Genomic DNA, 288,358 nt, shown 5'->3' on the forward strand with positions numbered 1-288,358 from the left:
AACTACCAGGTCCGGCTAAGCTTTTGAGCAACTTTTATGCTTGTTGAAGTCTTCTTTAATACACAGTAATAACCAAATGTAACCTATGTTATTATGTGTCTATAAAACAGTAGGAGAAGCGAAAGGAAGTTGACTTAATATCTAAAAACACATACTTTACGTAATTAATTGCCTGATTTTCAGAAAACAAATTATTTAATTCTTCTCTGCAATTGTATTCAGTCACTGATCGTATATCCACTTATTATGAATACCAGTTTTGGCGTTAGTTAGCTTCAGATCTATCGCAGGAAAATTTCGTAGAGCAGACGCTGGGGACATTCACGAATAATCGAACGTCTGGCCCGTTATATGATCAACATGTTTTGTTGTGAAGGCATGGAAAAACAGGAGTAAGTTTGTTTCATTAACAAATCAACGTCATTAATCATTAGATTCAGATATTTTCTGGAGGAGGAGGACTTTAATTACTGCTATTGTGAGATTAATCTTTCGATTCCGTTGATTATGGAGGAGGAGGAAAGTATTAGATTAACTTTTTGGGTGAGAAATAATATGGTTGCTTGGATCACACACAACATCAAAATGTCACTCACACTGACTGTTAATTATATAGGAATTCTAATAACCAGAGGTGGGAAAAATGCATTGTCATGAAAACGCTGAAGTGCCGAGCGAGAAACACCTGTGAACCAGAGCTGTTCGATGGAGAATTAAAATGCGTTGCTGAAAATGGGTTTCCGAAGAATGGGTATGAGTCCGACAACATAAATAACTGTCTATAAATGCCGTGGAAGACCGAAACACGTGATGCACTGTACTTAAATCCCTATATCGACTATAAAAGGCAATGCCCTGACTGACTGACTGACTCATTCAGTCATCAACGTCCAGTGCACACCAGTAAGGATAGAAATTTGGAAGTTTGGATCATATAGTGTAGGTATCGCTTAGGAAGCGATTTTTCGAAATCCCAACCCTCAGGGGGTGAAATAGCGAATGAAGGCATTTTTTGAAAATGTCGCTTTTAAGGAAATTTTGATGCTAGACCTACGAAACTTGGTGTTTGGTTTCTTGGTCAGAAATAAAGACATATGCGTTTCAACATTTTTCGAAATTTAACGCTATGGGGGTAAAGTAGTGATTGATAGATTTCTGAAAAAACATCATTAAAGAATTACAAGGCATTTTTTAAGCTACATCTACGAGCATTGGTATTTGACTTATCGGTTAGAAATAAAAAAACTGGGGATGTTTTATAACGGAAATACTTTTTTATGAAGGCATATTTTCGATAAATTTATGAAAATTTGAATTTGGCTACTCAGTTAGAAATATAAGAATATGTCTTTCACTGATTTTGGAAATTCAACCTAATAAAACATACGCATTCTCACTGATTTTGGAAAGGGGGTGGAATAGGGGGTGAAACTTTGAATGAAAATGTTTCATTGCGAAAGCATTTTTAAAGCAAAATCTTTGATAACTGGTAATTGGCTTCTGCCTGGAGATGAAAAAATACAATTTTCACTGTTTTTGGAAATTCAACCCCTAAGGGGGTGATCGAAAATGGTGGTTCAAATGGCTCTGAGCACTATGGGACTTAACCTCTGAGGTCATCAGTCCCCTAGAACTTAGAATTACTTAAACCTAACTAACCTAAGGACATCACACTAATCCATGCCCGAGGCAGGATTCGAACCTGCGACCGTAGTGGTCGCGCGGTTCCAGACTGTAGCGCCTAGAATCGCTCGGCCACCCCGACCGGCAACGGGGTGAAGTAGGGTCAGATTCATTCTCTAACCCATCATCGCCCAGCCCAAATCGCTGAGGATAGAAACTTGAAGTTTGGGGAGAGTGTGGAATAGCGCGTTTTAGCCTTACGGTCCAAGGCGCCTTGCCACGGTTCGCGCGGCTTCCCCCGTCGGAGGTTCGTGTCCTCCCTCGGGCATGGGTGTGTGTGTGTCGTCCTTAGCGTAAGTTAGATTTAATAGTGCGTAAGCCTAGGAATCGATGACCTCAGCAGTCTGGTCCCATAGTCATTACCACACATTTCCATTTCAACTTTTGGAGTGTGGATCTTATACTGTAGGCATCGTTTACGAAGGGATTGTCCGAAATACCACTCCTATTGGGTGAAATAGGGGATTAAAGGGTTTTGAAAGTATGTCGTTATGAAGTGAATTTGAATCTACAACTATGGAAACTGGTAATTGGGTGTTTCTGAGTCAGAAAACGAAAAAATTCGCGTTTCAGCATATTTAAAAATTCGTTTATGCAATGGGTAAAAGTTTTCTGAAAATAAATAATTACTAAAGAATTACTAAAGAAGTTTTAAGGCTACATGTATTGCAATACATATTGGCTTTTTGGTTAGCAACGAAATAAAGAGGTAGTTTGAGATTCTGGAAATTCAACGCCTAAGGGACGATGAAAATTTTTAAGAGAATATTTCGTTACCTTAAGAATAATTTTAAAGCTAAATTTATGAAAACTGGAATTTCCTTCTGGATTAGATGTAAAGAAATGTTTGTAAGGGGATAAAAGTTGCTATTCGAAATATCTCCACAATAATGCAAAAGCCATTGTGGACTCCAGCTACAACAATCGCTTTTTGGTCAATCGACCTTTCGGAAAATACCATTCTTGTGTGGCCTTAATCAGCGTGAAAAGCTTGGAAGGTGTTTCAATTTCTAAACAACATTAAAATTCGATGAAATATAAACGACAAAAAAAAATCTGTGCAGGCCATTCAGACTACACGAGGGAAGCAGAGCGCGCTGAGCTAGTAAATAATAATTAGACCGGCAGTTGGAGCAGCCTTCCATTTACTGAATATACAGTTGCGGACGGACAGCACCCTCTCAACATGGAGAAACTAGACATACGTTTGGTGCCGATGGCTGCGTGTGATCGGCTTTTCTTTGGGTTTTGTGAGATCTTTCAAAAATATTCTGCTACGGTAGTCACTGAAGGTTTCACACATTACCCTGTGACATTAGAAACATACGTTACATTTACGGATTATCAACAAGTAAATAATATAACCCGAAAGCAGGTACGAGTAAATTTTTGCATGCTGTGCAGCAGAATGTGTTTACATTGAAAGAATGTGAGCAACATGATCTTATGTTCTAAATATGTGTCAAAGCTCTGATAACCTGTCATTTTCCACTTCACAAGAGAATTTTGAAATACATTCAACTTTAATCATCATTTCCGAGTACTTGATTATATACGGATTTGTTAATATCAAATAAATGTTTCTATAACATTTTTAATTATAGAAATTAGTTTTAATAGCAAACTCTGTCTCATGAGGACAATGCTTAAGTTGGACTGCAAAATCTGTACTGAACTTTTATGCAAGTTAAAAATATACTTTCCGATATAGTTGACAGCTGGGGTAATCGGTCATCAGTATTGCATCATCACATTATTGAGTACTGTCTGGCGATACCAATGTAACAGAAACAGACAACACCAAGTATTGTAAATAGACACAGAATTCTGGCATAGAGCTACATAAAGCATGGTCTATAACAGTCTTTGGTGGCTAGAATGTGGTGATACGATGTCAGTTGTACTGCTTGTATTCATAGCAGGAATATCACTGATGGTTAAGTCAGAAATCTCTACTTGCCTAAGTGTTTCCATAGAGGAGAATTAACAGAGTACGGCGAGAAAGTTCAGAGAAGAGCAGCACGTTTTGTATTGTAGAGAAATAGGGAAGGGACTGTCACGGACATGATGCAAGATTTGGGGAGCACATCATTAACTCAAAAGCGTTTCTCGTTGCGGCGGGATCTTCTCACAGAATTTCACTCACCAACTTTCTCCTCCGAATGTGAAAATATTTTGTTGTTGCCGACCTACATGGGGAGAAATGATCATCATAATCAAATACGGGAAATCGGAGCTTACACGTAAAGATGTAGGGGTTCGGTTTTTCTGTACACTATTAGAGAATTATTGTCAGAGTGGTTCGATGAACCTTCTGCCAGGCACTTAAGTGTGATTCGCCGAGTATCTATTTAGATGTAGGTACCAGTCCATGTAGATGTAGACATGGGATGTATTTTTATTAAATCCAAGCATTTTATACGATTTTCATAATTTTTAGAGCTATAATTAACACAAAAAGCTGTAAAGTAACAATAAACATTTAATAATATTTTTATAACAATGCATTCATCACAAGTATTTTGTCCGTTTATGCTAACTGATAGAAACGAAAGTTCCTCAGCAAGTTCAGTGTTTATTGGTGCGTTTATTGCTGAATAATATTATTAGCCACACTGAATGTCCTTTCACATACAACACTTGTAGCAGGAAGGGAAAACTTATTTCTTGCTATTTGTGATAGTTGTGGGAGTATCGGGGAGATTTGTTTCCACCAGTTAAGTTTCACGCCAGTTGTAATACTGAAATCTTCTCCCCTTGCGTTCTCTGCTCCTTCCCTTCTCCAGCAGTTTCTCTTCCATTGCACTTTGTGGCATTCTCCTACAAAAATCTCGACAAGCTGATCGAACTTCTCCCTTTACTATGGAAGAGAAAAGTACGAGGAATATAACGAACTTTCTGGCGCAAGTACTGCGAAGCTCGCTTTAGAAATTTTTTTGCATTGTTCCAAATGTGAGAATGTAAGGAAAGTGCTGCACTATTCTTAGGTAACTTAGGAGGCAATACTGCACTGTATGATATTTCCCCTGTCGTAATTTCTGTTTCATTGTGAAACGGTTTAGAAAGCGCAAAAAAATTTGGGGGAAGTCTTTGTCCATTGTATCTATTTTTTGAATGTTGTTGTTTTTCTGCAATACCTCTTTAATCTGTTTGAACTTTGACAGATTGACTCCAACATAGTTACTTTTGAATTAAAACGTCTCATATTCCTGTTGCAGTCACAACTCTAATTCTGGCTACAATCCTGTGTTTTTCATGTACTATACTAAATTTCTGCAAATCGGTATTTTTAGATCAATTCACAAAAGCTTTCTACTAACAAATAATCTTACAAAATGCATGACGTAGGACTGGGGCCAATTTATTGCCAAGATATTACTGCCTTTCGTACCTTTTTAAGACACCCACTATATTAGACCCCTGATCTGTCGCCCCCATCAGCGTCGATAAACCTTTTTCGAGTATAAGTGAAGAAGTATCTCCTGGAAAATTGCTTCTCCTGTCTTCGGCTCATTTCGGAATTCTGAGTAAAAATTCTCTTATTTGTACTGGACTACGCCTCATCAGTTTAATGAAGTGACACTAAAAGGCAGTGTAGCTTCTACCTTCATCCTTCCACATATCTGTGCTGGCTGAACATCTCCTTGTTTGATTTCTGCAATAATTTCCGGAGGGACAGTCATTATTGCCATTTTTGTAGTTTTGGGAAGTGTTGGAGCAGCTGTCATAGGGTAAGGAACAAGTTGTTTGGCGTTTACCATTCTGACTATTGCTCCCACAGTAACAGGCTTCTGCATGAGTTTAATGAAGCGTCACCCCTCCGCAGCTAGGAATCGACACACATCTAGTGCTACTTAATGGTACAGTGGCTTTCTTGAAACGGTCACGCACGTTCAAGGCACAGATACAAAACCGAAAAAAAAAGTAATGGGATCATAATTACTGTCTGTAATATTCGTAGAGAAATGAAAGTTTCTAAAAATACTCAAAGAGATCGTGGGAAAAAAATCGATGAAATCTAAGATAGCGTTTACATTACTAGATGAGTAAACGGCGTTCCCCGGATACGTATCTACTTCATTAGCCCGTCTCGTCCTCCTCCCTCTCTTTGTCCATCTCCTGTTATCCTCTGTCTTTCCATCTCCTCCTATTACATCCTCAACGGCTTTAAGTCCATCTCCTCTCCTCTCGCTGTCTGACTATATCCTCCTCCGCTTCCATCTCCTCCTCACTCCTTCTAAGTACATATCCGTCTCATCTCTCTCTGTGCACTTTCACATCCTCTCTTGGTCCATCTTCTCATCTTCCCTCCCCTGTCAGTTTCCCCGCCCGTTCTCTCTGTCTATCTACTACCCCCTATCTTCGTCCCTCTCCTCCTCACCCTTCTCTGTCCTCCTTATTCTATCCTCTTCCCTCTCCACGTAATCACCCCTACCCCATTAGGACGTTGCTAGTTCTTACCTCCACAGTATTTCTTTTCAGATAATAATAATCGTTCCAGGGGCTTTGGAGGAGAAATAAATGTGTTGCTTTGCCCGCATACGCACAAATCATGTATACATCATATATATTTTAAAAAATTCGCATGCACTATGTGATAAAAAGTATCGGGGCACCCCAAAAGATACGCGTTTCTCATATTAGGTGCATTATGCTGCCACGTACTGCCAGGTACTCCACATCAGCGACCTCTGTAGCCATTAGATATCGTGAAAAAGCAGAATGGGGTGCTCCGCGGAACTCTGAGACTTGGAACGTGGTCAGGTGACTGGGTGTCACTTGTGTCATACGTCCGTACGCGAGATTTCCTCACTCCTCATCATCCCTTGGTCCACTGTTTCCGATGTGATACTGAGTGGAAACGTGAAGGAACACGTACAGCGCAAGAGCGTGCACCACATGAGGTCGTAATGTGTAATAGGCAGACCATCAGGCAGGAATTCCAAACTGCATCAGGATCCACTGCAAGTACTAGGACAGCTAGGCGGGAGATGAGAAAACTTGGATTTTATGACCGAACGGCTTCTCATAAGCCACACATCACGCCGGTAAATACCAAACGACGCTTCGCTGTGTGTAAGGAGCGTAAACAATGGACGATTGAACAGTGTAAAAACGTTGTGTGGAGTGACGACTCTCGGTACACAATATCGCGATCCGATGGCAGGGTTTGGGTATGGCGAATGCCCTTTGAAAGTCATCTGCCAGTGTATGTAGTACCAACAGTTAAATTCGGAGGCGGTGGTGTTATGGTGTGGTCATGTTTTTCATGGAGGGTCTTGCACCCATTGTTGTTTTGCGTAGCACTATCGTAGCACAGGCCTACATTGATGTTTTAAGCACCTTCTGACTTCCCACTGGTGAAGAGAAATTCGGTGGTGACGATTGCATGTTCCAGCACGATTGAACAACTGTTCACAATGCATGGCCTGTGGCGGAGTGATTACACGACACTAACATCCCTGTAACGGACTGGCCTGCGCAGTGTCCTGACCTGAATCCTACAGAACACCTTTGGGGTGTGATGGAACACCGACAGTGTGCCAGGCCTCACCGACTGACATCGATACCTCATCTCAGTGCAGCACTCCGTCAAGAATGGGCTGCCATTCCCCAAGAAACCTTCTAGCAACTGATTGAATGCAAGAGTGCGAGAGCGGGTGCTGTCATCAAGGATAAAGATTGGCAACACCACATTGAATTCCATCGTTACCGATGGAGGGCGCTCGAACTTGTAAGTCATTTTGAGCCAGGTGTCCGGATACCTTTGGTCACATAGTGCACTTCACCTGAATCTCTAGCGAATTTCTCACTGCAGCTTCGGTTCCAAGCACCACGATGTTTAGGACATCATATCCTTGTGTATTCTAAAATATAATTTTGCAGGCACATTCAGTAGTATATGTGCGAAGTTTGTTGCGAGCCAATAAGTACTCTCATTCTCAAATAACAGATGAATATACACTCCTGGAAATGGAAAAAAGAACACATTGACACCGGTGTGTCAGACCCACCATACTTGCTCCGGACACTGCGAGAGGGCTGTACAAGCAATGATCACACGCACGGCACAGCGGACACACCAGGAACCGCGGTGTTGGCCGTCGAATGGCGCTAGCTGCGCAGCATTTGTGCACCGCCGTCGTCAGTGTCAGCCAGTTTGCCGTGGCATACGGAGCTCCATCGCAGTCTTTAACACTGGTAGCATGCCGCGACAGCGTGGACGTGAACCGTATGTGCAGTTAACGGACTTTGAGCGAGGGCGTATAGTGGGCATGCGGGAGGCCGGGTGGACGTACCGCCGAATTGCTCAACACGTGGGACGTGAGGTCTCCACAGTACATCGATGTTGTCGCCAGTGGTCGGCGGAAGGTGCACGTGCCCGTCGACCTGGGACCGGACCGCAGCGACGCACGGATGCACGCCAAGACCGTAGGATCCTACGCAGTGCCGTAGGGGACCGCACCGCCACTTCCCAGCAAATTAGGAACACTGTTGCTCCTGGGGTATCGGCGAGGACCATTCGCAACCGTCTCCATGAAGCTGGGCTACGGTCCCGCACACCGTTAGGCCGTCTTCCGCTCACGCCCCAACATCGTGCAGCCCGCCTCCAGTGGTGTCGCGACAGGCGTGAATGGAGGGACGAATGGAGACGTGTCGTCTTCAGCGATGAGAGTCGCTTCTGCCTTGGTGCCTATGATGGTCGTATGCGTGTTTGGCGCCGTGCAGGTGAGCGCCACAATCAGGATTGCATACGACCGAGGCACACAGGGCCAATACCCGGCATCATGGTGTGGGGAGCGATCTCCTACACTGGCCGTACACCGCTGGTGATCGTCGAGGGGACACTGAATAGTGCATGGTACATCCAAACCGTCATCGAACCCATCGTTCTACCATTCCTAGACCGGCAAGGGAACTTGCTGTTCCAACAGGACAATGCACGTCCGCATGTATCCCGTGCCACCCAACGTGCTCTAGAAGGTGTAAGTCAACTACCCTGGCCAGCAAGATCTCCGGATCTGTCCCCCATTGAGCATGTTTGGGACTGGATGAAGCGTCGTCTCACGCGGTCTGCACGTCCAGCACGAACGCTGGTCCAACTGAGGCGCCAGGTGGAAATGGCATGGCAAGCCGTTCCACAGGACTACATCCAGCATCTCTACGATCGTCTCCATGGGAGAATAGCAGCCTGCATTGCTGCGAAAGGTGGATATACACTGTACTAGTGCCGACATTGTGCATGCTCTGTTGCCTGTGTCTATGTGCCTGTGGTTCTGTCAGTGTGATCATGTGATGTACCTGACCCCAGGAATGTGTCAATAAAGTTTCCCCTTCCTGGGACAATGAATTCACGGTGTTCTTATTTCAATTTCCAGGAGTGTAGTTTGACTATTTGTGCATCGTGAGCTACACTGCCTTTTGACTCTCTCCCTCCTCTGACAGCTAGGTGATTCTTGCCCACACTGTGGTTCTTTAGACACAGTAAGTAATGTGTGTAGAAAGCCTGGATGAAATCGATCCAGTGGTTTAGGAGGAGATGTGGGACGTAATTACATACATACATACACTTTTATAATATGTGCGGATTCATGTCTGTTTCACCTGTTTTGAGATGCTCTTCTTCTGCTGGTACGCGCTTGTCTCCGCAGAGTATCAAGCTTACGTCCTAATCAAATTCATATTCCCCTGATGATGACTCGAATCATAATATATATGCTTAAGTTTCACACATTGAACAAATCCAGGAATCATAGCGTTGTCTTGATTTTTTTTGTACATGAAAATCGTCCCAAAGCTTAATTTTTGCTCTTGGACTTCAGTATTTGAGAAATGTAACTACTTTGCTTTATTATATCCTCCACTTCTGAAAAGAACAACGCAGCCATTACTTCCTAGCGGTGTCAACATCCAAAAAGTATTCCAGTATCAAAAATACCAGTTCAAAGCAAGTTGTCCTGAAAGCGCCTTGAGTCCTAACAAACGACGTAAGAATAGTGAGTTATTGAACACCATACGAAACGAGCCTTGAATCCACTTTTGCAGGTTAGTGGACACTGGAGCCTTTGTCCGTTACAGGTCCACTCAGATCCGGAAATACCCGAGATATCGAGACGGTCGAGCGCTCGCTGCGAATATACTTGTTGTTCAAGACACCCCACAGCACCTGGCGGCCGGTGCAACAGTCGCCATTTCGACGACCACTCATAACCGACCCTACCAACTCAGACCCGAATACACCCGAGATATCCGACTCGGCGACACAGACGGCAACTAGCAGGGCGAAATGCTGTATGGACGCGGCGGAATGCGTAACTACTGGCGTTCTAGACCTCTCCCTCCCTATGCAGGCCACTGCCTAGAAGTGACACGCCACTAAATCAGATTGACGGGCAGTGGTAGATCCTGTTACTACCAGTAGAGGAGACAGTATCCAGAGGACAGGTTAATTTGAGGATACTTTTGTGCGTTTCGCCCAACGTACTCACTAGAAGCTGCTTGCAATCACTTAACGGTTGTCACAGATATTTCCAGCCGTTTAAGAACAACTAACTCTTAACGCGTTCGAGAAGATCATTGACAGTGGGGCTGCATTTCTTACTTGTGAAATGTTTATATGAACACTAAATAATTAAATGTAAATTAGCCTCGAGGATGTTGTTTTGCTTTTAGGATCTCATACGCTACCCATATTGTAACTTCCCTTTAAGATAGGAGCTACAACGCCGGAGAAAATGGTTTGTATAAATAACAAAGAAAAGCGTGGGTTATAAGTCATAGATTTCTGGAGGATGGTTTTGTTTCTCGATTTCTCTTTTTCTTGACTGTGGTCACTAACATACTCTGGTAATAATGTCTAAAACAGCGCTAACGTGAGACAAATACCAACAATATTAATTACTATTGAAGTTAGATACTAAATGCATCACGATTTTACAGTTATAATATGTTGATAACATCAAAGTAGTTAACTGTCAAACTCTAACTTTCAAGAAACGGATCAGTGAGCAAAAGGAATTGAAATAATGCACTAATCACACTGCGATAAACCTGTCCACCTCTTTGTAGCCAGTATGTGCAACCTTACCAGGTAATTACTCATGCAGAGGCCTGTGTAACACTTACCTGACCTCGCTGCTTTGGTACTACTAACAGCTGAGAAGTAAGGGGGAAACTACATCGTAATTTTACTCGTGGGCATGCAACTGTGCTGTATGGAATCCCCTTCGATAGAATATTCCAGAGGTACAGTAGTCCCCTGTTGTGAGCTCTGTGTGGGGACTACTCAGGAGGATGAAGACGTCAGGAAAAACAAAATGTGTTTTATCGGTCAGAGCGTAGAATGTTAGATATCTTATTTGAGTACGTAATTTAGATAATTTATGACGGCAAATGGTTAGGCTGAATTTAAATGTGGTGCGAATTAGGCATGTGTGGTGGCAGAAAGACCAGAACGTCTGGGCAGGTGTGTGAAAGGTTATAATACAAAATAAGATAGTTTTAATATGAGAATATCACCTAATGTGCCCAAACAGAACTAGCGTGTTGTTATTCTTATCTTGGCTGCTAAATGGCAAACACCGCTGGACGTCCATCGCAGAATGAAGAAAACCATCGTTGTGGAATGGTGCGCCAAGATCTGCGCTGGTCGTAATTCGACACAAGAAGCCAGTCGATCTGGTAGGTAAGCCTCATCCCTAACGGATGATTTCAACTCAAATGAGAGACACTAGAGCCCATCCCCTTTAGTCCTCATCTCTCCCACGGTCCTCATCTCTCCCCAGGCGATTTTCACGTCTTCATTCCACTAAAAAGAACTCGATTGTTCAATGATTCTTGTCAGGTACGGACTCCTTCACGCACCTGGACACGTTTTTTTATCAAACGAGTACTTTCATGTTGGTGCGTCGGTGGGGTGATCGCATCAGTGCCCACGGGGATTTTGCCCGATTGGCATACCCATTCCAGATTTTACGGCCTTCGAACGGAAACCCTTTGTTCTCCCCTTACATGGATAAGCAATTAAGGATGATGATAAGCCACTATGAATAGCGTAGTGAAAGCATTGTAGTACCCAAAATAGACACAACCATCACTCAGTAAAGTAATATAAATTTTAATGATTACTCCAAAGATGATGAAGACGTTGAGATAAGGTACGATGAGATCTTCAGGTAGTTAATGGAGACCAAAATTTAATTCTAAACAAGGGAGGAAGGGGGGGGTACTGGAATTACATGATAGGGAAAGGAAATTGAGGTAAGAAGGAAGTCTGTGGGGCAATCACGTGTCTGGACTAGCTGCCTGCCTCCAGGGAGAATGCCACCTTTCTATTCACCAAGGCGCTAGGAGAGAGAAGGTGATGAGGTCATCGCTCCGGCCGCCTTTTACCCCATGGAAGAACTCCAGCACTCATTTTGACAGCAAGCTGAGTGTACGTAGACCCTTCCTGGAGGCACTGGAACGATGAAAATTCCCCGCCCCTATTGAAGAATGAGCCAACGGCCTTTGCGTAGTGGTAACGCCGGGTCCCGTCAGATCACCGAAGTTAAGCGTTGTCGGGCCAGCCTAGCACTTGGGTGGATGACCATCCGGTCTGCGGAGTGCTGTTGGCAAGCGGGGTGCACTCAGCCCTTGTGAGGCAAACTGAGGAGCTACTTGATTGATAAGTAGCGTCTCCGGTCTCGGAAACTGACATACGGCCGGGAGAGCGGTGTGCTGACCTCATGCCCCTCCATATTCGCATCCAGTGACAGTGGGCCGACACGGCTGGCGGTCGGTACTTTGGGCCTTCATGGCCTGTTCGGGAGGACTTTAGTTTTATTCAAGAATGAACTTGGCACCTCCAGAGCCGACGAAGTCGAGTGCCCTACCTGCTAGACAATCTTAGCCAAGTAGAGGACGCAAGAGAAAGAATAATGGACAAATTGAGCCTTGGGGGCAAGGGGAGGCCACCCAGTACAATTTCCCAAAAATCACAATATAATCATTGGTAAGTTGACCAGTTGACATCACAGTAACTGAAAGGAGTGCTCCACCTACCATCTTCGAAGGATGCCATGGGTATGATGATTGTCATGTGATATGACCGTAACCGTTCACCTTTGTAATTGTAGCATACGTGGTGCGATCAAGACTGAATTTTAAAAAGAATTTTTTTTAAAAAATCTCATTTTTATTATATTTATAGATTCAGATGAATCGTTTGACAAAATGGTCTGGAATACTGTCCTTGAAACTCTGAAGAGGGCAGGGAAAAATGCAAGGAGCGAATCGTTATCTACAAGCTATATGGAAAACAGACTGCAGTTATAAGAAGCATAGGTGATCAAATGGAAGCAGCAACGCAAAAGGGCGTGAGACAGGATTTTAGTCAATGCATTACGTACCTATTCAGTCTACACATAGAGTAATCAGTAAAGCAGATCAAGAATAAATCTGAAAAGGGAATTAAAGTTCAGGGAGAAAAAATAAATGCTGTGAAATTTACCGATGACACTCTAATGAGCCGGCCTCTTCAGTCTGGAACCACGCGACCGCTACGGTCGCAGATTCGAAACCTGCCTCGGCCATGATTGTGTGTGATGTCCTTAGGTTAGTTAGGTTAAAGTAGTTCTAAATTCTAGGGGACTGATGACCTCATATGTTAAGTCCCATAGTACGCAGAGCTATTTTTTTTTGACACTCTAATGTTATCAGAGAAGACAAAGGAAATGGAAAGGGAAGTTGAATGGAATGGACAGTACGTTATCAAGAGTTTATAAGATGAATGTAATAAAAAGTAAAATGAGTCTAATGGAGTATAGTCGAATAAAACCAGGTGACGCTGAGAGAATTTGAAAATGAAACACAAGAAATAGTAGATAAAAATGTCACTTTGAAACAAAATAACTGATGACGGTAAATGTGGAGAGATATAAAACGCATTTATGGAAAAGAGAAATTTATAAACATCAAATGTAAATTTAGGTCTTAGGAGTCTTCTCTGAAGGTATTTTTCTGCAATGTCGCGTTGTACAGAAGTGAAGTGTTGGCGCCGGCCGGAGTGGCCGAGCGGTTCTAGGCGCTTGTCTGAACGGCGCGACGCTACGGTCGCAGGTTCGAATCCTGCGTCGGGCATGGGTGTGTATGACGTCCTTAGGTTAGTTAGGTTTAAGTAGTTCTACGTTCTAGGGGACTGATGGCCTCAGAAGTTAAGTCCCATAGTGCTCAGAGCAATTTGAACCATTTGAAATGTTGGCTTTAGGTAATTCAGATAAGAAATGATCAGTAATCTTTGAAATGGGGTGCTACAGAAGTTGAAGGTCAGATTGTAGGATCGAATAATTAATCAGGAGGTCCGAATCGAAATAATAAAAAACGAATTAAAGGTATAACTCCACTAAAAGTTGACAACAAAGAATCAAAATGGCTCTGAGCGCTATGGGACTCAACTGCTGTGGTTATCAGTCCCCTAGACCTGAGAACTACTTAAACCTAACTAACCTAAGGACATCACACACATCCATGCCCGAGGCAGGATTCGAACCTGCGACCGTAGCAGTCGCACGGTTCCGGACTGCTCGGCTAGAACCGCGAGACCACCGCGGCCGGCAACAAAGAATCATTAATTTTGTTATGAAGGGGTGTGTGGTGAGCAAACGTTTTAGAGAGCAGTCAGAACTCTCTTACAGTGTAGGTCCAAATCGATAGACGCAGAAGTAGTAATGCAGCGATGAAGGAGTTTCCATATGATGTAGTAGCTTGGAGACAGTTCAGTCTTCGGAATGAAGAGAACGATGGCGACGACGACAACAGCAAGAAAAACAACAATAGTATATATTTACGGAGAGCCTCAACTGGCAATTCCTTCACGGAGCGTCAGACCTCTGATAGTCCACATGAAATTAACTACAAATTACTGGTTCTGCAACTTTCCTCTATACATTCTTTCGTGATCAGCCTCACAAAGATTCGGACGTTATTCACCAGGTCAGAACTGAGCCTCTAAAACTGCTGTCGGATACGCTTAAAATTACTTAAATATATCTGACCACTTTGTGCCGTTATTTCTGCTAGGAAGTTCTCTGTCGACTCAAATTGTTCAAATAGTTCAAATTTCTCGGAGCACTATGGGATTCAACATCTGAGGTCATCAGTCCCCTAGAACTTAGAACTACTTAAACCTAAGTAACTTAAGGATAACACACACATGCATGCCCGAGGCAAGATTCGAACCTGCGACCGTAGCAGTCGCGCGGTTCCAGACTCTGTCGACTCGCTGAGATGGTTAACTATTACTCTGTACACTGAGGAACAGGGCAGAACAGCAGCGAAAACTTGGCTGATTTCATGGAATGTGACATCAATCTTGGGGACTTAAGTCTTTTTCTCTCTGGACGACATGGGTGAATAGCGTAAGCTGAGTATTGTAAGATCTCGGTTACCTTAATTCATGTTGGTTAATACAGAAAAGGTATTCCTTCTAAATAAAGGTATTAATGAGCGACGATAAAACGTGTTCGAAATACATGTTCCGTTGATTTGTTGTACAAACGAGATAGAACACTCTCGGAAGATATTAAGGGGCGGTATTGCCTCAGAGTAATCCGACATTTTGTAAGACTTGTCCCTCGGAGTACTCAGTCAGTCGAAAATAAAACCCAGTTTGTTGTTTTCGACTCACCCACCGATTCGCGACCAGATTGTTAAAGAATATCTTTTAAATTTTTGTTACTCTCTCTGGATGCATAACAATATGATAGCCGAATAAAAGTGGTTGTTGTCAGTAGAAAAAGCCGTAAATGTCTTCGTAATATTCTTTAATTATTTATTATATCATCATCCAGTTTTAGAGCCACTTCTAGCTTGTCATTCGATGTCAAATTTTTGTTTTTTTATTGTTTTAATGTTATTTGATCGGTAAGTAATTACAGTTATCCTATTTGGATGTCGACAGCTGAACATTAGATTCAATGTTGCTGTATCGAAAATGAGATATTTTCTGAGCAAAATCTTTCGGTAAACCAGATAAAATTATCGACAGGCATCAACTTACACCAAAACACAGATCATATCAAGCACATATAATCAGTACAAAACGAATATGTTGCAACCAGAAATTAAATTATACTCCATCCAAAATTGCTTCCAGAAATTTCTTCAATCATTGATATAAGAACTTGACGTTGTTCTCATTGAAAACAGAAATAATGCTATGTGCCAACCGGATATGTAATGAACTCGTATTCTGATGTTTCCTCGCAACTATATACTTGCTGCTAGAGAACAAAAGGTGATTTAGGTGTGCGAATGACTTGTTGTCATAGTCAGAAAATGGCACTGTCCAGTTGTTGAGAGAGGCGGAAAAATCTGTCTAAATTTTATCCTGTAGATCATAGCGATGGTCTGTTTTGACAAATTATCTTATTTCAATCTGGTCTCGGCCGGAAGGACACCTTGTAGTGCCACCACAATGTGCCTTACCCGAACCCACTTAGTAGCAATCCTCGATGCCAGGCAGGTTTAAAAATGCTTATGAGGAAGTGTGTTATAAAGACATACTTCATCAGAAAATGTTTGTCTTCTTAGCTGGTCAACATTCTCATCAGTTTTTCCACTTCTATTTTATGACTGCAGTTTCTACATATCAGGGTCTGCACTATTGTAGTAATCAGTTCTTTCTTTTTTTGGGCCGGTTTCTGTGCATTAATGTGAAATGTACTTTGTAGTCCACGTGTAACTAGAAACTGTGGTTATGATTCTTCTTTTCCTTTGCTTGTCTTGTTAAACTGTGCTTATTTATAAATTTAGTTTTTGTGAGCCAACGAAAAGTATCTTTTAGGTTTTAATGCCTGAGTTAGCGAGCATCAAAGTACACTAATGAGCCAAAACATTATTACCACTGCCCTCCACGAGGTTGTATGCTGCCTGGTGGCGCGTGAGATGGTAAGCGAAGTACACACACCAAAAAGGTTTTGCATCACTTCGGTTCCAGAACTCGTGAAGATAGACATTGACTGTGGATACTGTATCACAGACACAGTCCCTTTGACTGTTCAGAGATGTCACTAAACCCGCCCAGAGATGTAAAGAACCGCGCATGAGGAGCACCTATTACACGGAGGGGGTCCGATAGCCCATCAGTTCCAGTCATTCCACCAGGAAGGAGGTACACAGCTCGTGTTGTCCGTAGTTCAGCCATGCCTAGACAGTCAATACCGTAGTTCCATTGCGTCGGCGTCCTTATTTTGTGCCAGGAAGGGTCCAGGCGTCTCAGAGTGAACCAAAGCGATGTTGTTTGGACATGAAGGAGACACAGAGAGACAGGAACTGGGGATGACATGCTTCGGTCAGGCCACCCAAGAGCTACTACTGCAGTGGATGATCGCTACCTACAGATTGTGCCTCGGAGGAACCCTCATAGCAAAGCCACCATGTTGAATAATGCTTTTCGTGCAGACACATGACGTCGTCTTACAACTCAAACTGTGAATAGTAGTCTGCATGATGCGCAAATTCACTCCCGACGTCCATTGCGAGTTCCATCTTTGCAACCAAGATACCATGCAACGTGGTACACATGGGCCCAACGACATGATGAATCGACCCTGAGAATTGGCATCACGTTCTCTTCATCCATGAGTGTCGCATTTGCCTTCAACCAGACAATCGTCTGAGACGTGTTTGGAGTCAACCCTGTCAGGCTGAACGCCTTAGACACACTGTCCAGGGAGTGCAGCAAGGTGGAGGTTCCCGACTGTTTTGGGGTGGCATTATGTGGGGCAGAAATATGCCGCCGGTGGTCATGTAAGGCGCCATAATGGCTGCACGATACGTGAATGCCATCCTTTGACCGATAGTGCAACCATATCGGTAACATATTCGCACACCCATCGTGCCCATCTTGTGAATGACATCCTTCACGACAACGACATCGCTGGACTAGAGTGGCCAGCATGTTCTCCAGTCATAAACCCTATCGAACATGCCTGGGATAGATCGAATAGGAGTGGTTATGGACGACGAGACATAGCAACCACACATACGGACCTACACCGAATCGCAGTTGAGGAGTGGGTCAAATGTACCGGTGTATACAGCAGTCTGGACCACCACCTCTGAAGGTCTCCGTTATGGTGGTACTACATGCAATGTGTCGTTTTTATGAGCAATAAAAAGGGCGGAAATGATGTTTATATTTATCTCTATTCCAATTTCCTGTACAGGTTCCGGAACTCTCGGAACTGAGGTGATGCAAAAATTTTCTTGATGTGTGTATATGAGCGGAGCAGAGACGAATGAGAAAAGATTCCAGCGACTTTAAGTGGCGTGAATGAGGAAATCCGCCGAATTAAGTGACTGTGACAAAAACCAAATTGTTGTGGCCCAGTGCCTGGAAGCGGACATTTCGGAAGCGGGAAGCTGGTCGGCTGACGGCGTGCTACTGTCGTGAGCATCTATGGCAAATGGTTGAAGAATGGTGGAAGCACGATTAGGTTACGAGATACTGGACGTCCATACCTCGTCACAGAACACAGGCATCGGAGACATCCCCCCCCCCCCCCCCTCTCTAAAGAATAATATGTGGCCACGTGTGGCAGATCTGATGACCGACTACGGTGCTGGCATAATGTCAGGTGCTTTGGAAAACAGGACCCGTATGTGTACCAACGTTGACCCAACAACATCGTCTACTATGATTACAGTGGGCACGGGATCATCGATATTGGATCGCAGATCAATGGAATCGTGTCGGCCTGGTCGAATGAATCTCGTTTATTTTAAACCAGGTGGTTAGTCGTTTCGAGATACGCTTTCATTCAGGCGAACGGCTGCTCGAAAAATACTGGCCGGTGGGAGCAGTGTTATGTTATGTGTGACATTCACCTGGGCTTCCATGCGGTAGTAACCGAAGGCCCTATAACAGCCGAGGACTACGTGAACATTGTTAGGGACTACCTGTTTGATGTCTTCCTTGGGTTTGGTGTCTTCCTCAACAGCGTCGCCACCTTCCAGGAAGCCGCGTGGGATTAGCAGAGCGGTCTAGGGCGCTGCAGTCATGGATTGTACTGCTAGTCCCGGCGGAGGTTCGAGCTCTCCATCGGGTATGGGTGTGAGTGTGTTTGTCCTTATGATAATTTAGGTTAAGTAGTGTGTAAGCTTAGGGATTGATGACCTTAGCAGTTAAGTCCCATAAGATTTCACACACATTTGAACATTTGAACATCTTGCAGGAGGACAACTGTCCTTCTCATAAGGCCCGAATCTTGCTGCAATTGCTTGATGAGTGCGACAGTGATCTCACGCTGATGTCTTGGCCATCATATGCGGCTTATCTGAATCCGATGAAACCTAACTGTGGCGCTATAGGCGCCAGCTCCGCGCCCACAAACCTACTAAATACTTGTCGAATCCATGGCACGCAGAATCACTGCTGAATTGCGTTCCAGAAATGGACCCACAAGCTTGAAAGTAGGTGCCCATTATGTTTTGGCTCAACAATGTATGTGACATAAATGTCCCTGTCTTTGGACTGCTTTGGCTAAGAAATTTAAATTTTCTCACCGCCAAGGACCCGTATATCTTAGTCTGTGACATACACTGCAACTTTATACGTCCATCCGTGCCGAACGAAAAAAAAATTTGTAACAGTTGGGCAGACAAACAAAAGAGACGTACAACAGAGTGATCCTACAAGGGTCCCTCCTTTGTTGATCGATGTACGGAATACGCTGGGTAAATCGAGTTTTACACAATCATTTAGACACAGCAGTTGAACGCAGCTTTTTTACGCTGAATATCTTTACGCTGAAAGTAAATCAGTTTCTCTGGCAGTGCGTTTTCTCAACTTTATATATCCTACAACTTCACCACAGCTATGGCGGCAAGCTGTTCGAGAACAACAAAATACAGTTCTTCTGATTATCCAACATCTGACGACAAGCACGCTCTGGCTTGAAATCTGGATAATGAGGCAATTAAACATTTCAAAAGTGTATTAAGCTACTGATTGCAGATTACATGTTAATGAACTGCTATAAAATCCTCTTGTTGTTTAGTTGTACAAATCAGTAAGAAATTCACCAGAGTATTTCGTTGCAACCATTGAATTTAGAGGGTTAAACAACTAAAAAGAACAACAACATTGATGAAAAGTCTGGGAAACGTTCAGCTAAATGTGACGAGTCCGTGAAAACAGCTTTCTAGGCTTACGTCACTTTAATCAAGAACATTGTAAACATTTGCTCGTTTAGCTTGTGTTTGGCTCGTTAAACATTAAAACGCTTCTGTAAAAATTAATTAAGTTTTAAATAAAATAGCAGCCGTAACGAGAGCATTAATTGCCGGCAAAGTTCATTGATGCTCTTACCCCTAGGAAAGCGAGTGATAATTTTTAAGCACGATTTCCTTTTTACTGCTGCTAATCTCTTTGTGTACAAAGCGCCTTGTATTCTTCATCACCAAGCAAGACAACGCTGAGACAATACACAGTACCAGCAGAGGCGAAAAGAAAAATTAAACGTCACATTCCCAGTACGGTGCAGGATAAGTTTTAGCAGACATAACTGCCTGGACCTTCCTAAGACTTGGGGAAAATGTATTGTGAAAAGTGATCAATAATACTGCGTAGCATTTCTTATAAATAAAATTTTCAAGTTCCTTGAGGTATGCCGGAGAAATTCACCAACTCGTTAACGATTTTGCAAGAGAGAGCACAATGTCTTGATAAAATTTGTATCCAGCGATTTTGAAGGCTAGGGAAGATGCGTCACTTGCTATTCATGTGTAGCGAATGAGCACAGAATACATATTTAAATCTCGTGCCTGGCACAAAGTTTGCTTCATTGAACTGCGTCATCGTTTAGCCACTACACTTTCCTTTCAGCATGTCCACTGGATGTTAACACGCCGAAATGATCTTACAAACAGCAGCAGAAATTCTATAATGATCCAGAGATTCGAGGATACACGGTATTACTCGTATACATGTGCTCCAACAGAGGATGACGTAGAAGTGAATTTTTCCACCTGTATGCTTTTTTGCATGGCCTACCAACATGAATTTCTTGTATTCATGTTGTTAAGAAATGCTTTGTAAATAGCGGTTTTGCCATTGTTTTATTTACGCAGACTTTGTAAATGTGAAGCCAAAAGAATTTTCATGTGTGGCCTCTTTCAATGCAAAAATGTTTTATGGTGTCACACTGTTGGGTACTATTCGATGAGGAAAAAGTGTTCGTTGTACGGAAGCCTATAATAAGGATAATATATGTAGTGTCCGCCCTTGCAAAAGGCTCTTCAAAATTTGGGAGTGCTTACAACTGCCTAACTTTACTCTCTTACGAATGTGCAACAATACATGTCTGTATTAAAACTATAACGTTCATAATACCAGAAACAGGAATGAGTCACATTACTCCTTGCTCAGTCGTAGTGTGGCAAAGAAAGGTGTGAGGTAAACAGCCATAATAGGTTTTCAATTCATACGCAATTATATGAAGAGTCTAACAGACAATAAATTCAGCTTAGAAAACAAATTGATATCATACGAGCTAGACAATTCCTAGGTTTTATGCAACGCCTTCGAAAACCACGCCGAAGATTATCATACATTATCACTCACTTCACACAACAAAATGAACTGGACCTATATGGAGGAAAATTAATGAAGTTTCGTGCTTTGATATGTTTTCGCTGGTGGACGCGATTTTAAAGTTATTTAAGAAAAAAGCCTTTGAAGGCCAGTTTTGTACGTTATTCTTGATTAATTCTACGGCCTCTAGCGTAAACATGGCCTAATACAAAATTCAACTACATTAAACTGCCTACAAAAGGTCCAATTCATAATTTTTGTAGGACTGACAGTTTGCATGTAGCGAGGGAGTGCGTCTTGTGTGTGGTACTTGACATCACTGCCGTTTGCTGGATCATCCTGTATATTTGAAGTGGGGAGACTGCACAGGAAGTTAATTGTAGCTTAAATCACCATATGAAAAATGAAATATAGCTTAAGATTAATATAAGGGAAAACCTTATGTTGATCAACATGTTGCCGTAAGTTCCACTGAGATAGGTATTTCAATTGTACACTAACGGACTTGTTTCAGTTTGTGGCGAGTGTTCCTAATAATGATCCATGGAATATGTAAACAGGGGCATATGAAGCTCAACAGATCTTTTTTGGCAACTGTTTTCTTTAGCGGCTACAATAGCCCACGATATACGTTAGCTTCTACCAGTAAATTTAGTTATTCAACCACTGCTGCATTTTAGAGACTAAGTCAAGCCGTGTTATTTGTTTACACACATGACGTTGTAAATTTTAATTCTAGACACTTATTCCTACAAGCCACTAGGAGCCTTGCGAATGTGTTCACCGATGCAATGACTAACAAGCTCAGTTTTCTCAGTTTTCTCAGTACTTTGCAAAATAAGAGAACTTATCGCCACACGACGGAATACTTACCGAGCGCTCGGAGAGCATCAAGTGATGTTTTGTTATTGGAAAGTAAGTACAAGAGTGTGCAAGTTCTTTACAAAATGAAGGAATCGAGCTACAGAACTTATTAACACATCTACCTTATTCGTTCATGGCCTCACAGAGATAAAAAATGTACAGGAATCAGAATTTTTATTCAGAAGTGAATATTGCGGTTTTAAGCCTATTGTACACGGTAATTGTTTTCGTTTAAGTCGTTTAAGAGGCTGTACACTTACAGTCATTGTATACAATGTTTAACCAGTTGACACCGAAGAGAAATTCATACTTTAAACAGTTATGCAACTTTTTTTTTTTTTTTTTTTTTTTTTTTTTTTGCTTGCTAAGCAGAAATGCTAACCATTACACCACCGCAGTACAATGGTCAACTTGTAACAGATTAATTTTTAGCAGATGGTGGAAGGAAGGAGGATAGCATAAAACTTTAACTGGTTGTGAAAAGATGATGCATTAGTATTCAAATGGGTAGTAATTCATTTGAACCAGCAGTGAATATGCAGAAATTTTATTTTGAGTTGATACTATCAACGTGAAGTGCAAAATGGCTAAGCAGGCATGGCTAGAGGACAAATATAAGGATGTGGAGGCTTATCTCACTAGGGGTAAGATAGTTACAGCCTACAGGAAAATTAAAGAGACCTTTGGAGAAAAGAGAGCCACCTGTATGAATATCAAGAGCTCAGATGGAAACAGTTGCAAGCAAAGAGGGGAAAGCAGAAAGGTGGAAGGAGTATATAGAGGGTCTATACAAAGGCGATGTACTTGAGGACAATATTATGGAAATTGAAGAGAATGTAGATGAAGATGAAATGGGAGATACGATACTACGTGAAGAGTTTGACAGAGCACTGAAAGACCTGAGTCGAAATAAGGCCCCGGGAGTAGACAACATTCCATTAGAACTACTGACGGCCTTGGGAGAGCCAGTCCTGACAAAACTCTACCATCTGGTGAGCAAGATGTACGAGACAGGCGAAATACCCTCAGACTTAAAGAAGAATATAATAATTCCAATCCCAAAGAAAGCAGGTGTTGACAGATGTAAAAATTACCGAACTATCAGTTTGATAAGTCACAGCTGCAAAATACTAACACGAATCATTTATAGACGAATGGAAAAACTGGTAGGAGCCGACCTCGGTGAAGATCAGTTTGGATTCCGTAGAAATGTTGGAACACGTGAGGCAATACTGACCTTACGACTTAACTTAGAAGAAAGATTAAGGAAAGGCAAACCCACGTTTCTAGCATTTGTTGACTTAGAGAAAGCTTTTGACAATGTTGACTGGAATACTCTCTTTCAAATTCTAAAGTTGGCTGGGGTAAAATACAGGGAGCGAAAGGCTATTTACAATTTGTACAGAAAGCAGAGGGCAGTTATAAGAGTCGAGGGGCATGAAATGGAAGCAGTGGTTGGGAAGGGAGTGAGACAGGGTTGTAGCCTCTCCCCGATGTTATTCAATCTGTATATTGAGCAAGCAGTAAAGGAAACAAAAGAAAAAATTGGAGTAGGTATTAAAATCCAGGGAGAAGAAATAAAAACTTTGAGGTTCGCCGATGACATTGTAATTCTGTCAGAGACAGCAAAGGACTTGAAAGAGCAGTTGAATGGAATGGACAGTGTCTTGAAAGGAGGATATAAGATGAACATTAACAAAAGCAAAACAAGGATAATGGAATGTAGTCGAATTAAGTCGGGTGATGCTGAGGGAATTAGATTAGGAAATGAGACAGTTAAAGTTGTAAAGGAGTTTTGCTATTTGGGGAGCAAAATAACTGATGATGGTGGAAGTAAAGAGGATATAAAATGTAGACTGGCAATGGCAAGGAAAGCGTTTCTGAAGAAGAGAAAATTGTTAACATCGAGTATAGATTTAAGTGTCAGGAAGTCGTTTCTGAAAGTATTTGTATGGAGTGTAGGCATGTATTGAAGTGAAACATGGACAATAAATAATTTGGACAAGAAGAGAACAGAAGCTTTCGAAATGTGGTGCTACAGAAGAATGTTGATGATTAGGTGGGTAGATCACGTAACTGATGAGGAGGTATTGAATAGGATTGGGGAGAAGAGAAGTTTGTGGCACAACTTGACTAGAAGAAGGGATCGGTTGGTAGGACATGTCCTGAGGCATCAAGGGATCACAAATTTAGCATTGGAGGGCAGCGTGGAGGGTAAAAATCGTAGAGGGAGACCAAGAGATGAATACACTAAGCAGATTCAGAAGGATGTAGGTTGCAGTATGTACTGGGAGATAAAGGAGCTTGCACAGGATAGATTAGCATGGAGAGCTGCATCAAACCAGTCTCAGGACTGAAGACCACGACAACAACAACAACTATCAACGTTACAACATGAGAGAACCAAAGGTGATGTTTTGCGCGTGACGACCTTCAGTTAGCAGAATACATACTGTACTGCGTACGCTTTTCGCTCGCCGATGTGCCACTTTGGCTGCAACGTCAGACTAGCTTGTAGGATAAAACAGCCTTATTTACCTCCAATTTATCCCATTCAACACGACAGTAAAATGGGGTGTTGATCTCCGAAAAGACGCGTCGGAATCTTACATCTTACTTCTCAGTTAATGTAATGAAATATTACTTACATTTGTAACCTTTTGCCTCGCTTTCAACTGTACGTTTTGTACCATACAGCATCCTCGATATTCTTGTCTTTATTCACCCCCTAGCAAGCTACCACTCTTCTCACAGGCGTGTTAGATACTTCTTGATCTATTAAATTTCCCACAAATATGAGTCTTCTTTTGATTGGCTAGTTGCTTAGATTGATTTCCTTTCTGACCCGTCGTTTTCGGTACTTCCAACTTTTGAACTCCATCATATCACCTTTTTTGACATCTACATGTACACCCATACTCTCCAAACTATACTGAAATGTACTTCGACTCTCAGTCCATTTTCTTTAGTCATTAGAACGTACATTCAATTCAACTAATCTTGTAATACCTCTTCAATTTCACTGAAGACAGCAATGTTACCAGAGAATCTTATCACTGATATCCTTTCGCCCTGAGTTTCAGACCCACTCTTGAACTGTTCTTTTATTTCCATCATTGCTTCTTCTATGTACAGATTGAGCAGTAAAGAAAAAAGACTGCATCCCTGTCTTACAGCCCTTTTTAATCGGAATGCTTTGCTCATGGTCTGCTAATCTTATCGTTCCTTCATCGTTATTATACTCATTGCATGGTACTTGTGTTTTGCTATAACGTACTCTTACTTTTTTCAGAATTTCGAACGCTGGCTTCCGTTAAAGCTATCACATTAGTACAATTTCACACGTACGAAAGTTCCTTCTAATTATGACCGAGCGTATCATCAACGCAAATAATGTTCGTTGCCGGACAGTAGGACACGCTTGAGGCTGAGTGGGCAAAGCTCTCATTCTGTCTACTCCACACGATGAATGGCGATTACATTTCATGCGGTTCCATGATACTGCGGTCCATTAATGCTTTGTGTTTAATTAATACACACACGAATAGATGGTTCCGTAAATTTAGGAACCAAGCAGTAGCTTAATTATACAGGTAGCGATTACAGATGGATTTTCCATTGATGCTCCGGATAATTACTGATAGCTCATGCATGCTTATGTGAATATTATCCTGTGCCAAAACCATTAGCAACACTTCCATTCCCAGTGCGACGAATCTGAAGAGAAATATTTGCCATGTTTAACTACATAAAAGTTCACTCTCTAACGTCGGCTATTCTTACTCTCCTTACTATTCTCCAGCAACATCATATGTCAGGTCGCAAATCATTTAAGATGTAGTATGTAACTAACCGAAATATCTACTGTGCGGAAGCATACTGAGATTCCACTCATTGTCGAGACAGAGATGACAGGGGGCTAGCGGGTGAGCGGGTGATTTAACTTAATCAGTACACCTACATACACAATACAACATCACACGCCTCTGTTTTTCATTTCTATTGTTCAACAAGTTTACAGAAAAGTCATGTAGTAGTAGCACTGATAATTTCATTCATCCGTTGATCCCTGTTACAAAAATACTGAACTTGCCTTGGTATTGCAGTTTAAGAACAAACAAACAAAAAAGGATTCATATTTGCACGGATTTACATACTTTTGACAAAGCTGGGACTGGCAAATTCCGAGATAGTTACTGCTACAAGGCGCGCAGGGTGGTTGTGGCCTTACAGTGTGAAGTCTGGGCATTAGCCTGAAGTGATTCTGGGAAACCACGGAAAACCTAAATCATAGTGGCCAGATGGATACTGGAACATCAATCTTCCCGAATACAAGGCCAGTCTGTTTAAAACAGCTCATGGTCATTCAGTGTACCCCGTTTTTTGTTTCTACAACTCCCTCTAGTACCATGGACGTTATTCGCTGATGCCTTAACACATGACTTATTATCCTGCCCTTCTTCTTGTCAGCGTTTTCCATCAGTTCTATTCTTCGTTAATTCTGCTTCCTCATTCCTTATATGGTCAGTTCACGTAATTTTCAACGCCTCTCAATAGCAACACATGTGGACTGCTTCGATTCTTTTCTGTTTCGATGTCCCATGTTTGCCTACCATACAGTGCTCAGCTCCGAACGTACATTCTCAGAAAATCAACAAGAGTGACATTACAAACTTGTATACTAGTGTATATTGGCTCTGACGAGTGTTTCAGTATAACTTTAGCATTATTTGAGGTTTTTCGTATCGCTACACTTTGTCCCCTACATCCTTGGTATGACTGTCGCCGTCGTCTTTCCTTGTTATGACCAGGAACTGCTTATCCACACTTTCAGATGGAAACTAGTTTGCTCTACACACGCGGACAACAGCTTCTGCATAGTCCTTTTCTCTGCCAGCATTACAGTTGTCTTTCTCACAGAATTAGGATCATTGCAACGTATTCCAAGAGGGACTGTATGGCTCTCGTAGAGTATTCTAGTCAAAACTTTGAACTGAACTCCATTGAATGTATATAACGTAAATTAAAAGTTCGCTCTTATCTTTTTGCTGAAAGTGTTCAGTAGTTCCTTTTGCTATTTTCACAATATTATCTTGAGAGAAAAAACATTTCGAAAGTACTTTTGAGTGGTGTTTCCTTTTTAGGCCTTTGGGATATGAGTGTTGTGTTCTATTGCTGTCAGGATTAAGTTGTGTTTTATTTGCTTTCATGAAGGGAACTGTTGAAGGATTTTGTGTGTTTTACAGCTATTTCTGAATTAATTTCTGCATTTTGCATGTTACAATCTTTTATCTCATATTGTAACAGCAGTTTCATCAGTAACAATTATGTAGACGCGTTTTTCGTAGGATTGTGTCTGTATATTGAACTTGAGGCCTTTCCTAAGTACCTATAGTTCTTGGTTACTTATGTCTGTGATGTTAATTACTAAATCAATTAATGTTTTTCCCCACATTGTCCGGAACTTTCTTTTCTGCCGGCAGTTTCTTGGGAGTACCAAAAATTTCCTGTACAGTTTTTCTGGAAATCATTCTTTGAATCGCATTTCATACAGTAAGCTATGGAGAAGCGACTTACATGTATATTTTACTGGATATTCTGATTTATAACAGACATTTTAGGACACAATATCATGTTTCATCAATTTACTTCTGCTCAAAATTTTGTTTTAATTTAGCAGATGACGTTCTGTCGTGTAGTATATGAAATTTGGCGTTATTGGGAATCACTTTTTAGTTCAGACGCACCCTGTTCAAATGTAGGTTTTCAATAATTTTAAGCAGCTGGAACTCAGAATTTTTATGTTTGGAAATTGTCTCAGTTGCCTATCAGCAATTACAATTTTCACTGTAGCTATAGTTACTATTCTCGGCAAAACTGTTAGACCGATTTAATTCCGAAATTCCCATTCGATGTCTATAGAACTGACAAGTGCATCAGTACCGTGCTAGATGAATTCGCACACGATCCAAGAAACTGATGATGAATAAAGGAAACAATTTTGCCTCCGCTGTAGCGTATACGCACGAGAAGTTTCCTCCGAAGATTAATCGCTGCACTGGTCTAAAACAAAGTCATGTAAATTCTTGGGACAACTACAACATGATTTAGACAAGACATCTGTATAGTGCTCAAAGTGGAAATTGACTCTAAATACTGAACAGTATATCATTCACATGAGTACTAAAAGGAATCCGTTAAATTTATTTTAGCCTACACATTACACGAACTCGAAGGCTGTGAACTGAACAAAATTTCATTGTTCCTCGATGTGTTACGTGTTCCCAGCTCTCGCCAAATCAGGATACGTCCGGCGTTAACGAACAATATCGTTTTGGTAGTCCGGATTTTAAGGGGTGCGAAGACATATTGTTGGTTGGGCGTACTGATTTCCAAATTTTTGAATATGATAAACTCACCAGACAATGTTATTGTGACATTTTACTCTTTCCCCAAGTGCGTCTTTTCAGGATTATATTTTCCCCTGCCCTCATTTTTATGGATCACAACGCGCGATCGTATCAAACATCACGGATGAAGGCGCTCTTGGAGGATATTCGGTGAATGAAGTGGCCTATCTATCCCCCGAATTAAATACCACAGAGTACGTATTGCATGCGTTGAGAAGAATTACTGCAGAACGTCCATATGCAGTATCGCCCATTCGGCAGTTGTCACCCCGCCGGTCGAGGAATGGAACGCCCTACCACAAGAGAACTCAAAACCACCCTTGTAACGAGCTTGGGAGCACGTTGCAGACCACCCACTACGCTCGGTGATAATCACACAATCTGTTAGGAGTCATGACCCGCCGATGGTAATGTCCAGGAAACCACCATGAACCGCTCTCATATCACTGTTATTATTATCTTTGATTGAAAGAGTCATATCTTCTCGTTCATTGTATAATTCTTTCAATTACCTTTAGTACTACACGACAGCAGTTTTCTGTATGGATGGCCCAAGTTTCACCGATCTGTGATGCGAAAGCTTATTTCATCCTTAAGTGTTACACTCCAGTGTACTAACTGTATACAGTGCCATAGCATACTAGACAGATTTGGGCTTATAATCCTATTTTTACAAATACTTACTCATACCATGTGCTTACTAACTTTACAGTGTGAAGCACCTCCTTGTGACAGTCTACTACACTGAAGAGCCAAAGAAACTGGTACACCAGGCTTATATCGTGTAGAGCCCCCGCGATCTCTCAGACGTGCTGCCATACGACGTGGCATGGGCTCGACTAATGACTGAAGTTGTGCTAGATCGAACTGACGCCATGAATCCTGCCGGGCTGTCCACAAATCCGTAAGAGTACGAGGTAGCAGAGGTCTCTTCTGAACAGCACGTTGCAAGGCATCCCAGATATACTCACTAATGTTCATGTCTGGGCAGTTAGTGGCCAAAGGAAGTGTTTAAACTCAGAAGGGTGTTCCTGGAGTTACTCTATCAATCCTGGACGCGTGGGGTGTCGCATTGCCGTGCTGGAGCTGCCGAAGTTCGTCGAAATGCACAGTGGACATGAATGAATGCTGCTGATCAGACATGATGCTTATGTACGTGTCTACAGCCAGTCTATCTAAAAGTATCAGGGTTCCCAAATCAGTCCATCTGCATACGCCCCACGCCATTACAGAACCTCAACCAGCTTGAAAAATCCCCTGTTGACATGCAAGGTCCATGGATTTATGAGGTTGTCTCCAGACCTGTACACGTCCATCCACTCGATACAATTTGAATCGAGAATCGTCCAACGAGACAACTTGTTTACAGTCATGAGCAAGAGAAATGTCGGTGATGCTGGGCCCAGACGAGGCGTATATCTTACTAACGTGCAGTCATCAAATGTACACGAGTGGATCTTCGGCTCCAAAAGCCCATATCGATGATATTTCGTAGGATGGTTCGCACACTGACACTTGTTGATAGCCCAGCATTGAAATCTGCATCAATTTGCGGATGGGTTACACTTTTGTCAAGTTGAACGATTCTCTTCAGTCGTCGTTAGTCCGGTTCATGCAGAATCCTTTCCCCAGCTATATCGAAGATTTTATGTTTTACTGGATTCCTGATATTCAGGGTACACTCATGAAATGGTCTTACGGGAAAATCCCCACTTCAACCCTACCTCGGTGATGCTGTGTCCCATCGCTCGTGCGCCGATAAAACATAACGTTGGAACTTGTTTAAATCTTCATAACCTGCCATTGTACCTGCAGTAACCGATCTAACAACTGCTCTAGACAGTCATGTAGGCGCTGCCGACCACAGCGTCGTATTCTGCCTGTTTACATATCTCTGTATTTGAGTACGTATGCCCATACAATTTTCTTTAGCGCTTTAGTGTACCACGATACCAGTTTCTTTTATTCAGAATAAACGTTCACCTTAAGCCCAGAACTTGATGCCTTGGTCTTATTATCAGGTTTTAATTCGTGCATCCAGATATATACATTATCGTTTAGGAAAAGTGAAACATCAAGACCAAAAGAAGTGATCACTGAGAGGTGCGTGGCCCGTGTTACCGCCATCATCTACTTTACACTCTCTTTTTAACGTACTTGCACTTCATTACGTTAATTTAAAATACTACTGTCACTGAGTTGCCGCCTTGTCTGACCGTGACCGGCGCTAGCAGCGCATATCGATATATCTCCTCTCGTCGTATCTTTGCTCGACTGCAACTACTTCCCGGTACTTGTCTGTGGTAAGGACATCACACACATCCATGCCCGAGGCAGGATTCGAACCTGCGACCGTAGCGGTCGCGCGGTTCCAGACTGAAACGCCTAGAACCGCTCAGCCACCACGGCCGGCAGTGGCGTCCCAAACCATCACACTTGGCGTTAGTCCGCTATAGCATACAGTGTGTCCTATTGCGTCCATGGTGGCGTTAAACGCATGTGCAGCTGTCATTTTACGACAAGTTGAAACAGGACCCGTTCAGAAACGCTACATGTAGCCACTCAGAGCGCCAGTGTCGGCGTTCACAAGCTCGTTGCTGTCTGCTGCTGTGGTGGGGTCGGGTCAATTTAAGCTGACGGAATGGCAAGTTTGCTATCACTCCAACCCGTAGAAGACGTCGTCGAAGGCGCATGGGCGTTGCATTTCTAGTGCTCCAATGTTGCGTAACACTGTGGACGAAAGTGGACCAGATGGCTGTCACCTCACGCTATGGTGACATGTGTCTTCCAGTACCCTGCCGACGCTGTGTGCGACTCTCTTCAGTGGTTTCACATACGCTACACTGTTGAAGCAGTATGCCTGTACGAGCCTTAATGTCAACGACAATTAGCCTCCTGAACAGCAATAATCCTGCACAGTTCAAAAGCACTCACATGCCAATATTACACCCTGTGATGTCGGTGAGGCAAACTGGCACTTGGTTACGTGTTTCCACTTCGTATGACGGTTTACACAGACTAAGCGTTGCGCAGTATTGACCTGTCCAGTATCACAAAAGAGGACGCTGTTGAGCCTACGTCTTCGCCACCTCTCTGTCACTTAAATCACTTATTATGCTCCCGATGTTCTAAAAGACCTCGTATCGTGTTGCAGACCATTGCTTTGATTGTTTAGCTTTTTACAAGCAATAGTGTATTATCTGGAGCGCCAAGCCTCTCAACTCGCATTTGGGGCGTATTTTACTCTATCAAAATAAGAATGTTTCTGAGCCGTGCAAGGCTCGTGTTCATCCATTAATTGTTTATCATCTTCTATTATGGTAGTGCCACCTCGTTTTCTTATTCCATTTACCGGCGTCACTAACTTCCTGACTGACTTGCCTGTCAGTGGCAGCAGCAGCAGCGAGTATCGATAAGTGCACTGTCGTACCATCTCTGGAGCGACCGATAGTATTTCCGGGTCGTCGTGTGTCAGGTAGCGAGTGAGTGGGAGACGCACCAGCAGTGCAGTCGCGACGGAGCAGCAGTCACGGACCGACGGACAATCCAGTTTGTCGGTTGGCGTGGAGCAGCAAGCAAGCCCCTGTCGCGTGGAGTCAGGCTGGAGCCAGTAGCACTGTCGCCTGATAAACAAAGTAAGAGCCTACGGAATATCAGACCAGCTGTGTGGCTGGATTGAAGAGTTTTTAGCAAACAGAACACAGCATGTTGTTATCAATGGAGAGACGTCTACAGACGTTAAAGTAACCTCTGGCGTGCCACAGGGGAGTGTTATGGGACCATTGCTTTTCACAATATATATAAATGACTTAGTAGATAGTGTCAGAAGTTCCATGCGGCTTTTCGCGGATGATGCTGTAGTATACAGAGAAGTTGCAGCATTAGAAAATTGTAGCGAAATGCAGGAAGATCTGCAGCGGATAGGCACTTGGTGCAGGGAGTGGCAACTGACCCTTAACATAGACAAATGTAATGTATTGCGAATACATAGAAAGAAGGATCCTTTATTGTATGATTATATGATAGCGGAACAAACACTGGTAGCGGTTACTTCTGTAAAATATCTGGGAGTATGCGTGCGGAACGATTTGAAGTGGAATGATCATATAAAATTAATTGTTGGTAAGGCGGGTACCAGGTTGAGATTCATTGGGAGAGTGCTTAGAAAATGTAGTCCATCAACAAAGGAGGTGGCTTACAAAACACTCGTTCGACCTATACTTGAGTATTGCTCATCAGTGTGGGATCCGTACCAGATCGGTCTGACGGAGGAGATAGAGAAGATCCAAAGAAGAGCGGCGCGTTTCGTCACAGGGTTATTTGGTAACCGTGATAGCGTTACGGAGATGTTTAATAAACTCAAGTGGCAGACTCTGCAAGAGAGGCGCTCTGCATCGCGGTGTAGCTTGCTCGCCAGGTTTCGAAAGGGTGCGTTTCTGGATGAGGTATCGAATATATTGCTTCCCTCTACTTATACCTCCCGAGGAGATCACGAATGTAAAATTAGAGAGATTAGAGCGCGCACAGAGGCTTTCAGACAGCCGTTTTTCCCGCGAACCATACGCGACTGGAACAGGAAAGGGAGGTAATGACAGTGGCACGTAAAGTGCCCTCCGCCACACACCGTTGGGTGGCTTGCGGAGTATCAATGTAGATGTAGATTAAGAAGTCGCTGGACAGGGTGCCTGTCTCACCTAAACGGCCGTTTGTGTTACAATGCCAGGCAGACCCTTGAAAATTTCTGAGCACCGCTCCTTGTAGTAATTTCCCTGTTTGGATTTTACTTATGTGGTTGATAAGTGGCTCTCAGCCGAGCACCAATATCTCTTAAATTAACGTTCTTGCCTTGTCCTTAAGTCGTGAGATTGTTATATTTTCATATGGGACCTCCAGCCGAATTTTACCTTAAAGGTTTTAAGATAAGGCCTTCTGACCTTTTGATTGAAATTCTTTCTAGGCCTTAAGCTGTTAAACATATTTTGTTCATATGTGGCCTTCAGCTGAGTATTAATATCTCTCAAAATAATGTCCTTGTCTTGCCCTTAAGGCATGCGATTTTTATTCTTTGTTTTACATGAAATATTTTAAGATAAGGTCTTCATGCCGGCCTCTGTGACCGAGCAGTTCTAGCGCTTGAGTTTGGAACCGCGTGACTACTACAGTCGCAGGTTGAAATCCTGTCTCGGGCATGGATGTGTCTGATGTCCTTAGGTTAGTTAGGGTCTAAGTAGTTCTAAGTTCGAGGGGACTGATGACCTCAGATGTTAAGTCCCATAGTGCTCAGAACCATTTGAAGGCCTTTTGTCTTTTGATTGAAACGCGTCTTATTGCTTAATATGCGACCTCCAGCCTTGTGCCATTTAAATTAAATTGTTAAGCCCTTCAGCCAATTAGACTGATATTTAGAAAATATTCTTGGGTGAAACCTTCAGAACAACCTTGTATTTCAATTTTTTTAAGCTTTGTGGCTTGTATTTTGAATGTGGTCTTCAGCCGATCTAAAGTTAATCATAGGAGGTCAATAAAAGTTTTGAGTGTTTTACATCCTTGTTGGAATATTGTGTGTTGATAAATAAAGTTTGTATGTTGAGTGCAGCTGACAGGAAGTCATGTTGGCCCCTTTCCACAACATAATGCGCTCTGTCCTGCTAGCCTAGGCATTTCAGTTTCATCACAATTCAGCATTCGGATTAATGTTTTGACAGTTGAATTGAAGTTCTTGCAATTAACATATTAAACAACACTGACAACATTAAAGCAAATTGCTGCCATTATTTCGTTCAAGTTTAGCAGCACAGTGAAACCTATGAAACATTGTACGAGCTGGATCACTGTGGACTACGTAACATGAAATCTTAGAAGTACGACTGAAGAAGCAAGGCTTACCCTGCCACTACGGTGCTTTCGGGACGGAGGAGATAAACTTCAGCATTGGATCCTTGGAACCTGCGTCTAATCACGAAAAGGAAATGGAGAAAGCGTAGTGCGCAGCAAGAATAACCCCGTAATTCAATACGCGACACTGAGCGGCTGTTCCACCGTCACTCTCGCCACCCCGTCCTTCCCCCTCCCCAACCACTTTCGGGCCGCTCGCTCCCCACTCCATCCCTCCTCCACTCTCCTTCCCCCACACCCTCCCCTTTTTTCCACCGCGCGGTGAAGAGGCTTTTCACTACGGGGAGAAAGGTCACCAGTTCAGCCCAAGTGAGGGAGGAGCGTATCGATTTCTTCCGGTATGGCGGTCGCGAGAGGGTCTCAGATTAATATGACATCGCGTCGTCCCGCGACGTACTGGGCTCCAGTTACGGTGACTGCGCTGAGCAGTCCGAAATTCATTTCGCGAGGGATTTCTTCAATTTCGGTCGCGCCGTAAATAAACGTCGAGGTAGTGCTAGATTTCGAACACGAGTGAAATAAAGATAAATTTCCGTGATCCGAAATGAGAAAGATGAGAGAGGATCTTAAAGTCAGCAATAATTCATGCGGGATAGTCCCAAAACTGTGCGAAAGACGCTAGATTTATCGCGAACTATGCATGGGAATTACTGTTTCATTTTCAGATGGCGTGAGAGTGCGCTAAATCGTAGTTACATAGAATTCGTTGTCATTTTTAGGATTCCGTGCCCCAAAGCGTAAAAACGGAATCCATTGCTGTCCGTCTGCCTGTCTATTAAGAACCATTCTTCTCAGGAACGAGTGGACGCCAATAGTTCAAATTAATATCACGTTTTAAGATGTATAGTCTCTTGGCGGTGTAAAAATTTTAAATGTCTATGTCAATATAGTCAAAAGACACGGCCATTTACATCACGTATTTTGATATTGGAAAACACACTCTTCAAACACTATATGACGGTTCCGTTGACCTAGAACCATAAAATTAGACGAGGAACAGGATTCCATATACTAACAAAGAGAAAAAAAATTGAAAAATGTTAATTTCTAATTATACAACAAAAAATTTTTTGTCATTTTTTTCAGCCGCCTGTCTTTCTGTGTGTTCGTTTGTTAAGACTAATTTTCTGTGGATCACTTGGACGTATCAAGTTCGAATTTATGTCACGCACTAAGGTTAATGTTCTCTTGGCGGTGCAAAATTTTTCGAGCTTCTGAGTAAATACAATCACATTTGTGTCACATAGGCTACGTTGATACTCAAAATCCATATTCTATATGGTAACTCCCGTTGACCTAGAATCACGAAATTTGGCAAGAATCAGGTTTTTACAGTACAAATGAAGGGAAAAATCCTAAATAGTTTGATGCAGTTAAATCACACGAAAATAGCTCTCTTTTAATTTGTCATCCGACTTCAAACTTGAAATAAAAACATTCTCGAAAGTCTTGGAATACCTGGGACCGATAACTTTCCGGCATCAATGTCGATAACACGTAAACATTGTCAACACCCCCGATTCCCAAAATCGATAAACTGTATGCACGCATAAGTTTTAACGGAAGCACATTATCACTTTTTTTCTTTTTTGTTATCTGCTGTTCGAATTTTCTTGCGGACAGTTCGAAGACCATTTATTTTCTGTTCATAAGGATTCATTTTAAGATGATTCGAATTAAAAGCAATTATTTGTTGCTTGTTTCAGTAATTCCGAGATGGTTTCTAGTTTGCTATGTCCAGTATTAATTTTCTGGATAAATATTAATTGGCACTCCGAGTTACTTGTTGCTAATGTCTGACGTTTGCAAATTACTGCTACAAGAAAAGGTAATATACTTTCAACACGCATCTTAAAATAAACAAATAATACAAATGTATATATAATACCGAGAATTAACTTTAACAGGTGCTTTGCAGATGAACCTCGTTGCTTAAAGCAGGTCCCAGATCGGCTCCAGAATACTGCTATCATATTTCTTCTGCTTTTGCTTCTTATTTTGCTGTTTTTGCTTCTTAGTTATGTCGTCTGTAGTCAGCTGTCTTTCTTTCAGAATCCTGGTCTCCGCGTTAAGATTTGGATTGAACAGTTGTGTAGGCGATCCTACCAGTTTGATTAATGTCAAGCTGACCAACAGTCTTCAAGTGCAATGAAACTCTTAATAAGGTTAAAACAAGTTTCATTTATGAAAATCTCCTCCCACATTTACTGGTGGAAATTGGTATGCAGTTCATAATTTCCTTTTGGGCGTTTGTCCCACTCCAAGGTGGGGTCGGCCGTGTTACTATGGATTTGTCGATATTAGTGTCGGAGGGTTGCTGGATGCCCTTCCTGTCGCAATCCCACACCCCCTGGGACGGAATTAGTGGAATTCAGCACTCGTTGTTAATCCCCTGAGCGGATTCGACCCAGGGCACGCCTACCCTCGTCGAAAGCGGCACATTAGCGTTCTCAGCTAACCTGGCATATGGTATGCAGTTAACTGCGATTGTCAAAGGCAGTAGAGAAGCTGTACATTTCCTTTCTTTTAGATACTTGGATAGAATTCCACACTTCGCCTTAAGCTCTACGGCAGTGAATACGAAGGTGAAAGAGCGACATTACGACATCATTGCATTACAACGAAAGCAGTGCCTTACTGAATCTTATTTTAAAAAAATGAACGCATAAGACTACTATTTATATCCTTCGCTATTAACATTCTCGTGTGGAATGATTTCAATAATTCAATACAGGTAGATATTATAGTCAAGTTTCAAAAAGTCTGTGCCGTTAAGTGCTTTTCCTCAGAAAGTAACTGATGTGTGATTTTTCTGCCTTTCATTATCAATAAAACGTAGTTCTTTTCCAATAAAACGGTTCAGAACTGGCTATATCTGTATATGGTATTACTCTAAGGCCAATGTGAATCAGATAGGGACCGTACTCTGTATATCATGGTTGACACACACAGTGGTTACGATTACTACAAGCCACACCACAAGTTGGGAAGCGGGGCCAAATTTCTAGTAGTTTACTGCCGAGTTGAGATTTTCACACACAAATGTTTTATTCATTTCTTATAGAAACTAGCCGTACGGCAATAAACAGCCTTTTAAACACGCCGCTAACGGCAATCAAGAAATTTACAGCACTGCAACAGTTTAAGAACGGCAACCAAGTAATTTATAGCAATACCACAATTAAAAAAAAATTCTGTTTTAAAAAAGCACAGAAGCTAGTAGTACGGCAATAAACAACCTTTCAAAACACGCCGCTAACGGCAATCAAGTAATTTATAGCAATACCACAATTTAAAAATTCCTTTTTCAAAAAAACACACAAGCTAGCAGTACGGCAATAACAGCCTTTCAAAACACGCCGCTAATGGCAATCAAGTAATTTATAGCAATACAACAGTCTAAAAAATTTAAAGAACATTAGTAAACAGGCTACTAAAGTAAATACAGAACTTAGTTAATAAAGTACGGTGAGGTAGTGAAGCTACCAACACCGCCGTTAAAAAAAACTCAAATGTCTCAGCAAACACACGATTAATGGCAATAAAGCAATGGAGGAATTTAAAAGGTTTTTAAACCAAAGTGTCCTGGGATATCATTAGAACATAACAGATATGACGGACCCGTGGAAGGCGGTCACAGATCACTCACTCAGGGAGAATACTGACCAATTTAAATACGCCCATAAACACAATTGCCACTCTCAGGCTGGTCACTGTACCGACTTTCAGCCAGCGAAAACTTGTAATAAGATGGCTTAACTTGCTGAAAGAATTAGAGCTAACCACGTGCAAGGAAACGTTACACCACACAGTCCTGCATGAGCGACCACATGATCAACCAACAAGAAGCATGAATTTACTCATAACCCACGACAGAATAGCGAAACAATTAAACTGCCAAAACTACACCTCCAATCGGGCAGTAACTAGAGGAGGAGGAAAGATCACTGTCTTCAATTACACCGGTGCTGGGGACAAGAAACCCGATCGCATTAGGCCACAAGGCAGAAGAGACACTGGTTACGCAAACTTATTACTTAATGATGAAACCTTCAACTAACTTAACTTGCAGTTATGCTCGAACAAGCAGTACACGACCTCCGATGGCAAGGATCCACACATCCGACCGCGCACGCGTCGCCAGTGTACCCAACACGCCACGGTCACGTGAGAACACGCTCTGTAACTGGAGTTCACGTCTTCTCTGCAACGTTGACGGGTAGTGACCGCTGCTTCATGTTAGGTGTCTCCTTTTTAAACTCCAGTGTTGAAACGGAGGACTTAAAGAAGCTTGTCAACGTCCCACCAAGGTGAAATGAACAGCAACTACTCGTGGGTCCATTGTGTATACAAGCAACCCGCGGAGAGCTCTTCCGTCAACTCGACCCGCTCGTTACACACAGCCGACATACATCACGTGGAGAAACAGTACAACCGACCACTCCTGGTCCGCGCTTGCGAGCCACACTGCCCTCCCGTGTCCACCACACTCTCTCTGAGCACAGCCCCCTACTTCCGCGCCACCACACAAAGTCACCACCGGTCAAAGATCTCACTTCCTCCATAGTAGTGTCCCGGAAGCAAAACGCATATATCGATAGCAGAGTGTTGAAACGGATGACTTAAAGAAGCTCATTGATGGCTGTGTGCGCCGCCATATTGGCGGGTGACCTTGAACGAGTTTCGCTCGGCCGCCGACAGGGCTCGGCGGATCGCCCATAGTTCTCACTAAGGGCAATCCGCAGAAAAAAGGCACTTCCGGCGCCGCCATTGCGCTTTTCGAGCGCTCTACTTCCTGCCGCGCCCATCTTATCAGTGACGTACATCCGCCATGCAGGCAGCAGCACGCTCATTTCACTCGAGGCAGCCGCACGGAGCACACAGCCATGCCGTACAGGAGGAGAAGATATACAAGAAGATGAAGAATGCCTGTTAACAAGATAGTGGACACTTTTTCAATGACTCCAAATAATGTAGCACAAGTAGAGTTACTGAGTGGTCCAATTACTTTCGTTGGAGCCAAGATTAATTTTTCCTGTACAACTACAGAGGTTGTTACGGGTAATAGTTGGCTAACAATTGCTATTGTGAGAGGTAGTGATAAGCCTCTTGAAGGATTGGAGGCCTATTATGACAGAGACATTGTTGCATATCGTACCTTTTGTACTGGAGTTAAGGGCGATAGGGATTATGGTACAGCTGTTTTTGACAACCAAGCAGTCACTTAATGACAAACAACATATCAGACAAACATGCCAGGGGAAGAAAAGGAAAACCAAAGCAAACTAAACACAAGGTGTACCACGAGTCGATACACGGCTAAATGGTAGAGGGTACTTCATACGAGTTAGTCATTCGTTCATATTCCGTCCTCGACTGGAACATGGAAAAAGAATACACTCACGTTAATATTATCCCTGATCGACATCTGCGCCGAAGACAGGAGAACTGTTACACAACCTACTGTAGCCCAGAGATCAGCTTGCTTTAAACTCCCCAGGAGGTCCTATGACATCTTCTAACTCGCTGTCTCCGTATGCTCGGATCTCTGCCGCTGTCCATCTAATCGAAAACTCGTCGCTTGAGTCTTCTGCCGGGTACAAGCAGACTATGTCAGTGTAGGAAGGAGAGGAAACGCACGAGTTCTCAAGCGCTAACCGACCATAATGTTATCGCACCTGGCCTCGCGTGGCGGTTCTTGGAAACACGCGGTGACGTTTCGATAAACAAATACAGCGCACTGTGAAAGCTTTCAGGTTAGTTGTGCACGCACTATCAGATGGTTCGTGTCCTCATGAAATATCGTCAGTTTTGCAATGCAGTTTGATCCGTCATGGTGGCTGCCCACGACAGTGGAAAACAGCGAATGATGTAGTGAAAGTGGACAGGAGCTTACATTAAAAGTTGTACGATTTTGCCAAAATGAGAAAGCACAAACAGGTAATTACATCTCTAGAGAATGCAACCTCGCGGACGGTGAAACTGGTAGGGGAGTCCTAAAGAACAGTAAAATATATTTTCAAAGACTTAAAGAAAGCGGAAGAAACTGAGGAAAAAGTGAAGACTCATAGAAAACAAAGACGCTCTAGGAAAGTAGTTTGTCTCTGTGACTTCGATACAGAATTTTTATGAAAAACTTTTTTAGAGTTTCATGAGCAGAAGAAGGAACTCCGAAGACTGAGACAGCTGCTTATAGTTTCATAAAGTGGTATAAATTATCTTGGGGCGGGGGTGGGAGGGAACATACTCGAAAATTTTGAAACAGATATTTCGTTTCAGAAAATGTAAAAATGAGAGAACCACAGAAAACAGACATTTCGATATTGTTCCAAAGCGTGCGGAATACATGAGAGCGATCAGAAGTTACGAAACAGGGGAAAAGTAAGCCAGTGGTATTCACGAACGGCACGTGGGTGCGTACACCTTATATAATGAGAAAGTGCTAGCGGCATCAAGACGTTCAGATTGTTATGACTAATAGCCGTACAGGCCAAAGAACTAGTGTTGTTCGCCCTGGGGGAACAACGTTAATTTATGATTCAGAAACTAAAGGCCAAGATTCTCACGACGATATGAATGGGTATGGTTGTCATAAATGGTTAGAAGGAAAACTGGTTCTTAACGTCTCAGCTGGTAGTACTGCAGTTATTCATGAGGCATCGCATTATATTGCCCAGACAGATTCAGACCCACTATCGCTAATCGTAAAAGGACATAAATGAATCGTTCGTTCAGAATGAAATCAGTTTTGAATCAATCAACAAGACAGGATGTTTTCTGAATCGTGCATTGTAATGAACCACCCCCGCATATCAATCAGATGCTGTGTTAAAGTGTAACGAATATGGTGTTCTGACACTCCAACCACACCACTCTGATCTCAAAGCTTTGGAGATAATCTGGAAATATTTCAAAAAACGTTCTTCAGGACTAGCAGAATTAGCACTTTTTTGTGTAGACAACACTGTGATGTGTTAATCGTTTTACTTTTTTATGACACGAATTTCATTACTGGTTTAATCTACTTACACTGTAGCGGCTTATTTATTACTAGTGCTTTCTAACAAAGTTATCATATTTATATTGGTTGTTTTCATTTGCATATGGATGCACTTTCTTTCGTAATCTTCCCTTTCGGAATCATGTCAGCGTGTTAGGCATTCATTCACATTTGTTGCTTCTATACCATGACCACTGTTGGTTGCTTGTGCAACTCGTTTCTTTCTTTCAAGATCGGGCTGTATAAAATACAGAGGTTCGGACTCCCAGTTATGGTTGGAGACTAATGTACAACGTATTGGAAGTTTCGCTTGTCTTATCGTTTAGTTCATTGGTAATTACAGTAAGGCTCTACTTTGTGTCCGTGTGTCGCTATGTATTAGCAAACGTTAATATAGTTTACCGGCTATGACTTAATAATTATGTTGCCAAAGCTTCCACGTGTACTAAATATATGGGAAATCACTTCACAGAGGATACATAGTTTTAAGTTATAATTGTTGTACGTCTCGCTAGCAATTTCGCTTACTACACTGGGCACGACATTGTTTTAATGGTCTTCATTATATACAGGGACATTTCTCCGTACATATTTCTTATATGTATAGGGTCTATTAATGTATTCTTTCTAGCCTTCTCTAAAACAGTGCAGTTGTACTATTCATGTTATAGCACGACATTTATGTTTTTCTTACAAGGAACCTCCCCATCGCACCCCCCTCAGATCTAGTTATAAGTTGGCACAGTGGATAGACCTTGTAAAACTGAACACAGATAAATCGAGAAAACAGGAAGAAGTTATATGGAACTATGAAAAAATAAGCAAAATATACAAACTGAGTAGTCCATGCGCAAGATAGGCAACAAAAGGAAAGAGCAAGCTCACTTGTGCCGTGGTCTTTTGGTTAGCTTGAGCAGCTGCGGACCGAGAGGTCCGTGGTTCAAGCCTTCCCCCGGGTGAAAAGTTTTAACTTTTTTTTTCAGTTTATGTGACAAACGCTTATATTTTCATCACTTTTTTGGGAGTGATTATCACATCCACAAGAAAACCTAAATCGGGCAAGGTAGAAGAATCATTTTACCCGTTCGCCAAGTGTACAAGTTAGGTGGCTCGACAACATATTTCTGTGCCGTCACCAGTGTTGTATAGAATATATCAGACGTGTTTTCCTGTGGAGGAATCGGTTGACCTATGACCTTGCGATCAAATGTTTTCGGTTCCCATTGGAGAGGCACGTCCTTTCGTCTACTAATCGCGCAGTTTTGCGGTGCGGTCGCAAAACACAGACACTAAACTTATTACAGTGAACAGAGACGTCAATGAACGGACGGACAGATCATAACTTTGCAAAAATAGAGAAAGTGAAATTTTCACCCGAGGGAAGACTTGAACCATGGACCTCTCATTTCGCAGCTGCTCACGCTAACCACTGGACCACGGCGCTCCTGAGCTCACACCTTCCTTGATGTTGCATATCTTGCACATGGACTACTCAGATTGTATATTTTGTTTATTTTTTCATAGTTCCACACAACTTCTTCCTGTTTTCTCGATTGATCTGTGTTTAGTTTTATTGGTACCCTTGCCGATGAGGTTCGAGATCCTTGTGTTAGATCGTATCAAATCGCAAGGAAATCTGGCGTGAGCCAGAGTAGTGTTGTTCATGTTCTGCATCGCCATCAATATCATCCTTACCATAGCAGTATCCACCAAGAATTAACTGGTATGGATTTTATGTGTCGCATTGAAATCTGCCGATGGGCTCAGCTTCAGTTTCAGAGGGATGACACATTTATTAATTTAATTTAATTTACTGACGAGGTTACATTCACGAACCATGCAATGTTAATTTGCATTACATGCATTATTGGGCAACTGAAAATCCACGTTTGCTGCTGCAAGTTGCACACCAAAAACCGTGCTTAGTGAATGTATGGTGTGGGATTCTGGAGGACAGAATTATAGACCCCTATTTCATCTAAGGAAATCTTAATGGTAGGAAGTACACCCCATTCCTCCAAGAAACATTTGGTCTGTAATTGGAGGAAATACCCTTAGGAACAAGAAACAGAATGTGGTATCAACACGATGGGTTTTGGCATATTTTTCACTGAAGGCTAGAAATGAGTTGCAGAGACAATTCTCAAATCGTTTGAATGGATGCGGAGGAGATGTGTCGTGGCCGGCTCGTTCGCCAGACTTGACGCCTCTGGAGATTTTCTTGTGGCGACTCTTAAAAGATATTGTTTATAAAGACGTTCCATCTACCCCTGTAGATATTCGAGAGAGAGAGTTGTCAGAGCATGTGCTTCGATAAATGCTGATGTGACAAGGAATACCACTCAATCCATTATAAGAAGATTGCAGCACTGCATTGATACCAATAGTTATCTCCTCGAACACCTTCTGTAAATGGACGTTCATGCCACCTCTGTGACCTTCTTTGACCTATGTTATTGGATTTGTCTCGATAGCCGCTATCAGAAGGTAAGTACCAAACTGTAGCATCCAATTTAAAAAAAGTTGACCTTCATATCTCTGACGCGACCTCACCTAGCAACAAAAAACCAACGTCATATTATGGCCCCTTTGTCCCATGCAGCTTTTGTCCCACAAACGTATGACTTCCTATCATACTTTCGGAGTTATTGTAGGTGGCAATAGTTAGTGACTCACCCTGTATATCTGGTTCTGCACCACATTTATGGATACTCACGACGAACATTTGCTCTCATATTTTTATATGCCCTCGCCACGATCTAGTATTTACTACATGACAAGTGGATTTGTTCTTTATTGTAGCTCCACTTTGCCAGTGTGTTTTTTTATGGTCGTGGGTCACACTATCCTCTGTCTTATCCTGTATGTGACCTAAGTGCCGCATGGAGTTATGTGTGTTCGGTTTTTGGATTCTGATATACTGTATATGTGTTGCAGTTCTTTTTCTTAGACTTACGTTATAGTTTACAGTTTGCTGTACCATCTAGCCACAAATCTGCCTACCAGCAGATTTCCCACTTGATAATGTTACTTACGACCTCTTCCACCTGATATTTTAACACTCTGTACATAGTATTAATTACTTATGGTATATTACAATAGCTTCACAGTGTAGTTCATTAAAATGTCTTCTATTAAATAGAGGGCACATTACGAATCTTTGATTTTTAAATTATACTGAAATAAATTAAATTCTCGTTTTCTTAGTTATTTGTGGGTGGTACACTATGAAACAGGTAGTTAATGTGGGGCTGACCTCCAACAACGGTTATACGTAATGAGATTTTACTCTGCAGCGAAGCGGGCGCTGATATGAAATTTCCTGGTAGATTAAAACTGTGTGCCGGACCTAGACTCGAACTCGGGACCTTTTCGCTGACAAGTGCTCTACCATCTGAGCTACCCAAGGGCGACTCACTCAGCTGTCTCCACAGCTTTATTTCTGTCAGTACCTCGTGTCCTACCTCCCAAATTACACAGAAGGTCTCCAAATCTTACGGAACTAGCACTCCTTGAAGAAAGAATATTTCGGAGACGTGGCTTAGCCACCGCCTTGGGGATGTTTCCAGAATGAGATTTCCATTCTGCTACGTAATGTGCGCTGATATGAAATTTCGCTGCAGAGTGAAAATCTCATTCTGGGAACATCCCCAGGCTGTGACTAAGCCATGTCTCCGTAATATTTTTCTTCCATGGGTGCTAGTTCTGCTAGAGTCACAGGAGAGCTTCTGTGAAGTTTGGAAGGTAGGAGACGAGGTACTGGTAAAAGTGAAGCTGTGCAGATATGGGAGAGAGTAATGCTTGGGTAGCTCAGATGCCGGCACAATAGCTCACCGTGTTTGGTCAGAGGACTGGTTGCCGAGTGTAAGAAAAAAATTTAGTAAACGAACTAATGATTAACTTGAACGGATGTCGAGTGACGTCCGCCCAGACCAAACGCAACGAACAATACCGAAATAAAGGAAAGATGGTAGAGCACTTTCCCGCGAAAGGCAAAGGTCCAATGTTCGAGTCTCGGTACGGCACATAATTTAAATCTGCCAGGAATTTTCTATGGTTCTACATTTTACTGTTACATGATAACATGGAAATAAATACCTACCATGTACTCATTAGTATATAACTGTGACTTCTTTGCATCAGTTGGTTCACGGGCATTAAGATCACCATCAAATACTGGTCATCATCAGTGTTCTGCCAAAAGGCAGGTTTTCACATGGTAGTTCTCCAGGCTGTCCAGTCTTCTACCATCCTCTTCAGGTCTGCATAATTTCCTCTTCCCTTTTTGTCGTCTATCATCTTGTATTTCCTTCTTCCTCTCAGTCTTCTCCCACAAACCAATCCTTCCAAAGCTTCTGCTAGCAAGCACTCCCTTCTCAATGAATGTCTCAACCAGTTCTTTTTCTTTTCTCTTACAATCTTCAGCAGACAGACTTCTCACCAATCCTTTCCAATACTCTTTCATTACTCACTCTTTCCATCCAGCTTATTCTCTCCCTTCTCCTCCAAATCTCACATCTCAACTGCTTCTAACCTTTTTCATCCTCTCATCTCAGCGTCCATGTTTATACCTCATACAGTGCCACACTCCAGACAAACATTTGCCAAACCTTTTCCTTAGTCCTTTATCTAATTTACCACATAAGAGTCTCCTCTTTCTGTTGAATGCCTCCTTCGCTATGGCAGTTCGAGTTTTCACCTCCTGGTGACATTTCAAGTCTTCAGTTTATTGTGCTTCCAAGACATTTAAATGAACTTACTTGTCTAATGGTAGATTGTCCTATTTTAACATTGGACAGTCTGCGTCTTGTACTGATGACCATGTTCTTTGTTTTTGCTATGTGTATTTGGAACCCATATTCCACACAAGCTTCATTCAGATCTTTCAGCATGTTACTCACTGTCCGCTCACTTTCTGCCACTAATACCATGTCATCAGCAAATCTTATACATTCTATTCTCTTTCCACCAATACACATTCCTCTTTTCCCATCTAAGCTTTTCACAATAATCTCTTCAAGATATATGTTAAACAACAGAGGGGAAAGGCAACAACCTTGTCTAACACCTCGTCCAATGTTGCTTCCTTCTGACATTTCGTTTCCAGTCCTTATCCTTATTTTCTGGTGTAAATATAGATTCTGTATCAGTCGTCTCTCTTTCCCATCCACTCCTTTCCTCTACAAAATATCCATCAGCTTGTTCCACTGAACTTTGTAAAAAGCCGTTTCTAAGTCTATAAAAACAGCAAAGATTTCTCTGCCTTTTTCCATATATCTTTCCCCTATAGTTCGTAACAGGCCAGTAGCATCTCTTGTTCATTTTCCTCTTCTAAATCCGAACTCCTCCTCTGCAATCACTCTATCCAGCTTGCCATTTAGCCTTCTGTTCAAATCAGCAAGACTTCAGCTGCGTGAGAAATTAGACTGATGGTCCGGTGCTCTTTACATTTTTTAGTGTTTCTCTATTTGGTATCATAGCTAGGAAGTCCTCAGGCCACTCCCCTTTGTCATATATCTCGTTACAGAGGTAGACTATTTCTTTTCTTGCCTTGTTTTCCAGACTCTTCAACAGTTCTGCTGGCAAATCATCAATTCCACATGCCTTCCTATTCTTCATCTCCTTTAGCGCCTTTTTCCACTTCTGCTTCGAAGATGGTAAATCCCTTTCCATCTTCCAGCACATATTGCTCCTCTTCAACTTTAATTTCGCTTTGCATTTCATCTCCCTTATACAGACACTCAATATATTCTTGCCACCTGTTCAAAACAGGTTCTTCTGCTAGAGTACCATCCGCTCTTTCTATTTCCATGTTATGCCTCTTTCTTTTACTTTCATAAACTATCTCACTAGCCAGTCTATACATTATTTCATACTTTCCCTTTTTGTCTATTTTCTCTATTTCATCGCATTTCTGGTTCTCTTGCTTCTTCAGTTTCCTGTACCTCCTTTTGCCTTCTTCAGCTTCTATACTTTTCCACTTTGTCCGCTCTTCCATCTTTTTTAACAAGTTTTCTGTTATCCATTCTTGCCTGGTGCTTTGGGATACTCTAATTCCTAGTACTTCTTTGACAGAGTCCATGAGTCCTTCCCTCATTTTTATCCATTTGGCATTAACACTTTCATCAACACTACCTCTTTGCCATTTTTACATAAATCTGTTCTACAAATCTGATGCCTTTCCTGCCTCTTTGGGTCTCTCTGTGTTGAGTCTGTCGTTTCCTTTACCTCTCCAGACTTTTTTCAACTTTACTTGTATTTCTCCCGTTACTAGGTTGTGGTCTGAATTTATATCCGCTCCTGGATAAGTTTTAGCATTTTTCAAACAGTTCCTGAGCCTTTTTTGTATCAGGATGTAGACCAACTGATATCATTCCCTATTCAAATTTGATATCCATGTGTAACGTCTCCTTTTGTGGTGTTCAAATAATGTGTTACCCACTGCTAATGAATTTTCTTTACAGAAACTAATTAGTCGTTCACCTCTCTCATTTCTTATTCCTAATCCAAATTTTCCTATTGCCTATGCATCTCTTCCTTCACCCACGACTGCATTACATTCCCCCATGATGATAACGCAGGCATTTCTATTTTCTTTCTCGATGAGTTCTTGTATTTTCTCATAATATTCTTCCACTTCCTCATCTCTATGCTGTCTGGTTGGCATATATACCTGTATTAATACCAAATCTTTTGAACTACGCTTGAGTCGTATCATCATCAGTCTTCCATCAATATATTGTACCTTCATTACCTTATTTTTCAACTTTTGCCCTATCAATATTCCGACTTCGTTTTTACCACTCTTGATTTCCCCTGAGTAAAAGACCTTATAATCTCCACTTTCTGTCTCCCCATCTCATTTCACACAAACCGAGGGCATCTAATCTGTTCCTTTTCATCTCCTGTTTTGTATTCTCTAGCTTTCCTGGTTGCAGTAGTGTCCTCTCATTCCATGTTCCAATCCTTATCTTTCCTCCCTTCACTGTCCCTTTCCTCCTTTCAAATACATCTACTCTCAGTGTGTTCCCCTCCTGTAGATCCGAATGAGGGGAAGCTTTAACTCCAGAATCTTTCACATGGAGAGACATACCATGTACTGCTTGGGAATTTAATGTGGTACTCGTAGTTTCCCCTTACTTTCCCAATAGGCAGTAGGATGCCCAGCCTAAAGTCAGCCACTCACCATGAGTCAGACGCTGTCTGCAGCCGCCCCTCTGAGGTTCAGTCGCTACTTGTATTATTTTTGTACCCAAAGAGAAAAAGTGTCTATTCCCCCAGCTCTGCCGTACCGAAGTCTATCTTCTCCGCCTTCGCTGCCGTTGAGGTCTTCACTGTATCCCTGGCAAGGGTACTATTACCCAGGCCAGGTGATCCAAGGTTTTTTTAACGAGGTGTTACTCCTCCCCCTCCTCCTTTCTCAATCGGGCTTGGGACCAGCTATGGCGGAGTTTAAATACTGGTCCTCACCATTAAATACTGGTTGTTTCTCAATATGTGACACCCAATTATACGGAATATATATTTTGTTTACAAGTTTATATTCAAACAGCTACAACTGTTCTCTCATATAAGTCAGTAAATTTATCATTGACTTTGATGTGACACCCTGTACAATTTGGTTTTAGTTTAATGTTTACTGCATCTTATCACACAATGTTCAGCTGTTCTCTCGTTTTATTCCTTAAATTTAGTTGATATGTCATTGCCAGGAGATCCTATGGATGGTCTGGCTGCCTGTTATCACTGTTGCTCAATTAGCACCACCCAGGAGGCACGTGTAGGGTATTTTAAGGTTAAACCTACGGACGTGAGCAACGCTACCTTCCTCTTGAAGAATGGAAAGGTCCGTGGGAAGCAGTGACAGATGTGCACCTGCATAACATCTTCTCAGGTGCTAAACTTCCAAGTGGATTCGACTTACCACGCAAGACCTGGTCTACTCTCAACGGAATCCGTACCAACCATAGGCGATGCAGGGATGCTCTCTTTAAGTGGAAGAAGCTGCCTGATCCAGCTTGTGACTGCGGGGCTCCATACCAGACTGTTCACCACATTGTCAATGAATGCAGGATTCGAGCCTATCACGGCGCCAAAGAGGACTTCCTGCTAGCAACTCCAGATGCAGTGCGCTGGCTTGAAGGGCTGGATATTCAGTTGTAAAGACAAACTTAAGTTTCTTGTGTGTCAAATGTACATATGCATATGTAATTTCATGATATGTCTGTATTAGCCATACGCTAAATAATAATATTCCTTAAATTATCTTTAACTATGATATCACTAACTGTTCAATTTCGTTTCAGTTATACTATATTTTACCGCTGGATGGAATTGATTTTACACCATGCCGTTTAGTGTGTAGCGGACACTGTTATATCGTCTCCATACATGGTCGTGAAGACGGAGAAGCGAAACGCCGAAACTGGCAGCATAAATAAAATATAATTGCAAATGCAGACGGCTGAAGGTGTTTTTAATTTGACATTATAACACTTGTTATACGCCAATCCTCCCTAAGCACCGAACATCAAGTCCTGTCACAGGAAAAGCCACGTATAACACTAGCCTGGCGTGACACAAGCTAATGTTACCCTCTGAGAGGATTTGAAAAATTTGACGGCGTGTTTTCCTAGTGAAAGAAAGTAGCGGAATGTAATTTTGATTATAGTGCAATTAATAGAAAAACTAAACAGGCTTTAACTTTGGTGTTAATGAAAGTACTGAATTCATATACGAATGAAAAATCGAACGGTTGCCAGCCCATTTAGACACATTAACTTGAAAATATATGTATAACAAAATCGAATATTAGTTGTTGAAGTGACTTTCATTAAGTTTCCCTTTTAATAGCACACAGGATACAAACGGACACAGGGCAATCTAACCTGTAGGTAGCAGTAGTTACCAATACTGTACGTACTAGTTATCATAGAAAGCAAAATTTGTACCAAACTCACACTAATAAAAGCTACAATCACGATCATTATATGACTCAGTACTGAGAAGTTACTGTGGGAAGCACTGAACTAATGTTGGACATGGAGGGACTTCTAACTTGACTGGCATGTAACAACCAGTAATGAACGAAAAAACACATAATATCACAATAACACTGTTTACACTCCCATTTAAAGAAATATGTCAGAATTCCTTAGTAGCAATACGTTCCTGTTATCTTTCTAATATGAGAAGAATATGGTGGGGACCCATAAACTGATACTGTATCACCAGTCAAACTCTATGATTCAGTAGCCAAAATTCAGTTCAACCAAATTCAATTCTTAGCTTCACTTGGAATAGATTATGTTTTTACTTTTAAAAGTAAATTATTCAACATTGAGCTCAATTAACTTCAAAAATTGGTTAATGACAGTAATCAAAGCTGAATTAAGTTTCAAATGAGGAAACCTTATTTGCCTTTTTACGTCACCCATGAAGCAGGTATTTGAGATACTAACATTTACACAGTCTGGCACTAGATTATTGCAAAACGATACTTTGTAATAACTTGAGAGTATTTTAGTAAAATTCTAACTAGCTTCGCTTTTAATAATTCTTGCACATCTGACAAACATAAATAAACAATAATAGTGCTTTTGAAACAGGATGCTCACTTTTATAGACACTTAGGAGCGGATTCTGCATAGGTTCATGATCAGGATAAAAGTTATGGTTCTAAACACAGTTTTATAGCACTTTGATTATTATTATGAAGACTCACACAAATTAAGTGGTCCATGCTCTGATACATATCTGTGTACATGAGGTTGATAGAGCAGTGGCGAAGTAGTGGTGGCAAGCGAAGTGGCGGCTAACTGTACTCACAGCTCTTGATGTTTGAATGCTCTATACAATTGCTTCTTGGTGACGGATTTTTAATGTGTTACAGACATTCCTTATCGCCGAGACTACCAGGCAACAGTCAAATCCACATCGGAGGCAAAATTCCTCGCAAACGGCTTCCGATTGCCTCCCTTGGCACTGTCGATGTGTACCGTGCAACGGCTAGCCACTGACTGCGTACCGTTCACACCAAGTAGCCGCCCAGTTCGACAGCCAAAAATCACCTTTTACATCGCACCGTGCCACTCCCTTTAGGGAGAGCTTCCCTACATCATTTACATTTTACAATTCAAGTGCTCTAAGCATGAACTAGCTTCCAACATACAACGTTTTCCCTCTAAATGTACTCATATTAAAAAAATTCATTATTTTAAACATCATTTAGCGTTTTCCATGTATACACCAGAATCCTTTAAATTTCCTTAATCAACAAAGAATACACACTTCGAAATGACAGATACACAGTTACATAATATAAACCTACTAGTAATCGATACAAGTGTTACACAGGCCCCATGTTTCATTGAGGTTTCGCGACACGGATACTTCAATCAAAAATCAATAACACTTCCAAACAGTGTTTGGAGATAAAAAAATTTTCTGCAAATTCATTACACAAACACACTTCACATAACTGTTCATATAAAACATTGTTCTATCAAGTATTATAACAAAAAAAAATTAAATTCTGTCGCTTTCAGAATAAATACAATATTGCAGATATGAGTCCATCTTGTAATATATATATTGCTTACGTACACAGTTTCGATTGCACATGGTTAATCTAAACCTATTTGTCGCTGTATGACCATTAGGAAACTACGTTTTGTCTGCTGAAAATATACGTTTACGTAATTCAGTAAGAGAACAGATTATTCAATACACTATGTAAACTTTCGCCCTTTTTCTGTCTATGCACACTTTTGGCAGTCCTTCCGATCATGCTGCAATATTCAAGCAATGCAGTCCTATAATTCATAGCCGGAAGTTTACATGTAATTTGTATATCCAATTATGTTATATCGAATCTGATAACAATAACTTTTTTCCAACATAGCTACACTGAGCAATACATCATCAAGAGCAAGAACATATGGAGTAAAATACTATTTGATTGTATACATATACACGTTTTCAATTTGCCCTTTATTACTCATATCTGTGGATATAAGGTTTTAAATACACAATATTACAAACACCGAGTGGCTCCTTTGACTTAGGATAAACAAGATAACAGGTGTTGGTGAGCATACTTCCTTGCACTTCATTTAGCTTTTTCCGTATATACATTACAATACTTTAAATTTCGTTTCACAAATCAATGACTTTAATCAACAAAGAATACACACTTCGTAGTTACAGATACACAGTTACATAATACAAACTTGCTTCTAATCGAAATAAGTGTTACATTTTATATTTAACAAACGAAGTGCCTCAATCATCCTGTATAAAGATGTACTTACAGACAGGCTACCGAAATGCGTACCACGCCCTGCCCACGTTACAATGTAACTTAGCTAGTTATTCGTTGCATGCCGATAATTCTACCATTGTCAGTAACACCATCAGTTAGTGCATACCTACACCAAACCCCATTAATTTTCCTGTAACTATTGGTATGTTTTCCGTACAGATAACAGTTAGTGTACGTGTACGCAGTTCAGTTGCTACTATCTTCGTGACACGCGCACCTTGCGACATAGTTTCACCAGTAGTTTTCTCTCCTAACGGAAACAAAGTTCGAACATGTTCGACCGTATGCTGAAAAAGATCAACTATTGCGCGATGTTTATTCAGAAAATCGAGTCCGAAAGCTGCACAATACCCCTCAGCAGCATCTACATCTACATCATACCCCGCAAGCCACCTAATGATGTGTGGTGGAGGGTACTTTCTGTTACTACACCCTGTTCCACTCGCGAATAGTGCATGGGAAGAATGATTGTCGGTAAGCCTCCGTATCGGCTCTAATTTATCGAATTTTCTCTCATGGTCAATACCCGAGATTTTATGAAGGGAAGTAATACGTTGTCTGACTCCTCCTGAAAAGTTTTGTCCCGAAATTTCAATAGTAAATCTCTCTGTGATACACAACGTCTCTCTCTGCCAGTGGAGTTTGTTTAGCATCTCCGTAACGCTCTCGCCTGCTAAATGGTTCCGTGAGCAATCGCGGTGCTCTTCGTTGGGTCTTCTGTATCTCTTCTGTCAGTTCTACCTGATAGGGATCCCAGATATATGAACAATAATCAAGAATAGGGCGAACCAGCGCCTTATAAGCCACTTCTTTCGTGGATGAGTTACATTTCCCTAAGATTCTCCCGATAAATCTGAGTCTTGTGTCTGCTTTTACCACTATCTGTTTTATATGGTCATTGACTTAAGGTCGCTCTATGGTTACGCCTAGATGCATGCGGCAACACCTCCATATACTCCCTAAACTTTTCAGCCCAATGCTAAAAGAGAGCAGCGTTGTCCTCAACGATTGTACCTCATATTTGCCCACTCCATGGAACCTATATCGTGGAGACTGAAATCTCCTCATATCTAAGAGATGCAGACTAGCAACTGTCAGCTGCGCACCCTTGTCTAACAAGAATTGAGATTCCTTAGTCCCAACTTCGTCAATCAAGCAACAGTTCGTCTCCGCTCTCGTTACTACGGTGTAGTGTTTTATTGTGAGCGACCTCCGGCAGTCAAAGCACTGTAGTTTACGTTTAACAAACGCGTCTTCATCTTGGGCTTTTCGTGCTTACTGCTGCTGCAGACACGCGCCTTACGTCCAACCTTAGCACAGTCAAAGGCTTTGGCTGTGGACAGTGCCTCTTCTTGTGACCCGTTTGTCTACATCTGTAATAGTTAACATTCGAGGACAAAATACCATGGCCAATCCGTTTTCAAGTCACAAGATCTATTCCATCGAACTAGCAATTATAATTACAGAGGTCAAATCACTAGGATTCTCCATCCTTACCCAGATCCACTGAAATACCTCTCACGAATCCGCGCGGTGGGGCCTTGCGGTTTGAGGCGCCATGTCACGGACTGCTTGGCCCCTCCCGCCGGAGGTTCGAGTCCTCCCTCGGGCATGGGTGTGTGTGTGTTGTCCTTAGCATCAGTTAGTTTAAGTTTGTTTAAGTAGCCTGTACGTCTAGGTACCGAAGACCTCAGCAGTTTGGTCCATTAGGAATTCACACAGATTTGAACCTCTCACGAATACGTCGAAAGCCTTATTCTCTGCTTCTCAAGAGGACTTTGTCAGCTTCTGCATTGTGCGTTGATACGTAAGTCTCCGAGTTTACTTCAAGATCCCTGGCAGAGAATGCCTCTACTGATTCATTATGTTCTTCCGTTAACCCCAGGAGCTTTTCGCTGGAACGTCTGTCTCTGTTTTTCTTACAATAACGTTGGGGATTAGTCCACGAGCCAGTGGAGTGCCCTACCAAGTATCTCCTGGTATGTGAGATAGGTTTTAGAATCAATTCGCCATATAAATACATCGGACCAGTTCCCTAACCGAGCTGCTTGCTTAATATCATCTAGAAAAGCCGACACATTCTCAAATGTTTCCCTAGAAAAAGCTGCAATGGGACTAGCTGTCAGAGTATCTATAGAGGGAACTGGCGCGCTAACTACGGGGCTAGTATCCTCTCCTGACTGCGTCAGCACAGTTGGTGCTGGTAATGGGGTTAATTGCCTCTACTTTTCATCATTAGCCTGCCTCCGTTCCTGGATCAGTGCGACTATCTAATTTTTCAAAACTTCAGCGGTTTCGCTCAAAGTTACTGCACGCGTGTCTGGTCACTGCGCAACTCCATTATGGGCAAGCGGGTTTCTTTTCATACCAAGACAATATAAATAAGCAAAATAACTATACTAATCTTTCCTGCGAATCGTAGCCTAGGGAAACCCACGGCACTGTCATGTTTCATTGGCAAATTTTGTACAAGTTTCACACTTTACTGACGCTGCCTTAGTACACTGTAGCTCAAGTCCTGATAAATTACACAACTGGCACCTAGTCGGGCATAAACTTTCTTCCCTACAGTTTCTCCAGAACAGCGATAGGTCTGCAGGCTCTTTTGGCGTGTACAGTGTCACTTTCAAATTACTAAACAGATGCTTCCGATTCAACATGGCCCCCAAAACGAAAGAAAGAGGAAACAGGCGACACAATTAGGTTAGTCATGGCACCGCTTGATGACAGATGCCAAAGGGGGTTGATGTACAGTTGTGGCTCGTCGTCATAGGACTTCATTTCACTGCCTTTGACTGAAATAAGTAATAGAAGTAGTGAGTACTGTTGCTTGAACTGTTCTTATTCTTGACGAAAGAAAGTGTCACTCTCTCCTATAGGGGGCGATACTGGTCAAATCGAGAAAAAGATTTCCTGTAATTATACATCCGGTAACGAATTCCTGTTGAGATACGGGCGGAAGATCCGTAGTTCACAGCCTGCATTTTATTTACAGTGAGGCCAGATTTAAATGAGTTGGCATAGTAGATTACCATGATACTCATGTTTGGGAAGATGCAAATCCTCGAGAAATTATGAGGATAATCATCGTTTAACTATCAATTTATGTGCAACAATTGTCGTTAATAGACTCAGAGGTTGTAGTTTATGCACGACGGGTAACGATTCCATTTTCCACAGATCATGTGACAGTACCTCACTGCATCGCCTGATGGGCAATGGATTAGTCGATGAGGTAGCGTGGAATCCCAGTTCACCGGACCAGAATTCGTGGGATATCTGGCTATGGGGACATTTAAAGGCTTTGGGGTATTCCCAATCCATCGACAATGTACGTGAGAGCAGTGCATGTGACACTGTCAGAATGCGGCCAGGCGTATTTGAAAGAGTGTCTGATTAGTTGTGGAGAAGGGCTGAGCGACGTTTCACGACTTATGCTAACCACATGCAGATCTGCCTGTAGCGTGTACTTCCACACAACAGACAGAAGAGAGTGAGAGGACAGACTGCAGCATTTTTGAACAGGTATTGGTTGCCGGACATGTAATTACAGGAACTTTTCTTCGAGTTTAGACCAGTACTACCTCCTGTAGGAATATGCGACTCTTTATAAAAACACCCTGTATTCGCGCATGTTTGCAGTAACTTCCTGTCATTTTACACTTAATTTTTGAACACTAGTGTGCATTTAGTCATAGTATTACCGTATGAGTACAATACTCATGACATTTGGTTTTTATTTTGTTTCAGGTATGACGTCCTCGGAAAATATTTGTAAGATACAGATATAGGAGCGGCAGCTCTCTCCCAAGAATAATCTAAGGCGGTAAGTATCTGTCGGATATGTGAAGCTCTCACAGTTACTATATCCTGTGTATGCGTTTAAAAACTGCGTCATGTAATTTTTCTCGTTCTTATCTGAAAGTTATTAATCCTCTTGTCGTGAATATTTAAATAGTAATCAGGCGTGGTGTGTCGGAATTTTCATCCATATAAGAATTTCTTTTTGTATCTTCAATTTTTTTTACTGGAGACGTTATTTCACACTTTTCCGTGCATAACTACATTTTGATGTCTTTTCTCGTAATGGGTTTGAATACTGCCTACAAAACTGGTTTTATAGAATATGCTATTTTATAGAATATTCGAATGAGGAAGACGTCAGAGATTCTCAAGTAGTTTTCTCTGGAAGAGAACGTCATTGAAAACCTTCTTCGTCTGGCACCTCGTCTACTAGTGAATGGCCTCCCTAAGGTTCAGAAGTAGTACACACCTCTGCGTACCGTCGTGAGCACCACTGGATAGCCGACTTACAAACTGGCGAAACTTTTGGCCAGCCTTCTTACTCTGCACATTGGTCTGCTGTGTGCAGCACATTAGGAATGCGACTGACTTCATTAGTAAAAATAAATACCTACGTCCTGGATCAAATATTATAATCAGCTTTGAATGTCGAGGATTCTATTAAAGATTCTACAGATCTACTCTCCCATTTATTTGACGATACTGTGGTGGAATTTTTAAGCACACTGATGCCATGATATTTTTTGATTGACGGAGAATACATCAACCAGGTGGACGGCGTCGCGATAATAGCTCCAGCTATAGGCAACCTCTTTATGGAGCACTTTGAGGATATCGCCCTGGACACGGCTCCTACAAAACCCAATTGCTTTTATCGTTACGTCGACGACATGTTCGTTGTCTGACCTCATGGACGTCAAAATCTGGGACAATTCTCCGATCACATCAACAGTATCCATGACAATATCAAGTTCATGACGCAGGTAAGGATATACGGTGCCTTGCCATTCCTTGACGTCATTGTCCGTCGTGAAGCAAACACGTATCTCAGGCACAATGTTTACCGGAAACCCTACCACACGGACCGATACCTGCTCGTTAACAACTATCACCATTCGTTGCAGAAATGTTCGTTTATGAGAACCATGGTGCATCGAGCGGAAGCCGTCTCAGACGCTGAAAACCTACCGAAGGAACTGAATCACGTACAGATAGTGTTCAGGGAAAGTGGCTACAACAACCGCCTGATTTTGCAAGCCATTTTTCGGAAATAACGCAAGCAAAAGGATGAGATGTGTGCGGCTCGCGTTCATGCCGTTGGCATTTTGTCACATCGAGTGGCGTTTTATTTCTTCCTTGCTTACTGGCGTAACGAAGTTGCCGGCTTAACTTCTTGAGTGGCAGCAGGAGCGGTTATCGATACTAGCGCTGTCGTACTATCTTTGGTGTTACCGCTAGTATTTCTGGGCGGAGGTAGTGGTCAGTCGGTTGGGACGGAGCAGCGAGGAAGTCTCTGCGGCCCGAGGTAGGCCAGGACCGCTGCTAGTGTGCACGCGCTGTCGGATCGTGAGACGCTAGCTGAGGAGCGACAAAGTTTGTTGCCCACCGATCCTGGACACTGAAATTGAGTGATCAGTTAACATGTTACGAAACCTCAACTATTGTGTCATCTGTTCGTTCATTTGTAGGTTGTTGCTTTCTGGGCCATTTGGGCTACCAGAAATGTATGCTGTGCAGGAGTCAGCGAAATCTTGCACCAAGAGTACCGTCCACATTTACAAGTGTCTTGTAGACAAGCAATCGTCGGCGACGACGATAACAACGTCTACGAACCATTGTAAGAAGCAGTGCCTCAGTGGCTATTCACTCACACAAGAGTGAATGCGCTGGCAGGACAGTGTGCTCCTTATATAGCATCAGTCCTGGCGCACGCAGCGGATGTGGACGGCTGGGCGCCCATTCATAAGCGCCTTATCACCTGCAGTTGCGCAATCGGCAACTTGATTTTAGCCCGCCGCGAGCCTAGTAATGCTAGGGCTCGCGGCTCCTCTCTCTCACACACTCCACAGCGCTCTCTCTCGCACGCTCAAGGTCACGCGCTATACTGTGGTGCCATCTATTGAGCACCCAGAGAGTTGCCCAGAGATTGTGATTAATTGTTAAATAGACTGTTACTTGCCATTGAAGTTCACCAACGGTATTTTCTGCCCTGTGGCCGTTAACGCCCCAGTTACCTGCCCTGATCGTTAGCATAGTTTTCCAGCCATGTGCCTTTCCTTGTCGTGTTGATGCTGTCTGCCATGGCGTGTAGTTCAACAGCCTTTGAGTTGTTTGGTTTATATTTTGCTAAGAGTTGTTATTGTTCCCTTGGCTGTTTTTAGACACCAATTCGTGAAGATGTAGTGCTGTTCGTATCCTCGTCCTCGGCCGATATTTTCCATTGTTGTACTGTTGCTCGGATGGAAGGGAATTGGATAAATTGTTGGTCGGTCCTTGGGCCGTCCCTAGTCTGGGTTGCCATACGATTATTTAACTTCAGCTCTTGGCTGTCCGTCTCACCACACCTTACGTTTGAGCTACCTTCTCAGGCCGACCCTTGGAACACTTGAGCTTGGTCGGTCCTTGGGCCGTCCCTAGTCTGGGTTGCCATACGATTCTTTAACTTCAACTCTTGGCTGTCTGTCTCACCTCACCTTACGTTTGAGCTACCTTCTCAGGCCGACCCTTGGAACACTTATGAGCACCCGTAGTTCTGTTTGTTGTAGATTTTGATTTTAATTTTAGATTGAAGTATTGTGTGAGGCATTCGGCCGTGCATTAATTCAGTTCTTTTTAAATTTTACATAAAGGCCTTCAGCTGTGTTAAAAGTTCGAAGATTGATTTTCTTTAAGAAAATATTTTTTCCTTACGTTTGTTCTATCTACCCTAAGACGTTAGTTGTTTGATGTGTTATGTGTGGCCTTCAGCCAAGGATTTACGTGAAACCCTTTCAATAAGGGCTTCAGCCATGTGTATTCTTTAAAGGAAAATTTTTTATAAGAAGGAAGGGGTTTATTTTAAATTGTTTGTCTGACGTGTTGTTCAGGCCTTCAGCCGTTGTTTCAGATTTATTTGAGGCTTTCAACCGTGCAAAAGTTAATATTCCTTTAATTAGGCTTTTGGGCACTCTGTTGTAAGTTTAAAAAGAAATTTCTTCGTTAGAAAAAAATGTTTATTAATGTGTTTAATTATAGTTGTCCTTCAGACGTGTAGTGTAATCCTTCAGCCGCTAATTGTTTTCAATTGCATGTTTTTTTTTTTAAATTTTACCTTTGATTTCTAAGCCAGGCCTTCTGACGTTCTTGTTTTTGGTGTGGTTTTGGGCCTTCAGTCCAGAAAGTATCTTTCCGACAAAGCATTCAGTGCAATTTCCATAATTTTTCCAGTATATCGGGGGTAGATTAAAGTCACTACCGCCTATAACTGTGTGAGTGGGATACTATTTGAAATGACTCAAGTTTTCTTTGAACTTTTCACCAACAATATCTTCTGAGTCGGGGGCCCGTAAAACGACCCAAATGGTTCAGATGGGTCTGAGCACTATGGGACTTAACATCTATGGTCATCAGTCCCCTAGAACTTAGAACTACTTAAACCTAACTAACCTAAGGACATCACACAACACCCAGTCATCACGAGGCAGAGAAAATCCCTGACCCCGCCGGGAATCGAACCCGGGAACCCGGGCGTGGGAAGCGAGAACGCTACCGCACGACCACGAGCTGCGGACAAAACGACCCAATTAATAGTTCAGTCCGATTGTCAAGTATAACCTCTACCCATACTAATTCACAGGAACTATCTTCTTCAGTTTCACTACAAGGCAAACTACTTCTGACAGCAATAAATACTCCACCAACCGTATTTAATCTATCCTTTCTGCACACTGTTAGACCGTTAGAAAAAATTTCGGCTGAACTTATATCCGACTTTAGCCAGCTTTCTGTACCTATAATTATCTGAGCTTCAGTGCTTTCTATTAGGGCTTGGAGCTCTGTAACGAGGGTAACAGAAACCAAAAGACTGTCACCCCTTGACAACGGCCTAGGAGGACTCGACCGAAGGCTCGTTACTTTAAACCACTTGACGTGGCTGGAAGCTCGAGAGACTTTTATCATTGATTTTGTAGAGCTTGCCTAATGTCCTACTGCAGGATTTTTAAGTCAGTTGCTTTTTGTTTTGAAAAAGCCAGACTATTCTTGAACTATTATTTCAGCCGGTGCTACCACCGGAATCAAAATATATGCAATGATATTACGTTACTAGGCTTTGTTCTTGAGTGCAGTTTTAGGTGTTAAAATACTCTATGCAACCGAGTTAACTGCTAGTAGCTATATTAGTATGCAGAACTACCAAGTAACAGCTCGATGAAACTCGGACCATACATGGAAGAAACTGCTAATGTACAGTACATAAGCTAACTGAAAGAAATGGGCAGTGAGACGAACAGGAACGACACTTTCATTCGAAGACAACAGTTACACTGAAATCACCGCTATTTATGATGGTTCCCTCGACTTTATAAAAGGCAAGACATGTTTGTTAACAGCGTGTGTAATCACCACGGTCGCTGGTGTATGCTCAGCAACGTGCTCGTATGCTGACCACAACGTTGGTAACGATTTCTAGCGTTGGGACGTACCACTCATGCACCAGCGAGGGTGAAAACTGCTGGACGGTCGTTGGTACGTGTGGACTTAGTGTAGGGTTTCTCCCTTCCGCATCCCACAGCTACTCGATGAGATTTAAGTCGTGCGAACGGGCAAGCCAGCGCATTTGCCGAATATCTTCTAGCTCCAAGAGCTCCCAGCTGATCTGTTATATGCTATGGCGCAGTGTCATCCATAACAATAAAGCCTGGAACGCACCATTGAAAAGACGCACGTGGGGAACGTGTACAGCCGCGATGGATTAGCCAAGCGGTCTGAATCGCTGCAACCATGGACTGTGCGGCTAGTCCCGGCGGAGGTTTGAGTCCCCCCTCGGGCGTGGATATGTGTGCGTTTGTCCTTAGGATAATTTAGGTTAAGTAGTGTGTAAGCTTAGGGACTGATGACCTTAGCAGTTAGGTCCCATAAGATTTCACACACATTTGAACATTCATTTGAAGGTGTACATTGTCACAATAATATTGATGAGTGAGTGTACTGCGTTAAAAGATTTCGAGGTCAATACGCCCATGCAACATTATGCTTTTATACACCATAAGACCTGGACCACCGAAACGGTCACACTCGACAATGTTCTCGGGCCCGTTACGTGTTCCCATCTCGCGGCTTGAGAGGGTACGAGGTACTCAGCCTGAATTCACTGTCATACGAAAGTGCTCGGAGACCCCATTCCTCGTCGATGCAGTCCCGATTGACACCATCGGAAATCTTGCGACGATCTCCTGACAGTCGGGAGAAGGGACCACATCTACATAGCCGCCGTGCAACTATTGGCCTTGAGATCTATTAAATTCAATTACAACTGAACCCACTGTCTGACTTGAGTCACTTCTTGCCTGCTTCACAATACAGTTGTTATCTGCTGTTGCATTTTAAAGCGGTCGACCACTTCCTAGCCTTCGTGCAACAGTGTCTGTGGTTCGGAACGATCCCCATGCACGTGGAACAATGCTATGAACAATACCAAACTCCTGGGCTACACCCTCACACTTCATCCTTCTCCCAGTTCCCCAATGATTCAATCATTTTGAAGTAATCCAGATGTTGTCTCCAGGCCACATTGTAATGAAGAACAGAACAGCGCACCATAACTACTCCATGGTTGGCGCACTATGTCTTCAACCCTCTCCTTCAACTGCGTCGTGTTGATGCGGCAGCTCCATTTGGCGGTTCAGTCACGGTACCGTCGCACCACGTCGCGTCGAGCTTCTTGTGCACGACTTGGATACGTCTGGCAAAATACTCCCACACTTCCATTTATTGGCGCCGAGTAACGTTACTTTATCTATCTCGTCGTTATGTTTTATAGAGCTGTGCTGTTAATCTGCCATGTATTTAAGGTGAGTTTATGTTCGCGCTACCGAAGTTATCAACGCAACACAAACATTGGAAAGAACGTCTTTATGACGCAGAATAGCACTCTACCATTAATTTCATTCTTTTTTAAAATTGTGTAACGATTTGGCGATGCGACAGTCAACAGCGACACCAGCACTATGCAGGATGGTACCTTTGGTCCCAGGACAGCGCGTGCGTGATCTGTGCGTTGGGATTTTCCAGTAACACGGCAAGCGCAGAACCAAAAATTTTCATTCAATAAAAGTATTCGTTATTATTATACTGTAAACAGTTCCAGGATGCCGGCAACAGTGAGCAAATGCTCCATGTTAAACCCAGGACCCTTTAAACCCAGGGCCCTTAGTAGTGTTAGGCGGTGACACCCGAGGAGAGACCTGCTCTCCGCTTAATCAGTCCCAAAGTGGTGGTGTGACACCGAAAATGCAGATAAAATACCTTCTGCACCATAAATAATTTTCGCCGTTTAATATTCGTTCATAACTTGCACTGTACTTTTGATTCTGAACCTTTAAGCTGTATTAGAGAGACCATGTTTATTGCGTAATCGGTGTACTAGTGTATCTATTTTTGGCTGTTCTAGCGTTAAAAGGTTTTTGCTTTTTCCATTTAACCAAATATAACATTGATGATGATAATTTATGGCAATGTTTGCCGACAAGATAAAGAATGCAACCTTTAACACTAGATTGCATACTCACGGCAGTTCTCCTTGGCCGTTTTTTGCTACGACTTGGAAAGAGAGAAAAATTAATGAATGATCGCCGATGCGTCGGTTCTCGATTGTGTTCAGGAGACGTACAGATTGATTGCGCGAAAATAGTTTCTCAAATGACCTCTTAACCCGAATTGCTTTCACCCAATCAGACTCTTCAATGAAATTACCTAAGGGACCTATTTGAATAATAAAAAAAAATTGGAAATGAATGCAAAACAGTGAAATTTTGTAAAAAAAGTTGTCAGATCGGAAATTGAACACATTAATGGTCTCCCAAATATAATCGAGACACCGCGATAAAGAGCGAATCTGTAACAAATTTATATAAACATAAACATTATTTGTGGTTAATTTAAAGAAAAGAATAAGCATAGATTCTCTGTACAGTGAAACATCAATATATTCTCAAAGAACAAAGGCGTTAAACTATAAACATTAACAAATTTACAATGAATACAAAACTTACATTTTTATGTTTTTCTCATACATGGAGCAGTCCAACAATCGCTGCTTTTGTATGTGTGATATTTTGTAAAAATTAAATGTCCTGGCGTGCGCGTAAGTATTTTTTATCGTCACAAGGTTTACAAAACCGTTTTTTTTCTTGGTGATAAGGTGGTTATTCACACTAAATGAAATATAACTTATAGCGGTGCTACACAACACGTCTTAACAAGTCGGCGACCAAACATCAAAGGTAATGAAGTACATGTTAACATATCGGCGACCAGAAGTACAACTAACTATAAAGACTCTAGAATTTTTCTAACAAATGATAAACTGTTCTTTCCTCTGTCTCGCAGCTTCTTGCTATCAAGCGCTGCGGCAATGATTTTAAATATCTGCGCCCAGCGAGTCATAGTGTTTAAAAGTACCTTTTAAACGCTGGCCGCGCGTCTTGGTATAGGCGCACGTTGTAAACAGATTTCGTATCTTTACTCTCGCGTTGTCATGCTTAGTATCATTACAAACTACAGCTCTATGGCTATCCTTTTCTCATATGCAAAATGTCTGAAATCCAATAATATCACTCTGTACATAATTTATTCTAATTATAATGAATTGCTGGGTGATAGCCAAGGAAACACTATTGAAAAGTATCGATAGCAACGGCGAAATGGTAGTAGCTGTGCCGTTGTTTAACTTTGGGTGTGGAAGGTCTTTGTCGCATTGCGGACAGAGAGGAGATCAGGGAAGCTAGATTTATGAAGGAGTGCGAAGTCCATGTTGGGCGCTCCCGCCGACGCGGTGGTCAGCTATTGAGTATTGAGAGCACAGGAGTGGACAGGGGCGGAGGAAGCTGCAGTTCCAACTGTTGCCTGTCCCACGATTATCCGTGGCTCTGGAGACGACTCGGGGTTCTTCTCATCGAGCAGCAGCAGCAACAACAACAACGGAAGCTCTGCATTTTCGTCAGCTACATTCTTCGTCTTCCGCACGGCTACAACATCGTAAGACTGTTAACTGACAAACATAGTAATGTAGACACTTTGCCCTTTGACATTTCTTTCACAAAGTATGAATAACTAGCAAGACTTAAAACTTGTAGGGCACCTGTGTTGTCACTGTCCTCAGACATTATTACTAAGCCAAGTCCCTTTGCATCCCATTCAATCGCCGAGTGTAGCCAGAATAACAAAAACGCACTATTTATTGCCAGTCTCAGTCTAAAGTTCCTGCCTCAGTAACTGTTCATTCGTGTACTGCATAACAGAGGCTACTCTCAGTAAAGTAAAATTTCACTGGCAAAACCAATAACCAAAGATAAAGCCGAAATTAAGAGTGCAGAGTTTCATTTATTCTGTGTTTAGCTTCGAGAGTGACTTCTTGTTGCTTGGTATGTATTTTATTTTTGTTATCTTAAGAGCAAAATCAATTGCTCATTTGCTTAAATTCAGTTCAGTCTTTCAATAATCAAAAGTAAAATACTTGCCTTTTTCTAAATTTTGCATTACGTTACACCTATGTTACTGAAAGTTATTTTTTACGTGTCAAAGTTCAAGTTAAGCCAGTTATTTATTTATGCAGTAATTTCATTTAATGTTACTTTCAAAATTTAGTATTTCAGAATGAGTAATTGCAAACTGCTTTCTGACTGATGTATTTTCTCGTAAAATGTTGTGTTGTGGAAAAGCGTGGAAGCCTTCTGTTGCCACGCCAGTGATTATTGGCTTAAATTTCTTTGCCATTACTTTCATCAAGATTCAGGAGATTCGTTACCCTAGCGGGCTGGCAACGTTTAATTATCCCTTTTTTAGCTAAACAGTGTCTTCTTTGCGTTACCTGTGACTTTGTAAGATGTGTATATTTCTATTGTCTATTGTCAAACCACAATTTATGAAAGATGTTTATATTTTATTAATAGGATTAAGTAGGAATAATTATTATTTGTCATGTTGGAAATAATTGCGGTAGCAGGGAATGTCTGCACCAAGGTATTGTTGGCAAGAGAGACCGCACATTGACATAATTTAAAAAAGGGCGGCAGAGACCGAGTATGGATACATTTTAAGAAAAGAGCGGGAAAGACCGCGCGTTGATAGATTTTGTAATGGTAGCAGGGATTTTCTGCACCAGAAAGCATGTTTGGGAGGAGAGACCGCACTTTAGCGTTCGTAGGAAGTTAGTAGTAAGCGAGATGTGAATCGAGTCGATAGCAGGTTTGAGCAGGTTTGAAGCGGGAGGTTGAGAGGAGCGGTGTGCCTGCCAGCCACTAGCTATGATTTACAAGAGATTTTAAACGGATGTATAGAGACATCAGCAATTGAATTAATTTTTTGAGAAACTCAAGGCTACTGAAGGTATGTTTGCGTAATGCTAGTTGTAAGATTATTGTAAAAAGTAAGTCCCATTTGAACGTTTGTAAAATCATTTCATTCAGAATATAATTAATTTTTGCCAGCAATATTGCATTACTGATTATAATCCATCTCAAAAACCATCAACGTAAAGCATCGCAAAATTTTATTGTTGTCATGAAAAAGTTGAACTATGAATTACGTAGCTTCAGTCAAATTAATTAAAGAATAACGTCAGCTTTTTTATTAAAGAATAACATCAGCGTTGCTATTAAAGAATAACGTCAGCTTTGGTAATAAATACAGCCACTTATTGTGACAGCCCACCAGTCGCTAATAGAGTATAGTAAAACAGAGTAAGTATATACATGTCGCAGTTCGATGTAGCAGTCAGATGGCGATCCAGAAACAATAAAAAAGGTAAGGAACAGTTTTGGGTTACTGAACGTAACGACTGAGGGCCACGACGACGACACATTCTCTGTTTCGTTGAAATAATCGGAAAATAACTTTTAATGGCTCTGAGCACTATGGGACTTAACATCTATGGTCATCAGTCCCCTAGAACTTAGAACTACTTAAACCTAACTAACCTAAGGACAACACACAACACCACCCAGCCATCACGAGGCAGAGAAAATCACTGACCCCGCCGGGAATCGAACCCGGGAACCCGGCCGTGGGAAGCGAGAACGCTACCACACGACCACGAGATGCGGGCTAACTTTTAATAAGCAGCGTTTAAATTGGTATGCGAAGATTGAGAAAGAGAATAAATTGCAAGGGAAGATTTTATTTGCTATTAGCAACAGATAGAAATCCTAAGGAAAGGTTTAATAGGTTATTGTAGAAGGGAACGTTGCGAAACAAAAGAGATATAGAGGAGAAGGGAAGGTTTCAACTTTTGCAGTAAATATTTGTATATTATGGTACCCTTATTCCCATGTGCGGTTCGTGAGCGTTTCCACTATATTCCATCCATTTCAAAATCATCATCTAAATTTAGCTTAATTTTGGAATATATTCTTCCTTCAGAAGTCTCTTGTACACTTTCCTCCAACTAACCGGTGTTGTTTTCCTTCGGTAACGATAGCCTTACTCACTGTTATATTTTATAAGACATATGCGATCACGGTCAGTTATATCCTAGTCCAGGAAGGGGGATCTTACAGACCCTTGGTCAAAAATGATTTATTGAATTTCAAAGTAGGCACGTTGTTAAGAACATGGTTACAATAATTACATGGATTCCATGAAATCCTGTGACGACGATAAATGTTGATCCATGACGAGAGCCAATAAGTGTGGTTGGCTGCTCTTAGACCAGCAGCTTCGCCTAGCTGATGACGCTGCTCGTATATCATATAGCTACTAGGTCATGCAGTGGACCGACAACTCTCATGTGTCACGGCGCTGGCGTAATTCCAAGAATGGGTGGCGTTTATACTTGAGAGAATCGGGTATATTGGGATGGAACTCGCTCCTCGTTATCTGGACGGCTGCGGAAGCGCAAGGCGTTGTACCACACCAAGAAGTAATCCAGACCACCGCTGCTGCGCCGCAAAATGCTGCAGCAGCATTATTTTAGGAAGCAGACGCAGAATGTCGTCGGTGGCGAGCATGCATGCCCCACGGCGGGATGTGAGATCCTGCCTGCGACTAAGGTTGCAACATTTTGAGCAAACAAAAAATCTTCAGCACACACTAATCCATGTTATTGGTTCCATTGGTCATAGCACGCTTACTCAAATCATTGCTATGACTGCTAAAACATTGTTTATGTTGTGATTTCAGTCAAGAGACTGGTTTGATGCAGCTCTCCATGCTACTCTATCCTGTGCAAGCTTTCTCATCTCCAAGTACCTACTGCAACCTACGTCCTTCTGAATCTGCTTAGTGTATTCATTTCTTGGTCTCCCTCTACGAGTTTTACCCTCCACGCTGCCCTACAGTGCAAAATTGGTGATTCCTTGATGCCTCAGAGCATGTCCTACCGACCGATCCCTTCATGTTGTGCCACAAATTCCTGTTCTCCCCAGTTCTATTCAGTACCTCCTCATTAGTTACGTGATCTACCCATCTAATCTTCAGCATGCTTCTGTAGCATCACATTTCGAAACCTTCTATTCTCTTCTTGCCTAAACTATTTATCATCCTTGTTTCACTTCCATACATGGCTATACTCGGTACAAATACTTTCAGGAAAGACTTCTTGACGCTTAAATCTATACTCGATGTTTCGCTTCTTCATAAACGATTTCCTTGCCATTGCCAGTCTACATTTTATATCGTCTCTACCTCTACCATCATCAGTTATTTTGCTTCCTAAATAGCAAAACTCATTTACTACTTTAAGTGTCTCATTTGCTTATCTAATTCCCTCAGCATCACCTAATGTAAATTGCTTACATTCCATTATACTCGTTCTGCTCTTGTTGATGTTCACCGGCCGGCCGGTGTGGACGAACGGTTCTGGGCGCTTCAGTCTGGAACCGTCCTACCGCTCCGGTCGCCGGTTCGAATCCTGCCTCGGGCATGGATGTGTGTGATGTCCTTAGGTTAGTTAGATTTGAGTAGTTCTAAGTTCTAGGGGACTGATGACCTCAGATGTTAAGTCCCATAGTGCTCAGAGCCATGTGAACCATTTTGATGTTCACCTTAAATGTCCTCCTCTCAAGACACTGTCCATACCGTTAAATTGCTCTTCAAAGTCCTTTGCTGGCTCTCAAAGAACTACAATGTCATCGGCAAACCTCAAGGATTTTATTTCTTCTCCATGGATTTTAATTCCTACTCCAAATATTTCTTCTGTTTCCTTTACTGCTTGCTCAATATACAGATTCAGTAACATCGCGGGTAAGCTACAACCCTGTCTCACTCCTCTCCCAACAACTACTTCACTTCCATGGCCCTCGAGTCTTATAATTTCCATCCGGTTTCTGTGCCAATTGTAAAAATTGTATTTTACTCCTACCGCCTTCAGAATTTGAAAGAGAGTATTCCAGTAAACATGCTAAAACATTTTTTTTTGGTCATCACGCGAGAGTGAAACACAACTTGCTTGTTCATCACTAAATCGATGTTAAATGCGAGAGATATCGGCGTTACCAGGTTAATCCTATTCTTTAATGTGGAAATTCACACAGTGGCCCATATGGGCATGAGTGCACTAGCAGTTGGCGCATAATAAATTAATAGCTTCCACAAAACCGACCTAACATACGATAGGCAAAAATGTTGACACCTGACCGTTTGTTTCTTTGAATACAATTGTTTTATATCTGCCTAGTTTACAAAAGGTTCGAATTGCACAGGTTAGCTACTACTCCTCACTTCTACAGCAAAGGTTACTTAGCAATTACAATAAATAATTAATGATTACACATTTTACAGTAAATATTAATACTGAATACTTTGGAACAAGAATCACAAACGCGGAAAAATTGAATCAAGTATCAGAAAAAGCACCGGTTACCCTCATGGGTAAGCTTGTGCAGACAGAATTGCGAGGGAAAGGCTGCTGGTTACAGGCTGTCGTACTATTCCATGAGGCTCGGACGTAACGGTGTACGCACTTTGGACCAATACCCAGTTAAGCACGAGCTAACGGATCATAAACGATTTGATTCAGTGCGTAACAGATTCTACGTACTCTCAGCATTTTGGAAGACCAACGTATCGAGTCCTATGCTGTGCTAAAAATTAAACCGGCAAGACGTATGTAATCGCCACAGCGAGATATTTTTTTATTACTTCGGTCATGGAGGAGTGACTTAAGCAGTCATCACCTCATCCAGGTCCGATGTCAACATAACGGCCGAAGTGCAGGAGATGTGACACATGTCTGTTTGTATAGCAATCGTGTGAGTGAGTCAAGCTGATATAATCAAATAAAAAAAAAAAAAGAAAAAAAGAAAGAATGTACCGAGGGGCCACGAAACCGTATTCGTAACCAAGTCTCACGTTATTTCCTTTTAACGGAGATACGGCAGGATATCTCCCGGCGCAACGGCCACTTTGGTGTGTTCAGTGGTGAACAAGAAAGAAGCCCTTTCAAATGAACTTTCTGCCATCTTTGCTAATGTCTTAAATACTTTAAAGTGAAATGACAACTGTACAGGACCCTGTAAGATATGAGGCCATGCGGAAAATAAATACCTCCACAGTTTTTTATGTGAAAACTTTTTGAATCTTATTAAAAGAAACCGTCTTTATTAACATTCTACGTCTTTATTCCTCATGCCTACATATTTATTTCTGAACATAGTCACCCTGGCGATGAACACATTTCTCCCAACGAGGGAACAGTTCGTTGGCAATGTCAGTGCAGAATGTTTGAGTTCGTTGACGCAGACACCCCCTCACCTCTCCTTTTAACCTTTCATCGTTATCAAATTGAAGTCCTCAAAGGTGTTCTTGAAGCTTTGGAGACAGCCGACAATCTAATGTGGGCAAGTCGGGACTGTACAGAGGATGATCAATGACACAAACGCTAGGGGTCGAATTGTCGCAGATGTCGTAGCGATCGTGTGTGGTCTGACATTGTCATGTTGAACGAGAGGGTGGTCCACGTGCGCACGAGCGAGCAATATGCATAATACCTCAACAGATTAAAAAATTCAGAAGCACTACTTTTCAGCACTCCTTTCATTTCTCCAGTTCTTCAGAGGAATACTAATATGGCTAGATGAATTTCAATCTTTTCAACTGCTGTCAAATTATGCTATGTTTATATGAATGATTTATTAAACAGTCAAATATTTCTAACAAGTTCCGTCTTCCGCAACCAGCCTTCAAAGTGTGCCTACAATTATTCATTTCTATCCATGCTTAGTTCTCCGCATTTCTCAGAGAAATGATGCATCACACATTGATAACAAGGCGCTTCTTTGAGTTATATTTACATAGCATTTGATAGATTCAGTGCAGTTGTCGTGAGACTATATCTCTGGGAAGACTGATGGCTACCGTATTACGACACGGCAGTGATCTAAGATACTGTTGTATTACATGTGGTCATACTGAAACGTCCCCTTAGAAAAATTTATGAATTACTGTGCTGACAAACCTCTTACATTATTTGATTTTCAAACAGCTGAGCAGAACTGAACGTACTCAGACATTTCGCTCTTTACCTATTCTGATCAACACTAAACTGACACACAATATTTTAAGCGCAACGCAATCTGACTTTCAATAATCCCTACAAATGAATGGCCCTGACTACCTCACAAAAATCTTACTCGAACTACTGCAATACAGCGAGCGCCACTACTGCCAGCTAAATAAAAGATTCAAACTACAGAAGGCACTAACTACTGATAGGCATAGTTCGCAGATGAAAGATTTTGATAGAGATCAAACAGTGTATTTACCTTAATAGTGTTCAAAAGTCATAATACATATAGCAGTTCATGACATCCAGTCTTACAAATTTACTGTCTCTGATGGACACACGTCCAGATCATCCCCTCTCAATACTCCGCCATCTCGCTCCCCACATCCACCAATGCTGGCGGCTCACCTCCAACTGCGCAACGCTACGCGCTTTTAACATCCAACTACCCACTACAATACAGAATTTTTCAACAATGCCAACCAGCCACAGTCTGCACACAGCACAGCCAGTGATTTTCATACAGAGCGTTACGTGCGGTTACCAATATAAAAACCTAAACAGCCTACTTACAATAATCGGTCGGTGGTCAGTTGCGTGCAATGCCTGATAATGTTGCAGCCTCTATTTCGTTGACATCTTCAACTTATTGGGACAACGGAACTATGAAGCTGGCTTTCGTGTGCGCTAATGGTAGCAATCCAGAGGGCAACCGTATGTATTCGAATATGAACGCCTGTGTTTCCTTCAGCGACGCTTAAACAAAGGCGCTCATCACCCGTCTCCGAGAAATTCTCCAATGATATTCCTGAGACTTGTGCGTTTTTTGCACCAACCACCTTTCTTGCTACAGAAACGCTGTTGTCTTTTTCCTCTTTAAACCATGTTACTCCACGGTGTCGTTATTCATACACGTCGCTGCCAGTACCTTGTGCCTACTTACAAATTGTTTATATTCATTATTAGTCGGTCCAGTTACTGCACGTGCCATTAGATCTGAAATTATAATCGTTCTGTAAGTAGCAGTGATGTAACAGTTCTCTTTGCGTATGAGAGAGAGAGAGAGAGAGAGAGAGAGAGAGAGAGAGAGAGAGGATGAGTGCCCTAATGTTATCCGGTTAAATAACCAAACGACATAAAATACACTCCTGGAAATTGAAATAAGAACACAGTGAATTCATTGTCCCAGGAAGGGGAAACTTTATTGACACATTCCTGGGGTCAGATACATCACATGATCACACTGACAGAACCACAGGCACATAGACACAGGCAACAGAGCATGCACAATGTCGGCACTAGTACAGTGTATATCCACCTTTCGCAGCAATGCAGGCTGCTATTCTCCCATGGAGACGATCGTAGAGATGCTGGATGTAGTCCTGTGGAACGGCTTGCCATGCCATTTCCACCTGGCGCCTCAGTTGGACCAGCGTTCGTGCTGGACGTGCAGACCGCGTGAGACGACGCTTCATCCAGTCCCAAACATGCTCAATGGGGGACAGATCCGGAGATCTTGCTGGCCAGGGTAGTTGACTTACACCTTCTAGAGCACGTTGGGTGGCACGGGATACATGCGGACGTGCATTGTCCTGTTGGAACAGCAAGTTCCCTTGCCGGTCCAGGAATGGTAGAACGATGGGTTCGATGACGGTTTGGATGTACCGTGCACTATTCAGTGTCCCCTCGACGATCACCAGTGGTGTACGGCCAGTGTAGGAGATCGCTCCCCACACCATGATGCCGGGTGTTGGCCCTGTGTGCCTCGGTCGTATGCAGTCCTGATTGTGGCGCTCACCTGCACGGCGCCAAACACGCATACGACCATCATTGGCACCAAGGCAGAAGCGACTCTCATCGCTGAAGACGACACGTCTCCATTCGTCCCTCCATTCACGCCTGTCGCGACACCACTGGAGGCGGGCTGCACGATGTTGGGGCGTGAGCGGAAGACGGCCTAACGGTGTGCGGGACCGTAGCCCAGCTTCATGGAGACGGTTGCGAATGGTCCTCGCCGATACCCCAGGAGCAACAGTGTCCCTAATTTGCTGGGAAGTGGCGGTGCGGTCCCCTACGGCACTGCGTAGGATCCTACGGTCTTGGCGTGCATCCGTGCGTCGCTGCGGTCCGGTCCCAGGTCGACGGGCACGTGCACCTTCCGCCGACCACTGGCGACAACATCGATGTACTGTGGAGACCTCACGCCCCACGTGTTGAGCAATTCGGCGGTACGTCCACCCGGCCTCCCGCATGCCCACTATACGCCCTCGCTCAAAGTCCGTCAACTGCACATACGGTTCACGTCCACGCTGTCGCGGCATGCTACCAGTGTTAAGGACTGCGATGGAGCTCCGTATGCCACGGCAAACTGGCTGACACTGACGGCGGCGGTGCACAAATGCTGCGCAGCTAGCGCCATTCGACGGCCAACACCGCGGTTCCTGGTGTGTCCGCTGTGCCGTGCGTGTGATCATTGCTTGTACAGCCCTCTCGCAGTGTCCGGAGCAAGTATGGTGGGTCTGACACACCGGTGTCAATGTGTTCTTTTTTCCATTTCCAGGAGTGTATATGTTTCGCTTCTCTCAGTGTCTCTTTTCGACATCTCCATATTCTGGAAGCAAGTCCCTAGGTTGTGGATGAGCTATGTCTCCACAATATAGTTTCTTACTAGAGTGCTAGTTCTGCTAGGTACACTACGTGATCAAAAGTATCCGGACACCCCAAAAAACACACGTTTTTCGTATTAGGTGCATTGTGCTGCCAGCTACTGTCAGGTACTCCATATCAGCGACCTCAGTAGTCATTAGACATCGTGAGACAGCAGAATGGGGCGCTCCGCGGAACTCACGGACTTCGAACATGTCAGGTGATCAAGTGTCACTTGTGTCATACGTCTGTACGTGAGATTTCCACGCTCCTAAACATACCTAGGTCCACTGTTTAGGATGTGATAGTGAAGTGGAAACGTGAAGGGGCACGTAAAGCACAAAAGTGTACAGGCCGACCTCGTCTGTTGACTGACAGAGACCGCCGACAGTTGAAGAGGGTCGTAATGTCTATCCAGACCAGAACACAGGGATTCCAAACTGCGTCAGGACCCACTGCAAGTACTAAGACAGTTAGAAGGGAGCCATACACCACGAAAGCAAATGAGAAACGACGCCTCGCTTGTTGTAAGGAGCGTAAACATTGGACGATTGAACAGTGGAAAAACGCTGTGTGGAGTGACGAGTCACGGTACACAATGTGGCGATCCGATGGCGGGGTGTGGGTATGGCGAATGCCCGGGAACGTCATCTGCCAGCGTGTGTAGTGCCAACAGTAATATTCAGAGGCTGTGGTGTTATGGTGTGGTCATGTTTTTCATGAACGGCGCTTGCACTCCTTGTTCTTTTGTGTGGCACTATCACAGAACAGGCCTACATTGATGCTTTGACCATCTTCTTGCTTCCCACTGTTGAAGGGCAATTCCGGGATGGTGACTGCATCTTTCAATACGATGGAGCACCTGTGGCGGAGTGGTTGCACGACAATAATATCCCTGTAATGGACTGGCCTGCAAAAAGTCCTCATATGAATCCCATAGAAAACCTTTGGGATGTTTTGGAACACCGACTTCGTGCCAGACCTCACCGACCGACATCGATACATCTCCTCAGCGCAGCACTCAGTGAAGAATGGGCTGCCATTCCCCAAGAAACCTTCCAGTAGCTCATTGAACGTATGTCTGCGAGAGTGGAATCTGTTATCAAGTCTAAGGGTGAGCCAACAGCATATTGAACACCAGCATTACCGATGGAGGGTGCCACGAACTTGTAAGTCATTTTCTGCCATGTGTTCGGATACTTTTGATCACATAGTGTACGCAGCAGATTCAGAAGTATGTAGGTTGCAGTAGGTACTGGGAGATGAAGAAGCTTGAACAGAATAGAGTAGCATGGAGAGCTGCATCAAACCAGCCTCAGGACTGAAGACCACAGCCACAACAACAGTGTACGCAGGAGATCTCTGTCAAATCAAATGGTTCAAATGGCTCTGAGCACTATGGGACTTAACTTCTGAGGTCAGCAGTCCCCTAGAACTTAGAACTACTTAAATATAACTAACCTAAGGACATCACACACATCCATGCCCGAGGTAGGATTCGAACCTGCGACCGTAGCGGTCGCGCGGTTCCAGACTGTAGCACCTAGAACCGCTCGGCCACACTGGCCGGCTATCTCTGTCAAGGTAGAAGGTTAGGTATGTGTGGAACCGGTGCTTTGAGGGTGGAACGTGAGTCATGCTTGGACAACTCAATCCGTAGAGTACTTAACCAAGTAAGTTAAATGTCCCAAGATCAGTATTATGTAAATAGCACTCATTGGTATGTGGAACGAGACTATTTGCATTAGAATGGAGATTTGTTATTCACTCCTTAGACTTTTCTTAAACACAAAATGTAGGTATTTCTGATTAGGAATTATTCTTATTTATGAAAGTGAAATTCCAAACAAACGTTACGGCAAAGCCTAAAAGTGCTTTCTAAACATCTAAAATGTTGCGAAGTATTTAACTTCAATAACCAACACTGTTTACAACGATTGCACCAAAATGTAGTGGTCGAATTTCCAGTCCAACACGTAATATTACAAATGGTTGTAGTTTTTATCAGTTTGTTCAAATCTGTAGCCCCATTCCAAACGTTATGTTTGTTGAATTACTATGAATCACTTTTAATACTTTGAAAATCGTTAAATATCTACTAAATTGAGTATCTGGTGATTTCAGAATAGAATTCAGTGGTCATATGCACAGATATTTTTATTTCGGTTTACTGGTTTCAACAAATTAATTTATCATCTTGAGAAGCGCACGTAATTAGTGATATTATAAATCATTATAGCTTGGTCATACATTTATGTAAAGCATAAGTAATACACTTTTTATAGCTTACATAGCGGCGTGAAGCTCTAATGGTTTAAAATGTCCCTAATTTCGTAGGTATCTAAAGATGATGAATTAACTCATTGAAACTAATAAAGGAAATAGAAATATCTGTGCAAAAGACAACTGAATTTTATTCTCAAATACATACCACAGTTGCTTTGAATAAAATAATATTAGATGATAACAAAACGTCAGAGAAAATGCTCTTAGATAATTTTCCATTTGGTAGTGACTATATTTTCTTTTAGTTTCTCAGGGGTTCCGTAATATAATTGTGTGTCCACACATGTTGTCAGATTTGTTGGATAGAATGCTGATGATGAGGCACATGTGCAACTGGGAAGATGTTAGCAACAGAAGCTTTAACAAACATTCGGCAAGAGGTTCAGGAAGAAGTGTAAGAAAAATAGGGAGTAGAAATCAGTAAAAAAATTGTGGAAGTTCAAAGGCAGTTACCAAAGGCAATGAAGGGCAGGAAATAAATTACTGAGGCTTTTAATGAGATCAGACTGGCTGTTTTAGATGTAACTCTGAACGGACGAAAAATCAAAAGATGGAGAGTGTGCCGGCTAATAGATGACAAATTCATCACACTATAAAAATACGCGGAAAAAATCGAACTTCCTGGCATCGACTTGCCGCTAGGGCGGGGATATGATATGGATGATGCTGGAGATATTGGTGGTAGAGGAATGAAAGAATCTGGAAAAACCTGTGGTTCGTTGGGGAGTGTAATAGATCCAGACCGAGCCCTAGCTCTTCAGTCACTTGATCAAAGAAACTCTTTTCACAGTATCGGTTCAATCAGTTGGTAGCAGAAAGGTAATTACCCTCCTTTGGACCGTCAATAACAGCGCCACTCCTTTGCAGTGCGGATTATTGCTGCTACGCTATTAAGTTCAGAGGTGTGCCCGGCACACATCGCAACAGCGGCTAATTGGCGCTGAGCAGCAGCTGCGTGTTTAGAGAGAGCTGGGTGCCCTGAATAGAACAGCGGGGTGCAGCGTGCGGCGTGTATTGGCTGTTGGTTACAGAGCCGGCCGCCTGTCTGCCAGCCGGCGGCGGAAATCAATAGCCTCGCCACCGAGACCAGACCAGGACCCCAGCGCAGCGCCGGGCTACGGCGGAGCCCACACTTGTTGGTGGCTCGCCTGCGGCTAGCCTACCCGCGACACAACCAGTGTGCGGCCACCGTCTACCCTCTTCCGCATTTTTCTTCTTATCTACAGAGCACGCTTATTGAATCGTATTACTAGCGGTGTCGTTCATAGGGCTGATACACCAGCAGCGCTATGTGGCAACACCACAGAAACTCACAGTTAGGGCATTTCTTCCCTGAAACCTGTAACAGAAGCTTAGTGGAGCTTGGATGTGGAATGTTCCTCAGGCTTCCATACTAGAGCAAAATATGTGCCTGGAATTTCTGAGTGACTTACCGTCTACAGTAGGGAAATAAAATTTCATATTTTTACGTTTATTTATCTTTGTTGTTGCTGGTCTAACACCTAGTAACCTAAATGAACAGATTTTAGGGTTCCATACCTAGATTGGTAAAAATGGAAACCTAATACGAGGGCGATCAATAAGTAATGAGAAACATTACTTTATCGACCAATTTCGGATGAAAAAATGCGGAATTTGTTGTGGGCCATCACTAAATATTCTCACTTCAATCAGTTGTGAAGTCTCAACTCTCCATTACATAAAACAATATAGTCCACTGAACGCTATTCTTTGCGTCGTGTAAGCACTCAGATATCGAGAGTAACAATCTGAGGGAGAAACATAGAAGCGCGCGCGATTCTAAGCATTGTTGTAGGACGAGGTCTGTCTGCGACAGTGGAAGTAGTAGTGTCGTTCGAGAGCTCGGAGACAGAAGATGTGTCACGCTGCCCTCATGTCGGTGTTGGCAGTTCTTGCTACACTCAAGGCCTGATTTCACTTATATACCCAGGAAAGGTTTAGATTGTTTAACTACGGTTGAAGATGGAATTCAAGGTAAAATTTGCAAGCACAGTGGAAAAGCAATTGCAGGGTTAGGTTTATGATTGTTAATCTGAGTTTCCAATAATCCCATGTTTTACTTGTCTGTTAAAGAAGCTTCCATATTCTCCAAATAATAATAATTATTCTCGACATCTAATTAATATGCTGTAGTTATTAAATGTTAATGTAACTTTGAAACTGAAATATTTTGTTAATCTAGTACTCATCCGATATTGATACCTTTCTTTCTTTCTTTCTTTCTTTCTTTCACTGGTGACGTGTCTGGCATTGTTAGGAAAGGATTTGGCAAGTTTAGTGGAAAGGGGTGACCAGATGCTCTTCCTACCGCCACCCCGTACCCCCCAGGATGGAATTAGTGTATCCCTACTGTCTGCGTTGAGTGTAATTACTGGAATTGTGCGCGCATGTTCAGATGTCTGTGAGTCGTGTAACTGAGACGGAACGTGGGGGCCAGCCCGGTATTCACCTAGCGGGATGTGGAAAACCGCCTGAAAACCTCATCCAGGCTGTCCGGCACACCGACCCTCGTCGTTAATCTGCCAGGCGGATTCGATTCGGAGCCGGCGCGCCTACCCGAGTCCAGGAAGCAGCGCGTTAGCGCTCTCGGCTACCCTTGTGAGTCCCATTATTGATATCTATGTCACTGGAATTGTCATTGTCTATTAATGGTCATGATGATTCTGAAGTTTTAAATAGACTTAATTTATGAAATCTCTTCACACAAGTTATTTAGTAGTTGACAGGACCCAGACAAACTCCTTATTATTAAATTCGTTCTTAGTAACAATAAACTTTAGCCGCTGCTGCTGCATGCTGCTGCAAATTGCTGTAAACCAAATGGAAAATCGTAGTCATCTAAAGAGGTGAGTGCAACACTTCGGACCAAAACAGAGACACTAACACACCACAATATGTCATGCGCTCTAATCCATTAAATTCCATTGCACAAGCCAGATTGTGTATCACTTGTAAATTCTTATTCAAATACGTAGTCAGAGAGCCTATCCAAATGTTAGTTTCAATTTTTACGTGTAACGATCTGTTGCGGGCTTAAATGACAGTGAAACTGACACTCAGCCAACACAGTGTTATGCAGGTTATATTCCGTTTACTGATGGCTCAGACTGCTAATCACGTCCATTTTCACTGACGAACATTGGCAATATTGGTTGTAGCTACGTTACACATGTTTGCGTATACTTTACATTGACAGTGCTTGCGTAGCCTGGAAACTGGTGTACTTAACGGAGATCCGTTTCAAGCAGAGTGCTGTCATTGAATTTCTCTTGCTGGAAGACTGGAGCATCGCATATACACTAAGCTCTCACTAATGTGGAACTCTGTAGTCTCGTCTCTCAGTAATCCGGCACACTTCCAACTTCTAGTCGATCAAACTGAAATGACGCCAACAATAATGAAATTTCGTCTGCAACAATTTTGTTAGCTAATTATAATGTTCAAGATTCCTGTACGCTTTGAAATTGTCGCTTTCCTTACGTATCATTGTCATGAGCTCTCAAGGGAAACACGTTATGCGAGACCTCAAGTAGAAACTCGAAATTAGACATGAAACTGATCTGAGGTTCTTCGCTGAAAACCATTGTTGCTGGCAACAGTGTTGAACGAGCAACTGTTTATGACCAAACTTCAGCAGAAAAGAGGTAATCATAAGTTCACAGGAAAGTTACGATGAAACGGATGCAGTAGGAGACATAGAAGGAGAGAACATGAGAATATCTCAAACAGCTGGTGCTGAAGCTGACGTCTTCTTGGAGTACATTATGCAACAATCAGAAACATGGCAGGACGTATGAAATGCTTGTAAAGCCGCTGTGTGGTAAAACTTACTACCGTCGCTTATCATCATTGTAACAACTAAAACTTTGGAACATGTTTTATAGTGAATTTACAGTGATACTGATATAGATGTACGCACTCAAGAACTAAGTTTTCAGTAAAACTTAATTTGATAAAGTGCAATCCCTATTTGATTATAATAAATTTTAGGCCTTCCGCTAATGCTGCGCCCATATGTACGAGGATTGACAGGTTTAGCAAGAGTCTAGTGTATTCATAGGCGCCTGCTGAATTTCTACGGATTTTTGGCAATGAACAGACATGGGAAGTCAATGGTAGAGACGTGCGTCATCGCAACAAGGTCGCGCAAACCTGTCAAATCTCTCGCATGCCGGCAGGCCGCAGGGAGCTGTAACTGCTGCAGTGTTGCAAAGTGCGGACACTCATTCGAGGTGGTGGACGGTTTACCATCAAACACCTCACTGCACACCTGGGGGTTTCTGTTGGTAGTGCTTACACACTTGTCCATCAGTTGAGATACTCAAAGGTGTTTGCAAGCTGGGATCTTCACCGCCTAAAAAGAAGACCATAAAGAGCAGCGAAGCACCTTCTGCGCGGAACTGCTTGCGCGATACGATGCTGATCGTGACAATTTTTGTCGAACATCGTCACAGGCCATGAAACACGGGTTCACCACTTGGAACCGGAAACAAAACGGTAATCCACGAAGCGCCACCGCACCATCCCTCCATCGAAGAAGTAGTTCAAAGCAACTTCCTCAGCCGGTAAAGTCATGGCGACGGTCTTCTGGGACTCTGAATGGGTTATTCTGGTTGCTGTCTTCCCTCATGGTGCTAAGTTCAACTCTGAATTTTATAGTTCTATCCCCATAAAAGTGAAGTACAAAGTTATGCATTTTCGTCACCACAAAAATTCAAACGAAATTCTCCACGACAACGCAAGGCCTCACACATGTCTGCTCACGAAACTTTGTTGTTCCACATCCACCATACAACCCTGCTCTCGCGCCTTCCATCTCCCATCTGTTTGGCTCAATGAAGGATGCACTCCGCAAGAAACAGTACATGGATGATGTAACTAAAGGTACAAGATACTAGCTCTGACAACGACGATTAGAGCGGTACCATGCGGGTATAGAGGCGCTCCAAGTAAGGTTGCGTAAGCCCGTCACACAGGACGGAGATTATGTTAAAAAATAAGCTTTTGTAGCAAGAATAGTGGGGAATAATGTGATGTATTGAAATCCTGAATAAAGCCAAGCTGCTTTCTGAGCCCTGCAACTTGTCATTGCGGTTATGGCATCTCGTTTCTTATTCCATTTACTGGCGTCACTAAGTTGCTGGTTTGCCTGCCCGTGAGTGGCAGCAGCAGCGCTTATCGTTGCGAGTACTGTGGTACTATCTTTGGAGCCATCGCTAGTATTTCTTGGATCGCATGGTGTGGAGTGGGGGTGGCGAACGGACATCGGATCTGCTGGGGCGCAGCAGCGAGCATGTCAGTCAGCGCGAGGGCAAGCCGGGCCGGTGGCGGCGTGCTGCCCTGCCGGATCGAGGAGGGGTAGCTGCGAGAGCGGCTGGACGTTTCAGTCGAGTGAAGAGTTAACTGCGAATGCAACCTCGACTATTCTGAAATCTCGCCTTTGGTCGGCGGGTTGTTGCTCCCAGGGCCACTGAGCATGGCAGCAACGAATGAAGTGTTTTGAGGCTGTGAAATATTGCAGCCGTCTTTCCCCATTTGTTATTCATCATTGAATTTAGTATTATTCCTATCAGTGAAGTGCAACCAGCGATATTTTCTGCCTTGTGGCCGCTAACGCCCCAGTTACCTGCCCTGGAGGTTACCGTACTTTTCCGGCGGTGTACCTTTCCTCGTTGTGTTGATGCTGTGTAGTTCGACAGCCTTGTACTGTGCATATTTTTTTGGGAGGTCTACCTTGGTTCTAGTTTCCTTCGGCCTTGGGTGTTTTCTGGAGACATAGTCCTGTCTGTCTCTTCGCCCTTGCCTGAAAATATTCAATCGCTGTACCGGTGATCGTACGTTAGGTGGATTCGTTAGTCGGTCGGTCGACGCTTATGCTGCCCCCAGTTTGAGTTGCCTTTCTGTTACATGAGTACAACTCTTGGCAGCTTGTCTCAATTTACCTTATGTTAGAGTTATCTTCCCAGGCCGACCGTTGGAATACCTGCTGAGAACCGCTTGTCCTGATTCCTTAGATTGTGGTGTTTGTTTTAAGAATATATGTAATTTTCTAATTATTGTTGGTGTGGCCTTCAGCCATCCTAGAGTAAGTTTTTTATGCAGACTTGTTTTAAAAGCAAGGATTTATTTTAAAAGTGCTATTTGGAATTGTTTTCCTGACTCCTAATTCAGGCCTTCAGCCATTTGTTATTAGAAATTGTTTATGGCCGTCAGCCGAGTGATAATTTCACTTCTTCTATAATAAGACCTTCAGCCGTGTTTGTTTTAAAACGAAGTATTTATCTTAATGTGTGCTATTTGGAATTGTTCTTCTGACTTCCAATTCAGTCCTTCAACCGTTTGTTGTTTGAGGTAATTATTGGTGGATTTCGGCTCTAAAATTGTGGAATTTTTCTTTCTGTGATAAGGCCTTCAGCAGTCATACAGTCTACTGTGTTTTTTAAAGTTATTGTTTTAAAATTTTAATTTCTTTAAATAAAGTTTACGTATTTGTTGTGCAACCGAGAGTAACTGATTACAGCCCCATCAGCAGCCGGCTGAAGTGGCGCTACAGTCTGGAACCGCAAGACCGCTACGGTCGCAGGTTCGAATCCTGCCTCGGGCATTGATGTTTGTGATGTCCTTAGGTTAGTTAGGTTTAACTAGTTCTAAGTTCTAGGGGACTAATGACCTCAGCAGTTGAGTCCCATAGTGCTCAGAGCCATTTGAACCATTTGAACCCCATCAGCAATCGTAACCTTATGCAGCCCCATCCTGAGAAAAAAAAGAGTGGCATTACTTATTGAACTTTCCTCGTAGACTCACTTTGTAGTCCGTCTGTTAAGACGCCGTTTTCTCAGGAACGTGTAGAGGTATCAATTTCAAATTTATCTCAAATATACAACACCCTCATCGGCATTGTAGCGAGAAGGAAGCTCTTCTCTGGGCGGAATCACTAACCTGGTGTCTTGCTGCTTCGATAAGTCCCTCGTAATACAGTAGTAGCGCTCAGTCGCCAGGTTCCATGTAGGTGGTGATCCTGCTGAAGTGGTGTGTTTAGGGATGCCAGTTCTTAATTGTCAACAAAGTTTGTAGTATACTTGCTTTAATACAGAAACGGCTTTGTCACACACGTCACAGAATCAGTATTTGCAATATGGAGGCTCTGGGCTACTCCCGTTATATTCGACCCTTTATACACATTAATCCCGTTTTCTGACTTTACAGCCAGCCGGTGTGGCCGAGCGGTTCTAGGCGCTTCAGTCTCGAAACGCGCGACCGCTACGGTCGCAGGTTCGAATCCTGCCTCGGGCATGGATGTGTGTGATGTCCTTAGGTTAGTTAGGTTTAAGTAGTTCTAAGTTCTAGGCGACTGTTGACCTCAGACTTTAAGTCCCATAGTGTTCAGAGCCATTTGAACCATTTTTGATCTGACTTTACATAATGATAGACACTTCCCAGGACACATTGCGTTTTGATAACTAATAACTTCACTATGTATCTTCTTTGACAGCTGAAATGTGTACTCGCGACCGTTCTTTTAGAGTCGCCCCGGTTAGTCGACCATGCTTTTTGAGTGGCTCTTCACGACTGACTCGCCCTATCTTCCTGAAGGACAAGAGAGACCACCCCATCTTTCTCCCTAAGCCAATAAGAATACTTCTCTCGTTCAGATCGCTGTTGCTAGGCGGAGCTGACGTCACGTTGGCTGACATTGTGATGGAAGTTCGTCTCGGAACCCTGTCTCAGATTGTAAGATCCTACTCCCGAATAGTCGGATCTTGTCCCTACTAAGTTTGCACAGCATTGCGTTCTATGATTTCATCATTAATGCCTCTTGCTGACGCTTAATTGTTAAATGTACATGTAGCCTGGCTGCTACTGAGCATTCCCGATCGCATAAAAGTGCGTAATGCTTGGCTTAAACACGTGAAGCGAATGCATATATGCATTACAAACATTATGGTCTACAGTACCTTGGACGTGTAAAAAACTGAAGCTTCTAATGCAGTCAAAAGGAATGGCCCTTTATGTTACTAGTTTTGATATTTGTAGACTCATTCATCAAAACTTATGGATTAACTATCTATCTACATAAGTTTAGAGGGAACCCTCAGAACGCGAGTCGTACTTGCGATTCTCTCGTTTTTGAACACATTATATAAAAAGCGTTTTTTTTTGTCCTTGTAAGGGAACTTATCATACATTGTGGTTTTGTTAAATTGAGACGCCGGCCGAAGTGGCCGAGCGGTTCTAGGCGCTTCAGTCTGGAACCGCGCGACCGCTACGGTCGCAGGTTCGAATCCTGCCTTGGGCATGGATGTGTGTGGTGTCCTTTGGTTAGTTAGGTTTAAGTAGTTCTAAGTTCTAGGGGACTGATGACCTCAGATGTTGAGTCCCATAGTGCTCAGAGCCATTTAAATTGAGGTGAACTGCATGAATCGATGGCTGGGAGGATAAGGAGGAAAAGAACTCACACGGACATATGACCGCGAATGCGTCTCAAGGGAGGTAAATACACTTGAAAGTGGCAATAAAATACCTTTGAGGGAATACGTTTCAGTGACTGAAAGCACACGTGGGAAATCATCAGGCAAGTGGGAATGTTCTGCCTGTCTTGGTGTTTCAGTTTAACACTCAAGATCGCAATGATGTTGTCGACAGCAGAGGCTCGCTCACAATCAGTGCTAGGGGGCTCTTTCTGCACTCCCATTGGCGGCTCACTTCACTCGTGGGCAGCAGTAGCGTCCCATTGAGGGTGGAGCTAAAACGTAAGAACAGGCAGAACGTGCCTGATGTGTTCCTGTTTGTTCTTTGAATCACTGAAGCCTACACTGTCAACCGAGTCCCCTCGAACGCATTTCTGGCCATAGGTTCCTTTCACTTTTTTGGTTTTAATCCTGTCAAGAATCGTTCCCTGAAATTTTTCCACATTCAGAATATTCACTCGGTGTAGTAGTGCCATCGGCAACTACCAAGGGAAGACGGTTCTGACGATTTTACCACATTATGACGTATTTTGCGACATGTCTCCAGTTAACTTTAGTTCTTTGCTCTGGTACTTTATTGTCTTAGGCACCTTCCTCTTTATTAATTACAATTTATTACTCGCAAAAAGGGAACATGAATAAAAATACGAAAAATAATTTAAGTAATCCTAGATACTCTACGTCCAGTTCCCTTTTTGCACTGGCTTTAAGAGCCTCGTGAATTCGCTAACTATCCTGTTTACGGCTTACACTCTGCAACTGTTCAAATGGTTCAAATGGCTCTGAGCACTATGGGACTTAACATCTGTGGTCATCAGTCCCCTAGAACTTAGAACTACTTAAACCTAACTAACCTAAGGACATCACACACATCCATGCCCGAGGCAGGATTCGAACCTGTGACCGTAGCAGTCCCGCAGTTCCGGACTGAGCGCCTGAACCGCTAGACCACCGCGGCCGGCTCTGCAACTGTTGTGTTTGCGCTTGATACAGAGTCCATTCAAGAACTGAATAACTTGAAAACATTAAATTCCGCAGTTAATAAAGGGCCTCTCAATAGCACGAAAACACTATATATTTACTTTTCGAGTGAGACCTTCCTTGCATCTCCGATGAAATTTATTTAATTTTACTTCAAAGTACAGGAAGGGAACAATTTTGGAGTAGTATTTAATTGTTCTGCATTATACTAGTGTTAGAACTTTAATAGTGGCATCTATTTATTTACAGCTCGTACAAAATAGATACGTGTTTCAAAGTTTTACTGGCCTTCAAAGTAGTTGTTGTCGTTGTGGTCTTCAGTCCTGAGACTGGTTTGATGCAGCTTTCCATGCTACCCTATCCTGTGCAAGCTTCATCATCTCCCAGTACTTACTGCAACCTACATACTTCTGAATCTGCTTAGTGTATTCATCTCTTGGTTTCCCTCTACGATTTTTACCCTCCAAAGTAGTCACCATCATTATGTATAACCCGTTTCCTGCGATTCTTAGCAGTGCCAGTTGTGTTGACAGTTCGAACGGCGCGGTCTATTGCCCGACGAATTTGTAGCAGTTCTGAAGCGAATGCAGTGAAGTTTTTCCTTCAGTTTAGTAATCGAGTTGAACTCACGGGGGGTTAAGTCAGGGGTGTGCAGTAGGTGGTATAGCACTTAGCAGCCCCATCAGTCAAACAAATCAGTAACACCTTGCACTGTATGTGCTTGAGGATTGTCCTGCAAAATGATCGTCAGGTGCTGCATTAAGTGTCATTACTTCTGTCTCTAAGCCTGTCGAGAGGTTGTGTTCCAAAAATGAACAGCATCGTTGATGTTCCGGTGAAGAATGTGTTTAAATATCAGCTAAACAAATTTTCAATATGACATAAATTTTAATGGTTGTTCGTTATAAACGACAGATTTACAAAGCAAAGTTAAAGGCTATTCTCTTGGTGTACCACATATTTCACTGCAAAATAATTTCGTTTTTTTTAATAGTTTAGTGTCAATAGGCAATAACTGAAACTAACATAACCCATGAAAGATACTGTCTATATATGAATTCTTCAGGTCGTCTTAATGTATTTGTGAGAGCTATGATTCACAGTACAATACGTATTGTCTTGGGGTCACATAATGAAATCGATAAAATGGCCTAACTATTCGTACAAAAATGATGGAGAGACTTTCACTGATATAACCACAGTCATAATGGTTTTCTATGATTTTCCGCTGACGTTTCCAGTCGAATACCTAGATGCTTCCAATTAATAGGCCGTGGATGATATATTAAAAAATTCTTTTCGAATGATCAGTGATGGAGAATGTACTCACCTCCTTTACTAAATATGTAATATAATGCAAACTTATCTTGGTAATTTATTTCGACATATGCTCCGTAATTCTATTTGTTTTACTGATTTCTTTGTCGACAAATTTGGATAATTCCATGATCGTGTATTAAATTCAAAGGAGTTGTAAGCAATGAAAATAAGCAAAACACTTATTTCTCTAAAAACGAGTAACATTAACCTCTCTCCCGCCTTAGAGTAAACGTCAGTGATGGAACACCAATGACCACCATCCATCGAAATGAAAGCATTGTGTACCGATGCGATCCGTGATGCGATAATCACTCTTGAAAGCACTTGATAATTATGTCTCGAGAACTTTCTTCAACTTATGAATGGGTGTGTCCGCGGATTAAATTTAATTTCATAAAGACCTAAATGAATGTTTTTGAGCAATAGAGATACTTCTCTTCTTCTGCAAAACCCATACAGCAACTATATTTCTGCATTTGATGATAATTTTATTCAATGTTCCGCACATTATACAGTTTGATGGGCTGATGGTTCTCATAATTCACAATCTGGATTGCACAGCAAGGTCTATCATCGATGACGTTAGCAACGGAGTGCCGGCTACATGATATCCTGTAGTGGAGTATTTAGACTTGTCACATACATCTACCAACAGTGGCAGGAGTGGGAAACGGTCTTTGACTAGCGAGACCTTTGTTTGAATAACATCGCGCGCACTGACATTGTGCTCCGTCAATGGTTCCTGCAGCACAAAAGGTAAAGCGAGTGTCAACTACTTCACTCCACGTGAAACGTTTTGTAGGTGCACTAGCGTAGGACCCGCTGCTTTGTTCGCGTAGACTGTATGGTCTACAGAAATATATTTTTTTCTTTAATCGAATTTTTTTGCCGTTCACAAATTGCAACGCCTTCCGAAGTATTCACGCTTATTAAGATCATGGAACCATTGTCTTTTCCGAATGCTTTTCTTATCAAAAACTGATTCTGATAGCTGGAGTTCAAAGTTTTTGTTATACGTGCCTTCTGCATTCTTGTGCTAATATTTTCGTAGACATTTTCATTCCACAAAACATATATCTTTGTACCTAACCGAAAGTGAAATACCTTTTTTCATAGATCTAACTTTAAAACTTTTTTCATGTAACGAAATAATTTCTTAAAAATTTTCATCCCCTATTTCATCCCTTAGGGGTTGAATTTCGAAAACCCATGAAACATGTATTCTTTTATTTGTACACGAAAAGTCAAATACCAGTCTTGATAGATGCCGTTTTAAAAATTTTTAAGTAGTTCCTCAATAATGATTTATTTTCACAAAAAATTTCCATCCACTACGGTAGGTTACCCCTTAGTGGCTGAATATCCAAAAATGCTGAAACACGTAAATTTTTGAAAAGTTTCTGACTGATAAACCTTTTACCAAATATCGTAGATCTACCTTCGAAGTTGTCACAATAGCGTCATATTTAGAAATAGCTTTTTATCCCTTATTTCACTCCCTAAGGAGTGGAATTTGGAACATTCTCCTCCTAAATGATGCTAACTATATAGTATCAACACCCCTTCGAAAACTCAAGTTAGTATTCTTAGATGTTTGGGCTGGGCAATGATGAGTCTGCAAATCAATTTTGCGCGATTTCACCTCCTTAAGGCTGGAATTCCCAAAACAGTGGAACACATATTTTCGATTTCTAACTAATAAGCCAAAAATCACTTTCCAAAAGATTTAAATTTACAAGTGCTTTCACAATGAAATATTTGCATAAGACATTTCACCTCCTGTTTCATTCCCATTAGAAGTTAAATTTTTTTTAAGGAAGTGAAATGCCTATTTATCTTATTTCTATCCAAATACAATTTTTCATAGGTAGATAAATGAAGTACTTTCATAAAACTTACATCCCCTATTTCACGCTCGTAGGGGTTGAATGACATGATATTCGCTGAGAAAAAACGGCAACAGGAAAAAGAACAGAAAATATGTCACAAACAGCGACAATACGTATCAAAAACATGCTATAACATAAAATAAATAGGGTAGTATGAAAGTATCCACAGAAAACTATATTTCAGAAAACGAATAGTAAAAATGTAATAATGTCACTGTGTTCGTATAGCTATTTTGTGCATGTTTTAGTTTAAAAACACCCATTGATGATAGTGATACTTGTCGCCGAAACTAGTTTGGGAAAATAAGCAAGTAAACAAATAACAAGGTGTTTTGAATCAAGGCGGACTCAATTTCTGATATTGTTGTTTCTCCATGCAAACACGGACCAAATGGAAGAGTTCCAAGATAAAGTTATGGCGGAGGTGGTGAAGACTGTTGGCCTCGCGTGCGGGGTGCAAGCAGAGCTCGCAATATGCGACGTTGTTCCCAGAGTTGATCGGTGTATTTGGTTACGAGCCGAGTGGAGGGTCTCAGCCAAAGGCTTCGTCCTTTGGGACAGTTTTGTCTGCAGGTTTCTGGGCCTGCGATATCCTTGGTGATTTGTAGGACTCCCCATGATAGGTCAGTGGTGCACTAACCAAAGGAAACAGCTACTAGGGAAGCAGAGTACTTGTAGAAAGAACTTGAGGGTTTCTTAGGCTAGGAAATAGTTTGTGGTGTTCTGATGAACACTCGCCAGTCGATATGCAGCAAGGGAAGTCAAACAGTAGACGGTATTCAGAATAGACACTTCAACTGCTACAATTTTGTCAGTAAACTATCGAAGTATTCGTAAAAAAGTTTCCAAATTTACTGCCTGTCGGAAAGTTCTCTCGCTTATATTATTCTTTGGACCGAGAGCCGGCTGAAACCCGAAGAGAAAAGCTCTGAGGTTTTTATCGAGTTGAGGAATGTATATCGGAAAGACACATTACATTCCATAGGAGGGAGAGAGTTCATTGCAGTTGACCAAAATATCATCTCTATTGAGATGGAAGTTGGTTTTGACAGTGAAGTTATCTGATCGCGTATGACAGGTGTATGTGAAACCATCTCACTTGTTGGATGATTTTACCGGCCACCCGATTCTAATGTTACAGTTCTAGAGTCATTCAAAGAAAGTCTACTGTCAATAGCGCGGAAATACCCAGTTCATGCAATTTTGGTTGGAGGTGACTTCAACCTGCCGAGTATAGATTGGGATGTCGATGGATTCATTGCGGGGGCGTACAGGCAGAATGTCATGCGAAATACGTTTGGTCACGTTTTCTGAAAAAAATTGTCTTGAGCAGTTAGCGTGGCACCCCACACGCAATGGAAATAGCTTAATCTTGTAGGTACAAATAGGGCGGACCTTATCGGCTGTGTCAGTGTAGATACGGGGATTAGTGATCATGATATCATAATGATTACGAAAGTTAATAAATCAGTGAAGAACGCTAGGAGAGTGTTTCTGATGGATAGAGCAGGTAAGCAGTTATTAACATCTGTAACTTAGTTCCCGTAAGATGGATGTAGTGAAATGATGGACAAAGTTTGAGCAGATAGTAAACCGTGACCCGAAGAGTTATGTGACTAGTAAGTAAATAAAGGATGGATAAGACCCACCATGGTTTAATACAGAAATTCGCAGATGCTGAGGAAGCAGTGGCTGTTGCACCCTCAGTTCAAAAGGGAACGCATAAATGACGAGAAGAGAAGGTTAACAGAGATACGTACGTCTGGGAAAAATTCAATGCGCATAGCAGACAACCCCTACCACCGTCACACCTTAGCAAAATATTTGGCGGACAACCTGAGAATATTTTGGTCGTACGTAAAATCGCTAAGCAGGTTTAAGGCTTCAATTCACGCGCTTGTTGACCAGCCTCATGTGGAAGCTGAAGATAGCAAAACGTTTAAGAAATCATTTACATAGGAGAGTCGTACAAACATACCTTCATTTGACCATTAGACAGACTCCCGTGTGGACGACATGGTAATATGCATACCTGGCGTCGAGAAATAACTGAATGATTTGAAAGCGAATAAATCACCAGGTACCGATCTAGCCGGCCGCGGTGGTCTCGCGGTTCTAGGCCCTCTGTCCGGAACCGCGCTACTACTACGATCGCAGGTTCGAATCCTGCCTCGGGCATGGATGTGTGTGATGTCCTTAGGTTAGTTAGGTTTAAGTAGTTCTAAGTTCTAGGGGACTGATGGCCACAGATGTTAGGTCCCATAGTGCTCAGAGACATTTGAACCATTTTTTTGTACCGCTCTAGACATGGTTCAAATGCCTTTGAGCACTATGGGACTTAACTTCTGAGGTCATCAGTCCCCTACAACTTAGAACTACTTAAACCTAACTAAACTAAGGACATCGCACACATCCATGCCCGAGACATGATTCGAACCTGAGACCGTAGCGGTCGCACGTTCCAGACTGTAGCGCCTAGAACCGCTCGGCCACTCAGGCCGGCGGTACGGTTCTAACCCAAGTTCGATTTTACAAAGACTACTCTACGGTAGTGGCCCCTTACCTAGCTTACATTTATCGTCACTCTGTCGCCCAACGCAAATTCGCAAGCGACTGGAAAAAAGCTCAGTTGACTCCAATATACATTACTGCCCATTAAAATTGCTATACCACGAAGATGACGTGCTACAGACGCAAAATTTAACCGACAGGAAGAAGATGCTGTGTTATGCAAGTGATTAGCTTTTCAGAGCATTCACTATGTCGGCGCCGGTGGCGACACCTACAACGTGCTGACATGAGGAAAGTTTCCAACCGATTTCTCATACACAAACAGCAGTTGACCGGCGTTGCCTGGTGAAACGTTGTTGTGATGCCTCGTGTAAGGAGACGACATGCGTACCATCACGTTTCCGACTTTGATAAAGGACGGATTGCAGCCTATCCCGATTGCGGTTTATCGTATCGCGAAGTTGCTGCTCGTATCTCGACATTGCTGATCCAAGGAGTGTTAGCAGAATATAGAATCGGTGGGTTCAGGAGGGTAATACGGAACGCCGTGCTGGATCCAAACGGCCACGTATCACTAGCAGTCGAGATGACAGGCATCTTATCCGCATGGCTGTAATGGATCGTGCAGACACGTTTCGATCCCTGAGTCAACAAATGGGAACGTTTGCAAGATGGCAACCATCTGCACTAACAGTTCGACTACGCTTGCAGCAACATGGACTATCAGCTTGAAGACCATGGCTGTGGTTACCCTTGACGCTGCATCACAGTCAGGAGCGCATGCGATGATCTACTCAACGACGAACTTGGGCGCACGAATGGCAAAACGCCATTTTTTCGGATGAATCCAGGATCTATTTACAGCATCAAGATGGTCCCATCCGTGTTTGGCGACATCGCAGTGAACGCACATTGGAAGCGTGTATTCGTCATCGCCATACTGGCGTATCAACCGGCGTGATTGGGTAAACGTCTCCATTACCTCTTGTTTGCACTTTCAACAGTGGACGTTACATTTCAGATGTGTTACGACCCGTGGCTCTACCCTTCATTCGATCCCTCTGAAAGCCTACATTTCAGCAGGATAATGCACGGCTTCATGTTGCAGGTCCTGTACGGCCTTTCTGGATACATAAAATGTTCGACTGCTGCCCTGGCCAGCACATTCTGCAGTTCTCTCACTAATTGAAAACGTCTGGTCAATGGTGGCCAAGCAACCGGCTCGTCACAATACGCCAGTCACTACTCTTGATGAAGTGTAGTATCGTGTTGAAGCTGCATGGGCAGCTGTACCTGTAGTCGCCATCCAAACTCTATTTGACTCAATGCCCAGGCGTAACAAGGCCGTTATTACGGCCAGAGGAGGTTGTTGTGGGTACTGATTTCTCAGGATCTATGCACCCACATTGCGTGAAAATGTTATCGCATGACAGTTCTAGTATTATATATATGTGTCCAATGAATACCCGTTTATCAACTGCGTTTCTTCTTGGTGTAGCAATTTCAATGGCCAGTAGTGTATAATAAGGGTAAAATAACAAATTCGCAAAATTACAGACCAATACACCTACCTTCTATTTGCTGCAGAAGCCTTGAACATATTCTCAGTTCAAATATAGGGTAATAAACTCTCCTGAGACTGAGAAGTTTATGTGAAAAAATCAGTATGGTTTTAGAAAGAAACGCTCGTGCGAAACGCAGATCGCCGTTTTGTCACGTGGTGTAATGAGAACTATGGATGAAGGGCAACAGACAGCATTCGTATTTCTGGATTTTTGGAAAGCACTTGACACGTGCCCTATTGAAGGCTGTTAACGAAGGTCCGAGCACATTGAATAAGTTCTCAGATATTTGAGTGGCTCAAAGATTTCTTAAATAACAGAACCCAGCATATTGTCCCGGAGGGCGTGTGTTAACCACGGACAAGGGTATCATCAGGAGTGCTCCAGGGAAGTGTGACAGGACCGCTGTTGTTCACTATATACATAAACGGTTTTGCTGACAGAGTGGGCAGCAATCTGCGGTTGTTTGCTGATAATACGTGGTGTACGGTAAGGTGTCGAAACTGAGTGACTGTAGGAAGATACAAGACAACTTAGACAAAATTTTCAGTTCGTGTGATGAATGGCGGCTACCTCTAAATGTGGAAAAATGTAAGATAATGCGGAACAGTAGGAAGAACAAACCCGTAATGATCGGATACAATACTGCTAGTGTCCAGCTTGACACAGTCAAGTCGTTTTAATATGTGGCCATGACGTTGCAAAGCAATATGGGATAGAACCAGCATGTGAGGACTGTGATAAGGAAGGTGAATGTAGACTTTGTTTATTAGGAGAATTTTAGGAAAGAGCGGTTGAGACCGCTTGTTCGACGCTGGTGCGACCTATTCTTCAGTGCAACTCGAGTAGGATCCGTACCAAGTTGGACTGAAGGAATACATCGAATCAATTCGGAGGCGGGCTGCTAGATTTGTTACCAGTAGGTTCGAAAAACACGTAAGTGCTAAGGAGATGTTTCAGAAACTCATATGGGAATTCGTGGAGGGGAGGCGACGTTCATTTCGAGAAAGTTTAGAGGACCGGCATCCGAAGCTGTCTGCCGAACGATTCTACTGCCGCCAACGTACATTGCGCTTAGATGTAGGTGTCTTGTCTTGAAGGAATACATTGAAGCGCTGATTCACTGAAGGGCTGGTCGGACGAGTCTCGTTTCAAATTGTACCGAGCGGATGGACTTGCACGGATATGGAAACAACCTCACGAATACACTCCTGGAAATGGAAAAAAGAACACATTGACACCGGTATGTCAGACCCACCATACTTACTCCGGACACTGCGAGAGGGCTGTACAAGCAATGATCACACGCACGGCACAGCGGACACACCAGGAACCGCGGTGTTGGCCGTCGAATGGCGCTAGCTGCGCAGCATTTGTGCACCGCCGCCGTCAGTGTCAGCCAGTTTGCCGTGGCATACGGAGCTCCATCGCAGTCTTTAACACTGGTAGCATGCCGCGACAGCGTGGACGTGAACCGTTGTGCAGTTAACGGACTTTGAGCGAGGGCGTATAGTGGGCATGCGGGAGGCCGGGTGGACGTACCGCCGAATTGCTCAACACGTGGGGCTTGAGGTCTACACAGTACATCGATGTTGTGCCAGTGGTCGGCGGAAGGTGCACGTGCCCGTCGACCTGGGACCGGACCGCAGCGACGCACGTATGCACGCCAAGACCGTAGGATCCTACGCAGTGCCGTAGGGGACCGCACTGCCACTTCCCAGCAAATTAGTGACACTGTTGCTCCTGGGGTATCGGCGAGGACCATTCGCAACCGTCTCCATGAAGCTGGGCTACGGTCCCGCACACCGTTAGGCCGTCTTCCGCTCACGCCCCAACATCGTGCAGCCCGCCTCCAGTGGTGTCGCGACAGGCGTGAATGGAGGAACGAATGGAGACGTGTCGTCTTCAGCGATGAGAGTCGCTTCTGCCTTGGTGCCAATGATGGTCGTATGCGTGTTTGGCGCCGTGCAGGTGAGCGCCACAATCAGGACTGCATACGACCGAGGCACACAGGGCCAACACCCGGCATCATGGTGTGGGGAGCGATCTCCTACACTGGCCGTACACTACTGGTGATCGTCGAGGGGACACTGAATAGTGCACGGTACATCCAAACCGTCATCGAACCCATCGTTCTACCATTCCTAGACCGGCAAGGGAACTTGCTGTTCCAACAGGACAATGCACGTCCGCATGTATCCCGTGCCACCCAACGTGCTCTAGAAGATGTAAGTCAACTACCCTGGCCAGCAAGATCTCCGGATCTGTCCCCCATTGAGCATGTTTGGGACTGGATGAAGCGTCGTCTCACGCGGTCTGCACGTCCAGCACGAACGCTGGTCCAACTGAGGCGCCAGGTGGAAATGGCATGGCAAGCCGTTCCACAGGACTACATCCAGCATCTCTACGATCGTCTCCATGGGAGAATAGCAACCTGCATTGCTGCGAAAGGTGGATATACACTGTACTAGTGCCGACATTGTGCATGCTCTGTTGCCTGTGTCTATGTGCCTGTGGTTCTGTCAGTGTGATCATGTGACGTATCTGACGCCATCAATGTGTCAATAAAGTTTCCCCTTCCTGGGACAATAAATTAACGGTGTTCTTATTTCAATTTCCAGGAGTGTACATTGACCCTGTATGTCAGTGGGGGAGTGTTCAAGCTAGTGGAGGCTCTGTAATGGTGTGGGGGGTGTACAGTTGGAGTGATGTGGAACCCTTGGTAAGTCTAGATTCGACTCTGACGGTGGACACACACGTAAGCATCCTGTCTGATCACATGCATTCATTCATGTCCATCGTCCGGACTTGGGCAATTCCAGCAGAGCAATACGACGCTCCACACGTCCAGAATTTCTACAGAGTGGTCTCAGGAACACTCTTCTGAGTTTAAACACTTCCGTTGGCCACCAAACTCCCCAGATATGAACATTATTGAGCATATCTGGGATCCGTTGCAACGTGCTGTTCAGAGAAGATCTCGACGCCCTAGTACTCTTGCGGATTTATGGACAGAACCTCAGGTTTCATGGTGTCAAGTTCTCTCGAGCACTACTTCAGACATTAGTCGATTCCATGGCACGTCATGTTTTGGCACTTCAGCGTGCTCGCGGGGTTCCTACACCATATTAGGCAGGTATACCAATGTCTTTGGCTCTTCCGTTGCGAGCTCTTTAGTGCGATGAAAGTCATGGTGTTTATTTGCATGGTCGTTCGCCAATCTCCCCAGCGTCTCTCCAACCACGTCTACGTTGTGTTGCTGAAACTTTCTGTAGCAATCAGAATGACTAGAGAGAGTAATATTTACGTTCGAGCCTCACCTACTTATTTATCAGAGATGAGTACCCGTTTATTTCTGTCAACTTTTACTATCGAGTTTTAATACATGATATTCACAATTAAAAGTTCCCTTCCTCTTTGTCAGAGCAAGAAAAAACTCGGAGTCATTATCATTACATTCAACAACAGAGATAATAAAAATCAGGGATAATGCATCGATAATGTTCTATTTTGTTCTGCAGGGAGTAAAGTCTCTGGTTCCTATACACAACACAGTATCTGACACAGTTATTTCCGTAATAAAATGTGATATTACACAGTTCCAATCTATCTCAAGAGAAAAGATGATATACAGATATTCCGGGAAGGAAATTCTCTCCGTTTTGCATCCAGTGAGAATACCTTATCATGGGTTACCGAGAGTCTAGCAGGTCATAACTCTCGAGCCATTACGCCTGGTGAACACTGCCATAGAGTCGAAGCTACATGAATAACGTTACCTTCTGTGTCATCCAAGTCCAGTTCCAGTCGATGTCCAACTGGAATATAGCTCTTGTTGTTTACAACATTTCGCATCTTGTATACTCTCAAATCACCTATAAATTAAATGGTGCATTTTTCATACTGCACTGTTTGCACACACCGACTAAAATGGAGTTACTCGATATCTTCCTTAGTGTTTCAAATTTAACCCCTTAAGGCCTGAATAAATTTCTAGATGACAGATAAAAATAAAAGATTGAGGCGCTTTAGAAGTAAATTAGACGCTGAAGAAAACGCACCACTTTCCAGAAACATTGGTAGCTTCATGAAGAATCAGCAGCTGGCGGCACTGGAGTTCAAAAACAGTTAACCTTACAATTATTAGCAGAGCATTGATATCATACGAATTCACGACACTCGGCATTAGGGAGGTAATGTCCAGAGGCGTTAATCATAAATTACGTGAGGGTGTACTTAAAAAAAAAAACACTGATTATGCAGGCAAGCGTGATTCTATATTGAGGCAGACTGGTCACATTCGTAGAGGAAAACTGAGTTATAGAAACTCAGAAAAAAATCAAGGTATTGTAATAGAAATTTGGGAATTTATTCGCAGATTGTTATGTTTAGGCAAGCATAACTACCATCATGTGTCTTCCGTATTTACTGTTTCACAGTCCTTCAAAGGATGCTTATTCAAGCAACTATTCAATTCTTTTCCAAACGATATGTTCCTCGCCGCAAGGACTCTTTACGTTCTGCATGATCGGCCAAGTGGATGCCTATGTTTTAAGATGTATGTTATCCGCCGTCCACCTGTCATACTACATCCCTCGTTGTCATCTTGAGACACCTGTAGCTTAAAAAGCTAATATTTTTTGTGTGATGGCAGGTTAATCTCGTGCCGTAAACTACCACACTTGCTTCCACAGCTTTACCTATATGTTACGATTATGGACATATATACCATTCTTAGCTTCGATGTCTGTCACATTAAGAGCTAGTCGAAGAGCTGTCTGAAAAAAAAATTTCCATATCAACTTTCTAGTGGACATCTATAAAACGTTACATTGTTAGTTCCCTCACTTGAGGTGATCCAAATAAAAGTCCCAATTTAACATAGGTCCAATTCAAGAAAACTATCTTAAGTTGTAAAAAATTAGTTCTGTGTGTAGTTTATCTATATTCTATAAAGACTTTGGGTCATAGTTCAAGTTATAACTGCTGTTGAGCACAACATTCGCGTCAAGATGACTGATGGCAGAAAATTAAATAATGTAACATGGCGAGAAATTAAAAAATAGTAAAACATCAAAACGATCCAAGATAGCTGAATTAGCCTAATTGTGGGTTGGACCCCCTCCCCCCCCATTCCCACCCTTCTTCTTAACTCTCTTCGAATCACAGAGTGGCGCTTTTCCAGTACATTAAAATGCAACAACCAGCACAATATAGCACCAGAGGAGGCATGTTGGCAGTGCTCAAAAGTACTCGAAAAATCAAAATTATTGCACCTTATTCGAAAATCTAAAAATATTATGTAAACCTGTATCTTGCAGTGTTTCCACCTCTGAAATACGCTTGAATTACGCTAACAATAGGGACGCTCTCTCTCTCTCTCACTCTCTCTCTCTCTCTCTCTCTCTCTCTCTCTCACACACACGCACACACACACACACACACACACCGTTTATACCATCAACTTACAGGCCATGCTGCTCCAGTGAACCATCATATTTCGATCCATGCACCGTGCTTATTTAAAGCACAACGAACCCTCTAATGAATTCCTTTCCACATCTAAATTACTCTACGATGCTTGTCGGGTGCCACAATCTTTTTTTCTGCGAAAACACGTCAGCAACGCAATAAATGGAATGTTTACGTCAAGTATCAGAAGGCTGTTTCAGGGAAGGTTGAGCTGGGAAACAGTTGTTAAGGAAATTAAATACGTTGCGCCGTTTCCGAGTGAATTGGTATCAAAATCAGGCAGGTTAAATTGGATCGCCAGATACAATTAGTGTCAGTTTTTCTCATGGCGTACTTCATAATGCATGAGACTGTTCAGCCTTGTCTCGGATTCGATCCTTACTACCGTCCCACGTACTGTTTTTGTATCACTCTCTTGTTCGATTTTCGGAAACCAAATGGAGAACACCGTCGTCTACACCATCTCTGGCGGGCCGCTTGAATTTACACACGCGAAGACCTGATCGCCTAACCTCTATGCTAATTAACTCCGAAGTGGAGAAATGTATTGACTTTTTTTTCTGAAGGACTACTTCTTAGCACACGCTACCCAGCAACGCCCTTAAAGGCTTTTTAGATTGGGACGATCCTGTATGTTGCCTGAAACATGACTCTCAACTCCAAAGTAAGTGTCGCTGCGCAATTTCCTTGCCTAAACATACCGCTGACATTTCCATTTAAGTCCAAACGAGCGACCACTCTTATAACTGCAGAAAAGACATGTTAGCTAAAATGCTACACTAAGGACGCAAACACACAAACCAATACGCATTCTGATTTACTGACAGGTACTAGGAGAATGAGGTACTAGGAGAATGAGGTTTATTATCGAAATTACGAGAGAGCACATTCCGGGAAGAGATGGGCAACATATTACTACCGCCCACATATATCTCGCGTAATGATCACAACGAAAAGATCCGAGAAATTAGAGCAAATACGGAGACTTACAAGCAGTCGTTCTTCCCACGCACAATTCGTGAATGGAACAGGGAAGGGGGGATCAGATAGTGGTACAATAAGTACCCTCCGCCACACACCGTAAGGTGGCTCGCGGAGTATAGATGTAGATGTAGATGTAATTAATTCCATTACTTAGTCGTATTCCAGCTGTAAGACACAATACACTCTCACGTTAAATATTATTGTTATCAGCTAACGCCTTTATATTGTTTTTCGTAACGTTTCGCCGTAATAAACACCGGATAAGGGGGAAAAGACAATGTATTACTAGAATAATATAATCATTGTTTTTAACAGAATAACATGGAGTATTTCCTATAATCAACGAGTAAATAAAATGCGCTTTCCTTAATAGTCGAGTGTTGGGCGAACCTAATAGTAAAATATCTGGGCAACACGCCTCTGAATTGATTCGATATTTTACATTAAGCCTACCTAGCAGAGATCCCGAAAACTCGAGCGGAGCTCGAGAAAGGGTCGACTTGTGTCCCGTATGTGGTCTTCTTCGTAGAGTGAATGTCGCCTGAACTTCGACGTGATCCAGCCTATAATAAATCTGGGCACCTGAATAGATTAGCGTGGCAGCATGGCCACCGGGCAGTAGTACTCTTTCTTTCTTCATCCGTTACCGCGAGGACGTACGGAGACGATGTCTCGTGATGAAAAGGTCACGCTCAAGCGATTTCGTTATGGATTATGAGATAAGTATAATTATTGGTTGGCTGCTTGCGCTACATTTACTTTGCTATACGCTTCATGCCTTTTTCAGGTTTCATTCTGCAAGATACGTTGCAATCATGTTTAACATAGACAACGTTAAGTCTTTGTTCGAGTTCACAACTTCGTTAGAACACGTGGGAAAGAATAGCAAATCTTTATGCCGCCATCCCACCCTTTAGGTTATTTTTCTTCTTGCTTCTCCACTGATTTAATAATATTTTTGACTGTTAATATGAGTATGTGATGACCTGCGGAAAGTTATTGTTGAGGATTAGGAATTATTTAGGAATAAAGGAGATAATCACCGAAAGGCAGAGGAGCTCTGTACGTCGATTAGGTACAAAAACAAAGACTACAGAGCTTGGCTCGCACTGCGAATGCGGTCCCTTTTTCAAGCTCGTAGGAAAAACATGCACACAAACTCACACATACTCTCACATGCACATGCCCGCCTCCCAACATTGTGCTCAGTTTACTGCCAGCTGGCAGCTGGCAATCGTCTGGCCATGTGAGTGTGTGTGGGTTTGTGAGTATGTTTCTCGCCCGCATCTCGTGGTCGTGCGGTAGCGTTCTCGCTTCCCACGCCCGGGTTCCCGGGTTCGATTCCCGGCGGGGTCAGGGATTTTCTCTGCCTCGTGATGGCTGGGTGTTGTGTGATGTCCTTAGGTTAGTTAGGTTTAAGTAGTTCTAAGTTCTAGGGGACTGATGATCTAAGATGTTAAGTCCCATAGTGCTCAGAGCCATTTTGAGTATGTTTTTCCTACGAGCGTGAAAAAGGGAGCGCATTCGACAAGTTAGCCAAGCTTTGTCTGTGTACGTGCATCGGCTCATTGAGCTCCTCTACCTATCGGTCTGTCATCTCCTTTATCCCTAAATAACTCGTAATATATGTTTTTTTTATATCAGTGGTTATGTAAAGGCAGGTATCCGTTGATTGGGATTTGTATATGAAACATCAGACACTGTGTCGCATTTCTGCACCATGTATCAAGTGTTCTTATGATCTAGTAGTTGTAGAAGCATCTCTACCGAAACATCTACATGTGTTCACTTAAGAATTACATTCTTGAACGTACTAGGTCAGCTTTAATTACTGTTAAAGCTTAGAGGGCATAACCGCCTTCAGTAGTAATGACATATTTACATGAAATTTCCAATTATCGTGCTAAGTTCGTTTTGCTGTCGAACCTCAAGAGACTTGCTTGGGGATATACTAGGTGTTGCAGGATACAGAGAGGGAAACTATATGCAACACACGAATTACATCTGTAAGGTGCAATTAACATACATGTATAATGAGAATCTACATGACATCTGTTGTGACTGCTGTTAAAACTCCCATTAATGATCGCGTTGCGCTATGAGAAATTAATGCTATTGTATTTGTTCACATCAGGGTCAGATTTCATACAAAGGTGTACTGCTTCAGGGCGGTAAAAATCAGGGTCCTAGTTTCTTACGAATTCAGAGGTTCTATATCTGCATCGATACTCCGCAAGCCACCATACGTTGCGTGGTGGGAGTAGCCTGTACCTCTACTAGCCATTTCCTTTCCTGTTCCACTCGCAAATAGAGCGACGGGAAAACGACTGTCTTTCGTCTCCGTATGAGTCCTAGTTTTTTGTGTCTGGTCTTCGTGGTTTTTACACGTAATGTATGTTGGCAGCAGTAGAATCATTCGGAAGTCAGTTTCAAATGTCTGTACTCTAAATTTACTCAATATCGTTTCTCGAAAAGAACGTCGGCTTCCCTCCTGGGATCCCCATTTGACTTCCTCAAGCATATGCGTAACACTTAAGTGTTGTTCAAACCTACCGGTAACAAATCTAGTCGCTCTTCTCTGATCTGCGTGGATGTACTCCAAGACTTTCAAGATCAGCTACACGGTCTTAGCGCCCTCCCAGTAAACCGAATTCGACCATACGCTTTCCCTCATCCGGCCTTACGTACTCTTTCCATTTCTTGTCACTTTGCAACGTCACCACTAGATATTTAATGGACATGACTGTGTCAAGCAGGACACCACTAACATTGTATTCCAACATTGCGGGGTTCCCATATTTAGAGCAAGGAGCCACTAACCGCGCCTAACACAAGTTCTTTCCAAGTCAGGTGTATCCTGTTTCAGACACTCATCGAGGACACTATTCCGTACACTACAGCGTCACTAGCATACAGTACCACTTTGTTGCTCTTCCTGTCCCTCAGGTCGTTTATGTAGGTGTATGGAGAATAATATCGGTCCTAAGGCATTGATAAGGACTTGCATGTAACCAAATGGCTGATATTCACCATCTGACATATGAGATTAAATCACGGAAGTTTTCAGATGTAGCTTCATCTCACTTGAACTATTCAGCTCCAACTCCATTGACACTACAGAAGGTGACTTCAGTCACATCGTATCTCAATGCGCAAAATCGAAGAGACACAGACAGTTGTTATTGCGACCACTGCGTCTTCTGAAAGCAGAGTTTCCTACAAGTGCCGATGTGCCCTACCCTATTGTCTTTGAGTAATCCCACACATAAAAAAGAGCTTTTTAAATTGTTAAGAACTGTCAAGGTATCTTCGTGGTAATAACGTAACATTGGAATTATGATAACCGATGTTTTATGTTGGTGTATATTTTATATGTATATATATTCCATTTCGGCAGTTAACTTTGTATTTCTGTTCCTCGTATTCTTTTCGTTTTATTTTTTAACTTCATGCCACTAGAAACATTATCTCTGTTAATGTAACAATACAAATTTTACACAGCATTTTCCATGCCTTTGTTAAAGGTGAAGTATCTTTATTTACACTTACGCCACGTCATTTTGATTTGTTAATATTATTACATTGTTCATCCAACTTTTCCTTCCAAGTGTCATAATTATTTAAATAAAAATAAATTTTTATTATAAATGGTTTTAAATTGGAGTAAAAAGTATAAAAAATTTGTCATGTCCCCATACAGATTCTCAAACCTGTAAAGGCAGTTCTGAAAATTTCTGATTCTGAATTTTTAATAGCTGTGAAAATACTAGTAAGGTTTTTAACGAACACGTGGGGTGCATGCAATATATAAATGATGCATGAGTAGTTGGTCTCCTATTATCCATTTCGTGTACCCGATGACAATTATTTTAAAGCTATTAAATATTCAGACTCATAAGTTTTCAGAAACGGCTGAAAGCAAGGGGAAACTACGGCCGTAATTTTTCCCGAGGGCATGCAGCTTTACTGTATGATTAAATGATGATGGCGTCCTCTTGGGTAAAATATTCCGGAGGTAAAATAGTCCCCCATTCGGATCTCCGGGTGGGGACTACTCAAGAGGATGTCGTTATCAGGAGAAAGAAAACTGGCGTTCTACGGATCGGAGCGTGGAATGTCAGATCCCTTAATCGGGCAGGTAGGTTAGAAAATTTAAAAAGGGAAATGGATAGGTTGAAGTTAGATATAGTGGGAATTAGTGAAGTTCGGTGGCAGGAGGAACAAGACTTTTGGTCAGATGACTACAGGGTTATAAACACAAAGTCAAAGAGGGGTAATGCAGGAGTAGGTTTAATAATGAATAGGAAGATAGGAATGCGGGTAATCTACTACAAACAGCATAGTGAACGCATTATTGTGGCCAAGATAGATACGAAGCCCACACCTACTGCAGTAGTACAAGTTTATATGCCAACTAGCTCTGCAGATGACGAAGAAATTGAAGAAATGTATGATGAAATAAAAGAAATTATTCAGATTGTGAAGGGAGACGAAAATTTAATAGTCATGGGTGACTGGAATTCGAGTGTAGGAAAAGGGAGAGAAGGAAACATAGTAGGTGAATATGGATTGGGGCTAAGAAATGAAAGAGGAAGCCGCCTGGTAGAATTTTGCACAGAGCATAACTTAATCATAGCTAACACTTGGTTTAAGAATCATAAAAGAAGGTTGTATACATGGAAGAACCCTGGAGATACTAAAAGGTATCAGATAGATTAAATAATGGTAAGACAGAGATTTAGGAACCAGGTTTTAAATTGTAAGACATTTCCAGGGGCAGATGCGGACTCTGACCACAATGTATTGGTTATGACCTGTAGATTAAAACTGAAGAAACTGCAAAAAGGTGGGAATTGAAGGAGATGGGACCTGGATAAACTGAAAGAACCAGAGGTTGTACAGAGTTTCAGGGAGAGCGTAAGGGAACAATTGACAGGAACGGGGAAAGAAATACAATAGAAGAAGAATGGGTAGCTTTGAGGGATGAAATAGTGAAGGCAGCAGAGGATCAAGTAGGTAAAAAGACGAGGGCTAGTAGAAATCCTTGGGTAACAGAAGAAATATTGAATTTAATTGATGAAAGGAGAAAATATAAAAATGCAGTAAATGAAGCAGCCAAAAGGAATACAAACGTCTCAAAAACGAGATCGACAGGAAGTGCAAAATGGCTAAGCAGGGATGGCTAGAGGACAAATGTAAGAATGTAGAGGCTTATCTCACTAGGGGTAAGATAGATACTGCCTACAGGAAAATTAAAGAGACCTTTGGAGAGAAGAGAACCACTTGTATGAATATCAAGAGCTCAGATGGCAACCCAGTTTCAAGCAAAGAAGGGAAGGCAGAAAGGTGGAAGGAGTATATGGAGGGTCTATACAAGGGCGATGTACTTGAGGACAATATTATGGAAATGGAAGAGGATGTAGATAAAGATGAAATGGGAGATAAGATACTGCGTGAAGAGTTTTCAGAGCACTGAAAGACCTGAGTCGAAACAAGGCCCCGGGAGTAGACAACATTCCATTAGAACTACTGACAGTCTTGGGAGAGCCAGTCCTGACAAAACTCTACCATCTGGTGAGCAAGATGTATGAAACAGGAGAAGTACCCTCAGACTTCAAGAAGAATATAATAATACCAATCCCAAAGAAAGCAGGTGTTGACAGATGTGAAAATTACCGAACAATCAGTTTAATAAGCCACAGCTGCAAAATACTAACACGAATTCTTTACAGACGAATGGAAAAACTAGTAGAAGCCGACCTCGGGGAAGATCAGTTTGGATTCCGTAGAAATACTGGAACACGTGAGGCAATACTGACCTTACGACTTATCTTAGAAGAAAGATTAAGGAAAGGCAAACCTACGTTTCTAGCATTTGTAGACTTAGAGAAAGCTTTTGACAATGTTGATTGGAATACTCTCTTTCAAATTCTAAAGGTGGCAGGGGTAAAATACAGGGAGCGAAAGGCTATTTACAATTTGTACAGAAACCAGATGGCAGTTATAAGAGTCGAGGGACATGAAAGGGAAGCAGTGGTTGGGAAGGGAGTAAGACAGGGTTGTAGCCTCTCCCCGGTGTTATTCAATCTGTATATTGAGCAAGCAGTAAAGGAAACAAAAGAAAAATTCGGAGTAGGTATTAAAATCCATGGAGAAGAAATAAAAACTTTGAGGTTCGCCGATGACATTGTAATGCTGTCAGGGACAGCAAAGGACTTGGAAGAGCAGTTGAACGGAATGGACAGTGTCTTGAAGGGAGGATATAAGATGAACATCAACAAAAGCAAAACGAGTATAATGGAATGTAGTCGAATTAAGTCGGGTGATGTTGAGAATATTAGATTAGGAAATGAGACACTTAAAATAGTAAAGGAGTTTTGCTATTTGGGGAGCAAAATAACTGATGATGGTCGAAGTAGAGAGGATATAAAATGTAGACTGGCAAGGGCAAGGAAAGCGTTTCTGAAGAAGAGAAATTTGTTAACTTCGAGTATAGATTTAAGTGTCAGGAAGTCATTTCTGAAAGTATTTGTACGGAGTGTAGCCATGTATGGAAGTGAAACATGGACGGTAAATAGTTTGGACAAGAAGAGAATTGAAGCTTTCGAAATGTGGTACTACAGAAGAATGGTGAAGATTAGATGGGTCGATCACATAACTAATGAGGAAGTATTGAATAGGATTGGGGAGAAGAGAAGCTTGTGGCACAACTTGACCAGTAGAAGGGATCGGTTGGTAGGACATGTTCTGAGGCACCAAGGGATCACCAATTTAGTATTGGAGGGCAGTGTGGAGGGTAAAATGGTTCAAATGGCTCTGAGCACTATGGGACTCAACTGCTGAGGTCATTAGTCCCCTAGAACTTAAAACTAGTTAAACCTAACTAACCTAAGGACATCACACACATCCATGCCCGAGGCAGGATTCGAAACTGCGACCGTAGCGGTCTCGCGGTTCCAGACTGCAGCGCCAGAACTGCGCGGCCACTTCGGCCGGCGGAGGGTAAAAATCGTAGGGGGAGACCAAGAGATGAATACACTAAGCAGATTCAGAAGGATGTAGGTTGCAATAGGTACTGGGAGATGAAGAAGCTTGCACAGGATAGAGTAGCATGGAGAGCTGCATCAAACCAGTCTCAGGACTGAAGACCACAACAACAACAAGTTTTCAGAATTTACTCTATGGGCTCATGAATCTGTATGGGGCTAGGAAATTATTTAATCTATTTTAGAGCGATTTATAAATATTTTAAATTAAAAATTTTGTTTCTATTTATTTTCGTCTTTTTAGTTCAGCGTAGTGAATTTTCTCTATGGATTTTAAATATTTTGATTTTAGATTTATTACAGTGTGTTTTTACTTGTTGTATCTGAAACAGAACAGTTTTACATTTACCTACTAATAATACATCAATGTGTTTAATTCTCATATTCCTAAAAAATGAAGCAACGAGTAAAATTATACATTTGATTTTTATTCCAATATTGAAACAAATTAATGCGACATTCTTGTTATTTATAACTTCAAATATATTAGACACTTACGATGTCACATTCTCTCCAGTTCCTTCATTGTATCTTAAATTAACGGTGTCTTGTCAATGTAGTTTGAGCAATAGAACTCCTCTGTTCATAATCCATCCAGTGAGCTGCACGACTTAATGGTTATCTTTACCTGGCCTGCAACGCACTGTGATGCTATCCACACAATACATCAATCCTCAAGGGCAGCCGAGATGTCAGGTTTTACCAACACTTTTCGCCTCACCCGCACCGCAATGGGAGCTAGGTAGATCAGAGCTACGGCAGACGGAGTTATTACAGCATTGTCCTCCATTTATGAGCTACGATTAAAATTTCATTTCTCTAAAATTCGAGAAGTTCGTTTAAAATCAGTTGCAAAATTTGTGTCGAACAGACAGACAGACAAAAAGGCGGGTTCAAACGGCTCTGAGCACTATGGGACTCAACATCTGAGGTCATCAGTCCCCTAGAACTTAGGACTACTTAAACCTAACTAACCTAAGGACATCACACATATCCATGCCCGAGGCAGGATGCAAACCTGCGACCGTAGAAGTCGCGCGGTTCCAGACTGAAGCGCCTAAACCGCTCGGCCACAACGGTCGGAAAAAAGGTGGGATAGTAACAGACTAATGAAAACCTACTGCAAAAAACCTTACATACTTGTCGAACAACAGCAGGCTTCTAAATCTGTTTATTGACCTTTCATCTGTGTGCTCTCATGTTGTATCTTCATTTTGTATATCACATTGTACACTGACGTGACAGCGATGTGCTCATATAGAGACGATGGTAGTATCGCGCACATAAGGTATAAAAAGGCAGTGCATTGGTGGAGCTGTCATTTACACACGGGTGGTGTGAAAATGTTTCCGAAGTGATTCTGACCACACAAAGGGAATCAAGACTTTGAATGCGTAAGGGTAGTTGAAAGTATACATATGGGACATTTCATTTCGGAAATAGTTTGGGATTTCAGTATTCCGAGATCCATAGTGTCAAGAATGTTCCGAGATTACCAAATTTCAGTTATTACCTCCCTCCACGGTAAATGTAGTGCCCAATAGCCTTCATTTAAAGACCGAGAGCATTGGCTTTTGCGGAAGGTTGTTAGTGCTAACTAACACTGCAAGAGATGACCGCAGAAATCAATGTGGGACGTACGACGAACATACCCGATAGCACAGTGCAAGGAAATTTGGTATTGATGGGCTACGGTAGCAGGTGACTGATACGAGTGCCTTTGTTAACAGCACGACACCCTCTGCAGCGGGTCTCCTGTGCTCGTGACCATATCGATTTGGTTCTAGACAAACGGAAAACCTTAGCCTGTTCAGATGAGTCCCGATTTCACTTGGTAAGAACTGATGGTAGGGTTCGAGACCCCAAGAAGCCATAAACCCTAATTCTCAATCAGGCTCTTTGCAAGTAAACATAGTCCATCTGGTCCAACTGTATCAATCATTGACTGAAAATGATTATGTTCGTCAATTTTGAGACCATTTGCAGCGCTTAATGGTCAACATCTTCCCAAACAACGGAATTTTTACGGATTTCAATGCGTCATGTTACCGGTTCACAATTGTCAGCGTTGTTTCGAACACTCTGGACAGCTCGAGCGAATTATCTGGCCACCCAGATCGTCCGACATGAATCCCATGAAACATTTGTGGGGCACAACAGGGAGGTCACTTCATGCGCAAAGCCCTGAACCGACAACTGTTTCACAGTTTTGGATGGCTATAGGAGAAGCCTGGCTCATTATTTCTCTTGGGGACTTCCAACGATTTGTTGACCCCATGCTATGTCGAGTTGCTGCACAGCCAGGCGAAAGCACATCCGACACGACATCAAGAGGTGTCCCACGACTTTCGTCACCTAAGTGTACGTCAGTGAGATAGCTTCCTGCTGTCTCAATGGTCGTTATTTGCAGAAAGACATATAAATATAAAAACTAATTGCATGTACACAATCCACTGTGTAATAAACGTTGTGTTCTTGTATGTGTATCCTGGCTCGTAACGAGATGCCTGCTGAGACGGGGCCAGTCTCTGTTGTGGGTCAGTGATGCCTCTGGCGGCCGAGGAGGTGTCGGCTGGCTCACCTTAGCTGCCTACCACCCTGGGCCCACAGCCTGCGGAGCAGAACCCGGCGTCCCGTGTCTGCGCTGTACCAGCCGCGAGCCGGCCCAACCGGACGTCCGCCGTATCGATCCCCGGCAGGTGCGTGGGAGGAGGGCGGAGGCGTCTCCAGCCTCGGCTGCCGGCTGCCGCTGCGCCCCGCCGTGGCTGCACCGCCCTTCCGTGGGACAATGCCACGGTGTCTGGCCGTCTGGTCGCAACTGACGACTGCCTGCTGTACCTGCGTGACGGAGAGCTCGTTATCCCACGTGCCCAAACCAAACAAAGCCAGGCATGTCAAGGGCGAGGGCGAAAGCAGAATTACTAAGGAGTGTGCAAGGAGGCCATCAGAGCCCCATTGCTGTTGTTGTTATTGTTGTTACTGTGGTTATCAGTCTGTGGATTGGTTGGAATGAGCTCTCCACTCTATCCTATCCTCTGCAAGACTCTACACCTCTGAATAACTACTGCATCATACATCCGTTTAAATCTCCTTACAATACTCGTGTATTCGACCTCCCTCTAAAATTAATTTTTACGTCCCATTCTTCCCTGCCATACCAAACCCATGCTTCCGTGATGCCTCAGAATGTGTCCTCTCAACCGATCTACATCTACATCTATACTCCGCAAGCTACCCAACAGTGTGTGGTGGAGGGCACTTTACGTGCCACTATCATTACCTCCCTTTCCTGTTCCACTCGCGTATGGTTCGCAGGAAGAACGGCTGCCGGAAAGCCTCCGTGCGCGCTCGAATCTCTCTAATTTTACATACGTGTTCTCCTCTGAAGGTATAAGTAGGAGGAAGCAATATATTCGATACCTCATCCAGAAAACGCACCCTCTCGAAACCAGGACAGCAAGCTACACCGCGATGCAGAGCGCCTCTCTTGCAGAGTCTGCCACTTGAGTCCGTAACGATATCACGTTTACCAAACAACCCTGTGACGAAACGCGCCGCTCTTCTTTGGATCTTCTCTATCTCCTCCGTCAACCCGATCTGGTACGGATCCCACACTGATGAGGAATACTCAAGTATAGGTCGAACGAGTGTTTCGTAAGCCACCTCCTTTGCTGATGGACTACATTTTCTGAGGACTCTCCCAATTAATCTCAACCTGATACCCGCCTTACCAACAATTAATTATGCATGATCATTCCACTTCAAATCGTTCCGCACGCATACTTCCCGATATTTTACAGAAGTAACTGCTACCAGTGTTTGTTCCGCTATCATATAATCATACAATAAAGGATCCTTCTTTCTATGTATTCACAATACATTACAAATCGTTCTTTTAAGCCAGCTGTGCCACAAAATTCTTTCTTGCAAAATCTCCCTCATCATTTTCGCGACCTATGTATCTTATCTTCAGAATTGTTGTATAGCACAACATTTGAAAACCTATTATCTTCTGTGACATGTTATTATCCTCATTTCATTTCCATATAAGACTACGCTTCATAACACTTAAAACTATCTTCGATATTAACACATTTGTCTCCTTTAGAAACTCTTTTCTTGCCATTGCAAGTCTACATTTTGTATCCTCTCTAGTCCGCATCATCGGTTTCTTTTGCAGGCCGAATAGAAAACTCATCTATTACTTTTAGCGTCTCATTTTATAATCCAAGCATCCCCTGATTTAATTCGAATACAATCCATTAACGTCCCATAGCTTGCATTGATGTTCATCTCACATCATTCCTTCCAGACTGTCCGTTCCGTTCAACTGCTCTTCGGGGTCCTTTATTGTCTCTGACAGAACAGGAATATCATCAGCAAACCTGAAACATTTTTCCCTCTCTCTGAACTTAAATTTCTATTCCAAAGTTATCCTTAGTTTCCTTTACTGCTTGCTCAACGTGCACATTGAATAACATCGGCGGTAGGCTACAACCCTTTCTCACTCAGTTCTTAACCACTGCTTCCCCTACATGGCGTTAGACTCTTATAAATGCCGTCTGGTTTCTGTGCAATCTGTACATAACCTTCCGCTCCACGTTACCCTCCCCCCCCCCCCCTCTCTTCAGAGTTCCAAAGGGTGTATTCAACATTGTCGAAAGCCTTCTCGATGTCAACAAATGCTATAAATGTGGATTTGTCTTTCCTTAATCTAGCTTGTATGATAAGTTGTAGCGTCAGTATTGTTTCGTGTATTCGTGCAATTTTCCATAACCCATACTGATCCTCCTCTAGGTCTTCTACTGTCTATTTCTTCATTCTTATGTAAATAATTCGTGTCAGTGTTCTGCCATCTTGACTTATCAAATTATAAAGAACTGTAATTGTCAGTAGCTGCTTCCTTTTGGATTCAAATTATTATTACGTTCGTCTTCAGATCTGAGAATCTTTCCTGTGTCGATACACTTTGCTCACAAGAAAGAACAATTCAGTGATGCTGGTTCTCCCAAGTCTGTCCATAGTTCCAACGGAACTTCGTCAACTCAAAAATGGTTCAAATGGCTCTGAGCACTATGGGACTTAACATCTATGGTCATCATTCCCCTAGAACTTAGAACTACTTAAACCTAACTAACCTAAGGACATCACACAACACCCAGTCATCACGAGGCAGAGAAAATCCCTGACCCCGTTCGTCAACTCCAGGGACCTTTTTTTCCACTTCGGTCTGTCAGAGCTCTCTCAATATTTTCACTCGGTATTGTACCTCACATTTCATCTTAATCTACCTCCTCTTCCCTTTCTATCACGTTACCTCTATATAAATGTTAATGTACTTTTTTCCTTACACCTATTATGTGAGCTAAACGATGGCTGAAACGTTCAATTACAGTCCTGAAGAACGTGTTACGGCAAGTTGTTTGGTGCACACTAGAAATCAGCTGGGGAAGATAACAGAAGCTCGTGCTGACATTCTTGTCTCTCGTTCGTACTACCAAGCCCATATTTTCCCGTAATCCTTTCTTCTACTGCTTCCTCTACGACCCTACAACCGCATTAATATCCCCCATGACTATTAGATTTTCGTCTCCCTCTACTTGTTGACTAACCTTTCATCTACCGCTTGCGACGACGCATGTGTTCCGGAACTATCTATGTCAGCATTGGTTTGCTGCCGAATCTGATGGGAACAACCCTATTCCTTGACTTTTAGCTGTAGTCCACACTCTGCCCTACTATGCTGTTCATAACGAATCCTCATGCTGTTACACTGTTTTCTGCTGCTGTTGATATTATTCTATAGTCGTCTGACCAGATATTCTTATCTTCTTTCCATTTCACTTCCACTTCAGTCAAACCTACAGTAACTAAATTCAGCTTACGTATTTCCATTTTCAGATTTTCTAGCTTTCCTACAAGCTTCAATCATCTGACATTCCTAGTTCCGTCTTTGGTTATTCCTTCTTATACTCAAGGTCACCTGCTCCGCGGCAGTCCTTCTCAGAGATCCGAATGGGGGACTAATCGGAAATGTTTTGCCGATGGAGAGATCACCATGACACTTTTTCAGCTAAAGGCACAAGTCCAGTGCACACACATCATGCATATTTAATGGAACGGTTTCCATATGCCTTCGGCATCCTCATGTCGTTGATCACGGCTTATTCGTCCGTCTTCTATGGGCTGTTTCCTACCCCAAGGGCAAGAGTGTGCCCACATTCTTTGCCAAGGCCTTTCACAGAAAGTAGGTGATTTCCAATGCCAGAAGTCATCGGCTTCCATTGCTGATGATTTGTAGTCGAAGTTTACGCAGCGACGAGGTTTGAACGCCGGGCATAGAACGTTTTGATTACTAATAGAAGTTCTACTCCTAAGCTACGGTGATTCAGTTACGTCAGCGTAATGTTTTGGCTGTTAATAAATTTCTACATATTAAATTCTACGATGACGAGCATCTATACTTTTTCACTGCGATGTCAACTTCCAGAAAGAAAAGAAAAGTCATGGCGACTCAACACTGATGGGACGTAACCAGAGGATAGAAGTCAACACAAAGTTTTCGGTTCAGCGCTTTCAGATAGATTCGTTGCTTTCGATATTTCCGTTGCCCCCGATTGGAGGCTGCTGGCTTGGCAGGTTTCTTGTTTCTGCAGGCAGCCTTTTCACTTTGGTTTCTATTTTTCCTTATCCCTGCGTCTCTCTCTCTCTCTCTGTCTTTCTCCCTCCCTCTCCCCCTCTCTCATTACGAATATTGGACATGGGAAGATCCACGAACAGGGGCGGAAACGCCCTTCTGACGTACGCTCCTAAATCCCCTTTGACGGACAAGGCTAAATTCTACTTGATCGCTTCCAGAACATTTCGTTCTTGGTAATCCTAAAATAGCTTATGCGCGGCACACACTGAAATTATTTACTGGACTTTGAGGAATGCAAATCACGAATGCAGCGTTAAATGGAAACTTAGTTCGCTTGATAGCATTAGTATTCAAGCACATATTGTGAAGAATTTATATATGTATCAACTTTGCCTTTAGAGCAACGTTAGTCATATGTTGATACGAACGTCGAAATATTGTATTTATTTGATAACACTTTATTCATTTGTGTGAGCATAATACTTACTGTTGCTGTAGTTAGTAAATGTTATAGTAGGTGGCAGTAAGAACAATCCATATAACATGTCTGTTTTGTATTGGTTTTCGTTTTGCATGTTGCTACTCCAGTTACTGTGGGTTTATTAATCGATTGTCACTATCGTGTTGAAGTTACAGTTGCGAAACTGGGCTTCGCTTTACGTAACTGAATTTTTGAAGTGTGACTGCGATGTTTTCTTAGCAGTGATAGTGATTTGTTGGCGAATTCTAATAAATCTTTTAAGCAGGCTCCGCGTATTTCCAAATGTTGAAGATGCTGCTGTGGTATGAAAACGCTTTCCTGCTACCTGTAGAGAATACTGCCCCTACTCAACACTGTTTATTCGAGTTTTCACTATGGGAGGGATTTGCACAGGCGCCTGCAGTGATATTTCAACTGAGAGTGTGATTGAATAGAGTGTGGACTATATAGAGGAAAAGTTATTCTTGTCATCGAACGTAGTCCACCAGGCACAAGAAGAATTTCTATGCATATTGATGTAGAATATGGCGGACATTGCATAAGCATGGCCTCCATCCTTATCGTTTACAGCAAATTGAACACTTTGCAGAAGGAGATGATGGTAGGAAATTGAAATTGTGTTGATTGTTAATTTCAAACAGACAAGTGCGAATGACACGATTCATACTGTCGCTGATGGACGCCATTTTCACTCCTGACTGTATCCATAACAATCGTAAGTCACATTGGTGTCTGACGAAAATCCATATGCTTTTTCAATAATTCATCATAAATGTATAGGATGCTATGGCAGACACTCACTTGATTAGGACTGTTATTATACCTCATCGCCTTGAAGGACTTCGTTATCTAGAATTTATTGCGAACGAGCTTCGAGCGCTTTTTGGAAGAAGTGTCTCTCATTGCAGGTATAGGTACGATTTTACAGCATGACGGTGCCCTATACATTTTAGTCACAAGGTGGCACACTGTTTAAACCTAACACTCCACAGGAGATGAATCGACAGAAACAGACACGTTGCTTAGTCACCTAGGTTTCCAGACTTTTCGTTTCGGATTTGGCCAGCGGGGATCACAAAGAAAATGTAAAGGCAAGAGACGAACTGATCATTCGGATTATGTACGGTGCTTCCCTGCTAAAAACTTTGAAGACGACCTCAGAAAAGCTACATGTCGTGTTATTGAGGGAAATGGAAAGTGTATAGAAGTCGGAGATGGATTTCGTGAAAGTCAAATGTGAGCTAATCATTTAGCTCTTCCAAATACAGGAGTTTCTGTTCGAGTTACATTCTAACAGCAGTAACTCTGTAACAAATGAAAATAGGACATACGTAGTATTGAACTTTATTTTAATTACTCTAAACTACCTCCTCAAAGTATTTACTGTTTCTGCTGAAATGCAAACTATTTTGGACGTGTCACAGTCAACAGCGAAACCTAACAAGGGAGGAAGGATACCGTAATGGAAACAAAAACGCTCCAGTAAACTGCTTCCCCAAACAAGCCGTTTGCGATTTATTGGTTATGACGCAGGTAACCAAGCATTCCATTTACTAGGGCACACAGCGAACTTCCGCGAAAATATTTACGTCCGATATCTCGCAACATTCAGGCCACATGCCAACAAAACTTATTTTCGTGGAAGTATTACGATGTTCCGCTAAACGCAATTTAAATGTTGGTACGGCGCTCTCCCGCTGTGGACGCGGATCCCAAGACCCACAGCCAGTTCCCCGTCTGAGATGGTGACTTGTGTACAACTTCCAACAAAATGGTAAAGACATGCGGGGTACATAGCCGTAGGAAAGCTGGACAGGAAAGAAATGATTAGAGAACAAGTAAACACAGTCAATATACACTACTGGCCATTAAAATTGCTACACCACGAAGATGACGTGCTACAGACGCGAAATTTAGGCGACAGGAAGAAGATGCTGTGGTACGCAAATGATTAGCGTTTCAGAGCATTCACACAAGGCTGGCGCCGGTGGCGACACCTACAACCTGCTGACATGAGGAAGGTTTCCAACAGATTTCTCATACACAAACAGCAGTTGAGTGGCGTTGCCTGGTGAAACGTTGTTGCCATGTCTCGTGCAAGGAGGAGAAATGCGTACCATCACCTTTCCGACTTTGATGAAGGTCGGATTGTAGCCTATCGCGACAGCGGTTTATTCTATCGCGACATTGCTGATCGCGTTCGTCGAGATTTAACGACTATTAGCAGAATAAGGAATCGGTGGGCTTAGGAGGGTAATACGGAACGCCGTGCTGGATCCCAACGGCCTCGTATCACTAGCAGTCGAGATAAAAGGCATCTTATCCGCATGGCTGTAACGGATCGTGCAGCCACGTCTCGATCCCTGAGTCAACAGATGGGGACGTTTGCAAGACAACAACCATCTGCACGAAAAGTTCGACGACGTTTGCAGCAGCATGGACTACCAGTAGGGAGAGCATGGCAATGGTTACCCTTGTCGCCTTATCATAGACAGGAGCGCCTGCGATGGTGTATTCAACGACGAACCTGGGTGCACGAATGGCGAAACGTAATTTTTTCGGACGAATCCAGATTTTGTTCACAGCATCATGATGGTCGCATCCGTGTTTGGCGACATCGCGTGTATTCGTCATCGCCATATTGGCGTATCACCCGACGTGATGGATGGGGTGCCATTGGTTTCACGTCTCGGTCACCTCTTGCTCGGAATGACGGCACTTTGAACAGTGGATGTTATATTTGAGATGTGGCTCTACCCTTCATTCGATCACTGCGAAACCCTACATTTCAGCAGGATAATTCACGACCGCATGTTGCAGGTCCTGTACGGGCCTTTCTGGATACAGAAAATGTTCGACTGCTACCCTGGCCATTACATTCTCCAAATCTCTCCCCAATTGAAAACGTCTGGTCAATGGTGGCCGAACAACTAGCTCGTCACAATACGCCAGTCACTACTCTTGATGAACTGTGGTATCATGTTTAAGCTACATGGGCAGCTGTACCTGTACACGCCATCCAAGCTCTGTTTGACTCAATGCCCAGGTGTATGAAGGCCGTTATTACGGCCAGAGGTGGTTGTTATGGGTACTGATTTCTCAGGATCTATGCACCCAAATTGCGTGAAACCGTAATCACATGTCAGTTCTAATATAATTTATGTGTCCAATGAATACCCGTTTATCATCTGCATTTCTTCTTGGTGTAGCAAATTTAGTGGCAAGTTGTGTAAGTTCTACTTAACTAGGAGCTTTCTCCTAGCGTGTGAAGACTCACTGCATATAATGCAGCAGTGCTGCTAATACATTATCAACAACGATGAGGCTCTCTGAACTGAAGCAGGATAGATGGTGTTTGACCTCGACTATGTGATACCTGCACAGTGTCACATAGCAAAGTGGTCCGAGTGTGACTGATGCTGTATGGTTGCCACCAGCTTTTCCATATTGTGGTGGCAGAGGGTGCTCGTAGTCCAGAGTAGCTGGAGGGGTGACTCAGCGGGCGCGCACTATTGGGTCTGCCAGATCTCGTGCGGCCACTATTGACGTCTGATGGAACTGCAATTTCATTGTCAACTTTATGACACCGGTTAGGTGGTATCGATACGTTATACATATCGACCCCCCAAACTACCACACTCACCATTTAGTGTAGATGAGCAACAACGATGGGAGATCTGGATGCAGGTGACAATGAGGAGACAGAAGCCGAAACCAAGATAGTTGACAAGCTCCCGACTGTTTCCTGGGATACGCCTTAAGCCGAAACCGGGCAAAAGGTCCACACCCATATTCAAAGGCACAGCACCAAGTGAATATGGGTGATTTTGGACGAATGTAAAGGATTCCTTGATGGCACATGGGTCAGCTGCCGAGAAAGACGAGCTGATCACTGATCGACGGTGGACATCGAGATGGCAACGACCATGAAAGGGTGTCCATTTCCATCGGCTCCAGGATCAGGGCCAATGGCGGAGGGGCCTGAGGGAGCTAGATGCAGTGAAAGCTGCTGAGTCCAGGCAGGCACAGAATCAGAAAGCACAACACCTGCGGCAGGATCACGCAATTCACATGTAAGAAATTGATTCTGGTGGTGTCTCAGCGATCCTCTCGGTCCCGGCAGTAAAAACAGGAAACGTCCCAGAAGTATTAGAATGGTACCTCGTTCGCTTCCGTCCGCCATACAGCCTGTAAGAGATCGAACATTTAGTTTGACACTTCGCATCTCTGGGCAGGATGGGCGCCACCCACTGAGATCGGTGCACCAACCGAAGTAAGGTATAGTGGCGCCATGAATGTGACGACTCCGCTTGCAATGGTCCATCGCGTGGCTGGAAGTAATAGGAAGATAAGAATAGTGATACAGCTCGATCCCGTGTGTAGGAGGCATGACATTTGCCCATGCGTTGCTTATATGCTCGTATAAAGTGTTACGTTTCGCCTTCGGGTTCCAGGTGAACAGGTGAAGTTGCAATGTGGTTGATGCTGGAGGCGGAGCAAAACTGTTCAAACTCGACGGCAACAAACTGAGGTCCTTTGTCAGTCACAATCACTTCAGGCAATCCCTCCAGGTAACAGATCGACGGTGGGCCTAGAATGTGAAACCAGCAATAGTGATGAGCAGAGGTACAATGAAGGGAATTTTTCTAAAAGCTTCCCCGACGATGAGCTACTTGCATTCCAGTATGAACCTTCGAAATCCTAGTGCAAATGTTGCAAAGGTGCTTGAGGTTGGGCCATTCAACGAACTGCTGAGGTGGTGCTGACAAATGTTCACTACAGGTTTGGCACTGACAAGTCAGTTGTTCATTTTGCGCATCCAGATCATACCAACTGCAATGACGTCGTGCCAACTGCTTGCTGCGAACGATGTCCCAGTGACCTTGGTGTGGAAAAAGAAGCAAGTCAGGTTAGAAAGACTGGGGTACCACAGCACGTGACTGGTCATTATCGGTGTGAAGCAAAATGAGCTCTTGTTGTCATGAAGAGACGTCTTTTGGATAGTAGAGAGCCGAGTGTGCAGGCGCCCCTCAATAGGTGGCACAGTCGCCGGACGAGGACGTCGTACCTCCGTTCCAGGCGTGATCCCGCCATTGTTTGTAAGTGAAACTTTGAGTTTTCGTCTTCAAAAGAGCTAAAAAGATTTTAGAAAACTGTTGAAAGGACGTGGCTCTTCTATTTCTGGCCGAATTTGTGGCTGTTATTTGTTTATCGTACGTAGACATTGATTTTTGAAACCCTTTCAGTATTTTACATTTCAGTCTTGAAACTTTTTTTTTTTTCAAATGGGTTACAGCTAAATCACAAGAAAAGTCTTTCTGATCGATTTCAGACATGTTAAAATTGTTTACTGACCTGAGTAGGAATTAAATCTGAATACCTTACAGGAGTAGATATCATGTAGAATTTTACAAATATATTTCGAACGTCTTATTTGCTGTAGTCTCACAAGTATTGTGAATCTATATGTGTAACTGGCAAATGTTTGTATATTAAGCATTAAGATACTTGTAACAAATTTTTACCATTGTCCCCCTCTTTATGTAAATTATTGTCCCCTATAACTTAGAACTACTTAAACCTAACTAATCTAAGGACATCACACATATCCATGCCCGAGGCAGGATTCGAACCTGCGACCTTAGTGGTCGCGCAGTTCCAGACTGAAGCGCCTAGAACCGCTCGGCCACACCGTCCGGCTTAAATTACTGGAAGTAGGTATTATTTTGCAGAAGTGCTTCATTTCGTAAATTTCCATACGATAGATGCTTACGACAGAATTGAAGGAAATCCAAGGAAACACTGAGGAATACGTTCTAGTCCTTTTAGAAATTCGCAGTGAATCTCTGTTCAGTGTAAAAAAACATATTGTTTAAATGTAGGTATGAGTGACAGTATTTAGTATTGCTCAAGTTGTTCATATTTCACTATAGTGCTTAATAATGCTTAATTGTCGTCGCTTCCTGTATTAATTGCATTGATTTTTCAATTGCACATTACCTGGTATGTCACATCCATAGAAGATAAGTTTCAGTTTTTGCTTAAGGCCAGAGAATGAAGTGGAAGGTTAATACTTCACTGCATTAATACACTCATCCTATAAGAAAGAGGTCACAAGTTCGAGGTCCGGTCTTCCGGTCTAGTCCGTAATTTTAATTGATAGAAAATATCAAATATTCGGTACATACAGCATTTATTTAATACACTGATTTTTGTGGACGTTTTTGAAGTGATATTGGCATAAAATCGAAGAAGGTGAGAACTACGTGCGACAACTATTTACATTTCTTTGATTAACTCTAACGCGACTTGTCTTAGCAGTTTCATGTGGAAGGCTACGCCTCCACGTACGTGTAAGGGACGAAGTTTGTGACTGTCCTACGTTCCCTGTCTACATTTTGCAGATCTCATATCTTTTAATAGATTAGAGGTACAGTTGCTCACAAGACATGGTGCTAAAGTCATCTGTGATGCTCTTCTGTGGCGAACGCCATGTAAACCGTTTCTGGCTATCTCTGTTATTACAGGGAGTAAATGTAGTAAGGTATCCATCGCCGTCCATCGCTGACGGCACGAGAGCCAATAATTCTTAACTAGCCAGCTGCAGCTCCTTTCTTCTTTGCACCCTCTCCAATCCTCTCTTCCATTTCCTCTTGTATATGAGCTCTTCTGGTACAAATTACTCGAGTCAAAAAGCTGGAAGACATTGCTCTTATTTGTCACCTACTTTAGTTACTGAATTTTTTTAAAAAATTTACCATGGCCAATGACTGTTATACTAGAGTGGCAGTTTGAGGTGATTCTTTACCTTAATGATATCGTTAGATGTTTGTGTAAAATTTCCCTCAATTGAGAGTTACGTGCAGAGAGGCAGTTGTTCATTATCTTAGAAGACGTGATTGTGCCGGATTTGGTCGACTGGAAACTTGTAAACTGAGTAGGAAGGCATATGAACTACAATATTTTGAATATCATTGTGTGAAATCGCTCGGCAGAAAAGCAAACCTTTATTTTACAAAAAAAAAAAAAAAAAAAAAAAAATGGTTCGAATGGCTCTGAGCACTACGGGACATAACTTTTTAGGTCATCAGTTCCCTAGAACTTAGAACTACTTACACCAAACTAAGGGCATCACACACAACCATGAGCGAGGCAGGATTCGAACCTGCGATCGTAGCGGTCGCACGGTTCCAAACTGTAGCGCCCAGAACCGCTCGGCCACTCCAGCCGGCCTTTATTTTACAAATTTTGGTTTTACAATGTGGCCATGACACGTACAAAATTGAAAACTCTGATTCATTTATCTGTATGTCGTTTCAAAAAACTTGATAATGCGGTAAATGTGCCAGGATCAATCTCTCGTGTTTGTTGCTTCATGTTTCCTTAAAGAACGTAAAATACTGTACACAATATTCCGATATACGGAATAGGAAAGACGACTCTTTAAATGCACTCTTTAGAAAAAATGTTTTTAGAGCTCCATCGTCCTCTTCTGTGCATTGCAATACGTACACCCCATTTTCAGTGATATTAAGCACCAGTTGAAAAACACCTGATCTGAAGCTGTTATAAATCGAATTCGTTTATTTGAAAGAAGAAAACATGACACATCGTTCTCTTCAGATGTTGAAGTTTAAATGTGAAAAAGAATATCGGGCATATAGCCCCTCCTTCTAGTCTTACACGCGTTCGGTCAGTCCATGAAATGAACTATCGCGTGCACGTATTTCCCTATCAGCTTGCCAAGGACACGAATTTCCTGTTTGAGTTCTAATAGATGAAGGCAGTTGTTCTTGTAAAGTCTCTGAAGATGGGGTTTTTCTTTCTTAAAATAGCCTTGACTTCTTTGATCTCCACAGTCGGAAATTATGCGTATTAACAAAGTTGTTAATAGAATTGAGCTTCAACTGAGAAACTAATGCAATTTGTGAATCCACGTCTCCTTCGTTCCTTTTCCAGGACCTATCGCACAAATCGAGCCATTTTCCAGAATCCGCTGGTCTTAATTTCCTGTGTTACCCGATTCTGTACGTGTGTGAGGGCAAACCTTTTGTTGAGATTCTGTGTATTGTTGCTGGACGCATGCTCATTTCTTGGGCAGATGCTTCCCGGACGCACAGTAACAGAATCATGCTTATCAAAAACGTTTGCTTCATCCTGGCCACCTGGAGGGCATTCAAGGCTTTTGATGTCTACTGCTGAACCGGTTTGTGAAATTTCTTGATCAACATATGAACAATAGATAAGTTTTTTCCAGGTTCTTGATCAACCTACGAATGGTGGATTCATATGGTGCATTGTTGTGTCCCAGAATAACAGGGAGTTAGCGAACAGTTTCCACGAACCTTTCAGAATTCCTTTAGTGAGTTTCAACAATCAACACTTACTGTTCCGTTCTGTATCTGTCTATGCTAATATTCCGCAAACACTGACTTGTAAAACAAAAGCACAATATCGAAACATGATCAGTGATCGTTGCCAATAAAACATGTAAAAGAAGTGTTGTCAACAAAAATAAATTAAAATAACAGGCTTTTAAATCAGACGTTCTTTTTTCGACATTCCTTATAAAGAAAAATTTCATCATGAATTACTTTATCTCAGGTTTTCTCCACGTGATCAGTAAATGTTGTGCTTCTGGATTTCAGTCGAGATGTTTCCATTTTATGCACAATATTTCGGCGACCTTCCCAGTCGTCTCATTCAGGTGGTGCTAATTGTGCTTTTATGTGTCTGCAATCAAACCAGACTGTCCAAGAATACTTTCTTCTTTTTTCATTGGTGCCATGTCCCACGCTGACGCTGGGTCGGCATTGGTTGGAACGGATTTGGCAAGGTTAGTGGAAAGGGGTGGCCGGATGCCCTTCCTGCGCCACCCCGTACCCCCCGGGACAGAATTAGTGTACCCCAACTGTCTGCATCGAGTGTAATTAATGGAAGGGTGCAAGCGTGTTCAGATGTCTGCGAGTCGTGTAACTGAGGTGGAACGTGGGGACCAACCCGGTATTCACCTAACGGGATGTGGAAAACCGCTTAAAAACCACATCCAGGCTGGCCAGCGCACCGGCCCTCGTCATTAATCCATCGGGCGGATTCGACCCGGGGCCGGCGAGCCTACCCGAGTCCAGGAAGCAGCGCGTAGCGCTCTCGGCTACCCTGGCGGGTTTTTGTCCAAGAAGCTATACAACGACACTGATCTCACAGCATTTGATTTTAAAATAATATTCGATGCAGTACTCAACGGCAGCTTATTTACTTTGTTGTTTTAGTGTGGTGTGTCGCTGATGATCCTCGCATGTCTTCTCAATCTTTCCAGTAGTCTCCGTCCACATAAGACTTGCCACATTCGCGTGGAATTCGGTAGACAGCCAGCTTGTTGGGGACCTAAACCATCTTTAACGTTGTTAAGAAGACTTTTTATGTTTTTTGACGGCAACGAAATACACTGCATGTCATGTTTCCGTAGAGTCTACCGACCCTTCCATTTACTGGACCAGCGTAACGTAGGTAAGCGATTCTTGAATTTAGCTTGTTGATCTTCCTTACGGAACGGATGGCAAGTGACGATTGCCTGTTTTCCAGAAAAAATGCTGTCCCAAATGTAACACTTTCTACCAAAAGGTATCCGGGGTGCAACATACACTGTAGAATTATGAATGCAAAATCTGCACTCAGTTCTCCTAGCACAACTGGGGGCAACTTACTCACCACTTGTCTTGTAAAACTGACTAGTCGTTATCGCCCCTAATAGTTTCTTCCCCACCGGCTGCAGACTCGAACGGGCCTATGATAAGCAGTTCCTAACAGAGCTGCAAATTTTGAAAAACTCAACGCTACTAAAAATGGGAATTGCGAAATAATGGGATAGAAACAATCAAGAATCATGGATACGATTCCGAGAGCCAGTTTACTATTAATATTCGCGGCAAATTTTCCGGATGCTGATCACTGTTTATCGAGCACCGTAAAAAGTCGTACATAATGCTTCACATGATCTTAAGATCAGCATGATATCACACTTATACGTTTCCCGAGGCAACCTTTTGATAAATTGTTCCGTCTTTACTCTAAGTCGTACTGTAGACGATGAATCACGTACTACCTCTCCGCAAACCGACCATAGATTACTACACATGATCACAATGTTCAAATGAGATTGCACACGTATGTCATCCGAGGCAATTTCCAACGAGTTATTCCATTTATTAGGAGATCGCACTTGATGCACCGATGCACATGGTGTCTCCTCGGAAACTAGTTATAAACTTCTAGTGAGCTAACTGAACAGTTCGGAGGCTGCCAGCTCAGGGTATCTTGATCACCAGTGGCTAGCAATAGTAACTAAAATTAGCAATTAGTTTCTGAGCATGAAGTGAAAGTGACATAAAATGATTTATCAGAGCAGGTAAAGACACCTGCGCTTTTGGATATGTACAGTATATTAACATTTAAGGAGTAAATGCAAATAATGAGATACGCTTCTTGGCGCCCAGCCTCGTAAGTGAATCACTGTTGTCTCACGAGATTTATTATTTGAAATCTCCGGTGCCAAATGCTCCAGTGAGTTAAAAAAATTCCAGGGAGCTGCCGGAACGCCGTCATGACCGAAATTAATTCCTAATTCCAGAACGATAGGGCTAGTACTCAGCCTACGTTTCTCATGTACCGAGACCATCTGTCGCGTTGGGTTACTGACACACCTAATCGCCCTGCTGGATTGAATGTAAATCGTTTAGCATTCTCAGATGATTCTGCCATACTTTCAGGGAACCTGAAAAATGTGTTAGTGCAAGGCAGTCTTTTGGAATTAGACAGCCGACCTAACAGACCGATGAATAACCGCAGGAAAAACAAAATTTATGACCTGTAAAACGTGCTCCCAATATTTAACAACAGATTTTGTGGAAATTTTAGAAAAGTTAAAAAATATAATATTTGGCAGAGACTTTTCACGATAACGGTTTAGAAAACTGCTTTAGAATAAAATACACACAAGATTGAAAAACATAGGGTACGGCTAAGAAAACCTACATCAGAACGTGCTTGTCTGAAAAACTTAAGATAAAGCACTTGAAATTAGTATGTTAGCGAATGTCTAGAATTAAATTATAAAATTGATAAATTAGAGGCAAGCAGCTGTGGCCGAGCGGTTCTAGGCGCATCAGACCGGAACCGAGCTGCTGCTAGGGTCGCAGGTTCGAATCCTGCCTCGGACATGGATGTATGAGATGTCCTCAAATTAGTCAGGTTTAAGTAGTTCTAAGTCTCGGGGTCTGATGACCTCAGTTGTCCAGTCCCATAGTGCTTGGAGCCAATTGATAAATTAGAAAAATTAGGAAGAGAAATTACACAGAAAGAATTATGTCCTCAGAAAAATGTAGCATTTTGTAAAAGAAGTAACAATGAAATTTGTCAGAACATATAAGCAACAAGGTAGAAGAGATTTACTATCTTTTTTGGAATTGATTAGATTAGCCTGACCGAGCACATCTGAAGGAAAATAAGTTAACAACTACCTGTTCTCAAGAAGTAAGAAAAGACCTCGGAAGGAACTAAATAACTGGATAAGTACTTGAATGAGATCTTGGAGGGGAAAGTTTTAAAAGTAGTTGCGTTCCAAGACAGGATATAATAGAAAACAGACAAAAATATTCTGAAAACTGGAAAAAGAATCATAACCAAGTCATGAAGAAATACTGAAAGAAAACAAAAGTACAGCAAAGAATTAGGGATTGAAACGTGGTCCCTAGAAGACCTTAACACAAGAAGAAGAACGAGAAAAAGTAATTGCATTATTAGAAAAAAGTTTACGATCTTACTCTTTATATGAATAAGACATGACACTGCTTCTTATTACAGTGCATTTAATAGTTACGTTTCAGTTCCATTCTGTTCACACAACAACAGCTACACATCAAACCTCAAACGATAAAATTCGCCTGTGGGATGCTAATAAGGGTGCATTTCATTAGCTGGTGCTGCATTTGGGTATAAAGTACGTAAACGTCCATGCAGTTTCTACTTCCACCTTAATTCAGTCACAGGTGAATCCTTCTCTTCAGTCTCCAGAATATTTTTCTTCTGCCACTTCTGATGCGTCTAGGCCCCTTCAGTCAGCCTGCCCCACCTCATAATGCACAAGCAGATGGGTACATTTGTGCCTAAGCGTCCGAAGAGCGCCGCTGTTTATGGCTCGGATATTGCCGCTGTGGACTGACAGTGGTACCCTATTAATTCAACGAGGGGTCATCGGTGTTAATAACAGGTGCGATGTACCTGGTGACGTATTGGCAGCGGCGGCTCGGCTGACACAGCAATTGCGCGCCGACACGAGCCAAGCACCGCCGGCGGGAGACGCCGCTGTTGCCGATGATGACGATGATGATGACGAGCTGTTGGCTGGTCGACTGCAGAGGGACACGCTGTACTGTTCCGTATCGTACTGGGGCGCGCCGCGTTTTTACCGCCTGAGGTCAATTGTGACTGCCGCGTCCGGCCTCCGGCGTCGTTCACACTGCTGTTGTAATGCTGTCCACTACGTGTTTCGTGACGCCAACGGAAATTCAGAAAACTTTACTAGAAACTGCAATGCTGATACAAATTTCTTGCTTGTTGAAGCTCATAACGAATTGCAGTATTTACCCGTCGTGTAAGCTAAACATATTTAAGCAGGCATGTACTAGCTATCGCTTTATTTGGGTACCCATAGCTGCAGACATGACATCAACGCTGTGGAAAAGTTACCTAGAAACAAAACTGACATTCGGGAAGAAAGATGCCTCTAATTCTGATGTACTTTTTCGTATTAGGAAGAATATTCCATGTTTAGAGAGGTGTTAGCGTATACCAAAAGAAGAAAAAATGTCCAGTAAACATGCCTCTGCAATGAATGATTTAAGTACTACGCGCACTTGCTTATCTTTCTTACCGTAAAATAAGCAAAGTAGAGGATAGGTGTTTCACAGAAGTGAAGATGAACAGAAGTTCGTAATTCTTAAGGTATGCATTTTAGAGCCCACGTTTACTGGCCATCATTGTCTTGTTTTAGTCCATACTACCACCTTTCAAAATATGGCATACTTTTCGTTTCAACATCCTGTATTATCAGCTTTCTCTAAATATTTATATCTTACTGGCTGTTTATACATATGAGTATGATTTACAGCCAAGAAGCTACTGCTGGCTGTTAATCGTTATATTCAGATACAATACATACAATAGGTCAGTGTTAAAGCACAGCTACGCGTTTTGATAGTCACCATTTCGGCGCCATACCATGTATGGTGAAATAGCCAGTTGGATGTAGTTGCGACAAGGACAGACAGACGATAAGCTTGTACCGTAGTTATGTCTTAACATTGGCCTATTGCATAGGGTAGCTGAATAGATGTAACGATAGAGCGTTCTCTCGGGTTAATAACTGTTAATATACTTCCCAGTTATTATCAGTAACCTTCTTTCTTCGTTACGGCCAACTAGGCTCCACGTCAATTCAACTGCCCCTTTTTCCGAGCTTTGACAGTCGCCCAGTGCTCCTACGTTCGTTTCTCCTGTTGTTCTTTTCTGTATTGTGCCCATGCCTTTCTGGTCTTCAGCTTCGTTTTTTTCTGAAAACCTCTTTGTGTTCGCAGATTTTTCTTAAGCTTATCATGCTCCTGGATGTCTTCAGTAGAAATTTCTCGTTCTCGTATAAATTCAGTTTCTGTGAACCATACCGCTTTAGTTTTCTTGTCTTAAAAGTAGGTCATTATCCTCTTAGATATTCTTACTTTGCTCATTCCTGTCACGTGACTATAAAAGAGAATTGTTCTTTTCTTCATCATAGGCCTACAGTTCGTGGTTGTGACGCCTTATGTACTCTTTTTCTTACATGGGACCCTGGATGTTTCTTAAAATATTTCTTTCTTTGGCCTCAAGTTCGTCCATTGCAACTTTCTTGTTTACCGTACATATAGTGTCCTGTCGAACCATGACTCAGTAGTGTTTGATTTTGACCGCTAATGGTAACGATCTCATACTGTAGAAGGCTTTAGCTATTTCATAAGCCATTTACATTTTGGTAGTGCGTGACACGAAGGTTTCTTTCTATTATAGTTTAGGATATATTCTTTCTCCTCGGTATTTAAAATTTTCTAACTGCTTAATATTTCCTATCACGACTTCCACTTCTGTATTATTATTGTTATTATTCCAACAATAAATCTAGAAATTATGATAATTATGCTGTAATTCGTGTTTCATTACTTGACAACGGTCGGGAGAACGGTGTTCTGACCGTGTGCCCCTCCATATCCGCATCCAGTGACGTACATCTGTTGAGGGTGAAATGGCGGTTGGTGGGTACCTATGGGTCTTGCGAGGTATGTTCTGACAGAGAGGAGTATTTTATCACTAGTCGGACACTTGCCAAGCGTCGAGGGCTGAAAGATGCGTGTGAACATCATTAGTGAAGATATCAGTAAAACACATTTTTTAGCTCATATTTTATACATTACAACGGTTTTCCAGTGCCCAGTGTGATATTTTGACGGTGCCCCTAGTGTGCTTGGAACCACTAGGAACACTTTCCCTAGTTTATCGCAGACAGGCTGTAGTTCAGTTCTCACGTTCTCGCACCTGTCAACTTTCTCAAGTCTATTCTCGTCAATTCCGCTATCACCTGGAATGGCAATAATAATAGTCCCACTCTTTTTTCTCCACATTAGTGATGTGTAATGTATTATCTCCCGATATTCAGTCCTTACGAAGTCCTACAGTAATTTGTCATGGTCATTTTAAGTAACATTTTCCGACAGGTGGTGGTCCCCCTAATTCCTTGCCACCGGCAGACAGTTACTTTATCACACGTCCCACTGAGTAATTCGTGTCTCTGCACGTAATCAGTCTGAGCTATCTTTTTGCGACAGCTGCTTCCTCGCCGTCTACATTTTGAGTCGACTGCTGATTTCTGGATTCTGCTTTTGATGTGGTTAGTCTTAATGGCATATTCCTGAGGAACAGGAATCTGTGCTTCACTTTCCTTCTTTGGGATTCCGCTGGCCTACTATGACTAGCTCTTCTCGTTATCTATTTTGTGTTGGATCTTCTGACTACTTTATTACGCTGGCTGCCAAGTCGGCACTGGAGTGAAACTCCCCGATGATAACTTTTGGTTTGCTATGCTTTCAGAAGCTTTCTGTTCTTGACGACAGACATGATTCATGACTATCTTCCAAATAGTCTGCCAATGAATATTTCTCTCTTTCCATTGTCTCCTTCACTTACAAATAACTTCCGCAAAAAAATGGAAATTTGTGGTAAGGACTATGGGACCACACTGCTTAGGTCATCGGTCCCTAGGCTTACGCACTACTTAATCTAACTTAAAATAACTTATCCTAATCACAACACACACACCCATACCCGAGGGAGGACTCGATCCTCTGACGAGGGGTGCAGCGTGAACCGTGACAAGACGCCTCGGACCGCACGGCTAACTCGCACGGCAAATAACTTCTGCCACATATTCAACTGGGTAAGTACGATTTGTTGACGTCACTGCGAGGATGAGGCGGATGGAGAATTGTTATGCATTTTGTACTTTTCCTGGCCAGATTATCCTCTCTAATTTTGTCCGTTTCCGAACGCCTGCAGTGTATGTGATAACAGGCTACATTCAAGTGTAGGTTACTTTCATGGTATTGTCGCCATTCAGTGCGCTTTTCAAAACTTTTTCTTAACCTTTGAAGGCAGCTATTGCAGACCAAACTTTTTGTATTACCATGATTGACGTTGTCAAACAACAAAATGCCTGAGTACTTATAGTTTTCTTTTTTTTTTGTTGTTGATGGCACTCAATGACCTCTTCATTTGACATTAGTTGGAGATTTTGCAGTTTCTAGTGCAGTGTTGCGACTTGTCTAAGCCGAATTGTATGCTGATGTCATTGCTAAAGATTCGGACTGTATTTCCGCAGAGGCTGGATTTCAGTTCCATAATGTTTGTACAACTTCAGTTACATCCATATACAGAATCGGGAAGATATCGTAAATCACGGAAAGCTTTATGATTCAATTGCCTCAGTCTCCACGCAGCTCCTACTACTGTCAACTGTCAGTAGAGGGGAAAGTAAGCAATATCCCATGAGCCGAATGTATCTGATAAGAAACTTTTATGCGTGTTTAGCACAATCATGGTTTTATTGTATTATGCATAACGTTAACACTGGTACTTCAGCGACGTGTGCATAGATATGTCCATGATGAAAATGATCTGAAGATGGCAATTTAACTTGCCGACACCTGTCATGTACTGCGATCTGAGCTAATAGAAATCTCTAATAAGAAGAGTACATTATTCAGGTTAAGACAGTACTAAATACAGTGTCTGAAGAAACTAGGAGGGTTGGAAGACGGAATCAAAGATGGGAGGAAGGTGACAGACTGGCCTTAAGGAATACTGGAATTCAAAACTGAATGGAGTTCGGCCATAAAATGGAACGAATAGAATAATCTTCTACATAAACACAAACCTGACAAATGGATGTTGCTTTACTGATGATGATGATGATGATGATGATGATGATGATGATGATGATGAGGATGATGAGGATGATGAGGATGATGATGATGATGATGATAACGACGGCGACGACGACGACGACGACGACGACGATGATTACGGCAAGTGAAAGAGAGAGAAATTAGCTGTAAGGATTTATCATTTATCGTACACCATTTATTCATAAGAGCTGAATATGATGGCTGAAAAGCCATAAGTATATAGGGATTTATGTGTGTGCGATAAATCCCTTCCCTCAGAAACTTCCTTTCTTCATACCAACTGTGGGCTGTCAAAGAGGACGTGCCTCTGATCTCATTTGTACTAAGATTAGATTACATACAAAGTACCTTGTTTCTTTCACAACCCTGATTTGAATGCGTAAGTTCTGAATAACGATCACTAATCCGTAGTCTTCTATAGTCCTTGTCCCATGCGCAGAAATCAGTATGTAGGTCGTGAGTACGTTATCCTGAGGCTGCAGTAAACTGATATTTTACAAATAATTACATTTTGAACTGTCGCAGAGTACAAGAGACTGCACAATTGTAATCTGTTTTATGAATAACAAATAATTTCCAATCTTCACACTTTTACGTAGAATAAACAAAAGATGTAAATGCGTATTTCAGTAAATACTGTCAAACGGCAAACAACATGTCTGTCCTCCGAGACTGCTGAAGGTGCTCTCATCTATCAGCCGAATCACCTGTCCGTCATGGAGTTAGGTGAGATGTGGAGATCTTCGAAGTGCTTCGTGTGCGTTTTCGTTTAGCTATTGTTTTTCTTCTGCAATAATGGAATCATAGCCCCTTATTGAGAGATTCTTTTATATGAAAAGGAAGTAAATTTACTGTTTAATCTTTCTCACGTTAATAACAGGCGTTTATTACTCTGAGTGGTACTTCCGAACACAGCAGCCAATCTTGGAAAGAGACCATAATTTTGGCGGTCTTCCTCACAGCGTACGTACCGCAGAACATATGTCACGGTAACTCACATGGCATTACGTCATCTTCGCTCTGCTGCCTTCTCACCTGCACTAAGAACTTGTGGCAGCTGAATAAGATAACTGTAACCGCCGTAAATATTACACGATGACTGGCTGGTGGAGAGAAGGGGACTACACTACAAGATCATTACACCCAAGAGGGATCGTCAAAGGAAGGACGTTAAAAGCAAATCCTGGAAAGCTGAAATGTAAATAATAAAAAAAAAAAAAAACAGAACTGCCAGCCCAGAAAAAGAGAGAGCATAGAGAAGACGATAGAAGATCAGTTAGGACAAGCGACTTAAACCGAGAAAAGAAAAGGAATAAAGAGAATAAAAAGCTGGGATGGGCAGTGCCCAGGCTGGGCCGCCAAGGACCCCATCAACCCCTCAGGGGATCAATGAGGCCTAAGATCCCTACCTTACAGGGATGAACAGAAACCACCTTTGGCATCATCTGCTAGTACTAGAGTTAGCGTGTCAGGAAGATTAAGATGCCGCCCCAAAGCAGTCAAATTAGGGCAGCCGGTGAGTAAGTGGGCCAGCATCAGGTTGGCTCTTCTTCAGCAGTGATGGGGATTCTCATGTCAGAGAATTACGTGATGATATTGGTAAACTACGAAGTACTTGACTTAGGGAGTATAGTTTGTATGAGATTTTTACACACTATTTTGCTCTCAGGAAGGTAACATTCATATAGGCGTGTACACGTTCTTCATCCTCGATGGCACTGTGAACTGTAATGCCGCTATTAAGCGCTGGTTTTAGTAATGGGTAAAACATAGTCTGCGGCGCTCAACCTGTGAACGTGGTGTAGACTGAGTGCAAGTGTAGTGCAACCTCTCATTGGCCTGGGCAGTAGGAGGGAGAGGGTGTGGAACCCATCACCCAGCTGCCCTTTACACCCAGCAAGCATGCCCAGGATCCAGTTCAACAGCACACTGACTGGGATTGAGGCTGTCCTGGAACGACAGAAACGAGATAAGAACAATTCCAAATCAGGTTTGAACCCGACAGCTCCAGAACGTGGAGCTCTTCGAAACTTCAGCTATGTGATACACACTGAATTGATATAAGTCGTGGGGTATGTAATAATGTTGTGTTGAACCCACTTTCACCCCACACAGTTTGGCAACTCACACAGTATGTATTCAAAAAGTCATTAAAAGTCACCTGCAGAAATAATCAGCCATGCTGCTTCTATAGGCATCCATAACTGCTAAAGTGCTGCCACTACAGGATTTTCTTCATGAACTTTCTTTCTTGATTATGTCCCATAAAAGTCCCCCTCGGACTCATGTGGGCAATCTGCATGGTTAACTCATTCTCTGGAACAGTCCAGAATATTCTTCAAACCAATCATGAACAATTGTGTCCTGGTGACATGGCCCATTGTGATCCATAAAAATTCTATCATTTGATTGCTGCAAATGGTCTTCAAGAGTAGTAGGCTAAAGGGGCTATGAGCACATGTTGTTGGTGCTGGTTGCATACATTCAGCGGTAAACTTATTAATCTTTGTCTCTAATCTATTGTTTGGCTACATGTTTTATGACCACCTGGAGGTATATTGACGAATATTTACGTGTATAACCCCATGGAGATAATCTTCTCAGAAGCCCCCACACCTCCCCCTACCACTCCTCTTCCTCTAACTCTCCCCCCTCCCCCCCATCGATTTGATTTCAACTAACTAATTAATTAAATTGATCAATTAACTAGCCCATCGTCATCTGGGAAATCTTCCAGACCCTCCCACTCACCTTCCCACTCTGGAAAATGGCGGAAAATACTTCATCTGTGCTGGAGAGGAAGAATTTTACAAGTCGAATTTCAGCTCAATGTCAGTTACATAGCAAAGAATATATAGTTTATTTATAAAATTTAGTTTGTAGCCATTGGATCTCTATTTTATTTGGTAGGAAAAACTCACCATTCTCTGGTGTTTGGGAAGATTCAGGTATTGCAAAATACATAAAAAAGATGTACTTGACTTTTTTCTAATTGTGGAAAGAATACCATCATGAAATCAATGTCAACATAACTCATGGCACGTAATTACAGTGTTAAACAACTTCTCACAGCAACTGCAGGACAGATATGCCAACTGGAACAATGTGCACCCATGTGCTGATTGCTTCACCAGAATGCACTCCATGTGAGGTGTCAGATGCCTCACTACAGTCGCTTCAGCCCCCGACCACTGTTGGGTGCCATGCTGCCAGCTGTCCCACCACATTAGTTTACCCCAAGTAGCTATTTTCTTTTGCATGCTCCTACTTGAGAGAACATCTACCAACCTGTCCCAACCAGCAGACAATAGTGTCTCAGAATACTGCACTCACTTCTTGTCACAGTCTAGCAGCCAGGTCACACGAACAACTGCGGTCCCTTTTGTTCACAGTGGTGTTCTTTGCCACCTCAAGTGGCTGCTTCTGGTTGCACAATCTGCTGCCAAATACAGCCCTACCATACAGGGTCAATGGAAGCAGTTGCTCTATATTCTCACCTGCCGAGCAGATACCCAAAGAGTTATTTCACTATATCAATAGCCCAATTCCCTCCTCTCCCTCACCTCTCCAGCTACTTCCAGTTGGAGAAAGCGTTAGCTGATGGCAACCCTTTGATACGGTTGGGTGCAACTCTTCGATTCATTGATACTGATACCTGGAAAATTTCTCTTGAAACATCCTCTCCACCGGCCGGTGAGGCCGAGCGGTTCTAGGCGCTACAGTCTAGAACCGCGCGACCGCTATAGTCGCAGGTTCGAATCCTGCCTCGGGCATGGATGTGTGTGATGTCCTTAGGTTAGGTTTAAGTAGTTCTAAGATCTAGGGGACTGATGACCTCAGATGTTAAGTCCTATTGTGCTCAGAGCCATTTGAACCATTTGAGCCACATCCTCTCCATCTCTCCCAGCCCTTTGCCCCGCCCCCACCTCACTCACTCTCTCTCTCTCTCTCTCTCTCTCTCTCTCTCTCTGTCTCTCTCGGTCTCTCTCGGTCTCTCTCTGTCTCTCTCTCTCTCTCTCTCTCTCTCTCTCTCTCTCTCTCTCTCTCTGTCTCTGTCTCTGCCTTAGGTGGCTACTTGGTGCCCAGTGGGCGTCTGCCATGTGCTACATTATCCTAAACAAAATAGTGGATACCTGGTAAATCCCCAGCTATGGATGTTTTGAAATTTCTCTATCTGACAGATTGATTGACTAAGTAATTTTGTGACCAGTTTCTCCTAGCATCATATTGCTAGATACTAGGACTGATATATTTGGTGGGACTAAATACTGCAACTGACTGGTTTCAAAATATTTCTGAATTTTTTTGTTTACCTCCAATTGTTGTATACTGGCGCAGGCAGGTTGTTTTCGCAGGAAGTCCATTATGCTAAATTGACCGATCAGTGTTTTGACATTATGATAGAAAGTGGTGCTGTATAAAATGATAGCTGTGAATTTCAAATTTCGGCGTAAATTTATACCATCATTGATTTGGGATTCCCGACCTCTACAAGTTTTATAAAGCGCTATAGAATTCATAAGTTTCATTTCTCAACTTTACCAGAACCAAGGAGGAGAGATAGTGTAAGGTGTCAGGCAAATCCATCACCTTCCATGAAAACCCTGACATAATAGCAAATCGGAGAGTATGTCACATAGATCCGAATAAATTCTGACATTAAATTAACCAAAGTAATACAATCAACGAGTGAGCAAATGGAATACCACAGACTAACACAAGAACGCCTAAATGCATGTCATACCTTCCTACCGTGAAACAGACGTAGTTCTCAGGGGAGAAATGAGAACAGAAGCCGAGAACAGAATCGTGTAGGCTAGGAGGTCCTACGATAAGGGATGTACACCCACGTCGCCAGCCGACTGCCAAAACCACCCCCCCCCCCCCCCACCCACCCAGCCCATGTTAAAAGATAGATCCCTCCAGAAGAACAGTATAGATCTTACGATAACACTATAAGGGCCACACCAGCTGCAAGTTTTAGTGCGCGACTGTACGCGTCTCTGTTACGTTGCAAACATTAAAAACATTACCCCACCACGAAAAGTATAACGTTTCCCATCGGGTGGACAGAATTTTTGTAGGCGGAGCTTAAAGTTAACATTGAGACGCTGATTGGTCAGTTGAAAACACAGCCAGATAGTTTTATTTAAAACCAACTTCGGTAAATTGTAGTAAGGAGGAGTGAAGAGTGGAGTTGCTTCCGAGACGGCGAGGTGCGTGGAGCTGTGCCGCCGCCGCCCCCTGACACTGCCTAAACACCGACAAGGTAATGAACGCACGCGATGCCGCATTTTTGAGCGCATAAGGCTTTACTCAGACCGGCAGAAGTCTCATCTGTTACATCCCCTTTTTACGTAATACTAGTGTCGATCGCCAATTAAATCTCATGGTGTTCACATTTGCTACTTGAAGTAAAAACCTGAAACGCGATGATTTTTCTGGTATATAATTATTGAGAAGACACATCAGCCACTGTAATTTACGACAAGTTGGATAAGTAATTAAAGATAATTGAGGGTCACTGTAGACCATTTTGATAGTTTTCTCTTTTATGAAACTTAACTTAAATCTAGATTATAGATGTGATATGGCATAGGTCATCCTTCGATCCCTTGTAGAACTTGGAAACCCATTCAGGGAATATTCGTTCACATTTTTGTTGAACGCAGTTGGTTTTGTATCATCCTGTACTAAAATATTACCTTTTATCAATAGTGCAATTTATAAACAATGTTTTGTGAGTAGAATAAAATTTCCAATGGTAAACTTAACTGCTTTTTCGACGTTATTTTACCAGATAACTAAAAATAGGAAAGCCTTGAACACCTTCCACTAAATTTAGTTAGTATTAAGATTCTTTTACAGGGAGTGCAGTGGAGCTGACGCTGAAATCATTAGGTATTTGATTATATCATGGCTAGTGTCACAGAACTCTTCTGAACTCTACATGTCATGTGTGGTCTGGCGTCTGCTTACCAGCAACAGGTCCCAGGTTCAGACTAGTCAATTCCCTAAAAAACACGCTCAGAGCGTCGTTGCGCGAAAGTGGTAGGGAGACACGACTTAGAACACACAGACACCACACAGAATCTTAGAATAGTACTAAGAAGACTGAGTGCACTGCAGTGTACTGAGAAGCATTAAACCATGATCCTTATAATTATCATGGCTAGATGCCTTAGATCGCTGAGAACATGCTTACATAAACCTCTCGCACCCTCACTGATATCCACACGTAGCAATCCAGGCCAGAGGCCATGTATCACTAATTGATTTCTTCTGATCTCACACACTCGCACTATAGTGAAGTATGTGACAACTGCTGAATGCCATTTAGGCACAACTGCACTTCCAGGACAGACCCACACCCACACCAGTCCTGCCGGCGCTGCATAGCCATTCCCTCTCATGCACATGCTCGTTCTACCAAATGCTCAGAGACTGGAGAGAGACTTCTCACCAAGCAGTCAGTAGATTAATTTACGTGGCAGGAATACTATTTCAGGGCAAACACGTGTCATATTGAACTTTCTCATACAACACACATATCCACCTCTGTTGTCGCTCTACAAGCATACTGGCCATTTAACTATTCAGCTATCCAGAGGATGCTGGGAAGCCCACCACCAGGACTTGTAGCTGTGGTTGCCTTCAAGAGTCAACTAGTTGGCCAGCTAAAACTTTTCTTTGTCACCACCTTTTGCGACAGCCTTAAGCCAGAAGTATCAATTCGTTCCAATGAACAGCTGCCTCCACCATGAAGGCCTGGTCGCCAAACGGTGTCGTCCTAGGAAACCAGCCACATGTTATCACTGTAAGAACAGTTAAATATTACGATTGTAGCCACAATCTGATGACACTCGACAATGAACACCAAGTATCAGAAATACCTCCTCCTGGTGGCTGCGTCTCTGCAAATAATAATATCTATGTCCCTTTTATGTCTGGACATAACTTTCCATGTAAAATCTTTCATACCCTTTACGGCTTTTGGTGTGCTGAAATCACAGTTCTCCATGCCAAATCCATACCTCCATTACCTTCAGATTTTCTTCCCACATGTTGGAACACAGACTACAGTAATTTTACGCCCTAACACAAACTTTATAAGCCTGCTAATGACAGCAAATCTATCTCACAACCCCTTCTAAATAGAATACTGTACCCATAAATAAATGGTGGTGGCACCAAACAATATCGAACGAAAATTCCGGAATGGATTGACATGCTCCATTTGTTTTCTTGTGAGTGGTATCAGCGTGTCTTGAGGAAGAGAGATGTAATCACCTTATAAACGAGCGGTTATTAAAATCATGATCTCAATTGTTTGTTACTGTCACCCTTCATAAATAAGCCATCTTGGTTCTACAAGTACACACAAGAGTCGCTAACGATATCTATGCAAAAACTAAATGCTTTATCAATTGAAGTATGGTATTGCTTCTATATTAACAGCTCATGATAGAATCACTCATCTCACTGAATTTAGAAAGTGATTACGATAAGGAACGTGGTATTGAGACGACATTTGCAACTCACTGACGCTCGTGCTATGTATTTCTCACGATGACAAACAGTTTTTCTAATAAATTCCATCTCAGTGCCATGGAGACAGTGTAACAGAGGTTGTGCAACACACCCACGGTGTTATAGGCAAGGGAAGGTGATGGTTGATTGAATAAATACCACGAGATAGATTGTACGCCATGTGACGAATCACTTAAAAATACTATACACTTGCTTTCACATCTATGATGTTACGCTTTCTGATAGAAATGCAGTCTGCGGTTCGAAATCAAGCGTCTACATTCAACCACACAGTTGTGTTGGATCCTATGGAGATATCTGTTACTCATTAGAGCCACTGGTGAATCATACTCGTGGCACTCTCATATCTCGATATGGGTCACTTTTTCAAACTTATTCCAAAATTGTTTTAGACAGTCTCTCTGCTTATTGTAACTGTTTCTTAGCCCCTGACCTGCCCTTCTTGCAGCATTTTCCATGTAATCATCCCAATTTCAGTTGGAAATAAACGGAAGTCAGAAAGCACTATATCTACAAAAGTCATCAGATGACCAAAACGAATTGAAAAATGATTTAGACAAGATATCCGCACGGTGCAAAACGAGGCAGTTGATCCCAAATAAAGAAAAGTGTGAAGTTATTCACATGAGTACTAATAGAAATCCGCTAAATTTCGATTACATGTTAAGTCACACAAGTCTGAAGGCTGTAAATTGAAATACTTACGTATTACAATTACAAATAACCTAAATTAAAACGATCATATAAATAATGTTGTGAGTAGAGCAAACCAAAGACTGTTATTCATTTGCAAAACACTTAGAAGGTGCAACAGGTCTACTGAAGAGACTGCTTATATCACACTTGTCCTTGCTGTTCAGGAGTATTGCTGGGTGGTGTGGGATCCGCATCAGGTGGGACTGACGGATGACGCCAAAACAGTACAGAAAAGGGCAGCTCGTTTTGCATTATCAGGAAATAGGGGAGATAGTGCCATAGACATGATACATCAATTGGAGTAAAAATCACTGAAACAAAGGCGTTTTTCGTTGTGACGGGGTCTTCTCATGAAATTTGAATCACCAGTTTTCTCCTCCGATTGCAAAAACATTCTATTGGCACTCACCTACATTTGGAGAAATGATAATCACGATAAAATGAGAGAAATCAGGGCTCGCACAGAAAAAATTTGACTGCTCGTTTTCCCACGCGCCATTCAAGAGTGGAATGGTAGAGAGACAGCTTGAAGGTGGCTCATTGAACCCTCAGCCAGGCGCTTTATTGTGAATAGCAGAGTAATCACGTAGTTGTACATGTAGGTTTTCTGCGTCCCGTAGAGAAAAAGGCTGAGCTAATACAACAGAATCATGTATTGATTACTTGGTGGAAATGTGAGCATTTGGTTACAGCTCTGCCAGTGGTATAAAGTGTGTAACGCCGGCGCCAAGTGAAGCTTTCTCCTGCAGTAAGAGGTAGTAGAAAAGACAGTAGAGGCAGTTACAGTAGTGTTTCTTATCAGAAATATTAGCAAGGTTTCACATCATACGGAAGTGGATGGAAGACGAGGGTTTTGCTCTGCATTCTGGTACATTTCCAAACTATATAGCAGTACTGCAGTCTGAAGGGGATCTTTGTCTCTCACGGTACATTCATGTCTGTCACCCAAACTTTCTCTCTCTCCTCGTTATTTTGTATAATAACACAGAGAAAAACTATGAACAGTAAAAGCTTTTCTGACGTCACCGAGTAGAGAGCTCAATAACATACTACCATGACCATCTCTTCTGATGTATCCAGAACAAATACTGTCTGCATATGGCTCTGAGCATATGCAGCGACGCTATTAAATATACAGGTATTAATCCATTGAAGCAGGTGTCCTGTGATCAAACTCACTTGAACAGACCAGTGTAAAATTTTTCCACCTGTACTGTAGGACTATGTCCCAAAGACTACCAATCACAATGGAGGGTTAAAGTGTTGTTCTTTCATAAGGAGTTTAATACATTGTTTTTATGCTGTAACACATCCAAACAGTGTATGACTACAGCTTCGTACACCGCCATACATTTTGTTTTCCCACCATGACTCTGAGGTCTGTATCAGGTGCTAAACAGAGATTAACTTGTTTCGATCCATTAGCTCTCACAGGAAGGTGGACATCACATGGTGTAAACTATACTGCTCCCACAACATGTAAGACAGTGGAAATAATAGACAGAGCAAGTGCTTCTCGTTGACAAAAATTTTCAGGCCATCGCAATGTATGGAAACTGGAGGAATGAGCAGCATTGTGGAGCATTTCCATATAGCTGTCTGAAAGTATTAGTAGCAGATATCTCGGTGTTCTGTTTTTCGAAGAGAACCTGAGCTTTGATTCCTCTTATTGGTGGTGTATATTGCACTTAAACATATCATCGCTGTTTTGGTGTTCTAGGTGGTACTCATCATCACCTCCAAATCTTTGGACACTGTGTCTTTAATTTTTATGACTTACAGTGAATAACTACATGTCAAACAAGGGGATATCCTGCAGGTCTTAAACCTCCAAATCTTTGGACACTGTGTCTTTAATTTTTATGACTTACAGTGATTAACTACATGTCAAACAAGGGGATATCCTGCAGGCCTTAAACCCATAAGTTGTGGATGTTTTGCACCACCAGTTGTCCATGCCACTGGTGGAGGAATGGAATGATTTTCGTACAAAGGTTAGCATGAAAGTACCCTCATTCCTCCACATTATGTTTGTCATATTTTCATCAGTTTTACGTATTTTCCTTCAATTTTCGTAACTTTACCAGATTTTCCATAATTTAAAAGCATTTTATCAATTACTCGAAATCCAAACCACCACTCTCGACGAGTTGTCACCTCAACAAATTGTCTCATCACATCGATCTTGTGACACTATCAGCCAAACGCTCTGCAACATGGTTCCACATTTCTGTATTATTGCTAAACCATCCGCATCAAATACTTTGCGATGCTGTTATTCATGTGGACATATGGCAAACCTTGTTACATACCCTGCATCATGTGATATAAATATTGTTTCTCATTGTAGGAAACAACTATCGGCAGAGACGACGAGCAAAGACTACGTTCCTTAGCCGAAACACATTATTAATTCTGTAAGATGTTATTACGATTTACCCTGTATTTGGATGGATTTAAAACGTATACTTTCATTCGTGGGACAAAGGCTGAGATTCTGTCCTCTAGTATTCAGCCCTTATATTGAAATGAACTACCCCTTCGATGAACCTGTAGGCTAAGCAACCCTGAGAAAAATTCTATATGGCCTCTCTCTATGCATCTCGTAACACTTCCTCTGTAGTCAACGAACCCTCCCTGCAACACTCCGATTTAACTTCAAACTGACCTGAAGTAGGAGGGTGCTACAGCCACTACATTCGATGTCACATGAAGGAACAGAACGAGCTGAGTTTGACATAATGAATACACTTCGATATTTTGCTTTTGAAAAGATTATAACATCTGTTCCAAACTTGTTCTGACCAGCGCTAAAGATATAGGCCGGTTTCTAACTTCCATTCTGTGAAGACTGTTCCATACCAATCACACTCACGTTACCCGTCCAATTACAGACAATCTCTCTGGAGTCTTGCATGCTGAGGATTTCAGCACTCCATATTGGTGTGCAGCAGATATGAGCCTGAAATATTTGAGAGTGTTCTGAGAATATAACAGACGATTTAGAAGAAGAAGAAACAGGAGGAGAAGAATTGTTTGAGTTATGCATAACGGAGCTCCAGACGGAAGGAGTTTGAAACATTTTATGTAAGTCACTAGTGCTACCAGTTCTGCAGAGTTGTTGTAGTGTCTTTATTCTACACCAAGAAAGTGCTAGGAAGAGAGAAATGATCATATAACATAAACAAAAGCGCATTGCTGCAGTATTTGACATGTGAAATTACACACCATGCTACACCAACTTCGTGTACAGAATACAGTCTCTCCCATACGCACAACATGTCTCAAGCAGATGTATACACATCGATTGCAATACCTTACAAAGTCCTGTAAGTAACTTAGAATCACTGCAGTTATAAACTGAAGACTCAATATATGTCCAAGAAATGCCAGAGGGACGAAGTACTTCACATACATCTTTGTTCACCTAGAGGAGAGTGTTGAACTACGTTTTCCATCGACGGACAAGATTCATCACACATGTGTTGGAAGTCCTCTGCTGATTGTTGTATGGAAAGGTTTGCTGTTAACAATTGCAGGTAGATTGATCTCTAATTCACACTCAGAACACACTATTGCATACGAGTCGATCTCAAGGTATACCACACAACAGATATACTCCGAAAGGACAACGGAGCAAATGGTTAAAGGCAGGATAATTGACCTGGAACAACATCTCCCTTTCTCTGGATGCATCATAAACCTATCCTTAAATCATGCATTGTTATAATTCCTGTCAACCGATCATTCCTTCTACATTCTATCTTCCTTTAATGCAGATCCATGTCAATTTAGAGGCAGTGGGCTCTCTTTTTCCAGGAGAGCATCAAAGACAGAACTCAACTTGCACGTATCCCTATTATCTCAATTAACGTACAGCAGAATGTTGTTCAAACAGCCATGCAGCAACTGTTCTGTATGGTATCTGTTAACTGAAACAGCATGGTTCAGATTGTTAGACAGTACTGAGAAGCGCATTGTAAATCCAATTTGTAAAGGTTTAAAACAGCTAAATCTTCTTCTACACTGTCAAACAGATGATTCATTCTGTACTTGTATATTGCAGTACCCCAGCTGGTAATACAACGCTTTTTAGCTAAGTACACTTTATAAAAGTCTATAAGGTTTTTGCTGATAACTTTGGAGTCACACATGGGCTTGTGTTCAACATATATGAATTTATCCACATTAAACATTCTATTCCAGCCTTCTTATCGCTGTCCACGAAAAATTACTGTTTCCCTAGTTCTGGAGGCTTCCATTTCAACTTATTTCTCTTGCTGCCACACAATTTACCTGCGCCAAGCAGAAGACATGTAAGTACTTCCTCATTCCCTTTCAATTTCTCCGCATTTTGTCATATTTTCCCTCAAGTTACACGTATTTTCCGCCAATTTTCGTAATTTTATCGATTTTACGTCACTTCTTACCAAGTGTTCTAAAACTGCTTGTAAAAGAGTACAGTTGTCAGTACCTAGTGAATGCACAATTTGTTGTATGTGTGTATGCCTTTATTTCTTTCACGTGTGGAGCAGCCACAGCACAAGTTAGGTTTGCAATAGGATCAGGATAGGACACGTAGGTGGATCCACCACACGTTATGTTAGGGGTAGGAACTGATAGTGGATGTACCATATGTTATGGACGGGAAGAGAATTCGAAGGAGGACCAACCATGTGTTATAGACGAGATTACGTTTCAGAGATGGATCCACCATACATTGCAGCCGGAATAAGTTTAAAAGATGAATCCACACGCTATATGTCTGGGGTTGTATCTGAAGGTGGATATGCAAGTAGCAGGTTTAGAGTGTGGTCTGGGGCACCACCGTGAAACCGATACAAGCACAGAAACATACCAAAAATTAGTAAATTTGCGCTAGGTGTTGATAGCTGTACTACATTTACAAGCAGTTTTATAATACATGGCGAGAAGTGACATAAAATCGACAAAATTATTAAAATTGACGAAAATGCGTATAATTTGAGGGAAAATACGCCAAAATGCAGGGAAATTGAGAGGGAATGAGGGTGTACTTACATCTCTTCTGTTTGACGCAAGAAACGTCTTGTACATTGGAATGAGTGTATGGCAGCCAGACGAGTTTGAGAGTAGGTTTACATGGAAGCACTCGGAACCAGGGAAACAGTAAGTTTTCAAGGACAGCAGTAAGACGGATGGAATAGAAACTTCAATGTTGATGACTACCAAAATGAAGGACAACAAATTTATGTATTCGGATCACAAGCCCAGGAGTGACTCCAAAGTTATCGACAAACATCTTATAGAATTTTATAAAGAGGCTGTAGCTAAAAAGCGTTGTGTTACCAGCTGGGGTACAACAACTACAGCCGGCCGAAGTGCCCGTGCGGTTAAAGGCGCTGCAGTCTGGAACCGCAAGACCGCTACGGCCGCAGGGTCGAATCCTGCCTCGGGCATGGATGTGTGTGATGTCCTTAGGTTAGTTAGGTTTAAGTAGTTCTAAGTTCTAGGGGACTAATGACCTCAGCAGTTGAGTCCCATAGTGCTCAGAGCCATTTGAACCATTGAACAACAACTACAGAATCGATTTTGCGTTTGACCCTGTGCGAGACTGTTTAGGTGTTTTAAACTCTAACAAATAGCATTTACAATGTGCTTCTCTGTACTCTCTAACAATCACAACCATGTGGCATCAGCTAACAAATACCCTGCAGAACAGTTGCTGCATGGTTTTTTGAGCAACATTCTGCTGTATGTATATTGAGGTAATAGGTATACGTGGCAGTTGACTTCTGTCTTTGATGCTTCCCTGGAAAAAATAACCATCTGCCTCTGAACTGACATGGATCTGCGTTAGAGGACGATAGAAAGTAGATGGAGTGATCGGGTGAGAGGGGTTGTAACGAGGACACTGATGATGCTTCTAGAAAGAGGGAAATGCTGCTACAGGTCATTTTTGAGGTATGTAACCTTCCGTTTCCATTGTTCTCCTGGGGTGCATCAGTTGTATGATGTAACTTGCAATCAACTCGTATACAACTGCGTGTTCCGTCAATGATTTACAGCACCAGCCACCTGCAGTCGTTAAGAGTAACCCTCTCCATATCACAGCCAGTTGAGGACTTCCATCATATGTGTTTGATTTGAATTTCCTGTCCTGAGGTCCTTCCTCTGCAGCACAGACTGAGTAATTATCCCATCAACATCCAGATGGGGGAGGCGACCGATGGGGGATTTCGCAAGTTGGGTGGGGTTAATTAATTCATCGATTTAATTAATTGGTCAATTTGATATCAAAAGTGTGCTTGTATCAGAGAGGGGGTGGAGTGGTGGCGAAAGAGGAGTTGGATTGGGATGGGGAGGGGAGGGTGGGGAGGAGAGGGGAAGGGTGTTTCTCAGAAAGAAAGATGATCTCCAGGGAGTCATAAATGAAACTAGTCATAAATCAACCCCAGGGAGTCACAAGCCACTTAGGTGAACAATAGTTTAATGTCATAAATAAGTCAAATTTGCCAATGAATGTAAACAAGCTGCACTGTGAAAACGTCCTCATAGCCCTGTTACTCCACTACATACATGTGGCTACGCATAATCATTTCCAGTCAATAAAAGATTCAGTTGGACCAGAGGGCGGGTCTATTACGTGTAAACACAACCCACACACCATTAGGGAGTCACTACTAGGTTGCACAGTGCTTTGCTGACAAAGTTGGGTGCATGGTTCCATGGAGTCTGTATCACACCCTAATCCTAACACCAGCTCTTACCAACTGAAATCGGGACTCCGTTGACCAGCCCATGGTTTTCCACTCATCTTGAATCGAACCGACATTGTTACAAGCCCAAGAGAGGCTCTGATGTCGTGCTTTTAGCAGGAGCACTCGTGATGGTCGTCTGCTGCTGTAGCCCATTAACGAAACATTTCGCTGCACAGTTGCAAAACGTACTTTGGTCGAATGTCCCACATTTATTTCTCGGTTATTTCACGTAGAACTGCTTCTCTGTCAGTACTGACAAATTTACGCATTCGCCGCTGCTCTCTCTTGTTAACAGAAGGCCGTCGCCCACTGCGTTGTCCTTGGTGGTAGGTAATGCGTGAAATTTGATTTTCTGGGTACGCTACTGACACTGTGGTTCTCAAAATACTGAATTTCCTAACGGTTTCCGCAACGGAATCTTCCAAGCGTCTTGTCTCTACTAGTATTCCGTGTTAAAAGCCTGTAGATAGTGTCGGAAGTTCCATGCGGCTTTTCGCGGATGATGTTGTAGTATACAGAGAAGTTGCAGCATTAGAAAATTGCAACGAAATGCAGGAAGATCTGCAGCGGATAGGCACTTGGTGCAGGGAGTGGCAACTGACCCTTAACATAGACAAATGTAATACATTGCGAATACATATAAAGAAGGATCCTTTATTGTATGATTGTATGATAGCGGAACAAACACTGCTAGTAGTTACTTCTGTGAAATATCTGGGAGTATGCGTGCGGAACGATTTGAAGTGGAACGATCATATAAAATTAATTGTTGGTAAGGCGGGTGCCAGGTTGCGATTTATTTGGAGAGTCCTTAGAAAAAGTAGTCCATCAACAAAGTAGGTGGCTTACAAAACACTCGTTCGACCTATACATGAGTATTGCTCATCAGTGTGGGATCGGTACCAGGTCGGGCTAACAGAGGAGATAGAGAAGATCCAAAGAAGAGCGGCGCGTTTCGTCAGAGTGTTATTTGGTAAGCGTGGTAGCGTTACGGAGATGTTAAGCAAACTCAAGTGGCAGACTCTGCAAGAGAGGCGCTCTGCATCGCGGTGTAGCTTGCTGTCCAGGTTTCGAGAGGGTGCGTTTCTGGATGATGTATCGAATATATAGCGTCCCCCTACTTATACCTCCAGAGGAGATCACGAATTTAAAATTAGAGAGATTCGAGAACGCACGGAGGCTTTCCGGCAGTCGTTCTTTCCGCAAACCATACGCGACTGGAAGATGAAATGTAGGTAATGACAGTGGCACGTTAAGTGTCCTCCAACACACGCCGATGGGTGGCTTGCGGAGTATAAATGTAAATGCAGATGTAGATATAAATCTCATCGTGCAGCCATAATCACGTCGCAAACATTTTCGCGTGAATTATCTGAGTTCAGACGACAGCTCCGCCAATGCGTCGCCCTTCTGTACCTTGCGTACGCAAAACGCAAAAAAAAAAAAAAAAAAAAAAAAAAAGGCTCTGAGCACTATGGGACTTAACTTCAGAGGTCATCAGTCCCCTACAACTTAGAACTACTTAAACCTAACCAACCTAAGGACATCACACTCATCCATACCCGAGGCTGGATTCGAACCTGCGACCGTAGCGGTCGCGCGGTTCCAGACTGTAGCGCCTAGAACCGCTCGGCCACTCCGGCCGGCCTGTGTACGCCATACTGCTGCCATCTGTACATGTGCATATCGGTACCCCCATGTCTGTTAGCCAGCTCAGTGTATCCGTTTGCAAGCTCAGTAGCGAAGGACGCCTAAACACTTTGGCAAGTTCTCGAGGGATATCTCTGACTCCATTTCTTACTATGATCTCAGTATACATCACAGCTGTGGTTTCCTTCAGTCTGATAGTGACAATGCTCAGGGGCTCCATGCGAGAGTGGAGAATGTCGCAATTTCTTTCCTAGGTTGTAGGGGGCAATATCTCTCCATTGTTCGTTTCCTTGGTACGCTCTTGTTCCATTTAATAAGTCGCTGGAAACTTTAAAAGACTTAACGCGCTCCAAACGTTCTTTAGTAAGCTTTAATCGAACGGCTCGTGTTCAGGGCGTCATTCTGGAAACGACGCAAACTATGAATACATTTCCCGCGATTCGGCTAGTGGTTATTACTACGAGAGGTCGTAAGTAGTTCGATATACGCCTGAACACAGATCCAGTGAAGAGTCTCAGGCTTTGGTACCAGGTGGAACTGCTCTTCCGCAGCAGCGAGGCTCCTCTGTGGTGAGACAGATACAACAGCGTTAATCAACGAAGCTCATGCCCGTAACAACAAAGAAAAATAAAAGTGTGCTCGAGGGGGACGGCCGCTGGAGGATAAGGCAGAGGAAGTGGCGAGGCGGGCCGTGAGCTCGTGCAGTTTACTGCGGCCAGCGGCTGGCCTCCCCAGAGGGTCGTTAGCCCACATGAGGCTGGGTAGAGGTGCTCTGAACAGCGCGGACCAGCGCGGGGCAGCCTCTGCTACGGCGCGATGTGGGCCGCTACCGACGCCCGTGCAGCGCGCCTGATGGATGGCCGGCGCGCGCTAAGCTTCGTAGCTTAGTCGCCGGCCTGCCCGCGAGGCGAACTAAACCTTACAGTTGCGAGCGGGTCTTAATTGCAACGCATACCGGAGCCGCGCTCCAGTTGCACGAGCGCACCAGTGTGATCGTCTGAGTTCCCTGTCCGCAATCTGCAGTGCGAGATCCGAAGTGAACTACACTGTCCGACAACAAAGCTTCTAATTGAAATGTTCTCGGGTTTCCAACCGCGTCAATTGCTTAAAACTACACGAGATTTCGGCCAAGCACTCCTTGGCTGTTGGTGCCCCTTATATCAACACCGACTCAAAGGAAGGCCTCGGCGCTTGTTCGTGACGTCACGTCAGCTAGGCACGGCGAACGCAAGGTCTATTGCTGGCATACTCATAATGGTACTGTCTCCCTCTCTGACACAGGAAAATGTGAAACTATTGGCGGTAGTTGGCCAACACACATTGTTCTGAGAGATTTCTGCAATCAATTAACTGTGCAATTCGTTACACTTCTTAACAGTGTACTCCTGAACTTAAATTTCCACCTGTTTTAAGGATTGACATACAAAAACAACTTCATGGTCCTGCAGCAACAGAATTCGCGCTTCTTTACCTTATTTGTAAATCTGAGGAAGTTACGTTTGTACTGGGTTGCTCTTACAAGAAACTGTGAACATATTGGTGCTCTTCTTTAGGTATCGTGGTTGACTGTGGGGTGAGGAGCACTGAATGTTAATGAAATATCTTGCGATTGTACAAGTTGGGGGAGAGGGTGGGGGACAGAAATAAATTTTTTTTATCTTATAAAGTTTCTCCTTTCAGTGCAAGAGGGAATATTTACCTTTTCTAATGTGCATGTTTAAAAAAGTTCAAGCTCAGCAGTATTTTCGATGTATGAAGCTATTTTGTTTCCCGTTTAGAATTCCTTTCGTTGAAAACGACTGTAATCTAGTGACTGGCAACAGTTGGAAATTTACACATGTAAATTAGTTCACATTTTCAGTGACGATGTCAAACGAAAATAAATAAATGAATAAATAAAAGAAACGAGTTCATTGTAAGGGGATTGGGCTAAGTTTCGATAACAAATTGGATCAAGTAAATATAGTTTCTTGAATGTAAAATTTCCGAAGCTTGCAATGGGGCAATGCATCTTCTCATATTGATCTACGTTTGTTTCGACACGATTCAGTAATACAAAACTATGATCTTCATTTGTAGCTTTACGATAGTAAGAAAATCTTTCATCTAAATAAAACTGCAGAATCCAAAACAATACCAAACAGTTTGTCCAAAAATAAGAGATTTTTAGTGATAAGCACGCTCAGGCGTTTCTGCCTGCAACAGACCTGGCGTTCGCCGTGCCTAGCTGACGTGACGTCACCAACAAGTGCCGAGGCCTTCCTTTGAGTCGGTTTTGCTTATATACGGTAGCTACCGGCTGTGACGTCACTGGTGCCCGTAACACTGCCATATATGGGCATGTGTTGAGTCGGCGTTCGATGTGCCCTCTTCAACCGCGTGATCGCTGGATGCAACGCAGCACTGAGCTGCAATCCACCGTCTCTATTTAGGGTGTTTGCGGTAATTTTTATTTCAATAGCTTCCTATATTAACTGTCCCAGAAGTCGTTAGTGCGAGCCACGACAGAGGTATCGTGAAGTTTTATGTGGTGACCGTTTTCTAACGCATGCTCAGCTAACGCAGATTTCTTTGGATAGCGTGGCGATAATACCTCTCATGTTCTTTCCTGCATTGTTCCACAGCGCGCACTGTTTGTCCGATGTACTTCTGACCACACTCACAAGGTATTTCGTAGACTCCAGGTGCTCTGAGACCTACTGCGTCTTTAACTGGTCTCAGTGATACACGGATTTTCGTTGGATGCCTGAAGATTGATTTGCTCCTGTGTCTTTCCAACAGACGGCTTATCTTGCCCGAAACAGAGCCACATAATGGCAGCAAAGCAAGTTTCTTTTCCTACTATTCGTCGATAGTCTTATTCTGAAATTTCCCAGAAATGACTTCTTTTCACTTGATAGACACTTAGCCGTTATTCCTGAAAACCTTGCGTAGGTGGCTCAGTTCATGAAGCACGTTATCATCGTCTGATATTATTCTTGCACGATGCACCAATATTTGTAATACTGTGCGCTTCTGTGCTGCATGATGATCGCTGGTGGCGTGCAGGTCTGTGTGGATGGGTTTTATGTAGACCACTTGACAATGGCCAAGGAGGGCTTGGCCGAAAGCTAGTGTAGTTTTAAGCAATTGACGCGGTTAGAAACCCGAGAACATTTTATTCAATGTTATCGCCGCGAGACTGTGTAGTCATACAAGGCTTCTAATTGTCTGTTCAGAATTACTTTGGGGTTGATATCTACGACGAAAGAATGGCGGTGTGGCAGCAGCAGCCGGCCGACAAAGACGCACCATCAGAGACGTAACCGATTTTCTGACTTTTACTAGTTCCTAACCAGGAGCGAATTGTAGAAGTTCATCTGTCTGCTTTGATAGTTTAGCTTTTCAATTTGCTGAAGTTAATTTAATATCTAATAGCCTCAGTTTTCGCGTTTACGTTTGCGTCGGAAAGTAAACCGATTTTGTGACATATTACAACTTCGTACTCAGGGTGAGTACTTCGGCGGTTCAGTTTCTGAATCTCTGTGTATTAATCTAATTTATCAGACATAGTTCCTGCGTTTTCGTCAGGATATACAGTAGAGTTCCGCAGCACTTGGCAATAGTCCGTTTATCTAGGTAGTTTAGTTCTCAACGGTCTTTAGTGTGATTAGGGATTGTGATTGTTGTGTGCGGATGGGCTCCGAGTTGGTGACACTTTGCTCTCAGCTCAAGGCTGTGATGGCTTGGGTTACACAGCTTGAAACTGCAGTGGATGGGCACCATTGTTGTGCGGCGGCTTTGGGCAGCACGTCCAAGTTCTCCGATGGGAACTCACCTGTGGCCTGCCTAGGCTGGACCATTCACCTGTGGTCGATGCGTGGTAGGCGGCGAAAGACATCCCAGGGGCTGCACTTAAGGTCTCCCGAGTTAATCTGACAAACAGGTCCAGGTGCTATCCGTGGCTGACACTGTCTCTTGGCCACATGCAGCCACCTGTCCTGTTTCAGAAGCAACCTCGGTTCCTTCTGGATGTCACGCTGAGCACAGGGTGAAGGCAACTACAGGTGGTGGCTCAGTCGCTGCCAATGACGTGTGTCGCTTTGGGTCGGAATAGATTCTGTCTGGTTTCGAGCGGCTAACAGAAGGGATAAAGGCTGCCAGTCTTGCTCGCGAGATGAAAGCAGAGCTGACCAATAGCAGCATAGTCGACAGGATCGATATCGGACCTCTGGAGGGTCTGATCAAAGGATCAGACGGTTCTTCGACCGTGTAGGCTGCGCATTCCTCGATTTGGCCATAGGGTGGTTCGGTGTTTGTTTTCGGGATCCGCTGAATAGGTCAGATGTCCACTATACGCAGGAGGGAGCTACACGGGTAGTAGGGGCTGTGTGACGTGGACTGGCCGGTTTTTTAGGTTAGAGGGTCTCGGGAAAACACAAGGGCTTCAGTCACAATGGGTGCAGGCCGAACACAAGAAGAACGTACATACATGAACCACCGGTATAACAGCTGTAAATTGTCGTAGCTGTGTTGGGAAAGTACCAGAGCTTCAAGCGCAAGTAGAAAGAGCTGATGGTCAAATCGTTATAGGCACAGAAAGCTGGCTGAAGCTGGTGATAAGCTCATCCGAAATTTTGGCGAAGAACCTAACGGTGTACCGAAACGACGGGCTAAACACATGTGGCGGTGTTGTTAGAAGTAGTTTATCTTGTCGCGAATCTGAAGTTGTCCTGTGAGTTAGTATGGGCTGAGGTCACTTTTGGCAACCGGAATAAAATAGCAATTGGATCCTTTTACCTGAAACAATTGCTGAAAGCTTTAAAGACAAGTTGAGTTTGATTGTTGGATTGGATTGTTTTGGGGAAGAGACCAAACAGCGAGGACATCGGTCTCATCGGATTAGGGAAGGACGGTGAAGGAAGTCGGCCGTGCCCTTTCGGAGGAACCATCCCGGCATTTGCCTGGAACGATTTAGGGAAATCACGTAAAACCTAAATCAGGATGGCCGGACGCGGGATTGAACCGTCTTCCTCCCGAATGCGAGTCCAGTGTGGACTTGAGTTTGATTTCAAAGATGTACGTGACTCACACAATTATAGTTGCTGGGTTGATGGTGACTTTAATTCACCCTCAATATGTTGGAGAAAATTCCGGAGGTGCGCAAGAAACATCATCCGTAATCGTGCTAAACGCAATCTCTGAAAATTATTTAGAGCAGTTACTTCATGAGCCCACGCGAATAGTAAACGGTTGTGAAAACACATTTGACTTCTTAAAAACAAATAATACTGAATTAATAACGAGAATCAAAACGGATACAAGGATTAGTGAAACAGGTTTACAGTAGCGAGATTGAATATTGTAACCCCCAAATCCTAAAATAAACGAAAAGTACACCTATTCAAAGAAGCAGATAAAATTCACTTAACGCCTTCATGGGAGACAATCTTCACTCCTTCCAAATTAACAATGTAAGTGTGGGCCAGATGTAGCTTGAATTCAAACAAATAGTATAGGCAGAAATTGAGAGATTTATACCAAATAAATTAACAAAGGTCGGGGCTGATGCCCCATGGTCCACAAAACAGGTCAAAACACTGTTGCAGAAACAACGAAAGAAACATACGAATTTAAACAGACACAAAGTCTCCAAGATTGGCAATCTTTTGCAGAAGTCCGAAATTTTGCGCGAACTTCAGTGCGAGATGCTTATAATAGTTTCCACAACGAAACTTTGTCTCGAAACCTGGCCGAAAATCCAAACTGATTTTGGTCGTATGTGAGGTATGCTAGCGGCAAGACACAATGAATGCCTTCTCTGAGCGATAACAATGGAGATACTATCGAAGACAGTGCTGCCAAAGCAGAGTTACTAAGAACAGCCATCCAAAATTCCTTCACCAAAGGAGACTGAGTATTTCAGAATTCGAATGAAGAATAGGTGCTAGCATGAGTAACACAGAAGTAGATATCCACGGAGTAGTGAAGCAACTTAAATCACTTAATAAAAGCGTTTTCTGGTCCAGACTGTATGCCAGTTAGGTTCCTTTCAGAGTATGCTGATGCAATAGCTCCATAATTAACAAAAAAATGGTTCAAATGGCTCTGAGCACTATGGGACTTAACATATATGGTCATCAGTCCCCTAGAACTTAGAACTACTTAAACCTAACTAACCTAAGGACATCATAAAACACCCAGTCATCACGAGGCAGAGAAAATCCCTGACCCCGCCGGGAATCGAACCCGGGAACCCGGGCGCGGGAAGCGAGAACGCTACCGCACGACCACAAGCTGCGGACCATAATTAACAATGATATAAAATCGTTCGCTCGACGAAAAATCCGTACAAGGATCACACCAATATTCAAGAAAGGTAGTAGGTGTTATCCACTAAATGGCAGGCCCATATCATTAATGTCGATATGCAACAGGATTATGGAACATATATTGTGTTCAAACATTATGAACTACCTTGAATATAACGATCTATTGATACACAGTCAACACGAATTTAGAAAACGTCGTTCTTGTGAAATACAACCAGTGTAGTGCCAAGATCACGGATGTCCCTCTCATCCCGCACATCTAACGAAAGGCTCTCTTAAGAGAACATTTCAAAAGCGTAGGAACGGTCGTCCAGGAAACGCAAAATAGTATGCACGTTTACCAATATTAGAACATCTGTGGCTAAAATTAAAACGAGAGTCTATTAGGATACACCGATGAGTTCCGAAGGCATGAAATGCCTTATGACACACGCTTGTGCTGCCGTTAACATCAGATGAAATACAACGTGCTGTTTTATTTCTTCAGAATAGCTTCATATCGTGTAGTAGTGCTCAAGGTCGTTATTTCGAGCACTTGATATGACAACCGTGATAATATAAAACGAACCGCATTTGAGTTACATACTTTCTTACATTTAGTATCATAGTGCAAACGTTTGTGGAGACTCTTCTGACAGTGGGAAACTGGTTTGCAGCGCTGATCTCATGATACTGTTTCATCAAGTGGCGTAATTTTACGCCATAAAGTTCTTTTAGAGGCTTCTTCCAAATGTCACAGAAAAAAAGTTTATAGTTCCATTAGAAAAGAGAGAAAAACAAAGTCGGTATCGTAATTCGGTGACTATAAAACGTCAGAAAATTCGCCATATTGTTCACTATAACGTGGGAAAATCCCCACTCCGATGTATTTATTCATTCTGGATGTATTTTGGATGGTCTGTCTTAGCTGCTTCATCCTGCATACACTGCCACACTGCCCGGCAAAAAAGTGAATCACCCAAAAAGCTTTGGCTGATGTCCATGTTACTTCTCGCACGTGTACACAATTGGCGGGAATGTAAATGATTGCACTGTGACAGAAGGAAAGGGCATCATGGTGCATTAGTGTTGTTCGTGTTTAATGTTTTTACCGATTCTGTCAGGTTGAACAGCGCCAGATGTTATCAGTGTAAAAGACACACGGATTCCGTGTACTCCTGTGACGTAGATCTATCAGCACCTGACCCAGTCTGAAAGGCAGCTCATTGTGAGTCTACATTTGGCCCTGTGGTTGAATCGTGTATTATCCAGGTTTGTGTAGTATGCAGGTATGACAGTGGTCCAATGTTAGACCGCATGGGAACATGAGGGCAGGCAAACTCATCGGCTAGGTTTCAGGTTACCACAAGGGTGGAGTGCCATATATTTCAGCAAGCACATCGTAACTTCCTACATCTGTATCTGCCATCTGAGAATAAGTAATGGTCTCCCTGGAGCATCCTACATCATCCCACACGTCTGGTTGGAGACTCTTGTGATAGAATGGTACATCACAGATACCTTCTGGCCTCAGGTGTTACCACTAATGTGACACTATCGTGGTGCTGTTTTTCAACATGACAGTGGTCGTCCTCGCTTGACACGTGTCTCTACGAACCGCCTGTGTGATGCTACGTAAAAAAAGTTATGTATGGTGATGTCACACGTAATAACCACGTTACCGTACACTAGCCTCACATCTCTGCATATGTGGTAATATGACAACTGGTATTGCACTGCTTGTTGATTAAAATTCCGTAGCTTGCGAGGATCTTAGTGTGATATGCTTTCAAGTTCCTAAAAGTAACGTTTGAACCAGAAAAGACAACTTATTTTTGATAACTGTCCTGTAAATACTTAAGTATTTTTTGATAAATTCTGAGAAATTTCAATTAATGCAAACAGATGAATAGCAAATATTTTTAAATAAAAGGTGAACAATTTAACTGAGGATAGAAAACTACTAATATTTGCCAACACAAACAGCAAAATTGTAGAATTAAAAATTAGGCAGCTTAACTGAAGATACTAAACCATTAAACTTCACCTCACTCTGGTGGTTCTGTTTCAGCATATATTAACAAGCACTTTACTAACTAAAAGAGAGAAAAAATACATTACCATTCGTAGATTTGCATGCCAATACAATAAGAGGAATAACATACAGTCATTAGCTCAGAGCAGGCAGTGAGCTACTATTATGGAACACAATAAAACAAATGGCCAACGACCCGACGTACAAATAAATGCAACAGACAACTCAAAGGCGAGGTAATACACCTGAATTACAAATTGGGAACGAACCCACCAGACAGGAATATTTGTAACATAAACCTGTCGAACCTTTCGCAATATACATAGCTTGCCTTTTTTTAATGCATGTAAAAGACTATAAATAATATACGAGGGTTATTCCAAAAGTAAGGTCCGATCGGTCGCGAAATGGAAACGACTATGAAAATCCGATAAAGCTTTGCACAGATGTGTTGGGTAGTGTCTCTAGTATAACCCCAGTTAGCATCACGTCGCTCTTCTCATTTCTGAGCTCGCAGTGAGTGCGTAAAGATGTCTAGAAAATAGTGTCTGCCGCCAAGTACGAGGGCCTGGTGAGAAATTTCGCCTGAAGCTATGCAGCCAACATTACATAACTGTCGTGCTGTTTCGTCTTCACGACAATTCTCAGCCGCATTCTGCAGGGGCAATGAAGATGCTCCTGCATCGTTTTCAAATGGAAATGTTAGATTACCCACAATACAGTCCGCAATTGTCTCCCCCTGAGTTTCATCTCTGGTCACATGAACCGCTGTCTTTGAAGACAACATTTTGACACAGACAACGAGGCGTAGGCCAGCGTGGAGAATTGGCGGAAAGCACTGGCGGCTGCCTTCTATGATGAGGCTATTGAAAAGTTGGTACAACGCTATGACAAAAGTCTAAGTCAGAACGGCGACTACGTAGAGAAGTAGCTGAAAGGTGTAGCTAATTGTTACAAGTAAAACATTTCTGATGTTCACTGTGGTTTCAATTTGGCAATCAATCGGACCTTACTTTTGGAATAACCCTCGTAATTTGAACCAGTACGTCTACATGGCTTGAATTACGACAAAGCAATTGAACCTTACAGGTACAGTTCGTAATGTTCATGAATAATCCACAGAGCACAAAGGCAACTGGCAGGCATAAACTATAAGCGTGAAGAAAAATAAATTTTTACTGGGGTAACACACAGTATACGAACACCACGGCGCAGCGGATAGCTCCAACTGGCTTCTTCAACAATCTGTAAATTATGAAGCTCAGCAAGGAAGTCCATATGGCTCAGACATTCCGCTTTTCCTGAAATTTCCTCAGATACCAATCACCTGTAGTAGTACCAAGGCCTTCTTCCACCAGTTTCTAGTGCCGTGATTCTAAGACATGTAATTGACTGTTTGGCAATGTAGAAGTTTCGCTCAAAGTGCTATTCAATTTCCGCAGTTGCTTGCAGCGTCCACGTCCGATGTATCCGGTGCCGTTGACGAATCATCCTGCTGTTACCGGTCAGCAACCAATGTGGCCGAGCTGATCCGATGAGGCGCGAAGCGGAAGCAGCAGACAGCGAACGTGCCCCCTGGCGGGCCGTTGCTTATTTACCAGCAAAGAACTGAATAGCGCTGATTAAAGCGCTGAACTGCGCTATCAATTACATATCGAAAGTGCTCACGGCACATTGACGAGGTAGAATAAACACTTTGTATGATGAGATTTTCACTCTGCAGCGGAGTGTGCGCTGATATGAAACTTCCTGGCAGATTAAAACTGTGTGCCGGACCGAGACTCGAACTCGGGACCTTTGCCTTTCGCGGCCAACTGCTCTAGCAACTGAGCACTTGCGCGCGAAAGGCAAAGGTCCTGAGTTCGAGTCTCGGTCCTGCACACAGTTTTAATCTGCCAGGAAGTTTCATATCAGCGCACACTCCGCTGCAGAGTGAAAATCTCATTCTCGAAACATCCCCTAGGCTGTGGCTAAGCCATGTCTCCGCAATATCCTTTCTTTCAGGACTGCTAGTACTGCCAAGGTTCGCAGGAGAGCTTCTGTAAAGTTTGGAAGGTAGGAGAAGAGATACTGGCAGAAGTAAAGCTGTGAGGACGGGGCGTGAGTCGTGCTTGGGTAGCTCAGTTGGTAGAGCACTTGCCCGCGAAAAGCAAAGGTCCCGAGTTCGGGTCTCGGTCCGGCACATAGTTTTAATCTGCCAGGAAGTTTCACTTCGTATGATGTTGCAAACATTTGAGGGGGTTTCGTCGTCTAGAAATATCATAACCAATACCCAGAAGTACCCGTCAGTCACTTGTGAATTACTGTCCATTAAATACTAAAAGCAATTCTGTCACTCTCTAACGACACAAAGCACATCGGCATACAAAATCTTGTTACTATGACATATATACAATCCTGGCTCATAAAAGTATTACGTATTGAACTAAACATGCACCAAATGGAAATGCCACGTGCTTAGGGCTCTCCGTCAGGTAGACCGTTCGCCTGGTGCAAGTCTTTAGAGTTGACGCCACTTCGGCGACTTGCGTGTCGATGGGGATGAAAGGAGGATGATAAGGACAACACAACACCCAGTCCCTGAGCGGAGAAAATCTTCGACCCAGCGTGGAATTGAACCCGGACCGTTAGGTATGACATTCCGTCTCGCTGACCACTCAGCTACCAGGGGTGGACATGCACCAAATATCAAATATAGAAGCGGTGTATTGCATGTTGCATACTTACATGGTTACTTAACAGCGCCCCCATACGAACTAGATACGAGTTACGCCATTTCTGTTCATTATAGTTCATTGTATAAAGAGATATCTCACGGTGAGATTCTCAGTCTAGAATCATATTTGACTGTTGACTGTTTGTGAGAACATCGTGTTATGGCTCACGCAGGAAGTTGCTCTAGCACGTATCGCATTTCGGTAGCGGCAGGAACCCTGTGTAACAGTGCCACGAAGATACGGTCGACAGTGCTATATTACTCCTTTCCACGTCCGTTTCTTCATTCGGCCAATCATTAGCAGTCCTCCAAAAATATATTACGAAAGGAACTACAAAAGTATTAAGTGGTAAAAATTTATGTTGATTACAAAACGTCTTATTTAGTAGTGGAGCCGGCCGCGGTGGTCTTGCGGTTAAGGCGCTCACTCCGGAACCGCGCAACTGCTACGGTCGCAGATACGAATCCTGCCTCGGGCATGGATGTGTGTGATGTCCTTAGGTCAGTTAGGTTTAAGTAGTTCTAAGTTCTAGGGGACGGATGACCACAGATGTTAAGTCCCATAGTGCTCAGAGCCATTTGAACCATTTAGTAGTGGAAATGTTCCTTCTTCAAAAAGCAGTTCTCACTAAACCTCTATTTACAAAACACCAGTACCGCACAATACACACATGGGCTGGAGAGAAATATGGAAACACTGTGAGAAGTGCATAATTGAACATAAATTCAGATGCTAGCCAAGCCTGCTGGTTGAGTGTTGTATCTGTGCAATGTTCTCTGTACGTTCAAACTACGTTGCAAACTTCAGTCGTGGTCAGACCAGTGTTGTATTTTGTTGATGTAGCATTATATCAGAAGTTCGAACGAGGGCTGATCGTTGAGCTCGTATGGTGGGTGCTTCAACATAGCCGAGGCGTTTGGTATTTCGAAAGGCACCATATCAAAAATGTATACACCATGCAGGGAAACCGGAAGAACATCATCCGCTACGTCATAGTACCGACGAAAGTGTGTGTTGTATCATTACGACAAACGGTGACTCAAGAAGATTGAGACGAAACATGACGACAGTTTCAAAAGTCACTGCAGAACTGAATGGCCCACTCACGAAGACTGACGTCACCAAAACACGAAGGGAACTCCAGGAAGAGGGAATTTATGGCGAGCTGGAATTCGAAAACACTCATCCAAAGCGCGTAACATGGAAGTCTTGTACCGAAGCCATGAGACATGATCTACGCAGGAATCTAAGAAAGTCGTTTGGTTGGAGGAGTCGTGCTGCACCGTATTTCCAGCTTCCGGGCAGATACAAATGAATTGTATCTGCCCTGGCGACCACAGTCATCAGGTCGTATTCTTATTTTTCTTGTTTCAAATGGGCTTAATTTGGGCCACTCTTGTTCTGCTGCTGGTCTTTGATCTTTGCCCAGAACTGCCGCATCCTCTGCCGATGTAACTCCTTCCTTTCTTCAGTCCAGGGGATACCTTTCCTTCGGGGCTTTTCCTGAAATTCCCGGATATGCTTAAGGTACGTCTCACAGACTGTCTGCTCTTGATAGCAGTTATTCACAGTTCTGTAATGTCCTTTTCAGTTTCTTTCAGCAACGTGGTGCGAACCTTCTTGTTTTGCCAGAAATTGAACAGACGGTTGGTCAGTCTGTCTGGAGACAATCTTGCAACAAGCCTGTAGAAAGCCACAATTCTCTTCCTTGCTCAGTGAGAGAGCCTCTCGATATGTTCGTGGAGCTCCGAGCTATGTCGCCTTCTGAATTCCCCTTCTTCTACTGGCCCTAGGATCTACCTGAGGATTCTCCTCTCTCTGACTTCCAATTTCTCCATCAGACGTCTCTGGTTCTTGAAAAGACATTTCCTGGCATACAGGGCATCTGGTCGTACAACTGATGTGTAGTGTTTGTTTCAGGCTGAGTGACAGGCATTTTTTGTTTTAGGTATTCATAGTCAGTCGATATGCTAGTTCCAACTTGTTGACTTTCATGGATAATGACGCTTTTTCTGATAAGTTGGGTTCATTCCGCTCGCCGAGGTACTTAAGCTTCTCAGTCCTTTTGATGTTTCCCATGTCTCGTAACAACTCTCTGTTAGCTTCTTTAATGTCAGTGAAGAACTTTGTTTTTGTCCAGCGGCACTTGAAGACCCACTTAGGCTGCCTGTTTTCTGAGGCTGTTTAGCTGCGTTGTTGCCATTTCAAAAGAAGCAGTTATCAGTGCCATGTCATGTGCAAAACCCAGCGAATCTACCATCAGTCCTTCGTTCTTACGGCCCAGGTAGACACCACTCTCAACACCCAAATTGGTCAGTTCCTTGCGCCATTCTCTCACAACCTATTCAGGGACACAGTTGAAATGGGGACAGTCCAATCTCTTGTCTCACTCCAGTTTTTATCTCGAAGTTTTCTGAGATCTCACCTCTAAATTTGAACTTGGAATGGGTATTATTCAAGGTTTCTGGAATGAATGTCAAGGTTTTTTGCCTAGCCCTAGTTCCTTCAGTATTTTGTTAAGCTTTTCTCTATCAAGGAGTCAAAGATCTTCCTTAATTCAACCAAGGCGAGGACCATCTTGCAGTTTCTCATCTTGGAGTATGATAGTACAATTTTAAGGTTGAGGATCTGTTCAGCACCGGATTGGGACTTCCTGAATCCTCCCTAATATTCTCCCAGTTGACTAAGTAATTGATCTTCTGCTCTTGTTAGTAGCGCCTTGGAGAAAATCTTGTATGTTACAGGGACAAGAGAAATTCCCCAGTAGTTGTTCAGAACAGTAAAATCTTCCTTTTTGTGAATCGTGTGTATCAGAGCCGTGTTAGAATGAGATGGCAACTTCTCTGTTTCCCAGATGTCATGGATGATGTTGGTGAGCTTGCCTACGGCATTGCTTCCAACACATTTCCAGAGTTCAGCAACGATAGAGCCCCCTCCATCTGCCTTATTACTCTTAATATGTTGAATGATTCGTCCCACTTCTTCCACTGAAGGAGACAGTGCGTCCAGGTTTGGTGTGGTTTGTTTGTAGTCGAAGTCTCCGCTGGGAGGATCACAGCTGAGTAGGTTCTTAAAGCACTGAGCTAAGAGGTGGGAGTTGTCGTTAAAAACCAGTTTGCCCTGCGAGTCTCTGAAATGGAGACTTAGCGGATTGTATTTTCTGAGTGTCAGCTTGAAGGCTCTGTAGAAATCTCTGCAGTAATTCTCTTCCATTTGGGTTAGTTGGTTTTGTGTGAAGATCTGTTTGCTTCCTCAAATTACCTTAGCTGTAAGCCTCCTTTCTTCCAAAATATTCTCCTAATTTTACTGGTTATGTTACAATTCCTCTTCCCCAGAGTGTCGGTCTTTGGGCTAGTCCATTGTCACAGTCTTCATTCCACCACAGATGCTTCCTTCTTCTCGTGAGGGGGCGAGTTCATTGCCCGTCTTCAAAAGAGCCTCCTTCAGTTGGTACCAGCTGTTGTAATCTGTTCTGTCTCAGCCAGACGGTGTGGCCGAGCGGTTGTAGGCGCTTCAGTCTGGAACCGCACGACCGCTACGGTCGCAGGTTCGAATCCTGCCTCGGGCATGGATGCGTGTGATGTCCTTAGGTTAATTAGGTTTAAGTAGTTCTAAGTTCTAGGGGACTTATGACCTCAGATGTTAAGTTCTATAGTGCTCAGTGCCATTTGAACATTTTGCACCTAAGTGGGGAACGTTCTTCATTACCATCTTTTCCTTTGAGAATTCTGTATCCTAGGTACTCGAAGGCACTATCATCTGTGAATCTGGTTTCCTGTACTGCTGTCAGTACTATGCTGTGTTGTGTTAGTGAATCGGTCAGATGTTTCAATTTACCCACTTTGAGCAGTGAATTAGCATTAAATGTTGCGAATAAGCTTTGCCTTCTTGGTCTGAGTTTACGCCCAGTGATTTCAGGATTCTCCGACTCATCCTCAAAATATGTTCGTACCGACTCCCCAGAATCCGGAGGTACACTAACGTCACCTTGGGTGATGGTGGATTGCTTACCACACTGGGGTTGTGCATTCAGCGAAATTTTCCTACATGCTCAGTTGAAGATTATTGTCTGTGGCACAGTGGCGAGCCGCTGTCCAAGATACTACCCAAATTGTTAACTTGAGACGTTGCCGTCAGTATGGCTAAGGAGCCCTGTCCACTTGACCCTTCACTTATCACAAGGGATGGTAGGAAAAAGGAGAAGGAAGGGACAGGATGGAGATCGCAAATTGGGGACAGATAGGTTGTCGTGAGACACACTTTGTGTGGCTCCTCTCTTTCGGCCTTTTCGTCTACAGTGACCCTTCTGGTAGCTAAACTACCGCCTGCATAGCCCTCTAGATCCAGAGCAAGCAAACCACCTTGACCGCAAGGACAGTGCTTCGTTAAGGCGGCGTCCCCTGACGTATCAAGTCTCTATGTCAATAACACTCAATCGCCTGCTTTTGACAGAAGGGTGCGTGATCGTTACCTATGTCTATCATCGTTACCTCAGCGTGTCACTATTTTGCAGGCAGAATGTTAAATGATTCTATTTAAAACCATGCAGGACCTTTTATTATCCATTCAGAGATGACTGGAAGCTGTTTAAATGCCAATGGCTATCATACAACATATTAGGCGTGGTAATGTGTTATGTTTTTGGTGTTTATATGTTTTCGTCGACACATTCCAACTGATTCCTTCAGACTGATACTTCAGACGTAATGGAAACGTGGAGGGAATAATTAGACTGACAATTGGAACACACCTGTCTAAACACGTCTAAATCTCATAAACGCCCCCTGCCACGTATTACGCACGGAGCTTGTGCGACACGAAATATATCACAAACGACTACAAGCAGGCACAGATTTTTTTTACTGCTGTTTCTGCAATTATTTTGATAGAGCGGAGCCAAACTACAGATTACACTTAGAAAATTCTAAGAAAGCATGTTACAGACTGTGGTTGTCCCCATCTTCGCAAGACCGCGTGTTTCCCGTAATGATGACACAGATGTCGGTTAGCACTTTTAGACCTCCCACCCAAGGAAAACATCCGATGACGGATTACCGAAAGGATGGCTCACCAGCTACTCTCCAGCCACAACAGCTTATGGTCTCTGGCACAGAGTGGAACCAACATCGCTTGACAAATTCATGACATGTCTCACCCAGGTTCAGTTCCAAATGAGTGAGTAGATAGGTAAAAACTCGGAAAAGGCAAAGTTATCCGTTAGTTAATAGAGCAACCATTATGACTGATTTATAAAGCACAAAATATTAACATATAACAAAAATGTTCAAATGTGTGTGAAATCTTGTGGGACTTAACTGCTAAGGCCATCGGTCCCCAAGCTTACACACCATTTAACCTAAATAATCCTAAGGACAAACACACACACCCATGCCCGAGAGAGGACTCGAACCTCCGGCGGGATCAGCAGCACATTCCATGACTGCAGCGCCTTAGACCGCTCGGCTAATCCCTCACGCCTTTACATATAACAACTCGTTGTCGTGCGTTTTTTTAGTGCACACGTCGAATAAATAGAGGCCCGCGGTATACAGTTCAATCTACACTGATGAGCCAGAACATTATAACCACCTGCTTAACAGCTTGTTTGTCCGTTTTTGGAACGAAATACGACACTGATTTCGCGTATCACTTAACCGACAATTTGTTGTGGCATTAAATGTCTACGCACAGGTAATGTTATTCGCGTAAATATAGGGCCGTTGATTTGCGTATGCGGTGATGGCGCGGAACTCTATGTTCAACAGTGTACGATGAACTGTGTGTACCTGCGTTGTGCGTGCTCTTACGCCAGAGATACCACAGATCATCACGTAACCTGTTTTGCAGAGTAAACAAGTCTCCGAACCCCAGGTTCTGTGAAAAGTCGTGGACGTCCAACCATTCAGCGCCTAGTGATAGTTTCACTGTCCTACGTCTTTCAGTAAATGCTCACGACTACTCACGTGAACATTCGAACAGCTTCGAAGTTTTCGAGATATTCATTCGCAGGCTCTACTTAATAATAATCAAACCTCTGTGAAAGTAGCTTATCTCAATGGATTTTCCAATTGGCAGCCCTTATCCTCGCTAGAGTGATCCATGATCCGTGTCTGCTCCGCATACATACTTAAGTTACCGCGTCAAGTGCCTCCAGCGACACGAGATAGCACCCAACGTCGCGGTGAGCAGCGGTCATAAGTTTTTAGTAATCACGGTAGATGGTACCTATTATGCGAGTATGTGATACAGTGTTTGGACGTCTCCATAGGAGCATCTGGATGACTATAGTGAAACATCGAAAGAGGTTCTTCAAAAATAAAATTTTTAGGAAGAAGTACGGCTACTGGTATAATTTTTCTACGAGACACACGCGGTAGGCAGAGGAGTCGTGGGGGAATGCACCCAGCAGCAAGGAGCAGGAGAGGATCTCGTTTTGTGCCGGCACCGGAAGCCACTCTCGTCGCTGTGGACAGGTCGTGGATTGGCGCCGGTACCTGTGGGCACGTCGCGCCATCTAGAACTGTCTTATATCAGCATGGATGGCCAAGTGGTTAGCTGAAGTTGTCCAAGGAAGGTGCCACAACATAACAGCGCGAGAGACAGTTTGCTGACGGCCAGTAAGCGAGAAACTGGAACACGAGCGCCTTGGAGCCGGGCAGCGTGTTTGCGGAGTTTGTCCTTTCTCAAGCGTACAGCGGTAGACAGCAGCCCACAACCAGAGACGAGGAATGGTGGAGGGATTTTTGCTGCGCAACCGTTTCAGAATACCAAGCCTTGTGCTTTTGTAGTCCACATTACCACTGAGCAGCTGACAGGTTCTTCAGAGTAAATTACCGTGTGGCAGATGGCAAACGTGATGAAGTCTGCTAGCACCTGGTGCCTTGCTTCCAGGCACGGCGAGGTCATTACAGATTGGGTGAAGCGAAATTCTGTATTTCACGACTGGGCCTTGGTCCATAAGAAGTAAATGTTATTGCATTGTGATTATTATGTCAGGCGTGATTGCGATTCAGTCGTTGTACTTGCCGATAAGTTGTTCTGTGTTGTCATTCATTCTTTTTTCTGCTGTCGTGCTGTCCGTTAGCATTAGTTGCGCAGTCGATGGAGATTGATACAGACATTCTCCTTCTGTGGTATTAACTGTTCTTAACTACGCAGCGTGATTCTAGCTGCCCGCTCATATAGCTATTACGGACAGACATTGCGATATTTGTTTTTTGACTAAGGGCTACTTGTGATGTCACCTGCACCAAGTAAGAGCATTGTTGAGAAATATTTGGATCTATCTAAAACAAGATTTGTTATTATATTTTTCTGAGTCAGTTGTAAGTAAGATGTATTCCTAGGCAGCATACAGAATTGTTTATTCCTCACTTAAATTACTGAAGATATTTCTGTAGATATTGTTTGAGTTTCCAAGCTGTACTATGTAGTTCTGACGAAAGGTTATTTGGAAATAAGCTTACGTCCGTACAGCCCGCAAACCATGCCCCACTCTGTTCAAATCCTGCTCATCTTATGAAACACTTTATGCATTACTTTACAGTTATTTTGTATTTCGTAAAAATCCCACATTTATAATTCGCTTTTCAGGCAGGTTTGCAGAAATAATAGTGGATTCCTATGTAGTTACTGCCACATTAACATACAGTGAAACAATTCTAATATGCAACAATAGAACTCGTTTGTGATAATATAAATGATAATATAGGTAGCCTTCATCTAGCTCGATTATGTTATTAAATACGTTTTTTTATTCCATTTTCTGGTATTTTGTCTGCTAAATTGATAGCGGAGAAGCAAATATTTAAATAGAGTATAAGCCAAACATCTCTTGAGAGTGAGTTGATATTGTAACAGATGACCAGCAATACTTTTAATTTTTGTGAATACTGACAAAATGCAGTATCTGTCGTGCATCTTCTCTACGTTACAGCGAAATAAACAGTGTGTAATGAAAACATGGTTTGTATTATCTGTATTAAAATTGAACATAGTTAGAAAAACCTGGCAGCGCAAGTGGACTTATGTGCAAAGACACGCTATCGACTGCAAATTACATTGACGAAAACTTGAAATTTGATATGATATACGGAATGGGGACTCAGACATTATTCCCATCGATTCCAATCACAGTTAATGCCACAACCTCCTGATTAGTTATTCGAAAATTGCTAGGATCATTCTGAAAATGGACTCTGACCATCGGTGGAGTTTGATCCATCAGTTCGACATTCATTCAGCGGAACGTGTACAGGGTACAACAATTGGATGCACACATTAAGGTAAAACATTGAAAGGTAAAGTATTAAACATCGCGAATTTCTAGAAATACACGTTGAGACTCATAACTGTGGTTCTTAAACCATACTAATCCACAGTTTAATTCCGTCACATATCATATGGTGACTTGCGGAGTACATACATTGCCTGACAAAAAGACTGAAGCATAAGAAAGACATGGTCGGAATTCAATGTCATTTCATACACGTACATTCTATTGGCGTTTATGTAAATGATTACAGTTATAGTTCTCTTTGACAAGAAGAACTGCCACCAGAATGCGTTAGTGTTGTTCGTGTTTAGTGTTGTTACCACTCCTGGTAGGGTATATAAGTGGCGTGAAGAGTGGAGACCGTCACATATTGAGAGATCACTGTGGAGAACGTGAAGATACCGCATACTCATGTGAAACAGCGCTATCGGAACTTGACAGAAGTTTGAAAGGGTCCTAATTGTGGGTCTCCAACTTCGCTTGCTAGTCGATTCACGCAGTATCCAGATTTCTGGGACATTCGAATGTGACTATGGCCCGATGTTGGATTGCATGAGAATGTGAGAGCGGACGTACTCGTATCCCAAGTTTCGGCGACCATCTATGACTACCACGAGGAAGCCCCCCAGGGGTCCACAACTCTTTTGTGGATACGTGCGTGGCGAGCACGGGGCCCTGAGCCATTGCAGCCTTCTTTCTCTCCCAGGCTGCATTTCCTTTCCCTTCCCCTCCTTTCCCCTCCATGCTCCTTTCCCCTCGCCCTCTCCTCACCCTCTATTGGTGTCCTTGCTTATGTTGGGCCCGCTATCCTCCTGGTTCTGTTGGTTTTACACTCCGGCTTTGTTGCGTAATCAGCTCCTCCTTTTGGCATTCCTTGGTCCACCTCTGGGGTTTGACCTCCATTACAAAATTTCTCCTCCGTAGTGTGAGCCTTTTGGGGAAAGGCACCTTACCTAGTGTCTCCGACGTGCGCCCTCCTAGTGCATTCCACCTTTTCTTTCACTTCGTTGTCTGATGCTAGGGTGCATAGCCAGCACGGTAGCCAGCCCGTGTGGTGGGGTCGCTATATACCCTTTTGGTTGAGCCCCCTGAACACACAGGGATCACACTTCTGATACCTCTGTGACCTCCTCATGCATGCCTTGGAGTGGTTGCTCGTCATCCTGGAGCATCGGAACTCCCGGCAATGGCCACCGTGCCAGACAGACCTTGATGTGGCTGGGTGGTGCCTGTGAGGAGAGCCCCTGATCGGAGTGGGTGGTATCAGGGCGGACGCTATGCAGATGAAACGCATACAGGTCCAATACTCTGGCCGTTCTTCTGCGGCCGTCTCTCTGCGTGGAACTCATTCCTCAAGTGCTGCTTCTCTTGCCCCTTCGGCCTTCCCTTCGATCGCTACCCCCTGGGAAGAGGGTCAGGCCCGTCGTCTAGGGGCAAAACCTTTCCCCCGTTATCTAGTTTGCACCAGGACTGATGGAGATACTTTCACCAGTGTCAAACCTTTATTCTTTGTGGAACGCATTGAAGACAAGTTTGGCGAAGTGCACTCCCTGAGCAAGATGCGGTCGGGTTCGTTGCTGATAGAAACTGCTTCAGCTTCCCAATCTGCGGCCCTTCGTGCCTGTACCCATCTTGGCACAATTCTTGTGTCCATTACCCCTCACCAGGCTCCAAATATGGTACAAGGTGTGATTTTTCACAGGGACCTCATCCTTCAAACTGATGAGGAACTTCGGGGCAATCTCGGACGGCGGGCTGTTCACTTTGTTCGGCGTGTTCAGAAAGGTCCTAAAGATAATCGTTTTGATACTGGTGCCTTTATCCTGGCCTTTGAAGGGGGTACCCTTCCTGAGAAAGTTAAGATTATGGTCTATCGCTGTGATGTGAAGCCATACATACCACCTCCTATGAGGTGTTTTAAGTGCTTGCGTTTTGGCCACATGTCTTCTCGCTGTTCCCCGGCCTCTCTCTGTGGTGTCTGTGGACGTCCACTCCATGAGGGGAGTCCCTGTGTTCCCCCTCCTGTATGTGTAAATTGTCATGGTAGTCATTCTCCACGTTCACCAGATTGCCCAGTATATAAGAAAGAAAAAAAGATACAGGAGTATAAGTCCCTCGATCGTTTAACCTACACAGAGGCCCGTAAGAAATATGCACGACTGCACCCTGTGTCCATGACATCTACTTACGCCTTGGTTACATCTTCACCCCTTCCTCCCCCTTCCTTAGCCCCATCCCGGACCCCTCTCCTCCCCCCTTCCCCTGCTCCCCCTCCCCAGCCGGAGAAGTGTCCCACTCCTTCGGCGTCTGCCGGTCAAGGGCGCCGCCTCTCCCGGGATGCCCCTTCCCGGCACCATCCAGGTCAAAGGTCTGCTGCCGCGCGGCGACCGAGAGAGTCGCGGTCTGTCGGCTCCCAGGTCGCCCGGTCTCTTTCTGTTCCTGATCTTGCTGCAGCTGGCTCCTTTATGCCACACAGCCCTCCTCAATCTCATCCTGAAAAGAAGAAGGAACATAAGTCCCGGGACAAAGAGCCTCTGGTGTCACCGGAGGTCCCTTCCCCGACTTCACAACCGGATTCTGACCTGTCGTTCATGTATGTCGCCCCCTCCTTGTCGGTGACGGTTGGGGACCCGGCGGTATGACTGGATTTAGCGTGTTCAGCCCTCATTTAAACCATCGTTCTGTGGTTCTCCAATGGAATTGTAATGGATACTATCGTCACCTTCCGGAATTGAAATCCCTTCTTTCGTCCTACTCTGCAGCTTGTGTGGTTCTCCAGGAATCTCATTTTACTGATACTCACTCACCGACCCTCCGTGGGTTCCGTGTTTTCTGTCGAAATCGGGTCGGACCCTTGCGGGCTTCTGGTGGCGTTTGTACGTTGGTCCGTACAGACATTGCTAGAACGTGGATTCCTCTCCAAACTACATTGGAAGCGGTTGCTGCTAGGGTCCACTTAGACTCTGCAGTCACGGTTCACAATATTTATCTCCCTCCTGACAGGACTCTTACACCTGCTGCCTTAACCACCCTTCTTCAGCAACTTCCTCCTCCCTTTCTGCTCCTTGGGGATTTTAATGCTCATCATCCTTTGTGGGGCTGTGCCTTTCCCTCTAGACGAGGTCTTCTTATAGACCAATTTATTGCAGACCACGACCTGTGCCTTCTTAATGACGGCTCCCCTACTCATTTCAGTGCCGGTCATGGTACCTTTTCTGCCATTTATCTTTCTCTTTCATCTCCCTCTCTCCTCTCTTCGTTACACTGGTCGCCACACGACGACCTTTGTGATAGTGACCATTTCCCGTTGCTTATCACGCTCCCTTCCCGCTCCCCGATGGACAGGTTACCCCGTTGGTCTTTCCACCGCGCCGATTGGCCTCTATACACTGCACAGGTCGAGTTTTCTCCCTCTTTGTCGGGTTATATTGATGACATCCTACGTGACGTGTCTGACGCGATTGTTCGCGCTGCTAGCCTTGCTGTCCCGCGCTCATCTGGACCATTCCGTCGCCGGCAAGTCCCGTGGTGGAGTACGGCCATTGCCATTGCCATCCGTGATCGCCGTCGAGCTTTGCAACACTTTAAGAGGCACCCATCCGTAGCCAGCCTTACTACCTTTAAACGCCTCCGTGCTAAAGCCCGTTATTTAATCAAACAGGGTATGCGGATATGTTGGGAACGATTCGTTTCTTCCCTTGGTTCTACTGTCCCTCTGTCACGGGTATGGGCTACACTTCGTTCTCTTCAAGGTTGCCATCGGCAGTCCCCCTCCCAGGCCTTCACTTCCCAGATGGCATTTGTACGGACCCATTAGTTCTTGCAGAACATCTTGCGACCCATTTTGCAGTGGCGTCAGCGTCAGCCTCCTATCCAGCTGCTTTCCTTCATAAAAAACAGCTGGCTGAAGCTTCCACCTTATGTTTCACCCCTTTGTGAGTCAGAATCTTACAACTAACCTTATACTGAATGGGAATTTCTTTCTGCTCTATCTTCTTCTCATGATACGGCCCCTGGCCCAGATTCCATTCATAACCAACTGCTTCAACATCTCAGTGCTCCACAACGGCAACATCTTCTTCGGGTGTTTAGCCGTATCTGGCTCCAGGGTGACTTCCCTTCTCAGTGGAGGGATAGGATTGTGGTTCCTGTCCTTAAGCCTGGTAAGAACCCCCTATCTGTTGACAGCTATCGGCCAATTACTTTGACCAATGTTGTTTTTAAGTTACTTGAACGGATGGTAGCCCGTCGGCTCAATTGGGTCCTCGAATCTCGGGATCTATTGTCGCCTTACCAGTGTGGCTTTCGAGAGGGACGGTCTTCAATCGATCATTTACTTCTTTTGGAATCCGCAGTTCGGCAGGCTTTTTCCCAGCGACACCATTTGGTTGCAGTGTTTTTTGACCTTCGCAAGGCCTATGACACGGCCTGGCGCCATCACATCTTACTTACCCTTCATCAGTGGGGTCTTCGGGGCCCACTCCCGATTTTTATCCGCCAGTTCCTGATCCATCGGTCATTCAGAGTTCGAGTTGGTACTGCTTTTAGTTCTCCATGGACCCAGGAGACGGGCATCCCACAGGGTTCTGTCTTGAGTGTCCTTCTTTTCCTCATTGTTATCGATGGACTTGTGACCTCTGTCGGTCCCTTGGTCGCCCCTGCCCTGTATGTGGATGATTTCTGCATTTGGGTTCGTTTCTCCTCGATGGCATCTGCAGAGCGGCAGCTCCAGTTAGCTATACGACGTGCCTCTGCATGGACCCTCTCACATGGGTTTCAATTCTCTCCTTTAAAATCGCGAGTGGTCCACTTCTGTCACCGTACTACGATCCACCCTGATACAGAGCTCTATCTCGCTGTACAACGATTGCCTGTGGTCCCACAGTTTCGTTTCCTAGGTCTTCTTTTCGACAACAAGCTCACTTGGCTGCCCCATATCAGACTTCTGAAGGTAGGATGTTTCCGTAAACTCAATGTCCTTCGCTTCCTTGCCCACTCCTCTTGGGGTGCGGACCGTTCCCTCCTCCTCCGTCTTTATCGTGCTCTAGTTCTGTCTCGCTTGGACTACGGTTGTCAGGTTTATGGTTCAGCTGCTCCTTCCACACTGCACGTGCTGGATCCAGTCCACCATCGTGGTATCCGTTTGGCCACCGGTGCCTTCCCTACTAGCCCTGTTGATAGTCTCCTGGTTGAAGCTGGGATCCCCCCCTTTCTGTTCGGCGGTCCCAGCTTCTGGTGTCTTATGCACTCACTATCCGTTCCTCTCCCACTCATCCTTCCTATTCTATCTTGTTCCCAGATCATGGACGTCGCCCACCCGACTCCCGCCCTCGGGCGGGTTTACCGGTTGGGCTGCGCCTTGCGTCTCTTTGCCGTGATTTTCAGCTTCCTTCTTTGTCCTGTCTTCCTCACTCCCTCCCCTCCGTCCCTCCTTGGTTAGTTCCTCGGCCTCGACTTCGGATGGATCTCCGCCGCGGTCCGAAAGATTCCATCCTCCCGTTCCTTTTTCCGAAAAATTTTGTGGGAGTTTCGGGATGCTGTTGTTTTTTACACTGATGGTTCTAAATCTGCTGATCGTGTTGGGTATGCCTTCACGTCCTCTGTTGGAACGGAAAGTCATCTGCTGCCACCTACATGTGGGGTGTTTACTGCGGAACTGATGGCAATTTCCCAGGCCCTTACCTTTATTAAACAGTCCCAACACAACCGCGTTTTGTTATGCACGGACTTGATGAGTGGCCTTCTTGCTATTGACCGGTGTTTTTCGCGCCATCCCTTGGTCTCTGCCATCCATGACCACCTCGCTGATATTCACCGTGCTGCTTGTTCTATTGACTTCCTTTGGGACCTTCGCCATGTGGGTATCCCGGATAATGAGCTCGCTGATCGTTTGGCTGGGGGAGCAGTTACTTATCCCCTGTTTTCTGTAGCCCCTCCTGCAGCGGATTTACGGCTTCACATGAAACCCCATTTCGCGCAGTCATGGGCCAATTCTTGGGAGGCTACTCCCCTGTCTAATAAACTTCGTGCAATTAAGGTGACACCAGGCCCGTGGCGTTCTTCCTTTCGCATCTCCCGAAGGGAGTCGACCACACTGTGTCGTCTCCGCATTCGCCATACTCGGTTGACCTTTGGTTTTCAACCACTTTGTGGTTGTGGAGCCTTCCAGTCAGTAGCCCACATTTTGGTTGAATGCCCCCTTCTTTTGGCTCTGCGTGCTAAGTACAGGCTCCCCCACACTTTACCTTTGATGTTGGCTGACAATTCCCGGATGGTCTCTCTTGTTCCCGGTTTCCTCCGGGAAAGAGGTTTTTATTCTCAGTTTTAAGGTTTTTAATCTCTCTCTGGTGTTGGGGCGGGGCGGTGAGTGTTTGGGTGTCTCCCACTGTAAGCAGTGTTCGGAGATTCCTGATTCACCCCCCTGACCGAATTCCTCTTTTCTTCCCCTTTTACTCTGTTTTTACCCTTTCTTTAAGGCTTGGTGAGTCTTTTTATTGCCATACGTACTTTCTACATCATAGCAGTTGTACCTTTTAAGTCACAGGTGGTCTTGCCTATGCTGCTTCAGCATAGTGTTGGGTTCGTTCTCTTGCCGACTTCGTTCATTTTGTTTTTTACCAATGAGAACATAACTGCCTTTTTACGTTTTTTCCCTTTTTCCGTTTTATTGTTCTGACTTTACTGAGTTGTCCCATTAGCGGAATGGCGCATATTTGAAACAAGGGATTGATGACCTTGATGTTTGGTCCCTTAAACCTCAACCAACCAACCAACCAGCCAACCACCAGGAAGGATCACTGAATTGTGCACTAAACACATCGCAACCTTTTCATAACTGCACCTGCCATCCGAGAAGAAGTAGTAGCTTCCATGCAACAATATTCATTATCCCTCTTCTTTGGTAGCAGTACCCATGTGTACGCTACCGTTAGCACCACAACACAGACGGCTGCGTTTAGAGTGGCGCCGTGACGCAGAAACATGGACTGCTGATCAATGGCGCCACTTTGTGCTCAGCGATGGATGAACGACGGTTCAGCACATCCCTAGATGCCCATTATCAACGTGTATGATGGCAACTTGGGGAAGTTATTACAGGTTATTTGGAAGGAACAGCGGTCACACTATGGAAGCCACTGGGTCGTGGCTGTATTGCTTGAGGGAGCTCTGACGGCACATAGCATGTGTCTCGGTTAACTGTAACACTAGGCGCAAATTGAGACGTGTATAGAGCGTGCGGCGAGACGCCGCGCAGAGCGCTTTTTTGTATCTTCACAGGTTCGTATGGGACCGAGCGATTTGCGACACAACACGACCTCAACACGTGCCTGCACTAGGTCGTTCGGCATTGTGGCTGTGCCACAGTTTCTCGCGCCGCGCGTCACGCGAGCAATGCGGAAGGAGTGAGGCGGGGAGCAGGAATGCAGTCCTGCCATATGCTCACTTCGGCTAGGCACATAGGGGCAGCGGAAGAATTGCCCATCCGAAAAAATCAGTCTTACAGAATACTGAATTTTATTGTCACTGAGTAGTGTTCCGATTTTCGCCGTTGGAGCGCTAGGTCTCTTTTTGTTAGTACATACACCACTGGCCATTAAAATTGCTACATCAAGAATAATTGCAGTACATAAAAGGGTATTCATTGGACAAATATATTATACTAGAACTGACATGTGATTACATTTTCACACAATTTGGGTGCATAGATCCTGAGAAATCAGTACCCAGAACAACCACCTCTGGCCGTAATAATGGCCTTGACACGCCTGGGCATTGAGTCAAACAGAGCTTGGATGGCGTGTACAGGTACAGTTGCCCATGCAGCTTCAACACGATACCACAGTTCATCAAGAGTAGTGACTGGCGTATTGTGACGAGCCAGTTGCTCGGCCACCATTGACCGGACGTTTTCAGTTGGTGAGAGATCTGGAGAAAGTGCTGGCCAGGGCAGCAGTCGAACATTTTCTGTATCCAGAAAGGTCCGTACAGGACCTGCAACATGCGGTCGTGCATTATCCTGCTGAAATGTAGGGTTTCGAAGGGATCGAATGAAGGGTTGAGCCACGGGTCGTAACACATTTGAAATGTAACGTCCACTGTTCAAAGTGCCGTCAATGCGAACAAGAGGTGACCGAGACGTGTAACCAATGGCACCCCATACCATCACGGCGGGTGATACGCCAGTATGGCGATGTCGAATACACGCTTCCAATGCACGTTCACCGCGATGTTTCCAAACACGGATGCGACCATCATGGTGCTGTAAACAGAACCTGGATTCATCCGAAAAAAATGACGTTTTGCCATTGGTGCACCCAGATACGTCGTTGAGTACACCATCGCAGGCGCTCCTGTCTGTGATGCAGCGTCAGGGGTAACCGCAGCCAAGGTCTCTGAGCTGATAGTCCATGCTGCTTCAAACGTCGTCGAACTGTTCGTGCAGATGGTTGTTGTCTTGCAAACGTCCCCATTTGCTGAATCAGGGATCGAGACGTGGTTGCACGATCCGTTACATCCATGCAGATAAGATGCCTGCCATCTCGACTGCTAGTGATACGAGGCCGTTGGGATCCACCACGGCGTTCCGTATTACCCTCCTGAACCCACCGATTCAGTATTCCGCTAACAGTCATTGGATCTCGACCAACGCTAGCAGCAATGTCGCGATACGATAAACCGCAATTGCCATAGGTTACAATCCGACCTTTATCAAAGTCGGAAACGTGATGGTACGCATTTCTCCCCCTTACACGAGGCAACACAAACAACGTTTCACCAGGAAACGCCGGTCAACTGCTTTTTGTGTGTGAGAAATCGGTTGGAAACTTTCCTCGTGTTTGCACGTTGTAGGTGTCGCCACAAGCGCCAACCTTGTGTGAATGCTCTCAAAAGCTAATCATTTGCATATCACAGTATCTTCTTCCTGTCGATTAAATTTCGCGTCTGTAGCACGTCATCTTCGTGGTGTAGCAATTTTAGTGGCCAGTAGTGTAATAGTTTTCAGTTACATACAACTGTATGCTTTTCTGTTTTGTTTGTTGTTTTGTCAATAACAATGTACAGTCCAACAAGTGGTCAGCCATTATTCACTGGAATTATATCTTCTGCCTCCACGACGTTTTCAGATCGTAACAAGGCACAGACGATTCACCGTGAGGGTAGTGATTAAGGAAGTAAGGAATATTATAAAATTATGTGCTCTAGAAGCAAGGCATTTGCTGCCTGTTATGCTGACGTATCCCTACGACCTGTAACAAACAGGTGAAAAGGCGTAATTTGCACAGGTATGAGCACTTTGTGCTCTTGATAAAAAGCGTCCAAGACATGATGTATTCAAGTTTCATTACCATTATTTAGATATGGATGTAATAGATGACGTATACTACATATATATATGGATATCACATTCCTCTGCAAGCTAGAAACAGTCGAGAAGCCCTCACGAATAACGCCGCGACGAGAAAAAGCATTTCTGTGGTTGCATAAGCACTATGAGCATTAATAAATTAATTATGCAACTGATTACTCAAAGAAAGTAGTGGTTGGTATCGTCCCGAAAGTATGAGTATCACGGAAGTGTGTGGTGATCTGATATATTTAATTTGTTGAAATGCACTGCTGACAAAGGCCGATCTACTTTTATAACAATGTTATTTGAAGGACGTGAACTCTTTCTCTGAGAAAGCACACTTGCTAGCTTCCGCATTCCTGTCGCGCGCATTAATCTCAGCTGCTGACGATACACTGACCATTGTGTTGTGCCACGCATCATTTGTATACTTTTCTCAATAACAAATATTTTACTGGCGAATCACACATTATCAGTTTGACAAGGCGTAGGTGAACAACCAGAATTTAGCATGTGCGTGTCATTCCGCCACAAGGGTACGCCCGTCATTGTGTTAATACTACTCAGATGAAGAAAAGGAGTAAAATGCTCTGGTAAGTTTCCATTCCAGTGGCTCAGTGTTAAAAATACGATGGGTTATGGGAGTCAAACAAATTCCAGCCAAATTGGCGATTTATTTTTGTGTAAATCGTTAATCTTTCTTCATTCTAAGACTCATCACCATTTATGAGTAACGGCTACATTTCTCTTGTTTTCAGTTGTAATTGTACTTCTTTTGCCAAAACACAGTATAATTTGCACAAACTCATTTTTGCAGCACCTTTTGTGACATAGTTCCGAAACAGAGTGTCTCATTAAACAAGTAATAGGGGACCAGACGACCAGAGAGCTCAATAACTTACTGAAAACCTCGTTGTGTCGGTTTGCGGTAACATAAGAGAAAAAATTTTATGTTTATTTTCATGCTAGGAAACTCTTGTTTCAATAGCTGTCGATAACTCTTAATGAATTGCAGTCACTGGAATGAAAAAAATAAAATAGAATGTACAACATTTTATATATAGTCATAGATAATGAAATTCACTGTGTTTACGAACTGGCAAAGTACTCTCCGCCTTGTGTGCCATCATTAGACAAAATCTCATTTGGATGTCTCGAGCGGTTTAGGAGATATGAGGGATGTTGTGAATATTTCATTCCCGCGAGCGTGAGATCGGGAGTGAATGCGCTACATAGGATCCATTTTCTCGAGATCGGAGATAGATGGAGACCTCCTCCCAAGTCTGAACAAAAATTCAACATCGTAAAATGGTTGAAATGGATCTGAGCACTATGGGACTTAACATCTGAGGTCATCAGTCCCCTAGAACTACTTAAATCTAACTGACCTAAGGACATCATACACATCCATGCCCGAGGCAGGATTCGAATCTGCGACCGTTGCATCAGCGTGGTTCCAGACTGAAGCACCTAGAACCGCTCGGCCACTGGGCCGGCTGCCACGTGTGTGAAACGTGCTCCTCGTGCTGTAGTGTTGTGTCACGTCACACATGCTAAACGCGTTTCAGTTTGCGCTTAGCCATCCCGCGGCCAGGAAGAAACTTATATCCGAGCTCGGAAGTCAACTCCATCCTGGTGCCAATATTCAGACTGTAGTTACAAAAGTTGTGGGCCAGCTTCCTCAGACGGCAGTACACCAGTATTGTGACACCCTTCCCAACCGAACCAGTGTTTGCATCCATGGCAGAGGAATTGCAACGTCATATCGATAAATGTATTCACACAACCAAGTTCTTTATAAATATCACTCGATTTTGTAATCACTGAAATAATATCGGAAACTCTCCCACAACGTGAAGTACCCTCCCTGTCTTCTGCATGCCTTACTTTTTCTGTTAGGAAGCTTATATAGAACGTGAATCAGAGCTCCACCGACAAAGTTTCAGGTACGTAGTTTGGAAAAGAGAAACAAGAAAAACCATCTAGTAAACTTTAGAGTACGTATCATACAAGATAAGAGCACATCCCACATTCCAATCCCAAAGAAATCAGGTGTTGACAGATGTGAAAATTACCAAACTATCAGTTTAATAAGTCACAACTGCAAAATACTAACGCGAATTCTTTACAGACGAATGGAAAAACTGGTAGAAGCTGACGTCGGGGAAGATCAGTTTGGATTCCGTAGAAATGTTGGAACACTTGAGGCAATACTGACCCTACGACTTCTCTTAGAAGAAACATTAAGGAAAGGCAAACCTACGTTTCTAGCATTTGTAGACTAAGAGAAAGCTTTTGACAATGTTGACTGGAATACTCTCCTTCAAATTCTGAAGGTGGCCGGAGTAAAATACAGGGAGCGAAAGGCTATTTACAATTTGTACAGAAACCAAATGGCAGTTATAAGAGTCAAGGGATATGAAAGGGAAGCAGTGGTTGGGAAGGGAGTGAGACAGGGTTGTAGCCTCTCCCCGATGCTATTCAATCTGTATATTGAGCAAGCAGTAAAGGAAACAAAAGAAAAGTTCGGAGTAGGTATTAAAATCCATGGAGAAGAAATAAAAACTTTGAGGTTCGCCGATGACATTGTAATTCTGTCAGAGACAGCAAAGGACTTGGAAGAGCAGTTCAACGGAATGGACAGTATCTTGAAAGGAGGGTATAAGATGAACATCAACAAAAGCAAAACGAGGATAATGGAATGTGGTCGAATTAAGTCGGATGATGCTGAGGGAATTAGATTAGGAAATGAGACACTTAAAGTAGTAAAGGAGTTTTGCTATTTGGGGAGCTAAATAACTGATGATAGTCGAAGTAGAGAGGATATAAAATGTAGACTGGCAATGGCAAGGAAAGCGTTTCTGAAGAAGAGAAATTTGTTAACATCGAGTATTGATTTAAGTGTCAGGAGGTCGTTTCTGAAAGTATTTGAATGGAGTGTAGCCATGTATGGAAGTGAAACATGGACAATAAATAGCTTAGACAAGAAGAGAATAGAAGCTTTCGAAATGTGGTGCTACAGAAGATTGCTGAAGATTAGATGGGTAGATCACATAACTAATGAGGAGGTATTGAATAGAATTGGGGACAAGAGGAGTTTGTGGCACAACTTGACAAGAAGAAGGGACCGGTTGGTAGGACATGTTCTGAGGCATCAGGAGATCACAAATTTAGCTTTGGAGGGCAGCGTGGAGGGTAAAAATCGTAGAGGGAGACCAAGAGATGAATACACCAAGCAGATTCAGAAGGATGTAGGCTGCGGAACGTACTGGGAGATGAAGAAGCTTGCACAGGATAGAGTAGCTTGAAGAGCTGCATCAAACCAGTCTCAGTACTGAAGACCTCAACAACAATAACAAGAGCGCATCATCTTCGCTACTCTTGAAATACTTCTCTTCGAGTGGAGAAGTGCTCGTAGCTCTTAAGGTATACATTTGAGACCCCATAATTACAAGTAATTTTTTTCTAGTTTTGGTCTACACTACTACTACCACTCCTGTAATGTAACTTTTTCTGGTTCAGCCAGTAGAAGTAAATAGGCACTGTTGCACAGGCAGAAGCTAGGGGCTCGGGTAGAATCTGAAGCTACCCCTGGGCGGATACTTAGACCTAAACGCGATCGTAGGCGGCCGCCACGGAAGCCGTGGCGCAGTTTGTGGTGATACCAGTAGAGACTGGCTGGTGGATTGCGTCCACCGACCAGCCGGAATAACTGCGTTCCCGGCGACCGGCGCGCCCTGATTGCTTTTGTGACGACGGCGCCGAAATTTGGGCGATTAGCGACCCAAATTTGGAGCACGCGGCCGCCCAGCGGAGCGTGTAAATGAGCCGCCCGGGCCCTGGGACCGAACCCCCACCCCAGCCCGAGGCAAGCCGCCGCGTTTAATTTTATCACACGGCGCGGATCCCGGCACACCGCATTACGGCCAGTAATTGTTAATGACGACGTGATGGTCGCCGGGGTCTGATGGGCACCGTCAGCGGAACGACCCGCAACCGGAAAAACACAGCCCGGTGGACGGCTGTATCGAGAACGATGGCGGTTCTTACAGCTTACAAACCGCCACGTCTGGGTGGCGAAAGTCGTTATAACGAAAGAAGTTCTTGGTGGCTGGTGGTCTGCTTTGAGATGGAGGGTAGACATCCAAAAGCGTGACTCGAACGAGGGTGATTCAAATGAAGGTTGTACGGACTACCGAATATCCACAAGGATAATGTTCCCATGAGACCTATGGTCAGTGCAATTGGTTCTCCTACCTATAAGCTGGCCAAATACCTAGCAAAGTTGATGACTCCTGTAGTCGGCCGGTGTGAACATCATATCAAAAACTCCCAGATGTTCATTGAGAAAATCAAAGAGCTTAGAGGTAGTCCAAATGACATTTCACTCCGCCTGGATGTGGTATCGCTGTTCACAAAAGTTCCTGTGGATGACACTTTGAAAATGCTGGCGGATCTTTTTCCTCCTGAAACTATAAAGTTGTTCCGGCACGTGATGACGACCACCTACTTCTTGTATGGTAATAGATTTTATGGTGATGGGCTCTCCGTTGTCTCCATCACTGGCTAACTTTTTTATGGAGCATTTTGAACAACGTGCATTAAGTACGGCTCCTCTCCGTCCATCCTTATTTTATCGTTACGTTGACGATACATTTATGATCTGGCCACACGGCGCAGAGGCTCTCGAACAATTCATGGAACACATGAACAGCATACATTCGAACATCCAGTTCCTTTCGAGATGGCGAAGGAAGGCAAACTGCCTTTCTTAGACGTGTTAGTACAACGACAAGAGGACGGGCGTCTTGGCCACTCTGTATACCGTAAGCAGACGCATACCGATTTATACCTGAATGCACAGAGTTTCCATCTTCCTGCTCAGAAGAGAGCCGTTTTGAACATGTTAGTATATAGACCCAAAACTGTTTCTAACGAGGACCACTTAAGGTCCGAGATTAACCACTTGAAGAACGTGTTCTGAAAGAATGGCTATGGTGCACGCGATATAAAGGCAGCGTTCTCCAAAAGAAGGAGACGTGAAAATGCTGCAACCTCACAGGATGAAACACCGATTGCGGTTCTTCCTTTTTGTGGCGAAAAATAGGAAGAGTTCTGCGTAGACGTGGTATAAGACCGATTTTTCGTCACCCAAAGAAAATTAAGGAGATGATGCGCCCTGTTAAGGAAACTCTCGGCCTCAGAGTCCCTGGAGTTTATAATATACCCTGTGAGTGTGGAAGCAATTATATAGGTCAGACGATTCGTACCTTTTCCGACCGCTGTGCAGAACACGAACGCCATATTAAAAATAGAGAACTGGAGAAATCTGCAATTGCGGAGCACAGCCTCACGAACAAACATAAAATATTGTTCGATGAAATAAAATTCTACCCCATGCCTCCACGTACGGGGATTCTATTATTAAGGAGGCTGTTGAAATAAGAATGAGCCAAAAGAACTTTAACCGCGATAGCGGATACCATCTGAGCTGTGCGTGGAAACGAGCGTTTAATGCAGAGAAGCAGCAGAGACGTTCCTTCCAAGGTTTACGTTCCAACGGAAGCGGTGGCGCCACCGGCGCACACAGTGATACCGTCTGAGACAGCAGTACGTATTCGCCGATCAATCCAAAGCCGACCGATCAGAAGCCGTCTTCGGGCTATATAGAGGCTATCACAGCAGCAGCAGTGAAGACAGTCAGCTCCTGACGATGACGATGGAGGTAATCGTCGAAAGCTCGAGATTTTACCTAGAACTGACGCGGCAAGAATACCGAGAATGTTTCATACATAAGTGCCGTCGCGAAAAACTTCGTTCTCATTCAAATGAAAACCTTAAATGTTCCATAAAATTTCGAAAAGTTGTATAATGCAGTCAGCAGGTGGCAGCAGTGTTTCTTGAGGTTCAGAAAGGGAACGGCAGCTGGCAGAGTAATGGTGCAACGCAGGAGAAGGCAGTTGCGTCCAAAACAAGATGGCAGCCCCACTGTCAAGATGCAATGTGACTGAACAGTCATCTGTGGTGCGTTTTTCGCTTAGTGAAGGTATCGAACCAATCGAAATCAGTCGCAGAACGGCAGCGCAGCGTGATGATTCGTGTTTGTCGTTGGGCTGAGTGTACGAGTCGTGCAGGAAGTTTAAAAGCTGTGTAAATTCTGTGCAGGATGCCCCAAGACCAAGGGAGACTCGCTGCGAAGCGACAGACGACAGTGAAAGAGCTTGTGAAGGAGAACAGACGCGTAATTCTCAACAAAACAGCAACAAGTTTAAAGATTCGTATTGGTTCAGCGCAGAATATTGTTCACAATGTATTGTACATGAACTAAGTGTCTGCACGATGGGTGCCCCGTCAGTTGACTGCTGAACTGAAGGACTGCCACGCCTGTGAAGAGTTCTTGCATCGCCTCCATGTCGAAGGTGGTGCTTTGTTGAGAAAACTTTTACATGATATGAGACTTGTGCCCACTATCACCAACCCGAGACGAAACGGTCAAGCAAGGGTTGGAACCACAGCCCATCGATGAAACCAAAGAAATCCTACACTCAACCATCTACTGGAAAAGTCATGCTCATTCTCCTCTGGTATCCAAATGGAGTAATTTTGGAGCATTACATTGATAGGGGGTGACGGTAACCAGTACTCCTTATTCAGTCATGCTAAGGAATCAACGTGGTCCTGCAACGGAAGTAAACGACGAGGGCTTCGGACTTCATAAGTATTGCTGCAGCACGACAACGCCTGTAAGGCATTTAAGACTATTCAGGTAATTAAATTTGAATATCTGGCGCATCCTCCTTATTCACCAGACTTCACGCCCGGTTACTTTCATCTATTTTGTGCGCCGCCCACTGTGACCGAGCGGTTCTAGGAGCCGCAGTCCGTAACCGTGCTGCTGTTACAGTCGCAGGTTCGAATCCTGCCTCGGGCATGGCTGCTTGTGATCTCATTAGCTTAGTTGGTTTAAGTAGTTCTAAGTCTAGGGGACTGATGACCTCAGACGTTAAGTCCCATAGTGCTTAAAGCCATTTGAAACATATATTCACTTCGGTGAACTCCATGAAGCAGTGGTGGGCGTGCATTTTAGAAATGAAGATGAATTGAAAACCCTGGTGCACGACTGGTTACACATAAGACCGAAAGAACTCTTTCATCGTCGTATCTATCAACCTCTGGAGTGGTCGAATATGTGCATTCAACGCTAGGGAGACTGCGTCGAAAAATTACTTGTAAGATTTTGTACATTGCTACAATTTAAAAAAAAATTGGAGTGAAGTTTTTCATTTGACTCACCCTCATACATAAAAACCTGTTTCACCGTAAATTTTGTCTTCTTCAAGCGAGGGACACATAAGTATCTCGATCTACTGGTTACAAAAATAAATGAACAATTTTCTTGGTAACATGAAAACTACACTGAGGCGACAAAGAAACTGGTATAGACATGCGTATTCAAATACAGAAATATGTAAATAGGCAGAATACGGCGCTGCGGTCGGTAACGCCTATGTAAGACAACAAATGTCTGGCATTGTTGTTAGATCCTTTACAGCTGCTATCAATATTTAAGTGGTTTGAACGTGATGTTATAGCCGGCGAACGAGCGATGGGACACTGCATTTCCGAGATAGCAATGGAGTGTGGATTTTCTCGTACTACCGTTCCACGAATGTACCTCAAATGTTGAGGATCCGGTAAAATATCAAATCTGCGATATCGCTGCGGCCTGAAAAACATCCTGCAAGAACGGGACCTACGATGAACGAAGAGAATTGTTCAACGTAACAGAAGTGCAACCCTTCCGGAAATCGCTGCATATTTCGATGCTGGACCGTCAACAAGCTTCAGCGTGCGAAACATTCAACGAAACATCGTCGATACTGGGTTTCGGAGCAGAAGGCCCACTCGTGTAGCCTTGATGACTGCACGGCACAAAGCTTTACGTCTCGCCTGCACCCATCAACACCGACATGATGACTGGAAGCATGTTGTCTGGTCGTACCAGTCTCGTTTCAAATTGTACCGAGCGGATGGAAGTATACCGGTATGGAGACATTCTCATGAATCTGTGGACCCTGCATGTTAGCAGGGGACTGTTTAAGCTGGTGGAGACTGTGTATTGGTGTGGGGCGTGTGCCGTTGGAGTGATATGGAATCCCTGATACGTCTAGATGCGACTCTGACACGTGACACATACGCAAGCGCCCTGTCTGATCACCTGCATCCATTCATGTCCATTGTGCATTCAGACGAACTTGGGCACTTCCAGCAGGACAATGCGACACCTACCGGTCCAGAATTGCTACAGAGCAGTTCCATGAACGCTCTCCTGAGTTTCAACATTTTCGCTGGCCACCAAACTCCTTAGACATGAAGTTATTGAGCATATCCGGGATGCCTCGCAACGTGCGGTTCAGAAGAGATTACCACTTCTTCGAACTCTTACAGATTTATGGACAGCCCTGCAGGATTCATGGTGTCAGTTCCCTCCAGCAGTACTTCAGACATTAGTCGAGTCCATGCCACTTCGTGTTGTGGCACTTCTGAGTGCTCGCAGGGGCCCTGCACGATATTAGGCAGGCCTACCAGTTTCTTTGGCTCTTCAGCGTAAACAGTTCACGATCCTCATACGAAAGCTGAAAAATAGAGCCACTTCTGATAGAAGTAAAGCTCTCCACGATACTTCCTGGCAGATTAAAACTGTGCACCGGACCGAGACTCGAACTCGGTTGGCTCAAATGGCTCTGAGCACTATGGGACTCAACTGCTGAGGTCATTAGTCCCCTAGAACTTAGAACTAGTTAAACCTAACTAACCTAAGGACATCACAAACATCCATGCTCGAGGCAGGATTCGAACCTGCGACCGTAGCGGTCTTGCGATTCCAGACTGCAGCGCCTTTAACCGCACGGTCACTTCGGCCGGCTACTCGAACTCGGGAGGAGGCGTGAGTCGTGCTTGGGCAGCTCAGTTGGTAGAGCACTTGCCCGGAAGGCAAAGGTCCCGAGTTCGAGTCTCGGTCCGACACACAGTTTTAATCTGCCAGGAAGTTTCATATCAGCCCACACTCCGCTGCAGAGTGAAAATCTCATTCTTCCCCACGATAGTATTAATCGATGTTGGGTCGATGTCCAGTTGGTGCGCTGGTCGGTGATATGGCCGATGTGTGCTCGTTGATGTAGCCTGAGTTCTGGCAGGTGACCGGATCGGTGTTGGTCGAAGACCGAGCGCCCCGTTTGTTCGACGTCCTGTCAAAGGTCGCTGCCGATTGGGAAGCGGGTGTCGAGCACGGAGCGAGAGTGTCTCTGTCTGCGGTAGCGCTGGGCTTTATGTAATCGGCAGATGGATTTCCGAGCGGCTCACGTTGTGCGCAGACGAAATAACGTCACGCTGCTGGCGCCTCTCGCCAGTTGTCCTTCAAGCACATAATGGGAAACAAAAAACGCTGTTGTTCTTCCTACTACAGAAGTTTATTCACTCAAGTCACACAAAAATACACAATTATTACTAGTTTCAGCGAAATTAAATCTTCAGATCATTTGTATAGAAAAGAATGTTCACATTCGACGAAATGGATTTGCCCTGATCTGAAGATGACTATTTAATATCGCTGAAACTATTAATCATTGTGTATTTTTGTGCAATATCGGCGAATAAATATAAAAAAGGAGACTAATCGGGGTTAGATTCCGACATTTTCTCCAATAGAGCTGAAAATGTCACATAATCATCATAACAGCGGGAAATGTTGCTACTGTGGTCCGGCATGTACGCAGCGCGGTGTGTACGACCAGAGACCTTGCGTCCATGGCTTCGGTAGGGTACGCCTAGGAGTGTGGCAACCCGCCAGCCGAATGTGTGTTCCATGGTGGTATGTGGGCAGGCGAGTGGCCGGATACCTTAGTAAAACATCCGACTTAATTTGCATATGTGTAATGGTTGAACGACAGGTCGTAATCGGATGACCGAAGAACATTGAACGAGGGAGTCTTTTGTGCGTAGCCCCAAAAATCAGTTCGGAAGTCTAGCCGTGAAGTAGCAGTTCCAGTGACGTCTGTGTGGAGACATTTAAGGGGACGCTTACAACTACATCCTTATTGTTTACAGCTGTTAGAAGTTCTAAAACCTACAGACTCCGGTTTACACGCCACTTTAGCAAAGGACGTGTTGCTGTATGACGACGAAGATTTTCTGGGTGGCGACGTCATCAGTGACGAGCTGACATTTCACCTAAGTGGAAATGTGAACCACATAATGTGAGCATTTGGAGGTCAGCAAATTCCAACTATATGATACATTCACAAGAGAGACCCCGAAACTAAGTGTTTTTTGTGTCATATCGGGAGGAAAGTTTACCGGCGTTTCTTTTTCGATGAAGCAACTGTAAGTGGTGTTTCTTATGTTGATGCGCTAGAACTATGGATCTTTCTCAGTTGGAAGAAGCTGAACCAGAGAACTTTATTTGGCAGCAAAATGGTACACCGTCTCACTGACGTAGCTCAGTGAGCGACTTGTTAAACGACGTTGTACCCGACTTCTGGATTGGTGCAAGGGGCCGGATGTCAAGAGCTTGTTTTTCATGAGCTCCACGTTCACACACTCTCTGATGCCATGCGATTTTTACCTTTGGGTGTTTATGAAGAATCAAGTTTATGTGCCTCCGCCACCAACTGAACTACCCGACTTTAGAAACATACACACTTTTCAAAATTTGGGAAGAACTCGTCTATCGATTCGATATGTGACGAATGGTGTTCACATTCAACACTCGTAGGAAAAACTGTTTGAGTTGCTTTTTAAGTTGATATCTTGTTTGTAACTGGAAGTTGAACGTAACAAATGCCACGAAGTCTTAAAACTCGTATGTTTATTTTGAAATACCCTGTATTTCTTCTGCCCACTCGGTAATAATTAACCATGAACTTTGGGATTCTGTCGTCTTGCATTCTTGTGACATAGTCATTCCAGTTGTTCACGTATTTCTGAACCTGTATGTGGCGGACATCTTCAAGGGTAGCGTAGTTTCATTTCTCAGCATACAAAGCCAACGTACCCTGCTGAAGATGTCATCTGTAGACGAGGCAGAAATAAGATTATCGAGGAAACCATTTCCATCACAACACAACAGCCGGGAAAGCTGCAACCTCTCCGGTCGTGAAAGTTTAGGTTTGAATTGAGACAGGTGGGACAGATTCAGTTTAGAAGTGGGAAACTAAACACGTTTATAAGGAAAGCTATATGACCACAACGTAACAGTCCGGAAAAGTTCGATAACTGCAGGCACAGTTTCATTGCGAGAGTTAACATCGGTATACGATTAAAGAAGCTTTGACGATATCGCGACATCATCAGTTAAACTGGAATAGCAAAAAGTTATCTGTAAAGGAACACGTTGTGAATAATACGAGTATAATAGGAGTTTTTTACACCGTGGCATTATTAGGAGTTCCTTTCGAAGAAGATTACCAGGGAAGTACTAAAAATGAACCAAAACATTGTGCACTCCTGCATAATAGCGTGACGGAACGTATCTGTAACGTATTACATCAGCGCTTCTGCGTGGTATGGCTACGACAAATCCTTGGTATATTTACGGACGGTTGTGACATAGGTCACGCAATTCCAGACACTTACAGGCTGGTGGTATGTGGACGGGTAGCAGGTGCCCGATAGCATCCCATATGTGTTCCATCGAATTCGTATCCAGTGAATTTGGTGGCCAAAACGTCAACATAAGTTCACTATGAAGCTCCTTAAACCACTCTAGCACGATTCTGGCATTCTGCCAGTTACCTTTCCTGGAAGGTGCTAGCAACATAGGGGAAGACGTCAAGCATGAATGGATGTAGATATTCCACAATAATGTTTACCTAGTTCAGTGTTGAAGGTGCCATCGTTATTACCACAGATCTCAGGGAAGGTCGTCAGTCTACATCTACACACATACAGCAAAAGCCACCACACTAGGGATGAAGGTGGGCGCACTGTACCGTTACTGTTTCTTTCCTTTCCTGTTCCACTAAAAAAAGTACATAGGTTGAAATGATCGTCTATGTGCTTTTACACGATTTCTCTTATCTTGTCCTCGCGAATCTTATGCGAAATGTACGTTGCAGTCAGCTACACATGGAGGTTCTTTAAATTTTGTCTGCATTATTTGGTGAAAAGAACGTCATCCTCCTTCGAGGGATTCCCATTTGAATTAACTGAGCATTGAGTTGGTAGACCTTCGGGTAACAAATCTAACAGCGTGCCTCTGAATTGCTTCAATGTATAGGGTGATTCTAAAGTCACTATACATTTTGTACTTAAACAAATTTTGTTAACCAGTATGTAATGGCACTGTAACTTATGTTACAACAGGCATAATTTCAGTACGTTTAATGTGACCACCTTGCATGTCCAGGCACGTGCCCCAGCGATCAACTGTAGACCGAAAAAACTGCCCAAGCATATCTGGTTTAATCTCAGCAGTTGGTATTGGGATCCGCTGTGTTAAGTGTTCAGTGTTGCGGATCTTCACCTGGTATACCTTGCACTTGATAAACCCCCATGCAAAAAAGTCTAAGGGTGTCAAGTCAGGAGAGCGGGGTGCCCACATCCGTAGGGAGGCACGAGCAATCCATCTGCCGGGAAATGCATGATTCCGATAATCCCGAACAACGAGGTCAAAATGGGGTGGTGCATCATCCTGTTGAAAAACAACATTATCCATAATACCATCAGATATGAACTGGGGCTCCAAAAACTGTTCCGACTTATCTAGGTATGTGGTTCCAGTAACGGTTTGTTCTGCGAAGAAGAAGGGCCCGTACACTGTTGACCTCGTTATCCCCAACCACACATTCAATTTTGCTGTGTCCCGTTGCCACTACTGCAGCACACTTGGTTGTTCGTCCGCCCAGGTCCTGCAGTTGTCTGTTCACATGTCCACAGGTATGAAATGTAGCTTTATCACTGAACGAGACATTTTGCGTCAAATTATTATTTTCCACAGCTTGTAGCAGGTCATGACACATAGCTTGTCTGGCTGCGTAGTCCTCCGCTTCAAGCTTCTGTACGACTTGGATATGATACGCACGTTTGTGCAGCTTGAACTCTCCATACAGTGGTTTGAGGAATACCAGGCTCCCTACTAAGTCTCCTGGTAGATGCGTAAGGGCTACGTGTGATCGTATCCTGCACACTTCGCACGGTGTCTGGCGTTATGGCCGGCCTTCCTGGACTGCAACACTAGCAGTACGCTGGAATTTATTGACCAGAGTCTTGATAGCTAGCCTGGTGGGGCCTGTTTTCCGGAATCGACGGGCAAAGTCTGTCCGTACCTTTTCATACGTCATTCCACGAAGACGAGGAGAAAAAACAGCGATTCGTTCTTCTTTGGTTAGCATTCTATCGTAGTACCTGTAAGAACAAATATTCCGTTACTATATCACTGAAATATACAGTGATTTACTGTATCACTGAAATGTATAGTGACTTACCATAACACTGAAACATATGGTGACTTCAGAATTTCCTTAATCCGATTTTTTGGGGATATCAAACACTCCAGTAGCATTCAAGATTGTGTCCCACTAGTCCTCAACACTCGGTTTCCATTATGAAGGTCCCTGTAGCACAATACTAGCTCCACCAACCTGCGTGCATGTTCCGAGCTGCCGATCTCGTGCGTGCCATTGTATCCAGGCATGACCATCGACCTGGTGTAACAGTAAAGGTGAGTCATCCTATCCGGCACCACGTTTTCATATATCTAAGGCCAGTCTCGATGATACAGTGCTCATTGCAGTAATAACGAATGGCACAGTTGGGTTGTAACACGCAGGGGTTATCTGCTCGGAGCACCATGTTTAACAACGTACTTTGAGTAGTGTACTCCGAAATAGTCATACCTACTTCAGCATTGTACTGTGTCGTCAGACCTGTCATAAATCACTGCCTATTCTATTTTACAGAGCGGGAAAGCCTCCGACCTAAACGTCCTGTCATGGAGGCTGGCCGTCCAACACCTTCATCACCTACCAGACGTTTCACATTCGTTCAACGACTCTCGATAGACGCGCATGACACAAGCACGTGACACCCAGTCAACTTCGTCGTTTCCGGCTGAAAGTGGATTTCTCCATATTTGGGCTATATCGTCAATATAACGAATCCCCATTGGTCTCTGACGCTTCTTACAACTACCTATACCGCCTCGTGTGCCACGAGACAGCATTCAGTCTCACTGTGGCCATTGGTAATCATCTTTTAGGTCCTCAGCATGAATGTCAGGTAGTAATCTGTTTTTACTATCCACTAATAGCGTTGTGAGTGATGTCTTTTATAATCTACGCATGAACCATCGACATACTGGATTTAAAATCTTCTGGATTATAAGGCCGCGTCATGTTTCTTCTAAAATGTTCGACGTTTCGACTCCTCTGCTGGGATCTTCGTCAGGATCTTTTGGTGTCCACAACTGCTAGAACACTCTAGCAGTAGTGGACACCAAAACGTCCTGAGAAAGATCCCAGCAGAGGGGTCAAAACGTCGAACATTTTAGAAGAAACATTACGCGGCCTAATAATCCAGAATATTTTAACTCCAGTGACAACGGCCACGAAAGCCTGCAGACTTACATGATATACTGGATGTTAGGTGTGTAAGTGAAGGTATTTTTATTGCTAACTGAGGACAGTACGTACTTCATTTGGAGAAAAATAACTAATCCACTTGGGGTACTGATGACCTGAGCCATTTGAACGATTTGAATGCATGTGGTGTCCGCCTCGCTACATATGGGGTCAGAGTGGCAGATTCCTTACTGAAAGGCACTGGTTCGATTCTCGGTTAGGTCGTAGATTTTATCCGCTCGTGGACTGGTTGTAGTGCTGTCGTTATCTTCGTACTGTCACAACAGACACAAAAATAGCCTGTATGGCGTCATATAACAAGTTAAGGCATATGTACCGGTATACAGCTTGGGCCTAATGAATGTTTCACAGCAAACTGTAGTTTCTTCTAGTGTTGACATAGATCTATGGGAACTTCTTAAAAGCCTTTAAAAAGTGGAAAAGTACATGTCGCAAGAGCAGGACGTTAACGGTTATTTTCCCTGGGGTAGCAGGCCAGGTGTTGAAGAGTGGACGGTTAGAATATATTGACAGACATAGTCTACTTAGTAGTACAGCTACGACCGAGCAGAAAACAACAGATAGCAAATTATGTGACGTGTTTGTGGGAAGACAGTTATATGCAGAGCAAAAATAATTAACGTGTTAAGGTACCAATGATCACAGTATCTGCTTTTATGCCTGTGATACCCTGTGTCTTTAACATTAGAGTTCATCAGTTATTTGCACTGTATCCTACAGCGAAAAACCGCTGGTTGTTCTAAGACAGCAAAGACATGAGTGAACCACCGTAAACTTTCTTCTTTGTGTCTTCTTCTTTCATGTTTAGCTTTTGATACGTTGAAATTAATGGTCGGCTTACAATCGTTCATCCTCTGACTACCAGGCATCATGGGCCTTTACAGAACTACCGCAAAGTGACATTTTCTGGTGAAATGGAATTGGCACACTCAGTTATCATTCCTTAAAATATAGCCGTAAGGTAGGCTACAAAAGACTTGACTTATATTTCATTTAAGAAGTCACGGAACGTACAGACTGTGACCTTCTAGTACGTATCTCGAAGAAAGATCACGGAGAGATATGAAAGGAACAAACAGGAAAATGAGTTGAAAGAATGCCGGAATTATAAAGACAAAGTATTCGCAGACCACATGCGAAGATGCTAACCATTTCGTTCAGTTCATAATAAACTGTTGCACTTGTTCTCCTGTTCGGAAATGAATATCATTGGTACCTTTTCAGAAAAATTACAAACGAGGACTACCACATTTAAGCAAAACCATACTGCTGTCTTTACCGTATAACTCATGTAAAGTACGTATGGAAAAGAAAAGCAAAAATTAAATTCACAAGAAGCGCTTAGAAAGACATGTGTGCGTCGTTACACAATGAGACAAAAGTTGAAATAGAATGAGCTCTAACTGTACGAAAGATGCCTTGAAATGTTTATTGGTGATAGGGTATTTGCTAGAGATATGCGGTAGATTGATTTTTGAATTTGTTTTATAGAAATGTCATTTTGAGGAGTAAGGTGAGCGTATCAGAGAGAACTGGTTGCGAATGGAATGTTTGAGAGGGGACCGGTTCACGGCAGTGAGGAATGGCGATCGAAGAGTTTATCACTGGAAACGGCTCCCAGAAGGCCATTTGTTTCGCCGTCCCCTGCGTCACAAATTCCGCCGCTGTAACCGGAACCCTGCGTTTTCCATTTTTTCTTATTATCTGTATAAAGGCTCTCACGCCGCGCTGTATTCCACTGCGAATTGCGAAGGAGGGCAGAGAGTATATCACCTTATCAACAATGCAATCTGTACGTTCTGCCCAACGAAAAGAACTTAAGACGCCTATTTCACTACGAGCATCGGTATAAAACGAAAACCCTGTAGCCATAATATTATGAACACATATATACATCCCACACAAGGCAGAAACTGCCGCTTCCGTTCAGCTGGGCTCATATGTTGCAACAAACAACATCATGTCTTTCACTTTAACTTTGCTACATGAGGAATTTAATGAAACCGTATTTTCATGGCACGGAGTTCAAATTGCTAATATATGTGAACTAAATTTGCTTGTATCATTTTCGAGTGGTTTATGAACACAACTGGTCTTTAAATTATACGGTTCAAATGGCTCTGAGCACTATGCGACTTAACTTCTCACGTCATCAGTCGCCTAGAACTTAGAACTATTTAAACCTAACTAACCTAAGGACATCACACACATCCATGCCCGAGGCAGGATTTGAACCTGCGACCAGAACGGCCGCTTGGTTACAGACTATAGCGCCTAGAACCGCACGGCCACTCCGGCCGGTTTTAAATTATATATATAATTCGGCATCGTGCTGCTACGGTGGTACAGTGGTACCACTGATTTCACAGTCAGCCACTATGAAACCTAGTGCAAACAATATATTTTACTCACTGGTTGAAAGTTGGTATCTTTTATTTTAGTGAAACTTTGTAGTATGTTATAGATGCAATACATACTGTCCATTAATGTGAGCACTTGTCAGAAGCCAGAATAACCAACTTTTGCTGCGTCGACATCTGCGGAACGTGCGGCAAGAGAGTCAATGATATTCTAGAAGGTAGTAACAGGGATAGGGAGCCACCCAGACTCTAGTGTAGTGGTGAATTGTGCCATGTTTCTCGGCTGAGGATCCAAGGCGCGAACAATCCGATTGAGGTGGTTCCACAAATTCTCGACAGGTTTTGAATGTGGGTAGCATGGTGGTCAGGGGAAGACGGTACACTCACCTTGGCACTCTTCGGTCCACGCACGTACTCGGCGAGCTGTGTAAGACGTTGCATTGTCGTGCTGGAAGATACCGCCACGCCGAGGAAAAACGAACTGCATGTGGGGTGGATGTGGTCACCAAGGATACATGCGTACTTGCGATCATCCATTGTCCTTTCCAGAATGACGAGATCACTCCGGGAATACCACGGAAACATTCTCCAGATCATAGTGCCCACTCCTTCACTTTTGTGTTTACTTTCAGACGTTTCACGCGGTACACGCCAACGACAATCTGTCAGATGGAGCACAAACGTGTCTCATATGAGAAACCCACCTGTCACACTCAGTTGTCAACCATTCGTAGTACTGACGTGTAAATTCCACCCTTTGTCACCGGTAAACAGCGATCAGCATAGACGCATGAACCAGTCGCCTGCTGCTGAGGCCCGTACACAGCAGCATTTGCTCAACGGCCGTTGAGGAGGCGCTGTTGGTAGCCCCTTGATTCATCTGGGAGGTCACTTGCGCACTAGTTGCACGTGCATTCGACCGTACACATCTTTGCAGCCGTCGTTCATCATGTTCATCTATAGCCCGCAGTGTACCACAGTTGTTTCTGCGCAGGTTTTGGATACCAAAATTTTTTCATAAACGGTATTGAACAGACGGTAGCAGAGCCAGGATGGGGAAGGTGTAGGCACATTTATTTGGTCCAAGCCATGTTGACACAAATTTATTATTTAACAATAATTGTTTATACACCCAAGTTAACACAATTAACAATTTAAAAGGAAATTTTAGCAATAATTTTTTTAAACATTCTCTAGAAGAACATGCAGTGCCACTCTGAAACATTGCATAAAGGTACTGTTAGTATAAGGCATATTATATCGTACAATAGTGCAACATGTACAAATATTAACAATTACACCAGAAAAATATTAAACCTGTGATCCAATTTTTCAAGAGTGCAACAAATTCCCTACTGCCTGCTAAAAAAAATGTGGCAATGATAATCAGTTTTTTTTTCCCCTCCTAATTTCACTTAAGCTTACGTAAACTCTACACAAATGTCAACGTCATATGACAGCAGTTCATCTTTCGTGACAAATACACAAAATTTGTAAATTATTTTATATCAGTTAAGTAAGCTACAAGACAGAAATAACATTAACGGCTGGTGACATGAGTAAACACTGTCGAGTTTTCAATTTCACGACGGTTGTGTTATCTAGCAAGTTGCCACCAAAATCAATTCAGTCAGTCTCGAGAAGAAACACAACATAATACACAAATATGGCAATATCAATAAATAGATGAGTTTATCCCAAGCAATATTAGTAGAACTAGGAAATTTGCAATTTATACGCATGAATTTTAACAAAGTTTAATGTAATAATAATTTGGACAGAACTTTCATAAAATGATCGATGATAGTGGATACCGTGCCATACACTATGAAACAAATTAAGAATTATTCACAGTAGACACCTGGCACATGATGATATTCTCTGAAGTATTTCAAATTACAAAATGTTGGCTACAAGTACCAACCCCATAATAAAGTAATGATCATGAAATACAATAAAAGTATATGAAAACTTCGGCCTCAGCCAGGTGACGAGAACCACACCAATGCAGTTTGCGGTTACATGAGTCCTTGGTCCAACAAACAACAGCTGGTAATGGAGAACCACGCTAAGCAAGCGAGCATTTCGTCCTCCCCACTCCGTCCTCCCCACATGCTCGCAAACAGCCACACTCATCGCAGTCCTTAATCGGCAGGCAGCAGTTGACTCCCCGCTGCTTCCGTCCTGTCGCCATCTACCAACCGAGCCGTCCTCCCAAAACTGTTGCTTCGCGCACCAGCACCAACAGCGCTCAGCGACCACGCCCCCTATCGCTGCGGCGAAAACAAGTGAAATAATCTCGCGGGTAAATAAAAAATGCTGTACCATGACACGGCTCAGGTATACTCGCACCTTAACCACGGTGGCATACGAACAGATTACAAATTTAGCCGTTTCGGAAAAGCTTCCACCCAGGCCCCGAAAGGTAATGATCGTGATATCCTTCTGGGCGCCAGATCAATCTCTCCGTTTTCGCATTACGACAACGACTGCATTATTTATCGCGTCCTCAGGACATTCTTTATATACCCTCCACTGCTAGCGCCTCCACCTGCCGTCTGTGAGTGGTTATTGCACGTTGACATCGAACATAGGTGGTGATCACATTAATGTGGTTGGTCGGTGTATTACTAATGAAGAAAATAGCCGGTACTTTTTATCACTGAATAGTTGATATTATCCTTTATCGATAAACGTCCCAAACGAGCCCCAAATTCCAAAACGGCTGTGCGTAGAAAATGGGCGAAGTTTTTGATATCTTCCTAAGATCCCGATCTCGAAGAGCCTTAAAAATTTTCTTGATATATTGATCCGTTTCCGAGATATAGTTCCAAAGTTAGCCTACTTTCACATGTAAAATACGCACATATAATTCGATGTGACGCGAAAACGTGTATTGTAATGTGACATTACACGGAGAAATATGCTGTAAAGTGCCTCCGTTAGTGTCAGAAGGGTTCTGGAAACCCCATGTTGTCTTGTACTGAAAAGAAGCGAAATTTGTCTGTTCGGAAATTCTTATCTCAGGTTTAAAATTGGTTCAAATCAAATGGCTCTGAGCACTATGGGACTCAACTGCTGAGGTCATTAGTCCCCTAGAACTTAGAACTAGTTAAACCTAACTAACCTAAGGACATCACAAACATCCATGCCCGAGGCAGGATTCGAACCTGCGATCGTAGCGGTCTTGCGGTTCCAGACTGCAGCGCCTTGAACCGCACGGCCACTTCGGCCGGCGTTTAAAATTGGTTTTCAGTTATTTAAATTTCACGTAAGTAAACTGTCAACATTTTAACTACAAGTAAAGTTTGTTTTGTAACCGTGAAGTTGTTCTCATGTTAGTAATATGCCGTGCAGTAGCGCGGAAAAGAAGAGAACCAGCGGAAAATGCTCCTAACGGAGCACAAAAATGGGGAAAATGCTCCTACTTAAAAGACTGTCTGAAAAGTGGGTTACCAACGGCCTCATTTCATCTTCCTCAGTACCTTTAAAATTTTTCGCAAAAATTTTGGTTTACGAGCATGTTTGAGCTTTTTTGTGCTCAGAGAGAGTGGCAGTGGGAAAGAGACGGAAAGGTAATAAATACGGGAAGGTAGTGGACAGTGGTTGTGCCATAGAAAGAACGAAGGAAACAAAGCCCATATGAGAGAGAGAGAGGGACACAATGGCAATGGAACATAGTTTGCACTGACACAATAGTGCTAGGAAACGAGAGAAAGAGGCGGTGCAGTTGGAGAGGAATGACGAGAAGAAGAAAGTGTAAGTGGGCGAGATCAAGTGATAATGTAAGACAGAGTCTGTGACGATGACAACGAAGAATCGAGAGGTAGTGACAGCGAGAAGAGACAGCAGCAATGGGAAGGAATGAATGAAATACCGCATGCGGCAAATGAAAGTGGTCCGGAGATCAGACTTCCAGGGTACAGAGAAACAAAGCAGAGGGAAGGAAATACGGTAGTAACCTGCTCATAGCAAAAGTTGAAGGTGACCACCATTCATCCCTCGGAAGTTTAGGGTACTGTGCTACAATTGTTGAAGGCGGATTGTAGCTCGACTTCTGGAATTGCTGCAGTTATTTGAAATGTTCTGCTACTGTTCTTGAAGACTGTGAGAGCTGTTGCGATACACCTCAGATTTGAGGGCACCCCACACAAAGTAATCGCACACTGACAGATAAGGTTACCTGTGTGGCCAGCTATGGTCGAGATGAGACTGACCTCTGCTAAAACTGTCAGCTGTGAAGATTGTGTGAATGTGCTCCAAGGTTAGGCTTGCTGTGTGGGCAGTTGCTTCATCCTGTTGGAATTAACTGTAGGTATTTTCTTCGCCCGTTAATGCTGTTATAAATAGTCCGTGTAATCGTATCCACTCGATCAGGCCACTTTTACTTGCCCCCACCCTGCAGTAGCAGTAAGAGCAAGAGGGAGACAATGACAAACAAAAGAGACCATAGTAGTAGGGCACATCGGAGGAGACTGTGGCTGTTTGATAGGAGACAGTAATATTTAGAAAGACATAAAGAAATAACGACAGTGAGTCGAGCTGAACGACTCAGTGAAAAAGGAAAATTGGTATTGGTCGGGTATGAGCGAGTTAAAGCGATGGACTGCTGGGTGTGAGCGAGTTACAGGTAGAGTATCTTGTGGAAGTGGGGCTTAAGCTGCATGTTAAAAAGAATTGGAATATTTTCGCTGGCTAAAATTTTTGGGAAAATGCTGAAGACACTGAGGAATGTAGAATGGGGCAGCTGATACCCGAATTTTCAGTCAGTCTTTTAAACATGACTGCCTTGGATTCTGTGAATTGTTCCATGACATTAACTTTAAGCATTCCACAGATTTAATTTCTTTTAGAATCTCAGTCATGTCCGCCACATTAAAAGAGTTACTCAATTTTTAAAAGAAATAAGAGTAATAGGATTAAAAACAGCCGACCAGTTGCAAAGGATAAAGTAATCTTTACCTAGGTTTCGATAGATTTAAACCTATCTTCTTCAGAAGGCGGCAGTATTACATTAACATGGAGTGATATGTCATTGTCGTTTTTACAAACATCTGCATAGCTCCATTAGTCCAAATAAAATTTGTCATACAAACTTCCATGTACTTATGCGCTCTCCAACTTCCATGTGCTTATTTTTATTTGTATGACAAACCCTATTCCCAGGGCTATATTTTATTTGGACTAATGGAGCTATGCAGATGTTTGTAAAAACGACAATGACATATCACTCCCTGTTAATGTAATACTGCCGCCTTCTGAAGAAGATAAATTTAAATCTATCGAAACCTAGGTAAAGATTACTTTATCCTTTGCAACTGGTCGGCTGTTTTTAATCCTATTACGTGGAACCGTTGCTGTTGCGCAGCTATGTTTAAAATACAGAAATAGGAGTGTTCCTTTAACCCTTTTTGTGCAAGGAGAGAACCATTCGGTAACATTTATGGCGAACGGGACTGAGACTCTCAAAAACGATATTTTCACTGTTCTGTTTATCCTTAACTCAGATGCTTCCCTAATGGCCTCCTTAAGGTCGGCCAGTGATCACAGTCGTTCGTCAGAAGACGAGTGCATCACATCGTCTGGTATTGTAATGACGAGCACGTAATAGTGCGATGACGGATTAAGCATGTTGCAAGTCCTTGAAACTATACGAAAAGTAAAACAATTCCCATTCACCAATTCACGATGAGGCTTCTCCACTTTTTCATTTTTTGTACAAATGCATAGGTGCCACGGTATTCCTAGTGTAGAACGTAAATCTAACACTGGGACTGTTATCAAGGTGAGACAAACCGACTGCCTTTTTCTAACGGCATCAGGCTGAGACTTTCATTTTCCCGTTCCTCCTCACCCCTCAGCCCAACTGGCCGCTGTGATGGGGCCGCTGAACAGGAGCCTGGCCGGAGCGCTATTTTGTCAAGCCGGATCGAGGTCATCGAAATGGTGTGTCACTAGATAGGTGTGAATACCTCTGACTTTCAGTCGCTACGTCGCATAAACTACGTGTAACTGCTGCTGCGACGTATTACTTTACTCACTGTGAGATCGTAAACTACATAGAAGTATCCTTTTCGCCGTCACTAATGACCAGTAATCTCATCCTGTAAACTAATTTTTCAAAGATAGTTGCATGTTCCGTTTTTGATCACAAGACAGAGGGAATGTTGTACGAGCAGTGCGGAGATGATGATGGTAATTAACTTCTTCCACATATGCTGCTGTCAATCTACTCAAATACTTGCCTCTAATCAGCACACATTGTATTTAGCTATAGCTTCTAAAACTTCTCAACAGAAAAACTTCACCTTTACTTTAAAGTGTCATTAAACTCATCACCAGAATCGGTCTTCCAGTCAAAATATGCTGTATAGCTTCCCAATCGTGGCTTGTAGTAACATAAATTATTCGTTGAGTATTATTTTGAGATATTATTTAATTGCACTGAAATCAATATCGCCAACGTGCAATAGATAGTAATGTTTGTTAACCTCTACATAAATTCTGAACAACTGAATTAGCTCACGTTAAAGAAGATAATAGACAACTTCGCCATTAGTCATAGTACATTTTACCACTGCAAACCTAACAAAACGTCCCGATATCCGGTGTCACGTATTCTCCCGGTTCTCGTCAGTAACTTGAGAAAGAAACGGAACACAACCACTTTGCCTTTACGAAAAGAACCATAATCAGACTTTAAAACATAATATACAATGTTAATTAAAATACTCGTCACATACAGTGAGTCTGTAACACTAAAAACTTTATGGTATCGTAATAGACTATATTGTACTGGACTATACAGAAATCAAGAAAAGTCGGTTGCCTACACTGTATGGCCTTGTTATGATTAAACTTGAACGTACACATACTATCGTATTAAGAGGTTACTCAAGTGTACATTAGATTTCCAAATCGCCGAATTTTAACATACTTTTCTTATGTAATCTTCTTCTGCCTCACAATACAGGTCTTAGTAATAAATTTTCACCTCCGTTCATGTAATTCTATTTGTGTACTCCATCATGGTTCAAATGGCTCTGAGCACTATGATGGGATTCAACTGCTGAGGTCATTAGTCCCCTAGAACTTAGAACTAGTTAAACCTAACTAACCTAAGGACATCACAAACATCCATGCCCGAGGCAGGATTCGAACCTGCGACCGTAGCGGTCTTGCGGTTCCAGACTGCAGCGCCTTTAACCGCACGGCCACTTCGGCCGGCGTACTCCATCATGCAGAATGTTCCGACAGCAAGTATGCTACTACGTATGAAATGTCAGCATCCAGTATGAATCGAAAGTTTCCACAGTCGGTCGATCTTACTACCGCAGCTAACGAAAACGGATTTTAGAGCTGATCCAGTCTCCTCGACGCGACGCAGAAGTTCGCTTGGGGGCACACTTCTCTGCAGACTGTGAAATTTGATAACGGAATTTCTGATTGGTCTTCCATTCAAATCTAACTCAGGTGGGTAATAATCTTATGTCTCGTTAGCAAAATCGTAGAAAGAGGTGCTCGGGGTAAGATCCGCGGAAGAATAGGAAGAAGAACCATTGAGAGCAGCAAAAGTTAGTAACAAGATTTGTAGATAATGTCTAGAATTTTAGAAGCAGTAGACACAGGACAGGGTGCAGCTGAAAAGTTCTATCTACTTTTTTCCTATTCTTCCCTACAGCCAGGGATGCTATAAAAAAAGTCACATTTTCCTCATAATTTCTCCGACGGATTCATAATTTACCATATTTTTACGTAGCGCTTTCTAACCTTTTTATCGAACTGTTTAGGCATTATTTAGGCATTTGCTACCTGAAAATTGTTTGTTGGAATTCTGTGTCTGAATTACTGTATTCGCTCTTGACGCAACATGCAGATAACTGCATATTTTTTTTCCATACGTCACACTTAAAGCGACGGTTTCAACAAATTTCCTTAACTGATTCTCGATAATGATGTAAGTGGCCTTCCATGGATACTGGTGGGATGAAATCTCTATCACCTTATAATATGGTCCCTATATGATATTCCTAACTCCCCAAATGCACGCGAATGGTAAGCTATACGATCAATGTTTGTTACCATAATGTATAGTCCGCGTCGCTACTTTTATTCCTTTTCTTCAACCAGTGCTTTTCACCACACTGCAGACCTCTAGAAACAATGTGGTCTCGATTTCATGTCAACTTGCCTCATCTTCGACGGAAATTATTATTAACAAACCGTTGGTGTGGTGATGGATAATTCGTTATCACCTATCGTTGCGAATGCATGCATGGAGCTCTTTGAAGCAAGGATAATATAATTGGTCATGCTCAAGTATACAGGCTTTATTGACACGTGGGTGACACTTGTATGGTGTGACCACGAGGAACAAGAAACTATTTGTAACATTTCCACTCTATTTTTCCTAGTATAAAATTAAGGCAGTTAGATAAAACAAACACCATCTACCTTTTCACGACGTGTCAGCTAACAAGGGGAGGCCGCCAATTGTGAAATTCAGATTCGATTCATACTGCTCATAATAAATGCTCATGGCCAGAGGTGTAATGTGGCAAAGCACCAAGATGCACTTCTCAGCCGTTGTCGAGAAAATCGACAGTTAAAAGAAGCCGTTTCGGTGAAATACTCTCTACGATTAATAGTTTTCCACAGTGTCGTGGCGCAGCGGTAAGCGCTCGGGTTCGTAATCCGAAAGTCGCCGGATCGAATCTCGCGCCATGCAATTTTTTTTTATTGTTAGCTTTTTGTAATTCAAACATTAATGAATTGCTTATGCATGTTGGTGAAGGCGGATCGCTCTCCAGTTGTACCGCCTCCATTTTTTCGTTTGTTTAACAGGGTGTACCAAAGCTCTCAGGTCCGCACTGATTTTCGACGATGTTATAAGATGCGCTAGGGACCGCATCTACCTTCTATCGAAGTTAGCAGGCAACTACGCTGTTATGCGGCGGCTCGTTTCGGCCCATTCAACATCTGTCCTTCAGGTGTAACGAGTGAGTAACGGAGTTTATATTTCATACCTGCCACAGCAAATTTGTGTTCGTGGGGTCTCTATTCTAATTCGAATGTTTGACTTACGCTATACGTATTCGTTTCGGAATATCGTTTCTACGTCTTTCGTCAACTATACGTGGTTAACATTATGAAGACAATTAATAACATTTGTGAAATACAACTTTGTTTGCGGAAAACATAATGATGTTCGAAGTCACCAGTTTTTCCACGACAAACGACTTTCAACAACTTATTATATTCATAATTGTTGCAACTGATTGCCGGGAATTATATATATATATATATATATATAATCAGTGCGGACGTGAGAGCTTTGGTACACCCTGTTAAACAAACGGAAAAATGGAGGCGGTACAATTGGAGCGCGATCCGCCTTCACCAAGATGCATAAGCAATTCATTAATAGTATATATATATGAATTACAAAAAACTAATAATAAAAAATTTGCATGGCGCGAGATTCGATCCAGCGACTTTCGGATTATGAACCCGAGCGCTTACCGCTGCGCCACGACGCTGTAGAAAATTGTTACTCGTAGAGAGTATTTCACCGCAACGGTTTCTTTTAACTGTCGATTTTCTCGACAACGGCTGAGAAGTGCATCTTGGTGCTTTGCCACATTACACCTCTGGCCATGAGCTGTTATTATGCGCAGTATGAATCGAATCTGAATTTCACAATTGGCGGCCTCCCCTTGTAAGAGAAAACAGCACTGATCCCTGGGTCACACTGTGGGTGCAAAGTCCAGTACACCGATCACTGTCTCCACGCATCCATGGATCGCTATAGATCACAATGAAATTCGAGGTCACAACGCTCGAATACTTTCACTCAAGGAATGCCTCTCCTGGATACTGTCATCATCGAACTAAGCGTGCTTTGCTGTCTAAAGCGAGAACGCCTAAGGAAGACTTTGGGAAAGAGAAAGAGAAGCCAACAATTACTTATATTCACCACGCTGACTCAATATACAGAAATATCGATAGACTCTCTTAGAAGCATGGAAACTGTATAATTCAAACTTCTTAACAAAGACAAGAAATTGTTTGCAATAGTAAACACCACTTAGGTCTCGGGAAAGCTGGATGTGTACTGCATTCTGTATGAAACCCGGAATGTTTTATGAAGGCCAGACTACTATAACTGTCGAGGATACGACTTCACAAACTGGACTAGTCGACGGAAGTTGTAAGTACTGAATGACCACTGCTGCCAACTTACCGCTTCTACCTAAGCCGGTTGAGGACGTGAACGCACGGATAAACTGTATGGTATTGTCTAAGGACATACGACCTTCATCATAATTAGCAGTTCCTAAAATAGCGGCAAGTACCTGAAAAGGGTCCGCAACTCGTGGTCGTGCGGTAGCGTTCTCGCTTCCCGCGTTCGATTCCCGGCGGGGTCAGGGATTTTCTCTGCCTCGTGATGACTGGGTGTTGAGTGATGTCTTTAGGTAGGTTAGGTTTAAGTAGTTCTAAGTTCTAGGGGACTGATTACCGTAGATGTTAAGTCCCATAGTGCTCAGAGCCATTTTGAACCTGAAAAGGTTATAAACTTTATTAAATATATAGGTCAACCTAAATAATTTAAGCTGAACTAGAATTTTTCCAATAAACCGCAATCAGAGTGATATATCAAAACCAGGGAGCATTGACCTGGTACAAACAGGCACGTGATAAAACACCAATGAGCAGTCCTGCTGAATACTAAATTTAATAAAATGGCACCATAAATTTATGATGATTACGTCAAATTAATATTTTTCTTACGTGCTGTTCACTGCTCAGTGTTATTCGCGATGTTTTCTAAGTCACACTCGAGAACAACTTCACAATGTCATAAGTATCGAAGAACATTTAGAGTATCGATGAGACTAGCGAACGCGACTGAATCGTCGTCTAAACCACGATGTCCCGTTGGTGCCGTTTCCACCAACCAACCCGGCTACTTCTCCTAGTGTCACTGGGCCCCACAAAACCAGTTCTCAAGATTCTTCGTAGCTTCCCTCCTGTAAGCTGTCCCATATCCCTGACAAATGATGTCATAAATCTGCGCCAGTATTCGTATTACCAGTACAATACAAATTATGTAAATAAAGTATGTTTCACTATGTTAGAAGTGACGTTCTCCGAACCTTGTCAACACATGGAAAATAAGACTAATCGGTTTTGAAAATACCATTGGAGAAAAACGAACACTTGAGACCATTTTAGAAGAGTTTTACAAAAATGGCAATTTATACAGCAATAACGGTGGTAGACCATTTAACAGTATTATAAACAATTTTAACAGTTCACAGATCTGTGTAGCATAGGGTTTATAGTCACCTGTAAGGACTATTCTTTACATTATTGAGAGACAGAGATGCGTGCTATTTTACGGTTTGTGTAGTAGCAACGACTATACAGATCATTTTTAAAAATGGCACATAACATAAAATAAAATTAAAGAAAGATCTTACAACAACTCGAAGCAAGTATGTAACAGTCACATGTGATTGATTATTCTAGTAATATCTGTAGATAGTGCCGAAGTTGGTTGTTGAATGTTTTTGTAAAGAGATAACCGCAACGCAGTGTCGTGGTCACCTGATTGTAGTTCCTGTGTACCAAAAATTATAATCGCTGCAAAAAATGGCTCTGAGCACTATGGGACTCAACTTATGAGGACATTAGTCCCCTAGAACTTAGAACTACTTAAACCTAACTAACCTAAGGACATCAAACACATCCATGCCCGAGGCAGGATTCGAACCTGCGACCATAGCGGTCTCGCGGTTCCAGACTACAGTGCCTAGAACCGCACGGCCACTTCGTAATCGCTGCAAAATCACAATTTGAAATATAGTCTCCGAACGACTTACGTTTTCCACGTTTTTGTAACAGATACGTTTATGTACGAGGAAGAAAATGGACATGTTGTGCAATTTAATAAATTTCCAGGAACCAAGATACTTCTTAAAATTTGAAAAGTTCAACTGTGTGTGTGTGTGTGTGTGTGTGTGTGTGCGTGTGAGAGAGAGAGAGAGAGAGAGTGTGTGTGTGTGAGAGAGAGAGAGAGAGAGAGAGAGAGAGAGAGAGAGAGAGAGAGAGAGAATATGGTTATCACGACATAGATGAAATAAGTTTTAAATGTGTCACACGTACCACCAACGCTATGCAGAAAATTTGAGATCATAACAATCACAATGATTTCACCATGGTTTCTTGCTTGTTTACTGTTTATAATAGTTTTGTCATTTAGAAAGTAACAGATTTTGAGTTAACTGCTACGTGAGAGTGACTACTACTAATGTTATTCGCAATTGTGTAAATTTATTGTGTAAAAGGAACACGTAAATCACTTGAAAAGTATGTAAGTATAGTTCTTCCTTCTCCTTTCTTTTCAAACATTCTCATCTCTAACACCAGACTCTCCTTAATTATGTACTAAATTTTTATCTTATTATTTATTCGATATTAATGTGAATGTAATAATCTTTTTGAAGCGTTCTCTTATGCTATAATGCTTCTAGCTTGACATGCTTTTTGCTGTTGAACTACAAACGATTTAATTGTATACTTATATACTTTGCGCTTTCTCGCCAGTCTTGTAAATTATACGAGTATTATAGTTCTGGGCAGTAGATGAATTTGTAGCTCTTAGCAACAGCAATCTAGTGAGACTTCGATTGTTAAAAGTGTTGCGCTTACTTCTTGCGATATGAATTTCACAAGTAATAGTTCACTTGAGGTATGAATTAAAAAACGCCTTCAGTCACAACTTTTCATATTTTATTCAGTACACGACGCATTTCCGATCCTGTGCGTCCACATTCAAGTGTATTTCGTCTTCATACATGCTTTATTTGTTCTCTTGAATGAGATGAAATGCGTATTCTTGTCACAAAAAGGTTTGATGTTAGGTTACGAATCTCGTAATCAAACGCGGAAAATATATGCAAATATTGGAAACGATGAACGGTGTAAACTTACCAAATAATCCTACAAAAGCGTTTTTAACATTTTAGGAACAGCGTACTTATTTTTGGTGCTAATACGTTAAAAACGCTTTTCTAGGATAATTTGGGAAGTTTACAATGTTCATCTTTTCCACTACTTCGCACATATTTTCCGCGTTTGATTACGAAATTCGTAACCTACTATCATACCTTTTTGTGACAGGAATACGCATTTCATCTCATTCAAGAAAACAAATTAAGCATGTATTAAGACAAATTACACCTGAAGATGACACACACGGTCCGAAACTCATCGTGTACTGAATAAAACACAAAAAGTAGTGACTGAAGGCGTTTTCTAATTCACACTTAGAATATTTTGAGTGCTGTCACGTTTAAAGCTGTGAAATATGGATAAATTTAAATAGTGCACTTTCTTTTCAGTTTTACCGGAAACCTGTTATGAGCAGTTTTGTTTCGCCTACTCTGTTAACCAGTACGTATCTTTTATGTAACATATCAGTAACCTAACTTCACGACGTCCCCCATTAATACTGCTAGTACTATTACTCCGTAATACCGGATTTCAGGACGGAAGCCTTCTTTAAAAGGTTGCTGCGATTTGCAAACCATTTTCAGTGGCCTTGTAACGTCGGAAATGCATATCCTCCTATTTCCATCTATTGTACTATAATTTGTTCTTCCTTGTTTTTTTAACTGAAGATATGACATTTCTGTGTCTTTATATATTGTAATTGTTTTACTATTTGTATATATATATATATATATATATATATATATATATATATATTTCTGCATTTATGTCGATGTATAATTGGTTTGTTTTGTAAATGGTTCAAATGGCTCTGAGCACTATGGGGCTTAACATCTATGGTCATCAGTCCCCTAGAACTTAGAACTACTTAAACCTAACTAACCTAAGGACATCACACAACACCCAGTCATCACGAGGCAGAGAAAATCCCTGACCCCGCCGGGAATCGAACCAGGGGTTTTGTAAATAGTATTTGTATTTTTACGCTGGGTCTTGCCTAGGGAAAACTATGCTATCGAACGATTACATCGATACGTCGTGTGGAGAACCAGAGTGTTTTGGATCTTTGGTAGTGTTAACTAAGTCGCATGGAGCGCGGCCAGAGGGGGAGTCTGGCGGGAGTAGGGCGGTGGACCAGGTCTGTTGTGTGACGCTCCCGCGAGTTGCCGCGCTTTCGGGGTTTGGCAGCATGTGATTGCGCTCGACCTGCTATGATAGTTTCTGACACGATGTCGCGGACGGGAAGCATTATCTGGCGCACATCAAGAGCACGTTTCGCCTGGTGACCATGACGAGAAGAAGGCGCGCCAACATCCAGCTTCTGCAACAGCGACGGCCGACAATGAGTGACTGTCGCCACCTCCCCGATCGACGACTGCAAACCTTCCATCAACCAACAAGGAAGACTAAAAGTACGTAAAGTTTTAGAACTGTATGGCAGACCTCAGCCTTTAAAACTGTTGCATCACAAAATCACAGCAACTTAGCATGAACCTTTGTTGTTCATTGTCCCAATTGCATTACTAAGCAGGGGTCCTTCCTTACCCGGAATGAACCCGTGTGTCGTTGAAATTCAAACGCTACCAATAAAGTAATATCATTCTATTTCACTGCTTTAATTTCAAAGTGCAGTTAAGGTATTCATAGCTGGCTACAATATTTAGATTACACAAGCATAAATTAAGAGTGCGAGTTTTGTTACCATATTTTAGCTTACCTGTGACTGCAGCTCAGCTTGGTACGTACTAAATTTTATTATTGTTAACTGATCAGAATCATTTACTTCAAGTTCGAAGTTAAATCTCTTATTTCTAAATTGCGTAGCTTCAAGTAGCTTTTGAAATGAATGTTGAGGTAGCCCAAGACTTACCTTATTTTATTGAATTTCGTAACGCTTCAGAAACAAAGTTCTCTATTAAATTCAATCAGTAAATTAACTTTCAATTTTCCGGTTTTATTAATTCTTTTGCTAAATTAAGTCAGAGTGTAGCGAAATTTATTACTTCTGACAAACATTCAGTTTTCACACAATACATGTCAACCTTCAGTTGTCACGCTCTTAGTGCTAAATATATGTGCATTAATCTTTCATTTTCAGTTATTATAGTAGTTGCCCATGGGACTGGCGACCGTAATTTTCCCCAAATCTCAAATATCAAATTAAAGCCAATTAATTGTTAACGTAATACCGCACATTTACTTTCTTTATTAACTTTTCCCCTTTTCAAAATTAATTTCCACCAATTTCATTTGCATTTTTCCTTTCATTTAGATGTAACCCTTTCCTCCCTCTTTACCGACAAATTAACGTCGGTGACGATTGCTTTTCCCAAATATCCGTTAGGTGCACGCGGTTTAATTTTTCACTGTCATTAAGGTCGATAAGTGAGGGGGAGGTTACAGCATGAGTACACTTCAGTACGCTAATACTGACCACCTTTAGCAAGTGATCGGCCGAGCCCTTGAGAAAATGCGCCTACGTCTATTTACATCAACATCAACACTCCGAAAGCTAACATAAGGTCACCTACCATAAGGTCACCTACCGTCCTCTGTTTCAGCTGCGAATGATTCTTCGGAACAAGCCTGTGTTAGCTCAGACCATTGTAATTTTGCCTTCGTGGTCTTTCTGCGAGATAGACATAGAAGGAAGGAACATACAGGATGTCCTAGAAATGTTGCGACGGACTTCGAGGGGTTCTACAGGAGGTCGTGAGGAACAAATCGAGGATAGAAATCCGTATCTGTAAACGTCATCCAATGACGCTACAGAGCTTCAAAGCTATAGGCACCAGCGCCTGTCCCTATGTCATCCATTTTCAGCAAACGTGGCTTTGTACGCTGACGGACTTGGACGGAATATTTCGCAATACTGTTTGTTATTCAGCGATCGGTACTGTTTGCCACCATCGCCAGTGGAAAAGATGGAGCTAACTGATGCAAGGAAATACCTTGTCTGCTAAGGGTACAGTGCTCTGTTGCCTCGATGAATGACAGTTTCGAACGCAGATTTCCATTCTGAGTTTATTTTTCTCCTAGAATCCTCTAGAATCTATAATGCTTTTCAGTAAATGAGCTGCCGATGGAAAGCCATGTCCGAAACTGTCATCCACCAAGGCAACAGAACACTGCATTCTTAGGAGACAAGGCCTGTCTACACAGCAGCTAGCTGCATCTTCGCCACTGGCAATCGTGGCAAGCAGTCGCGATCACTGAATAACAAACAACATTGCGAGACGTTACGCCTACGGTTGGTCAGCATACAAAGTCACGTTTGCTGCCAAAGGAGTGGTTCAGTCGCAGGCACCGACGCCCGTAACTATGACGCTTTGTAACGTCACTGGATGACGTTTCCGGACACTGGTTGTTACTGTCGATTTGTTCTCACAACCCTCTACAACCCCTCGAAGTATGTCACAACATTTCTGGCACACACTGAGTTCGTTTACTCTACAAGGGATGTATGCAATCGGAACTTGGACGGTCCGCAACTCAAAAATCATCTACGCAACGAGTCTGTCACGATACAAGATACCAAAGCAAGTTTTAAATCCAGTTTAAAATCATTTCTCCTGCAATATGCCCTCTATTCCTTTCAAGAATTTGCTACTAAAAAGATAATTTGTTTATTAATGTTAATACTAATCATGTGTACATAGAATGTAAACTGACTCGTTCCACATTATTTCTGTGGAACATGTAACTAACTAACTAATTGAAGTGCAAGGGTCAGCGAACCCGACTAAAACAACCAAGAGAATCAGCTGTCGCCCATCACGGCATCCAATATGAAGTACGATGAGACCAGTTTTACTGTGCAGAGTTTCTGGACAGCGTATGGAAATACGGATTAGGAAATCTTTATATTTTTTGGTTTCAACAAGGTTTGTGGTCCGCCACTCAGTTTATTACGAGACAGGATCGGTCTTCAAATATTGTGCATAAATAGGAAACAACAACGCTGCTGGTTATCTGGAAGCTCAGCATTGGCAATTCCTGGAACAATCTGAGTGAGACACAGGCTTGGAAACGCACGTAAGTAGTTAGAACTATTGTTATACATCGAGCACACAGTCTCATAGTAAAATACGCTTTTTTAACGGAAAAGTTCACAATTTATATCCGTTTGTCCGTTCTTACAATTAATTAACGACTGTCTTACGTTCCCGGCATATAGACAGTCTGTCGACCAATTGTAAATTTACCAATGAAAGACAACTCATTTTGTAAGTACTCATAGAAGTTATAATCTAGCAAATCATTGTGCACCGAATTTAGAGTGTCATTTCATTGCCTGGACACAGTCTGCGTAAATTATTAACTATGGCCACCTACATTGCGACTTCGTTGATTACTGGACACTCTAGTCGGGACTCTTAATGCCCAAAGCGTTCTGTTTATTCGCGATTCACACTCAACTAACTTCAACAAAATTTGTCCTTGTAACTAAGGCGTCGACACTCGTGCACACAGTACGACTGTCTGATGGATGAGCAAAGAGACTCAACAATGAGTACGCTAACGCAGCTTACAGCCACTTTTACTCTATTTCATCCATATAATAGTTTATCGTCAACGAATGCAGATTTCCGCTTCCAAATTAAAAGAAGTACATTTCTCGCTATTGGGAACAGGCGTCCATCTTTCTTCACTGAACGAAACGTGTATTCTACCGCGCATTGTGTGTTATGCGAAATATGTTTTGTCTTCCATGTTGTTGTTGTTGTTGTTGTTCAGTCCAGAGACTGGTTTGCTGCAGCTCTCCATGCTGCTCTATCCTGTGCAAGCTCCTTCATCTCCAAGTAACTACTACAACCTACGTCCTTCTGAATCTGCTTAGTGTATTCATCTCTTGGTCTCCCTCTACGATTTTTACCATTCACGCTGCCCTCCATTACTAATTTGATGATCCCTTGATGCCTCAGAACATGTCCTACCAACCGAACCTTTCTTCTAGTCAAGATGTGCCACAAATTCATCTTCTCCGCAATTCTGCACGGTACCTGCTTATTAGCTATTCGATCTACCCATCTAATCTTCAGCATTCTTCTGTAGCACCACATTTTGAAAGCTTCTATTCTCTTCTTGTCTAAACTATTTATCGTACGTGTTTCACTTCCATACATGGCTACACTCCATACAAATACTCTCAGAAACAACTTCCTGACACTTAAATCTATACTCGATGTTAACAATTTCCTCTTCTTCAGAAACAATTTCCTTGCCTTTGCCAGTCTAAATTTTATATCCTCTCTATTTCGACCATCATCATTTATTTTGCTCCCCAAATAGCAAAACTTACTTACTACTTTGTCTCATTTCCTACTCTAATTCCCTCAGTATGCCCTGATTTAATTGGCCTACATTCCATTATCCTCGTTTTGCTTTTGTTGATGTTCGTCTTATTTCCTCTTTTCAAGACACTGTCCATTCCGTTCAACTTCTCTTTCAGGTCCTTTGCTCTCTCCGTCAGAATTACAATGTCATCGGCAAACATCAAACTTCGAGTATCTTCTCGATGGACTTTAATTCCTTCTCCAAATTTTTCTGTTGTTTCCTTTACTGGATGCTCAATATGCAGAGTGAATAACATCGGGGATAGGTTTCAGCCCTGTCTCAGTCGCTTCCCAACCACTGATTCCCTTTCATTCTCCTCGACTCATAACTGCCATCCTGTTTCTGTAGAAATTGTTAACAGGCTTTCGCTCCCTACACTGTAACCCTGCCACCTTCAGAATTTGATGGTATTCCAGTCAGTATTGTCAAAATCCTACTCTAAGCCTACAAATGCTAGAAACGTAGGTTTGCCTTCCCTTAATATATCTCCTAAGATAATTTGTAGGGTCAGTATTACCTTACGTGTTCCAACATTTCTACAGAATCCAAAATGATCTTCCCGGAGGTCGACTTCTACCACTTTCTCCATTCGTGTGTAAAGAATTCGTGTTGCATTTTGCAGCCGTGACTTTTTAAACTCATAGTTCGGTAATTTTCAGATCTGTCACACCTGCTTTCTTTGGGATTGGAATTATTATAATCTTCTTGAAGTCTGAGGGTATTTCGCCTGTCTCATACATCTTGCTCACTAGATGGTAGAGTTTTGTTAGGCCTGGCTCTCCCAAGGCTGCCAGTAGTTCTAACAGAATGTTGTCTACTCCCGGGGCCTTGTTTCGACTTAGATTTGTCAGTGTTCCGTCAAACTCTTCGCGCAGTATCATGTCTCCTGTTTCATCTTCATCTACATTCTCTTCCATTTCTATAATATTGTCCTCAAGAATGTCGCCCTTGTATAGACCCTCTATATACTCCTTCAACCCGTCTGCTTTCCCTTCTCTGCTTAGAAATGGGATTCCATCTGAGCTCTTGATATTCACGCAAGTGGTTCTCTTCTCTCCAAAGGCCTCTTTAATTTTCCTGTAGGCATTATCCATCGGGTCCCAAGTGATATGCGCTTCTATATCCTTTCATTGGTCCGCCAGCCATCCCTGCTTAGCCATTTTACACGACCTGTCGACCTTATTTTTGGGACGTTTGTATTCATTTTTGCCTGCTTTATTTACTGCGTTTTTAGATTTTCTCGTTTTATCAGTTAACTTCAATACTTCTTCTGTCACACAAGGATTTCTACTAGACCTCGTCTTTTTACCTACTTTATCCTCTGCTGCTTTCACGGTTTCTCTCAGAGCTACATATTCTTCTTCTACTGTAATTCTTTGCCGCTTTCTTGTCATCCGTTCCCTAATTCTCACTCTGAAACTCTCTTCAACCTCTGGTTCTTTCAGTTTATCCACGTCGCATCTCCTTAAATTCCCACATTTTTTCAGTTTCTTCAATTTTAATCTACAGTTCATAACCAATATATTGTGGTCAGAGTCCACATTTGGCAGTGGAAATGTCTTGCAATTTAAAATCTGGTTCCTAAATCTCTGTCTTGCCATTATATAATCTACGTGAAACCTTGCATTGTCTCTGGGCCTGTTCCACGTACACAACCTTCTATAATGATTCTTAAACCATGTGTTTGCTATCATTATTCTCTGTGCAAAATTCTACCAGGCGGCTTCCTCTTTCATTCCTTACCCCCATTCCATATTCACCTACTTTTTTTTTCTTCTCTTCCTTTTACTACTATCGAATTTCTGTCAACCATGCCCATTAAATTTTCTTCTCCCTTCACTACCTGAATAATTTCTTTTATCTCGTCATACATTTTTTAAGTCTCTTCGTCATCTGCGGAGCTAATTGGGTTATAAACTTGTGCTACTGTTTTAGGCGTGGGCTTCGTGTCTTTCTAGGCTACAAAAAATGGCTCTCAGCACTATGCGACTTAACTTCTGTGGTCATCAGTCGCCTAGAACATAGAACTAATTAAATCTAACTAACCTAAGGACATCACACACATCCATGCCCGAGGCAGGATTCGAACCTGCGACCGTAGCGGTCGCTCGGCTCCAGACTGCAGCGCCTAGAACCGCACGGTCACTCCGGTCGGCTTCTAGGCTACAATATTGCGTTCACTATGCTGCTCGTAGTAGCGTACCCGCGCTCCTATTTTTTTTTAATTCATTATTAAACCTACTCCTGCAGTACGCCTATTAGTTTTTTGCATTTATAACTGTGTATAATAATTGCATAATGGGATTTATGTAAACATTCCCGAGGTCAGGCTGACAGGTCACGGTATAGCATCACCCCATACGAACAAATCAACACAAATAGCTGTTCAGGGCAAAAGGTTAATCCCGACTACTGGATCTCACAACACACGAACCTTCCGAATAACCTTTCAACAACCAACGAATGCTTGTGTCTTTTGTCTTCACTGTGGCAGAGATTTCGGCTTTCCCGGCGAAATCGCCTCCCAGCAGTGACTGTGGCAAATATCTTTGAGTCTCATAATTCGTGTGTAAGTTAAAGAGGGATTATATTAAAACACTTCCACTTAGATGCCAGATATTTATATATGCCTACTCGGCTCTGAATTAAATGTGTTCTTAGTACGGCATTCTACTTGGGAATACCTTTGGAGCTCACTATTTTTAGACCCCAAAATTGTAATTCCAGTCCATTTTTCGAAAGGTATAAGCCATGCATTAGTAGATTTTACGCTCTGCTTTTTCTTAGTATGATAACCGAGAAAACCGTTCAGTGACGAGAAACCCAATTACAGGTGCTGTGCCAGAAGAGAGGCTTTCCTGTGGACTAATTGAACTACTATGGAGTGAAAACATTGGGGACACAGCGCAGTTTAAGCATATTCCAAGTTCCAATATAAAGAATTTCCTCATCATAGAAAAGTTTCTATCTACAAACCAACACGAATTTTGAGAGCATCGCAGTGCGACACTCAGCTTGTCCATTTCTCGCACGACGTCCTGCGATACGTGAGCGTAGAACAACAGGCACATTCCATATTTCAGTATCTCCGAAAATTATTTGGCACAAGTTAGTCTGCAGACAGTTACAAAAAAGATGCAAGCGTTCAGTTAAAACTTCCGCCTGAGAGGCCGTGATGAACATATAAAACCATTTCCTGACGTTACGTTTCCGACTGCGAGAGACGTTTTCGAAGGTAGAACGGCGTCTACTTAAACCGAGTCGTGAACCCTACATTGTATGGTTACACGTAAAAGCACGCGTAATAAAATCCTAAATGTCTGAGCAACTCGAAGATATTTTTTAAGGAACAGAACACAGTACGTTGTCCTGAACGGCGAGTGTTCATCAGAGGCAAGAGTATCGTCAGGAATGCCATCATACATAAATCGTCTCGCGGATAGTACGAGCAGCAATCTGCAACTGTTTGCTGATGACGCTGTGGCGTACGAGGCAGTGTCGACTAAGTGACAATCTAAGAATAGAGGATGTCCTGGACAGGATTTCTGTTTGGTGTGATGCTGAAAGGTTGCTCCAGATGTATAAAAATACAGATTCCCCATACAGCTTGGCACTGTCAGGTCGAGTGGATGTCTAGATGTAACGTTGCAGTGTGAAAAGTAACGGGACGAACACATGAAGTCGGTCGTAGGGAAGGTGAATGGCCGACTTCGGTTTATTGAGAGACCTCGAGGAAAGTGTAAAACATCTATCAAGAGACCACTTACAGAAGACTTACAGGGTGCCATTCAAATGTCTGGGATTCGCATCAGGTCAGATAAAAGAAAATATGGAAGCAACTCCGAGGCGTGCTGCTAAATTTGTTATCGGTAGGTTCGATTAGCACGCTAGTATTCCGGAAATATTGCTCTAGCTGCAATGGAAGTCTCTTTCACAGCATACTGCAGAAGGAATCATATGCCATAAACCTCGCGTACGGACCGCAACGATAAGAGAAATCAGGGCTCTAACACAAGCATATAAAAATCCGTGTCCCTTCGCTTCGTTTGCTAGCGGAATATGTATGTATATTACGTCGAAACATGGTACTCGTAGTTTGATTGTGAGTTGGCCGAGACAAGGAATATTAAGTTATGACACGAAGTTCAGCTACAAGCTTATTATTTTATTTATTTGTTTTGAGACATCCAATTACATGGGTGTCTGACTCATTTAGATAGTCATTTCAGTCGTGTATGATGTGGCACGAATTTATTTTTACTGTAATGGCGATTCTTTCGTCAACTTCCGTGCTCAAGATCACTATTTTATGGGGAGTAACCGGTGAAGTTTCAATCCGGCCGTCAAAGGATCACAGGAGGCTGAAAATTTGTTTCATAACCTATGTTGGCATGCTGAATTAGGTGATTGAATATAATTTGCTAAGCAAACGTGTGTTTCATACTTCTGCATTTTTGAATTCCGAAAAGAAATTATTATTTTTTCAGCAGACCCGTTCGTGCAGTTGTTGGTGATGACGAAATGTATTCACACAATATAGTGTGAGCCAAAAATGTTTAGGATTAAGGGAGGAGAATCTTTTTGGTTGCGGTCATTTGGATTTTCTTTCCAACAACTTTAAGTGTAGTTAGTTTCCTATCAGTAGACAGATATGGACAGTGCAGAAATGTAACTGAAACAATTTTGTGTGGATGTGTCCGTTAATGTGCATAATCGGTACATACATCCATAATTGTGTGTGTATATGTACCAAATCTATATGTAAAGTCAACGTAAATAAATAAATATAACAATAATTTTCATTTTTTTTTTAATTTTCAGAAATGCGGATTTACGTTCGCCGCGGACCCACTTGTTAACTGGGAAGGAAATACTTATAAAATTTTCTGGTCCAGGTTGGGTGGCGGCGGAATGTAAGATTCTTAGGCCTAGCAGATGATCAATATTCGAATACAGTTCAGTTACTTTACGTAACTTATCCACACCAAGATACATACATACATTCTAGCGCTTAACACCCCTGAAGTTTACCAACTCTAGCACGACATGGGAGCGCAGCTACTGGTGACGGCCCGACGCCTGGCGGCCAGAAAAGGCCCACTTTTATTCCGTGTGGCCAGCCAGATACACCGGCGGCCGACGACTCGCCCGTGCGGAAGCAGCGCAGATGGTAGTGCTTTCCGCTTTGGAGGGTGTGTCTTCGAGTGCAGTGCTTCATCGCTCTCTTATACATTGTTTGATGTGATGGTGTACCACTAAGTAATAGTATCAGTCATACCTCGACGTAAGACGCACTGGGTGAATTGTTGTGAGATAGTGAAGACATGGGAAAGCGTGAAAAGCGAAGAAAACGACGGGAACGAAAGTGTCAGTGGCAGTAGCGAAAGTGTGAATGAAAATACATCGTATGAGAAAAACATAAGCACAAAAATGAAATTTGACATTATTGCTAGCAATAGCGTTGAGAAAAACAATGTTATTGATAGTAGCGATGAAAAAAGCTAAAGGAAAGACGGATTAATCTGAGTATATTCTACATGATTTTTCACTGTTGTCATCATTGTTATCAAAAATGAAGTCTACTGACGGTGACCAACGTACATGGAAGTTAAGAATTACATCCAACGTGCTGTGGATTTTCGCATAGTGCACCCCAAAAAGTTCTTACTGCGAACTAAGTAGAAATGAGTCTTCCAAATTACATATTTATAAGTTCAAATAAAATTCGGGCAGAGCTCGTTTTAATATAAATACGCGTCAGTGCTTGCCATTTGTATACACTATGTGATCTAAAGTATTCGAACATCCCCATAAACATACGTTCTTCATATTAGCTGCATTTTACTGCCACCTACTGCCGGGTACTCCATATCAGCAACCTCACTAGTCATTAGACATCGAGAGAGAGCAGGATTGTGAGCTACACGGAACTCACGGTGATTGGGTGTCACTAGTGTCATACGTCTGTAGCAAGATTTCCAAACTCCTAAACCGTTTCCGCTGTGATAGTGAGGTGGATACGTGTATGGACACGTACAGCACAAAAGCGTACAGGCCGACCTCGTCTGTTGACTGACAGACGCTGCCGACAGTTGAATAGGGTCATAATGAATATTAGGTCGACATCTATCGAGACCATCACACACGAATTCCAAACTGCATCAGGATCCACTGCAAGCACTATGACAGTTAGGCAGGAGGTGAGAAAACTTGGATTTAATGGTCGATAGGGTGCTCATAAGCCGCAAATCACGCTGGTACATACCGAACGACGCCTCCCTTGGTATAAGGAGCGTAAACATTGGACGATTGAACATTGGAAAAATGTTGTTTGGAGTGACGAATCACGGTACACAATGTGGCGATCCGATGGCAGGATGTGGGTATGGCGAATGCCCGGTGAACGTCATCTGCCAGCGTGTGTAGTGCCAACAGTAATATTCGGAGAGGGTGTTGTTTGGTGTGGTCGTGTTTGTTATGGACGGGGCTTGCACCCCTTGTTGTTTTGCGTGCCACTATCACAGCACAGGCCTATATATGGATGTTTTAAGCACCTTATTGCTTCCCACTGTTGAAGAACAACTTGGGGATGGCGATTACATCTTTAAACACAATCGAGACCGATTCATAATGCACGGCCTGTGGCGGAGTGGTGACACCTCAATAACATCCCTGTAATTGACTAGCGTGCATTGAGTCCTGATCTGAATCCTATAGAACATCTTCGTGCTAGGCCTCACCGACCGACATTGATACCTCTCTTCAGTGCAGCGATCCGTGAAGAATGGGCTGCCATTCCCCAAGAAAGCTTCTAGCACCAGAATGAACATATGCCTGCGAGGGTGGAAGCTGTCATCAAGGCTAAGGATGGTCCAACACCATATTGAATTCCAGCATTACTGACGGAAGGCTCCACGAACTTGTATGTCTTTCTCACCCTAATACTTTAGATCGCATAGTGTGCGCAGGGAGAGGATATTGGAGCACTCCAAATTCGCGATTATTACTAATATGCTTTCTTTCTCTTGTGACACGTTTCTAGAGCATGTGCGAGATATAGAAACTGCTGTTGTTGGATCTATGGAAGTCATTTTAGATGAATGTCGATAATAGTAAAAATACATATATATGGTCAAAACTGGATAGCGAATAGTGAAAGTGACCCTGATGAAGATTCAAAATTATTATTCATAATGTTATTCAGGAAAATGAAAAAAACGGTTTCCAATAATGAGCTAACTGATAATGAATGTGAGGACAATTGGCACATCGTTACTGATTGTGATCTTAGTGATGATTATATTGGCAACAAAGGGTGTATCAAAAGAAATCATCCGAGTTGAAAAAATCTTAACTATTATAGTATTTTATACATGTGCGCGAACAACGTAGTTTGGAGAGAGCAAACTCTCAAGTTGTATATGGTTCCCGCAGAATGCACCCACTTCAGTTCTATTATAAATGGTATTGCAACATCAGAAAGCGGTTTGTGTTCTGCGTTTTGCTCAGTGTGAGTCAGTAATAACTGTTTACCGTGACTTTCGTACTAGATCTGGTGAGGATCCTCAAACAGCACAGACCATCAGACGATGCCAAGAACAATTCCTAGAAACAGGTTGTTTTTGTAAAGTTAGATCACTGAGCCTTCACTGAGACGTCCCACGAATCCGTCATAGTTCCACAGGGAGTCCGCAGAAATCGGTTCGCGGTGCAGCTCGACAGCTCAGGATGCTCCCGATGTCCATGTGGCGTGTGTTGCGTCGACGTTTACACATGAAATCACACAATATTAAGTCACTGCAAGCTCTTCGTGAAGGTTACAAACGATAATGTGTGGAGGTCCGTAATTTCGTTCTTGGCAAGATGGAGGATGACAGTTTTCTTCCACGCTTAGTGTTTAGTGATGAGACAACATTCCATTTAAATGGAAAGGTGAATCTTCATAATGTGACAATATGAGGTACGAAACAACCACATGAAGTAGCGCAGCACGAGAAAAACTCCCCAACATTTAATGTGTTTTATGAAGTTTCACGGGAAAAGGTGTATGGTCAGTTTTTCTTTGCCCAGAACACTGTTACAGGAAGCACATATTTGGACATGCCTGAGAACTTTCTTTTCCCACAGTTTAAGAATGATTCGAACGACTTCATTTACCTACACGATGAGGCACCGCCACACTGGCATCTGGAAGTGCAACAATTTTTAACTCAAATGATTACTGATCGCACTGGATCGAATGATTCAGCCTTGAGGTACTGGTCTGCAAGGTCACAGGATCTGACTGTATGTGTTTCTTTTTGGGGTTTATAACAGACTCTCTTTCTGTGCCTCCATTACCAATAACAGTGAATGCACTGAGACATCGCATAACAGCAGCTGTGGAAGCTGGAACTCAAGACATGCTCGCTGCAGTGTGGGAACAATTTGAATAACGCATTGACATACGCCGTGCAAATCAAGGGGGGCATATTGTACACCTATGAAAAAGTATGAAAAAAGCTTTTTTCAGTTTCCCGTTCATCAAAAAACAAAATTCGTTGTATTTATTGATTAGTTTCGGAAATATAGACGTGACAAATCGGATGAGTCTCTTTGATACACCCTGTATAATACTGCAACGTTCAGATGTAGGCGATAGTTACGATGGTTCATGGCCAGTCAGAGGTTCGTGATCAAAAATAGGTTCTGGCAACCTTATTGATTTCTTCGGAGATTACATTGTCGATTTTGATATTGTACCGAAGTTTTTCCAAACTTTCGTGGCTACAGGAAGTTAAGTGGGTGAAGATTCACCGGAATTTCACTTTTGGTTTGAAGGGCACCCCAATAAATGTTCCACGAATCTTTCGGCGTCCTCTAGTGCCATGGAACATACGCTTTTTTGAAAACATATGGAAACGATCCGAAAGTTATGGATTTTGATATGATAAATCCTTTCATATGGTGATTCAGAAGCTTTGTCATGTCGCCTCTCTGAATATGTATACAGATAATTGCGAAATACAAGAGAAGAATGTGAGAATCATATTGCAAAATGTCATTTTACGTCAGTATATCTACACAAACTCTCATGTATAAACATAGATGTGTAAACTAATCTACATCACAACCATTTCAGTTTCAATACTAATATCGCAAAATTCGTAAAGATATATTTGCAACTTATACTTTGATGTGATCTTTGTGTGTGTAAGACAAATTGTGAAAGAGGAAAACAGCAGTTAACTTACGTTGGGTGGCTAGGATCACTACGATAAAAAAGTAGGAGCTTACAAAAAAGCAATATGTAGAGATAAAGTCGACATAAAAAAATCATGTCAATATACTTTTCGAGATGAATGACATTTTGCAGATACAATAGTGTCAACTAATTTATTATTTGCAGAATATGAAAGATCCAATGTGTGCATCAATATATCACTGCGCTTCTACTGACAAAAAACGTCTCGTAAGGAGAGTCGAAAAGGTGTTTTTATCAGTGAGCACTGTCAAGAGAAATTGAACCTAGAATTCAGCTTGTAATACAAAACCACCAATAAATAAACTTAGTTTGGAATAAGATACTGACTCCATATAATCCACTGATTTTTGAATCAGTTCTAACACGATGTGCTCGAACTCTAACACAAAATGCTAACGACAGCTTACACAGCATTATGTGGAATAGGTGTCGCGAAGAAACGTATGTTACTCCAATGAGAGTAAAAATAGCGGCATCTATCAGTGTTCATGAATATGTTAACTCTCACAGAGTTATTTCAGGAACAATGACACAATTAGTATTCATCGAACAGCAGAAGCGACAGCAAAAAGGGACAAAGTAGCGTTGCAGCAAGCTCAAATGAAAACTTAAAAAAAAAGAAATTCTTTGAAAAAGTGATTTTCATAAACATCAAACAGAATAAGCTATACTGGAACTTGATGGTGTAACCTAAGGTGCCGGGTTTTTCTGATGTAACTGCGTATTATTCAGACATGTACCGTGCACATTTGGTGTGATACGTAAAGTGAAAATAAAGAATTCAATTTTAAAACGTATCAAGTCGTCTTTTATTTATTTTTCCTTCATACTGGACCAAACATTGTATAATGCCGTACCAATTGTATTTCACACTTACCATGTGTGGAATGTTAAAAAGGCTACAATACTTAAGTTTCTTTGAAAAATCAAAATGGTCGAAAAGAAAAGGTATTACTACTCCGTAGACATTTTTGTCTCAAACTGTTTTTGTCAATGTGTTTCGTGATAACCAACATATCCGCGTATGGGTTTGAAAAAAAGAATGACTTTCTCATAATTCAAAAATCAAAATAAAGAAAAAAAATTATGATCAGCAAACTGGACTTACCCACCTGGTTGAGCGTGCTGAGATAAATAATGTAACAATTTTCAGTTCCGTGTGTTTTTTTTTTTTTCGATCGGGTTGAAATTTCACCAATACTTCCCAATACTTCCCCATTACGAATATACTGTGCATTTCGTCTTCATTGACGCCATATTTGATTCAGTTTCTTCTACTCTTTGCTATAACACACGTTTTCTGATGGTCACCGTAGGAACTTATTGATAGGAATGTGGACCGGTGATGATGCCGTTACTTACGAATTTAACAAGGTGTTGATAGTAGTGTTAGCCGTGAGATGCGATAGGAATGCTGTGTTAGTGAATGTAAGTAGGCAATGATGAATCAAAAGGCGCTGAAAACGTAGTACTGACTAGAAGCAACTGAATCAAATAGTGACGTCAAAATAAGGATGATCTAAACTAAATGCATAGTTGACACCAGTTGAGTTGCTCGTGGATACAAGATAACGTACAAACATTGGTCTGTTATGAGACTTCACCACGAAATCATTTCACTCCTATTTCGTAATTGATTCGACGGCAGATCAGACACAAATTTATCCCTACGAATTGTTGCATTACGATTTCACACTGAAGGTAACAGTGACAAAACTAATATTTGTTCTTGGTACGTAGTTTCCGTGGAATTTATATTAAACTTACTATGGTAATGAGTTATACATTCGGAAATATTTTCTGACGTTGAGCTGTCTCTAAACATACAGTAAAACTATTGAATTCGTAACAAAAGCATTTAACGGCGAATTTGTGACTGGTGTAAGCATTCTAAAGCATTTATTTTCTTTGTAGTGAGGAGCTCTTTCCCGTTAAATATGCCATATGATTTTGAAATATCTGACCTAACGCACCTTCACACTGTCGTAAGAATTGTGGATGTGGATGCGTCAAAGCTAAGCAATATAAACAGGAAAAGCCGAATCAGACACCGTGCGATGACGAGGACGCACTCTTACGGAGCTGCCTTGGGTTCAGGGAGCTGCTACAGCAACGAGCACCTTGGGGGACGTCGGCAGCCAGATGAGAATCTGATGACCCAGCCACGTGCCGAGCGCTGTTCGTGCTTGCCAGAGTCCCCTGTTCCGTATTATCTTTACAGTACTCTAGAGAATATCAGGATTGATTCCCTGCAAAACGTATTCACAGATAATGTAATGGTTACTTTTAAAGCGGAATCCTTAATCCAAGTATGGCCTAGTGTAAAAATCTACTCTGTCTGAATTCCTCCGTAACTGTTCCATCGTTTTAATTTCCTGTCCGTCTGTTGTTATTGTTGTGGTCTTAAGTCCTGAGACTGGTTTGATGCAGATCCCCATGCTACTCTATCTTGTGCAAGCCGCTTCATCTCCCAGTACCTACGGCAGCGTACATCTTTCTGAATCTGCTTGGTGTATTCATCTCTTGGTCTCCCTCTACGATTTTTACCTTCCACGTTGCCCTCGAGTACTTCATTCGTGATCCCTTGATGACTCAGAACATGTCCTACCAACCGATCCCTTCTTGTAGTCAAGTTGTGCCACATACTTCTCTACTCCCTAATTCTATTCAATACCTCCTCATCAGTTATGTGATCTACCCATCTAATCTTCAGCATTTTTCTGTAGCACCACATTTCGAAAGCTTCTATTCTCTTCTTGTCCGAACTATTTATCGTCCATGTTTCACTTCCGTACATGACTACACTGCATACAAATACTCTCAGAAACGACTTCCTGACACTTACATCTATACTCACTGTTAACAAATGTCTCTTCTTCAGAAACGCTTTCCTTGCCACTGCCAGTCTACATTTTATATCCTCTCTACTTCGACCATCATCAGTTATTTAGCTCCCCAAATAGCAAAACTCCTTTACTACTTTGTCTCATTCCCTAATCTAATTTCCTCTGCATCACCCGAGTGAACTCGACAACATTCCATTATCCTCGTTTAGCTTTTGTTGATGTTCATCTTATATCCTCCCTTCAAGACACAGTCCATTCCGTTCAGCTGCTCTACCTAGTCCTTTGCTGTCTCTGACAGAATTACAACGTCATCGGCGAACCTTAAGGTTTTTATTTCTTCTCCATGGATTTTAGTACCTACTCCGAATTTTTCTTTTGTTTCCTTTATTGCTTGCTCAATATACAGATTGAATAGCATTAGGGAGGGTCTACAACCCTGTCTCACTCCCTTCCCAACCACTGCTTCCTTTTGATGTCCCTCGACTCTTATAACTGCCATCTGGTTTCTGTACAAATTGTAAACAGCCTTTCGATCCCTGCATTTTACCCCTGCCACCACCAGAATTTGAAAGAGAGTATTCTATTCAACATTGTCAAAAGCTTTGTCTAAGTCTACAAATGGCAGAAACGTAGGTTTGCCTTTTCTTACTCTAGCTTCTAAGCTAAGTCGTAGGATCAGTATAGCGTCACGTGTTCCAATATTTCTACGGAATCCAAACTGATCTTCCAGGAAGCCGTCTTCTACCAGTTTTTCCATTCGTCTGCAAAGAATTCGCGTTAGTATTTTGCAGCCGTGACTTATTAAACTGATAGTTCGGTAATTTTCACATCTGTCAACACCTGCTTTCTTTGGGATTGGAATTACTATATTCTTCTTGAAGTCTGAGAGTATTTCACTTGCCCATGAGTATATAATAACGTTCTTTAGTTAATTACTACTATTTTAATTTTGGCTTCATCTGATCTTAAGTCCGATGGGTGACTTGATGCAGTTCTGCATGACAGTCTATCACGTACTTGTCGCTTCACCTCACTGTAATTACTGTATCCCACAGCCATTTGATCTAATCATAATACCCAAGCCTTGGTCTCACTTTACAACGTTTATTCATCACATGACCCACCAAGCTGACAGACCCCTAAAGCTTCAGGACATGTCCAGTCAACCGATTACGTCTTTTTGTCCAGTTGCGCCATAAATTCTGGTTTACGTATGTCGATGTAGCACCTCCTCAATAGTTCTTCCATATCTCCATTTAATCTCCAACATTATCCTGGTGTACGACATTTCAGAACATTGTATTCTCCTCATTTCTGAACTGTTTATCGTCCACGTTTCACTTTCTTAACAAGCATCACCACAGAGAAATAATTTCAGGAAATACTTCCCAGCACTTATTTTTGAAGTGTTGAAGTGCTAAGGGCCCAAAACACAATGTCGACGGTTTTGAGATTTTACCAAACATGGATGGTGCTGATATCTTTTGACCTTATGGTGAACTAGCTGTATCTATATCTGTAGTCTCATATTGTATATATGAACATTCACGAAAATCTATCTTACCGATGTCTCGAATATTCATTTCCATATGGGCCAAAAGTACGAAGTATAAATATTTTGCTCTAAATTGCTTTATTATTTAGGGTGCTCAACATAATTTAGTCTGTACGTAGTAGTAATACTTCATAATCGAATGTGTACCTGCACTTTTGTCTCAATCTCAAGTCGCTTAATGTACTTACTGAAAATGATGATAACAAGAACAATAAAATGTTGAAAGTGGTGTGTGTGTGTGTGTTTGTGTGTGTGTGTTTGTGTGTGTGTATAATTGTGTGTTCTGCCTTCTTTCCTTTTATTTACATTTCAATTTAGTTTCACATTAATTTCAAACTTTACAAATGTAAAAAGACACTATTGTCATTATCCTATACATGGAAATTTTGTGAATTCACATTAATAGTAAATATAATCTAAACTATTAACTGACGTTTCATAACATGAAGTAGTTACATTATTTTTCATAGAAATTATAGGATGTTGAGTATTGGAAGAAAAACAGCTTTCTGCGGAAACTAATGAGAAGAAAACGGGAAATAGTTATCCAAAAAACTGTGGATCACTTGAGACATGAACGTATCTTGCGAAAGGAAAAGGGAAATGTGAATTTTGGCATGAACAAGTAAATACGCTGTGGTAGATTCACATTCTAAAGATACTCGAAATTGCTAAGAAAAGATTTAAAATGAATGTAAAATAAATGAAGATGCAGATTACGCGATAAATCATTATTCCCACAGAGCTCTGTGGATTTTAATGAATGGAGAAACAGATTAAAAAGCCATAGAACAGGAGAACTCTATTTTCGATATAAGTCGATGGGTCCAAAATCATGTCACTGGCAGCAGACATGTTAAATAATCATACCTTAAACGCAGTAGAAAGTATACATAAGAAAGATCAAGAGAAAAAATCAAAGGAGTAAGCTGAACAAGCATCATACATATAAATCTAACATGTAAATTTTTCTCCCACATCTCCTCTAGAAGTTAAGTTGGTCAAATATTCTGTCAAAAATAAAGGCTCATCTACTTTTGATGGTGATTACAACGCAGTACTAGACTTCTTACGATACAATAATGTCATTCCTCAAATATTTTAAGCATCACTAATTCAGGGCAGGTTTCCAGAGCCAATGAAATACTCCATTGTGAAATCGCTCTATAAGAAAGATGACAGGAGAGATGTCGACACCTACAGTCCTTTTGCACTAATGACCATTTTTTTCAAAATTGTTGATAAAGTCATGTATTTTAAAGTAGTGTCCTAACCAAGCAAGAGTAACATCCTCACTAAAAGACAGTTTGTATTTCAGAAGATTTGTTTGAATGAGAATACCATTTACACCAAATTTTTCAATCGTTAGATACGAAAATAGTACCAGATGATATTTTCCATGCACTATCTGAGGGATATGACAGTGTGAAAGACAATATTCTCCTGAATAAACAGAGGTTTTGCGGAATTAGTGATATAGCCAACCAATTGTTGCTGTCATATCTGACAAGATCTATGCAGAAAGTTATACCTAATAATTCAGTGATTGTACCTAAGGGAGATTCTTCTCACTGCGAAGAAATCACTTGTCGGGTTGCATGAGGAGGTTCTATTGTTCTATTGTTCCTCATATATGTAAACAACTTCCCATCTAATATACAACAAGCACCGTTAGTTATTTTCGCTAATACAAACACAATATTGTAACAGAAGAAACAGTAGGTTATGTTCTTAAAAGTTTTATTGAACCTCACCCTCAGTTAAAAAAGACAAAACATTCAGTTCTGCACTTATAGAGGTACTACAGCAATGATAATTGTAGCGCATGCGGAAGAAGAAATAAGTAGGGTGGAAAATCGAAAATTTTCATGTATCCACACTGATCACAATTTAAACTGGAAAAATCACATTTTGGAGCTCATAGAAAATGTTGTTAAGTCACATTTGCACCAGTAATTATTGCAAATCTTGGGGAGAGACAAATCAGTTAATTTATAGATTTTACGTATTTGCATTGCTAATGTCATAAGGAATTATGTATAGGTTAACTCATCTTTAAGAAAGAAAAGAGTTCGTTGTTCAGAAACTTGCTATAAGAATAATATGCTGCGCCCAGTCATGATCATCTTCTAAACGTATGTTTAAGGAATTAAGCATTCTGACGACCACTTCACAGTATATTAATTCCCCCAAGAATGTTGTTGTAAATAATCCATCAAAATTCAAAAGGAACTGTGATAAATGTAGTTACTTTTCGACAAGAAAACTTGACATTCATTAGTCCACATGAAGGTTTCCTTCAGCTCAGAAAGGGGTGCACAGTGCTGTTACCAAAATGTTTCATCAATTACTCAATCATATAAAATTTATGACAGACAGTAAAGTTAAATTTCCAAACAAACTGAAAATGTTTCACCTGGACGACTCCTGTTCTGTAGAAGAATTTCTAGTTTCGTATTGTGTAAAACATCACGGGTAGGAATTACTAATTCACTACCGTATCAAAAAAAAAAAAGAAGTCATGAATGGTCAGTATTTAGCCATATTAGCATATGAATACATAATGTGAATGAAAAATGAGTAGTCCCACATCACTGCCATTAATCGTACACATTATGAATGGAACGTGAAACTATTTATTTTCTTAACCTAACTGTGAAACTCATCTACTGTCTCATTTCGTAACCTAATTTCCTCAGCATCGACTCATTTAATTCCGCAACATGCAACCACACATGTTTTATTTTAGACCGTGTTCGTCTTACAACCTCAAGACACGCTGCATTGAATTCAATTTCTCTTTCTAGTATTTTGCCTTCTGTGACAGTTTTACAGGTGCTTTTACAAACCATTCAGTTTTTATTCTTCCTGGACTTTAATCATATTTCTAGACTTCTCTTTGGTTTCCTTTACTACTTGCTCAACGTTCAGATCGAATAACATCAGGGATATGCTACAGCCGTGTCTCACTACATTCTCGACCACTCCTTCTCTTTCATGTCCTTTGACCTACATAATAGAAGTCCGATATCTGTACAAGTTGTAGAGAACCATTCACCTCCTGTACAGCGATTGCTACCTTCAGAAATTCCATGAGTGTATTCCTGTTCATTTTGTCAGACGATTCACCTAAGTCCATAAATGCTATAAACGTAGTAGATGCGTTATTACTATGACACTGTAAATGAAACTTCAAGAAATTCTGATGTATTAATAGCCATCAGCGTATTTCTTAATCATATTTTAGCTATGTAATTTATGTTCCAAAAATGATGTACAATCATAGTCTCCGTAAACGTCACTTTTGCTTCTGATTGATTCACTGATTATGCGTGCCGTGAAAATGGATGAAACTGCTTCCTGCTTCGTAGTGAAACACGCGAGGGGCTCCGGTAATAGCGAGAAACTATTTGTATTTAGTGTTTTTCACAAGATTACAGAGAAAAATCAGTTTTGATGGTTTTCGAGAAATAGTATGCACGAAAAACGGGGACAGTATTATAACTGAATACCCGGCGTTATCGATAGCGTCATAGATTGCTAACAGTGCGTGCTTGCAGGACGCGGTTCGCAACTGAAGGTTAAGTGGTTTTTTTCTTTTTCTTTTTTTTTAAATGGGATGCTTTGGTTTGGTGCTTATTTTCTGATAGCGGCTACAGAGACCAGTCCAATGTTGTGTAACAGTAAGGTGTTTTAAGGTCAACGAAGATCAAAAAGGTGGCATGAACGTCCATTTACAGCAGGTGTACGAAGTGGTGACCGTTGGTGTCAATGCAGTGCTGCAATCTTCTTATCATGGATTGAGTGGTATTCCTTATCACTTCGACACTTACCGAAGCACTTGTTCTGAAAATTATCTCTCGTATATCGTGCAGATAGTAAATATTCGCCGAATATGGCGTACCCATCCAACGTGCCATTGACATGTAAACACCATTCGACGGTTTCGCAGTAAAACACTATTAGGAACAAGGACACTAGTAGCGTCGAAGCAAGCGAATGTAACTGGTGTATTCCTTCGAAGATCAAGTCGATATGCTTCTGATTGACGGAGAATGCCAACGAAATTCAGTGAGAGCTAGAGACTTATACGCTGAAAGATATCCTCAACGTACTCAGCACACAAGTCGTACATTTAAATATGTATATGGTAAATTGAGAACAACTGTATCTTAAAATATCGGAAACATATCCGGCAAAGGAAAGTTACTAACGAGGAAACATAAATTAGTACTATTGCCACTGTGGTTCGAGATCCTTGTGTTAGTTCGCGTCAAATCACAAGGGAATCTGTCATGAATCAGAGAAGTGTTGTTCGCATTCTGAATCGCCATGAATATCGTCCTTAACCATATCAGTCTCCACCAAAAAATGGTTCAAATGGCTCTGAGCACTATTCGACTTAACTTCTGAGGTCATCAGTCGCCTAGATCTTAGAACTACTTACACCTAACTAAGCAAAGGACATCACAAACATCTCTGCCCGAGGCAGGATTCAAACCTGCGACCGTAGCGGTCCCTCGGCTCCAGACTGTAGCGCCTAGAACCGCACGGCCAGTCCGGCCGGCTCAGTCTCTACCGATTTTACTCGACGCATTGAGTTCTACCGATGGGCTCAACTTCAGATTAAGGGGGATGACACATTTATTAATTTGATTTTATTTACTGACGAGGCTAGATTTAGGAACCGTGGAAATGTTAATTTGCATAACATGCATTATTGGGCAACTGAAAATCCATTCTGGCTGCGGCAAGTTGCACACCAAAAACCGTGGTCAGTGAATGTATGATGTGAGATTCTAGAGGACAGAATCATAGGTGCCTGTTTCATCGAGGAAAATCTTAATGGTAGGAAGTACACCACATTCCTGCAAGAAACATTAGGTCTGTTATTGTGAGAAATACCTTTAGGAACAAGGAACAGAATGTGGTATGAACACGTGGGGTATCCGTCACATTTTTCGCTGATGGCTAGGAATGAGTTGCAGAGACAATTCCCTGATCGTTGGATTGGACGTGGAGGTGATGTGTCGTGGCCGGCCCGCTCGCCAGACTTGACACCTCTGAATTTATGTTCTTGTGGCCATTCGTAAAAGACATTGTTTGTAAAGATGTTCTAACTACACCTGAAGATATGCGAGAGAAAATTGTCAGAGCGTGTTCTTCGATAAGTACCGATGTGATGAGCAGTACCACTCAGTCCATGATAAGCAGAATGCAGCACTGCATTGATATCAATAGTCATCAGTTCGAAAACCTTCTGTAAATGGACGTTTATTACACTTTTGTGACCTTAGTGGACCTTAAAACACCTTACTGTTACACATCATTGGATTCGTCTCGATAGCCGCTATCAGAAAATAAGTACCAAAATACAGCAGCCAATTAAAAAAAAAAAAAAAAAGTTGACCGTCATATCTCTGAAGCGACCCCACCCAGCAAGAAAAAACTAACGTCATATTATGACCCCACATTACCCATGCAACTTTTGTCCCACAAACTTATCAGCTCCTGTCGTACTTTCGGAGTTATTCTAGGTGGCAATTGTTAGTTACTCACCCTGTAGAAATTGTTGGTGATGCTCACGAGCTAATTCGTGACGAGCAACAAAAGATGCACATGTGGAAACTCGCTGATTTTTGTGATTTAAGCTCAATGAATGCAGTATCCATACATCCAGTTATTGAACCCACCCCATTGCATGCAAATGGCACACGATCACAATTGACCACATCTACCAGTTGTCGAGTTCAGTGTCGTGGACCATTGTGGATTAATGCTGTTAAACGATCTTCATCAAACCACGAAGGTCTTTCTGAACATGAAGAATTACTAATGTCAAAAACATCCCCCTTCAAACGATAAAACCATTTTCTAGCCGCGCTCTGTCCAATGGTATTATCCTCATACACGGTGCAAATATTTCTGGCTGCCTCCGATGCCGTCACCTCCTCTGTTGAACACGAACAGAGGAAGTTGTCGGAAATATTGAGATTTCTGTACTTGGCACTCTATTTTCTAGCGTCCACAGTTCCACTCACTATCTCTAAATGACGAAATGACAAAATGACAATACGGTAACTTAAATAGCAACAGTAAAACTACAAACAGAAATGACAGTTGATAAATAAACCCATAGTAACAAGAATACCAACGTACAAAACAAGAACTCTACAAACTTCTGCACCAACCTAATAAGTATAATTAAAGGCATCATGCTGACATCTAGTTGGTATACCACTACTAAAAATAAGAATTACGAATTAACTAAGCAAGTACTCACTAAGTACAATTAATTTTAAAATGTACAGGGGCACCTATTTTTCATTCTGAAGCGGAAACATTTTTAAATGCTTGGCATCTGAAATGATGCAAGCACTAACATAAACTCACTGTAAATACGACATATCTAGTTTTTAGATAGACTATAACTTATGAACTTCTATGACGTGTGGTGTGTTTCAACAGCTTATATATGCATAAGTATTTCGCATATAAGCATATTGATTTCGGGAATGGTGTTGAACTTTCATGCAGGATATACACAGCAAATATACAAAGCACACCAAATATTTTTCGAACAAAAAATATTTTGACACAGCTGAAAACCCAAGATAGAGTGTAAAACTTCTTCTGAAGAGGAAAGATTCATTCAGGTTACGTAGGTGACCTACAGAAGCACTGCAACTTCATTCTGATCGGATATTTCCCATTTTTTTATTTATCCGAATACCTGGTAACTCAAAACCACTTGCGCTACTGATCTGTAACTGTCATCATTTAATGTACTCCACACGCTCTTTTGCACCTGCAAATCTTGACTGGGAAATCCAGTTCATCGTCTACCATACAAAGCTCATATGTAAACACTTCGTAGATACGTTTTTGCTTTCTAAACAAAGACTATATTGTTGTGGTTCTTAGTACAAAGACTGGCTTGATGCAGCTCTCCATGTTATTCTATCCTGTAGAAGGCTCTTCATCTCCGAATAACTACTGCAGCATACATCCCTATCAGTCTCCTTACTGTATTCATCTCTTGATCTCCCTCTACGATTTTTACTCCCCACGCTTATCTCCAGTACTAATTTGGTGATTCCTTGATGCCTCAGAATGTGACCTACCAACCGATACTTTCTTTTAATGAGGTTCATCCACAAATCTCTCTTCTCCCCAATTCTGTTCGGTACCTCCTTAATAGTTACATGATGTGCCCATCTGATCTTCAGCATTCTTCTGTAGCACCACTTTTCGTAAGCTTCTATTCTCTTCTTGTCTAAACTGTTTGTCGTCCATGATTCATTTCCATACATGGCCACAAGACATACAAATACTTTCAGAAAGGACTTCCTGACACTTAAATCTATACTCGGTGTTAACAAATTTCTCTTCAGAAAAGCTTTTCTTGCCATTGCCATTCTACGTTTTATATCCTCCCAACCACGACATCATCAGTTATTTTGATTCTCAAATAGCAAAACTCATTTACTGCTGTAAGTGTCTCATTTCCTTATCTAATCCCATCAGCATCAGCTGACTCTACACGACTACATTCCATTATCCTCGTTTCGGTTTTGTTGACGTTCGTCTTATATTTTCCTTTCAAGATACTGTCCGTTCCCTTCAACTGCTCTTCCAACTGCGTTGCTGTCTTTGACACAATTAAAAAAGTCATCGGCAAAGCTCAAGGTCTTTATTTCTTCTCCCTGGACTTTAAAACCTACACCAAATTTTTCATTTGTTTCTTTTTCTGCATGCTCAATATACAGATTGAATAACATTGCAGGTTGCAACACCGTCTCACCCCCTTCCTCTCGTGCCCCACGACTCTTATAACTGCTATCTGGTTTCTGTACAAATTGTAAACAGTCTTTCGCTCCCTGAATTTTAAGCTTGCTACCCGTAGAATTTGAAATATTTATTCCCATCAACATTGTCAAGAGCTTCCTATAAGTCTACAAATGCTATAAATTAAGGTTTACCTTTCGTCATCCTATCAGGACTGGGAGAGGTGCGTAAAACACATAGAAGCATTTCAAGAAACTTATTTCTTGAACCAGGGTTTAAGAGACACCAAGTGGGATTTATAATGATACACCTGGCCGAAACAAGCAACAGTGAATCTGAAGACACCGAGCCAGAAGATCCTTTAGTTTAGGTAAGTGCCGTCTATGTAAATGTTTGTTCATTTCGCTTATGGATGACACACTGCGAATGTTCTTCCCTTACAGTAGACGTCTGATAAATTTATCAAAAGTGGTGGCGATTATTTTACTCTACAGTAACTGATAATTAAAATAAGATTGTCAATCCTGCATTAATTAACAACAGTTTTTCATAAACACCTACATCGAATGTCTTTACATTCGGACGTATTCTTACTACGTTCTGTTTACTTGTACATTCGAAATTATACTCCTTTTTTTTCATAGAAGGAATTACTTTCTGTTTTGTAGTAAGGGCAATGCAGTTCATAAAATGACAAAACGTTGTGGCGCTTCTGTATCGACTGTATATATAAACAGTGTAATAACATCAGAACAGTCCCAGTACCTATTCTGATTCTCGGAGAAGGTCATAGCAATCTGTGATATTTTACGACTTCTACAAAAAGCGAGAACTCAGGATTGTATTACTTTAGCACGAGAGAGGGTAGTATGCGATGACTAGAGAAATACAGGGCAATATCCGTGATAAAATTGATTATTCTGTCCAGTCACTTCAGTGCACTGTCTTCTCGACCCACTTGGTATTTAATTCAGAAACTGAAATGATGGTCGATATTCGTAACAAAAGACAGGGACATTGCAGTAGTGAGAACGAGGTTTTTGTGTGCCAAGCACATATTTCGTACGGAGAAAAATAGGCTTACAGCAAATTTAGATAAAAATTGGGTTCCACAAAACCTTTCGAACAAATATTTTGCTCGATTTCAGCGAAGATATTGGCTTCAAAATAACTACAATTACTTTTCCGCAGCGTTCAAAATGGCTCTGAGCATTATGGGACTTAACTGCTGTGGTCATCAGTCTCCTAGAACTTAGAACTACTTAAACCTGACCAACCTAAGGACATCACACACATCCATGCCCGATGCAGGATTCGAACCTGCGACCGCAGTGGTCACCCGGCTCCAGATCGTAACGCCTAGAACTGCACGGCCACTTCGGCCGCCTTTCCGCAGCGTATATTGGCGTTTTGAGTGAGGGATGCAATGACGAAGGATATGTATTAGCAGAAAGTAAAATGTATCCGAGAAGTAGGGAATATTCTCGGTCATATTAAAGCGAGCCGTCTGAACAAAACTCTTGGCGACTGCGTACGACGACCCACGCCCTGCTATGCACGGAATATCGCGGAAGTAATTTGCTCTATACGTGATACGACACAATAATGTTGTCTGAAATGTTACCCAAAATAGTTTTGTAGTTTAATTAACAACTTTTTCGCGAGAAGTTTCTTCGCAGTCCTATGGAACGAAAATTCATCGGCGACTATATTTTTCGCTACGCAGTTGGCACAGTTTCACACCTCTTATAATATTTTATCTTTTACCTCAGAATACTTTTATGTTTACGAAATAAAAGATGCAGCATATGCATCTGTAAACTTTGAGGATGTTCATTTTTTTTTTCAGTCCAGTTACATTAGTGATTCTGTTGCTACCACATGCTGAAGTAAAACATTATTTTCCTCAAAAATTTCTGGTAACGTTAGTTTTCATGTTTTTTTCCTAGCAGGTAGTGAGAATTTTCCTTTGGAAAGTAATCCATCATATTCTAGAATAAAAATAGAGTTCCCCAATATTTTCTTTTCCAGTTTTTACGAACATTTGAAATTATCACTATAAAGAAACTGGCAGTGCTGTAAGATAACGACCTTGGAGCCATAGTTTCGTGCTGGCTACTATAGCTCTTGTATTTTTACCTACTTGATCAGCTGCTGCCTTCACTATTTCATCTCTCAAAGCTACCCATTTTTCTTCTATTGTATTCTTTTCCCCTGTTCTTGTCAGTTGTTCTCTTATGCTTTCCCTGGAATCCTCTACAACCTCCACTTCTTTCAGTTTATCCAGGTCTCATCTGCAATCTTACCTCTTTACAGTTTCTTCAGTTTTAATCTGGAGTGCATAACCAATAAATAGTGGTCAGAGTGCGCATCTGTTCCTGGAAATGTCTTACAATTTAAAATCTGGTTCCTAAATCTCTGTCTAACCATTATATAAAGAATATGAAACCGTCCAGTATCTCCAGGTCTCTTACATGTATACAACACTCTCTCATGACTCTTAAACCGAGTGTTAGTTATGAATAAAATATGTTCTGTGCGATATTCTACCAGGTGCCTTGCTCTTGCATTCCTTTCCCCCCGTCCATATTCCCCTGCTACTTTTCCTTCTGGTCCTTTTCCTGTTATCGTATTCCAGTCACCCATGACTATTAAATTTTCGTCTCCCTTAACCATCTGTATGGTTTCTTTTATCTCATCACGCATTTCTTCAATCTCTTCGTTGTGTGCCGCGCTAGTTGGCATATAAACTTGTACTTCTCTGGTGGGTGTGGGCTTTCTGTCTATCTTGGCTACAATAATACGTTCACCATGTTGTTCATAGTAGCTTATCCACGTTCCTATTTTTTACTCATTACTAAACCTACTCTTGTATTACCCCTATTTGATTTTGTATTCACCTGACCAGAAGTCTTGTTCCTCCTGCCACCGAACTTCACTAATTGCCACTATACCCAACTTCAAGATATTCATATCCCTTTTTAAATTTTCTAACCTATTTCCCCGATTAATGGATCTTACATTCCACGCTCCGATCTATAGAATGCCAGTTTTGTTTCTCCACATAACGACGTCCTCCAGAGTAGTCCCCACCCGGAGACCCAAATGGGGGACTATTCTACCTGCGGAGTGTTTTCCCCATGAATATGCCATCATCGTTTAACCATACAGTAGAGCTAAATTTCCTCGGGAAGAATTATGGCTGTAGTTCCCCATTGCTTTCAGCTGTCCGCAGTCCCAGCAAAGCAAGACCTTTTTGGTTGGTGTTTCAAGGCCAGATCAGTCAATCATCCAGAGTGCTGTCCCTGCAACTACTGAAGAGGCTGCAGCCCCTCTTCAGGAACCACACGTTTGTCTGGCCTGTCCACAGATACTCCTCTGTCGAGGTTGCACCTATGGTGCGGCTATCTGTATCGCCGAGGTATGCAAGCCTCCCCATCAGGGCCAAGGTCAATGGATCATGGGAAGGACAATGTATCCACGCGGAAATTAAATAACAAAAACGTAAATTTAGTAATCACTTCTGTCCTTCTGGTACTTTAGACATGGCACTGAGATAATCATTTTATATTACCATTTAGTGCACATAATGTATTTAGTCTCGAAAGAGGAATGATTAAGCTCTTGACGAATTACAGCCTATGGAAGTGAGCGATGTAGAGCGTCCACACTTTCACTCTGCGATACGAACTCTGGAAAAAAGATGAGCTGTCATCTAGACTCAACTTTCGTGAGGCGTAAACAGACGATCGCTGTCAACACAAGCATTTCGGTTCAGTGCACCCGAGTGGATTCATCGGTTTTGATATTTCCGTGCCTCCGAGCGGAGTCTGCTGACTTGGCAGGTTCGTTGTTTCTGCAAGCAGTCTGCTCGCTTTCTCGTCTCCCGCCCCTCTCCCCACCCTTCTCTCTATCTCTCTCTCTCTCTCTCTCTCTCTCTCTCTCTCTCTCTGCATATAGGATATGCACAAGCAGGAATAGAAACGGCTTCCTGAAGTATGGATCTAAAGCTTTCTTGACAGACGAAATATTCAGCTCTCCTAACACTAAGATCTCTTAAGAAAGACTCACTCCGAAGTTGTTTATTGAATGCTGAGTAATATTAACTCAGAAATTCATTGTTAAACGCAAACTTACTCGCTAATTATCCCTAAAAGTAAAAACAAGCATTGCAATTGATGTATGTAAATTCACATTTCAGGAGTACTGAGTATGAATGTCGAAATATTGCAGTCGCTCGTTCATAATTTATTCATTTTTGTCTGCATGGTACTTATAATTTCTGTATAATGTGTATAAGCTTTGATTCAAACGATTCATTCGATTTCGCAAGACTGTTTCTTCTGCAGCCGTGAAGACAGAAACTTTGAGGTAATTTTAATTTATTCACATGACTACGATGTTTCTGTTGCCAAAAGGACCACCTAATTTCACAAAGGTATATTATTTACACGCTTCCACATTAAACCTTTTTACAATTACATTTAGAATCAAAATTTTCGTTTACCGTTCACCAAATTCAATGCACCCTCCACCTGACGCACAGCACTCGTCCAGACGATAGTCGTACCCGTTCCATACTTTTGCTTGTAGACCCAGATTTAAAGCGATCATTATTGTTCCAACGTGTCGCCGCAGATCAACTAGACACATTAACGAAATGTCTCAGAAATGACAAAATGAATCACGTATTATGAGACCAGGCGACCTCGAAGGCCAGTGGTGCAACACGAGATCCGTGTGAATCTCACGTTCGAATCATCGTTGACACATCCTAATAAAATTTTCACCAATTTCATGAAATTGTGAACGACGCTTTATCTTCGCGTGGCAACAACCTCAAGATGTCTGCGACGTTACCCAACAACTGCTGCAAACTCTAGCGTTGCTTCGCCACCGTCTTCATAAGCTCTCTGATCCGTAGTGTAAAGTTTTTCCCGCTTAACACTCGTACTTCAGATCACAATGCTGACACGTTTCTCGTAGAGAAAGTTGGATTCGTCCAATTTAGAAGCAGGGGATATTTCTTGCGCTTTAAGAAAGGAATGCACCAACGTACTGAATCAGAAGACAGAAATGTCGAGTGGGCACATTTGGGTCCACTTTTGTGATGTCCTCTTTGTGAAGCAGCCACCAGCTTATTCGAATGTTAGCGGGGTTAGGTTTTGTATTGGTCATTGTATGAGTGTGTGCAAATTGTAACAGAGGTGTAGTATTGATTTTTAGAATTTAATTGGACTTGACATATTATGCTCACAGATTTTATGAAAGTATCATAGTTGAAGGCTGTGACATATGCGTTGCAAGAAAATGCTATCTTTTGTACGCAGAAGCGGCTGCCTTTAGTTTACAACTGTGCCTTGAGAGTATAAAACGTAAACATGAAGTGTTCTAGGAGGAGTTTTAAGTTTGACAATGCATGTTTGCTGCTGAGGTGTTGACAGTGCCTAACGGCATATATGCATGAACGTATATTATATTGTAGGACGACATAAATGTTTAGGTCTTGTAGTCATTACGTGTATAGTGTTGCGATGTATTGATTGGTTTGCCTGTTTTATTCCACTTGACATGCGGATAACGTAGTCTCGAAACTTGTTACGGTAAAAATGTGACGAGTTTGCCAACAGCTACGTAATATGCTCACAAGGGGAAGCCACGACAATCGGATCTCAGATTTACTGCAGGCGTTATGCACTATCAGTAGTCGTTAGGACAACATAAAGTGCAAGTAGTAAGGCAGTTTCGAGCAAATCACTAGTGGAATTTTATGCTTGGAATATGTACCAGTACATCGTGGCTCTAACGACCAGAGAGGGGCGGGCAAGTGGTTAGCGTTCAAAGTCCGTAATCGGTGGATTGCTAGATCAAGTCTCGCTCATTTTATTTTGTTTCTTTTTTAAATGATTTTTTTTTCCAACACAGGTCGTATTATTTAATATACAAGACATTTGAAAGGTAATGTAATGAAAAACACGAGTGTTTCCTTGATTTTATACTCTGCTGTGTGACTGTGGTTTTCAAGAATTCGCACCTACACTGTGCGTTTTTGCTGCATTAGCATGGACTCATCTGCAGATTATAGCGTCCGGGTGCGGAGCAGTTCCGGGTACCTTACCCGATACCAGGCATAACAGTTACACAAGTAATATGTATGGAATAATAAGCTCAGTATTGAAAAGAGACGCAATTAAAAACGGGATGAGGGATCACAAGGCCTGACTGATAATTGAAACGGCATGCCTACCGACCCTTCGGGCTTACAGTAGCAACGTACTGGTACATACTGAATATATGAAACTCCTCCTGTGATGTTCCCGAAATTGCTTCAGTAGTATGACCACTTGCACATGATGGATGGATAAAAGTGACGAAGTTTGAAATAATGTCGTGGCCTCCCCTTTTCAGTACCCAATGTAGCTTTGTCACTGAACACTGAATTTTAAAGGAGACCGTAATCTACCATCTCTACTCAGATATAATTAAAAAACTCTACATTTTGTTGTTTATCACAACCATTGAACTGTTGTTCCAATCAGGTCCCTTAGAAATACATCGCAAAACACACCACACACACACATCAGGCAGGAAGAGTGGACGTCTTTGCACTACATACAAAAATCTGCTAAATGTGGTCTACGTTTTAGAACGAGCATACAGGGCTGTAATGTTGATTTCGCTTTACGTGAACAACATGTGCCTACAACTGCGGTCACCATCGTGGACTCTTTTGATCCTCAGGAGGTACACCGGCGTACTCTCGACGAAAGTCTCACAGCACGACTGTGGATGGAATACAACTGCTGAAGCTGAGAACAGAAAATAAATTTCCTTGCTGCATTAGCACTGTTTCCATTCGATGCACATCGGGTGATGAACGAGAGACCCAGCTACCCCAGGGAGAGCCTTACGGCAGCCACATGATTTGCAGCTTACAACTGGCGTCAAGGCAAACGTTTACTTACGATACGGAAGTTAAAGTTTACTCCAAGCTCCTGTCTCGACTCGCTTAGATAATATAATCCCTTAAAATAGAATTAACTTTTTTCGCTGTGACAGAAGTCACAGGATACTTCTTAATATCATGTAGGACCTCCTTTTGTCCAGTGTAGTGCAGTAGGCAGCCCGAAGTGTCATGAACTCAACAAGTCGTTAGAAATCCCTTATAGAAATGTTGAGCCATGCTACCACTACAGCTGTCTATAATTACAAAAGTATTGCCAGTGCAGCGTTTTGTGCACGAACTGACCATTCGACTATGTCCCCTGATTGTACAATGGGATTCATGTCGGGCGATCTGGGTGGCCAAATCATTCGCTTCAACTAACCAAACTCGTCTCCAAATCATTGGTGAACAGTTGTGGCCCTGTAATATGGCGCATTGAGATTCATAAAATTTCCATCTCTGTTTGGGAAAAGCCACGTGGGCTTAGCCGAGCGGTCTAAGGCGTTGCAGTCATGGACTGTGTGGCTGGTCCCGGCGGAGATTCGAGTCCTCCTTCGGGCATGGGTGTGTGTGTTTGTCCTTAGGATAATTTAAGTTAAGTAGTGTGTAAGCTTAGGGACTGATGACCTCGGCAGTTAAGTCCCATAAGATTTCACACACGTTTTTGTTTGGGAACATGAAGTCCATGAATGGCTGAAAATGATCTGCACATAGCTGAACATAACCATTTCCAGTCAATGATTGGTTCAGTTGGACCAGAGAACGCAGTCTACTCCATGTAATCACAAATCACACCATTATGGACCCACCATCTACGTGATCAAAACCATACGGCCACCCACAAAAACACACGATTTTCATATTAGGTGCATCGTGCTGCCACCTGTTGTCATGTACCCCATATCATGTCATTAGTCATCGTGAGAGAGCTGAATGGGGCGCTCAACAGAACTCACGGACTTCAATCGTGGCCAGGTGGTTACGTGTCACTTTCGTCATACGTCTATACACGAGATTTCCACACTCCTACACATCTCTAGGTCCACTGTTTCCGATGTGAGAGTGAAGTGGAAACGCGAAGGGACACATAGAGCACAAAAACGTACAGGCCGACCTCGTCTGTTGACTGACAGAGACCGTCGACAGTTGAATAGGGTCGTAATGTATAATAGACAGACATCTATTCACACCATCACATAGGAATTCCAAACTGCATCAGGATCCACTGCAAGTGCTACGACAGTTAGGCGGGAGGTGAGAAAATTTGGTTCATGGTCGAGGAGCTGCTCATAAGCCACACATCAGACCAGTAAATGCCATACGACGCCTCGCTTGGTGATAGGAACGTAAACAATAGACGAATTAACAGTGAGAAAAAGTTGCGTGGAGTAACGAATCACGGTACACAATGTGGCGATCAGATGGCAGAATGTGGGTATGTCGAATGCGCAGTGAACGTCATCTGTCAGCGTGTGTAGTGCCACCAGTGAAATTCGGAGTCGGTAGTGTTAGGATGTGGTCGTATTTCACATGGAGGGGGCTTGCACCACTTGTTATTTTGTGTGGCACCGCCGCAGCATATGCCTACATTGAAGTCCTAAGCACCTTCTTGCTTCCGGCAATTGAACATCAATTCGGGGATGGCGATTGCATCTTTCAACACGATCGAGCAACTATTCATAAAGCACGGCCTGTGACAGAGTGGTTACGCGATAATAACATCCCTGTAATGGACAGGCCTTCACAGAGACCTGACCTTAATCCTACAGAACACCTTTGGGATATTTTGGGATGCCGACTTCGTGCCAGGCCTCACCGATCGTCGTCGATACCTCTCCACAGTGCAGCACTCCGTGAAGAATGGGCTGCCATTCCCCAAGAAACCTTCCAGCACCTGATTGAACGTACGCCTGCGAGAGTGGATGATGTCATCATGGCTAAGGATGGGCCAACACCATATTGAGTTCCAGCATTACGGATGGAGGGTGCCACGAACTTGTAAGTCATTTTCAGCCAGGTGTCCGGATACTTTTGATCACATAGTGTTGCCTTGTTGACAACTTGTGTCCTTCGTGCCGTCCACGCCATACTCGAACCCTACCATCAGCTCTTACCAACTAAAATCGGGACTCTTTGAACCACGCCATGGTTTTCCAGTCGTCGTCTACGGTCCAACTGATACTGTCACTAGCCCAGGAGAGGCGCTGCAGTCAATGTCGTGCTGTTAGCAAAGGCACTCGCTTCGATCGTCTCCTACCGTATTCCATTAACGCCAAATTTCGCCGCAATGACCTAACGGATACATCCGTCGTACGTCGCACATTGATTTCAGCGGTTATTTCACTGAGTGTTGCTTGTCTGTCATCACTGTCAACGCCGCTGCACTAGGTAGCTAAGCGTATCCCGTCGGCCACTGCGTTGTCCGCGGTGAGAGGTAATGCCTATAATTTGACATTCGCGGCACACTCTTGGCATGGTGGATATCGGAATATCCAATGCTTCTACTTCCAACTACCATTATTCGTTGAAAGCCTGTTAATTCCTGTCGTGCGTCGATAACCACATCGCCTGGATTCGGTTGTGACGGGTGTCCACACAGTTGTGCTGGTACACCATGCAGAGATTTAGCCACTGGCTGATTGGCCAATTCCATCAAATTACGGGGATGCTAATGTCTGAGTTTCACTTGAACCATATTAGTACAAATAACAGCTCAACCAACGCACTGTCCTCTTATGTCTTGTGTACACGATACTACCGCGTACATGTGCATGCCACTATCCTTTGATTTTTATCACCTCAGTGTAGATACACTGCACATTACTATTACGGGCACTCTCACGCATGTAGTAAATACGGTATCTGTTTCGACAGAAAATTGCAGGCAGCCTGAGAATTCCAAGTAATACAAAATTTTCTTCTATTGGTTATCAGAATAACGTTCGATTATCGATATATTAAATATGTTTCATATACTTGCTTCGCCTTGCTAATTGTACTCATACTCTGTTGTTGTGTGTTTGCATAGTCATAAGGCATTGATGGATGCAAGGACAATGGAGGAAGGAAGGAAGCCTATGCGTACACAGGAAGAAGGCATCGTATCCAGCGTGCAGGAGTGATAGCGATGGAGAGAATGAGTGGTTGCTACCCGGAAAGAAATAGACACTGATAACGAAATGATTACAAGGATCATTTAATACCTGTAATTCTACCTTTGGGGTTAATAATCGCCTCGATTCGGTTGCGATGGGTGTCCACAAGGTGGTGCTGGTACGCCATGCAAAGATTTAGCGACTCGCTAAGGAATTGATTGCGCAATTCCATCAAATTACGAGGATGTTAATGTCTGAGTTTTACTCGCTATTCCGACATGTCCCACATATTTTCCGGTGTAAAGCACCAACGGATCCAGAGACTTGTTTACGCATGTTGACGTACAATGTCCTCTTGAAACGTAAATCTGTCACTGACGCGACGGCCTTATCCTTACTTAGAGGTAGCGCGTTCGCGGTTGAGCACGTGTGTCTATCGCTGCGCCAATGGGGCTTAACGACGTATCTGTGCACGGACACTGGCTGCCTAGTTATTGTACAGTTAGGTTATATCATAAATGCTATTGTTGTGCTGGTTACGGACTATGAGACTGAGAGACAGGGTTGTTGGTGAGAGAATTAGCATAATTGGTATCTATCTTGTCGTTACTAGTACTTCCACTAACTCTCTGGCTTAACACTCATTCCTCACTGTCATTCATTCTTCTACACATCCTCACTTCACACACAACACCAACTCTCTGTACGCTCAGTCGCATTTTATATCTTGATAACTGTACTTTCTGTGTCTTTCTATAGAGTTAGGAACACTGAAATATCGTAAAAGAGCGTTTACGTTTATAAAAGAGCATAAAAGACGAAAATGTATAATATTCATTGCTTCATAGTTGTTGTGAGGACGGGAAAGGTATAACATCACGGCAATAAAGTGGTCTGAGGTCATTTCTTGGGCAGTTTTTCTGGTGTTTGACAATAATACAAAGTAATTTAGAAGATATGGAGGACAGCCTTTATTTTACAGAACCACAAAATTCGGTTTTAGGTAACTGGAAAAATAATTTAGGTCAGAGCGCCCACCAATGAATCGCAGGTAGTTACAACAGCTTGCATTCAGCTGTCATTGTACAGCATGGAAGGATCGGCCGTTGTGTATCTGCAAAAAAAAAATAATAATGTAAAAGTTACGCATAGTTTAAATGGAAATGATGCGTCGCATACGTCTCCAAAAACTACATACATTATATGTGCACGTTCCAGCGCGTATCTTCCGTACTGTTTTATTGATATACTAACTATACGCTGGTGCTTCATAACGGAGACTGAAGAAGAGCTTTTGCATATCTTCGTTTTTTTGCGGTTCCGTAGATCAAGCGGTAAAAACAGAACACTTGCAAGATCACTTTGTCAATACATTCGGTTTTCTTAGCCAAGTAGTCGAACATAGAAGCAAAGCAGTAATTTGTTAAGTTTTTAATACAATAAGCGAAATCAGTAACTACGTATATCCTGGGCAATTAGTTTGTATTCATAAAAATAAGGTTGCGGTGCTTAATTCTATGACTGACGCAAGCGTAAACTTCTGGGTAAAAAAAAAATATAGCAGCGCCATTCATTTGTTGTTTGGCGTACCACGCCGTCACTAAAGTAAACATCCGAACTACTTAGCTGAGCAGACACTTGTAACTTTAAATTACGATTTTTTTTTCATTCGGTGACGATACGCTCAAGTTACCTGTGAGAAGCCCACTAAAATTCGCCTAGTAATTGTGGAGATTAGCATGTTCAAATAGACAGACACGACGAGCTTACAGTTTTATTGTTAGTATAGCTACAGATATACGAAGGCATGCTGAAAAGTTATGCCTCCGAATTTTTTATTCTGTTCTCAATAATGGTTGAGGTATACCATGTCACGCATATTAGTCGGCCGCGCTTCCCGCTTCACTGACGCAAGTTTTAAGCCTCCACCGAAAGAGGGATGCGAAATGTGGTATGTAGCATGGACGTGTGTAACGTGAGAAACGGGGTGCTGTAATCGTGTTTGTAACCACAGAAAGCGTGCAGTCAGTGGAAATCCATAGAAGAACGAAAACCGTGCACGCTGATGACTGTATCGACATAGTTATGTGTAGCGTTGCGTTGTTTGAGCTCGTAATGAAGTAAACGACGGTCCTAACTTCAACGTGTTTGACAGAACTCGGAGTGGACGACCACATACGACAACCTACGAGAATCAAGGAATGTGGGTTGATGAACTGATCAGGTCGTCCATGTCAGGAACAGCAAGAGTCTTTGTTTATTCACAGGGTTAAGTTTAGTCTATCCACACGTGCATCTGCGAAGAAGTGAATTTTGCCTGTGTATTTAATTGTTTACAACAGTGTGGCCTAGCTTAGCGTAAATTTTTGTGTAAGTGTCAGTGCATTTCCATTGTGTGAGCTGACTTGGGGTGTAGTAAACATCAGAAATAGTATAGTAGTAGTGACTGCTTTGGTTAGCGTGGTATTCTTTTTGGTATAGGCGAACACTGATTAAAGATGGATAGATACTGCGCTTGTTGTGCACAAATTGACCACAGCCAATAAATAGCGTGGAATACGTGTTTGCAGCGGTCGACAGGCTTCAGACTCCAGAATGAGATTTTCACTCTGCAGAGGAGTGTGCCGTGATATGAAACTTTCTGGCAGATTAAAACTGTGTGCCGGACCGAGGCTCGAAGTCGGGTCCCGAGCACACAATTTTAATCTGCCAGGATGTTTCAGGCTTCACACTGATGCGCTGGGCTGCTGTGGCATTGTGGTATCTGAGACGAATGCAGGGCAACTCTGGATCCTATAGCGTCGCACCGCCCTCCGATTCGTTCATCCTGACTGTTCGACGCTTAACTGACGATGAATGACGAACAATGGCGGGGTCACGAATCCCTGAGCGGTAGGCTAAAGTGGTTACGCCTGCATGACTTTCTTCTTATGGCTTAAAAACCGGTTTCGGTATCGGCCAGTGCAGAGAGTACATTGAACCGGCAAGCTACGTCACATCCATTGGGACTGTGGTCGTTCTCGAAAGGTCCGGACAAGCGCAGATGGTTGGACTGCACGTCATTGTGAGTTCCAATGTTGGACAGGTGATGGATCCCCTAAGAAAAACGGTTGACATGTCGCGAAGTAGGCGAGTGTCCTTTCTGTGTGGTTTCCCGGGAATGGTTCTCGTCCAAGATGTGGAGAAGTCTCTGCCGGCAGAGACTGAGCGCAGCGGGTGCACCTGGCTGTAAATCGCGGCACATTTCGGCACGAACGACGCCTGCTGCCTGGTTTCAGAGACCTTCCTCGATTCCGGCAAAAGACTAACTGCTCTCCGGAAGACAGCTAGTCTCGCTCGAGATTGAAGCGGAACTAGCGCTTTTCAGCATCCTCCCCAAAAGCGATCGCTGTCGTTTGATTTGGAGCCCAATGGTAGGCTTAAATTAGAGGCTCGGACGATTCTCTGGCGTATTGGATAGCGATTTCTTAATCTCCACTAACAGATGGGGAATTGTAACGCGCTCTTAATAGGCCAGGAGTGGATTAACAGCTGGAAGCGGTTCCTAGCTTAGTGGAGTTTGTTTGGCGAGTGTAGGGGAATTTTTAGGATAGAAGAATCCATCACATGTCTAATAAGATGCGTCCTGATCTCATGCAGAGACGGAAACTATCCCTATTAATAAAAAAATCCTTCGTCGTTGCAGATCGGTGAAAGGAAAGGTAAACACAGTTTCAGTTAACTGCAGAATCGTCTACAGAAAGGTCCCATAACTAGGCTCGGTTATAAAGTGAGAAAACTGGCTGAAATAAAACGTTAATAGCACTGAAAATCTAAATTACAATTGAAATGCACTTCGGCTCCTGTTATTGAATGCTGAAAATATGACAGGGAAGTGGATTTTCTGACAGCGTAGACATCCAACTTGAGAGGGTGCTTCAGCAAGTCCATCTGTGTTTACCTCATTAAAACTGTGACGATGGGGGGATATATAAACTAAATATGTTGTCAGGCACAGGCTGCCTAATTTCCATGTGCATCTGGGTGCGTTAGAGGGAATAGAACAATTTTAGTAAGAAAAATTCACATACGAGTGATTCCACGGCGAATTTTAGCGCCTGGAAATGCCCCTCAGCGCTTGCCCAAGGGCAGCATCGAGTCAGCCAGTAAACGTATCGACGGGGTTCTACCAAGTAAACACCGCATAGCCGGCCGTTGTTGCCGAACGGTTCTAGGCGCTTCAGTCTGGAACCGCGCTGCTGCTATGGTCGCAGGTTCGAATTCTGCCTCGGGCATGGATGTATGAGATGTCCTTAGGTTGGTTAGATTTAAGTAATTCAAAGTCTAGCGGACTGATGACCTCAGATTTTAAGTCCCATTGTGCTTAGAGACATTTGAACCATTTACGAAACACCGCATACAACGGCGTCGCATAGAAAATCGGCGCCAACAGACGTTTCCAGTCCCAATGGTCTGCTATCGAAGGTCCAGTATGAACAATCATTGTGCTACAGCCCTTCAGGGCCGTCGATCTGCTGGTTGTTTGTAATAGGGGGCCTTAACTCCGGTTTGGAGCTCTGTCTAGACCACGTCACACCCTAGAACCCGACGGATGACATGACTGACACAGCGTAATAGCCGCGTTCATCTGCAGCCCTTGACCCACCTGTCGTGTTACTACACCATTAGTCCATCTCTTTTCCGCTCTCTGTGCACAACTCCTTCTCCCCCTCTATGTCCTCCTCTCTGTCTCCTCACATCCTCTATCACTCCCCCCCCCCCCCCTCTGCCCTATCTCTGTCCATCTGCTATTCCTCCCACTCTGTCCATCTGGTACTCTTCTCCACCCCTCCTCTATCTCCCCCTATCCCTTTTTCTGTTGTGTCCTCCTGCCCCTCTTTCTGTCCATGTTCCCTTTCCTCCTCACATTGTCTGTCCATCTCCTCCCAATTCTCTGTCCATCTCCTCTTTTCCCATTGTCTGTTCAATTCCTCCTCCCACTCTTTTCCAATCTCCTCCTCTCAGCTCTCTCTCTCTCCGTCTCTTCCTTCCCCCCCTCTCTCTCGTCCATGTCTGCCCCGATAGCTTAGTGGTCAGCGTGACGGATTGCCTTCCTACCGGCCCGGGTTTGATTCCCGGCTGGGTCGGAGATTTTCTGCACTCAGGGACTGGGTGTTGTGTTGTCAACATCATCATTTCATCCCCATCCGGCGCGCAGGTTGCCCAATGTGGGGTCGAATGTAATAAGACCTGCCCCAAGGCTGCCGGACCCGCCTCGCAAGGGACCTCCCGGCCCATGTCACCAAATGCTCATTTCCATTTCTCTGGTCCATCCTCACAGTCTCTGTCTTTCTCAATCTCCACATTCCCCCTATTGGTACCCTTCTCCACAATACCATCACTGTCTGTCCATCCTCACTCTCTCTGTCTTTCTCAATCTCCACATTTCCCTATTGGTATCCTTCTCCACCTTCCCATCACTGTCTGTCCATCTCCTCAGAACCCCTTCTCTCCCCACATGATCCACCTGCCCCTATAGGTGGTTCCTGGATTATACCCCCTTAGTATTTTCTCCAGATAATTAAGTAATTTGTCGATGCTGGGGTTCTGGAGGAATATTTTACGCGTGACCTTGCTGTGTACGCATATGTCACAAATACCAGGTGGTTATAACTAAACTTTCCTTATTTGACACGCTAAAACACGGAAGCTAGTTATCGTACGAGTACCAAATTCGGTAGCATTTATGTCAAGGACATGAAGAAGAGAAATAATGCACAATCAATTCAATTGAAACAGTTTTAATGTGGTGCTATGGTACATCATACTATCACACACCGGTACCATTCCTGCCACAAAAGGGGCTCAACATGACGCCCGAAGCATCTCCGTAGGTATGCTGGCAATCTTTATTGATATGCTGCGCTTCAGATCAGCACATGCGTCAATGTTACCTGGAAAAATCTGTCTTTCAGATAGCCCCACAACCAGAAATCAAAGGGAATGAGATCAGGTTATCGTGCCGGCCAAGAATTTCGAAACGATCGGCTGATAATTTGATTGTTTCCAAATGTGTTTTGGAAAAGCAGGGGGGCTTCACGAGCGATGTGCGGCGGGGCCCTATCTTGCTTGAAAACTGTTGCGTTCAGTGCATTTCTGTCTCCTGTACGGTGGGTATGACTTGACGGCTAAGCATCTTGTAATAATGCTGCTCAATCACACTGTACGTCTTTGCTCCTCGAGCGCCAAACTGTTCAAAAAAGAATGGACCAATGATGAACGTAGCTGTGAAGCCACGCCATAAGGTGACACGTTCACTATACAGAGGAACTTCATGCACAGTGACTGGAGATGACGATCCCCAGATTCAGCAATTCTTTGTACTTGCCTCACCTGTCAGTGAAAAATGAACTTCGTCAGTCGATAGAATGATCCAGGGCCAGCCCTCGTCAACTTCAATCCTTGCGAGAAAGAGGAGAGGGAAGTCAAGGTGCATTTCTCGATCGTCAGGTAGTGCGCGTGCTGTGGCACTCGGTTCTCGGCCTCTTCCCGGAGCGACACCCAGTTCTCTTGCTAATTGGAACTTCTCCATCATGAGAGATGACCCTTCCGTAATCCTTTCAGCCGGCGGTATTGTGGAATTGCAGCTACTGCATTACTGTTATTTTTATAAGAGAAATTCACTAATAATGCCCTGCTTCTTTTGTCCAATCTCATGTTGAGACGTCATTGTTTACTTTTATCTCTGGCGAATTTCGCATTGCAGTCTCGTTTCCACGAAGCTCAATGTTTATGAGGTCATATATTCTGAACCATGTGTCGTACGGTGATATAATTTTGTAGGGACATTCAGCGGCATATGTGGATACCGTCTGCAAAATATGTTGGGAACCAATTTAGTAGCAAGGAAGTAATAAATAGTAAAGTGACGAATGACGCGATTATTTTTCACGCATCTCACTGATTATAGCGTCATATTTCCTGAACTATCTGTCGTAAAATGATATAATTTTGGAGTTACATTCAACGGCATATGGCAATTTTGTAGTGAAATTTTCACTCTGCAGTTGAGTGTACGCTGATATGAAATTTCCTGGCAGATTAAAACTGTGTGGGAGACTGAGACGCGAACTCGGCACCTTTGCAACGGCTGCCAAGTGCAGAGGTCCCGAGTTCGAATCTCTTTCGGGAACAATTTTAATCTGCCAGAAACTTCAATATGTGAATACCATGTGCAAAATGAGTCTCGAAAACACGCTTTGTGCGGCAGTTTTCCTGCATGAACAGTATGAACACCGAATATGTAGTAAGTGATAAACTTTTTTTTCTTTCGTAATTTTTTGTGGGTTGTCAGCGAGAAAAAAATGTCATAAAGTTACTTGCAATTCACTAAGTGCTCTCATGCTCAAATACTGAGCACTGACGGTCGGTGGGCTACACTTCTTTATCACGCCGACCCCTTTGACAGGTAGGTGTTTCTCACCTCTACAGCGATTCCTTTCATGTGGTAAGTTGTTCATCTACCAAGTTTGATTGAAATCAGTCGAGTGGTTTAGGATTACATGTGGAATATACATACACTCAACCATTTTTATAACATGTATACAGTCCTTAAATCTAGTCACTAGGTGTACTTACGTGTTGTTTATTAGTTGCAGTCATCACTGTAGGGAACAGAAATTCTACACTTCCGCCGCTCCAGCGCTGTCATTGGCTGCGCCGCTTCCCTCTTCGGCACCGCTGTTGGCAGCTCCTTCACCCTCCCCACTCTGCAGACACAAAAGGCGAGTAACTCACTGACAAACACACACACACACACACACACACACACACACACACACACACACACACACACACACAACCATGAAGTTTCTCGCCTGTAACTTCTCTTATATGTATGAATGTAGTACTTGCGTTAGTGTCACAGTCAACGTTACTGAGGATTAGACATAGCTTCATGTACCATCTGACAAGATACCAAGATGCGAAACATGGAAGTAGATATCCTCGGAGTAACGAAGCAGCTTAAATCACTTAATAAAGACAAGGCCTCCGGTCCACATTGTATACCAGTCAGGTTCCTCTCGGAGTATGCTGATAAAATAGCTCCATATTTAGCCTCTCTCCGATGTTATTCAATTTGTATATTGAGCAAGCAGTAAAAGAAACAAAAGAAAAATTCGGAGTAGGTATTAAAATCGATGGAGAAGAAATAAAAACTTTGAAGTTCGCCGATGACATTGTAATTCTGTCAGAGACCGCAAAGGACTTTGAAGAGCAGTTGAACGGAATGGACAGTGTCTTGAAAGGAGGATATGAGATGAACACCAACAAAAGCAAAACGAGGATAATGGAATGTAGTCGAATCAAGTCGGATGATGCTGAGGGAATTAGATTAGGAAATGAGACACTTAAAGTAGTAAAGGAGTTTTGCTATTTGGGGAGCAAAATAACTGATGATGATCGAAGTAGAGAAGATATGAAATGTAGACTGACAATGGCAAGGAAAGCGTTTCTGAGGAAGAGAAACTGGTTAACATCGAATATAGAATTAAGTGTCAGAAAGTCGTTTCTGAAATTATTTGTATCGAGTGTAGCCATGTATGGAAGTGAAACATGGACGATAAATAGTTTAGACAAGAAGAGAATAGAAGCTTTCGAAATGTGGTGCTACAGAAGAATGCTGAAGATTAGATGGGTAGATCACATAACTAATGAGGAGGTATTGAATAGAATTGGTGAGAAGCATCAATATTGTGCTGCAGTATGTGGTCGTGAATTGTCTTGCTGAAAATGGTGTTTGGGCTGTTGTGCAGGAAGGCTATGACTGTGGGCTCACTCAGGCCACACTGGTGACAGTGGTTCTAAATGGCTCTGAGCACTATGGGACTTAACATCTGATGTCATCAGTCCCCTAGAACTTAGAACCACTTAAACCTGACTAACCTAAGGACATCAAACACATCCATGTCCGAGGCAGGATTCGAACCTGCGACCGTAGAGGTCGCGCGGTTCCAGACTGAAGCGCCTAGAACCGGGCGGCCTTTCCGGCCGACTTGGTGACAGTGCTCTAGATGTAAATAGACTTTGAGATTTGGCTGTACCCAACAAACAGCACCCCACACCATAAGGCCTTGAGTTGGCGACCTATGTCTTGTGTGAATGCAACGACTGTGTTGGCGCTCCCCCGTACCTATGGCGAACCAAAATGCGACCATCATTTTCAAACAAACATAATTTGGATTTTTCCAAAAACACTACCTGATGACATTCCTGTCCCCAGTGACGCTGTTCTATACGCCGTTGCCATCTAGGACGTTCCTGCACATTCGTCAAAGGCAGGTTGAGAAGTGGATGACGCGCACTTAACCCATGCCGTCCATCTCGTTGTGTTTTACGGCCTTCCGTGAACCACTCTGAACACATCCGTTGCACTGCCGAAACAGTTCGACCCACTTGAGCAGCTATTTCCCGGATGGTTGCATCACATTCTCTCACTCAAATGATTAGACGGTACGGTTCGTGCATACATCTGCGAGGCATCCCGCACGTCAGATCAAGTCACACTGACAATTACTTTCGGTTTACAGTGACAACGAGAGCCGTAGGCACATATTACCGGTAGGTGGTGTTGCGGCGCGATGTCTATATTGACCTCGTACCCCCTGGCCGACATGGTTCAAATACTAATCGTTTCTGCAGAACATACTAATGCATATGTCCTGTGAATATGGAAGGACTATCTCTAGTTGCTCAAGGTGTTCTGTTCTTGTCTGAACAAGAGTGTTGTAATTTATTACATTGTGGTATTGGCCTTGGGCGGGCCGTCACAAACACCCAAGGGTGTGCATGCCACTCACCTGCACAATTCTGTGCCCGGATACTGCAACAATGCTTGCTTTGTTCTCTGCAATGTAACATTCGATCATGAGCGATGGACTAGATCCCTATAAGTGTTGCAGAACGTTGCCTTTCTGCAGCTGCTTACGTGATGAGAGCATAGCGCTTGTCAGAACACACCTAGCCATAGTGAGTATTAATACTCTCCACTGAGCTGCAAGCAGCATTGCATCAGCGTCGTGCATTCGGCCGTTGCAGTCTCGCACCAGTTATTGGTCAAATTTGTGGCCGAGCAGCTCTAGCCTGAGAGAGCTGTGTCGCCATCTAGTCAAAGACGCTGCTCTATGAACTGTCAGCTAGCTCTGATGGTTCCAGGATTCGAACTGGAGCTGCTAAGGCGGGGCCACCATTTATGTGTCGTGGTGAGACACTCCAGATAATCTCCAAAAGTTCTGGATTTGACTCTGAGGATCAGCGAATCTCAGCCAGCCACTTTGTGCCACTTTCACTGCACATCAGGTCAACTGTAACTGTGAGCGTGATGTAGAGCAGAGCCGACGACTATCTAGCGTATCGGCAACAGCTGTAATCTTTATGTACTTCTGAATCGAAATCTGTCTAACATCAGGAAGACAGTTGTCAACTGTAAGCTTATTTACTGCGAGGCCGACATCCGAATAGCGTCAGCAAGATTGTCGGTGTTTTCGTCTGCTGTCTTACCACAGCAGCATTCTGCTGCCTCACCATACTAGCTCAGTGCCCATTGGCCACAGTTAGCGTTTTGGTTGAAGCAATCTGCATCCCCTACGGAAGCATTGCTTAGTATAGAAAATGTTGTTGAGTAAGCATTCTTGATTCTGCACTCACCAAACCACATAGAAGACAAGAGTGGCCGTCCTGCAAGTGTGGTGTCAAAGTAGCCGTCACAGCACAACGTGGCCACTACAGTTACGGTATCTTCCTCTGAGTTCAAAATGGTTCAAATGGCTCTGAGCACTATGGGACTCAACTGCTGTGGTCATTAGTCCCCTAGAACTTAGAACTACTTAAACCTAACTAACCTAAGGACATCACACACATCCATGCCCGAGGCTGGATTCGAACCTGCGACCGTAGCAGTCGCACGGTTCCGGACTGCGCGCCTAGAACCGCGAGACCACCGCGGCCGGCTTCCTCTGAGTGGATCCCTTTTAGTCCACAAATAAAATGTAATCTCTCAATTGCGCATCGGCAGTGGTTCATGCGGAAACCATTGTCAACTCGGTAGCCTGCTATGGTGGTCTTGGGGCCTGAGCGCTTTCACATGCTGATCGTCTAGAACTGACCACGCAGGGGCGTTGTGTACATATTTGGCAGTTCTGATCCTTCACACACTTCTTTCAAAATCAACTTTTTTAGCCACAGCACTCGCCCTCCATACCCAGCATGACAACTGTGTGCAGTCTACTGGGAACTTTTTTTCCTCACGAACATCACTCTGCGTGTGCTAGTCGCTGTAATAATCTGATGAATACATACTGTTGATGGAATTCGGCGACGAAATTGTCCTCCAGCGCGCAGGACTTGTAGCCCACACTTAACGACTGTTTCTAAGCTACATCAGAATACGGTTTAAATTTTCACCGTCGAAAAGTAGGATTCACGTTCTCTACTTACTCTGTTCACATTCCATGGGATCATCTGTGCCAGCAAAATCTAAAAGTATTGTGTTTGGAATGACTCGTGTGGAAGAAACTGGAAGTGCTGTACTAACAGCGTCACTGTCAAAGGATTAAGTGCAGAGGCAAACACAGGTTGCTCTGTAGAGTGGTAGCTATTCTCAACACAAGCGATTTGCTACTGTCTTGATGTGTGTGTCATTCTTTACTTATCTTTGTACCTCAATTGTTTACTATTGAACATGGATACAAGTTACTATAAAAACATGAAACAACTTCCTTTACGGCCTAGCAGCTTTCTAAAAACAAAGAAGACCACATGTATAGAAAAATTATATAATTTTTTTGAGGTGAGGATTACAGCTTGAGTCACATCTCATAAGTGAGATGCCGATTAAGTAAACACACGAACACTCCGCTGTATCATGAAATTCACAATGAGCAGACGTGCATTAGTGAGGAAGAAGAGTGGTGGGCAGGTACTCACCCCGGCCTCCGCCTGCCCCTGTCCCTCGCCGGCGGTGTCCGTGGCAGTGCCCTCTGCCATACCAGCTGCCTCCTTTCCGTCGTCCTCAGCGTCTCGCCGGTTACGCACGTTGCCGCCCTGCGAACGAATACGTCGGCAGCGTCAGGCACACAGCGGTACAAGAAGGACAGATGGTGCTACAGACTTACGATCTACGTTGCTCTGACATGTCAGATGCCCCAAAAAATTGTCAGACTACCTTTTACGATTGCTTCTTGTTTTTAAGACGAAAAGGAATTAAAAAGATTAGCTGAGCAAGATGGGGCCCCACCGCACATCGCTCGTGAAGCCCCCCTGCTTCTCCAAAGCACATTTGGAAACGATAGAATTATCAGCCGATCGCTTCCAAATTCTTGACCGGCACGATAACCTGAACTCACTCCCTTTGATTTCTGGTTGTGGGGCTACCTGAAAGACAGATTTTTCCAGGTAACATGTGCTGATCTGAAGCGTAGCATATCAAGAGAGACAGCCAGCATACCTACGGACATGATTCGGGCTCCATGTTGAGCCCCTTTTGTGGCAGGAATGGTACCGGTGTGTGATTTATATCAATAAGCAAGCTGGAAATTTGTGCCTGACTGGGATATGAACCTGGGTCTCTGGCTTGCTAGGCAGATGCACTAAACAATGCGCCGTCTGGACACGTTGGTTATTCCAACTGCACGGACCGCAGTAACACGCCTCCGTCATAACCAAATTCTCAACTTTTCCCATACACTACTGATGTAGTGTCCCAGTTCATCAGCCTCGCCATTCGCGACGTCTCAACAATTCCCGAAGCAGTTCGAGCGTCTGAACTGAAGGGATGAATGGCCGTCTTGGCCTTAATTGTATATGTGATGTCTGTTCCTCGAGACATAAGCAGGGGCACTACATCACTAGAGATATATAAAGTGTGAATTTATGTCATACTAGATCAGTATGTGTGGTTGTGCTGACCACTGTGTCTGGATGGTGCAGTGGTCAGCACATCTGCCTGGTAATTAGGAGACCCGTGTTCAAATCCCCGTTTGACAGCCAACAAGGGGATGGAGGAGTTTGGCATAGATAGGAGGAAGAGTAGGTGACGGACAGAGATAGAATGGGATGAAATAGAGGGGGAGAGAGATAGACAGAGAAAGAAAAGAGGAGAAGATGGACATAGGCAAGGGGAGGAAGAGAGAGGCAGAGAGACAGGTGAGGAGGACATGAACAGAAGAGGAGGGCAAAATGGACATGGGAAGATAAGAAGATGGAAAGGGGAGAGAGCAAGAAATGGACACAGAAAGGAAAGTGGAGGGGACGAACAGGGAGAGGGGCGGAGGTGATAGACAGAGAGAGAGCGGGAGGAGGAGATTGGTAAAGGGAGACGCAGGTGGAATTGCAGGAGGCGGCCTGTTCATCTCCTCCTGACCCTCCCTCTGTTCATCTCGTCCTGCCCCCGTAATTCCATCTGCATCTCCCTCTCTCTTTACCAATTTCCCTGCCCCCCCCTCTCTGTCCATCACCTCGTCCTCTCTCCCTGTTCGTCTCCTCCACTTTCCTTTCTGTGTCCATTTCTTGCTCTCTCCCCTGTCCATCTTCTTATCTTCCCTTTTCCATGTCCATTTCACCCTCCCCTTCTGTTAATCTCCTCCTTCCCCCGCTCTCTGCCTACCTCTTCCTCCCCTTGCCTATGTCTACCTTCTCCTCTTTTTTTTCCCTGTCCATCTCCTCCCCTCCTCTATTTCCCTTTCTCCTATCTCTGTCCCTCTCCTACTCCTACTCCTCTTTATGCCTCTCTCCTCCTTCACCTTGCCAGCAGCCCATCTCCTCGTCGTCTCCACCTACTCACAGCCACGCCAATAGGAGGCTGATGGTTCTTACTCACGCCGTACTTCTTTCCAGATAATAACTAATACGTGTGCCAAATTTCATTGAAATCGATCCATGGGTTTATGGCTTTGCTCATATAGCACAACTCAAACACATTTATCACGTGTTTAACGTATTTCACGCGTTTTTGTACACACATTTGACCTTCACGTGCAGCGAATTTCGCATTGCAGTTTTATTTTCACGCAGTTCAATGTTTATGAAGTCGTATCTCTTGAACTCTGTACTGTACAGGGGTGCATGTGCCCACTGTCTACGAAATGTGTTGTAAATGCAGTTAGCGGCGAAGAAGTAGTACATTAAAACATTATGCATTATCTGACAGTTTCTCATGCGTATCAGTGTTTATGATGTCATATCTCCTGAAATATATTGCCTGAGAATGATATATTTTGCCAGGTACATTCAGCGGCGTAAGTGGACGCTGTCTACGAAATGTGTTGCGAATAGAGTTGGTACCAAAGAAGTAATAAATCAGTACGTTATGCATGATGCAGCAGTTTTTTCTCGCATCTCAGTATTTGACATCATATCCCCTGAACTATATATTGTACAATGCTATAGTTTTGTAGGTACATTCAGCGGCAATTGTGGATACTGACAAGTGTTGCGATTAGAGTTAGTTGCAACGAAGTAGTAAATTTCAGTGTCTTGAATGATTGGAACTTTTCCAGGCATTCAGCGACTGTGATGTAAGATCTGTTCAACTAAGTGTCGTATAGTCATATTATTTCTGTGGTGCATTCAGTGGTACATATGAATACTGCCTGAAAAATGCGTCACTCATTGAGTTAATAGTAATGACGTAATAAATTAGAACGTCATGCTTCATGTGGTACTTTTGTTGCTTGAACATCGAAAAAGAATTTTGTGAGGGTCGTCTGCGAGAAGAAATGTTTCGTTAAAGTGTGAAATTATGTCTAAAGTTTGTTGCAAGCCTCTAAGTGTGTAAGTAGGCTGTTTATGTTTTCTCTATGTAAGTAGGCTGTTTATGTTTTCTTATTGGCAACGTTACGTAGCGCTCAATATGAAAATCACTGGCTGTGCTGTGTGCAGTCTGTGGCTGCTTTGCATTGTTGTAATTCTCGCCATTGTAGTGTTAGGCAGCTGGATGTGAACAGCGCGTAGCGTTGCGCAGTTGGAGGTGAGCCGCCAGCAGTGGTGGATGTGGGGAGAGAGATGGCGGAGTTTTGAAATTTGTCATGAACTGGTATATTTATATATGATGATACCAAGGTAAATACATTGTTTGTTCTCTATTAATATCTTTCATTTGCTAACTATCCCTATCAGTAGTTAGTGCCTTCCATAGTTTGAATCTTTTATTTAGCTGGCAGTAGTGGCGCTCGCTGTATTGCAGTAGCTTGAGCAGCGAAGATTTTTGTGAGGTAAGTGATTTGTGAAAGGTATAGTTTAATGTTAGTCAGGGCCATTCTTTTGCAGGGATCTTTGATAGTCAGATTGCGTTGCGCTAAAAATATTTTGTGTCAGTTTAAGGACAGTCGTGTATAATTGTTCAAAGGGGACGTTTCATATGTCGACCCTTAGCCTAGGATACCTCACTGGAATCTTCTGATTTTTTCTTGTAGTTTGTGTATTTAGTGTAGCTTTTGTTTATTGCTAACGCGTAATTGTAGAGAGAATCTCCTTTGTAGTTGCAGTCTTTCATTGTTGTACAGTAAAACAGTTGTGGCATGCATGTAGATTTGCACCAAGTATTTAGCAGCTGCAATTAACTAGATATTATTTTCAGGGTTATGTTAATGTGTTCTCTTATTTTTGCTCTTCAAATTGTGTTTTTCTGTGTTGTCGTGTGAAATACTGTGACAATAATGGCGTGTGAAAAACTTAATACTAGGCTCCAAAGTAAACTGAGAAATGACAGTGAAAATGAAAGTAGTGTGTTAGCGCCACCAAGTAATGAATTAACTGATGTTCAAAGTAGTAATTTGGTAATTGTGCATAGGGAAATGGAGCGGGCGGCAAACAATGGCGTGGACAGTGAAACAATTAGTGAAGAGGGAAGCATTATCGATCGATCGATCGGCAATAGCTCGCCTCAGGAAGCCGAAATGACAGAACACAATATTGCAAATACTGCAGACTCAGGTTTTGGGTTCTCACCGTTTTCTCAAATGAGTCAAGACACATTTTCCGCTTTTCAAAATGTGAATGTTGCCGGTGCAACTTCACTGCCGAAAAGCACTGAGGAACATGTTTCAGACACCAGTGCATTGTTATTACAATTAATGCAACAAATGGGACAAAAGCTTGAAAAGTTAGACACAATGGAACAACACCAGAGACAAACACAGCAACAGTTAGACACAGTGGAACAAAATCTCAAAAAGTTAGACACAATGGAACAAAATCAGAGACAAACACAGCAAAAGCTTCAAAAGTTAGACACAATGGAACAAAATCAGAGACAAACACAGCAAAAGCTTCAAAAGTTAGACACAATGGAACAAAATCTTAAAAAGTTAGACTCATTGGAGCAAATTCTAGAACGAACACGTGAGGATTTAACTGCTGAGTTACATCACATTGAATCGAAATGTCAAAAAGTCTGTAATGACGTAAAAACACAAATTTGTGAGCATTTCCAACCTATTTTTTCGCGTCATGAAAATGCACTACAGAATCACGAAGCAGCCATAAAAGAACTGCAAATTATTGTTCATGAAAATCATGAGACCTTGCAAGCTAAAATTGACTCAGTTGCATCTACCGATTCGGTTATGCAACTTGCAAAAACTCAGGAAAACTTAAAGGTCACAGTAGATTCGATTTCAGCACAAATGGACACTCTGAAACTTGGTTCAGAAAAACACACTGAGGAAATGTGTTCACTGTCGGAGAAAGTAGCCGAACTTTCGGATCAGGTCACTAACTTATCTACAAAGGTAGATGATGATCTGAATGACACAAGACCCGTAGCCTTCACTGACACAGAAGAGTATGAACAAATAAGAAAATTCAAACAAAATCAGAATCAAATTAATACACAACACCAAAGAGAAATCCGGGAAGTACAAGATCAGCTGACACAGGTAATACAAGAATTACGTATTTCAGAGGACACTCGCACTCCAACACGGGAAGAGGGACTTAGAAATACGGAAAAGCCGCAAAATAATAACACAGGGCATTTAGGAAGTTATGAAAGAAATTGGCAATGTGCACCGAATTTTGAGATGGAACGGCCGACACGACCTAACAATGACCGATATGCGACTCGCCGACATGACGATTTTGACTATAAGCTGTTCATTACTACACGTAAATTCAAAACATTTAAGAATTCTGGCAACGACATTCATCCACAAGCATGGCTCCATCAATTCTCTCATTGTTTTCCTCCCAACTGGTCGTTGGAACACAGATTAGAATTTATGTGTGGCTACTTAGAGAATGAACCAGCTGTAAGAATGCGATCGATCATTCACGATTGCCACAGTGAAGGAGAATTTTACCATGCCTTCCTCTCAGCATATTGGTCTCAAGCCACACAAGACCGCGTAAAACATGGTATCATAATGATGAAACACTTTGAACAATCTGAATTCTCCAGTCTTGTGAAATATTTTGAAGACATGTTGCACAAGAATCAGTACCTGTCAAACCCATACAGCCCCTCAGAACTCATCCGCATTTGCTTAATCAAAATGCCTAAACATTTACGACATATTATTTTAGCAGGACGTTGCAAAGACGACATTGAAGCTTTTCAGGGACTGTTACAAGAATTAGAAATTGACACTGACAATCGCGGAACGCGAAACCAGGAACACAACAATTACAGGTCACATCCGTCGCAAATCCGCGATGAAAGAAGTAATAACTGGACACGACAAGGCTATTCTCACAACACAAATCGTGACCAGGATGGACGCCACGCGTATGACAGCCGTTGGCAGAGTAGTAATAACTACAGGGAAAGATCGCCTCTCCGTGGTAATGACTATCACAGAGACAATCAGAGAAACAGACAATATGGGAACCAAAATAGATATTATCAGGGGAGACAGAATAACTTTAGACGCAACGGTCCAGCGCGCAGTTTCGATTCAGGGAGAAATTCTCCACCACGTGACCGACGAGAAAGAAACTATGGCATCTATCGACATGACGACAGACGATATGATCGTAGCGATAGACCTGAACTGCATCAGAACTGGCGGGATTCAAACAGAGCAGGGCCCTCTCGTCACGGTGAATTTGTAGAAGTTAGGTCTCCAAATCCCAATAACGACGCGCGCCAACAAAGAGACAATAGGCAATGACTCACACCGATGGCAGCCACAAAACGTTCTTATGACACTAACGACGCAGCTGCCGTAGCTAGTAATTACGTAAAAATGGAAGACATTAGGGACATCTTACTCCAGGAACACGACATAAAACATAACAATATTGCATATCCTGTGATTCACATTACAGTAAATGACGTAAAATTTACGGCAGTACTTGACTCTGGCGGTCCCATCTCAGTAATTAGTGAAACAGCCTTTAGCAAATGTAACAAATCGAACGATTGCCCTACATTTCCGTTACGTAAGATTAAATTACAAGGTGCAATCTTTGGAAAAAGTGTAGATGTACGCCAGCAAACCAATTTAGAATTCTTTTGTCAAAGCCACAGCTTCTCTATAAACTTTCTTATTGTTCCATTATTGTCGACGGAAATTATATTGGGAGTAGACTTTTTGAATGAATACAAAGCAATCTTAAGCTTTCACGATGCTGAAATAAGTTTAGAGAAAGAAGGTAAGTCAATAGCTTTGAAATTTGAAGACTGGCTCTCAAACCGTGACGAGGAAATTAATCGGCTTTACCTTCTGTTAGACAACAGTTCGGACTTTTCTACGGAACTAGACACTAACAATCACTCTGCAAGTACTGACAGGGATGATATCGACGGAGCATTTGACATTAATAAGTTAATTCAGAATAAAATTCAAACAATTGAGAATTGTAATGACACTGATAGGCAGGACCTTTTTGAGATTTTACAAGCACATTCCACAGTTTTTACTCATAAAACAGGAACAATCAAGGGATTTCAATACCAATTTCGTGTTCGTGAGCATACTAAATTTTGTGTTAGACCATATGTAATTCCAGCACATTATAGGGACCGTGTTAGAACAGAAATAAAATCTATGCTCGACGAGGGCATTATTGAGCATGCAGTAAGCTCATACAACAATCCATTACATGTTGTTGAAAAGAAAAATGGATCGATCAGACTTGTCTTAGATTCGAGACAAATCAATACGATCATTATTCCTGAAACAGACAGGCCGCAGACGATGGAAGAACTTCTTCAAAATTTTAATGGTGTAAAAGTGTTGTCTTCCATTGATCTCAGATCCAGCTTTTATCAGATCGAACTTCATCCAGAATGCAGAAAATACACAGCTTTCCTTTGTTTCGGCGTTTGTTATCAGTTTCGGAAACTTCCCTTTGGTTTGAACATTTCTTCAGCAGCATTTATTCGCGGGCTAAATTCCATATTACCTGAGTTCTTAAAACGTCACATCACCTTATATGTGGACGATATTCTAATAGCGGAAGCTTCATGGGAACAACATAATCGCATCCTCAACAGTCTGTTACGTATTTTTGCAGAATCTGGAATTACAGTTAACTTGGAAAAGTCTGAATTCGGTAGGTCAAAGGTGAGGTTTTTGGGACATATTATTTCTCCTGAAGGCATTCAGCCGGATCCTGAAAAGTTAGAAGCAATCAGAGCCATTCCAGTTCCATCCACAAAAAGACAAGTCCGCAGTTTTCTAGGTCTCGTAAATTTTTACCGTCGTTTTCTGAATATGCAAATTCTAGTTACACCAAAACTTTGTTCTCTCACTGGAAAAAATACTATTTGGAACTGGGACGAACAAGCACAGTTGGAATTCAATTCTTTGAAAGAAGCGTTACTTCACGCGCCAATACTAGCTCATCCTGATCTGTCACAAGATTTCTGCCTTAGCACGGATTCTTCTAAAGTCGGTCTTGGTGCCCATTTATTTCAAGAAGCCATAGAAAATGACACTACCGTTCAGAAAACCATTGCTTTTGCTAGCCGAGTGCTAACAAAACCTGAAAAAAATTATTCCGTTACTGAATTAGAAGCTTTAGCTATCGTTTGGGCATTTAACAAATTCCGTTTCTTTCTTTCTGGTAAGCACGTAAAAGTATACAGTGATCATCGTGCATTACAATTTCTTATGTCTTCAAAATTAAATCATGACAGGTTAAAACGTTGGGCATTGTTTCTGCAAGAATTCCGCTTCACAATAGTCTACATTCCCGGCAAGGAGAACATTGTTGCGGACGCACTGTCACGCGCACCGGCTGGGCTTGAGAAAAGTACCACAGAAGGCAACCTCGAGAAAAATTTCAGTATTCTTTACATTCAGAAAGTCGCCTTTGAAAACTTCATCACCACATCTTTAAAGGACATTGCTCATGAACAAGATAAAGATCCGATTTGGAAAGACATCAAGAGCAAATGGCATGAAAAGACACACACACAGATTCGGCATTATTACCTGGTTAGAAACAACATACTCTTCAAACGCTGCGCTGTTGATGACAAGCTATGGGTACTTTGCATTCCAGACGATTTTGTTAATAAGCTCATTTGGTACATTCATTTCAGCTACGCACATTTTGGCCCACGAAAATGTTATCATATTCTTCGAACGACTTGTTATTTTAACAATATGGAAAAGCGAATTCGAAGAGTCTTGTCTATTTGTAAACTTTGTCAAAAGGCGAAACCATCTACTGTCTCACATCGTGCTCCGTTGTTTCCTATTATTCCTGCTAAATTAAAAGAATTTGCTGCTGTTGATCTCTTGGGACCGCTTGTCAGAACATCCAATGGATTTTCGTACGTTCTAGTCGCTGTTGAACTTACTTCAAAATTTGTTTCTTTCACTCCGTTACGTAAAGCCACTGGACGGTCTGTATCCAACGCCTTTGTTAAAAATTTCTTACGTGAAGTTGGACACGTTAGTAAAGTCATTTCAGATAACGGACCGCAATTCAGATCTGCTGTTTGGTCACGCATGCTTCGCAACCATAAAATCAAACCTGTTTTTATTTCATTGTACTCACCACATTGCAACCCGTCTGAACGGATTATGAAAGAAATCAATAAGCTTTGCAGACTTTATTGTCACAGAAAGCATCAGCATTGGGACAGATATTTACACTTATTTCAAAACGTGCTGAATGAAATGCCTCACGACTCCACTGCTTTACCACCTACTCTTGTACTGAAGAATGAAGAACCACCGAACAGAATCAGAGAGCCTGTACCTTTCCCGAATACACGTAAACTTCGACACAAAGACATAATTGATTTGGCTCTTAAAAATATAAAATCTGCAGCAGACAAAAGGAGAAAACTACACGGTAAAGCAAATGCAAAGAAATTGTATATTGGTCAGAAAGTTCTTATTAAAGCTCATTCATTGTCACATAAGAAGAAACACTTGAGTCACAAATTCTTTCTAGTTTACAATGGACCTTACAGAATCCGACGTATACCACATGATAATTGCGTTGAAGTTGAAACTCTGCGTACTAGGAAGAGTAAAGGTTTACACCACATTTCTCATGTAAAACCATTTATTGACAGATAATCTGCTTTTTAACTTTGTCTTTGCCATAAAACGTTTCACTTCACGTTACTAGTATGCTTTAGGAACTGTTACCATGCAACAATGTTTGAAGTTAAATATCCAATCAAGAACCAAGAGAACTTATTTAAACAGAAATGACGAATGCATTGTTATAGTAAACAGACGTCATAGTGTTATTGTGTGTGTACATTCTTGCTTGTTTGTTGCACGATTACGTAACGACTATAAGGCTCACATACTTAGAACATTTACCAGTACTGCTAATGAGATTTTAATGCAACATTTTGGTTTATTTGAAAATACATTCTGAATTTAAAGTGCTTTCTGAGAGGTACCAGATGACACAGAGGTTAGTTTATGTGACAGCTACACGATTTTTATCACGACGCTACTAATGAGTGACAATTTACAATGTCGCTTTTGCGGTGTATCTGTTTTATATCTGCACAGTTTTCTGAATTCTTCTGGAAAGAAAAACATGTTTTAGTAGTAACTTTTGTGGTATAGCAACAATGAGACACCCTTTTTCGTGGCACAACATTACGTTACTGTACAGTACTTTCTTCATCACGCCAATAAGCTTAATAAGTATGATATCTATACGCAAAGCATTTCACTTTTGTTTATCATGAGGTAAGTACATTGACTTCTGCAGAACTTAGCTTTCGGAGGACAATAACTACGACACTTCCACAGAGATTATCTTACAACAAGATGCACATTTAGCGCTACAGGACACGCATTTCAGTGATCAATTTTATACTTAGAACATTTATTTTTAAAGATTTTTGAATTACAAAGAAAGTTTTCCGTGATATATTTCATTCCATTGGTGTAATCTGTAACACCTGAGGGTATAATTACATTAATCCTCAGGGGGGTACACGCTTACTTTGTGTACCATGTGTTTGGCAAGCACAAGGAACCCTAGCTAATATGGTATTTGCTTATACAACTTTACACATCGGTACCATATTTCTCTAACACGCAAATTACACAGCTATCTGATCATTTCACTGAGAGATAAACATTTTTTTACTACATCAGTGACACATGTTTACGCAATACACAGTTGGGTAACTTTATACTTATGAAACTGTATTTTGTCTGTACTTTGTAAACTGTTCATATTTTTTCGGAACCATTGTGATACTATGAGAGCTTTGAATGATGTATTTGGTATGGATTCATGATTTTTAAAGTACGTTTGAGGCAGATGACACTTTTGACATGAGCAGAGAATTTTTTTAATTATTGGAGGAAGCTATGACGATTTTGAGATTTGACTGAGGTGTTATGATGTTATTTACACGACGACGATGTGTATTATGCTGCTGAGGTATGTTTACGATTAATAGGCTGAGGCTATATGAGTTATTTGATTATGCTTCATATTTATAATGACGAAATATTGACGAGTGTCGATGGATACGTATATGTGTAATAAGGTAAGGAGTAATGAATAGTGGGTAGGGACTCTTGACTTGTGAAAAAGGATGTTGGAAACCAAGAAACGTACTTTAAGAGTTATGAAATGTGTGTGTATATTCGTGAATGTATTACAATGCAGACGAAAATTTTTTTGGACACTGTTATATCAATATCATTTTGTTTCTACACATTTGCAACGCACATTCTTGACCTGTTAAATGTTTTTATGTGAGACTGTCTCTGTAGCGGAAACTGCTGTCGTAAATATTTCCGTAAGAAAATGAAGTGACCACCTGCACGTAATGCGTCGTGGGCACCCAGCTGTGTCAGACGCCTGGAGAAAAAGCCATTAGCGCGTGCCTTTCAGAGCACAGGAAGAAAAAAAAAGGCCATTATCCTGGCCATTGTCATTCCTTTAGAGAAAGCATCGCAAATCCGACACGCTGATTACTTGGAAACATATCGTACTCTCTGATATTTACTGAAATGCCTAATGAAATGACGAGAAATATTTGTACATCTGCACACCTGATTATGACAAGTGTCTTTCTACGAGAGTTGAGAGAATTTCTACTAACTTATGAAATGTCACATGACTATTGAATGATATTTTTATGCTTTGGTTTGCGTAATTGCTTATTTCATTTGATATCTGATTTCCAGCTGTGTTGCAGCATTGCTTTTATAAAATGAAATGCATTTGCTAATGTGAACACTTTCTGTCAACAGATCTATTAAATAATTATTTTATGATCCACATTCTTTAAAAAACGAGCACTTGGAAAGGAAAGAACAATAAGAAGGAACTAGTAACAGTAAAACATAATTTTCTTTTCAATTAGATGGTAATATTTTTTTTACAATAAGTTGTTGTGGTGCACCACTTTAATTACATAGACATTAAGATGTGAATATACATTTCCCTTATCTGCATTGTTGTTTAGTGTAATATTTTTTCTGCTTGCGCTATGTCATGTTTAGGTATAAGTTGCTGCTGTTTGCCAGGCATAGTGTTATTGAATTTGACTTTTGCTCATTTATGCTGCTAGCTTTGCCAATTTGCATTTTTTGCATTGCTGTTTGTGTTGATTTGTTATGTGATGCTGCATTGCCTCGTTCCTTAGTTTAGCATCTGAGCTCAGTAGATTTAAGTTAGCTTAAGAGGGGGTAGCCTCTAAGAGAATGAGTTGCGATGAATTGAAAGAAATGCATTGAGAAAACAGGTTTAGGTAGGATTTTCTTGGAAATCAATGTTGAGGTAAGAAATGTGTGAACATATAAATACAGAAAGCATGCTTAGATAGAATTTTTTTGGTGGAAACAAAGGAGGAAGTTAGAGGAAAGATATATGAAGTTTTGGGTTGGACTGCAGTACCAAATGTTACACTGAAAACGAACCCTGTCCTTTCCTATTGGTGTTATCCCACTATGTGTTTATGTACCCTTGTGTATTTGTTTTCTTCCTGTCTCTGTGTAGTTTCATAGAATTTTTTCTTCTTTTAATATTAAGCTACATTCACTATGATGAGGAATACTGTTATCCTCAAATATAATTGGCACTAATGATATGTTATTTACTTTGTAAAGATGTTAGACATTATTCATTCTGTTTTAATGCTCATGTGTGAAGTTGATGTTTTAAAACTTATTCTGATCTTTTCTGTATGTACTCATGTCATAATTCCTGTAACACTGAAGTATATGTCTATTTCTATTCTTTTGTAACGCCTGTTTTACTACAAATGTTATCTGTATTTTTATGTTTTTAATGATGTATTTTGTACCTTTGTAATTGTATTCTCATGTTATAATATTGTAATTGACACCGGTTCAACAAATTAAGTAACTTGTAAGCATTCCTTTCACTGCACACGTTTCTGTTGGTCATAGTATATGGACAATATGTGAGAAGTAGGGACTGTTAGTGTTTGCACGTGTGTTACTAATTCAGCAAGGGACTGGATAACAGCATTGCTGGTTCTAAGGACAATGTCAGAAACTTTGTGAGTGCACAAGTTGTGGTTTATGGACTTGCTATATTCTCCGCAAGACTCTTCGATGGTGATTGTGCACCTGCACAGTCGCAACAGATGGCTGCTGGCCATTTCTACAAGGACTACAGTGGGTCTACACCTTTGCTGACTCACCAGTACCATTATTTCTACAAGGCCTGCAGTGGGTCTGCACCTCTGGTGGCCCACCAATACCGTAATCTCTACCAGGACTACAGTGGGTCTGTTCTGTGATGATCTACCTACCAATATTCATCAAAACTTCGACTGACTCTGCAGTGGGTTTGCTCTGTTGTGACCCATTACTTGTCTGCATGTCAAGAGTCAGCACTGTCTTTCCGTTGGAAGGACAACACTACTTCTTCCAGACTGCATGGAAATCCACTACTTCCGTGTGCATTTTCTTCTACTGCTCAGACTTTGAGAAAAACACTATATTTTACCGTAATGAATGATCAGGACTGTCTTTATGGACTGTGACAAAATTTTAGCTTTTGACCAACGTTGTATCAATAAGTGTGTGCATTTGATATCTTTGTTATTGTCATTATGAAAAATTTTTTCAAATCTGTATTGGGCACTGCCCAAACCAATTTGTAAAATTTTTTGTGGGGAGCATGGGGGCTATGTAAGTAGGCTGTTTATGTTTTCTCTATGTAAGTAGGCTGTTTATGTTTTCTTATTGGCAACGTTACGTAGCGCTCAATATGAAAATCACTGGCTGTGCTGTGTGCAGTCTGTGGCTGCTTTGCATTGTTGTAATTCTCGCCATTGTAGTGTTAGGCAGCTGGATGTGAACAGCGCGTAGCGTTGCGCAGTTGGAGGTGAGCCGCCAGCAGTGGTGGATGTGGGGAGAGAGATGGCGGAGTTTTGAAATTTGTCATGAACTGGTATATTTATATATGATGATACCAAGGTAAATACATTGTTTGTTCTCTATTAATATCTTTCATTTGCTAACTATCCCTATCAGTAGTTAGTGCCTCCCATAGTTTGAATCTTTTATTTAGCTGGCAGTAGTGGCGCTCGCTGTATTGCAGTAGCTTGAGCAGCGAAGATTTTTGTGAGGTAAGTGATTTGTGAAAGGTATAGTTTAATGTTAGTCAGGGCCATTCTTTTGCAGGGATCTTTGATAGTCAGATTGCGTTGCGCTAAAAATATTTTGTGTCAGTTTAAGGACAGTCGTGTATAATTGTTCAAAGGGGACGTTTCAAGTGCTTCCTTTCTCCGATATTGGGTGACTGAAGTATGAGTATTCCCGTATCGTGTGCTACACTGCTTTTTCACCCCCACAGCTCTGATTCGTGGGTGGTTCTCACCCTCACAGCATTATTTACAGACTATAAAGGATATGTTCACCGAGTTTGATTGAAATTGGTCCACTGGTTTACGAGGAAATATGGAACATACATACATACATACATATAAATGGTGAACTCAATAAAACTGTCAAACTGCACGGATGGATTCCTGGCTGCAAGTGGAGGAAAAACAGTCTTCTGAACATGTGTCCGGAAAAGCATCATTGCCGCGGTAGATGGCGCTGATGAATGGAAGCTCCTCTGACATCGTGCCGTGTGTTCCTCGTTTGTTAAAGGCTGTGTGATTGGCGCAGCGTACTGTAAGCAGGAGAATGGTTCGGTATTCCTCTCTGTAACAAGCCGAGATGGGTTTGTGTACAGTCAAGCATATGCAAAGGGTCGAGAGGGAGCAGGCCTGTACCAAAACAGATACGCTCACAGACACCAACTACATCACTTAACATTTCTAGCCCTTTTTGGGCGTTTGTCTGATCATGGGACCTCACAGACGGACGAAAGTGCAGGGACGTTGCACACTGTGCGTATACCATATTTGGAGGACAGAGTTCTGCCTCTCTACCGTTTCTATCTGCTTGGCCGTGCACAAACACCATCTCGGCTTGTACGCAACATGAATGATGGACCATTCCGCTCTTACGCTTCGTCAATCACACAGCCTGCAACACACGAGAAACACACGGCCCTGGTGAAAGGAACCTTCATTCGTCAGTGCCATCTACCGTGGCAGCGATGCGTTTGCGGACACTTGTCAATCGGATATATTTTGCCTCCATTTTCTGTCAGGAATCTTTCTGTCTGTCTGTCAATTACAAAATCTGAATTTAGTCATTGTGGCCTACTCCTTTCTCTTTTGCCTTCATATCGACCAACGAATCCAAATAAATAAATAAAGGTAAAATTAAACAAAACTCCAGTAAAATAAAATGTAGACTTCTAAGTCTTGGTCACTTGTTAATATTGCACAAAAATTGAATTAGAAACATGAATTTTATAGTGTTCAGCGAATTTTGGAACACGTATTTTGTTCGAGTATAATGACTTCTCTGGAGACTAGAAATCTACTCTGTAGGAATCAGCATGGGTTTCGAAACAGACGGTCGTGTGAAACCCAGCTCGCGCTATTCGTCCACGAGACTCAGAGGGCCATAGACACGTGTTCCCAGGTAGATGCCGTGTTTCTTGACTTCCGCAAGGCGTTCGATACAGTTCCCCACAGTCGTTTAATGAACAAAGTAAGAGCATATGGACTATCAGACCAATTGTGTGATTGAATTGAGGAGTTCCTAGATAACAGAACGCAGCATGTCATTCTCAATGGAGAGAAGTCTTCCGAAGTAAGTGTGATTTCAGGTGTGCCACAGGGGAGTGTCATGGGACCGTTGCTGTTCACAATATACATAAATGACCTGGTGGATGACATCGGAAGTTCACTGAGGCTTTTTGCAGATGATGCTGTGGTGTATCGAGAGGTTGTAACAATGGAAAATTGTACTGAAATGCAGGAGGATCTGCAGCGAATTGACGCATGGTGCAGGGAATGGTAATTGAATCTCAATGTAGACAAGTGTAATGTGCTGCGAATACGTAGAAAGACAGTTCCCTTATCATTTAGCTACAAAATGGCAGGTCAGCAACTGGAAGCAGTTAATTCCATAAATTATCTGGGAGTACGCATTAGGAGTGATTTAAAATGGAATGATCATATAAAGTTGATCGTCGGTAAAGCAGATGCCAGACTGAGATTCATTGGAAGAATCCTAAGGAAATGCAATCCGAAAACAAGGGAAGTAGGTTACAGTACACTCGTTCGCCCACTGCTTGAATACTGCTCAGCGGTGTGGGATCCGTACCAGATAGGGTTGATAGAAGAGATAGAGAAGATCCAACGGAGAGCAGCGCGCTTCGTTACAGGATCATTTAGTAATCGCGAAAGCGTTACGGAGATGATAAATAAGCTCCAGTGGAAGACTCTTCAGGAGAGACGCTCTGTAGCTCGGTACGGGCTTTTGTTAAAGTTTCGAGAACATAACTTCACCGAAGAGTCCAGCAGTATATTGCTCCCTCCTACGTATATCTCGCGAAGAGACCATGAGGATAAAATCATAGAGATTAGAGCCCACACAGAAGCATTCAGACAATCCTTCTTTCCACGAACAATACGAGACTGGAATAGAAGGGAGAACCGATAGAGTTACTCAGGGTACCCTCCGCCACACACCGTCAGGTGGCTTGCGGAGTATGGATGTAGATGTAGACCTTCGACCTCATTCTGTCAACGAACTGTAACACCGAGCTGATGAAATGCCAAACGCGATAGGAAATCATCCTGATACATTTTCGGTCAATGTTTCGTTTAGCGGGCTTTGTCGTTTGGTGCAAGGACTTACGATAAAACCACTGTCATGCAAGATTTGTCAAACACGTAAAGTGAACGATCATTGACAAAGGAGATGAAACTTCTAGGCAGATTAAAACTGTGTGCCGGACCGAGACTCGAACTCGGGACCTTTGCCTTTCGCGGGCAAGATCTCTACCGACTGAGCTACCCAACCACGACTCACGACTCGTCCTCACAGCTTTACTTCTGCCAGTACCTCGGCTCCTACCTTCCAAACTTTCATTCTAGAAACAAAGGACATATTTTTCTTGAAGCTGTCTGCAATCGTTGTGGATTTCGTGTGAATAAATCAGTAGATATATGTCTTTATGTAGAATGTCGTCTGGGCTCCTGCCATCATCAGATCAAAAATTAGAAGTTTCAAAACAGCAGCGCCAGTTTCAGTGAAACGCAAGGTACCTGTTAACACCCGACTTGTTTCGTTGGAAGCGACACTGTTGTTTTAAAACTTGTAAGTTTTGAGCTGGTGATGGAGATTTCCGAAACGACATTCCCAATAGGGGAAAGTGTTTAGTGATACTTCCTGGCAGATTAAAACTGTGTGCTGGTCCGAGGCTCAAACTCGAGACCTTTGCCCTTCGCGGGCACGTGCTCTACCAACTGGGCTATCCGAGCTCGGCTCACGCACGACCCCGCCTCACAGCTTCAGTTCTAGCAGTATCTCGTCTCCTACCTTCCAAACTCCACAGAAGCTCTTCTGTGAACCTGCAGAACTAGTACTCCTGGAAGAAAGGACTTTTGGAGACATGGCTTAGCCGTAGCCTGGGGGATGTATCCAGAATGAAATTTTCACTTTGCGCTGATATGAAACTTCCTGGCAGAGTCTCAGTCCGCCACACACTGTTATTCTGCCAGAAAGTTTCATATCAGTGTACACTCTGCTGCGGAGTGAAAATTTCATTCTGGAAATGTTTAATGTTCCAAACCGCTTTCATCATGAAAGCAAACGGAGCTTGTCAGCAGTATTGTGGCCCAAGTTCATAATAGAGCACAGAAGACCACCGTGGAACAAAACAAGTAAAAAGGCAACACTTTTCTACCAATTCGTAATATGTCATATAATGCTTACGTGGAAACGTTCCAGAATACTTGCAATTTTATTCACTAATGTATTATTTGGAGTGGTTGAAAAATACAGTACTACACAATAATGTGTACATATCCTAAACACCATTTCACCACCGCCCATCCCCTCCCCCGGAAAACTGATCATTTAGGCTACGGGATCACTAAACGTGCGGTGCCCGTAGTGTGTACTGTAAGGATACACAGCCTCTGCCACGTCATCATTAACAAACGAGGAGCAATATTTAGTTACCTTGCTTGACGGCACGGCCGCAACGACGGCCACGAAAACTGCGAGCAGCAGCACGACCTGTATCTTGCCGCACATGTTGTGCCAGTGGCGTCACGGAACGGACCAAGCTCACAACTCAAGCTCCTCACAGCGACTGTACAGCACGCCGGCCCCTGGTCGCTTTTGTACACGGCAGCGTCGCGCGTGTCGCCTGCCCCGCCCCCCTTTTTTACGGCATATCCGCTAACAGTGCAACGTTTTTCCTTATCGTATCATATTCACGAGGCAACTGGAAAATTCCAGGCCGGCTCAGCAGGAAGTCGGCCATTTCCGTGCCGGTGTCACACGCTGGAAGCCATGCGAACGCCGATGTCCGTTTCCTGGCGTGCGGATTCTTCCCTACGTGTTTAGCATCTATGACTCTGCCAAGGTCATCAGCATTGTTGTTACGTGTTTTTCTCTCCTGTGTAGCTTATTTTGTTCCTTTATGGTGCACTTAGAACCAACAATTACCTGATAGTGGTCTGGCTGTCACACGTAGCTTGCAAAACTGAAAGCTATCACGAACGTTGGAGACTTTGTGTTACATAAGTAGTGACAGGTTCAGCGAAACATTAGTACATTCACACGTTTGTTGACAGCAGTATAATAACTCAAGTATGATAGTACTGCAGTGTTAATGGTTTCAATATATCGGCTCAGGTTGGGGGGGGGGGGGGGGTACCGTGCTTCGAAGGTTAAGCTAAAAATGATTCAAATGGCTCTGAGCACTATGGGACTTAACATCTATGGTCATCAGTCCCCTAGAACTTAGAACTACTTAAACTGCCACACCGGCCGGCGAAGATTAAGCACTGCACAGCCAACTGTCTCTGTATAAGGTACGATTATTTGTGGCATTTCCAACTATGAAGTTCAAAATTTAAACTGGAAGAAGCACCGTTTAGAACTGATAAAACAACCTATTGCAGTACGATATTGCAATGCAGGAAAATTTGGAAATCTGTGATAACGTCTTATGGCACGAAACTGCTGAGGTCATCGGCTCATATACTTACGCACTACTTAATCTTATGCTAAGGACAGCACACACACCCATGCCCGAGGGAGGATTCGAACCTCCGCCGGAGGCAGCCGCGTGAACCGTGACAAGACGCCTTATACTGCGCGGCTACCCCGCGCGGCATGCAATGAAATTACATTGTTCTTCTTAACAACACAGAAACAATACACACACTGCAATACCATATTTATTTTCCGATACCAGGTAGCCACTCTCATTTAAAATGTCCTCCCCTCTATGTGAATAATGTGTATACGGGTACCGGTTTTGACACAGTAGCGACGACGTATGGAGGTTGGTGTCACACCGGGCGTCGTGCACGAATAGCCAAAGTGGTTAGGGCGACCGCTCGCATAAAGTGGGAAATCCGGGTTCGTGTTCCGGTCCGGCACACATTCTCACTGTCGTCATTCCGTTATACATCTATGCCCGAGGCAGGATTCGAACCTGCAACCGTAGCGGTCGTGCGGTTCCAGACTGAAGTGTCTATAACCGCTCGGCCACACCGGCCGGCCTCTTTCAGTGGATCAAGGAAATGAACTTGTTACCCACATCATCAGACTCCAATCTGTGGGATTTGGGATTACAAAAGAAAAACTACAGACTATGGTATTTGAATATTGTGCAAAGATAAATATCCCAAACATGTTTAGAAATGACTGTGCAGGGAAATTTTGGTTTCAAGGATTTCGTGCACGCCACACTGAAATAGTTTTCAGAAAAGGAGAAAGTTTGAGTTACGGAAGATTGATGTGCTTTAACACTGAAAGAGTATCCAAGTTTTATAATCTTCTTGGAAAAGTTTATGATGCCATAAATCTTTCATTTAACCCACAGCTGAACTACAATGTGGATGAAACAGGATTGCAACTCACTCGTAATCCACAGAAGAAAATTTTAGCTTTGAAAGGTTCAAAGTGTGTTCACGTGGCAACACACGGGGAAAAGGGAGACACTGTGACAGTTTTGGCTTGTGTCAATGCCACTGGAACAAATTTCATCCCACCCATGATTCTATACAAGGGAAAGAACAGGATGGATATTTGGGGTGATGTGTTGCCACCAGGCGCGATATTTGAAATGACATGACTCATGAGCTGCAACCCCTGGATAAAAGTTTATTCCGAGCACGCAAAGTTTATTGGAACAAAGCTGTAGACAACTTTAGATGGTGATACTCTGGACGTCCTGTGTCGAAGATCTGTTTTCCTACAATATTTACAGAGGCTTGGTTGAAGACGGCAGTCCCAAGCAACGCTATTTCCGGTTTCAAGGCAACGAGGATTCACCCTTTTAATCCGGAAGCCCTACTAAACGAAGCTTTTGCACCAAGCACTGTCTCAGATAATCAAGTTCCTCTCGAACAGGGTTCTGCAAGCACGTCTCAAAATGACCTGGAGAGCAACGACATTCACAATGTTTCATGACCTGATGTCAACTCCTAGTATCCAGATGTAAGGATAACAAAGTCAAAGAATTCGTTGGCAGTTTTGATCACTCGGAAGCTCTTCTCTTCCAACGAAGACGGAAATAATTCCATGATGAAGCAGTAGGAATGAACAAGTAAGTACGTTGGAACCTGTTCGAAGAAAAAGTAGACACAGCAAAAGTAAAGAGCTGCAGCCTGAGTGCAGTCGAGTAACACTGAATCCCAAAAAACGTAAATGTGCCACATCTACCTGCAAAGACTGTGGAGAAGATTACTACGAACCAAGAGCAAGGCAAGTGGATATGGTAACAGTGTGTGCGTTAACAGAACTGCTTTCACGAAGACCGTGACAATTAGTCTGTGAAGAAGTATGGCTTGTGTACTGTTTGTAACGCCTTGGACTCTGAAACAGATTAACGTGCACGAAAATGTCACCAAGATCATCTAAAATTGTATTTGTATGACCTATAGAATTTTCAAGTGTCTTTTATGAACAGCAGAATTTAAAGTGAACAAAATTAGATTTCAGGCGAAATTCCCTCCCTGGGAGGGAAGTTCGCCAGTTCCAGTTGGCTACATTGTCCTTATGTTAGTTAGGTTTAAGTAGTTCTAAGTCGAGGGCTCTGATGACCTGAGATGTTCAATTCCATAGTGCTCAAGCCATTTGAACCACTGAAAGAGTTGGTGGCCTGCCGAACACCTTTCTTGGTGATCTGCTACTAGCACGTTTTCCTCGGAATCCCATACAATTTAGCGGCAGCATACACAGATTGTCCATTGCGAACAGCTGTAACAGCAATTTTTAAATCCTCTTCTTTCAATTTACCGTATAGACCCTTGGTTTGTCTAACCATATTGCCTGGAAAGTCAATAGAGAACGCCAATTTAGCTAATTTTGAACAGGGTAACAGAATATGAAATGTGCATCAACTTCTTATTTCCCCCAGAATCATTGTCAACATTAAAATCGATGAATATTAATAAACATTAATTAAGTGGTCAAATAAAGGAAAAATTCTCAAAATATTACGTAAGGTACCTCTTCCATGATAATCTCTTTTATTTTTTACGAGTCTAGTATAATATATGTCGATGTATGGAGTCAGACGAAAACGGGAGGGAAATTCGCTACACTAATGGCGAAATTCCTCCCAGAAGCACGCTTTGTTATACAATAATATATCACAGCATTGTTAAGTAATTTAAAATTAATTCTTCGCCGTTCCACTCGCAGCACATATTTATACACTTCAGCAGTCAAAATAATAATTTATTTATACCTACAGTAACGAAAAGGGATCTCAAATAGTGGAAATGGGAAAAATGTCCCCTTCTCAGTGTCATTCTTCTCTCCAAAAGTGTTCCATTTCTGATTGTGAGGACAATACGTAATTTTCTGTGCTACCACCAGATGGCAACATAGAATGGGCATGCTTTGAATCAGTTTTTCTCATGATAGCCAACAGATGGCAGTGAGTGCTAATAGATCTGTTGCAGTAGAAATCCAAATACGGCGAACTTCCTCCCCTCTACCCCATAAAGCAGCAAATCAGAGGAGTAACTGGTGAAGGTAACTTATTAGATATGCTGGTCACAAACAAACCCGAACTTTTCGCTTCAGTAAGAATAACACTTCCATTGAAAGGAAAGCAATTATGCATAGCAGGAATCACACATTTCGGATTACTTAAGCGGTCAAGATGAAAACTCACCTCCAAGACCGAAAATGTTGAGCATAGAGGGACAAATTTCTAGAATACTGGGCATTCCCCTCTACACAGGTATCGGACGAGAAAAAGCTGTGGGAGATGGGAGACAACAGCCGTGGTTCGACAACAGTGTTAGAAGGCTACTGTGGAGGCAAAAGAAGCTTCATTGCAAATGAAATGTAGCCTAAGCTTCACAAACGAAGAAACACTGATTGAGGCCAAAATTAGAGTAACGAGACCCGTGCGTTAAGCGATCAATGAATCTGGACATTAAGTTCTATCCACTGCATTGACAAAAATGTTAAATCAGTAAATAGATTGAATACTTCTGTCCAGGCACTGTATGTGCGTAATAGAAGCGAAGCGGAGGATGAAGGAAAGAAGACCGATACATTAAACGCCTTTCTGCGAAAGCGCTTCACACATTACTGTGGTTCCTTCTTTAAATCTTCGTACTAACGGGAACGTGACAGATATGGAAATAAGCGGTTTCGGGATCGAAAATCAATTGAAGTTCCTCAGCAGAGGAAAGACCACTTGATATCATGGTATAGCAATTTGATTCTATGCGAAAGAACTTGCTCCGCTTCCAGCAGCAGCATACTGCAGGTCGCTGGATGAGAGCATTTCCATTTTAATAACAGTCGTAGAACTGACGTTACGGCTAATAATGGAAGCAAGGATAAAGAAAAATCAAGACACTTTCATAGGATTTGACGACCTGGAAAAAGCGTTCGACAATATAAAATGGTGCAAGCTGTTCGAGATTCTGAAAAAAGTAGGGGTAAGCTATAGGAAGAGACGGGTCATATACAATATGTACAACATCCTAGAGGGAATAATAAGAGTGGACGATCAAGAACGAAGTGCTCGTATTAAGAAGGGTGTAAGACAAGGCTGTAGCCTTTCGCCCCTACTCTTCAATCTGTACATCGAGGAAGCAATGATGGAAATAAAAGAAAGGTTCAGGAGTGGAATTAAAATACAAGGTGAAAGGATATCAATGATACGATTCGATGATGACATTGCTATCCTCAGTGAAAGTGAAGAAGAATTAAATGATCTGCTGAACGGAATGAACAGTCTAATGAGTACACAGTATGGTTTGAGAGTAAATCGGAGCAAGACGAAGGTAATGAGAAGTAGTAGAAATGAGAACAGCGAGAAACTTAACATCAGGATTGATGGTCACGAAGTCAATGAAGTTAAGGAATTCAGCTACCTAGGCAGTAAAATAACCAATTACGAACGGAGCAAGGAGGACATCAAAAGCAGACTCGCTATGGCAAAAAAGGCATTTCTGGCCAAGAGAAGTCTACTAATATCAAATACCGGCCTTAATTTGAAGAAAAAATTCCCGAGGATGTACGTCTGGAGTACAGCTTTGTATGATAGTGAAACATGGACTGTGGGAATACCGGAACGGAAGAGAATCGAAGCATTTGAGATGTGGTGCTATAGACGAATGTTGAAAATTAGGTGGACTGATAAGGGAAGGAATGAGGAGGTTCTACGTAGAATCGGAGAGGAAAGGAATATGTGGAAAACACTGATAAGGAGAAGGGACAGGATGATAGGACATCTGCTAAGACATGAGGGAATGACTTCCATGGCACTAGAGGGAGCTGTAGAGGGCAAAAACTGTAGAGGAAGACAGAGATTGGAATACGTCAAGCAAAAAATTGAGGACGTAGGTTGCAAGTGCTACTCTGAGATGAAGAGGTTAGCACAGGAAAGGAATAAGGAATTCGTGGCGGGCCGCATCAAACCAGTCAGTAGACTGATGGAAAAAAAAACAAGCACAGAAAACTGTAGGCCACATCTGTGAAGTCGATACGTTGTAAAATTGTAAACGCGTGCTGTGTTCGCTTATTGCGATATTTCAGGTGACTTAAAAGCTCCTGTATAGGGATGAAATATTGTTCCAAGAAACAATGATCATGTAAATTCAAAGTTCACTATTTATAAGCGACACCCACAAACCAATAGATATTTCGTTACACTACAGAAATGGCATCTAATGAACGACATATGAACATAAAGAATATCAGTCCTGCTGTATAAGTGGGTAGCTGCTAGCAAAGTGAACATTACATCCAGAACGAGATTTTCACTCTGCAGTGGAAACTTACTGGCAGATTAAAACTGTGTACCGGACCGAGACTCGAACTTGGGACCTTTACCTTTCGCGGGCAAGTGCTCTACCCTCTGAGCCATCCAAGGACGACTCACGACCCGCCCTCACAGCTCCAATTCCGCCACTACATGGTCTCCTACCTTCCCAACTTCACAGAAGTTCTCCTGTGAAACTTGCAGAATCAACACTCCTGGAAGAAAGGATATTGCGAACACATGGCAAAGCCATGCTAAAGGCTAAGGTCCCAAGTTCGAGTTTCGGCCCGGCACACAGTTATAATCCGCAAGGAAATTCCAGAACACTACATGTTATTCTCAGGGGAGAGAAATCTTCAGACATAAAATTATTTTCTGGGCGTACCCACAGGGAGCGCAACAGGACGACAAGTTTTCACATTATAAATGAATGGCCAACTGGGTAATGGCGGAGGTTCCACGAGCCTTTTGGACGATGATAAAGATAAGTCACAACACTAGAAAATTGCAGAAAAAATCAGAAATTCCTGCAGAGCATCGACAAGTTGTGCAGCAATTGAGAATTGACCCTGAACATAAATAAATGTAACGTACTGTAAATATGTAGAAAGACTTATTTTTATACTGGGCGCTTTCAATAAGAAGTGCAACACTTTTTTTCTGAAAGCAAGTTAGTTTTATCCAGGCTTCTAATACATCTTACTATTCCCAACTCTTCTGGTTGCAAAACCCAATTTTTCAAAATAATCTCCCTTCACTGTGACTGTATTTCGCCACCTTTCGGGGAGGGCTTGCATGCCCGTTTGGTACTATTGTACGTCTTGCTCATCAATAAAATGTTCAAATGTGTGTGAAATCTTAAGGTACTTAACTGCTAAGGTCATCAGTCCCTAAGATTACACACTACTTAACCTAAATTATCCTACGGACAAACACGCACACCCATGCCCGAGGGAGGACTCGAACCTCCGCCGGGGCCAGTCGCACAGTCTATGACTGCAGCGCCTTAGATCGCGCGGCTAATCCCGCGCGGAGCTCATCAATAGCCTGTCCATTATCCACGCACTGCTTCCCCCTCACACCGCCATGCGGATGGAACTCTGAAGGTGCGAGATCCGGACTGTAAAGCGGATGATGAAGAACAGTCCAGTAAAGTTTTGTGACCTCCTTTCGGGTGCGCAGACTTGTAAGAGGCCTTAGGTCGTCTTGGAGAAGGAGAAGGTCGTTTGCATTCTTGTGGGGACGAACATGCTGAAGTCGTTTCTTCAATTATCTGATGGTATCAGCATAAACTTCTAAGTTGATCGTTGCACCATTTTACCACGAGGACGGCCATCAAACAGGGTAACCCCTCCACTGTCCCAGAAGACCGTCGCTATGGTTTTACTGGCCGAAGGCGCGGCTTTGAAATTTTCCCTCGGAGGAGAGGTGGTGTGGCGCCACATTATGAATTGCCGCTTCCCCTTCTAAGTGATGAAATGTTTCATTGCCTGTGACGTTGTCCGACAAACAAATTGCCACTATCAGCCTCGTAACGCACACTTCGTTGCTCTTCATGGTCTTCTCTTAGGCGGTTAGGAATCCATTGGGCACCCATGTTTGAGTGGCCCAACTGGTGGACGAGAGTGTCTGCACTACCAACATAGACAGACGTCCAGTTGTGCAATGAAGTGTTTGATTGTGATATGTTGATCACCTCGAATGAGAATGTCTACACGTTGCAACATTGCAGGAGTCACAGCTGTGTGCAGCTGGTCGGCACGTTTGTGAGACTTGGCTGCGATGGTGACAGACGTTTCACCCAATGATTCACCGTGCTTTTGTTCACTGCCAGTTCGCCGTAGACAGTATTCAAGCAACTGCATGTATCTGTGATGCTCTGGTTTTCCACCAGATGAGGCTCAATGACAGCTCTCTACTTGGAACGCACATCCCTTGCAGATGGCATTATGAAGGATACGTATGGGGCCGTCACCTATTAAAAGTTCATGAAACTATAGCGGCTGGAGCAGGACTAACCCACGATAGTCCGCAACAGATTCAGCATTTCTTCAGCCGAAACTGTCTGAAAAGAAATGTGTTGCATTTCATACTGGACGTCCCTCGCGTGTATGGCCGCCGAACAAACTCATCTGCAACATAATTAAGCAATTTAAGTAGAACAACCACATTACAATAATCATAGGTAGGGCAGCTGCCACGCTGAAATTCATTGGAACGATTTTCAGGAAGTGTAGTCCACCCACAAAGGTGGTAGTATGCAAAAGTCTCATTCGACATATACTTGAATTATACTCGGCAGTCTTTACGTCGTAACAGATAGGTGTAATGGGGGGGAAAAGCGAAGATCAAAAGATGAGCAGCACGTTTTGTTACAAATTCATTTAGCAACCGCTAAAGCGTCGCAAACATGCTTAGCGAATCACAGTGGCAGACTTTGTAGGAGATTCATTCTCTGCCTTTTAAAAGTTAGTTCACAACCATTATTTTCAAACATTTATTCAAAGATGAAAATTAGTGCTCGTAGATACCGAATAAAGCACTTCAAATGTTTTTATAACATATTTTACTCGGAATAATCAAACAGTAGGAAAGGATCCCTACGTAGGTGAATGATTAGGAGTAATATAACAGGATGAACCAAATGTTATGTCACAATAATTAAGCAAAAAATAAATTTTCAAATAATGGTTCACGTTTCCATGATTCTAACTATACAGTAATCATTTGGTGTGGCGGGTAGTAATGGTAGCTACGCCAGCCATGGTACGGCGTACAAGTAACTTGAGTATGGGCTAGTTAATTCTTCTTGGCGTCGGTTTAACGTCCTTAACATAGCCGAACAACTTGTACCAGAGCCTTAATAAGTCATCAGTCATACCAGGCTACTGATCAACAACTTCCAGGCAACGTATCGCCTGCTCCTTTCGAGTTTCCTCTCTTTCACTGCTGCTTACAGCCTGTGTCTTATCGTTCCCGCTCGCTCTACAGGTAACACGCCAAAATCCAAGCCTCCTTTTACGCTTCTCACATTAACTTCGGTACAGTACGAAAGCACTCGATCTTTTACATACCACATATCCTACACATGATCTCTAATCGTGTACCATTTTATACAAATGACAACTTGCAATAATATGTAAAATTTCGCACAGTATCATTTTCATTTCGCTAACCCATGAAAAAATATTATTTAGCAATTTATACATTTCATATATTTCTTTAACTAAGTTACAAATACACATTACAAAGCACTCTAACATCATAGGTACCACACTTGCATACCCATTTTAAATTTAAAAAAATGTAGTTTAGATTACTGATTGAATAATAGTCTTATAACTTCCACACAGCCAGTTTATTAGTCTAAAGTACCAGTAAGATGACCTCAAAGGTTCACAAAAACTGATTTATAGACGGCGATGGATAACCAGGGTGGCAAGTAAGAGAATAGCTTTTTCACACCTAGACTATAACAGTTGGGATTGTAATTGAATGCCCACCATAATTTCAAGGAAATAGGAAAATAAGTCAGCAGCCCCCTGATCAGTGTTGCAGGTGGCTGAACATGTCGACCAGTCACACTCTTGTGCAGCACTTTGGAACTGGCTAACACGAAACCCACCCGACGGTCACGGAGGACACAGTCTTCTTCCGAATGATTCAAATCCAAGTACTAGTAGATGGCCAAGCTACGCACTGAAATAACTTTTACATCGAGCAGTCTCCATTGATCCAGCCGACACAGGACATCGCGTAATCCGCTCTGACTAACGTTCTAAAACCAGAAGCGAGCCGAGATATTTTCGGTCACGACGTCACGGCGTTTACTACTCGCCGTCACCACACAAATCACTTGACACCGGATTCCTGAGAGAGAACAACCATTCCCATGGTCACGATTACATCGACCTCATCGCCACTGCTTCCCTCTGGCGGTGGGACATCGCTCTGACTCAACCACCGCCAGTGACCCTGCCAACCAGAGCGATCTATCGATACTGAATCGTGCGACGATGCATACGCACGGGACCTCGCTTTTTATGACGTATGACCTGCACTGTGGTACAGTTACGTGGGTTTTACCCCCACAACGATTGTTGCCTGATAGTAAAGGGTAAGCTCTGATAACCTCTCGGTTCAGCTCCTAAATCTTTCTCCATTGACGAATATCTGGTTTGTTTGAAGTCGAAATCGGTCCAGTGGTTTAGGAGTTGTGGAGAACCCACACACACACACACACACACACACACACACACACACACACACACACCAGAGAGAGAGAGAGAATGATACATCCAATTTTATAATACGTATAGATATAAAATATAAGTGATACGTCTGTTTCGTCAAATGAATTACCACAACAATTAACCGTCGTAATATTCAATGATTATGACAGACAAGACTCTTACATCTGGTGTAATGACTGGTCTGCTAGTTTATTCACTGCAGTTAAGAAATGTGCGGCATGAATTCACGTGACCCGCACCCCTCCCTGGAATGACGTTGAAAAAATGCAGTAATTACACCATTACACCAAATGGAATTGAATGACCGACTATTGTAAATATGCCGCCAAGAGAAACTGATTTGAGACGTCACAGACGTTCCCGAATGTTCGGAAAGAAGGATAAGACCCGACGACCCTTTTCAGATGTTTCCCATTCTTTTTGCCATGGTTCAGCCATCCAAAGATTTAATTGCATATTTCCTGTAACATGTTCCTCTGTTCTCTCACGTACCTTATCAGCCTCCCCAGTTTGAGCAAGTACGCTGCTGCTCTGTGTCTAATGGCTATGTCAATGGAGTATGATACATGTACAGCGCGTAGCGTAGGGCTTCCACGGATGTGGTGCTAAGTACGCCACTTTGTCCACGCCTCTCAGTGTTTTGTGGGTCGTAAGTGACGTCGATATGCTTAGGCACTTAATGCGAAGCACGTAATAGACTTAAAGAGATTGATTGATACTATCGTAGTATCTGCAGTGGTAGTCTGCAGTGAGTTGTGTTTAGCGTAAAAAGTTTGTGAATTAGGCTTATCGCTTGTTCAGTTGTAAGACTTATTTGCTCGTTGAATGCTCATCTTCGTACAGATATATGCCTAGGTATCTTGTTATTATTTTTCGCTGTATGCTAGTGTTATTTACTGTAATGGTAGGGTTTCCCTGCGGTGCACCTTTGATTAGTTCCAATGGTTAAAAAAGAAGGCTTAGTATCTGATGACGTTCGATATCTCCCCAATTTATTGGGAATGGATGCCACAGTGAACAGAGTATGAATCATCAAAGTCTATGCATCTTATGGTACAGATTGACAGTGGGAACGCTCCAGGTTTTTATCAGAGGACGTTGTGCTGCTCTGCTAGGGTCACTTAGACAATTTGGTGATTGGAGGGGACTCCAACTGCGCATAAGTGGGTTTGGACCAGCTCCCACACCTTTCCCCATGCTCTAAGCTTGACATATTCTTGATCTTCAAATTCAAGTGGTTCAAATGGCTCTGTGCACTATGGGACTTAACATCTGAGGTCATGAGTCCCTTAGGCTTAGAACTACGTAAACCTAACTAACCCAAAGACATCACATATCCATGCCCGAGGCAGGATTCGAACCTGCGACCGTAGCAGCCGCGTGGTTCTGGACTGAAGCGCCTAGAACCGCTCAACCACATCGGCCGGCCTTTTATTAGTGAACATGTTTTCGGCGGTCGTGAACTTGTTATGGGTGCACCAGTTACTTATATTTACAAAGAGTGGCGCAGGTTTGCTTTCGAGTTGCGTCCTTAAGTTTGCAGTTACTACTACTGACAAGTCTACTGTACCCTTAACCCTAACATTTTCGTCCATATTGTTTAGGACTAGTTCTGCGGCAACATCCCAGAAAACTAGCTCGCATGTTGAGCCTTGTGAGCCCCCTTTAGTTATTTTCTTGACAACATTTTGTTTTCCTGTTTGCCATTGAACCATTCTTTCTTTTCAGTAATACAGTAAGTTATTGTGCAGGACTGCTGGTTATCTGCATCTCTCGAAGGTTTGCTAGCAAGGAAGGTTACCACAGATTGTCGAAGTTACCGGCTATGGAATGGACAGTGTCTTGAAAGGAGGATATAAGATGAACATCAACAAAAGCAAAACAAGGATAATGGAATGTAGTCGAATTAAGTCGGGTGATGCTGAGGGAATTAGATTAGGAAATGAGGCACTTAAAGTAGTAAAGGAGTTTTGCTATTTGGGGAGCAAAATAACTGATGATGGTCGAAGTAGAGAGGATATAAAATGTAGGCTGGCAATGGCAAGGAAAGCGTTTCTGAAGAAGAGAAATTTGTTAACATCCAGTATTGATTTAAGTGTCAGGAAGTCATTTCTGAAAGTATTCGTATGGAGTGTAGCCATGTATGGAAGTGAAACATGGACGATAAATAGTTTGGACAAGAAGAGAATAGAAGCTTTCGAAATGTGGTGCTACAGAAGAATGCTGAAGATTAGATGGGTAGATCACATAACTAATGAGGAAGTATTGAATAGGATTGGGGAGAAGAGAAGTTTGTGGCACAACTTGACCAGAAGAAGGGATCGGTTGATAGGACATGTTCTGAGGCATCAAGGGATCACCAATTTAGTATTGGAGGGCAGCGTGGAGGGTAAAAATCGTAGAGGGAGACCAAGAGATGAATACACTAAGCAGATTCAGAAGGATGTAGGTTGCAGTAGGTACTGGGAGATGAAAAAGCTTGCACAGGATAAAGTAGCATGGAGAGCTGCATCGAACCAGTCTCAGGACTGAAGACCACAACAACAACAACAACCGGCTATGTCTATCGCTACTGATACTGCGTATTTGCTTGTATGCCCTATATTATTTCCAGCACGCGGTTAACTGCTTCGTCTATTGAGATTTGGGATCTAAAGCCATGCTGATGTCGACTAATGCCGAAGAGCCTCTTGTGTGGCTGTAGTCGATTACAGACTAGCCCCTGCTGTACCTCAACCTTAGTGTTCCAGAAGCAGATTTTCTGGTAATTCTTCGGGCCTATAGGGTCCCTATCCTCTCATTTTCTACATTTGGGACCTTATCTAGCAGCAATATTTCATTCAGAAATTCTTTTAGAAAAGGGGTGATATGTGAAACTGTATTTTTTAATGTTTCTAAATGTGTGTCATCTGGTCAGGGGTCTTTTTATTATGTGATTGTTCAACTACTAACGCTGCCTCTTCTTCGGCAAATGGAGCATTAACGGGGCCATTTGCCATTTGTGTGGGTTCATTCATTTCTCTTAGTCATTCTGTGTCAGGCTACTAGCCATTCGTCTTTTCGTCATCAGGGAGAAGATCGCTCAATAGTTACTCGGCTGAACATCTCTAGCTTCTCGTAATAGTGCCGCCAGTGTGCCTAAGAGTTGGTAGTACTGTAGGCGCCTTTGCCTTGTCTGTTTCAAATTTTGTTTCGTCACTGAGTTTCGACAAAATTGTTCCTCTGGTCCTGTCTGGTTTTCTGTAGTTTGTTTTTCGCATTTGCGCTTTGTATAGCGGTATAGGTTCAGTCTTCCCCCTCTTGTACTGTTCTTGCAAACCACTTTGAAGCCCGCAGCAGACGGCATTTCCAATGTACGTCTACAACAACATCTACAAACATACTCCTTGAATCATCTTACGGTGCGTGGTGCTGGGAAATCATTGCGCCACTCTCACTCCCCCGTTATCCCTTTCAGTCGCGAATGGTTCGCGGGAAGATTGTTGGTAAGCCTCCGCATTGAGCCCAAATCACTGCAGTTTTGCTTTCATGGCACCTTCGCTACATCTGCGTAGGAAGAATCAATATATTGGATGACTGTACCAGGAATGCACGCCCTCACAATTTTGATAATAAACCAAAGGGTTTAGGAGCGCTACCTCTAGAGCGAGCGGGAACGAGAAGACACAGGCTGTAGGCGGCAGTGAAAGAGGCAACATTACTAGGACGGAGCAGGCGATACCTTGCCTGGAAGTTGTTGATCAGTAGGCTGTCATCACGGCTGCTGAATTTTTACGGCTCTGGTACAAGTTGTTGGGCTGTGTTATGGACGTTAAACCGAAGCCAAGAAGAATTAATTAGGCCATACCTCAAGAAACTTGTACACCGTACAAGGGGAGCGTAGCTGCCATTACTATCCGCCACACCCAATGCCTACAGCCTACAGGTTACTAACTGTATAACTAAAATCGTAGACGCTTGAACCTTTAATTCAGAATTTACTTTCCTGATTAATCATTGTGACATAACATTTCGTTCATCCTGTTATTTTACTGCTGATCATTCACCTATACAGCGGTCCTTTTCTAGTTTTTGATTATTCCGAGTAAATCTGTTTCAAAATCATTTGAAGAGCTTTATTCACTATCCACAAGCACTAATTACCACCACTGAAAAAATTTTTTAAAATAGTTGTTGTAAAGTAACTTTTAAAGGGAAGATAAAAATATTGTATGGTTTACGTAGCACAACTGCTGAATTAAAATTTTTCTTCAGTATTGAAGGAGATTTTTGCAGACAGATTTAATGATTTTAATATTCTTACTCTCTTTGTGGCATTATATAACGTGGAAGTGAGTAAATAAGTTTTGAGTAAAGTACAGATAAAATTGTTTCAGTTATAAACGAAATTCAGCAAAGTACAAAGAACTATAAATAGAAAATTTTTTACGTCGCCCAGTAACACTGAAGTAGAGAAAATGCTGAATGACAGTATAGAGTGACTGAGAGTGGCTGTTCACAGATCATCTGTGAAGAGAAAGGTATAAACAAAGCTTACTAATAAATTTCAATGAGTGCATCATGCTATTAGAATATTTAAGTATTTACTTTGCTGGTTATACAAAATGCAAACATAGAAGCCCTCCACCCCAACCCCTGGCCAAAAATTTCTTAGCAGAAGCTGATGATTAAAACTTCGTAGCCTATCAAGACCAGAACTATATATGTATATAGCTGCAGCAGCTAAAAGATTTCTGTGTCTTTCTCAGAATCATATCCTGAAGAGTTATGCTTATAAGCTATGTTTATTTATGATGTTATCTTAGGGAACAGCAGATAAGTAGGCCAGATTTAACTCTTCTGTTTTCTGAGACTTAACCATTCGCTTGCCTACATAGGCAGTCGACCGTAAATCAATAGGTAAACCACTTAATGTAATGTCGTTTTCACTGCGTTCCTTTCTAATAGCTAGAAAAATCTTAGGAAAAGAAATACTAGCCTGATTTCCGTATTCATTAGTCATACATCATGGTCAAATCCTGTAAAAGGAGTAACATTATCCGACAGGTGTATATTATATGCACAATTCCCCGTATAATACTGTTCTACTAGGCTTTTTCTCTAGCAAGACTATTTGTTCTGTTGTATAGTGTTGTAAACTCTCTTGCCTGGCAAGTTTGTCTGTGTGCCCATGCGACGCAGCAAGCGCAGAAATACTTGTTATGCAAATAAAACCGCCTTTTCTACGCCACAAAATGAAGGAGCAACATATTGGACAGTGTGAAAAAGTTCAGAATGCAAAATTGTGCGTATGTTTCGGGAATAAAGGGATAGTGCGACGTCCAGACCAGATGAGAGGAAACGCAGATCACAAATAGCTGTAAGTAATTACATAAAAAACGCGACGTGAACTGTTTGATAATCTAAAAATAACATAATTATATATTTATAGATCCCACTGAAAATGCGTTAGAGCAAGAAAAAGGCGAAACGCGCCTTGGAAAAATTAAGTTGCAGCAAGAAAAGCCGGTTACATTTACAAAACAAGTATCTCTTGCCTGGGCTTAGCTGCGCTAACTGGTGTTACCTAAATGAAGCAGCACA

Source organism: Schistocerca piceifrons, chromosome 8 (assembly GCF_021461385.2).
Source record: "Schistocerca piceifrons isolate TAMUIC-IGC-003096 chromosome 8, iqSchPice1.1, whole genome shotgun sequence".
In the NCBI taxonomy this organism is placed as follows: Eukaryota; Metazoa; Arthropoda; class Insecta; order Orthoptera; family Acrididae; genus Schistocerca; species Schistocerca piceifrons.